This window comes from Hippopotamus amphibius, chromosome 11, assembly GCF_030028045.1.
Source record: "Hippopotamus amphibius kiboko isolate mHipAmp2 chromosome 11, mHipAmp2.hap2, whole genome shotgun sequence".
NCBI lineage: Eukaryota > Metazoa > Chordata > Mammalia > Artiodactyla > Hippopotamidae > Hippopotamus > Hippopotamus amphibius.
Window position 1 is genome coordinate 8,621,233 of NC_080196.1, and position 288,358 is coordinate 8,909,590.

The 288,358-nt window shown below is 40.2% G+C and overlaps 2 protein-coding genes across 6 annotated transcripts; one reads left to right on the top strand and one right to left on the bottom strand.

Annotated features, from left to right (window-relative positions):
* Nucleotides 1-91,705: 91,705 nt before the first annotated feature.
* Nucleotides 91,706-225,653, top strand: HIVEP1 (HIVEP zinc finger 1). Of its 5 annotated transcripts, XM_057699477.1 has the most exons (10): nt 91,706-91,822; nt 97,987-98,128; nt 98,533-98,675; nt 160,929-160,982; nt 188,598-194,527; nt 197,833-197,966; nt 198,680-198,855; nt 203,420-203,521; nt 221,890-222,401; nt 223,993-225,653. In XM_057699477.1, the coding sequence occupies exons 3-10, from the start codon at nt 98,636-98,638 to the stop codon at nt 225,136-225,138; spliced, it is 8,094 nt and encodes a 2,697-aa protein (XP_057555460.1). In that variant the 5' UTR covers nt 91,706-91,822; nt 97,987-98,128; nt 98,533-98,635; the 3' UTR covers nt 225,139-225,653. The 5 variants fall into 5 exon arrangements, with proteins under 5 accessions (XP_057555460.1, XP_057555464.1, XP_057555461.1 ...); XM_057699481.1 differs by lacking the exon at nt 203,420-203,521; XM_057699478.1 differs by lacking the exon at nt 97,987-98,128 and having other exon boundaries at nt 91,720-91,822.
* Nucleotides 91,799-94,025, bottom strand: LOC130831581 (basic proline-rich protein-like). The gene is made up of 2 exons (XM_057699833.1): nt 93,728-94,025; nt 91,799-92,289 (listed from the first exon to the last, which is right to left on the bottom strand). The coding sequence occupies exons 1-2, from the start codon at nt 94,023-94,025 to the stop codon at nt 91,799-91,801; spliced, it is 789 nt and encodes a 262-aa protein (XP_057555816.1).
* Nucleotides 225,654-288,358: the final 62,705 nt, after the last annotated feature.

Below are 288,358 nucleotides of genomic sequence, written 5' to 3' on the forward strand. Positions count from 1 at the left end.
TCCAAGTTTCTCATCTGCCCCCTATTCCCAGTCAGTTTCCAATTGGAAATAGGAGTACTTTGTATTTCTGCCTTCAATTTCCTCCCTCCCCGGTGTCTAGGTTTGTGTTCCCCTGGAAGCACACCCTGAGAAAAGGCATTGAGTTCAAGTGGTTTCCTGGGAAGATGATCCCAGGAAATGCGGTCACGGGAGGCAGTGACAGAGGAAAGGGAGGAGTCAGTGAGTTCCCACAGGTGCACTCAAGCCACAGAGTCACCTGCCCATTACCCAGCCTGACAGCCGACCTGACGCCCAGACAAGTGAGGAAGCCAGACATTCACACCCATGGCAGGGGATCTCCCAGCCCTGCAGGCCTCCCCTTCCCTCCCAGCAAAAGCTGGGGTCTCTTTTTCCTCCCCTCAGACTGGGGCTGGATGGTGACTTACTTTTACCAATAAAAGGTGGTAGAAGTGAGGCCGGGCAAGTTCTGGCCAGAAAGAGACCCAGAAACCTCGATTCTCATGCTCTCTGAGGAAGCCAGCTGCCATCCTGTGAAGAAGCTAGGCTCATCTACTAAATACCGAGACGTGTGTGGAGGGAAAGAGGCCACTTAGAGGAGCAGTCACGTACAAGACACATGAAGGAGGCCTTCTTGGCCTTGCAGCCCTCCAGCTGCCAGCAGAAGGCAGTCGAGCGAGGGCCCCAAGGCCATCTAGAACTGAAAACCGCCTAGCTGAGCCCTGCCCGAATTTCTCACCCATAGAGTCATGAGAAATAATAATAAACAGTTGTTTTACAAAGAGGCGCCGCATTTTTTTTAGGAAGCTTGGCTATCTGATACATACACCAGCTCTGGTAGGTCATTGGGTGAGAGTTGCTCTCAGGAGGTGTTAATTTCCTGGCACTTCTGGCCTATTTCAGAGGTGGGCAAAGCAGGCTTCACTTACTTAGAGATCATTTCAGAAAAAGAAATGCAGGTTCTCTTGGCCTGTGGATGTTGGGCCAGTGTGCGCTGAGGTGGCAAAGGCACAGGGATGTGTGTGGGGCACTGGCAGCCTGGCTGCCCCCAGGGTGATATTCTTATTTACCAGACATTGTAGACCTTCTGACCAACTGGAGCTTTTACCTTTCCTCTGAATCCAGAGCTCTCTACTGCTTCTGTTGTCAAAACTTAGTCCTTCCAAATGGCCAAAGGTAATCTCAGTGTTCCAAGGCAAATTCTTGCTTCCCTAGAGATTAAAATCTTTTTCCCTATACCTGAAGCATTGAAGCTTCTATGTTGCCTGTTTCTTTCCTGAAACATTTACAATTTCTATGTCGGTGGGTTTAAGGAAGAAGAAATCCTAATTCAGCATAAATAGTATATTAGGTAATGTGGAATGTGAGTGTGTGTGCGTGTGTGTGTTGTGTGTATGTGTGTGTTAGCAGAGCAAAGAATTCCAAAGAAGAGAATTTCGTCTCTTCTCAAATAGTTCAAGGTCTAATGAGAGACGGGAGCCAATTAGGAACCAGTTGCCATTCAGCAACATTATTAAGATACAGTCATTCTCAAAATGTGCAGTCCTCCTGGATAACAGTAGTGCTGCATCTAAGATGGAATGCCTGTTGTTTTCCTTGTTTTTCCATTGGTGGCGATGAGGTCACCCAGAGGACCCGGTCTCTCCCCTCGTTGCCCTGGTAATCAAAAGCATGTAATTAAAAGCTGGCTGGTGACAGCAATGAATGTGGTTCTGTGACCCAAGAACAGTTTTTTCCTGAGCAAAGCTCATTAGACCACATTAAGCTCACAATAGGTTTAAATTCACAAAGTGCACACCGGAATGATCGTAAGCAGAGGGTTTTAACCAGAGAATTCCCCAGAGGACAGAGGAGGTTTAAAACTTGCTTTTTTTAAAAAAAATATGAGGACCCAGAGTAGGGGTTGGGTTTTTCTAGTGCTTACACAAGGCGGGAATCCTTGCAGAGGACCCTCGGAGGGCAGGAGCCAGTTATGTGAGGTGGTTGCCTGGGTCAGGAGAAAGAAAGGTAAGAAACGGGTTAGCTCAGTGAGGCTGGATTGGAAATGCCTTACTGCTGGATCAAGTTCTTGTCTAACTAATCAAGCCAAGTCACAGTTTATTTGGTATTTTCTATCTAAATAACAGATAGAAATAGCTGGTTTAGGTCACTGGTCCAAATGATGGGATATATGTGATTTTTTTTTTTAAAGGTGCTGAAATGTCAGGGCTTGTTTGCTCACATCTGTCACTGAGACAGTCACCCATGTCTCTCTCTCTCTTTTTTTTTTAATTTAAAGAAAATTATGGAGAAAAAGTAAATTCCACATACCTTTTAAGAAGTAGACCCAAATTCTTCTGCTTTGACCAGTCCTTGGGGCATCTCCCTAAACCTCCTCCTGAATGCTCTGAGAACTAAGCCCTAAAGCAGCCACTGGAGTTTTCCCCTGTCAGATGTTTGCCAAGAGGACAAAAAAGGAGCTTGGCGAGTGGGCAGAGCAGACATGCAGCCTGCTGTCCAAAACCCAGACAGGTGTAACCAAACCTTCCAAGGACCATGGGGGGTTGCTCATGGAAGCCGGTGCACAGTGGGGTCGCTTCTTACCCTCCCAGGGACCAACCTGCTGAATAAAGAAGAGGGTAGTAGTACCTGCCTCCTCTCAGAGCTGATGTCCCAGTATGTTGCACGGTGCCTGACGTTGAGCACACATTGAATACTTGCCGTCCTTCTCATTATGAGCAGCAGCCTGCATGAGGGATTCCTGACATGATTTCTCCACAGACAGAGGTTTTTCCCAGTCATCCCTTCTCAATGCCTGAAGTTGCTTATTAGAGAATTTCTCTGGTTTCTGCAGAATTGCCCTTCATTAAAAATGCAACTTAGCAGCTCCAGAAGGGCCTTGTAATGCTTCCCCACGTGTGTTCCAAGACACACCCCATCCTGGGTGAGTGTCCTGGGCTCCTTGGCACACGCACATGTCCCCGTTTCAGTGGGGCAGCAACCTCCCTGTATACACCAGTGCATGAGCGTGGTGTGACGCACAGGCACTTAAGCTGTGTGTCCAAAACTAGGGTTTCAGGGGCGCTGTGATTTGCCTAAAGTTAGATATACAATTGTCTTGGTGCATTTGTGAGTTTGGGGGGCTGGAAGATCTGTAGCTTTCACTGGATTCTCAAAGGGGTCTGTAACTGAAGAACTGCTGTAGTGGAAACAGAAACTCGGAACCAGCCCTCCACAGCCTCTCTCAAGGACAGTGGCTTTGCAGGGGCCTGGAGAGATCCCAGAGTGTATTCCAGCTGGGGGTGGGGAAATGGGTGCACAGTCAAGGGCAGATGGGGCGAGAGCCAAACCCACCCCTGTTGACTGAGCTTGCTTTTGGAAGCTGCCCTGGAGGGAGCACGCAGAGAAAAGTTCCACTAACTTTCTCAGCACAGGAAAGGCTTGGCCTGGGGGGAGAGTGAAGCCCCTGGACTCCCAGCCTTGGTATAACGAGCCTCTGGGATGCTGAGTTCTAGGCAGAGGGATTACACTCGCACTTCCTTAAAGTTTCTTTCTATTCTAAAGTAAAATCATTCTAATGACGCCTTAGGTTTTCCTCATTGAGTATTTCTTCTTCATTGACTACTTCTCCCCACCTGGAGCCTATGTAATATGGACAGGGTTGCCAAATAAAAATACAGGACTCCAAGTTGAAATGTGAATTTCAAAATAATAATAATATTAGTGAATAATTTTGTTTGACATTTCCCAAATACTGCATGGGACATACAAATACTAAAAACAGACAAACAACCCTCCCCCCAAAAAACAGGGGAAAAAAAAAAACCCCACTCACTATTTACCTGAAATTCACATTTAACTGGGAGTTCTGTAGTTTTGTCTGTTAAATCTGGTGTTTGGGGCTGAATCGTGTCCCCGCAAAATTCATCTGTTGGAGGTCTAACCCCCAGTAACTCAGAATGTGACCTTAGATGAAGGTAGGGTCCTTGAAGACGTAATTAATTTAAAATGAGGTCATTGGGATGGGCCCTAATCTAAATGGTCCTTATATGAAGAGGACATTTGGACACAGCCATGTACAGAGGGAAGACCGTGCAGAGACACAGGGAGAAGAGGCCCATCTGCAAGCCAAGAAAGAGAGGCCTCAGAAAAAGCTAATGCTGCCAACACCTTGATCTTAGACTTCCAGCCTCCAGAACTGTAAGGAAACAGTTTTTCCTTGTGTAAGCCACCCGGACTGTGGTATTTGTTATGGCATCTGTGGACAAATAACGTTCCCGCCATTTCAGTGAACAGTGAATACTGCCCACTGTCAGCCACTGCAGCCCTCCTCAGTGGTTTGCCCCGAGGGGAGTTCAGGATGGAGAAAAACAGGATACTGGCCCTAGAGAGTTAAGATTCATATCGAAGGAATAATTTCAGTGAGCCCAGACTTTTGCATCTTCCTATACAGAGGAAAGCACTAAAATCATGTGCTTGAGATGTCTGGTTTTTGTGATTAGCAGTCATCTTTTTATGTTCAACTAAATGATTTTTTTATTTTTTTACAGCAAATACTCCTGTGTTTCCTGGCTCCTCCCTTCCCTCTTGGGAACAGTTCCTCAGAGCTGTCTGAGAGGCTGTCTCCCGAGCTGTAGTCCTCAGTAAGGTCCCTAAATGAAACATAACTCTCAGCTTGTAGGTTGTGCCTTTTTTTTTTTTTTTCAGTCGACAAATCCCTAGCAGTCTAATACATCTAGCAGCTGCATTTGGCAAGCACAGTAAGTAAAAGGACACAAAATTATGAGTAAAGAATTAAGAAAAAATGTGAAGATTTATTAGAATCAGAAAAGAAATCACACCAAATTACCAGAGCCTTGGAGATTTGACTCCCCTTTTTCAGAGATCTGTTTAGGCAGCTGGAACACCCTGCAGCTTGGAACTTCACGGAGATCCCTGCAAGTGCAGGCTCTCAAGCGTAAGCTTTATGAAGACTGTGGTCAATTTAAATCTGCTGGGATGTTTCATCTTTTCTAAAGCCTTCTCTGTTTATTTTCCCGGTTTCACTTGATTTTCATGGCAGTCTCTCAAATTACACGACTGGGTATTTTTGTAGCACTGTCTCTTCATCCTTTAGTTTTTAGTTTCTTTTCTCTCTTCTGGGGCTTAGGTTTTTAGCTCTTCAATTTCATTTAAAAACAGATCTTAAAGTTTATAAAACAATGTAAGTTTTCAAATCAGAACTATTTTTAGAAACATCACATTATTATTTTAATTATATGAGAAACTTTGGTAACTTTTTATTTTGTACATTTCATGAAGTCTAAAAGAGAAACAAGGAATAATATAATTTTCTTCCACATAAGGAACTCTTAGAAAAACATTTAATTTTGGCCACAGGCTGAAGATTTGTAAAGATACATGCATACATAAATGCATATGTGTATGGGTATATTTAATGTATTTCTGAATGCTACACAGGATTACTCTAAAGCACACTTAATTATGGCAACTTGATTGACCAGTAGGACATTAGTTAAATTAGACAAATTGTTCTGTCATAACCATATGTAACAATTCTTTGTGGATAAAATATATGTATATTTAAAATACCATATGTGAAGTGTCCATGAAGACATTTCTGTTTCATTTTGAATTTAAACCACTAAGTTCAATTTTTCTTTTAATTTAAAGAAGGTATTTTTGAGCATTATTACATAGATTTCACATTAGCATACCAGGCAATATTTTTGACCTTGAAAATATTAAATCTCATCCTAGTAGGGCTAGAAATTGACTTAAATGTACTATGAGAGAAAGCAAAAAGTATAATATTATCAAAGTATAATGATTATTTTTTAAAAAGGAATTTATGATGTATGATACAATTGGGGGGAGGAAGAAGAATGGAGAACAAGGTAAGCAGATTGAAACATGGATGAAGTATCAAGTAATGAAACTTAATTAGCAATTTTTGAGAAATGGTCGGAAGCAAGCTGTGTAATGTATTAGTGGATACACAATGGTGATTGAATAAACTAGCTCACCATTCTAGCTATATCAGTCTTGTAATGTCAGAATTTGTGCATCTATTTTCTTGCTTTTCCTCTCCAAAATATTATAGTACATTGCGGGGGGGGGGGGGGTGTGCACGCGCACACACAAGCATGTGTGTATTAAGGATGTTGGCATACTAGAGTGTGAGTTTGCATACGTGTGAATCATGTAATGATATTGGTAGGTCTGATGGTGAATACCACACAACTGCTTTAACTACTTCAGAATATTCATCTTGCTTTTTATTTTATAAATTATAATTATAGTTAAGAATCACTAAGGCTTCCTTTTACTGAAATATTTAACAAGGAGTAGAATTACATTACTGTTTAATCTTTAATTCTGCCTTTCTTTTTGAAAAGGCAATGAATTAAATGTCCAGTAGTTATTTTTCCTATTTTAAGGTTTTGACTTTTTCTTTTTGCTTTAAATCAGCTTATTTCTTGGCAGAAAATTATGCAGGTATCCTCCATGTGTGTACATTTAATGCTTGTGATTTTTTTTTCTTGGAATTAAATATGTAGCTGCTGATAAATTGCTACCCATGTATACAGCTTTAGCTTGGGGGAAGCCAACAACAAAGACTGCCTCACCAAAGGTGGTTTTCCTTATCATCTGACCTAAAGATATTTTTACAGCCCAAAGTTACCAAAAATAGCCCCCTCTTTTTTTAGGAATATTTGGTTGCTATGCTGCTGATGTATCTGTTTTTACTCTAATTGTAGCTGCCTCAAGTTTGTTTGGTTATTATTCAGTAGCCATTTGTTGTGCTTTGATGCCATTATATTTTCAAAACTCTTCTTAATTACAGTTATTCAACTTACTGTAAAACAGATTCCTGAATATTTTATTGTTCTTCTACTTTGCACAATATATCCTGGCTTAAATTAGTTGCAGTAAATGATGCTTCAAGAAAGACTCACACATATATTTAGCTACAGGCAGGGGCTCCAGAATACATTTTCCTGTCTTTTAGAAGCATGCAAAAGCCTCATTGGAAGGTAGCTATTTGCATGCAAAAAGACATTATTTCAGTAATCGGTCATAAAAAGAATGTATTGTATAGAATTTGAACACTAAAATGAACACTGCATTTAGCAGTAAGAGAGTGTCAGTCTTGAAAACATACTGGCCTGGATTGTTTGGTGTGTGTATGTGTGTGTTTAGATGCAAAAAAAACCTTTTTTGAATGGATGAAAGCTGCTTGAAGGAGCAGGAAAGAATAGGTGAGCGTTCAAGGCCATCAGACTGGTAAATGTTAATGTTTGACTATTTTAAGTGTGAGAGGACTCCCATACATTTCTGGTGGGAGTATAACTAGGTCAGCCCATCTAGAGATAATGTGATGATACTGAGTCAAGTTGAGGATGCTCGTATCCTAAGCTCAGCAATATTCCTCCTAGGTATATGCCCTAGAGAAACTATAGCCCATGTGTGCAAAGAAATGTGTACCAGAATGTGTATTAAAGCTAATTTTATAATGTCCAAATAGCTATTTTAGTTATTTAAAAATAGTAAAAATTGGGAAGAGTACTAAAATTAGGTGTATAAAAACATTTTAGTATATTCATATAATGGAATATTATATAGCAGTCGGTATGAATAAACTACATGGATTAATATAGACCAATATCAGAAATACAATATTGAGTAAGAAGAGCAACTTACAGAAGGGTAGCCCCAAGGCCATAGCATTTATATAAAGCCAAAAAAAAAAAAAAAAAAAAAAGTGTGCACATGAAGACTTGTTGAAATATAAAAATGTACTGTGAAACAAGCACATGAACTTAAAAGACAGTGGTTATCTCAGGAACAAAAAGGAGGGAAATGAGATTAGGCACATAGAGGATGTTACCTGTATCTATATAAATGTAAATATGTAATGTGTAGTTTCTTTTTAAAAAAGAATACCTAAGCAGGGCAGTGTTCAAAAAGAAAAAAATGAAATGGTCTCCTTACTGAAAAATGAATGAAAGAATAATAAATAAATTTTAAAATAAATACAGATGGAAGTAGATGCCATTGATGGTGATGTGCAAATGAACTCTCATACACTTAATACAATAGAGGTGCAGGTGAAGATTGCCAAGCCTGCTAAAAACTTGGTTCTTCATTCACTAGATTTTAACCTTGATTGACTGCATTCAGTTGTAAAAGAGAGAAAAAGAAAAGAATGACACCTTGGGAATATATTATCAAGCATTGTACCTCAGAGGTAAGTAGTAGTAAATATTTGTTAGAAATCTAATTCTCTGGGAATAATGCTACCTTATTAACAGAGGAGCCTTTGGTTTGACCTCATCGTATTTGATTTTCAGATCTGTTTTTAGGTAACCTTTATGTAAGGAATAAAAAGAGTTATTTTATCACAGATCTTAGTAAATACACCAAAATAGTGATCACACTCCCCTGTTTCTCCTCCGTGTCCTCCCCCTGTCACATCGTCAGTAATCACCCAGGCACACGAGCTAGAGTCCCCAGGCCCCTGGGCCCTCGCTTCCCACCTGCCCTCCCCTGCCCATCCACACGTCATAGTCATCCTGCTGATTTTGCCCGCTACGCTCTCCACTCTTTTTACTGCTTCGTACCTTAGGCACCAGCAGCGTTAACGTCAGTAAAGGCCCCAGCAGGCCATCCACACCCCGGTTGCCTGTACCCTCTATCCCTCAGTCTGGCCAGCCTCCCCCCAGTTCTCCCCATGCGTCTGCCAGCCTAACTCCAAGCTGAACCAGGAGGCGCCTTTCCTTTCTGACCCTCCTGAGCCTCCCTCTGCCTCAGCACTGTACTGCTTGTCGTCCCACCTTCCGACCTAACCTGCACTCCCTGAGGGTGGGAAGGATACATCTGATGTACCTTCGTCCCCCATATCTAATGCATTACATGAACCAAGTAGTGTGTACTCGATAAACTGAACAGAAATGAGTAACGATTGATAACCCGCATTTAGTACAAACTGTTAAATTAAAAAATGTGTTGCACTTTGCCATTGGCAAACTCCTTACCCGAGAATGATTACGTGTCCAACTGGGTTCTAACTGCATCCTCATTTTCTGTTATCATTTTAATTCCCTATTGTCTTCTCTCTCTCCTTTGGTCCACCCTCTGTACGCTTCTGGACTGAAATAGTCATATCCTTGGGCAATTAACTCAATGGGTACAGAGATTTTTCACACAGTTAACTTATTGGGTACGCTTTGAGTATTGTGCTGGATTTTCTTGAGCTGCACGTACTGTTCTTTCTAATCTGGGACTACACAAATCCACGGCATGTTGGAATTTAAAGAGGTTCATTAGCCGACAATGTTTACTATGTTTATTGTAATTAAAAATATAACCTCCCCCACGTCACATAGATCACTGACTCCCTTTATGTTGCTTCAGGACTATATCGTCAGATACATACCCCTACTTTCAATGAGGGAAGCCGGAATTTAGGTTTTTTAATCCTTACCAGACATTTATGGGCTACAGTGGGACAGACATAACTGTGAATGGCAAATTCCACAGAGATGTAACCTGTATGTCCCACTTCGGAAGCTCTTATCTGTGAATATGTCACAATACTGTGTCCCACTGCATCACCACCCTTCAACACACACACACACACACACACACACGTGTTCTCACATAATCTATATATTGCCCACAAGGTCAGTGACAGGCTTCTTTTACCTTTGTATACTTACTCTTCAGTGCACACTGCATAAGGGACATTCATCAATATCTGACATGTATTTGACAAGCGAAATCCAGCTGCTTTTCCAGGACACATAATCCCCAATGATTCATCAAAGCCACCTGTTTCCCAAAGTGAATCATGTCCCCAGGTAGTCAGTGTGTCACACATTCCACTACCACCACCCATACCAATACTTAGATTCCTTTTTTTTCATTCCCATAAGGTGAAGCGTTTTTGAAATAAAATGTTGCCTTGAAAGAATAAACATGAGACTAAATTCAATTTATGAAGCTAATTATTTAACACACGAGCTTTTGCGAAAGAAGACTATTTGCATGCAGCTTCAACGACATGCTTCTTTTTAAACATTCTTAAAAGTAGTATTAAGAACCATTATTGGTAAGTTTTGTTCACAAAGAAAACTATTCCAGTGTATCCCTACATAAAATCCTGTCCATGTGAGAACCAAGAATCCAGATGGAAAGGGATAGACGAACTATCCAGTGGTTCTCAAAGTGTGTGCCAGGCATCCCTGCAACCTTTCAGGGGACCCACAAGGTCAAAGCTCTTTTGATAGTAATACCAAGATGGCATCCACCTTTGTAAATTTCATTCTGTGTGTGTGTGGTGATATTTCCCAAAGGCTGTATGACCTGTGATGTCGCAGTCATTTGACTGAATGCAGAAGCAGATATGAGAATCCAGCTCTCTACTCTTAGGCCAGACATAAAAGAGATTTGTAAAAACAGAAAACTGCTACTCTTCTCCCTCTTTATTTTTGTTTTGGAAAATACAGTTATTTTTCATAAAAATATATGACGTATGTTGATGACGTGGTTTATTATTGTTATTTTAAATGAATTAAGTAAACATTGAAAATTTTTCCCAGTTTTAATGTTTAATACAATAAATATGGGTAGATACAAGCTACACTTTAAAAAGCTCTCTGAGGTCATTGATCATTTTTAAGAGCATAGGTTTCCTGAGACTAAAAAGTTTGAGAAGGGCTGAACTATACAAATAGGTGGGTACATTACTGTCAACTTGGAAATATTCTCCCCTAAAAAACATGTTTCAAAACAACGTTTCAAAAAGATGTGTTCAGTGACTCAGAGACAAGTTTTCCACGTAGACGCCTCTTGATTGGCTATCAGTTGGCTGCACCTGGGCTAGTTTCCACCCCAACTTCATCTTTAACATCTTCTATAGCTCTCTTTAGGTAAACAAAGCAGAAGGGGCATTGGCGGGGGGGGCCTTCAGGCCCCACAATGAGTTATTCTTGGAAAAGGCTTGCTCTGAGGCCTGAAGCTTTAGCTGTTTAAGCAAATTCCACCAAAGGGGTTTTACCTTTTCTGCCTGCCTATCTGAACCTCATCCTGTTTGAGCTCTCCTGGGAGTAAAAAAAGCCATCCGAAATACATATCTGATTTCTGATTGCATAAGACTTAAGACCTGGGACACGTTTTAAGTATAAAGATTCCAGGCCCCAGTCTGACTTAAGGAATCAAAACCACAGGGCTGAGAGGAGGATGTCCGTTCTCTTTGACAAGTTGTCCCCATGATCCTTGGTATACAGTCTCTGGGAGGCCACTGTTGAGATGCAGGTCACCCAGAAGGGGAAGAAGGGCTCCTGGTGAGGGCATCCCCTCCACAGAGGAGCACAAAGCAAGGAGCATGTGCCTTGAGATAGAGGGAAGCCCCTGGCTGGGGCAGCTCCCAACACCTGCCAGTGAAGTCAGGCCTGGGTAGGGTGCCCAGGCACACGGGGCCCGGTGAGGAGAGGAGAGCCAGGTGCCATAGGGCCTTGGGGGGAAGTATTTGGGTTCAGGACAGTGACTGGGAGAAGAGACAGAAAGGGGGATGAAGAAGGAGGTTCCAGAAGTGAGGGCCCAAGAGTGCTGAACTATCATTTTCCACTCCCAATTGTGCTTAGAGACAGCCCTAAGCTTTGGTGTAGTCAAGAGCCAATGCAGACTGGATTAGTCCCCAAAAGTCTGGCTCTGATGAAGACTCAGAAACTATAAACAGAATTTTACAAGCCAGAAAGAGTGATCACATAAATAAGACCTAAAAAGATTATGCAAATAGGCACTAAAGTGGGCATGAAAAACATCAGATCTAAATGAAAGCCTTTTCACCTACAGAGGGTGTTTGAAGGAAGAAAGCATGTGTCTGCATATTCTTCCAGCTCGGGGTGCAGGAAGCAGGAGGCAGAGGAAGAAGATGCACAGCCTGATTATTTACCATTCCCCTTCGCTGGGCACATTATAAAAAATCCATTCAGAAATAACCCTAGAGTATTTATGGCCTTTATTAATCTTTTCTTAGCTGTTAGTGCCTCAAATTAGAGTCAGTGAAGCTTCAGTGCAAAATAGTTTGAGGTGTAGCCAGGGGCTAAACCCTGACCCTCTCTGATCTATTCGGTTATCCTCAATTCAAGTTACTTTCAAAGAAGGGTTTGACGTGGCATCACCTTCCTTGGCTCTTTCTGTACCTGAATGCCTTAGGCCATTCACATATTGGTGGTTTTTAAGGCAAACTATTGCATTTCAGCAAAGGCCTGATGAATTTGGGAGAGATGGTGTACAGGGTAAAATCTGATTTATTGGGATGATTTTTGGTTGCCTGAATACTTTCAACCTTCACTTATTTTTATTGCACAAACAAGATTGGACCATTCTAGCAAGTCTTACCCAAGTTTTGCAACACATTTACGAGTTGAAATCTGTGTGGCAAAGAGCACTTTTTGTACCACAGGCAGCTTTGATAACAAACAGGGGTAGGAGGAACTCAGTTTAGCCCAATCTGTAGTGCCTCTGCAAAGCTCTGTGCTTTCTTTGCCTCGACCTTCCCCATTCTCAAGATAGGAAAAGAAAGGAAGATTAAAAAACTATTTACCTTGTACGGGTCTTTCAGAAGATGGACTGCAGGATTATAGAATGCCTAAGGAAATGCACCATTCGTTCTTCACTGGCTTGTTGCTGAGAAAGAGCTCCCTTGCTCATTTTTGGAAGATAGAAGATGTTTTCGATTACATCAGTTCTATTTAATAAATAACCTTCCCTGTGCTTTCAGCAGTAGATACTCTGAAAGCATTCTGAGACATCTTCCATAAACACTTTTTTTCTTTTCAAATCAATTCTTAGCATGCTTCACGTATCTGTAAGACATCACTACATCTGTAAAAGTATGCACCACTAGTGATCCAGATGGTCAGGACCGTCAATGTCTCACTTTAGGCTGGATTACTTTTTGTCTCTTTTTCTCCTTTTCCCTCATCTCAAAGGATCTTTCCATAGTAGGTCCTCATGGAATAACAGATAAAGGATTGGGCACTAATGCCCTGTATAGTGACCTAGTTGAATGGGACCTGAGGATGAAGACTTCTGGGTTATTCAGAGAGTTCTCTCCAGATTTCAAATCACATGCTCAAGGTGAGTGAGGTCCACTGTATAACAGGGACCTAGCCTGGGTCTACTGTGGGGAGATCGGGAGGGACCCTGGGACACTGTGAACTGGTCTGCACTCCACAAAGACTCATCCACGTAGACACCATGGGGCAAGGAGCACATGAGAATTCCATGTTCTGTCTCTTTTGAGATCACCCTAGAGTTAGTTATATCTTCTCCCAAATTTTTAATGTCTAACATTTTTCTCTCTGAAATTTTATTTTTAATTATTTCTTTATATTTTATTATTTTTCTAGCCAGGCATTAACGTATTCACTCGCTTAACAAAGAAGTATCTATTGATTACCTCTCCCGTTATGAGATGGGCAATCTGTTAATTTTTTTACGACTAGTATTATATTTGACTCATGCAGGATTCTGGACCTTATGTTTGTATTTATGCATATGCTGTTTATTTGTTTGCATATTTACTTATTTGTCTTTGAATTCATCATTTGCTTGAGGGCAGAGGCTCTGTTTTACTTATCTTCGTATCTGCAGATCTAATAGATAGTAAGTGCTCCGTAAACACTGAAATAATGTTAAACAAATCACATCAACTTCCATAATGGAATTGAGGCAAATTATAATTAAAACATGTATCTCATCAACATAAAACTCAAAGTATCAGTAAAATCCTGCAAGAGAAATGTAGAAGAGCATTAACCTATAGTTAATGAAATTAGGCTATAAATTAAACTCTAGCCAAGGTTAAAAAAAAACTTGCCAAGATACATCAGAAATAGGGATTGTAGATTCAAAGATGTTGGGTCCTAGATTTTTATATATTTTAGATACTAATAAACATTTTATTATTATTTTATTACATTCTGGAATTTTCCAATTATAATTATACATTTTGCTTGAGACAATTAATATTAATTCCAGAAAAATTACTTTTTTGGTTTTACATATACTAGGTTCTTGAAAAAAATGGAAAACATCAAATAGTCTTATGACAAAAATTAATCTTTTCCAAAATGAAACTTCCTTAGCCTTTTTCATTAGAAATGAAATCAGATTAGTTATTTCACTGTTTTTGAGATTACAGAGTTTACACATGGAATGTGCCCAAAGTAAATCAAAAGCCTACCTGAATCCTTTACCAATGAAACCTACCTAAGACAAGATCAGAATACCTGGAGCAGTCAGGTGGACGAACCCCTAGAGTAAACACAGGCCTTAGGTATGAGACATTTTCAGCAAGCCACACTGTAGAATAATTCCTGAGTAAACATAGCCATTGATGAAGACTCACATGGGGAAAACATCTAAATGTTTTGATGAAGAGCTGTGATTGCTGATTAAGAATGGACTGTCGTGTTGTTTTTCCTGTTGCTTTGAGCCTCTTGAACACTTAGAGTCAGAGACAGCCTCCAGGATCACGCACCATGCTGTGTTCCTAAAGGGCTCACTGACTCTCTTAAGCCTCAGTTTCTTAACCTGCAAAATGAAGATCGTAATATGTGCCTCATGAGATTATTGTAGGAAGCAATGTAAATAGATGAGATTATGTATATGAACATATACACATATAACTATAAAGATACAATTTTGGCAGTATAGATTCCAGTATTGACATCAGTTAATTTGTGAGTTGGGAAGTGGTTGATTTCCTATAATGATGCAAGAGTGATTAGTCAGTTTGATGTAAGTGTAACTAATTTCATCTACTGCTGAAAACACTGAATTTTTTTTTTTGCTCCATAAATGTATACAACTTTTAAAAATCTGTTGAGTTCAGTGGTTCAAAAAAGTCTCTATTGCAATACTGATTACAGAATTTGACTTTATGTTTTAAAAGCCCTCTTTCTGTGAGAACATGAATACACAGTGGGTAGCTGTAGATTTAATACCTGTTTATATGTAATCATCACACAGGATGATTCTAGGTGTGGTAAAGTTCTGCTGCTTTTTTCCAGAACATTTTTTTCTTGGCTTTATTTACATTTTGCTTTGATAAGCATGTTTACATCGTCTAATAATTCAAGTGATTACACCATGCTTTTGAGGTTTTTATGCGGAAAATTGGAGGATATACTTATGTTTTTAAGTGAATTGATTTGACTGTCTTCAAAACAAAGCAACACAGAAACCCTGACTCTAACTTTTTAAATAGCTGTATCGACTTGTCTAGAAGCAATCAATCAGCAACAATCACATCTCAGATAAACCTCAGGACTAAGATGTCACCAGGGTGATCAGGAAGGAAATAATCGGCCTCAGTGGACAAACAAAAACAAATGTGTTAAGTGAAGGCAGCGATCACAAAGTAGCCCACCCGTCCCCTCGGGCTGCAGAGCAAAGAAGTGCTGATGAGAGTGGGAGGAACACTGCAGGAGGAACCATAATTGCCTTCCCAGATCTACCATGCTGGCCCTCAAGAAGAACAAGAGAGCAGTCCCGACCTGGCAGAGGCACAAATTGGGACAGGGCATGAAGGACTGGAGAACACCCAGCAGCAGGCTGGCAGGCAGGCAGGCAGGGAGGGGAATGAGGGATCACCTTGTCCTCAGAACCCCTGAACAGGCCCTGCCACCCAAGGGGGACAAGCGCAGCAGTCGTGTATCAGGACGCCAAGGCTACAAACTCTGCTCGAGGCGCTTTCCCTCCCAGTAACCCACGGATTCCCAGTAGGGCAAGGGGTAGAGGACGAGCACGCTCCTGACCCGCATTTCACTCCTTGATGCTCCTCCAGTGAGGGAGTAACAGCTGGGATCACGAAGATTTATTTTTGGTGCTATTTCAGTTTCTTTAGTCTACATGCCTGTGTCCAACAAAAACCCTACACGCCCTTATGGAAAAAACTACGTAACTACATACATAATTTCTCTTTCTCCATATATAACCAAAGTGTGAGCCAGTTCCTTCCAGATGAATGAAGAAAGCAGAGATTAATAATAGTGCCTAAACACATGTGCAGCCTGGTGTCCAGACCAACGTATTCAGCTGTTTATGTTTCCTCACTGAGTTGTCAATTTTAATGCACTGTAAATTGCACAAAATTGTATTTATCTGGCAACTGCAGAAGAAGAAAAAAATACATTATTTATGGTGTTTCACAAAATTGCAGTCCCACCATTTATAAAGATCATAAGTTTATGAATGACAACTAGAGATTCCTAAGGAATTACCTTATTATAAGTAGAACTCATCTGTGACTCTTCAACAATATTGACTTAATAAGAGTATATATTTTTGGTTCCGGGAGTCACTGATGTGCTAATTTTATGCGATTAATATACTATCAAAGTGTTAGTATGATGGAGACAGCAGTACGTATAAATATTCTATTTGTTCTCCTACTTCTCCCAGTTAGGGCCTTGTAATGGACGTGAGAGAAAATGAAGTGTGTCATTTCTAGCCAGAGGCATGGAAAGAGCTTGAGCAGTTCTCCAGTCTCTCTAAATCTGCAGGGTTGACAGAAGAGTGTGAGGTGGTGAAGACTTGACATTGAAGTAGCCTACATTGCGAATGACTACACTGAGCCATCTCCCAAACCCAAGTGGATGTTGTATGAGTGAAAAATAAACGCTTACCAAGTTAAAATGCTGAGATTTGGGAAATGTTTGTTACTGCAGCACAGCCTGCTCTGACTAATGGAATAAGAATGGATTTCAGTCTTGAGGGTTAAATAAAAATCTAGAGTTAGACTGTTACACATATTTAGTCTTTTAATTAAAAGGTTAGTAGGAAATGGCAAGAATTGACAAACTTTTTCTCTAAAGGACAAAACAGTAAATAATATGGGCTTTGAGAGACAGAAAGTCTCTCCACAGCTACTCCACTCTGCCATTGGCGCACACGAGCAGCCATGACAAAGCGTCATGTGCATGGCTGTGTTCCAATCATTCTTTATTTATAAAAACAGGAAATGGCCAGGATTTGGTCCATAGCTCCTGGCCCCTGTAACAGAGAATCTGTTGTAAATGTTATGTCGAGTACTTGGAATATGAGGTTCCTGGGGCTACCTTCACAAAGTACCACAAACGGTGTGGCTTAAAACAACAGGTATTTGTCCTCTCACAGTTCTGGAAGCTAGAAGCCAAAGCCGAGGTATTGGCGGAGCTGCTCCAAGGGGCAGCCTGTTCCGAGCCTATCTCCCGCAGTCCTAGGTGTTCCCTGGCTGGTCAGATACATCACTCCAGCATCTGCCTCTGTCTTCATGCTGCCGTCTTCTCCCCGTATATCTCTGTCTTATAAGGAGACCACTTATATTGGATTAAGGGGCCACCTTAGCAAATTATATATCTTAATGAATTACATCTTCAATGACTCTATTTCCAAATAAAGTCACATTCTGAGGGACTAGGAGTTAGAATTTCAACAAATCCTTTTAGGGTGCACAATTCAGCCAGAGAATTTGGTTACTTAAAGCACATGTTTCACTTAGTAACTTGACAGTGATACAAGTGGATTTTAAATAAGTTCATAGGCCTTGGCTTTACTCAGAGATCAAATCATGAAGTATTTTTGTTTTTTATAAATTTATTTATTTTATTGGCCGTGTTGGGTCTTTTTTTTTGCTGTGCACAGGCTGTCTTTAGTTGCGGTGAGTGGGGGCTACTCTTCATTGTGGTGCGTGTGGGCTCCTCATTGCTGTGGCTTCTCTTGTTGTGGAGCACGGACTCTAGGCACGTGGGCTTCAGTAGTTGCAGCACATGGGCTCGATAGTTGTGGCTCACAGGCTCTAAAGGGCAGGCTCAATAGTTGTGGTGCACGGGCTTAGTTGCTCTGCAGCACGTGGGATCTTCCTGGAGCCGGGATCAAACCCGTGTCCCCTGCATTGGCAGGTGGATTCTTAACCACTGCACCACCTAGGAAGCCCTCATGAACTATTTTGACAAGATTGAAATTTAAGGTATCTAATAGAGCAATTAAAAGAAGAACCATGCTCGTAATTAAAATAATAAATAGAATGTGGTAATGAACATTTATAATTTAGTACTATTTTACAGGCTCCTACCTTTCCCAAGTCATTGATTGATGCTTAAGATGAGAAAATGAGATTTGATTTACATACTTTATTTCTTGAGACTGTTATTAAAGCACGGGATTGATGAAATGATTATTCCTTAGAGTCTGCATGCAGACATCTATAAGGATGTATTAAAGACAGAAACCACAATTTCCTTGGCAGGTTTTGGAACCCTAAGATGTGAAAAAGCAGCCCACAATTAAGTAATCAAGCAAGGGCTTTAGATGTACAGACAAGGAGCTCAGAAGAAGGAGGGACCACCAAGGCCTAGTGAGCGATGAGAGAGAAGTGCCCTCTGAGGGACGAGGCTTTGGATAGCCTGGCCGGGGAGCATGTGATGTGAGCAAGACATGAAATAATGTAGGCAATGGGGGGAGAATCAGCCTGATTTGAGGCAGCAGGGACTTGCAGGGAAATAACAATAACGACAACTGCAAAAGAGTCATCAAAACTGATATAACAGACCCTGAATGTCAGCCTAAGGAGGGTTCAGATTACATTCATGAGTAATGGGTCTCAGAGCGATAAGTTACTGAGCAAATACTCCAAGCTGTGTGGGGTCGTCCACAAGGTAAACAAGGCACTGGTTGGAGGCGGAACTAGCTAGGCAGTGTCTGGGAACGCCTGGGCGTTATGAAAGAGAGATGGTAAACACTGTGGCAGGATCGTCAGGAATGGTTCGTAAGAGTTTGGTGGGTCTTGATGATTAGAGTTCTGAGGGAAAACCGTGAAGGAGAAAGAGGTAAGGCAATGCAGTCTCAAGAGGAAGGAAGGGAGGGAAAAAAGAGCAACAACAACAACAAAAAAAACGGGAGGAAGCTGATAGAAACACAAGGAAGGAAAACAGGTCAAATTCTAACTAATTACTATTAGAATGAAGACCAGTTCACTGGCTCTACTCAAATTAGGCGAAGTAAGATATCCACAGTTACATATAAACCCCGTATTTCACTAGCCTAGCACAACAAGGATTTAGTTCTTGTTCATGCTACCTATGCAGTGTCTACCAGAAGGGAACTCTGCTCCACAGATCCCTTCAGATGAAGAATAATGGGCGTTTCACCATCTTGTGACGCTGCTTTCTCGACATGGACCCGCGTGAGGAAGGAAGAGCGTGGACAGCTTCCACCATTCTTAACTGCCTCCGGTCTATTTGCCAGAACTAGTCAGGTGGCCCCAGCACAATTGCAGGAGAGGATGGAAAAGGCAGAGAAGCCCAGGTAACATATGATAAGTGTTACCATCTCTACTGTGTTATCATTTTCCTCTCTATTTCAAAAATAAGTTGTTGTCTGTGAGTTTCTGTTCTGATTTTGTCTTGGGTAAAGTAAATCTATTTCTTCCCACGTTTCCACTAACCACCAAATCTCATGTGTTCTCAACCAAAACTGTAACAAAGGGCTTTACTTTCAGTCATTCTGAACTACAGAAATTTAAACAGAAGCAAAATGTTAAAATCTGCTAATTGTTTTTCCCCGCTGCCTGAAAGAGAACCACGTGAAGGGCACGGTTACCCTGGAGTTTGGTAGAGTCAGAGACTAACATCTGACTCGTCAGAGACTAACAGAGAACTAAGGACTCATTCTCTAGGAAAGAGGCTATGGCAAAAGAGAGGAGCACTGGGCTGCCAGAGTAAAGAGGACTGTCACAGGAGGGGTTTGCCTATAGAAAGAAAGTTTTGTGTATGCGTCCCGTAGACAGATGTGGAACCTACAGAAGGTCAAGCCATGGGTTATCTTTAAAAGGACTCTGCCTAGAGCATGTCTTGTCCGGGACAAGACAATCTTAGTGTGAAAGAGGCTGGAGACAAATCTTGAGACGCAGGAGCTGAGGGAAGGGCCTGAGTAGCCAGTTAGAAAAGCCATCGGCAGGCTGAGAACTGGTGAGTGATCCTCAGAGACAGGTGGGGATTGGCAGGGAGCGGGGAGGTCTCCAGTAAAATCCAAAGAACAACGCTTAAGTGAAAGAGTCGGCATTGGTATCTATTGGACCAGGAAGTCACTAACAGAGATGATCAGAGTACTAAGCAAGTACAACTTTCACACCCCATCCTCTCCTGGCACTCACCTTGGAGGAGCCCCAAAACAGCAGCAAGGAGACAGAGGCCAAAAGCAAATGAGAAGAAACTGACAACGCCTTTACACTGCATATTGTAAAAAATTCTGGTCACATAATGAATCCTTGTGAATTGTTTTTGTTGGCAGTGGGTTTCATGGGGGATTTTGTTTTTAGGAATTTAAAGTATGGGTAATCAGTAATCCATTAATTCAAAACTATTTAACTGAGTTCCCGTAACTGAGTACCTGCAGTACCTACAAGCTGCTGTAGGATATTTAGAAGACCCTCATCCTACTTTTTCAAGTCTTTTACATCCTAGTGAAAGAAGCAGACAAAAAAGTAATTCTAAGACAATGTGATTAGTGCTGTAGAAGAAGAAGAAAGACTGTAATATTAGAGCCAAGACTAAGAGCATTTTAGCTATCTAAAAGGGCATTTTAGCTATCTAAAATGATCTAGAAAGCTTCCCTAGAAGATGATATTTAATCTGATACTTAATGTGTTTATTTAACCATAAACCAGAAGTGTGAAAGAATGGAAGTTATTCTTGGAGGCAAAAACAACTTAACACAAATGCGTGAACAGGAGAACCCAACTTGCTTGGAGAACTGAAAATTTACCCGTGTGGTTATAGCACCAAGTACCATTGGACGGTGGTGGGGAACTCGTCTGGAGGTTATTCAGAGCCCACGTGATATGTTATGGAATTTGAGGATGATTTTAAGCCATTGAACATTGTTAAAGATTTGGTCTTGCTCTTTTTTACATATGTGCTTCTTAAAATGGACAGTATTAAAAGATTTTTTAAAATTATCTATAATTTCACTATCCAGACAGGACTACTAAATATATTCTGGAGTATTTTCTTATCTTATTTACATATTTAAAATTTTTATCCTATTTCAATTTTTTAGTGTATATTTTTTACTTACCACTGTACTGTGATTGTCTTCCAGGGTCATTGAGTAATTTTTGACAACATGATCTCTAACTAATGAGTGACCAATATTACAAGAAATGAATCCACTATTTTTTATTTAGCCATTCCTTTACTATTAACAGTTGGGTTGTTTCAAGTGCTTTGCAATTAACATCCAAGTATTTAAATCTTTCAGTGCCATTTTCTTATAATGCTTTTAAAATAGAGTCCAGTACATTGAATTGCTAGATCAAAAAGAATAAACGCCTTTGAAATTTGTTTTTTAAATACATTTTTAGATTAATTTCCACAAAAATTTTGCTAATTTACACTCATGCCTTGTTCAGTAGCAGTGTAAAATAATCTCTGTTTCTTTACGGGTTTATCAGTGGGACAAATTATTTGCTTTTATAAATAATCTTTGCAGGATTTTTTAATAAAATAAAAAAATTTTAAGCTCTTTATTGGAATATAATTACTTTACACTGTTGTGCCAGTTTTTGAGGTACACCAAAGTGAATCAGCTATATTTATACATATATCCCTATATCCCCTCCCTCCAGCGACTCCCTCCCATCCTCCCTGTCCTGGCCCTCTAAGGCAGCACCCATCATCGAGTTGATCTCCCTTTGTTATACAGCAACTTGCCACTAGCTATCTATTTTACATTTGATAGTGTATCTATGTCTATGCTACTCTCTCACTTCATCCCAGCTTCCCTTTGGCGCCCCCCACCCCCACCCCAGCCCCGTGTCCTCAAGTCCATTCTTTACATCTGCATCTTTATTCTTGTCTTGTCACTGGGTTCATCAGTACCATTTTTTTAGATTCCATATATATGAGTTAGCATACAGTATTTGTTTTTCTCTTTCTGGCTTACTTCACTCTGTAGGACAGTCTCTAGGTCTATCCACCTCATTACATGTAGTTCAATTTCATTCCTTTTTATGGCTGAGTAATATTCCATTGTATGTATGTGCTACATCTTCTGCATCCATTCATCTGTTGATGGGGATTTAGGTAGCTTCCATGTCCTGGCTATTGCAAATAGTGCTGCAGTGAACATTATGGTACATATTTCTTTTTGGATTATGGTTTTCTCTGGGTACATGCCCAGTAGTGGGATTACTGGGTCACACAGTAGTTCCATTTTTAGTTTTTTAAGGGACCTCCAAACTGTTTTCCATAGTGGCTGTACCAGCTTACATTCCCACCAACAGTGCAGGAGAGTGCCCTTTTCTCCACACCCTCTCCAACAGTTATTGTTTCTAGATTTTTTGATGATGGCTATTCTGACCAGTGTGAGATGATACTTCATTGTGACTTTGACTTGCATTTCTCTAATGATTAGTGATGTCGAGCATCTTTTCATGTGTTTGTTAGCCATCTGCATGTCTTCTTTGGAGAAATGTCTATTTAGGTCTTCTGCCCATTTGTGGATTGGGTTATTTACTTTTTTGGTATTAAGCTGCATGAGCTGCTTGTATGTTTTGGAGATTAATCCTTTGTCAGTTGCTTCGTTGGCAAGTATTTTCTCCCATTCTGAGGGTTGTCTTCTTGTCTTGTTTATGGTTTCTTTCACTGTGCAAAAGCTTTTAAGTTTCTTTAGGTCCCATTTGTTTACTCTTGATTTTATTTCCATTGTTCTAGGAGGTGGGTCCAAAAGGATCTTGCTTTGATGAATGTCATAGAGTGTTCTGCCTGTGTTTTCCTCTAGGAGTTTTATAGTGTCTGGCCTTACATGTAGGTCTTTAATCCATTTGGAGTTTATTTTTGTGTATGGTGTTAGGAAGTGTTCTAATTTCATTCCTTTACATGTAGCTGTCCAATTTTCCCAGCACCACTTATTGAAGAGGCTGTCTTTTTTCCATTGTATATTCTTGCCTCCTTTGTCAAAGATAAGGTGCCCATATGTGTGTGGGCTTACCTCTGAGTTCTCTATTCTGTTCCATTGATCTTCCTTTCTATTTTTGTGCCAGTACCATACTGTCTTGATCACTGTGGCCTTGTAGTATAGTTTGAAGTCAGGAAGCCTAATTCCACCAACTCCATCTTTCCCTCTCAAGATTGCTTTGGCTATTCAGGGTCTTTTGCATTTCCATACAAATTGTAAGATTTCTTGTTCTAGTTTTGTGAAAAATGCCATTGGTAATTTGATAGGGATTGCACTGAATCTGTACATTGCTTTGGGTAGGATAGTCATTTTCACAGTGTTGATTCTTCCAATTCAAGAACGTGGTATGTCCCTCTGCCTGTTTGTATCATCTTTGATTTCTTTCATCACTGTCTTATAGTTTTCTGCATACAGGTCTTTTGCCTCCTTAGGCAGGTTTATTCCTAGGTATTTTATTCTTTTTGTTGCCATGGTAAATGGGAGAGTTTCCTTAATTTCTCTTTCTGCTCTTTCGCTATTAGTGTATAGGAATGCAAGAGATTTCTGTGCATTAATTTTGTATCCTGCTACTTCACTAAACACATCAATTAGTGCTAGCAGTTTTCTGGTAGAATCTTTAGGGTTTTCTATGTATAATATAGACTTTTTATAAATGATCTTTGGTAAAGAACTTTTGTTTGACTTTTTAATAAAAGTTCATTGAAGAAATGTTGGAAAATACAGAAAAATACAGAGAAGAAAAGTTACATAGTTTTAATTCTATTTCCTGTATTTTAGGACTGGTAACATCTTGGTGTATAGCCTTCCAGGTTTTATTTATTTATTTTTTGAGTATATTTGATTTACAATGTTGTGTTAGTTTCAGGTGTACAGAAAAGTGAATCAGTTATATATATATATATTCACTCTTTTTTAGATTCTTTTCCCATATAGGCCATTACAGAGTATTGAGTAGAGTTCTCTGTGCTATACAGTAGGTTCTTATTAGTTATCTATTATATATGTAGTAGTGTGTATATGTCAATCCCAATCTCCCAATTTATCCCTTCCCCCTTAACCCCCTGGTAACCATAAGTTTGTTTTCTACATCTGTGAATCTACTTCTGTTTTGTAAATAAGTTCATTTGTATCTTTTTTTAGATTCCACATATAAGCAACATCATATGATGTTTGTCTTTCTCTGTCTGACTTACTTCACTTAGTATGATAATCTCTAGGTCCATCCATGTTGCTGCAGATGGCATTATTTTGTTCTTTTTTATGGCTGAGTAATATTCCATTGTGTATATGTAACTCTCTCTCCCTCTAAGTATATTTAACAAAATTAAGATCTTAAGTATTTGGACTAATTTATATTTTGTCTTTTTCATATAACACTGCTGAGCAAGTGGTGTATCAGATCATTAATTAGGTTTGGCTCTCAAGAGCTACGTAACATTCCCTTATGTGAATGGGCCCTTCTAAATCATCATTCTTGTGTTGGAAGTTAGGCTGGTTCTAATCTCTCATCCTCACTCGAGTTCCTTGTGCATACATATCTGTGCACACCTGGAACTAATTTTTTTTTTTTTTTTTTTGTCTGTGTTGGATCTTTGTTGCTGCACACGGGCTTTCTCGTGTTGTGGTGAGCTGGGGCCACTCTTTGTTGTGGTGCATGGGCCTCTCATTGCAGGGGCCTTTCTTGTTGCAGAGCATGGGCTCCAGCACATGGGCTTCAGCAGTTGAGGCACATGGGCTCAATAGTTGTGGCTCACGGGCTCTAGAGCGCAGGCTCAATAGTTGTGGTGCACGGGCCTAGTGGCTCCGTGGCATGTGGTATCTTCCTGGGGCAGGGATCAAACCCGTGTCCCCCGCATTGGCAGGCGGGTTCCCACCCACTGTGCCACCAGGGAAGTCCCTGGAATTAATTTTTTAAGACCAATTGCTGAAAATGGAAATATGGAGTAAAAAGGGTGGAACATTTTTAATGATTTTAAAATTCATTTGGCAAAGTTTCTTTCCAAAAAAAATGTTCCCATGATTAGTGAATAAGAGGTCTTGCTTCACAAAATTTGAGAATTATCAACATTTTAGTTGTCCGTATTTGATATATAAAAATGGCTTTTTATTTTGATTTGCCTTTCTTTGATTATTTATAACATTAAATGTTATTTTAGGCCTTTCTGAGCAATCTTTTTTTTCTTATTTTGAAGATTTGGTGCCATTCTTATGGATGTTCAAAGTCTTTTTCTGTACCTTTAAAACATTAACCATTTATCTGTAATATTTTTTCATATAGTCCTTCTTTTACCCTGTATTTTCATACTGCTGAGTTTTGGGATTTTATTTGTGTCTTCTTTGGATAGAGTACATCTTTTAGTAGGTTTATCAGGACACTTGCAGGAGTACTTCTGAGCCTTTGCATAACTAAAATATCTTTTCTGTTGCCATCACATGTGAATGACATCTTGTCAGAATATAGAATTCTTGGGCCACAACTTTTCCCTCACAAATCTATAGCTGTTGTCTTCTGATACACAATATAGTGGAGAAAAAAATATGAGGTTGGCCTTTGTATATATGACGGTTAATTTTATATGTCAACTTGACTGGGTAGTGGAGCACCCAGATATTTGGTCAAACATTATTCTGGGTGTTTCTGTGAGGATATTTTTAAATGAGCTTAAATCAGTAGACTGGATAAAGCACCCTCAGATGTATGGGCCCCGCTCGATGGCTTGAAGGTCTGAATAGAACAAAAAGGCTGACTTTCCCCTGAGTGCAAGAGAATTCTTCTGCCTGACTGCCTTAAAAGGGAAACATCAGCTGTGCTGGAGACGTGTCACCATCCTAATCATGTGAGCCACTTCCTTAGAATAGGTCTCTTTATATAGAGACATCCTATTGGTTCTATTTCTCTGGAGAACACTGATTAATGCAATATGTTACCTGGAATTTTTTTCTTCTGCTTCCATACTAATAGTATTTGCTTTCTTTAGCTGTGAAATTTTAAAAATGTTATTATTATATATCTAGGTGTGGGTCTTTTTCAATCGTTTTGTTTGGAACACAAAATGACCCTAGTAGACAAGAAGGTGAGGGTGCTCCCACGTAATAGCTGTTCTTTGTGGCTTTCTTTGATCTTGGTGGTCAAGGAAGGTCATCTGCCAGGAGAAAGGAGGAAGGTGGTGAGGTTGTTAAATTCTGTGATGCAGTGCTGTGCCTTTGAAGTATACTTCCTGCTCTCGGTGTCTGTCTACCCATGCATGCTGGCTGCAGTCCCCCTATTCTCCTAGCTTAGTATGGACTTTCCACTCTTTTGATTCAGATGTGACCTAGGTTCAACTCTCCAATCTGAACCTCCAACCCTTCACATTTAGCAATTATTTATTATTAGTTTTTTATGTATTTAAGTCTCTTTACCCAGATAAGCCAGGAATTATCTTATATGCACCTTTCATTTAGTAGGCTTTTGATAATATTTGTTCTCTGATTTAAATTGAAAAGACCAACAAATATCACACACACTGCAAAAATATGCAGTTGAATATTTTAAAATTCTCCACCCTTTGTGGATCACTGCTGACGATAATCAAAATAAACTTCTGCTTTAGGCTGATCATCAGGCTTTGTCCTTTAAAAAATGTATATATACAAATATGCATGTGGATTTGTTATAGACAAGAAGAACACAAAAATGAAAATCTTATTGGAAAATGTATCTATGTAAATGTTTTCTAAGTGATTTTGTTAGGGATTTAAGAGAGCGTATAATTAGTTCATTGATACTGAACTTACACAGTTGAAGATTTCTGCAGTATTACCTACAACTTCATTTAAGAATAAATAGACTTACTAGGTGTCAGGCACTGTGGTATGTGAAATTTACCAACAGTTTTATCCATATAGATTTTTTAATTTGTGGCACAAAACCATGCCACCTACATAATAGATAATACACAATAAAAAATCACATATTCCTGAATTTAAGTTAGTGTTCTATCAATTATGTACAACAAAATTGCTAACTTACATAAATTATATGCTTCAAAATTAATAGATGCTTAAGCGGCTACAGTCAATATAACTCAACTCATCTAAACTGCATTTCGCATGCTTTTGTTTACTCATTTCTCTCAGACCATGTAGAGTATAACCCATGGGTGGGTGGGTGTGCACACCCATACGTGTCCACACCTCCTGAGGCCCTGCGTCATTCCACGGCTCTCAATGTTCTGTTCCCCCACAAACCTTACGTTCTTGTGTTTCCTCATATTTACTCAGCTTGTTTTCCTCTCTCTCCAACTTCCACCTTACTTCCGAGGGGCTTCAGGCAACATCTGTCTGTTTCCCAACCATGTACTTTTATTCATTCGTCAGTCACTCAGTCAGTCAACAAATATTTCCCACAAGCTATGCACCATAGTACTGAATCTAGAGAAGTCTGTAAGGCTTAGTCTTTTCTCCCGGGAACACCATGGTTTAGTATCATTTGGGGGGCCGTTTTCTAGTGTGCAAGATGTCAGTGGGCTTGAGGCAATGGATGATCTAATCCTTGGAAAACTGCAGTAGCTTCATTGGTAAAAAATGGGAAAGGAAAGATAAGAGGTGACAGTAACTAAAACAATGGGTTTTTAGTTGACGGAATCTGAGTCTTAGGAGAAAAGGGAAGAAAAGTGTAAGAGAAGGTGGCTGATCTTTTGCTTGGGGAAAAAAGGTGAAAAAAATCTGGCAGTGCAGGAAGACTTCTACACCATAAAGCAGTCTCTGAATCCTGAGGCTGGAACTAGAAAATAAACAGATGAAGCATCGAGCAACACCTCCACACTCCAGTCATTCCTGTTACTAGGTTTTCAATAAATCCAGCTGGATCAGACCCAGGATTATTCTTCCAGGGGGAGCAAGGGCAGAACTGCATATGCAAATGAGCATCATTTCTTCTGACACTCTAGGATCCCCATCACTGTCAACCCACGGATTAACCTTAAGTCCTCCCTTAAGTAAGAGTGGTATTTCAATTATAACAAATAGTAAAGCAACCCTGCTTGTGAAAAAAAATTTTTTTTTGCACCCACCATTTTGTTATCCTCATATTATATATTGGACAAGTCTTCATTATAAATTTGGAGTTAAGAAACTTAAAAAAAACACAGGGTTGGGAAGCTACTTGTACTCAGTGGAAATTGTCAGTAGCAGAGCCCTACTTATTATCATGGGATGTGAGTATGAGACACCATGGAGGCAAAAGGTCAAAGAACTTGGAGCCTCATGGCTCCAAAAGCCAATTCTGCCCACATCACAATTTGGGCCCCATACTGTCATCTGTGAATTGCATATGGATGTGTAGAAGCTGGGCCTGAAGTATTTCAAATCTAGTACTAGACACTAATTGAAAATATTGTTGAAGAAGGTGTGTTACTCTGCTGAGCCTACAATAACAAAGTTCCATAGAATAGGTGGCTTAAACAGTAGACATTTATTTCTCACATCTCTAGAGGCGAAGAGTCCGAGAGCAAGGTCTCAGCCAATTTGGTTTCTGATGAGAGCTCCCTTCCTGGCTTACAGATGGCCACTTGCTTTGTGAGTCCACACGTGGCTGAGAGAGAGAGAGAGAGATCTTCCTCTTCTTATAAGGCCACCAGTCCCATCAAATTAGGACCCCACCTTATGCCCTCATTTAACATGAACCATCTCTTTAAAGCCCTCTCTCCAAGTCCAGGTACACTGGGGGTTAGATCTTCAACATAAGAATTGTAGGGGAAGACAGTTCAGTCCAGAGCAGGTTGTATAATTCCTTATCATAATTTTGTTTCTGTAACTACATTACTCTTAGTTTTCTTAAAATAGCTTCAAGTTTGGGAGAAAACTAATGCATGCCTATTTAAATGGTATCTAGCAGTCAAAATAACATGAAGTGCTGTAAGCTTCCAGCCTCACAGATGATTTTACTGAGCAGCCGCCCACTTAACCCTAATTCATTGAAATCCCAAACCTAAAAATATGCCTCGTTTTCTGTAAGCCCACATGCAGTGTATCAATGAGGTTTTATGGATCTTTTTACTTCAAAAATGTTCTTTGATGAAGTTCCCATTGCTGTGATTGATGGATTCGAAAACGTCACGCCATGGTTATACATGTGTCACACTGTCGCGTATTCACTGGGGCACAAGAACATCCAGAGGATATGAGAGCTATTTTCCTACGCTCCTCCCATCAATCGTGCCCTGAATACATGGGGTAAAGTGTAACATACAGGCTGCATGATTTCCTGGGCTGAAGTGTCTCTTGAGAATCTCTAGGAAAACTCACATTTAGTTTCTTGAACCAACATAAACTACAGGATGTCCATCCTCATTAAGTGTTAAAAGAAGACCCTGATTGTCTCACTCGTGTTATCTCTTCGGTACATTTTGTGATTGATGGCCTCACATCCCATAATACAGACTAAGAAACTGCAAAGGTAACTTATTTAATAAAGAATTGTGTAGTGACCTGCAGTACAATCCAGTGGCAAGTAGCAAATGTGCTGTTCTGTTACATAGGTGGGCTTTGAAGTTCAGCTTAATGTGGGACAAAAATGAAGGAAAACTAAATGAGACAAAATCGAGTGTAGTCAAGTTGTCAGGCTACCTAACTAAAGAGCGGGGGAAAGGGTAGCAAACTTAGGTAATATACAAGCTCCTTAAAAAAACTCACACAATTCAGTATATATGTAAATTCTTTTCTAACATTATTCAAATATTTACAGTACATCTAAGTATAAATATGTATGTAAAAGTACATATAAGTCCCTAAGATTAATATCTTGAATCCATCCATAAAATTAGAAAAATGTGATAATTAAATACAAATGAAAAATACATCAATAAAATTAAAATTGAAATACTTTTGCTAAGTTGCACATGCTGTTATGTTAAATCACTGCTTTAACATGATTGTATGACTAAGTGCTATGACACAAGATTGCCTTTTTCCCTGATTTTGAAGATTTTGATGACTTTATAATTACGTATTTATAAATCATTTTCTTATATTTATATAATATATGCATTTATAGATAAAATTAGACATAATTATATTTTATTTTATTATAAAAACCAAAGTACAATTTATATCATAAGATTTATATCTTATAATTCATTTTTTAAAAAATTATAAAATAACACAGGATATAAAACCACCTAATATTATTCAGACATCTAAAACTCAGAGACCAACTCAGTTTAGTGTATTCCTTTTTTCTCTTTTTACATGCATAATTGTGGAGAGAGGAAATGGGAAAGCAGTTCAATCTATACGTGAATTTTACGTAACATCCTATGCTTTCAGCTAAAGTGGCCAACAGTCCCAGTTTGCCTGTGACTGAGGGGTTTCCTGGGACATGGGACTTTCAGCCCTAAAAATCAAGACAGTCCCAAGCAAACTGGACAGTTGATCACCCTACGCTCAGCCTTATATCTTATTCCCTGCCTTCTTCATACCTTAATCTGCATGTACGTTAAGTTGTAGCTTCTTTTGCCTTCCCTCATCAGTCAACACTCTTAATACAACTTTCCAAATTTTGTTGAAATACCATAACTTCAGTATTGACCCTTTATTCTCTTGATTTTTGTAAGTTGAGAACAGTGTTTTATCCAGACTACACTACTGCCATTACTCTCAGTTGTGCTCTGTCCACCACCTTGAACCAGAAGGTGCTGGATTCGAGTTTCACACTGTAGATGGTTGATGACTGTGTCCTAGCCCCACTTCTCAAGAAAGCTTCCTGTGTACAACTTGGACTTCACTTGCCCTGAGTGCATCATCTGCTGCTTTTAACAATCAAAGCAGAACTACTTGGCTCTAATTCGGTCCCAAATATAAATAGAAACACTAGATTAACATAGGATGTTTGGTTATTAAAAAGTCATCCAAATGTTATTGAATAGTCACTTTTTAGACTATTATTAAAATAAACACATTATAAAAATGTAACACTCATAAAAAAAAAAATCTCTTGAACCACCAAGAATGTATATCCAGATTTAGGAGTGATTTCTCATCGATCATTTTAACCCTGCATGTTTATTCATGTTTACAGAGAGAACCATTTTAAAATATGGAAAAATTATGATAGTGATTAGATTTTATCTTAAAATGCTAGAATTTTGGCAAGTCTGTTTTCATATAAATTGTCACTTAAGTCTATTGAAGAGAAAATTTCTAAGAAACATTCTAAATGAGATCATATGATTAAAAAAAAAGAAGAAGAAACGTAGAATGTTTACCTGGTTTCTCACCCCCAGAATTTTAATTCTTAGGTCAAAATTTTTTTCCTTTTAGGGCTTGAAATATTCTCCTCCCAAATATTTTCAATTAATTGTGGCCTATCAGCACTAGCTCTTTTAAGGATCTACACTCCATCAGCAGGTAAACTGTTTTTACAACTGTTTTTATTTAATTTCTCATTTCAAATGTGAAATGGATCAAAATGAGATTAGTAATGCAGTAAAGTTTATAGGCCTCATTTCAGAATGTCCTTTAGACACACTCTGAAGGCTATTCCTTTTCACCATGAGGCCCATTGATGTTAGTTATGGAAATAATGTAAGCAGTCTGAATCCCTGTCGCTTTAAAGGGAAATGCTCTCATTTTGGCAGATATGAAAAGCGAAAATATAATCTATTTGGAGGACAATTTTCAGTTCGTTCCATTAATGTTGCAAATATTTGTATTTGAATAGGTTCTTCACCACCCTCCACAGCTCTTCTTGGTTGATTCCTCAAAATAAAAGGATCTGTTTTTTGTCTCAAGCTTATTTCTTTTATTATAAATATTTTGACTTTGTTAGATTGAAAGTAAAGATGTCTTCTAAGAAATATTTTTGCCCTTGATAATTAAGAAAAAGAGTTAAATAAAAATTCAAATGTGAAAAATTAATACATTTTCTAAAAAAAGTTTTATTGTAATATCTTCTGCAGTATGACAGTCCTCTTTGAGGATGCTACTGCTTCTTCCATGGTAAGAATTTTTGTTTTATGGTTATTTAAGAAATAAGCCCGTCAATGTTTTGTGAGATGGCAATTTTATAGAGCTCTTTTTCAATCAAACAATTCAGAAATAATTTCTAGTTTCTTAAATCACTCAAGCGCATACTTCCCACATCTCTTAATTTAGTATCTATAAATATCTTAAATCAAGGTAAAAGAGTGTGACTAATCCATGTCCCCAGAGTGTGGTCTTGGTTACAATCATTCTATACACTAATCTCCATTTAAATATTTGATTGTAAATGAAGATAAAATATATATCAAGTACAAATGGAAGAAGAAAAAAATTTAGAAGGGCAACTGTGGAGGTCTGAAACGGAAGAAGTAGTTGCTTTGAAGATAACTTGTGAAATTAGTGTAGATGTATGAAATTTTTTAACTTCACGTAGGTTCCTGTGTTGTTCTTCCCACAGAAGAAGAATCCTACTCACCAGCTCATCAAAGCCCAAGGCAGTGACTCAATTTACCATTTCCTGGGGCTCGTTCTAGCCAAAGCAAAGATGAAATGTGTTCAGAGTCTGAATAAAGATTTCATAATTAACAAATACAATTCTTAGCAATTCGATCCTTCTATAGACACAAAAACTCGACAGAGTGTCCAAGTTGATTGCTTGGAAATATTTGCCTACAGAATTAACATATGTAGAATTTAGGTTTATCATACAACATACATATATTGTATTACTAGTGAACCTTAGACCCTGACCATCACACGTGACACTGTTTTACAGAAAAAGAAGCCCCATGTTTCATTTCCAAGGTGGCACATCTTTCCCATAGCCACCTTGACAATGAGGGCAGACTTCTCATCTTCTCCAGTCTAACACTGGGCCACTCAAAGAAAAATCAAGGTCGTGAGGCATCAGTAATGCAGAGATCCCAAATCTCCATTACAGAGAGGAGACAAAACACTGAAGGGGTTTAATGATCGGTTTTCAACATGTCACATATAATTCTCAATTTTCAGGCTTACAAATATGTGGTATTCCAGGAGGCTTAATCGTCCATTCATCTCTACTTTAGACATTTCAGTCTCTGTGACTGAAATAGTCACAAAAGACAAAATATTGATGATGTTTGTAACAGAAAGAAGTAAAATCCTTCCTTTACATCTGCTTCATGTAATAAGATCTATAAACTTCAATAACCTCTGAGGACTTGGCTGTATCCATAATTGTAGAAATCAGACATGGTAATGGAGCAGTTGGTTCTTCCATCTTCCGGAGGCTGTCTTAATGCTACATGAGTATTGTGTCTTATTTTTCTGGCCTTTGGCCATAATATATACACAAGCCATGCTGACCAAATGTCTCACTTTTTTAGCCAGGATGGTTTCACTTGTATATCAATAGTGGGGGGAAAAAGTGAATTAATGATTCTTCTTAGCAGTTACCTGACATTACATTTCCTGTCCTTTCTAAACCCCTGCTGTGAAATATACACAATATTAAAATTTTAAATCCTAACATTTATAATTCTTCTCTTCTAGTAATTTGCTTCTTTCCTTTGGCAACTTAATCACCAGGGGCCTGGATTTTCTCATTTGTAAAATGAGGGAATTATACCAAATAATATCCAAGAGTTTTTCTAAGCGAGAAAGTCCGTAGTACTACTTATGTTTATACTAGGATTGAACAAATATATAAATATATTGTGGATAATGAGAGCCAGGTTTTCCACTTTTGGAGAAAAAGAAAAGTGACAAATAAGGAAAGGAAAGAATAGAATAAACTCTGTGGTGTTGGGTTGAACTGAAGGTGTTAGTATGAATTCATGGTTTTTGATATATACACAGATGGATAGACAAAGAAATACAGAGATGTGCACACGCACAGGTTAGACAGACGTATTTCCCGGCTCTGTCTGCCGAGAGGGCCTAGAAGCAATGACAACCCACTAACGATTAGCATACCTAGAGCCCAGATACTGGTTCTAAACACCATTTTCTAATAAAAGGAACCAAGGCTCCTAGTAAAAAATATTGATGCCAGGCCTGTAGCAGGGAACGTATAAGACATGCTCAGAACATCTCGTGGTACCAAAAAGTAAAGATGTGTTTAAAAAATGATGGGGCCATGTCAAAAGAACACAGCATCCAATTTGGAGGACCTCCCAATGGCCAAGGCTGGAATAATTTGAGTGACAAAATATATAATGGTAGTATCACATTATAACCCATAGACTAAAACAAATATCTGCAAGTCCATGCTTGTATCAACCAGTCAATCAATAGAGGAGGAGAGACCACTCTTCTTTACAGTAGAATTCCAGCTAATTAATATGAAAGAAATGAGGTAGATAGAATACTACCAACTTAGGAAAACACAAGAGCCATGGAAGAATGCTAAAATGAGTGGGCGAAATCATGATGAGAAGCTGAAATGAATATTTACATAGCCTTAAAGTATCTCCCAACAAGATAATTATTAATTAAAAAGAAATTAAAAAGAGAAAAATCTTAGTTTTGCAGTGAAGAAAGCAGCAAATACCACGTTAACCAAGCGGTCAAAGTCAGTGTCATGAGTAATGAGATGTATCCACATGTCCTCCCTGATACGATTCACTGCGAAGGGCATGAATGACTTCTGCACTCTCTCCAAAGGTATGTAAATAACCCCAACCTAATCCTGAGAAAATATCAGATGAATATGAATTAACAGGTATTCTAAAAAATGACCAGTACCTTTCCAAAATGTCAAGGTCATGGAAAACAAAGATTAAGAAATTGTCACAGATCAAGGGAGATTAAGGAGACATGACAATTAAATGACATGTCGATTTCAGGATTGAATCCTGGACCCCAAACTGACATGAGTGGAAAAACTGGTGAGATCTGAATAAGGCTTAGGAGGTAGTTCATTATATTGTGTCAATATTATTTCCTCCTTTCAATAGTTATACTATGGTTATGTAAGATGCTTATAGAAGCTGGGTAAAGGTATTGATATATAGAAACTCTGCAAATTTTTTGTAAGTCTGAAATCATTCTAACTTTAAAAGCTAGAAAACTGACATAGTTGTAAAAGTTTACAGATTTTAAATGATAAACATTCATTTAACAAATATTTATTGAATGACTTCTCAGTGCCAGACACCATACTAAGAGACATCTAAAGATGCACAGTACACACACACACACACACACACACACGTATATATTTCCAGTTATTTTAAGTAATTCTTAATCATCGATATTAAGACAAGAATTCTTATTTTTCCAGAAATTAGGACCAAACATCTCTAGTTATAATGATGGTATTATGATAAGAGTAATAAAGAGTAAACATTTCAGATTAATCTATAAATTCTATGTATTTCAAATAAAAAAATCCAAACAGAATTTTATGGGGATTCATAAACTAATTCTAAAGTTCATCTAGAAGATAAAATATGCAAGAATATCTAACGAAATTTTAATAACTTACTCTAACAAATATAAAAACAAACTTTAAATCGATAGTAATTAAAGTGGTGTGATAAGAAGTGGTGTGACATGAAGAGATCAATGGACATGATAAAAGACCAGAAACAGCCTCATCCATTCGTGACTGTTTAGTGTAGGACACTGATGACATTTTAATCTAGTGAAGAAAAGGTTAATTAGTCAGTAACTGCCATTGGGTTATTAGAATCCATTTGGGGAAAAAATTAGACTTATTTTTTCATTCAACAAATATTTAAATGCCTACATGTTTTAGAAATAGAAATTAGTTTTCTAAGCAACTTCATATACAAAAAATAGATTTCCAATGTAATAAAGAGTTACCTCTTTTTTAATCTATAAAAATATTAAGATGATATATGAGAGAAGACCTTTCTACACAGAATAGAAAATCTATATGCCATAAAGGAAAAATTTGAAAGATTTAACTTCATAAAACTTAAAAATGCCCCCCCCCAAAAAAAACAAAACTTAAAAATGTTGCATAATAAAAGATACCATAAAGAAACTAAAGAATTGGGATGGGCTGGAACACATTTACATGTATGTAAAAGATAAATTAGATTATAAAATATATCAAGTTCCAATAAGTAAACAAAAAGACAACTCAGTAGAAAAGTGGGAAAAGAATATGACTGGCAATTTACAAAAAAAAGATAATGGCAGATATATATGCTCAACCCCTTAATAAAGAAATCAATAAAAAATTTTAAAAAATAATGGTTTACTTTCACAAAAATGGCAAATATTTTTGAAGACTATTAATATCCAATGTTGATGGTTAGACAGATGTGAAGTCAAGAACTCACATAGACTGTTGGTGTAATGAAATGCCCATATCTTTTTAGTCAACAATTTTGTTTCTGTGAATCTATCAAAAATAAATGTGTACACAAGAAACATGTATAAAAAATAACATCTGAATTATTTGTAACAGCAAAACATTGGAAACGATCTTAATATCCTTTAAAAGGGGAATGGTTAAAAAATTATAGAACATGCTTTCATTATTACAGAAATTATAGAAAATGCTTTTCAGTTATTAAGAAAGAGTGAAGTAGTGTTGATGTATAAACCCTGGAAAGATTTTCAAGACATTTTATGTGTGGCAAGCAGCTTGCGTAGCAATCAATAAGCGTATGATAGAGGATAGAGAGATATAGATAGATAGGTGATAGATGATAGATAGATAGAATGATAGATACATAGGTAGGTAGGTAGATGATAGATGAAAGAAAATTTACATATTTTACCTGTAGCTGTTTCATAAATTCTTGGTTTGAATTTCTGCATTGGGAATATATTCATTTATGACATATGTATCTAAAAATATAAAGTGAAAAAATGTTTCCATATGATTTAGAGCAGCTCAATGTAAATATAATTATTTTGTCCAACTTTTAAGGTCACACTTAAAAGAAAAAAATGGGCTAAAAGTAGACTATTCAACCAAAAAATATGTATTCCTGAGATTAACCTAAGCAATAGATTTTCTCAGTGAAGGTTGGGAAAGTGAATGATTTCCTCCTAAACACATTGAGCTGTAGGTCAGGTAAATTGTTGGAAGGAATATTTTTGCATCTTTATCTCGGAAGATGAGATTGGGAGGGAGGGGTCAGGAATCTCCCCAGCTATAGTTAATAGCCTAGCTGTTCACACAGCTATGGGGACCAATACGCCTCACTCTTAGAGTTCACTAAATTAGAATGGTAACAGTAAAACAAACTTACTCATCTGAATGTATTTCTTATACTTAATGGAAATAAATGTTAGGATGGATAAAGAAGAAAAAAAACACACGAAGTGTACAAAGCCAGGTGTAAAAAATAAACTATTGGGTAATATGAAAATTAGAGAGTAATACTACAACCAAAACAAAGTTAGAGGACCATTTTAAAACAATTGTGTGAGTTCTGATAATGTAAGTAAACCTGTGGAGGAAATATAGAAACATAATTTTCCGGCCATCAACCAGTTGTTCAAACCAGAAACTAGAGGTCATTTTTGATATTTCCCCTCTCTCACTGCCACATCCAATCCATTACTACAAGAAAAATAATCCCATTGATTCAGCATCCAAAGTAGCTTTCAAATCTCCCCACTGTCTTCTACTTTCAGTGCCACCACCCTGGTGTCAACATTATCCAGGACAACTGCAGTGACCTCTTAACCATTCCCCAGCCTGCACTCCTGTCCTCCTAACCCATCCACATAGCAACTAGGGTGATCCTTTAAAAACTTAAATGGTCCTGTCCCTTTCTGTTTAGGACTCCTCACCTACCAGGGCTACCCTGCTATGACCTTCAAGATAGTAGATACTTGCCAAGCTCCCCTTCCCCTACCCGTCCATCTTTACTGTAAGTGTCTCTCCTTGTTCACTAAGCCAGTCTTGCTCCCTTTCTCTCCCTGCATCCCTGCTCAGGGCCCTCATTCCCTCCTTTCCCAAAGTGTTGCCTGATTGATTCCTTCTCATCATTTGCCTGACCACTCAATCTAAAATAACCCCCACCTCCACTAATTTGGCATCTGATCTTTTTCTTGACAGTGCTTACGGAAGTGTGTAATTATATATATGTTCATCCAAATATATACCTGTTTAATGTACAAGGGTGAGTCAAAAATTATCCACACTGTGGCTGTATAATTTATTTAAATTAACCTTTAGAAAAGACAAATACATCATTTTTTGACATAATCCCCTCACTTGTCAGTACACTTTGTCCATCTGTCAACAAGCTTTCATATTCCCTCATTAAAAAATGCTCTAGGCTGAGCTGTGAGCCACGAATGCACCGCTGTCTTCACTTCTGCATCAGAAGTGAATCTTCATCCTCCTAGGGCTGCTTTCAGGGGCCCAAATAGGTGAAAGTCCAATGGAGCAAGATCAAGATTGTAGGGAGGATGCTTTAGCACCTCAGAACGAAGTTTTTGCAGAGTGTCGACAGTGTGGGCAGAAGTGTGTGGATGTGCATTGTCATGCAAGATCACAATGCCCTTGGATAGCAGTCCTCTGCGCTTAATCTGAAGTTTAGGCTTCAGCCCTTCAATAAGCATCTCACTGTAACAAACACTGTTGATCGTTGAACCTTTTTCCTGATAATGTTTCAATACTGGCCGTTGAGAATCCCAGAAAACTGTAAGCATCTATTTTCCAGTTGATGGTTGACTTTTGAACTTTTTCTTGGTTGGTGATTGAAGATGTTTCCATTCCATACTCTGCCGTTTACTCTCAGGCTCACAGTGATGAATCCATGTCTTGTCACCAGTAATGATTCTCTTTAAGAAACTTTCACCTTCCTTAGAGAATTGGTCCAAACTTTGTTTGCAGATATCCAAACACTTCTGTTTATGCTCTTCCGTGAATTGTTTTGGTACCCATCTTGCACAAACTTTTCGAAACCTAAGTCTGTCATAGATTACTTTGTTTTGAGGTGTTAAAGCATCCTCCCTATAGTCCTGATCTTGCTCCATCGGACTTTCACCTGTTTGGGCCCCTGAAAGCAGCCCTACGAGGATGAAGATTCTCTTCTGATGAACAAGTGAAGACAGTGGTGCATTCGTGGCTCGCAGCTCAGGGAGCCACAAAAGCTTGTTGACAGATAGACAAAGTGTATTGGAAAGCAAGGAGACTATGTTGAAAATGATGTATTTGTCTTTTCTAAAACTTAATTAAATTCTACAACCAGAGGGCAGATAGTTTTTGATGCACCCTCATACCCCCCGCAGTATAGATTCTGAGAGGGCAGGAACTGTATCTACCTCATTCACTTCTGTATTCCCTGTGCCTCACCTCGTACCTGGCATGCAGTGGGTATTCAACAAGTGAACAGGTAAACAAGCTAGCATAATCAGGTCCAGATATATTTTGAAGGGATTGAAGTGCCAAACAAGATGAAGACTGATAGAAATAATTATTATTTGTGTGATTTAAAGATAGAAATGATACAGGAATAGATCCTGCACCCTCTAGGGAGTTCAAATGGCTGTCCAGACAGTGTGTTAGGAACAACGTAGACACCATGTCTGCTCCTCGCTTACGGGGTCTAGAAATAATTTCTTCAGTGCACCTATGGTGATTGACAACTGACTCATACTGAATAAACTGATGTCAGATTGATGCGTACATTACAAAGCCAGGTCATTAATTTACAATAAAAAGTATAACCATCAAGTTAACCAGATTCTCAACCCTTGTTTAGCTCCATCCATCACTCTCTGTAGGAGAGAGTCAGGTAGCTAAATTATATCCAAATGATAACTGCAGCTCAGAAAAGATTCCTGACCACAAGTTACTCATGCTGCAGAGGTACCATCACCACAGTCTTAGGCCTAAATTCTTTTTTTGTTTTGGTTGGGGGTGGGGAGGGTAGCTGCGTTGGGTCTTTGTCGCTGCACACTGGCTTTCTCTAGTTTCAGAGAGCAGGGCCTACTCTTCGTTGCAGTGCCTGGGCTTCCCATTGCAGTGGCTTCTCTTGTTGTGGAGCATGGGCTTTAGGCACATGGGCTTCAGTAGTTGTAGCATGCAGGCTCAGTAGTTGTGGACGTCGGGCTATAGAGCGCTTGGGCTTCAGTAATTATGGCACATGGGCTCAGTTGCTTCGTGGCATGTGGGACCTTCCCGGACCAGGGATCGAACCCATGTCTCTTGCATTGGTAGGCAGATTCCTAATGACTGCACCACCAGGGAAGTCCCAGGCCTGAATTCTTATAAAAGCCTCCTAACCATTCTCTGTACATTCTGCTCTCAAATCTATTAAGCACACAGCAGCAAAAGTGTTCCATTTAAAACATATATACAGTCACCTCACTGCTGTATTCAAAACCCTTTATTGGTTCTCCATTACACAGAAGGAAATTCAGCCCCCTACTCGTGGTTTACAAGGCCCTGTGTCATCTGGGCCCCGCCACCTCCCCAATCTCATCAACAGCCCCTCTCCCTTACTCTGGATGCCCCAGTACACTTGTATGCTTTCAGACTGAGACACCAAATATACAAATGGACAATGGCCAGACTGTGTATAAAAATAGAACTCTGACCCACAGCTTGCAGTAACCAGCCCAGGAAACCAGCCTGTTATGTATAGGTCAGACTGATAGGAAGTCAGACCACTCTCTCTAACAACTGATCCAGGAAACCAAACAATAATCCCTCAACAGTCAAATCAAAACAACCAAGACTTGTTAATAACTGATAGCCTTTGAGTCTCTGCCAAAATGTAAGTGACAATGGCTGACTCGCTCGCTATAGCCAGCTCTGAATAAATGGCCTTTGCTTGTTGTCTTTTGGTTGGTCTTTGTTTATTTCCACAAGACCCTTCACTGTGACAAGCTGCTTCCTCCCTTAGATGCTTTCTAATCCTGCTCCCTCTGCCCGGGATGCTTCCTCAGCTCTTCATGTGGACAATCCCTTCCTGTTTTCTAGATTTCAACCTGTGTATTGAAGACACCCTCCCTGGCCACTCTTTATACACACCCCTAATCCCAGCCTTTCTTTTGATTCCAGCAGCAGCAGTTACCACAACTTGCAATCATTTTGTTTGTCCTTTCAGTTTACTTCTTTTCTACCTATCACCCTCAGTAGGGTGAAGTTTTATGAAAATAGAGACACTCTCCTGTTTACTCTGACCCTTGAGGACCTAGACTAAAACCCCCAAATTACCAGGTACTGAAGAAATATATTGAATGACTGAATGGGTGAATAAATGATCACACACCTAAAGTAAATGCAGACCCAGTATAAGGAACAGCTGTGCCTAGACACCCGCTGAAATAACTAGATGTTAGATGAGTCTGTGATGTTGCAGGTTTGCCACTCTTTCATGGACCAGGTTTGGGGCCAGAAGTTGGTTTCCCTTAGACCCGCCTTGATATGGAATATCCCTCTTCAGCACAGTGGATGAGGGAGGGGCATGGCCCAAGAATGCATGGCTGTCTCACAATCTCACAAAGTCTACGAACCTTGAACTTCTGAGTTACACGCCTCTAGCCATCAAATATTAGATCCCCCAGGCCTTCCCAGAATCCAACCCTCAATGTCAGCTGCTTCTATTCAAGTTGCTGAGACAGCAAGTGGAATTTGGTGACTTAACAAAGCACCAGCCTTATCCTCAAAGGTGTCATCAAGTTGAATTATTGGCCTCACTTCATTGTAGCCAAGCCTATCAATCAGGGTTTATCAGAGAAACGGAACCCACAGGAGAGACAGAGATAGGGATAGGGTTAGGGATTGGAACTGAGATTAGGATCGGGATAGAGGGAGAGATGATAGAGGTGGAGCTGTAGAGATACACAGATGTATATGTAAAGTGATTTAACTTCAGCAGGTGTGGGGACTGGCAAGTCCAAAATCTTCAGGCAGGCCAGCAGTCTGGAAACTCAGGCAGAATTTCTATCTTTGAGTCTTAAGGCAGAATTTCTTCCTCTCTAGGAAACCTCATTCTTTCCTCTTAAGGCCTTCAAAGGGTTGGATGAGGCCCATCCACTTTATGGAGGTAATCTATGTAGAGTCAACTCAGAAGTGCATGTTAATCACATCTACAAAATACCTTCACAGCCACATCCAGACTAGAGACTGACCAGGAAACTGGGCGCCATAGCCTAGCCACAGAGACACGAAATTGACCTTCACACCAAGGGTTCAACTTAAACTCCTCATTTTTAAAATTGCTAATGGCATTCCTCTACTTAAAACCGTCTCAGGCTTGCTACCACCCTCAGCTGAAGTTCCCAGTCCTCTCCCATGACGGAAGGGCCCGACCGGACCTGAATCAGGCCTGCCTGGCCTGGTCTCCTGCTGCCCTATTTGTCACTGTTCTACAGTCACTCTGTTCTTCTTTCAGTACCTCGGTCATACCACCTTCTCTCCTGCCTCGGAGCCCCTGCAAGTGTTCTTCCTTCACCCGGGATGCCTTCTCTCCTGCCCTCTCTGTGGCTGACTCATTCTGGAATTCAGCTCTCAGCTCTATGTTTTCTCCTCAGAGAAGCCTTCTTTGACCACCCTACCTATCACTTGTTTAACTCCTTCATCACCTTATTATTGTCTGTAACCACCGTTTGTTTGCTTGTCTGTGCCTAAATCAGTGATTCTCCACCCTGGGCAAATTTGCCCCCAGGGGACACTTGACAATGTCTGGAGATACTTTTTTTAAACATGCCGTGTTTATTTTTTTAATGGACTTTGTTTTTTAGAGCAGTTTTAGGTCCACAGAGAAGTTGAGTGGAAAGCTGAGAGATTTTGCACATGCCCCACACCTCCACGTACAGACAGCCTCTCAGAGGGTCAGGATCCCTCACCCGAGCGGTACGTTCGTTACAGTCAGTGAAACTCAACTTGCACGTTGACACATCACTGTCACTCAAAGCCCGTGGTTTACATTAAGGTCCACTTGGTGTGGTATGTTCTATGAGTTTGGACAAAGGTATAATATGTATCCACCGATAACAGAACAGTTTCACTGCCTTAAAAATCCTCTGTGCTCCACAAATTCATCCTCCTCCTGCATTATCTCTGGCAACCACTGAACCTTTTACTGTCTCTATAGTTTACCTTTTCCAGAATGTCACATAGTTGGAATCATACAGTATATAGCCTTTTCACATTGGCTTCTTTCACTTGGTTATATTCATTGAAGTTTCCTCCATGTCTTTTAATGACCTGATAGCTATTATTTTTTTTAGCATTGAATAATCTTCCATTGTCTGGGTGAACCAGAGTTTATCTATCGATTCACCTGAGGAAGGCCATCCTGGTTGCTTCCAATATTGGCGATCATGAATAAAGCTGCTGTAAACATCCCTGTGCAGGTTTTTTTTTTTTTTTTTTTCCGGCACACGGACTTAGTTGCTCCACGGCATGTGGGATCTTCCTGGAGCTGGGATCGAACCCGTGACCTCTGCATTGGCAGGCGGATTCTCAACCACTGCGCCACCTAGGAAGCCCCCCTTGTGCAGGTTTTTATATGGGCAGAAGTTTTCAACCCATTTAGGGAAATATATACCAAGGAACATGATTGCTGGATCATATGGTAAGAGTATATCTAGGTTTTCTTTTTTAAACATCAAACTGTCTTCCAAAGTGACTGTGTCATGTTGCACTCCCACCAGCAATGAACGGGAGTTCCTGTTGCTCCACATCCTCATCAGCGTTTGGTGTTGTCGGAGTTTTGGATTTTGGCCATTGTAATAGGTGTGTAGTGGTATCTCACTGTCATCTTAATTTGTAATTTCCTAATGCAACATGGTGCTCAGCATCTTTTCATATACATATTTGCCATCTGTGTATCTTCTTTGGTGAGGTGTCTGATCAGGTCTTTTGCCCATTTTTTAATTGGGTAGTTTGTTTTCTTGTTGAGTTTTAAGAGTTTTTGCACATTTTGGGTAACAGTTTTATCTTTTGCAAATATTGTTTTCCCAATATATATGTGGCTTGTGTTTTCATTCTCTAGATCTGAAGACATTTTTGGTTGTCACAACTTGGGGCTTCTCCTGGCCTCTAGTGAATAGAGTCCAGGGGTGCTACTAAACATCCTGCAACGCACAGGAGACTCCTCCAAAACAAAGTATTATCCAGTCCAAAATGTGAATAGTGCTGAGGTGGGGAAACTCTGAACTAGATAATTTCTTTCTTTTTTTTTTTGAGGTACACCAAAGTGAATCAGCTGTATTTATACATATATCCCCATCTCCTCCTTCCCACAACTTCCTCCCACCCTCCCTATCCTGGCCCTCTAAGTCATCACCCATCATCAAGTTTATCTCCCTATGTTATGCAGCAACTTCCCACTAGCCATCTGTTTTACACTTGGTAGTGTATATATGTCAATGCTACTCTCTACTTCGTCCCAGCTTCCCCTTCACCCCCTCCCAACCTTGTGTCCTCAAGTCCATTCTCTACATCTGCATCTTTATTCTTGCCCTGTCACTGAGTTCATCAGTACCATTTTTTTAGATTCCATATATTTGAGTTAGCATATGGTATTTGTTTTTCTCTTTCTGGGTTACTTTGCTCTGTGTGACAGGGCTCTAGGTCTATCCACCTCATTACAAATAACTCCATTTCATTCCTTTTTATGGCTGAGTAGTATTCCATTGTAGATATGTGCCACATTTATCCATTCATCTGTTGATGGGCATTTAGGTTGCTTCCATGTCCTGGCTATTGTAAATAGTGCTGCAATAAACATCACGGTACATGTTTCTTTTTGGATTATGGTGTTCTCTGGGTATGTGCCCAGTAGTGGGGTTGCTGGGTCATATGGTAGTTCCATTTTTAGTTTTTTAAGGAACCTCCAAACTGTTTTCCAGAATGGCTGTACCAACTTACATTCCCACCAACAATGCAAGAGGGTTCCCTTTTCTCCACACCCTCTCCAGCATTTATTATTTCTAGATTTTTTGATGATGGCCATTCTGACTGGTGTGAGGTGATACCTCATTGTAGCTTTGACTTGCATTTCTCTAATGATCAGTGATGTTGAGCATCTTTTCATGTGTTTGTTAGCCATCTGCATTGAACTAGATAATTTCTTGATTGAGACAGATGGTGACTGTTGAAGTTGACAAGCTCCATGAAGGTAGGAACTTTGTTTTATGTTTTTCACCTCCATATCCTAGCATTTCCCTCAGTGAACACTTGATGAAGTCTTTGTAGGGTTTTGAGCACAGGAGAGATGTGAACTTGCCTAGCTTTTAGAGGATCGCTCCAGTTGCTGGATTAAAAAAATACTACAGGGAAGCAGAAGCAGTGAGATTGGTTTGGAGGTTGCTGAGTAATTCAGATAAGAATTGATGATACCTCAACTTTGGTGGTAGCTGTGAAGGTGGTGAGAGTGGTAAGAATCTGAATATCTTTTGCAGATAGAGCTGAAAATGTTTTCTGAACAATCAGATATAGGGAGTGAAAGAAGAAATGGAGTCTGTTATCAACTAAGATGGGAAGACTGAGAGTGAACAGGTTTTGTGGCAAAGATCAAGAGTTCATGTCTGGATATGCTGATGTTGATGTCTTTATTAGACATCCAAGTGGTGATGTCAAGTAGGCATTTGTTATAACAAATCCCCGGAAATTCGCTGTGGGAGCCATCAGCATGTAGAGAGTGAAGCCATGACACTAGGTGAGATCAACAGAAGTGTGAGTGTGAATAGAAGGCAGCAATGTCACGCAGAAATGAGCTCCTGTAACACTTGGCGTACTGCCGTGACGCTGTTGAAGGGCGGGCTGCCTTTACAAGGTCATAGCTGGCCGAAGTAAGTGTTGTTGTGGAACTTGTCCTTTGGTAACTTCAAATGCTCCTTTGTGGATGTGCTCAGAGATGTGTTCCTTAGGCGACCTTTTCCCTCACGAGAAGGCAAAGGGCACATGTGTTTTCATCTTGACTCTCCCATGCAGACAGGCACCCCAGGGGCATTTGAAGCAATCAGCTGGGACCCTCTCTGTGTTTGGTTTCTAGCCTATTTCTATTCCGTTTCCACACTACCAAACTCATGCCATTGGTCTTCATCTCAGATTTTGGTCCTTTTCTCGCCCTGCAGAATTGGCACTTAGATCCTGGTTTCCCAGCTGGATTTCAGTACTCCCTGTGAACTTTGGCTAAGACTCTTCTCCTTAGCAACTAGCTGCCGAGAGTTGCATGACTTGCACTGTTTCCAGCTCTTTCCTGCCCAGCCCCTGACTCTGGCTTTCTTGGCTAATGTACTGGCCTGGATCTCCTCCATCCTCCCTCAAAAGGAAATAGATACATGCAGTGATAGCTGGGATACTGTAGTAAATAAATGTATAATTGTTTAGCATAATGTAGCCCATTCTCACCTCATTAATCAATAACAGCTGAAAGCATCTTACTGATGAAACAAATCACATGAGATGCTGTGGTAGGCAGAATTTGAAGATGGTCCCCCAGATTTCTCCCTCCCTCCCCAGTGTACGTACTGCACGTAATCCCTGGAACTGGGAAGACGATAGATTTTACTCCCGTGGTGAGGTCATGTTATATGGCACAATTGACTTCGCAAAGGGAAGTTATCGAGGTGGTGCTGGCCCAGTCACACGAGCCCTTTAGAAGCAGTCAGTTTGCCCCAGCTGCTCTCAGAAGAAGAGTCAGAGAATCAAAACACAAGAAAGAGTCCATGACTTGAAGATGGAGGGGGCCATGTCTCAGAACTGCAGGCAGCTACTGGGAACTGGGTGTGACCCCCAGCTGACAGCCAGCAAGGAAATGCAGGCCTCCGTTATAAACCACGGAAATGAATGCTGTCAACACCAAGAATGAACCTGGAAGCAGATTTTTACCCAGAGCCTCCAAATGGGAACTCAGTCTGGCTGACGTCTTGATTTCAGCCTTCTGAGAGCTTGAGCAGAGAACCCAGTTATGCCATGCTGTACTCTTGACCAGTAGTCCATGAGCTAATAAATGTGTATTGTTTTAAGCCTCTAAGTTTGTGATAATTTGTTACACATCAGTGGAAAACATACAGATGCCATTGGCTGATTGCAGTGGGTACTTGGCAATCAGGCCACAGAGTGCCCTCCCAGTCAAGGTGGGTAGCCTGTAGAAAGTAGCTAGAGAATATTCCTGCAGCCTCTGGGGAAGGCAGATTCCACCTTTTGCCCTCTATTCCAAACCCTCAATCCCTGTGGTCTTATTTCCCTAGTTAACACATCCCTCTCTACCTTAGCTCCACTGACCGTTACCCAAGATGGACATTTTATGTGTTTGGGCTTTGGTTTCTCATGTGGAGGCTGCTACTCCTTGAGTCACCCTTGATTCTACACTTTTCACACAAAGACCAGACTAGTCCCTTGCCTGTAATGACCCCCAGCCCCACCCCAGGACCAGGCTAATGTTCTTGGAACTCTAAATCCCACTCAGTACCGAGCATACTGGGACCCTATCTGTCTGGGAGTGGGGGAGGTGGGTGGGACTGGTTAAGGCTTAATTTTACGAAGGATAACACTACAGATATGCAATAGCCTTGCAAAGCCTGGAACTCCTGCTTTGGTTTTTGAATTAAGCTCACCTCTTCCTTGCTTTAAGAGAATCAATACCAACAGCATTGATGCGAGAGCCTAAAATGGTGATACTGGATGTTGCAGATTCTAAGTTCCATGTCTAGAAATAGATATTTAGATATTTATAAAATCCTGAAGTTATAGGGCCTTTTCACTCCCATTGGGCTATGCTGGAATTAGGCCCAGTGGAGAAGCCTCTAGACCAGGGGTCCCCAACCCCTGGGGTCTAATGCCTGATGATCTGAGGTAGAGCTGATATACTAATAATAGAAATGAAGTGCACAAATAAATGTCATATGCTTGAATCATCCTGGAACCATCCCTCCCATACCCCATCCGTGGAAAAATTGTCTTCCACGAAACCGGTTCCTGGTGCCAAAAAGATTGGGGACCACTGCTGTAGACCATAGGTGGGGCCGTTGAGAGTGCCAACCCGTGGCAGGGGCACAGCAGGGCCCTCGCTCCCAGCAGGGTCAGCCAGGTGTGAGGAAGGGGCAGGGGGAGCTTGGGCAGGAAACACCCGCAGTCACAAGACGGCAGCGCTTCCACATGCGATATTCTGTGGGTGGGTAAGGAGGCCAGGGCTGGAGGAGAGCCACGCAGGAGGAACAAGAATATGGGCAGCGTGCCTAATTGGGTCCAACAGTGAGAGCTACTGAGTTGGCTTATCAGGTCCAACCACAAGCAGTTAGGGAGACTGAAAAGATTGGGGACCACGGGACAGTTAAGGGAAACCACAGGAAGCTAGGGTAGAGGACTTACAATTCCTAAGTTTCTACATCTTACCTAGGATCATCACAGGTTCTTTTCTTCTCAACTACCTTATGAGATTAGGTACCACCATCTCAATTTCACAAATACAGAAATGGAGACAAGTCAGAATGGGAAAATGACTCATCTTTGCTCACATCCCTAGTAAGGTGACAGAGTTACAATTAGAATTCACGTGACTTCAGTTGGCATAACCCTGTCTTACTGATGGCCCCTCCCTTAACAGAGGCACCAATAAACACATGACAATTATATTAATTCTATTCAGTAAAAATTTCTTGAGCACCTGCTGCATACCAGACACTATACACAGTGCCAGAGATACCTGCTTCTCTTTGCTCTGTCATTCATGGTCTAGTGCGCACTCATTACAGAGGAGGACTAGTGGTGCACTGGGATTTTTGTGAGCTCTAAGAATATGGTAGCAGCGATAAAGACACACCCAGCACGCTGGATGCCCACTGTGCTTCAGGCACTGTGCTGAATACCAGAAATGCCAAAGGCAGGGAAACAGACCTTTTGGTTTCTGATTATGTTTACTTTTCCTTTCTGTCTTTCTCTGGGGGACAGCCTTTACACACTTGAGAATGGTCGTAAGTGGTCTCAAAACCTTTAAAGGAGGTGTTCTAAGGACTTGTTCCCCTCTTAAAGTGAAAGTAGACCAACTGGCCCGAATGGGGTCAGTGAAAATAAGCCAAGAGATTTCCAGTAAATACATGACTGCAGAGTTTGGGCAAGATCCAAGCTCAAAAAACCTCCGTCAGAGTCATGTAAAGAAATCAGAGAAAGAATATGATTGTAACTATGAAAGCTGGAATCTTATCAACATACCCTGTTTGGGCAAAGGCATTAAAAGACTAGAGCTTAACAACAGGATATTATAATAGAGACCAGTTTGTTAGTGTTAATCTAATACAGCCAACTGAAGCAGAGATTTAAGTCCTTTAGAGGGGTGTAAACCACTAGGAGACAAAGGTGACTTTTTTCCTTGTCCATATGAAGGCTTTCTTAAAATTATCCCACATTTTAAGTGTCTAATTCCATGTACATCAGCAATGTTTGATTAATATTTTGACTTTAGTATCAGAAATTGGGGTCTGGATTCTAGACAGTTTATTCTAGACAGTAAATTGGAAATCTCATTTACACATCTGTCATTTATAAATTTGATTAACATAAGTCAATTTCAGAGAAGCTGAATGATCAACTTAGGAAAATTCCTACAAGATGGTAAAATCTAGACATAGTCATATCCCAGGGTCTGGTCCTTAGGTTTAAAAGAACTGCAGTGGTAAGCAAAGTAGACTTTGAAGCTGAGGCCCAGAACCTGGGAAAGGGGGCGATGCCCAGTAGTGCCATCATTGGAGAGATTGTTCGGCCCCTTTCTGCGATATCATTGTGACTTTGCCAGTTGCAAAAAGCCCTAAGAGAACATTCTTTGAGAGTGGGCATACTAGTAAATAGGCCATGACTGAGATTTACATCTCTCTTAGCCACTTTAGCATTCTAGAGTATCATGAGGCTTCCCGCCCTGGAAACTACAAAGAGTACAGCTCCTTTATGCTGGTTGATTTTGTATGATATCTTCTTTTTTACAATGGTCTTTCTTCTTGGAGAATTGGCTTTCCCTTTCCTTGAATTTGCATTCAGAAAATTCAGTCTTCCCCCATGGAGCTGAAATCAGTTATCTGTGTTGATCGGCAAAGCCTCTGAATTATGTTTTTCTTATATCCTCCTGTCCCTATTGGAAGCCTGCTGCTTAGAGGCAGTGTTTATATTAGAAACAAATGCTTTGATATCTTTGGCAGAGAGTGAAGCTCTCTTACTGGCTAGGATCTTCCCTTGGGTGCCCAAAATGAAAAGGCACTGGGGGGACATGGATTCTAAAAATAAGAATGCTCTAAATATAAGTCTTCCAGATTTCAGTGATGAAGTAGATGGCCTTCACATAAGAGCAACAGGCTGTGGATTCATTTGATAGATAGAACATCTAAATGATGAATGGTAGAGCTTCTCAGCATTATGCTTTTAAAAATATTTTAATTGTGGTAGAAAATGGTAATACAAAGTTTATCACCTTACCAGTTTTTACAGTTCAGTAGTGTTAAGTACATTCATACTGTTGTACAACCAATCTCCAGAATGTCTTCACCTGGCAAATCTGAAACTCTGTGTTCATTGAACAACAGTTCTCCATTTCTCCTCCCCTGATTCCTGACCACCTCCATTCTGCTTTCTGCTTCTATGAATTTGACTTCTTTAGGTTCTTCATATAAGTAGAATTGCACAGTCTTTGTCTTTTTGTGATTGTCTAACAATGTGCTTTTAATAACACCAGTCCCTCAACTGTACATTCCTTCAGTTGACAAGTCACCAAGCACTTTATTTTGTCATCATGACAGTAGTTAACATATACATGAGTGTGGCAGTCAGTGTGCTAAGAGCTTCATATTTGAGATCTCGGTTGGTCCTCGCAACAGCTCTGAGAGGTAAATACTATGATTAGTTCCATGTTACAGGTGAAGACACAGGACTTGAGAGGTTAGGCAACTGGCCCAGTGTCACACAGGGAGCAAGTGTTCAAGTCAGCCTTCACGGCCAAGCGGTCAGAGCCCTGAGCTTAGTCACTAGAGCACACTGCTTCTCTCCAGTGACTGTTATTTGCCAAGGATACAGTGGTCTTCTCTGCCGAATCTCTATCTTTTTCCTTCCAGACAGGACAGACGTTTCTTAGATGGGTAGCCTTGTTAAGCTAACATCCAATTTTGCAGTGACTTCCAAGTAGTCAACATAATCCCAATTTTTTGCAAGGGAGGTTATCCTGGATAACCTGAGGTTATCTGCATCTGCAGTGATCCATTCCTGGGCTCCTGACAGCTTCTCTCAGCTGCTGTGCTGAAGATTTTCTCAGTTGCCCAAACCACGCCAGCTCGTCCAGCCAGCAGGCAAGGTAGCTGGGGCTACTGGGGCTGTGGCAACCCCAGGGGAAACTTGGCCAGCCAGGGGTGGAAGCACGAGGGTAAGTTACTCCTCCCCCTGCACTCCTCTCCTGCTACCATCTCTCCCTTTCGCCTTGCCCTCATTTGTACCTTCTGGGATGACTCAGTAAATAACCCCCGATTTCTTATCTCAGCTGTGCTAGGGAACACAAGCTAAGACATTTAACAAACATGAAAGTGCAATTTCAAGCCAGTTGGTTGTTTTTGCTGTTGTTTTTAAGTGAATCGTATCCTCACACCAGATGTTTGTTGGGGTATCAAGGGATGAACAGCCTTGACAATGGGACATTAGGCAAATATGATTCTGGGATAATTCACCAGAGTATGGAAGGACCGGAATTGAAAAGGAGCTGGCCAGCCTTGTGCAACAGGCCCTGGTAAACAGCACAGACACTGTGAATTGTAAACCACAAACAGCATAAATTAAATTGGAACTAAAGTGCGTGTGTCATTGTTGGCTCTTTACAGAATAAATGAAATGCAAGCTGAGCAAATCTAAAGGGCAGCTCGTTTCCTCTCTTTCTGAGGAATCCACCCGTGGGTTTCTGTTCTGGTACTAAGAACACCGTAAGTGGTGATACGATGTATTTCCCGTGTGTACCACTGCTGAGCTAAACCAAGCATTCAAGGGAAGATAAAACAGTAAATACATGTTAAAAATGATTTTATTAAAGAAACATTTCACTTTGTCAGGCCACAATGAACTCATCAGAAAATCATGAAAACGTTATTTTGTCACAGGCCTAAACAGCTGGTTCTAGTCTAAATGACTAATTAGAAGTTAATCAATCATAAGCAATCCAGCAAATACCCTGTTTCACATTTACCTTTAATAAGCAGTCATGTGCAATTCACCCTACAGAAACGTGGCATCCAAAACTTCACCTAGGATGAGAGGGAAGGTGTTTTCCTGTTTCAGGAATCCTGTTTATAACCTATGCTAAACACATGAAGTTTGGCTCAAGAAACTCACAAGTGACTCAGCTCCTCAAACCAAATACAATAAAGTGATTCCAGAATGATATTTAATGCTTTCATTTTCAAAATAAGTTCATTTCAAGGGGGAAATATGAGCAATGGAACAAAGAAAATGAAAATAGGGGATGGTTCCAAGTGATAATGAAAGTTGAAAAAAAAAAAAAAGGAGTCAAAATTAGATGGAAATTTACCACAGCCTCACTTGCACTGAGAAATTTCACCTAACCTCTTCCTGCCATGGCAATAATAGAAGAAAAAGAATGATGGAGGAAGAATGGGATTAATGAAAAGATAAAATTAAAACAAATGCTTCTCTTTCCATCCATGAAAACAAATTAACAACAGCAACAAAGCTTTGAGAAAGAAGAGAGGAGTTTCTTAATTTAGTTTGGAATGTTCCATCGGAATGAAGTCAGAAGTATTCCTTTTGTTTGTCTACATTCTTATCCATCTCTAGGTGTGTCTGTCTCATCTATTTTTAGAATAGAAGATTCTTGAGCACAAGGATTATAACCTACTGATTGTACATTCGAGAAATTTGGTGTATAAATCTAGAAGCAGTTCTCTTTGCACTAACCTAGAGTTATTGATTAATTTTTGCCCCCTTGTACATAGCGGTGAGTAATTATTGGAATGCACGTGTTTGAGAATGTCAATGGTCTGAACACATCCCAACCTGAGGGGGCGCCCTCTGCAGGCTTGGATGACGTTGTCCGGTGCTACCTGCCAGGGAATGTTGCCATGTGGCCTGCAGTGTAGCAGAGGAGGGCTCCCTAGAGCACCAGAAAGAGCCCTGGAGAACTGTACTCTGCACAGCCATTAGGGAACCAGCCGTACATAGAGACCAATTTTGTCGATCTTTGAGTACTGACATTTTCAATCCTTGACCTTTATAAAAAATATAATATGAAAGTGTTTGAATGCTTAAATACATGATGTAGTACATAATGGACACTTTTAAAGGTATGTGAATATCATTTCAGCTTACAAACCATTTATTGTTTTGTGTTTAAGACAGTGCATGAAGCATTGGACAAACAGAAATGGGAATTAGGCTTTTTCTCAGTGATCCTACACTCCAGTGGAGAAGACACAGTAGCAGTCTTTTATGGAAAGTAGTAGATAACGATATGTATATAGAAAAAAAGTTAGAAATAGTCCAGAGGTTAGAGTCGAGGTACAAAGAAGGAAAGATCTAGAAGGGCTCCTGGGTTTCTAGGCCAAGTTTCTGTGTGGATTGCCAAGCCATTTACTGAGATAGGAGTGGAAACGCCCCCCCAAGGAACAAGGATTTAGGGGGTGCTGATGAGCTTATTTGTGAGTTGCCGTCAGTGACAGTGAAGATAGTGTGGGATGTGTGACCCCAAGAGTGGCCCTACAATTGAAAACGTCACTGATGTGAGCATGTGTTTTTGGCATTTGACTTACTGTTATAAAATGAAATGAAATCGTTCAAACAGACACCGTCGCACACAGTCACACACAGTCGCACGTTACTCATGTCCAAAGGACACTGTAGCTGTAGTTCCGTGCAGGTGGCTGTTTGTCCCCTCGAAGTACGAAGCCGCTGTTCTAACTTCTGTGTCTTCAGAAGGTTGGTCAGAGTACTGTGGTCAGAGTACCTTCTATTTACTGCTCCTCCGACCACATTTAAGTTGCTACCGGGGCTAAAGTCACCACTTATCTCTTCAGCTCTCTACTGAGTCATTTTTTTTCTTGACCTGTTTCTTGCCACATCTGCAGTCATGTTTCTTGGCTCCAAGCTAACACACAAACCCCTACAAATAGGTTTTTCTCAACATCACCGTCAACCGCAGTGCTCCAGGGGGCCCGCCACAGCAACAGGGCTCCGGCTCCGCTCAGGGAGCTGCGAGCTGTGAGGTGTGAGTGCTCAGCCCCTGGGGGCTCTTTCCCCCAGGGAGGGTGGGGCTGGGGGATTTGTCCTGGCCGTTCCCAATTTCAGTCACTTCTGAAGTCTTAAGTGTTCAAGTGCCTCAACTTTTGAAAACCATACTTTCGTTACATGTTATTTCTGAATTTGATGTTTTTACGAAAGGCAAGCATGTTCAAATATAAAAGTTATTTTTTACCTTAGTTTCTGCCAAGAAGTTCGTGAAATGATGATTTTCATGCCATAATAAATCTGGAAAAAAATAGCAAATAGATACTACCCTAGTTTCACATTATGAAGGGACTTGTAAGCCGTGTTCGGGAGGCTGGACTGTATTCTGAAGGCAAAGAAAAGCCCCAGGAGGTTTTGGATAGAAAATGTCACAGTCCTCCTCTTTCCCTTGTTCCTCGCCTCAGAAGATACAAGAAGCAGGTTTAAGAAATTTCCCCCTGCGAGGGAAACACTGTTCTCCGGCCTCTGCTAATTCTCTGAAAGTGGCTTCAGTGTGCCCTTGGTTTCTGTAGGAGTCAAGAGGATAGCCACTCTGATGACTGTAAGGCTAGCTCACATTGTTTTTCGTTTCATCCACACTAGAACATTCCCTGAGTGTACTATGCTCAGCCACTTCCATTTTTCCACTTCCTGTGTGCCTTTCCCCATTCTAGTGGGCATGTGATACCTTGTTCTTTCACCATGCAGCTCAACTATGGCCCTTTAGAAAGCATCCTCCCTTCCCTCATCCGAGTTGTCCTATCACTGACAAAACATCTCCATTAGAGTTCCTACCATACGGGATTGTGGTTATTGTGTGTGACCGACACGTGGACAGAGAGATCTGCTCTGTGTACCCCCAGAAACCAGCAAGGGCTCTGATGTGTCATAGACTCGATAAGCGTTTGTGGAATGGGATGGAACTAATTGAAGTAAGTAAGGGTAACTTGGCTGGCATTCTTCTTTCTTCACACATGTCAGCCCCCTGTGGGGTAAAGCGATATCACCAGCATTATCAGACCAGTGATGGTGAACAATGAGATAACAGAGACGCATACTCCAACTCCCTACATGTCGCAGTTGTATTCCCTACAATATACCAAAGAATATATAGTAAAAAGAGAAAACCAAGGGAAGGAATCAGTGATTTACACAAAGCAAATGTCAGGAAAAGATATAAACGTAGATAAAAGGAAAAGGAAAATAATTACCAGCATGCTACCATTTATCCCAGCTCAGGTCCTGTCTTTTTCCAAAACTTGCCTTTTAGTTTTTGTATGAGGATCTTTCTGATACTTATCACAAGACAATTCTTGGTCAGGCCAGGCCCTCCCTCTGCCGTCAGCCACACCTCTCCTGGCCAAGTCTGGACAGCGAGTTTGGTTGGTGTACACCTGTTCTCAGTCTCTGATCGTCTTTCTCCATGTGTTCCTGAATCGCATCTTCTGTCATTCGTTCTCTGTGACTTTGCCCATTTCCTCTTCAGTTTCGATGTGTTATTTTGTATATGATAGTGAGCTTTCTTTACTTTAAATTGACTAATTGGAAAACTCAGCATTTTCTATATATCATTTTCGAATAATGAGTTATTCTTTATACAGGATTTACCAATTACTTAATATATGTTGCTTAAGAAATAGTGCATTCACCAAAAGAAGATAGATATGTGAGGTGATGCTGTGTTAATTAACTCAGTGGGAGGAATCCTTTCACAATATATACCTATGTCAGATCATCATATTAACACTTTAAGTATCTTCCAGTTTTGTCCATTAAACCTCAATAAAGCTGGGGGAAATAATTAGTAAAATAATGTCTCAAGTAATTTAACATTTTAAAGGCAACATACCTTAGCACTTCTTTATTTTTTTAAGAAATAATTGTCATTTATTGTGATACAATAGATCTAAAGATCTATTAAGATCTTTTAAAGTTCTCATGCTTGTCATTAGTTAGATAGATAGACAGATAATAGATGATAGCTAGATGAATATAGATATGATGAAATGATCAAACTGGAGGACAAAAATCTATATGAAGTAGTTGTCCATTTTTTAATTGATGTGTTCCGAATTACATGATCTATATTCAATGTTATGATATGAATTATAACTTGTCATATAGATGGCAAAAATTTTCCTCATCTGCAGTTTGCTTTGTAACTATGAATGGCACACTTGACTTACAGTTATTTACATGCTTGTGTTATTTAACTGATGGATACGATTCTTTACTGGCTTGCCTTTATGTCGTAGAGAGGGCTTTGCCATGAAGCTTCAAGCTTCAGGCTCCTCACTTGTACATGGGTCCTTTTCAGAGTTCTGGATGGAAGCCTAATAATATGTTAACAGGGTCATAAAGCTTTTCAAAAGTCAAATGCTTTAATCATATTCAGTTTCTTTTCACTCTCATTTCCTCTCCATTACATACACTAACTTCATGTCAAAATGCAGTCAGAGAGACTACATACGTTTGGGAATCCAACCAAGGGAAGTTGAGTTCAGGATACATTGAGTTCAGCGGGATGTGTTTATGTGGTTTGCTCTCATTTCTGAGTATAGTTTTGTACCTGCTACTGTGTCTCTGTAGGAATGGCGTCCAGGAATAGGCACAATATGTTTGAAATGTACAGAGCCAGGAACGAGTGTGTGGAAAATCCTTCCATGTAAAATGATCAGCACTGAGTTTGGTTCTCAGCAATGCTCAGTCATAACAGAAGATTTCTCCTGATAATGTGTATAAATAATTTTAAAAAATAATTAAAATGCTGATAACACAGCATATGTAATTTTGTGTCCAGACAATAAAATTATGTCTTGTGTATTTCTGTATGATATCAGTAGAAATTATTCTGATATTAAGAAGAAAATTATAATTTTAAAAACTTAATTAAATATTAAAAGCATAATTCACTAAAAGAAAGAAATAGAAGTAGTGAATAAACCCTAGGATTGTTTGATTTTCCAGTTAAGGAAGAGAAGTGAATAATGTTAACAAATTGGAAAAAAGATTTATGCTTTTTACTATTTTTGATAGGAAATACTAACATTAAGAAGATAACATAATACAGCACCACAATGCCATCAGGTACAATCGATTAAATGAGCATACAATTCAAAAAGTGTTTTAGAATTATACCCTACAGAAAAAAAAATTTTGAAATATCCCAATGTCTTCCAGTTTATATATGAAAGAAACTTGTTAAAGGTTTTCCCAAAGTCAACAATACTAAAAATTTACGATATTATCCATTATGAGTTATGCAGCTGTACGAAAGTTTTCTAACCTATCAATTTAAAGAAAGTTGATCAGCCATGACAGAAAAGGCCGGATTATCTTTTTCTTCCTTCTTTAGAAAATGATATTTAAAAAGTTATTGGCATATGAAGAGGCAGTACAGCCAAAAAAATGTAGGAGAAAAGTGTTACAAAGTATGTCAAGCAGTTAATAACAATCTTATTTTTTTCCCCGATTTTGTGATGTCTGTGATATTTATCAACTTTATTTTTTATTCATAACAGATATTCATTTTTGTTCCTAATTTTGCATTCACATTTTTACATTATTTTGTTTAATGAAAACTCTAAAATTGATTGAGCTTGAAGCTTCACAAAACTTGGGTACAACCCCTGTATCATGCGTGGAAAATTCTTCTTGACTATAAACATGATTTTCTATATTCAAAATCTTTAATCTATCAGGAATTTATTTTCGATTATGGTACAGGGTGGGAAATTTGTCTTTTTTTCAAAATGGCTAACCAGTTGTTTCAACTTCATTTTAAAATAATAGGTATTCTTTCCCTATTGCTAACAAAAGTCCCGTCAGCGTATATTAAATTCTTAAGTATGCTTGAAATTCTAGGATTCTTTTTCTGTTCACTGTTCTTTCATGCCAGTATAACTTGTTTTAATTATTATATTTTGATAATTTATTTTGAAAAATATGAGAGAAAATCTTATCTCTTTCTTAGTTTTCAAAGCTTGCTTGGTTATTACAGTTTGTTTATTTTTTGTAGTTGAATTTTGAAATCACTCAAGTCATGTGTTACAAAAGAAGTTCATTAGAATTCTGATAAATTTGTAATTAATTTAGCAAAAACTGATATCTTGAGTCTTCTTATCCAGGAGCATTATGTTTTGTAGTTGTCCATGTTCCTTGGAAAATGTTGTAAATGTTTTTCTATGGATCCTATGTATTTCTTTTTATATATAAATTTATTTATTTATTTCTACATTTATTTATCTGTATTTTTTGGCTACGTTGGGTCTTCGTTGCTGCTATGCGGGCTTTCTCTAGTTGCAGAGAGCAGGGGCTACTCTTCCTTGAAGTGCTCGGGCTTCTAATTATGGTGGCTTCTCTTGCTGCGGAGCATGGGCTCTAGGCACACAGGCTTCAGTAGTTGTGGCACACGGGCTTAGTTGCTCCTCCACATGTGGGGTCTTCCCAGACCAGGGATTGAACCCATGTCCCCTGCATTGGCAGGCGGATTCTTAACCACTGCGCCACCAGGGAAGTCCTGATCCTGTGTATTTCTAATTAAGTGTATGTGTGGATAATTTACTCTTGTTGCTGTTGTGAAGGGCTCTCTGCTTGGTTATTATTGGAAAACTGTTCTGTAATTAATACGTCTGTGTGTGTGTGTGTGTGTGTGTGTGTGTGTGTGTGTGTGTGTGTTGTAAATGGCCATTTTACTGAACTTTCTTGTTTGTTTAAAGAATTTTCCAGCCACAAAAATTGATATCAATGATACTCTCTTTCATCTGAATATTTTACAATTTATTTAGCTTTTCTATAAGATTCTGACATCACAAAGTAGTAATTAACTGTTTACATCAATTATTTATGACTTTTATAAGACTGCTTCTGAAACAGATAGATTGAGAGAGAGAAAGATCCGTGTATCTGTGTATCTGTTTGTATATGTATATATGTATATTCACACATATATATGAAATGTTGAAACAATATTTTTTCTAGTTTTCTTAAATACTTTATCAACCATGGATGTTGAACTAAATTGGGCACTTTTGGAGGATATCTTTTGATATAATCATTTTATTTTTATCATTTCTATCTATTACATTAATAGATTTCTTGCTAAACCATTCTAATTCCAAGAATAAACCCTACTATGGTAGCAATTTGTTGTTCTTTTAATACATCTGGATTGATGATATTTTCTTTAGAATTTTTTCTCCTCTATAATCATAAGTGAAATTTAGCTGTAGTTTTCTTTCATTGTGATAATTTTATCAGGTTTGGGTATAAGGTTAAAATAAACTGGGAAGATTTCCATCTTCCTTTATTCTCTGGGGTACTTTAAATTGCAAAAGAACTCTATAATTTCAGAGTCTAAAATAACATCTATAAAATCATCTGGTTTTGGCAAATTTGGGGGATAATTATCATCTTTTCAATTTTATTCATGGTGGATCTTCTACATATTGAGCCAGTTTTGGTTATTTATATATTCCATGCTGACAATCTATTTCATCATGATATTCTAACTCACTTGCATAAAGTTTTATGGAGAAATGTCTCCCAATGTTTTGTCCATGCACCCTAGCAATTAAAAATGTTTGAGGCGCTTCCTAGGTGGTGCAGTGGTTAAGAATCCGCCTGCCAATGCACGGGACACGGGTTCGATCCCTGCTCCAGGAAGATCCCACGTGCCGCGGAGCAACTAAGCCCATGTGCCACAACTATTGAGCCTGCGCTTTAGAGCCTGTGAGCCACAACTATTGAGTCCATGTGCTGCCAGCTACTGAAGCCCACGCGCCTAGAGTCCTTGCTCCGCAACAAGAGAAGCCACAGCAATGAGGAGCCCACGCACGACATGGAAGAGTAGCCCCCACTCACCGCAACTGAAAGAAAGCTCGTGCATAGCAAAAAAAAAAAAAGGACCCAACACAGCCAATAAAATAAATAAATAAGTTTATTAAAAAAAAATGTTTGAGTAAGCACCACAGTTTCCTTACTTAAGAATTGTATATATTTACCACTTCACTCATGGATTACATTCAGTATAAAACAAATTTGGCAATAGAAAAATTTAAAGGATAAGATAAAGGTGAAATAAACTATTTTGAAATAATTTTCACCTTTTTAGCTCCATAATAGAATTTTTAAAAAAACAACCCTTTTGCTCTTCTAAAGTAGTTCCTTTCTTCCCCAGCTTTATTGAGCTATAATTGGCATGTAACATTGGGTAAGTTTAAGGTGTACAAGTGTTGATTTGGCACACTTATATATTGCAAAATTATTAGGTAACATCTCCATCCCATCACAGAATTACCATTGCTTTTTTCATGGTGAGAACATTTAAGATCTCACTTCACAACTTTAAAGTATATGATACAGTATTATTTGTTATAACCACAATATTGTACATACATTAGGTCCCTAGAACTTATTCATCTTATGACTAGAAGTTTGTATTCTTGGATCAACATCTCCGCATAAAATAGGCTTAATATTTTAGTACAAGTTATGTGACTAAAAAGGCTTTTTAAAAAGATCTTGATTTAACACTTTGTGATACCATGATCAAAGATCTTTATTCTAAATTCAATTTATTTTGATATTTATTTTTAAAAAGCTGTCCTAGCTGCAAAGATACCTCACAGAAATACATCGATCCAAACTGGAAAAAATAAGCTCACCATTGGCAAGCTTACTAAATCATTATATGCATCTTTTTGAATTCATTACATTATATAGGTATTGGTTAAAATATTAGGAAATATTCACCTCTCCTGAAGCCAATCAGTTGGTCTTTTAAAATAATCAGAAGTTGTTGAATTTTTATATTTTTAACAAATGAATTTACAAACCACTGGGACTGTGTATTTTGAATATTTTAAAAGCAGGTTAGGTCATTTTGTGTCCAGGTTTTGAGAGTATGCAGAAATAAGAAATATTATAAGTGACAAATTCTGTTTTTAGCAACAAAATTGCATAATGGTAGAAACATTTCCAAGCATTGATTCTCCAAAATGCTATCTTCATAGCAGAAATTTCTTTCAAAAGCAGTTACTTTCTATTTCCGTGTAAAAACATCATGTTTACTTTTGAGTGGTAGATTGTGCTAATATGCTTTTCAGTGACTTCTGAGTTGATACAACTGATGGCCATTTACTTTTGCAGAAGTGGTCAACGAATTTGGAATACTTGTCTTAATAAAGGAAACATCCGTAACTCACCAATAGTGTATGTTTTTTATATTTATTTTCATTTGTATTTACTTTTATGACTGTGTGGGGCCTTAGTTGTGGCTCGCGGGATCTTTGTTAAGGCATATGGGACCTTTCGGTGTGGCACACGGGCTTCTCTCTAGTTGTGGCGTGTGGGTTTTCTCTTCTCTAGTTGTGGCACGCAGACTCCAGAGCACGTGGGCTCTGTAGTTTGCAGCACACGGGCTCTCGAGTTGAGACACACAAGTTTAATTGCCCCTCAGCAAGCAGGACCTTAGTTCCCTGGCCAGGGATGGAACCTGTATCCCCTGCATTGAAAGGCGGATTCTTTATCACTGGACCACCAGGGGAAGTCCCCTCACCAATAGTTTAAAATCGTGTTCTCAAATTTAAATCTCAGGTGTCCTCTAAGAGGAAGTGAAATCCCACTTGCTTTTAGGTTGACATCTTATATTTTCCATCGAAAGTTTATAATTTTTCAAACATGTGATTTGTGGAATTTGGTGACTATCAACATTTAAAAAATAAAACTTAAATTACATCATATCCAATAACATCCAAATAGCATAATAATTTGATATCCATCACTATCCATTTTTTAAAATGTATGAATCAACCTGATCAAAAAATGGGCAGAAGATCTAAATAGACATTTCTCCAAAGAAGACATACAGATGGCCAACAGGCACATGAAAAGATGCTCCATGTCACTAATTATTGGAGAAATGCAAATCAAAACTACAATGAGGTATCACCTCACACCAGTCAGAACATCATCAAAACTCTACAAATAATAAATGCTGGAGAGGGTGTGGAGAAAAGGGAACCCTCTTACACTGTTGGTGGGAATGTAAATTGGTACAACCACTATGGAGAACAGTATGGAGGTTCCTAAAAAACTAAAAATAGAACTATCACATGATCCCCAATCCCACTCCTGGACATACATTTGGAAGCAAAGGAAAACTCTAATTCGAAAAGATACATGCACCCCAGTGTTCATAGCAGCACTGTTTACAATAACTAAGACATGGAAACAAATGACGATTGGTTTTAGAGGATGTGATACACACACACACACACACACACACACACACACACACATGCAATGGAATATTAGTCATAAAAAAAGAATGAAAAATTACCATTTACAGCAATGTGGTTGGACTTAGAGAATACCATACTAAGTGAAGTCAGGAAGAGAAAAACAAATATATGATACCACTTACATGTGGAATCTAAAAAATAATACAAATGGATCTACATACAAAACAGAAACAGGCTCACAGATATAGAAAACAAAGGTTACCAAAGGGGAAAGCGAGGGGGAGGGCACAAATTAGGAGTATGGGATTTACAGATACAAACTACTATATATAGAATAGATAAGCAACAAAGATTTACTGTATAACACAGGGAACTATATTCAGTATCTTGTAAGAACCATAGTGTAAAACAATCTGAAATATATGTGTGTGTGTGTGTGTGTATGCGTACACACATACATATCTGAATCACTGCTGTACACCTGAAACTAACACAATATTGTAAACCAACTATATTTCAATTTTTAAAAATATGAATCAAATCTTCAACAATGGGAAATTGTACTTCATCATTTTTCTCCCTATATTTCTCTCCTTATTCCACTGCCTCCTCCCCCAGAGCGTTTATTTTAATATTTGTTTATTTTTGAAACTCTATGTTAATCGCCATTATTTTCTACAATAAAGAATATGTGTATAAATTGAATGTTTAATTTTGTAATTACCTGTTAACAGAAGGCTCTAAGTGTTAATTGCCTCTCGGATAGAGCTATCATTACAATTGTTAGTAGTATATAATTGGTCAAAACAACTATAGTACATATTTCCATTAATAATCATTAAACATTTTTTTAATTATTGGGCAAAAACTCTTAATGATGTGAATGAGGTGGGGTTATTTTCGTGTATCCATGGGTAAATATTGCTTATGGCTTGAATGAGACAGGGTTTATATCAATCCTCCTCATGTATTTCATGTTTCTGGATGTGAGCCCTGAGAAACCTTGTTCATATAAACAGATAGGAATGGAGGTTTTGTTAGCGCAGTACCTCTCAGTTTATTTAACCACTTCTGGATCTTATGCCAGAAAATCACCTACTGATGAAATTACTTTTAATAATCTATCTTTTGATGTTTCTAATTCATTCTTCAATTTTGTTGAAAGCAAAGAATGGATATGTTACCCAGTCATTAGAATTCATTCACTTTAAGCTTTATTGAGATCTACCAAGTGATGATTACATTAGCCAGCCTTTGCTGTGTAACTAACAAAATCTCAGTGGCATATAACAAAAAGCAGTTATTTCTCTCCCTGGCAAGTACGTAGGTCAACGGGGAGAACTCTGGTTCAGGCCGTGGGTCAATTCCTGTCTGTTCCCTGTGTCTCCTCCTGGAATCCAGCATGAAGGCACAGTGGGCATGACCTCCTCATGGCAGCGGTCAGAAGCATGTGGGGCCCTGGGCTCAGAGTTGGCACACTGCCCCTTCTGCCTACAATCCATTGGCCAAAGAAAGTCAGGTGACCATGAATGGTACTATCATGGATGCGTGGGGTAGAGGAGTGAATGTTTGCTAACCAATAATCTAATCTACCACACCTCTTAGCTATTTCTTTATTGTTGTTTGTTTTTATTTGGGGTTTAATTTTTGCTTCACGGTAACTTGTTCAAAACAATGTATTAGAAAGTGTTGGTAGATTAAGAAAAGCATGAGGTTGACGTATATGCACTACCAAATGCAAAATAGATAGCTAGTGGGAAGCTGCTGCATGAAACAGGGAGATCAAGTCGAGGATGGGTGAGGACTTAGAGGGCTGGGATAGGGAGGGTGGGAGGGAGCTGCAGGAGGGAGGGGATATGGGGTTATATGTATAAATACAGCTGATTCGCTTTGTTGTACAGCAAAAACTGGCACAACAGTGTAAAGCAATTATACTCCAATAAAGAGCTTTAAAAAAAAAAGAAAAGCATGAGGAAGGCTTCTGAGATGCTGGTAATGCTCTATTTTTTACTCAGGTGGTGGATACGCAGGTGAGTTTGCTTGGTGATAATTCACTGAACTGTACACTCATCATCTGAGCACTTTTTCTGTAAGTATATTTCAAATCAAAGCTTATTTTTAAATGAGTTGAGAAAAACAAATTCTTTTCTATTTTGAAATCTTTTCCAGTGCAAGATTTTTTTAAGGATCTTTTAAAATATACCACAAGCTTTAAACATGTATTTTATTGATGTCTTTAGAGCTGTAGATTTAAGGCATTCAGCATATGGGAAATGTCTGCTATGAAACCTAATTAGCTAAGCCATTTCTCATTTTCAAATCTATAAACTAAATCAGATTTACCTTGCATCAGAAAAACACTCATTGCATTTTTCAGTTCAAAGAAATATGTTAATATTTACTTCAAGCAATATTATTTAAAAACCACTGTGAAGTAAATTCTGGAATGCATTTTGTAATACAGTTTACTAAAAATGATTAAGGTTAAAATTGTGTAGATTCAATATGATGAATTTATCTGCTTTATAAGTTGAAAAAGGAAGAGTAACTCTATGCACTATTTTTTATATTTTAATATCTAAGAATGCAGTGTAGTATATAGTTAAAATGATGTTATTGTGAAGGGAGAAATATAATAAAAACATGACATTTATTAAATGTGTGCCAACGTAAGGAATTTGACATTTCACTTTTGGAATAATTAAAAATCAGGCAAAATACAAAAATAGCTGTATTAATTTTGCTCACACCATGAGCAGACATTTTCTACATTTCATGAAAGAAGTTTTATATACTACTAATGGTTAATTATTCTAGCAATCTTATTAATTTGAAATTTAGTAAGAGGTAGAAAAAAGTAAACAATTTAGAAGATGAAAAGGTATTTTTAGGATATGACTTGATAAAACAAGTTTTAATCAATAATTGAATAATATATAACAAATCTAAAAAAAGAAAATACAGTATAACTTGAAAAATTTGGACCCCAGTTATTGGAAAGCAAATAGTACCGCCAGTCTATGTCGTTCTTTGAGTATACTCCTCTTTCCAGTCAATAAACACATCCTAGGGATGAGTGTTGGAAGTAGCTGAAGAAAATTGCTTGTGTAAATAAATGAAAGAAAAAAAACAGTCATTGTAGCATCCATATGTCTTATCAATGTGCCCTTTGCTAGGTCCACACTGAACTCTCCCTCAGGGTGCAATGCGCTTCGTGACAATCCTTTTGAGAAATAAGGGGTGGGGGGGGTTGTAAAAGAAAGTAACCATCACTCCCCTCTCCCTGAAAGGTTGGATTTCAGAACAACCTACCAAGGGCAAAAAACTCTTGTTTTCAATACACCGGCTGTACTTTTAAAAAGAAATATGCATGACAGAGGGAAAGACTAGCAGCCTTATGGACTTTTACTGATCCATGGACTAACCGTAAAAGGAGGCTTTCAAGAAAGTGATATTTCCAGAAGTCCCTTGGTGTGATGCCCTGGAGTTTCCTTTCTTTATGCGACAGTACACCCCCATGCTGAAATTCAGGAGGGCTGAGGGGTAAATCTCCCATGATAGTGTTAGTGCTGTTCACTAAACCTGTCCAGGCTCTTTACCTTCTAGGCTCATGGTAGACTCACTGAGACCAGTGGGCTAGTTCTGCCTCCTGCGTTGTAAAGGGAAATGATGTGTGTCCTTTCCAGGCTGGAGCATTAAGTCTACTGCAAGACCTGCCAGGGCTTCCTTTTCCTTCTGCCGTGATGATTGGCAGCCTTCCATCCAATGACTGCCTCGGTCACAGAGTGAGGACATGATACAAAGACCCAAAACTTCCCTGGTTGAATGTGCAGCATACGTGAGAAATAAACATCTCTGTTTCAAACCAGCGAAATTCTGGGGCGGCTTGTTTCCCAGAGCGTCCTGACCAATTCAACTTTCTTTTGTAATGTAGGACAGGGCTCTTTCGAAAGGGGAGATAAGAAAGAAGAGGACCCATGTTACGCTAAGGAAGACGGCATATCAAAGTTGCGCTCTGCTTATGGAGTCCTTTAAACTATCCACACTGTATGCCCTTTTTAAAAGAAAGACCACCAGTTTAAAAAAAACAAAACACATATTTTAGATACTTTTCCAAAAGGTAATTGGGGAATCTCTAGAAAACAAGACATTCATAATAACTCCTCATCTCATTTCAGAGAATTCTAAAGATTCTATTATTTTAAATAATCTCGTCTGAATCCCACTTGGCTAAGTATATATTAACCAGGTTTGTCCCGGTACACTGACAGTGAAGAGAAACCAAAGGTGGCAATGTCAACACCTCAGCATAGGGAAATCCTCATCTCCTCTCACCTACAAGAAGACACAGGCCTGACATACGTAGTGAGTGAGGAACCATGGTAAAATACTAGTTTTAGCGTTAGCGAAGTGTATTTTCAAGTTTTTAGATAAAAAAACCTAAAATTAGATTTTCCAATATTTTATTTGCAGATCACTGTGAATCATTCTTAAGGACACATCCACATCACATTAGAGACTAGGAGAGTACTCACTCCTAAATTCAAACTAAATCGCTTTTAATCTGTAGTTAAGTATTCTCTATCGTTACTAATTTTAGGCATTCGTAACTTTGTTCTTGTTTTTCTTAATTGACTTGGTCAGGAATTTGTCAGTTCTTTTGGACTATTTAGGAAATGGTCTTTTGTATTGATCAATTCTCTTTTTTTACCTATTATTAACTTTTATATTTAACAATTATTTCCTATTCCTTTTCTTAAGTTTATTTTGTTGTGATATTAGCTTCTTGAGTTAAATACGCTTTTAGTTTCATTTTTTCCTGGCTTAGTGAGAAAATTGTATTTAGGACTTCAGTTATATGATGAATGAGCTCTGAGGCTCTACTGTGCTCTACACTTGAAATTTCCTAGAAGAGCAGATCTTCAGTGTTCTCACCACCCACATGACAAAAATGGAAGCTATGTTGGGTGATGACTGTGTTAATAAGCATGATTGGGTAATCACTTCACAATGTACATACATATCAAATCATCACATTCGAAACCTTCAATAAACACAATTTCTATTGGTCAATTATACTCCAAAAATCTGTGGGGAAAGCCTCTAAGATGATTATATTTTCCCTTAGAGCAGCTTTCATTGTATTGGTAATAAATGTTTTCCCCATGGTCAATGTCTAAGTATATTCATAATGTTTATATCTGTAGTTATAGAGTGTATTTGATTTCTTTTTTGATTTGAATGATATTTAAATAGGTGTTTTAATATTTTCAATTAGTTGGACTTAGAGAAAGAAGGAGGATTTTGGCTTTTTTTTTTTTCAATTTTAAATCTTTGGTGGCATTTATAGCATTATGATAAAAGAAAATTCTATCTATACCTTTCTGCTTTGGGGAGTTAATTAAGATTGTTTTCAGTTATTGATTCAGGGAATAGGTTGTTGTGGGTTTGGTAAGAAGGGTCCTGGATTTTGAATTTAATCTCTAGTCCTTTCTCACTAGGTCTAGGAAGGGCATAATTCTTAACCAAAAAACTCTCATGACCAATATCAGATTAGCTTCACTATAATTTCTTGAGATGACCCTCAAAGAAAACTTCCATTCCCAAAGGAAACACAATCAGCAGTGGTGAAATGGGCTTCTCTGTTTCTTAGAACAGGACAGGATAGCCCCTGATCTTCTTGGAACTGTCACTCTGGCAATTGGCTGAGAAGCCAAGAAAAACAGCCGTGTGGACATCCTCCCTGTGCGTGCCAGGCTGTTTTGTTTCCACCTCGGAGCCAGTGGGGGTGGGGGTGGAGGAATGGGGTAAAGTACTGATGATTGGTACCGCAGACCTGACTGTACTAGTTAGTCATCTCACCCACCTGTGGATTGCGCCTTCCCGGCTGTGACCAGAGTCAGACTGGCCTGGCCTGGAAGCTAATACAGCCTACACACGGCATGGATATTCTCAAAATCAGCTTTGTTAAAGGAAACAAAAACACAAGCTCTCCAAACATACCCGCTCAAAAACTCTATGAACTCATTACAAAAGAAACCTTTATTTTATTTTTTAAAGCTATTTTTGCACTGGTAGGAAGGAGGTAATGGAGATCGTCTTACCCAACTTCCAGCCTCGGGGAAAGAGTATTGACTCAACACGCCCAGGGTTTCTCTCCTATCAGATCCCTACAGGGACCCAATTCACCATAACTGATGTAAACGTCTTGCCGTTCTGTGGGCGCTAGAAAAGCAGGGACACTCTCTCTAAGGGAAAGGTTTTGCTTGTATTTATATCCATTAAACCATCATTACTAATTCTGTTATTAGGTTCTCCATATTTATTCTTACGTTATTGCCTACTTGGTGGTGTTGCTTTCCTCAGCTCAAAGCCTGGGTTGAGAATTTTAATTGCAACGGTAATAAAGCTCATTGCAAAAGTTAAAGAAGAGATCATAGGAAATGTAGCATCTTTCCCCAGCCCCTTCCACTCCTCCCCTCCTGAAGTAGTAACTCAGTGTTAGAAATTTGGGGGTATGCTCTTCTACATTTCTCTTCTAACAAATACATACAAAGAAATGTTAAGGTTTTTTTTAAATAGAATCATGCTATAGATGTGAATTCCATAATTTTCTTTGAAGTTAAAATTTTCTAATCTTTATGTGTGTAACATGCAGTGCTGTTTAGTTTAGCATATAAAAAGCATATGACCTTAAAATTTTCATCATATCAGTATAAAATAATTTATTTGGATCTCATCTTATGCTTAACATCTTAAATTGATATTTTTTGAATAGTTTTATTGACACATAATTATGTATCATGAACTTCATCTGTTTTAATATACAATTTAATGAATTTTAGTGTATTTACCGAGTTGTACAACCATCACTAAAATGTGACTTTGAAACATTGCCATCATCCTAAAAAGAAACCTCATGCCATCATCTCCCTTCCCATCCCCAGTCTGCCAGTCTGGAGCAACAACTAATGTAATTTCTGTCTCAAACTGTTTGCCTCTTTTCGGACGTTTCATATAAATGGGATCATACAATTTGTATGGCTTCTTTGAATGTAATGTTTTTGAAGGTTATCCATAGTGTAGCTTTTATCAGTACTTCATGCCTTTTTTAATCCCAAACAGTAGTCCTTATGTTGGTCTTTGCCTAGCATACATTTACCATTTTATTTTTACCCCCAGTGAAATCCTTGTGTTTGGGGTGTCTTGTAAACAATAAAAGATTAGATTTTGTCTTTTATCAAATTTGATAATTTTTGTTTTTTTCTTTTTAACACAACAGTTTAATCCATTCACATTTGAATTTTGATACTAATAGAATTTCACTTGTTTCTGTCATCTTGTTTAATGTTTTCTGCTTTATATCTAATGTTGTCCATTTTTTTCCCCAGAATATTTCTATTGGATTTTTCCTTTTTTAGTGTTGTTTTTTACCCCTGGAAAACATTTGGAAAGTATATAACCTACTTTAATTCTATGAGTAGTTTCCTTAAAGATGAACTTACATTTCTCCATGTTCATGAGAGAGATTAGCTTGTAATTTTTTGCTCATATTTTTTGTTTTTTTGTTTGTTTGTTTGTTTTTGGATCAAGGTTGTTTGGGCCTTATAAAATGAAGAATATTCCCTTTTTCTATTCTTTTTTTAAAATTTTGGTAAAATTACTGTCATTTTTTTCCCTAAACGATTGGGAAATTTCTTTACGGGGAGGCTTTTAATTATGGGCTCAATTTCCTTAATAGAAAAAGGATTACAAAAATGTTCTATTTCTTCTTGTGTCTATTTCATATTTCCTCAAGGAATTCGTCCATTTCATCTACATTTTCAAAAGTATTGGGGTAATGTTTTTCTTAACGTTTTTATAATTATTGTCATTTTTCAGGATTAAATACTTTTATCTTTTTTTTACTTGTGACATTGGTTATTTCTGCCTTCTCTCTTTTATTCTTAATCAAAGAACTAACTTTTGGATTTCTTGATTTTCTTTATAGTATCTTTTTATCATTAATATCTCCTCTTTTATTATTGCACCACTTCTTTTTTTGTTTGTGTTTTAGTGAAAGGTTAAATTTAAATATAAACAGATTCTGAAAATAAGGGCCCTGTGACATTAGAGAATAAATAATACATTTTTAAAATTCAGTTATCCTGGAAGTTCTAGAGAGGCTCTGGGGATGGAGTGAGAGCGCATTGGGAATGTAAGGACAGGGAGGGACAAGAACACCTTCAAGGCAAGTCTGAGGAGCCCTGGGGTCACGGGACAGGCTGTGTGCTGTACATTCCCCCTTTTCTTCCCCTGAGGCCACCCCAAATCAGGCCTGTGAGGTGTGAGCTCATCTCTTGCACTGCATCTCCATTCAGAGAGGCTCGGGGAGGGCAGGGCTCTATCCAGCAATTTGAAACTCTGTTTGGATTTCTTCAGTGACCTTTGGGATTTGGGCCTTTAGGGAACAGTTATGAAATCCTGAAGGTGAAGAGTGATGACTGGTCCAGAGTTGCATTGGACACACTGGGATCCGAGGGCTTTTGTTTTAGCTTTGGGACAAGACCTGACCCAAATCTGTCTTTGGAAAGAAGATGCACCTTCTCTTATCATTCACTCACAGTTAAACAGTCCAGTACGGCTGGGGCAGAGCAGGGGAAACGGAGAGAGTGTGGGGTAGGCTAGACATATTTTATCTACTTCCACAAGAGTAGGTTCTTGTCCTTCTACCACTGGTTAAATAAAAACAAGTTGTTTAAAGCAAGGTTCTTTAAAAGGCAGATCTTCCAACCCTAGAATCAGTCAACTGAGTGTCCTCTTCGCTGGAGAAAGGAAAGGTCAGGGATATGATCTCTGTGTTTGCACAGTTACCAAAAACGTCTTCTTCATGACCTCTATGACTTTATTACTGCTTCACTCCACCCTCTCTTGTATTTTTTTTTCATGTAACTTAATGTTCTTTTTTTCTAACTTCTTAAGGTAGATGTTTAGCTCATTGATTTCAGCCTTTCTTATTTCTAGTTAACATGTGTAAAGCCATAAAACTCTTCGTAAATATAGCTTTAACTTCATCCCACAAGGTTGATGCATAGTATTTTCTTTTTTTTTTCTTTTTTTATTGGAATATAATTGCTTTACAATGTTGTGTTAGTTTCTGCTGTACAGTGACATGAATCAGCTGCATGTAAACATATATCCTCTCCCTCGTGGACCTCCCTCCCCCCACCAATCCCACTCATCTAGGTCATCACAGAGCACGGAGCTGAGCTCCCTGTGCTATGCAGCAGGTTTCCACTAGCTATCTATTTTACACATGGTAGTGTATTTATGTCAACCTAATCTCCCAGTTCATCCCACCCTCCCCTTCCCCCTCTGTGTCCACACATCTGTTCTCTACATCTGCCTTTCTTTTTTTTTTTAATTTTTTTAATTTGTTATTTATTTATTTATGGCTGCATTGGGTCTCCATTGCTGCATGAGGGCTTTCTCTAGTTGCAGTGAGCAGGGGCCAACCCTTCATTGTGGTGCTTGGGCTTCTCATTGCAGTGGCTTCTCTTTTGCTGAGCATGGGCTCTAGGTATGCAAGTTTCAATAGTTGCAGCACACAGGCTCAGTAGTTGTGGTACACAGGCTTAGTTGCTCTGTGGCATGTGGGATCTTCCCAGACCAGGGATCAAACCCATGTCCTCTGCATTAGCAGGCAGATTCTTAACCACTGAGCCACCAGGGAAGCCCCTACGTCTGCCTTTCTATTCCTGCCCTGAAAATAGGTTCATCTGTACCATTTTTCTAGACTCCACATATATGCATTAATATGCAATATTTGTTTTTCTCTTTCTGACTTACTTCACTCTCTGTGACATCCACATCTCTACAAATGATTCAATTTCATTTCTTTTTATGGCTGAGTAATATTACATTATATATATGTACCACATCTATTTTATCCATTCATCTGTCAATGGACATTGAGGTTGTTTCCATGTCCTAGCTATTGTACATAGCGGCTGCAATGAACTTTGGGGTACATGCGTCTTTTTGAATTATGGGTTTTTCATAGTATTTTATTTTCATTTTTTAATTTTCATTGTGGTATCTTCTTTGAACCATGTGTTACATAGATTCATATTTCTTAATTTCTTAGTTTCCAAACACATAAGTTTTTTCCTGTTTATCTTTTTGGGTTGTGTTACCACTTAACTGCCCTGAGTTGGAGAAAATTCACTGTGTGATTTCAATTCAAGGGTCTCAAGTCTTACTTAACGGCCCAATAGATCGTCAAGGTTTGCAAATGTTCCACGTGTTTAAAATGAATGTGTGTTCTCAGTCATTTGATCCCAGTGTTTCATACGTGTTCATCAAGTCAAGTTTTTCAGTTGCATTGTTCAAATTTTCTATATTCTTGTTGACTTTTAGTCTGCTTGTTCTATCTGGTATTGAGAGACATGCTAAAATCTCTGAGTACGATGGAAGATTTTCCTGTTTTTCCTATAGTTCTGCCAATTTTGCTTTATATATTTTGGAGCAATATTGAGTATATGTCAGCTTAAACTTTTTGTATCTTCCCTGTTAACTGAAATTTTATCATTAAAGTGCATGTCTTCATATCTAGTAAAGAGATTAGACTTTGCCTTAAAGTCTCATTTGACTGATACCCACCTAGGCACACTAGGTTTTTGGGCTGACAGTTTATATAGTGTATCTTTTTCCATCATCTTATCGTCAACCATATATACCCTTATGTTTTAAGTTGTGTTTTGTCTAAGCAGCTGAGTGTTACATTTTTATTCCGTTTAACATCTTTATCTTTTAATTGGATCGTTTAGTCCATCTCCATTTGAAGTAATTACTAATATATTCTTTTAAATCTACTGTCTTATTGAGTGCTTTATTAGTTATTCCATCTACTTTATGTTTCTTTTCATCCTCCATTTTTTAGCTTCTTTTGGGCTAATTATTTTTATTCTTTGGTTTTTCTGCTACTAGTTTGGAAACAATACACTCACTGATTATTCTTTTAGGGATTGGCCTAGAGGTTAGAGTAATCATCCTCAACTTATCAAAGTCTAACACCAATTTTTAACTTTTATTCTCTTTCAGGAAAATGCAAGAACATAACAACACTTTCATTTTATTTGTCCTGTTTTCAGACTCTTCCCTTTTTATTACTACCTGCTCTTATTTTAATATATCCGATGTACTCTCAGATCATATTGAGAATTTAGATCAGAGATGTTCAGCCTTTTGTTTCTTGCAGTAAATAAAGATGCTGGTAAGGAAGAAAGGAGACTTTCTTGTCTCAAATTCATCCCCTTTTCTGAACCTCCAAGTCTTTTCATATGTCTGGTGATTTGTTGCTGTTTCTTTTTAGCTCTTCCTTATGAAGGAAAGTCTTTATTTGTCCAGTATTGGTAGTCTAGATAGGTTTTATCGGAAGCCCTGTGGGTTGCTTTGGTAGATTGTATAAAAACTGGAAACACCTATTTCTCTCACTGAATGTATACCCTTTTGCTATATGACTTTTCAACTTCTCCTATCAAGATTTGGAGTCTATTTCCCTGCTTCTCAGTTTGGGCAGCCTTTGAATTGCTTTGACAAGAAAAATATGGCAGGACCATGTACCAACTCCAATCCAAGGCCTCAAGAGGCCTTGTGCATTTTGCTTCTTTCTCTTGAATTTGGCAGAACCACCAAATAAAGACGCAGCTGGCCTGCTGAAAGATGAGAAACCACATGCAGACGTGAGGCATCACAGCTGAGGCCTTCCTAAATCAACCAGCCTCAGCCAGCCCGGCAGCTCAACATACCTACAAGTGAACCCAGCCAAGACCAGAATAACCACCTAGATAAACCTGTCAAACTGCCAACCTGCAGAATTGTGGGCTAAATACATATTTTAAGTTACTAAATTTTGGGGTGGTCTGTTATGCAACAAAAGCTAACTGACACAAATCCCTATTCAAAGATTTTAGACTCAGAAGAAAGGAGGAAAAAAAGTTTGGATTTTCTCATGTTTCACTTTGGAGGCTTAGACATCTAGCGATCTGTCGGGTAGGGGGGCAGTTGTGTGGATGGGGAGTTTCACCGATCTGCTAAGACTACATGGTGCCAGGTAATCAATAACCTGTGGTGGCCTTATCCTCAACTAGGAGTAATCAGTGGTAATCAGGAGAAAGTCAGTGGGCCAGAGGGCTGTTTTTATAGTGTTGTGGCCTCTGAGAAAGCCCATCCATAGCGTGAACTAATACATCTACTTGATTTGACCTATGGTGCTCTCAAGATCAAGGGAGTATAGAGCATGGGACCTCCAAAAAAAGAACAAAAAAATATAGGAGAAACTTTCAAATGATGATTCTTTGTACCGCAAGCACCTTAAGTCTGTGTTGTCTCTACAGTGCAATTCAGCAGAAAAGGCTGGCAAAGGTTTGGAGCCACTCACTCAAGCCAAGAAGTTTTACTAAATGCCCAACACTTGTGGAATAGTTTCAAGAGCTAGAAAAATAATCATAATAAATCAGATATTTCCTCAGTGTGGCCTCAGTGACTGTTTTCCTCAAGGAAAAAGTGAACTAGTAGAGACTAAAGCAAGTATTTTAATATGGTAATACTTTGACATTGGTAATATTATTTTAATAATATTTTAATAATGGTAATACACCCTCAGAATTGATGGGTACCATCTGGAAGTGTGAATTCCATGGGAATTCAGTGGAAAATAGGCATCAGTTGATGATTCATCAAGGAGGCGTCATCTGATCTTGAAGGAAAAGCAAGATATGAATTAAGAAGTGACTCCAGTCAGGGGTGGGAGGAAATGGAGGCTCTTTCAGCATTGGGAAGGACGTCAGCCCAGACACTGAAGAAGGAACCTTAAGTCAGAGTCCACAGATCTTATATCTAGGAGGCAACATGGAGGTCAACAGAATACCAAGCAGAAAGTGGGTAACTAGCTATGTGACCCAACAAAGTCACTAAGTCTCGGTTTCCATTTTCTCTCCTGTAAAATTCAGGTGTTAAAGTTGATGTCTAAGGTTCCGACCAATTCTAAAATTCTGAAGAGCTTGAAACAAAACACTGTTGTATTTTAAATAATTAGAGATATAATCATAGTTTCATTTTCGCAGCCTATCGTTGTTCATGTTCTTGATTTATTTTACATCAGATCCCTATTTGGGAATGCAATAGCTGATTATAACACTACAACTATGGAAAATGATTTGCCTTACAACAGTATATTCTGACAGGAGCTCAAGGAAGGCCTTATGGTAAGCAAAACACAAACTTTGTGCATTAGTAACGTGTACAGTAGAAACTGGAAAATGTGCGAGGGAGAATTGAATTGTTAGATATATCTATAGGACTTCCCTGGTGGCACAGTGGTTAAGAATCCGCCTGCCAGTGCAGGGGACACGGGTTCGACCCCAGGTCCGGGAAGATTCCACATACCGCAGAGCAACTAAGCCCGTGCGCCACAACTACTGAGCCTGAGTGTTGCAACTACTGAAACCCGAGCGCCTAGAGCCCGTGCTCTGCAGCAAGAGAAGCCACTGCTGGCCACAACTAGAGAAAGCCTGCGAGCAGCAATGAAGACCCAACACAGCCGATAAATTAATTAATTAATTAATTTTAAAAAGCCTGTTATTAAAAGATGTATCTATAAAATATGGATTAAAGGCTCTAGGAAGAAAAAAGATCTAAAAAATAAAATGATACCTTAAATGTAAAAATGAGACTGAATATAGAAAGAGGAATTAGAAAAAGAAATGAAATTTTTGTTGAAATTTGATTATGCTAAAAAAGGAAGCTTTGGAGCTTGTTAATCATTTTTAGTTTTGTCTGAATAAGAATAAAGGCAGAAAGAAGTGAAACTCTGAAGTTATACTGATTAAGAACTGAGAAACACTTGCACGCAAGAGGATTTAATAGTCTACCCTGACTGCAGTAGTCTATAAAATCATAAAAATATATTCAAACATTATTTTCAGTACACATAATTTTAAACATTTAAAAAGTATTTTGTTGGTATTCTGATACTGCTGAAGGTGTAATTTAAGTCTCCATTTACCTTCAAGTGCAAAACTTTAATGGTTTAGCTAAAATAGTGGCCATCACCTAGATTGTCTCTGGAGACTACTGAGTTCACATGTATATTAAAATAAAGTAGGATACAATTTTACACGTTTCTGAACTCCTTCCCGAACCCTGACCTTCTTTCCATAGACTTGGAAGTCTATTATTTAAAGCACCTCAAGTTAAAATGTCATTTTCTGTTAAAAAGTGGGTTATTAATTTTTCTTCCTTCTTCACTCAATGTCACTGACCCATATAAGAGCATCTGTGGCATCAGATGGAGGGTAAGGGTAGTAGAAAATCTCTGGAAATTCCATGCTGAAAAAATGGATTGATCAACATGTACTAGGGTAGAGGATGAAATTCCTAGACTGAATAACCTAGCATTTCATGCAGGCGCAAGTTAAACATTTCACAAAGGAGTTGGTCTTTTTTTTTTTTTTTTTTCCCAACAATCAGATGTATACTTTTTCTGTCCTAAAGCGTATTTGTGTCTGCTGGCAGACAAGTACAGGTAATTGCCTCCAGGTGTCTGCCTGCAGGAAGTCATTGAAATTCAGTGCTAGTAATAGCAGTTTCCTCAGCAGCAAAAACTAACCTGCAGGAACCTCATAGGCACGGGTGTATGTTAGAATAGCAATGCCAGCCGGCTGAACGGCTACAGACCCAGAGGGCCCAGTTTAAACAGGGAACAGATTAACTAAAACAAGAATCAGGGTGTATTTTTTAACTAGTATCAAAAAATTAAGATTTAAAAAAAAAAATGTGTCCTTGGTTTTAAAAAAGTTTTTAAACTTACTTACTGTTCTTAAATTTGTACTCATTTATGCTAACTGCAGATTCTCCCCAGCCCCAAGGGAACTACAAGAATAGATGTTTCTTTAAGTTCTGTTTTTATGAGAGCTCATGTTAAAAAATAATTCATTATTAAAAACTAATCTGGATCTTTATTTCACTGTGAATAGATACCCTATGGCGCTTTATTTTACTTTATTTTTTATCGAAGTAGAGGTGATTTATAATATTATATTAGTTTCTAGTGTACGACATAGTGATTTAATATTTTTACAGATTACGCACCATTTAAAGTTATTACAAAATAATGGCTATATTTCCCTGTGCTGTACAATAAACCCTTATTGTTTATTTATTTTAAACATCATAGTTAATCCTAGACCCCTATTTTGCCCCTCCCCCAGATTAACTATTAGCATTTAGCTCATTCCCTCCACTCAAATGACAACAACATTTTTTTTTTGAAAGGCACAAACCTATGAAGACAAAGTAAACAAGGATGAAGAGAACAGCAACAAGAATTTGGAAGCTGGGAGCAGATCTGAGAAAGCTAAATTCTACGTCAGCTATGGGAAAAGTTGAGAAGTAGCCTGGTTTGGATCTATATTTGTCAAATATAGATCCAGGCATGGGCATCATTAGGTATCTCTGGAAGTTCTGTTGCAAGTGAGGTTGTTTACGAAGGAGGTGGACCTCCAGATGCCCTCCCCTGTTCCATGTGACAGGTCAGGTGCCAACCCCAGCAGATGACTGGAGAAAATGATTTCCTGCAGACAGACATGCAAAGGGTACAGTCCTCAAAACAGCAGGATGGAGCTTACATACTGAGTGCTAGGATTTCCAATATTTTTTGCTCTTTTCTGGTCTGAAACACTGGTAGACACACACGCCCCCCGCCCCCAACCCCCCAACACACACACATATCCAGGCAGGTGACTGAAATCTTCTCTGGAGAATTTGACCAGCCTAAGAGAAAAAATCTGCAAATACTGACTCTGAGGGCTCCACCAGGAAGAGCAAAGCCAGGTCACCATACAGTGAAGTCCCTAGTGAATAAGCACTAGTCACACACTCATCTAATGAGCTTTTAGTTTGCATTCCTTGTGTGAATACCAGGATCGGATTCTCCTGTGAGAGAGACTGAAACAAATAATCAGCAGTGGGAGAAGACAGAGAATAACATTGAAAAAGCTGCTGCTAATATACTCTGAGAGAAGCTGTGGCACATAGAAGACAAGAAAAAGGTGCTATTTTAGAAAAAGAATATTTAGGGGGTAAAGAGCCCATAGACGTTAAAAACAGAATTGTGGAAATAAAAAATTCAGTAGAAGAGTTGGAAGATGAATTAGAGGAAATCTTCCAAAAGTGGAGCCAAAATGGGAAATAGAGGATAAAAGATAAGAAAACTAGAGGGCATGTCCAGGAGGTCGAACACCTGTCAGGTAGGAGTTCCACAGAGAGAAGTGAGCAAACAGAGAAGAGAAGATGCCCAATGAAATAACTCCATACATCCCCAAACATAAGGACGTGTGATTTTAGATCAAAATAAACCCAGCCTCAGAGATAATAATAAACCTACACTAAGATACATCATTGTGAAATTTCAGAACTCTGGAGATAAGAAATATACCAAGAGCTTCTAGAAAGAAGAGATTTCACAAGAAGAATCAAGATTCAGAACGGTAGGACACTTCTCAACAGTAATGCTCGAAGCTAGAAGACAATGGATTAATGCCTTCAAAATCCTGAGCAAACATCATTTCCATCCTAGAATTCTTATTCAGACAAATTATAAATTAAGTGTGAAGGTAGAATAAACACATTCTCCGAGTCTCAAAAAGTTTTGTTTTCTATGAATCCTTTCTTAGGAAGCCCCTGCAGGGTGGGGCACCACCCAAATAAGGCAGTAAACTAAGAGGAAAGCATGGCATCCAGGAGATGGTGCCCCACTTGAGAAACCAGGGTAAAGCAACCCTCAGGATGGTGGTAGAAGAATCCCCCGGGGAAAACTGTGGCACATCAGGCCTAGGGGTCACTCTTCAGACTACAAGTCAAGAGGCTCCAGGACAGAGCTAGTCACTATACTATACTGAGTGAGTTCGAATGTATTACGATGGCATTTACTCATCTTAGATTGAATTAACAAATACCTAGCAAATACACGAATTAGGCAATTACTTTCACCAGGGAAATAAAGAAAAAAAAAGCATTGTCGTATGTGATATGGTTTAGCTGTGAATAGTGTTCATAATAACACTCGTGGTCATGGTGATAATGTATCCGTATACACTTGAGGTCCAAGCACAATGATAATCTCTGTGGGGCACATGGCGGGTGGGCACTAACTGTTTGCGCTGCAGGCTGGAGGGAGTGGTGGTGATAGAGAGATAAAGGCTCAGGTTTCAGAGTGAGATGTCACTAGATAACATCTAAATTGAAAAGTCAAAAAGTAGCATCGTGCTTATGTTATTTATAGTTATGAATGTCAATGTCGAAGAATTGGCCAAAAGGATTGAGAATATTTGTGTCTAAGGAGTGGGAAAATACGAGACTGGAGATGGTAGGGATCTGCTCTCTTTCGTAACATGCGTTATAATATGGGACTCTTTAAACGTGGATGAAAAATTGTACTTTAGTTTAAAAAAAAAGTTCAGGTTAAAAAACATACCCCAGAAACCTTTGAGCGAATTATTCCTGGAGATGTGCCTGAGGGGGATCATTTATCTGACAAAGATCACACCTCTGGACTTCATTCATTCATACAGTGGTGCTGTGAATGGACATTTGTTGAATGACTACTTGCGCAAAGCACCACGTGAGATACCATGGAGAACATAAATAGGAAGGAATACTACACGGTTTCCTTCCTCATGTTGCTTGAAAACAGGAGGGAAAATATGTGAAAGATGTTTTTACATGTTTATATGAATAAATGAAAAAAAAGACTAGTGCAGTGGGAGAAGAACTACATGTGACAGTATAAAAGAAACAAATTGGAACATTTTCCTGTTGGATGTGGCAATTTGAACTGAATCCTGAAGGAAGAGGTAGACCAGATAATACTAACATGAGCAAAATCATAAAGAAAGGAAATGTTTCAGCCAGTTGGGATGGTTGCAAATCACGCAACGTAATGAGAACAAGGAAAGACAGTGTTCACTCTGAGAGAGCAGGGCCTTGTGGGCCTTAGTCATCACTGTATTCTCAACACCTAGAACATTGCCTGGCATATCACAGATACCCAATAAACATTTGCCCAATGAGTGGCTTGATAGGATTGGAAAGAAAAGTTAAGAGTTGGTAACAGGGACTTCCCTGGTGGCCCAGTGGTTAAGGATCTGCCTTCCAATGCAGGGGACCACGGGTTCAGTCCCTGGTTGGGGAACTAAGATCCCACATGTCGTGGGGCAACAAAGCCTATGCGCCACAACTAGAGAGAGGACCTTGCACTGCAACAAAGACCCTGCATGCCACAACAATAGATCCTGAGTGCTACAACTAAGACCCGACACAGCCAAAAATAAATAAAAACAAACAAAACAAAACAAAACAAAAAACGAAAACCAAAAAAAAAGTTGGTAACAGAGGGCCTTGATTCCATGTTAAGAAATTTAGACGGCATGGAATAAGAAAATATTAGAGGAGAGGATTTTCAGAGTTCTAATTTTGATGGTGGAATTCAGGATGAACTGGAAACATGAGAGATGTCAGATTGGGAGGAAATGAAAAATAAAGGACTAAGCAATATACATTAGCCACTCACATAGAAAGGAAGAAACAGCCATTGAAGAAGCTTGCCATGATTTAATATAACTATATTAAGTCTGGGGTCAGAATATCTGAGTTTAAAACTTGTCTCTGTCATTTATTGTGAGTGAAAATCCTGACAAATCATAGAAACTCTTTTATGAATATCAATTTCCTTATTAGTAATATCGGAAATTTTAAAAAATCCTTTACCTGTTGTCTAAAGGGTATCGGGTAACTTTCAAGGATATCTAAATACATTAAGGCAGTATAAATTGAGATGGGACAATAAGAAGAGAAAAACTTGAGTGGGGACAGGATAGTCACTGGGTTGAGAAACTGAGTCTAAGAAAAGCTTTTTGAATCTAGAAGGTATTTGAGCAGATGTGTAGTAGAAGAACCTGCTACACAGATAGCAGAGCTATAGAATAAATAGGGGGGAAACTGATGGGCGGAGCCCTGGAAGAGATCAAAGAAGCACAGTCAGTTGGGGGAGCAAATTGACCTTAAGTGGAGAATAGATTCCACTTCCTCAGGACCAGGAAAGCAGAAGACCAGAAGGAGGAGTAACAAAAAAAGTGTGGAGTATCAGGGGTTAAGAGACTTCCCACTTTAATGCTCTTAACTTTCTCCACGGAGCTAGTCAAGGGCTTCTGCTAAAAGCAAGATAAATGGGTGGGTCAGGGTAGGAGTTAGGAGTTGGAGAGGAGCGGGCAAGTTTCCAGTCCTGAGAGGCAGGATGCAGAGCCAGCTGTGGGAAGCACTGTCAAGTGTAATTTAGCCAAGCTCGTTGAGACCAAAGCAACGTATTAACATTCAGGCATACTTCGTTTTATTGTGCTTCGCAGATATTGTGTTTCTCAGAAATTGAAGGTTTATGGCAGCCCTGCGTGGATCAAGTCTATCAGTGCCATTTTTCCAACAGTATTCTCTCACTTGTGTCTCTGTGTCACATTTTCATAATTCTCGCAATCTTTCAAACTTCTTCATTTTTATTATTTGTTATGGTGATCTGTGATCAGTGATCTTTGATGTTACTATTGTAATTGTTTTGGCACTTTTTTAGCAATAAAATATTTTAAAATTAAGGTATGTACTTTTTTTTAGACATAATGCTATTATTGCACACGTAATAGACTACAGTATAGCGTCAACATACCTTTGATATGCACTGGGAAACCAAAAATTCACGTGACTGCTTTATTGCGGCGGTCTGGACCTGAACCCTCAGTAACTTTGAGGTATGTATGTATTGCAGTTACGGTTTACATAACATATTATGCCTTTTGAACAGATGTTTTTTAAAAACGCTTTATCTCACTAGGCTTTATATGCTATCACTATATTATAAAATAAGGAAATTGAAGCTGAGAAAAAAATAACTTGCCCAAGATGACATGGGCAAGTAGGTTCTCGTATCACATGCAAAGAATTTTAGAATCATATTTGGTCATTAGTGGGAAGAAATCATTCTATTTAAGTTATGAAATAGGTGTTCTTGCTTGGATAGTTCCTTGGTCAGCACACAAGTTGAAAGCTTCACAGAGCAGAGATAAAGTCAAGATTGCCCCAAACATTTGGGGGGTTATTAGTATTATACAGTGTATATGTTTGCAATGAGTGAAAAACTTCTAACAGTTGGATAGAAAAAAAATTTTTTTTTGAAAGAGACCATACTAAAACCAACTAGGTACTAAATGTATGAAGGATTTCATGTTTGCACAGAAATCTTACTGTCATCTTTTCTACTTTGCTGTGCTTCCATAGTTAATCACATCTTGAGGACAGGAGATGTTGAAAGCAGTGGCATTTAATGTTCACTTACTCATAATTGAATCACAGTTAAATTTGAGTAAAGGAAGGTATGTTTACACCTAAGTTTAGAAAGATTTGCAAAAAACATATTAAAAAAAAAAGAAGTTTTCTCTTGGAAAACAGGAAGCCTTTCTGGATCTCAGCTACGAGTAAAAAAGTGAAAAACTGGATAAAGTAACAAGACAGAGAAAAGTAGTGTGCTCTTTCTTTAAAGACATTAGGGGATAGATTATATTGAGAAGGTAACAGTTTTATGTGCAATTCTTACAACATTTATTAGAACCCATAGCATTTAAAAAATACTAAAACAATTTTTTACAGCAGTTTTAGGTTTACCAAACAGTGTTCCTTCTCCTCCCAACCTCATTTTCCTCTATTATTAACATTTTGCATTGGCTGGTACATTTGCTACAATTGACAGCCTAATATAGATATATTATTATTAATTAAAGTCCATGGTTTACACTGGAGGTCACTCCATGTGTTGTACAGTTCTGTGAAACCCATAGCTTTTTAATCTACCATTTTTAATTGTATCACCTAGAAAATAGTTTTGCTTGATTAATATTTAGGTTGAGGAAAACTTTCATAGGATTAAATAAGCATTTCGATTTTGGATTTATGGTACTGGGCATAATGAAGTGATTTCTAGCTAGGATTTCAAAGCAATCATGGGAAAGACTGTTTTTTGTAGTCTTGTACCACCTTTTGAAAAAAAATTGTTTTTGAAAAAATTTTAACCAGTAGTCTCTAATCATACCTCAATATCCCCAAGAGAAATAATGTAAGAAGGTATTTTTTAACTTTAATTTTTACTGAGATGCAGTGAGGTTTGGGGAGATTATCACACAATTCTTGTAGGCAAAACAAAATTGTATAGTACAGGAGAAAGGGGCAAAATGTGTAGATGAATTTTGTTTTTAAATCTGTATTTTACAGTGAATGCAAATTACATCTAGCATGTTATCTCAGATTGAAAAGAGCCTAGAATATGTAGTCTAAATACTGTAACTGAAGACTGTTGAAGATTTGTCTATGCTGAACTACTATGTGACTTCAACAGTGTCATCTCAAGTAGGTCATCATGAAAAAGAATGAAAGAGCCCATAGTAAGAGAATGGATTAAAGTCTAAAAAGGTGAGGCTTGTGATTAAAGATTATTATCACAAAGTTCCTGATTAGAAAATTCACAAGTGTTTGAAGTAGAACCAACAAAACTGTAGATTCTTTACCCTCAAAGAGACTTCAGCGAGCTTGTCCAACACAGTCACTTTACAGGTAGGAACTAAAACCCAATGAGGCATCAGTGTTAAGGATGAAAGTTACCACCTACCTATGTTTCTCACACACACACACACACACACACACACACACACACACACAGTATTGGACACAAGAAGTAAGAGCCTGTGGATCTCATTTCCCTGCAAGGATGCTTCATGGATAACATCCAGAGTTGGTTATTAATTAATTAATAAGGAAGACTAAAGTGTGTGTGTTGGGGGTAGTACGGAATTATAGGTGTTGTCTATACTAAACAATTTAAACCAGAAGATAGAAACCTAAAAAAAGTTAAACAGTGACACTTATTGAGAGTATGCCAATTTTATCTAAGTCCATCGGACCGTCTCATAGAATAGTCATGGGAAGGGGACAGTTCAGCTGGATCTTAGGGAATGGGTAGGGTTTGCATGAGCAAAGAGGAGGAAGGCAGGCACTGCTTGTAATGACAGTGATTGAAATATGGAAAAAAGGAGGCATCAGACTTACTGCAGAAACAGCAAATGGAACCGTTTAGCTGAAAGGGAGACTTTATGTAGGGAAGCAGCTGATGATCACGCTGGAAATGCATGCTTGGATCACACTGTGGTTTGAAAGCCAGCTCAGGAATACGGACCTCATTTTGCAGTTAGAGGGGAGCTACTGGGTTTCTTTAGCCCGGGAGTTACATGATCAAAGCATTATTTTTAGGAGATAATTAGTGCCTGATTAAGGGAAGCTTAATCGGAACGTTTGGACTCTAGCCCTATCTTTTCCAAGTTGTTTTCATGATGGACAACTGTGTTCTTTCCCCAGACACCCTCCAATGTTAATATTGGCAACACCGGCGTAGTGCTGAATTAACCTACTATGGAGAAGCTTCTTATTAAATGTAGCATTGGCTGTACTTTTCATCTTCAGCAATCTTTTGAAGAAAAGAGTGAGCAAAAAATGTTTTCAAAGTATCACAGTGGACCTCTACATCTTAGGATGATAACAGTGAAATCCCAAGTCTTCAAAATGTGGGGGAAAAGGGAGTTAGTGTTGGGAAAACAAGCAGGAAGGTGCTGGCTAAGAGAAAACTGAGGAATTAGAAAAATGTGGTTGGAAGTGATGTCAAAATTGTGGGTTATGGGTGGTTGTAAAGAGATAATTCTGGTTTTAATTAGAGAATCTGTACTCGAGAAGCCAGATGTCAGGCCAATACAAACTAGAAGAAAAAGAAAGATTGTACAGTAATCTTCATCCAAAGAATTCAATGCACTTGTAAATATTAATAGAAGTAATTGTAATTGAATTGAAGAGAGCAAATGTCCTAATCACAGACTTCATAGAACCTAAAAATAGTATCATCCCAGGTTTAAGAACAAGCCATTCACTTCAAATTCAGAAGCTAAGAAGAGGAGCAATAGAATGGCAAGCACTTACAAGTATGGAAATAAATACTTACTTAAATGGAATCCAACTGCTCACTGCGTAAGCGAAGAAAGAAAGGAGGATGGAATGAAGAGACATGGGAGAATAACATAAAAGACGTTACACACAGTGAAGGATGAAGAGAAGGAACTATTTAGTGAGGTCTTTTTGTAGAAGCACGTACATCCAGATTACTTAAGCACTCGTTGCTCTTTTGTGAAGCATCACCCCATTCTACAGATGAGGACACTGTAAAATGCCCCTTAATAATTTTAGCACATTCATCTTAGGTTGCTAATTAGCTGTGTGTCTGAGTGGTAATTTGGCCATGATAAGAAACATTAATATTTCTTTCCTTTCTCTGGGATCTGTAGTTTAACCAAGAAGAATGGTTATCTGCTACACAACTGGTCAGTATCCCATGATGACATCTCAATATGACCCTATATTTTCGATTACCAGAAAAATCAAGCACACTTCAAGGATATCTTAGTAGCAAGAAATCCATGCTTATGATTATCTGCTAATATTTCTGCAGCATCCTGGAATTTCCTTTGTAAGTACTGCCCAGATTTATTCTGGCTTGCTTTGAATTAATGAAAACAGACACAAAATATTTTCTTGTGATTTCTTGCAGGGTGGCAGCTTGGCCTTTTGGGAATATGAATCACAGACCACTGTCATTAAATAACTTGTGTTTGGAAACTTTTTTGAAAAATAATTGGTTTGGGACAAGACTTTTTTTTTCTAAATAAGAAAATGCAAATTTCTTAAGAAATCCCAGAGATTTGAGTGAAAAAAAAATGTGTGAATTTGTTTTAATGGTACCAAAATGGATACAAGCTCATCAGATGCTCAGAAAAGATACTTGTAAGGAAAGATTATTGAGACAGTAAAAAAATATATTTCTGAAGAAAATTCAGAAGCTAGCCACCTTCCTTCCCCCAGACTTTAGGGTAATAGAAAACTGTGCTTTTGGAATACGACAAATAAGAGAAGAGCTACTGTTAGGAAAATGTCTGATTTACCCTTCAGGAAATAATTTTATTTTGTTCCACAGGGGTGGACTATGGAACGTTCTGAGAGAATGGACTTACAAAACTCTTGTGTGATCAGAGCTCAGGAGGGAGGGACTGTTTTGACTCTCTTGTTACTATGTGAGGGATGGAATTTTGCAACCAGAAGGTTCCACAACAGTTGGGAACGACAGTTGTATGAGTAGCAAGCAGAAGATGAATGTGTGTCCTGTTACTCCTGCTCGGAGACTACATACCACAACTGTGCCAAGATTTCCTGCTTGCATCAGTATTTTTTTATAATTACCGAACCTCATGTGTGCGTAATCCATTAGGTAAAAAAAAAAAAACACCCTGATGAATAGTATCTACACCTTCTGGCTGATATTCACACACACACACACACACACACACACACACAGCCTTATTTAGATGACATTATAATCCTTGTTCTGTTTCCTATCTTCTAATATAAGCGCCACCTCCTCCTGCAGAATTAAAAGAGCTGAAATTTACAAAAGACTCACAGCATGTTAGAGTTCACCATGAGCTGTTATTGTCCTCTTATTAGCGGCTAACTCCTGTTCATTTCCTTGCTGATGACTTATTTGTGTGTTAATATTATCTTTGTTTTCCTTGGCTTTTATACAGTCAATTCTGCCTATTGCTTGTCCCAATTTGGACTTTGACTCTCAATTCCTGGGTTCCACTGCATTGATACCCATAGACATTTTGGCATAATAGGAACTACTATGAAAAGAAGATACCAATAAATTCGAAATCGTAAATTAAACCATGGACATTTACAAACAAAATTAAACAAGATGATATAGAGTAGTACAGCATTGAGTTTAGGGAAGGAAAAAAAAGGATAGGTTTAAGAGTTGTTTACTAGAAGCAATTCAGTTGCAAAATTCCATCCAATGAGCAGGAAACCTTTTAGAGCCTGACCACATATGTAGAAAGCCAGAAGCTAGTGAGTATGGGAGCTGGTAAGTTTTGGAGTGGCAGAGATGGTAGTGTAGGAGGTATACATTGGGAGTGGAGATGTGTTTGGAGAAAGAGGGGGCCTTAAAGCTGGTAGGGGTGGAGTTGTGGTGCTGGTAGTTTATTTACAGGAAGAACAGGTCACTTATAACCAGATATCGAAGGGAAACTTGAAATGCTTTAATATTGCGTTGAATCGTGTCCTGTAACCTGGTGCACACACCTAGTGTACCCCTGTGCTGACGCTGAAACGCCACAGTTATAGATATAACCGCCATTACAATGAAAACATGCCAGGAATAACCTAATAACTTGGCATGTTTTGAACCTGAGATATAACATATAAAAATATTTTTTAAACCTGACAGAATATATATATTAAACCTGAAATCAGGTTCTACTAGAGAGACCATCAAGGTAGGAATTAAATCTCAAAGAGAAAGGGAACTTGGAAAAAACACTGTCTGCTGCAGAACTGTGTTTAGGCCCCACTTGCTCTCCCAGTGCCTCGACGGCTCCGGTGAGAGTATAGACGAAAGCTCAGACTCACAAGGAGGCAGGAGGTCGAGGGGTTCAGGAGGTGGTCTCCGCTGCAGGCGGTAAGGTCCCTGTAACCCAGATGTGACTGTGCCTTGGACATGTTACTTAACCTCTCTAAGCCTGAGTTCTTTTATCAGTAAGGTGTGGATAACAACAGTACCTGTAGCTGTAAGCGATTATTTTTAGAATACACTTTATTTTAGAATATTTTAGATTTACAGAAAATTTATCAAGATTGTACAGAGAGCTCCTGCATACCCTCATGCAGTTCCTTCACTGTTAACATGTTATATTACTATGGTATATGTGATCAAAAGCAAGAAAATGCCATCAGTACGTGACTATTAACTCAACTCCAGACTTTATTTGGATGTTACCGAGTTTTTCCATTAATGTCCTCTCTCTATTCCAGGATCCCATCCAGGGCACCATGTTCCATTTAGTTACCAGGCCTCCCCCGTCTCCAGAGACGCTTTTCAATATTTAAAAGGTAATTAGTGTTAAAGAACACCTGAGTACTGGACATGCAATAAGGAATTGGTGAACACACATATATATTTATAACTACACGACAGGCACTATTCTCATCTAATCTTCATCATAATTATATGAAGACTCCAGTTACAGCCACTTTACAGATGAGTAAACCGAGGTTCAGCAAGGTCAAATCAATTGCCCCAGATTATGCATCTGGCACAGCTGGGATTTGATACAGGCTGGCTGGCTTCCAAGTTCATGCTTTTAATCATAGGTTGCCTTTCTCCACAAGTGCTTAATACACGCTGCTCATTAGTAGTAAATTCTGGAATTGGTGACTTCTCTCCAGTGTAGTAGGGGTATTACTAAGTAGTTTTCTCCCTCCCATTCCTCACTAAGAATATGTTTGTTTCCACATTGTTACATCATAGATAAGGTTGGATTGTTTTAACTGAACAATGTTGCCTCTTTCTAGTGTCCCGCAGTATGCACTTGTCAACATTGCTTATGAGGAATTCTTTGAGGAACCACAAGTATCACTTCTATCAATCACTGCTAGACACCAAATAATACTCATTAAACTCTTCTGCTAGCTGGCATTGAACTAGGTGTTTTCAATGAAGTTAGAGACTAGGTTCCTTGTAATAGTGCATCCTGTAAGGTTAATGGTATCAATATTGGCATTAGTGTGAATTAAGTTATCGTTCTTAAACCTCGACATGGTTACATTTAAAATCATTTTCTTTTCTCCCCCTCAAGCATCACACCACCCCAACTTCCCCATTTCATCACACAATCTACCAAGTTCTCAAAACTTGAAACGATGGACTTTTTTGTTTTTTCATTCTCTTTTCTTCTTTGTTCCACAGAGGTACAACATTATAGAGGTATTGTAATGTTTTTCAGAAAATATAGTCTTTAGGCTTTAGCATCTCAGCGTTCTCTGGGTTCCAATCACAGATCTACCACTGACTAGCTCGGTGGCTGCAGGCAGATTATTTAGCATTTCTAAGCCTCTCTTTCTTCATCTGTGGTATGAGTGGGGAGTAAATGAGTTTATGCAGGGAAGCCTGGCAAGTTGTAAGCTCTCAATAACTGTCAATTACTACCACCACCACTACTGCTACTATTCCTACTGCTGCTGATACCAATACTACCAAAACAACTTCGGTGATACAAATACTATTTACTACCACTGCCAATAGAAATACTACTATTACTTATACAAATGCTACCGTTACCATTTTCTGCTGATACAGATACTACAGACAGTATATCCTGGACTGTATTATTATTATTAATTTTTTACTATAAAGTGGTGAAAAAGCAAGATTCAATAGAAATCTTACTTTAAGATTTTATTTTATTTTATTTTATTTTATTTTATTATTTTAGTTTATTTTATTTTTTTCCAGGCTAGCAATTCACATGACTATGATACTGGGCAGTGGCCCCAAGCCACAGCTCCCAGGCAGCCACATTACCAAGAGGGTAAACAACCAAACACATACAACCATTCAGTTTTTCACTTTCAGTACAGTATTCAGTAAATTGCATGATATATCCAAGACTTTATTATAAAACAGGCTCTGCATTAGATGATTTTGTCCAACTGTAGGCTAATGTAAGTGCTCTGAGCACATTTAAGGTAGGCTAGGCTAAGCTCTGATGTTCAGCAGGTTAGGTGTATTAAATGCACTTTTGACTCACGATATTTTCAACTTACAATGGGTTTACTGGGCGTAACACTACTGTAAATCACGGAAGATCTGTGCTATCAATATTTCTGCCGAAACAAATACTACTATTACTACTACTGCCAATAAAAATACTACCATGACAGATCCTAAATCCATCAGTAACACTAATTTTCCTTAAAAAGATCATTCTCAGTCCAGATGTCTCCAAATGACATGCAGTATCATATCTTAGTTCCTTCTTAAGGATGCCCAAGAAGGCTTTTCCTGGCCCATTCCCTCTTCATAGCTCACTACTAGAGGACACATTCTTCCTTTGGGCCAGGACTGGACAGGTGAATGCCATTCAGCTGGGTACAGTTACTCATGGCCTCCCACTTCCTCTCAAAAGTGCCCTGGTTCGGAGGCTGCATTTACATGGTCATCCTTCTTTTTTTCACATTTTCTTTGACTTTCTGCTCTAGTCAGAAAAACTATCACACAGTTCACTTGCTCTCACCTTCAAGCTATTTCCCTTGCCTGGAATGCTTTTCTCATACTATTGCCAAATCATGAACTTTCTCTCCTTCAAAATCCTACCCAGAACTCACCCTCAGGATGGAACTTTCTCTGATAATTCTGCCTAATCCAGAAAACTCTCAGCAATCATGTAAATAACTGTATAACTTTAATTGGCTCTGTTTATAAGCTGCTTCTTGTATTTTTTCCCCTCAAGGTATTTTTTCCATGTGTTTATTCTGTCTCCATTAATTTGTAAACTCCCAGAGGGCAAGGCCTGAACACAGATTGGTGTTGCCATAAAGTGGATGAACAGTAAGGGCTGAGTGTTAAGACTGTGCGATATGTCTTAATTACTAATCTGTTTAAAAAAAAAGCATCCTTTGTTAGTGCTTTGTGATGGTCCTGAGACTGCTAATCTAATGTGAAAATATATCCAGTTTCTGTTAGTGTCCAGTTAAGGAAGATAAAATCAACAGTTACAAGCTTTCCATAACGGAAGGGGGAGGGTGCCGGGAGATTCTGACCTGTAAGAATGGTCTATGAAAGGCACGTCATGACGGAGTTTATTTTCCTCAGAGGTACCTTGTCTCTTCAGGGCTGCAGGTCTCTCTCAGCAGGGAAACACTATTTGCTTTCAAAACTGAGATCTCAAAGCCAAACAAAGCCTCAGAAAACGTACACCACCACCTTGTCCTAAGTTTGTGCTGAGTGGAGGGAAAATGAATCTGATGCATAAGGCCTCGTTTTCGTGCGTCTAACAGAACATGCCACACGGTCCAGCCCCCCCAGAGTGACCAGATAGGCGGATGGTTCATTTCAGCCCAGGTAACAAAGGGAAGCGGGGCGAACGCTCCTTTCTCACTGCGGGGCTAAGAAAGTGAGAAGCCTTTACCGTGACCACCTGCTTCCCTCCCTTCAAACCAGCACGTAAAGTGCCAAATATCTGTGCAGCACTCTCGGCGCGGAGCCCACGGTATAAACCCAGCGTAGGCGGTGCACCAGATAACATCAAAGCCCCAGGCAGGGGCCAGCAAAGGGAGGGGGGGCCCCAAGCCGCCGAGGGAATGAGGCGCCTCCCCCTAGCATTTCCTCTCACGCCCACTTCCAACCTAGGAGGCTTTTGGTTTCTGCTTTTGTTGTTTTTAAAATTAAAAGTTAAACCCAGGAAGCTTTGGATCAGAGTTTTGCGTGGCAGTTCGGGTAAGTTTTCGCTCGGTTCTTTTGTCTGGCGTCCGGCTGGGGCAGAGCCCGGGCGTGGGGCACGGTTGGCAGGGCGCGCGGGGCAGGTTTTGTCGCCGGGTCGCCCCGAGGAGGAGGAGGAGGAGGAGGGGATTCGGCCGGTGGACGGGAAAGCCCGGCGCGCGCGGAGGGCGGAGGGCGGAGGGGAGGGCCGGGCGGCGGCGTGACCCGGCGGCCGGCGGGGAGGAACCTCCGGGATCTCCGCGTGGCGGTGGCGCTGCCGGGCCGCGCGCTGGGCGGAGGGCCGGGGCCGCGGGGCCGCGCCAAGGGGGAGCCCGAGCCTGCCCGGCCGGGCGGCCGCGTGGGAACCGGGGCGGGGGGCGCGCGCGCGGGCGCGCGCGGCGGCGCCGAGCCCGGTGGACGCGGCGAGACGGCGGGGGTCCCTCGACGCAGCCCCGCGGGGGGACTTGTATCCTCCCCAAGCTGCCCTGCAGGAAGCGTGTGTGCAGAGCCTCCCAGGGACCCTGCCCTCGCGGGGACCCCACTCCCCGCGGGGGGCTCCGAGAGCGCTCACGCGGCCGGGAGGGGTGCAGCCAGGGAGAAGTGGGGCCCTAGGAGCCCCCTCTTTTTCTGAGTACGGTCACCTCCCCCACTGTTCCAGAATTTTTGACAGTTCAAACTGCCGTGTGCCATTCCCATTTATCTTCTGGCTAAAAAAAGTAAAAAGAAAAAAAAGCTTTTCCCCACATTCCGTTTATAGGATACAGTTTGAGAAATTGTAATTTGCCACAAAATAATTAAAGCCGAAACTAGCTACTTTGTAGTTTAGTGGGATGCCCCTGCATTCTGATAACTAGGCAGAATTAAGGAAAGAAATTGCACTTAGAAAATTCGGAAACAGAAAATGGGAAAATGTTCGGTATTGTACGTATTTCAAAAAACATTAACATTAATTTGGTGCTCAAGAAAGTTAAATTGTGAATAGTCTATTTAAGAAAAAAGTTCTTTAACAAATTGAAATGACAAAGTTAATATATTACAACTCCAAATTACAGGTCTAATTTGTTAGTGTTCACAGCAGCACCAAATCCCATATAAACCTTGTGTTCACACTATGTGTTTGTTATGGTAACAACTATTGGGTTAAAAATATATTCAGTTAGCATTTTTGATTTAGGTGACACAAAGCAGAGTCAATAATCATCAAGTTACTTTAATCTTTATTCTCTGACAGATTAGGTATACTTTCACATTTAAATGGATTTTTTTTTAATTCAAGTTGCGAAATGACATTTACATATGTTTTGTGATTGCAGTCCATTAGGTGTCATTTAATTTCATGACAGATGATTTTTATTACATCGAAAATGAAAAAAATGCATTATTTCATTGCAAGGTTGGAAGCATAGTGTGCTAAACATTATTTAAAATTTAGGCAGTTGTTGGCTGATCTTTGCTTTTATGACCAAATCTAGTTTTTAATGGGCATATTCCCCCCTTTACATGACATTATTTTTGGTTACAAGCTCGCCATTATTGAGTATTCCATTTTTAATCATTCGCATTCTGGTACATTAAGCTTTTCTTAGCTCAAATGAGCTAGAGGTAGGATTTCCTCAGGGGAATTTTAGGGGTCAACTCTAGCAGGAAAAACCTAGATATCTTAATGGAAGCCCCAGGGAACAAAACAATTCAAGTTTGCACAGATGGCCAGCAGAGTGGGTGTACGGTCGTTAAGCATTTTTATTCCTTAAAAGGGGAAAGCACTTTGGTTTTTTACATATTTTTTTCTGCACCAAAATTTTTGTTTCACCTTATTCCCCCCAAGTTCAGCGTGGCTCCTTAAACCAGTCACTTGTGCCTGCTTCTTTAGGTGTACATGTGGAATTTCTGAGCCCCAACCTTCTAACGTTCTTTAGGTCTAACCCTGAAAACCTTCATCATCACCGTGGTCCAGCCCCTCCTGATTTCTTTTCCATAGATTTCCATGCCTTGCTTGCTCTATTGCTTTCCAGCAGCTGGGGTCAAACTCTGGTTTATGGTAATTACTCCCTCTTCCCCGCTTCTCTCCTCCTTGCGACCCTGGGGCCAGGTCGCTGCCCAGCCCCGCAACCCCCCTTCCTGACCCCAAAGAGCCCTCTCCTCGCGGCCCCAAGCTGTCAGGCGGACCGGCAAGGGTTAACTGCGCTCGCAGCTCCGGGCCCTGGGAACCACCAGCGGGCATCGCAGCGGCCTCTGGAATAACCTTGGCTTTCCTCAATCTTTTAATAGAACATCCGCCACCAAAAAGTAGTTTCAGTTCAGGGTTAATAATATGTCCCCTTCCACCCCACCCCCCACCCCCCTCCTGTTTTTTTATAAAGTTGTTTTTCAAAGTTAATGAGTTTCAAGTTTCACAATGACTTTCCCCTTCCCTCCACGCGTTGCTGAGGAAACCCCCTTGGGGTCCCCCCCACCCCCCCACCCCGGCCCGCCCTTCTCCCTTCCCCCTCCCGCTTTCGGCCCGGGCGGGGGGCGGGGCTGGGAGACCCCATGACGTCACCGGGCCAGCCCACATCCTGCTTTAGAAAGTACAGAGACGGCGGAGAGGCACCGCCGCCCCGCGCGTCCCCGCCCCTCTTCCCGGACCAACCGCCCCCAACTGCGCGACCCGGCCAGGCCCCCCCGGGGCCGCGTGACCGGCGGGCCCGCCCCTCCGCCCCCGCCGGGCGCCAGGCCCCGAGCCGGCGCGACCCCGGGCCCCCGCCCCTCGCCCCGCCCCTCCCCCCTCGGGCCGCGCCGCCGCCCCCGCCTCCTTCCGCGCCCCTCCCGTGCCTGCGGCGGCCGGGAGGGCGGCGGGGGAAGGCGCGGCCCCGGGCCCGCCCCGCCGGGGAGACCCGGGACTCCGGGCTGCAAGCGAGCCCCGACGCGGGGCAGCCGCCCCAGCCCGACGACAGGGCAGGGCTGGGCGGGGCGACCGCGCCGGCCCCGCCGGGCCCCGGCGCCCGGGGTGACCCCACCCGTCGCCCCGCAGAGCCCCCGCCGGGGGACGCCCCCTCCCCCGCCCGCGCGCGCGCGTCGCAGCCCACGGCCTCCCCGCCTCCCGCCCCCGGGGATCCCCTGCCGCCCCGCCCACCCGCGGGAAAGCCTCCGACCTTCGGCCTCCCTCCCCCGCGCCGCCCGGCCCGCGCTGCTCGCGTCGCCCCTAAAGACGCTAAACGTGCCCTACTCTGCCCCGGGGAGAGGTAAAGCCCGCGCCCGCCCGCCTCGCCCCAGACCCGGGCGCCCCGGGGCCCGCCCTCCCCGCCTCGCCGCGGTGCGCGCCCCCGGCCCCGCCGCCCGGGCCCCCCGGACGACCCTCCCCGGCGAGCGCGGCCGCCTCTCCCGCCCGGCGCCTGCGGCCCCCGCCCGCGCGCCCCGCGCTGCCCGCCCGCCCGCCCCCCGGCCGGCTCCCCTGGTTAATATTTCAGCGCCGGGCGGCGAGCGCGCCCGTGGCCGGCCTCTCGGGTGGCTGCTGCTGGGGCGGCGGCGGCGGGGAGGGGGACGGGGCCGGGGCACCGCGAGCAGCGGCCGGAGGAGGTGGTGTTTGTGTTTGGGGTTGTCAAGTGGAGGAGGCATCCCGGGCGCCGGCGCCGCCGCCGCCGCCGCCGGCGCGCGGGGGTCGCGGAGACTCCGCGCTGCGGCCGCCGCCATCAGCAGCGCAGCTCCAGGGCCGGCGGCGGCGGCAGCGGCAGCGGCCCCGCCGGGCGTCCAGGCAGCAGGTTGGGCGCGGGCTCCGCGACGGGGGGCGGCGGCGGGTGGGGGGTGGGCGAGCAGGACCACATCCCTCTCCGCGGGCGGGGGGCGTGCGGGCGCGCGTGTGTGTGTGTGTGTGTGTGTGTGTGCAACCGCCGACCTTGCGGAGGGGATGGCTGCGTGCGGGAGACACTTGCCACTTCTGGGCGCCCTCGCCGCGCGCGAGCGGCCCGAGCCGCGGTCCTGCGAGCCGAGCAGGTACGGAGGGACCCAGCGTCCCCACCCGCGCGTTCCAGCCGCAGACGCGTTTTGCAAGAGGGTGGAGGGTGAGGGAGACCAGGCCTCGGCTTCCCAACCTCCCGGCTTTGTGGCTCGCTTTTCCTTTCGTTCTGTGCGCTAAGTGCCTGTTTGCTCGCAGCCACCTGGGTAGTTTCTTTCCGGGTTGGGAGTGCGCGCCTGCAGCAGCCGGGAAGAGGGCGGCGGGGTTGGGCGCGGGTCGGCTGCGGCTCGCCTTGGGGTCGGGCTGGCGGAGGAGTTGCTGCTGGAGAGGGGCGGGGGCGGCGGCGGAGCGGGCGGCGAGGAGGAGTCTCGGGGCTGCCGCGCTCGCCTCATCGCGTCCTCCTCCTCCTCCTCCTGCTCTCCGCATTCACTCTGGGCTCCTTCCTGAGCTGGCACTTCCATTCCCCCCTCCTCCTGGCATGCGAAGCGCTTTGTTCAGTGCAGCGTTGCAGAGGGGTTTTCCCAGGCTCCGCCCTCCACATTCATTCATGTTTTTTCTCCTTGCAACTGTCTTTACGCTTTTTGATCGTGTCATGCTTTTGCTCCATGTAGTATTTATTTCTTCCCTGTAAGGGAACGGCTCATCCCTCGTCTTCATCGCTACGATGCTGCTGTCGTTGGAAATACTCACTCCCCCCCACAAGGACTTAAACATGGGATGGACAGCTAGGGACAGTGGGTAGGCAGGGAACAGGGTAGCGGAAAGCTGTTACAGATTGGGAATTTGCATATTTTATGTTCAGGCTCCGCATCTTATGGTGTCACGTGATTGAATTACAGTCGGAGTTCACGCTTTAAAAACTTCTAAATATCGTGACCATTTAAAAGCTTTAAGTTTGGAGTTAAGCATTCATACAATTTATTTGGCCCTGACGTCTCTAAATTTTCTCTTGGATCAGCAGCTTCGTCAATTGGATGGTGGATGTTTTTAATGCAGGGAGTTGAGAAACCGTATCTTTTAGAGATCATTTTGCACAATGCTAGATTAAATACATAGTATTGGGCTATCATATTTCATATTCTTCCCCATGTAGTTAAAAAATTGCAGATATTTTTGTGCAGTGCCCACATACAGCCTTATCAGGGATAAAATACTGAAGCTAATTATAGCCTTCTTTCCTTCTATTTCTACTCTGCTGTATTGAAGCCATAAATTTCTAAAACCTTATACTGGCTATTAGATACAGTCTTTCCTTTATAGGCACTCTTAAGAAAAATTGATATTTGATATTTTTGTGTGCCAGGCAGTGAGCAAAGCATCTACACTGTTCAGTTCTTACAACAACCCAAGGAGGTGAATACTATTTACTAGTTTTACAGTTGGGAAATCTGATCTTCAGAGAGGTTAAATACCTTGAACAAGGCCACACAGTAAGCTTTCAACCCAGCCTGATTTAACACCAAAATATGCAGTCATGACTTGTGCTGTCTCCAGCCAGGAAGTAAGTGAGGAGAGTACCTGCGTCAGGTGGTGCCACGTTGCTTAGTTGCTGACCATGGGCAGCTTCCTTAACCTCTTCCTGTCTTAATTTTCTTCTCTATAAAATGGATAAATGATAGCTACCTAAGGGGTCATCATTAAGATTAAAGTAGGTAATGTGTAGGAAGTACATAGGCACCCAGTGGGTGTTCAGTAAGTGTTCTCTTGTCTTTTCTACAGTACTGGGTGTTATAAAAGTCTTAAACAAAGCATTCCTATTCCTTTCTTGTGTCTTTGCGTAGTGATTAAACCTAATTTCATGTTTAACGTCATCAGCACGGGCTTTGCGTCTCAGCCTCATGGCAGGAAGTTAAAAGTAAGATTTTAGCTCAAGGATCCTTGAGGATCTTGTGGGGGGGTCTTCCGGGGAAAGAAATGGTTAAGTTTTGGATTGTTACAGTTTGGGCATATTATATTTCTAGTGGCTGTTTTTAAAATGTGTGAGTCAGGACAGGGCTATGCTGCAGTAACAAGTAACTCCCAAACCCTGGTGTTTAAAGTAACTAAGATCTCTTTTATGTTTCTGCTCCATCGTCACATTGGGTTGGTGGGAGCTCAGCTCTGTGTTGTCAGGCTCGCTGTCTAGAGCAGTGCCTGTCTCATGGCAGAGAGCACGGTGTGGGGCGGGGGGCGGGGGGGGGGGGGGGGCGGATCTTGCTTTGATAACTAAATGCTCCAGCCTGGAAGCAATGCCTGTCTTTTCCACTCACAGGTCATTAGCCAGAACTGGTCACACTTTCTAGCTAAACACAGGGAGGCAGAAAGAACAGTCCTAACAGGACCCTAGAAGGAAGAACAGAAGGAATTGGGGAACAGCTCCAATAGCAACCACACGTATTAACTGAATTAACTCGGTAAGACAACATGAATGAGACATGGCCCGTGTCCCTAAAGAGCTTACAAATGGGCAGACATGTACTATATATAGCAAAACCCTTTTATAGCCCGATCCTGTACTTTAATTGTACCTGATAATGTTACTTTAAAACACAATTCAGTGAATTTTTTCACTCTTTTTTTGATAAAGATACAGTGATTTTTTTTCCCCCTGTGTTCTTAACGGGAAAGCCCAGATAGTGGCAAAATGGCGTGTCCTGTGTTTAATTAAAAGTTAGTAAGTAATCTTTTGCAGTGGCCTTCAGCTTGATAAGATTAGTTGAGGTTTTGTTGAGTTTAGATTAGTGCTGTATTAAGCCATAACTTTTGAAGTGTCTTTTTCCTTTGAAGGTAGTAAAATGTGACTTTTTTTCTTTTTCAGCACATGGATTAATTGATGGACATTGGGTTTATGGAACTACCTTTTTGTGACCTGCTCTTCCTACAGTTTCTAAGAAGAAAAAGGGGCCCCTGAATCAAAGAAGATGCCTCGAACTAAACAGATTCATCCCAGAAATCTAAGAGGTAGGGCTCTGCGTTAGCGTAGGGTTTGCAGTAAATCTTTAATCAAGTATCCCTTTGGTGGCAGGGATGGCAGCTTGTTAGATGGTGACCCTGTTCCATGGTGGGTCGGCTCCAGGACCCCTGTTCTATTTCTCTGGTTCACTTCCTCTTGCCCTGCACAATTTCTCTCTCTCAGGAGATGCTTCATAAGTATTTGTTGAATGAATTAATTGAATTTGACAAAATTACAATGCCTTGCCAACTATTAGTGTGGGTATTAAAGTCTGAGATGTACTCTTAACAGGCACTGTGTTTGAATTGAGGAATCTGAAATAAATGGTGGGATATTCTTTGCCAACTGGATCACCATGAATTAGTTTTTTTCACCCTTCCCCCAGTATTCCTTTTGAGATTTATTTTTGTACCAGTCTATACATTAGATGAACAAGAAGTGAAGAGAGTTGTAGTTGACGTTAACTCAGACCATTCTTTGCAGAACTCAGGAAATAGGTACGTTGATTTATTTTCCATAGGGAAGCAATTGGTCAAAAATGTGTGTGTATATAATATACATTTCATATAAAAACAAAAAATTGAGCATTTCCTTTTAACTGTGAAGAGATCTTTTAATATTAGGAAAGTCAGCTTATTTTAGCTTATTGTTTTAAAAGATTTGTATTATTCCAATGTGCTTTATCCACTGGGAACAGTAATTATCTTTTATATTTAACTTAGGAGATAAAAATGTAGCAGCATTAAGCAAAGAACTATTAAAGCAAATAATCCCAAACTGAGTAAAGTATCTTACCAAATATTTACAATTACAGAAAAAATATTCTCGAGCACACGCAAGGTAAGAAATGACTTAAAAATCAGACAGTTAATTGAAAATGTTCCTTGGTGACATAATTTGGCCAGTCCCTGTAAGGTGGTCATTGAAAATGTGGCCAGTTACATGGCCTACTTGAATCTGCAAACAGTGCTTGTTTCCTGCCGGAGCGTATAGAACTCTCTCGCTGGCATAGGTGGACACCTCGGCCCAAGTTCAAATTGATGACTGTAGTACCAGTGTCCATTGAGGTGAGGATTTCGATGGAGTACATTAAGTGTTGTATGTCGAAGTCTGATTTTCAGGGTCACATAGAAAATGTTAGAAACTGGCTACATATCTGCCTGTCTCTCTCACTAGTATCTGAGCACCCCCGAAGAAGTCAGGACTTTCTCTCATTTACTTCTGTAGGCAGTACCTCCATGCTCACAGCCAGCTGAGGCGGGCATCTGGAGTTCTGGGCCCAGCTTTTATAACCCATCTGTCCAGAGAGGGTGCCCTGTTCCGATGGCAGCCTCAGGGCTGGCAGAGCCGTAGCCCCGCACAGCTCCTGCACCCAATTAAGAGCCCAGATACTCGCTGAAAGCATGAGTGCACGATTGATCTGAAAGTATCATTCATTAGATCATAAACATTAAATGTTTTTCATATTTAAAATATATCCTTTATTATATTCTAGATAACATGGCTATCCAGAGAAGTGCAGATTTTTAGGCCATAGACTTTTCCTTTCTGTATCAAATAAACGTTCAGCTCAGCAGGTGTTTGTTGAATGCCCTCCTATGCTACTACTGCCGACGATAAGCAGACGTGGGCCCTGCAAGGAGAATGCAGTGAGGGAAGAGCAGAGATTTGGAGATTCCCCAGGAGGTTGGGGATCAGGCTACACCCCAGTTTCGGAGAGCTGGTTTGGAGAGGGACAGGGTGGGAAGGGAAGAGAACACCTGAACTGATTCTTAAGGCCGAGAGATTACCCAGGAAATGGACAAGACATGGTGAGTGCATTGCATCCTGGGCTGGGAGCTTGTGAGCCAACTTGGGGAGTCCGGACTCCTCTGAGCTACTCTCCGTGATCAGAGCATCAGAAGCTCTTCCCAGGGGGAAAGAGGGAGGGAGGGAGGGATGGAGGCGATTGGAGTGGGAGATTTGGGAGGAGTCAGGTTGAAAAGGTGCATGAAATCTGGGTCTGAATTTAGTATGTAAATTGAAAAGTATTAATTGGAAAACTTGCTTGTTTTCCAAAATTAAGATGTTTTTAAAGTTTTCCAAGAGAACTTGTGGTAAATTGGGTTCTGGTCCATCAGTGAGAGTCTACAAAGTTGCTTGACTAAGGCAGTTATGAGCTCTCAGCCACTAAAGAAAAGACCAAAGTAGATTAGCACAAGATGACAAAAGTGACTTTACTAAAGTCATGTGGGCAGATGGGCAGATTCGCCAGGGCCAGGGGAGGGGGACCCTCATGGAAGGGGTGGCGTCTGAGCCACTTGGCTCACTCAGCTAAGGAGGATGAAGGCCAAGCTGTTCCCATTGGGAAAACCCAAGTGAGCAAAGCACGAAGGCAAGAACACCTTTACGATTTCCGCTTTCTTTCTAAAGATGTATGTGAGGATTGTATCCCTAGGCACAATGTGGGGGTTACGGTAAGCAGGTAAACAACAGCTGCTAAAATGAAGTTTTTAGCATTTGTGGTTGACCCTTGAACACCAGGGTTTGAACTGCATGAATCCGTGTACATCCGCATGTTTTTCACCTGCGGGTGGGGTGAATCCTCAGAAGCTCAACCCCCAGATACGGAGGGCTGACTGTACTAGGCCATTTTATTTAAGGCACTTGGGCATCCATGGATGTTGGCATCCATGGAGGTCCAGAACCAACACCCCGCGGATACTGAGTGACGACACTATCTTGTATCTCAGTTGTGTGATACAGTTGGAATATCATGTTTGCTTCGCTTTACCTGTGACCCACTGCTTCAGCTTCCAGCAGACCTATCTCATAAAGTTATCTCTGCTGTGGGGAGAGAGGCAGTCAGAAGACCAGCCCATCGCTCCTGCTCTGTGTGCTGTTATCTTAGGGGTTTCCATTAAACACGTCACCTCTTTTCAGTCTTCTTTAGAAAATAGCCTGTGAAGTTTTTGTCCTATGCTTGGTCATTAAGTCAATAATTAAAGCTTTATACTACTTAAATCTGAAATCATGATTATGCTTCCATGGCAGTTTTAAAATATAATTTTTCTTTGATTTATCCTTGGTCCCTCAGCTCTGGCTGGTATAGTCCTACGGATGTGCAAAGTCACAAATGTGTATATGTATATAAATGTACGTAAATAAATGTATGTAACTTTCTGGAATATGACTTTTTTTGGGGGGAACATATGTATACACACACGTGTGTGTGTATGTATTCATGTGTTAAAGTACAAGTGTGAAAAAAAAATACAGGGCTCTGTCATGGAGGAGCATACAAAATCTGTATGGATTTAAATTAGGCACACAGGCTGTGCTCTGGAAGTAGGTGGAGTGTACACCTCTGATGCTGGAGGCTCTTTAGTGGAAAAGCATGAGAAGAACTGGTATGTTAAGGGCAAGACATGAATTTGGGGCATAACGGAGTCAGAGTTAGACCCAATGGGTGACTACAGTTTGTGAGAGTGGGGTTTGCTGAGTTCTGGTCTCTTCACCCTTGGCTGTAGAAACCGGATAGAACCTTTGTCTGTGGTGCCTGCTTGCACAATGTGGGTGGTAGGGCTAACAGTGACATTTCCTTCTTGAGGTTGAATAGGAATTTCTGAAGGGCATGAGAGCAGCGCTTGCCGGTCAGAAGAAAAGCTTTATGTGTTGCCCTAGGTTCCCCGGAGAAGCGCGTGTGGCCACTGCGTGGCAGGCCGCAGGGCCGGCTCCCATGCGTGGTCTGGGTGGATGTGGCAGCAGGGCGGCACCTTCCTCCCCAGCAGGCATTCCCTAGCGGTCACCTCCTTCCCGGGCCTTTGCTGGGACCCTTGGGTAACATGGAATGGAGGAACTGGGGATCTGCAGGGGTTCCATCCATCCTTTTAAGATAAAGGGATGTTTTTGTGCCATGCCAGTCATCATTGTGAAAGTTTCAAAGCTTTGGGGGAAAAAAAACAAAATAGGTGTTACCTATATTAGTTGTATTTGGGCCTAGGGTTTCAAAAGCTCAGTGGCTTTAAGATTGGAAATCAGTGTGGAAAATACTAAGTGTTAACCTTTGCAAAACATATTTTGAGAATTTGGTGTGGCTGTTTTCCATTTTTTTTGGTTGAGTGCATTTGGCAGTGAGCACATGGCAGAAGACGAGAGCCCTTTCCCCCTCTGAGAGCCAGCTTTATTATGACGTGAGAAGTGACACTTAGGAGGGTGATCAGAGCATAGCTGAGATCCACACGTGGGGAGGGTGGATGCCCATCGCCTTAGCAGCTGAGGTCCAAGGCCGGGAACTTGGCTGGGACACACGTGCCCCACTCTGGCCTTGTTCTCCTGTGTGTCTGACGGTTAGTCATTTGCCATTTCAGGGGCTCAGCGTGCAAACCCAGCATTCCTGTGTCGCTCTTCTTTCTGGAAAGTATCTCTTCCCCCTCCCCACTTCCACTCTGTTTTCTTACTCTGTGTGGGAGGTGCGGCTGCCAAAGAAGATTTCACTTCTTCTTTGAGTTTTTTCCCCTTTCCTCCTCTCTTCTCCCCCTGTACCCCCACCCCAGCCCCCAGCATACAGTGGGCTTCCGTTGCCTGTATCCACAGGTGCCTTATTGTATTTTGTTATTGCATTATAATTATTCTACAGCTCTATCATCTTAGCTGGATATAAATTATATGTCAAAAGACACTGTTTTAGAGTTGGTGGAATCAGGCTTCCTGACTTCAAACTATACTACAAGGCCATAGTGATCAAGACAGTATGGTACTGGCACAAAAATAGAAAGGAAGATCGGTGGAATAGAATAGAGAACTCAGAAGTAAGCCCAAACACATATGGGCACCTTATCTTTGACAAAGGAGGCACGAATATACAATGGAAAAAAGACAGCCTCTTCAATAAGTGGTGCTGGGAACATTGGACAGCAACATGTCAAAGAATGAAATTAGAACACTTCCTAACACCATACACAAAAATAAACTCCAAATGGATTAAAGACCTACATGTAAGGCCAGACACTATAAAACTCCTAGAGGAAAACATAGGCAGAACACTCTATGACATCCATCAAAGCAAGATCCTTTTGGACCCACCTCCTAGAATCATGGAAATAAAATCAAGAATAAACAAATGGGACCTCATGAAACTTAAAAGCTTTTGCACAGCGAAAGAAACCATAAACAAGACTAAAAGGCAACCCTCAGAATGGGAAAAAATAATTGCCTATGAAACAACGGACAAAGGATTAACCTCCAAAATATACAAGCAGCTCATGCAGCTTAATACCAAAAAAGCAAATAACCCAATCCACAAATGGGCAGAAGACCTAAATAGACATTTCTCCAAAGAAGACATACAGATGGCCAACAAACACATGAAAAGATGCTCCACATCACTCATCATCAGAGAAATGCAAGTCAAAGCCACAATGAGGTATCACCTCACACTGATCAGAATGGCCATCATCACAAAGTCTGGAAACCACAAATGTTGGAGAGGGTGTGGAGAAAAGGGAACTCTCCTGCACTGTTGGTGGGACTGTAAGGTGGTACAGCCACTATGGAAAACAATTTGGAGGTTCCTTAAAAAACTCCAAATAGAACTACCATATGATCCAGTAATCCCACTACTGGGCATATACCCAGAGAAAACCATAATCCCGAAAGAAACTTGTACCATAATGTTTATTGCAGCACTATTTACAATAGCCAGGACATGGAAGCAACCTAAATGCCCATCAACAAATGAATGGATAAAGAAGATGTGGCATATATACACAATGGAATATTACTCAGCTATAAAAAGGGATGAGATGGAGCTATATGTAATGAGGTGGATAGAACTACAATCGGTCATACAGAGTGAAGTAAGTCAGAAAGAGAAAGACAAATATGCTAACTCACATATATGGAATCTAAAAATGGTACTGATGAACTCAGTGACAAGAATAAGGACGCAGATACAGAGAATGGACTGGAGAACTCGAGGTATGGGAGGGGGCGGGGGGTGAAGGGGAAACTGAGACGAAGCGAGAGAGTAGCACAGACATATATATACTACCAACTGTAAAATAGTCAGTGGGAAGTTGTTGTATAACAAAGGGAGCCCAACTCGAGGACGGAAGATGCCTTAGAGGACTGGGGCAGGGAGGGTGGGGGGGACTCAAGGGGGGGGAGTCAAGGAAGGGAGGGAACACGGGGATATGTGTATAAAAATAGATGATTGAACCTGGTGTACCCCCCCCCCAAAAAAAAAAGAGAAAGACACTGTTTTGGTCTTCTATCTGTGCTCAAGAAAATAACATTTGTGTTAGCTTTTTAGCAAACTAGAGAGTTAAAGATGATTTGTACTTGTGAAATTTGTTTACATTTTTGAACCTTAAGTAGCAAATGCTTCTGATGATATTTGGTAACTTCTGATTAAGAAACCTGTTCTAATATAAAATTTGAATCACCTTAAACAGATAAATCAAGAAGTTTTATTAACTTTTGTTTTATGTGAGATTTCGCCATAGGATTCTTGGAGTTTATTCCCGTGGTACATTTAGTTAATGTCATGGTAGAGAGTTTGGCTTTGTGCTGTCGCAGACTAGCTGTGGGGCCTTGGGCGAGCTGGGAGTGTCGGTTTCCTCATCTGTAAAATAGAGATAATGTTTGAAGATCAGATGACATGGCAAGTGTAAGCATTTGGGACAGTGCCTGACAATGGATAGAAAGAAACTCAATCCAGAGACCTGTTTGTTACTTTCTATAAAAAACTGGTGTGTGTCAAACTCTTGAGTTGCATGTGCTTTGCAGACAGAGGACACCGAGGAATACCTGTGTGAAGCCTTTAACTGCATTTTGATAACTCCATAAAGGAAGCCTCATCTGTGCTCAGCTTTGATTACTGATATGCCTCCTTGTCCTGACTCCTCAGGGCTTGGGATTTGGAAGAGAGAGGTCAGTGTGGATGATCAGCTGGGGAGGAAAATTCTTAGCCAATGTGCTGCTGCTCAACTCTTTCAAATCTTGCCTCATATTTTGACAGCGTTGAATGAAGTAAAACATGTTATTTGTTCTGTCTGCATTGAGTTCTCAGGAAACTGTGAGGTCTTCTATTTTATTATAATTGAACTGTTGTTAGAAATGTTGACATCACTGTCACGTGGGATAGAAGTGACGTGCTCTGGTCACTGCTATGTGGTACCATTTCTCCATCCCCTGGCCCCTCCTGTGAGAGACCACAGAAACCCAGCTGGAATTTCAGGAGGAATCTCATTAATGTAAATATTTTCATTCGCTGTCAGTGTATGAGCCCACTCCAGTGACTGTTTTGTAAAATCTTACTGTGAATATAATCTTATGTTTTCTTGTTGTGTGGGATTATCTTGTTGAGCTTATCTGTAGAATAAGTTTAATTTTGATGACTTTCAGGTGGAATTCCAGCTGCTTATATACTGTTTTTCACATTTGAATGTTAGGTCAGCTCTTCTATGCCGACAGCCTTAAGATTTGAGAAGTTAGAAATTTTGTAGGGAGACCAACCCCATGGCTTATAAAAAGAAATTCTGTATATGACTGTAGCTAGAAGGAAAATAAGAAATAACTTAAATATGGTTTTGATGAGAAAGGTAAAAAAGCATTTGCAGTTGTTAGGAACTGTCATGTAAGTAGCTGATATTATTTAGTTTGACAAAGATAAAAATAGAAGAATAGACTTAATATAGCAAGCCTTCCACTTTTTTATTCCAGGTAATTATTTTCAGCTCATGTTGAGAGCTTATCTGATTTTTTTTAATGCTTATTAACATTAACCAAATGCTTTTTCTTTCTAAAAGCAAATGCAAAATGTAATAATAGGATTAATCAGAGTAATGACTTTATTTGAGAACATCTTTGCAAAAAATATGTTCTGATGAGGTATAATTTTATCTTACCACAGAACAGAAAAATGTATAATATGCATAAAACCCCTGGTCAGACACATAGATGTTAAAGCTGCACATTTTAGAATGCAGTGTAATTTGAATAAGTCTGGGCTAAAGTTGGTTCTTGTGTTAGCTGAAAAAATATTTTATAAATAAAGTGCCTTATTTTTTCATTTATGTATTTAATTCTTTTAAAACATGTGAACAGGATTTTTTTTTTTGCGTGTTGGTAATGTGCTGTTAACAATGTGCCAGTTACAGACCATGCAGAGCTGTTCTTATAAAGCACTGGATGTGTGTGGTACTGTTAGCTATCGTTCACTGTAGCGCAAAAACTCATCACCACGTGGGTTCCTTTCTTCTCAGCACCCAAATCGTTAAGTCAGAAGGAAGTTCTTTTTGACCATTGGGCTCAAAGCTTATACTTGATGCAATATTGCATTCACTTTGACCTTTTTTTAAAAAATAACTTTAAAATGAAGACTTTTCAGGTTCTTAGACATTTTCTATAATGAGTTTTGATCTATAAAATATTCTAAGGCTGTGCTACCAGGCAAAAGTATTCAAAAAATACATGGTAACCGGGACTTCCTTGATGACACAGTGGTTAAGAATCCGCCTGCCAATGTAGGGGACAGGGGTTCGAGCCCTTTTCCTGGAAGATCCCACATGCTGCGGAGCAACTAAGCCCGTGCGCCACAACTGCTGAGCCCGTGGGCCACAACTACTGAGCCTGTGTGCCCTAGAGCCCTCACGCCAGAAGAAAAGCCACTGCAATGAGAAGCTTGCACACTGTAGACCACACTCACCACAACTAGAGAAAGCCCGCCTGTAGCAACGAAGACCCAACACAACCAAAAAATAAATTAATTAATAAAATTATTAATTAAAAAAAATACACGGTGACCACAGAGTCGTCAGCCACTGCGTGATTAACTAGAAGAGCAGGCACAAAATATGAGATGGAACCGTAGTAGTCTAAGAGGCATACCCACTTAATTGATACAAAACTTGATTTTTGTGGTACTTAGGTGTTTATGTGCATATGTTATTTGTGTGTCCTTATATGATTAGAGTATGAATGTGCGCGAACATATTTATTGTTTTGTTTTTTGAAGTGTGCTTATTTACGTGTATATGTGCTTATCTTCCGACTCTTTCAGATTCTCCAGTGAAGGAAAAGATACAGTCAGCCTACAGCTGCTTAGTATTACGGCGTACAAATAGAAGTTGATTAAACATATTGTACAGTTGGGGCCATGTTTGATAGTTTAAAAATCAGTAAAAATGAACTGAGCTGCTACACAGGGCCCTGGAAGGGAGTTCAACAGCGCGAAGGAGTTCTGTCTCCAATCTCTCCTTTCTCACATGCTTCTCCAAGAGAATTATCCAAGTTTTATAGCTGGGAAGGATGGACCTTTGAGGTGTTCAGTTCATCTTCCTCATTTTACAGATGAGAAAATTGGGCAGAGACGTTTAAGTGAATTGATCTTGAGCAGCTTATTTGTGTCTTGTTTGAGGTGCTATTTGTGGAGGGGTCTTAATTTTTTCTTATCACATTGCTTCCCATAGTTACGGTTTGTTGTGGGCTGGTAGCAAGAGGGAGCTTGTGCTGTATGGTTTTTATGACACGGCAAAGAGCTAGCCTGTCCACAGGTCCGTGTGCTAGGCTCTATTCAAAGCGCTTTTTACAGGTTTGCTCGGTTAATCCTTACAGCCGTGGGAAGTGACTGCTGTTGCTGCTCCCGCTTCATGGATGTGGGAGTGAGGCACAGGGAGGCTGCTGGTCGACCAGGGTCCCGCAGCTGGGCGTTTCCAGTGCCTTTGCTCTTAACTGTCACACTAATGCTTTTTCCCGTTGACAGTAGGAAGAGCTTTCCTGATCAGACTGAGAGCTTAGAAGTGCTCCCTACCCCGCTTACAAAATGAAGCTTGTCAAACACAGCACAGAGGCCCGAGGTTACTCAGCAGGTCAGAATCTGAAGGACCTTTTTGCCCCCTCTAAGTCTTTAATTGTTGGAAACCCATTTCAGAGTTGTGTATGTAGACTCTAGTCCAGGTTGGATTTGCTGTTGCACACAATCAAGGGAATTTCCAAGCTCTTCAAGAGAGAAGGAATAGTTGTTCGATCAAAGGTGACTGCTTACATGATTTGCTTAGTAAGATGCAGTTGAAAGTAAAGATGTCTTGTTTAAGGTGGAGAGTGGCAGTGTTTAAATGGCAATCTCAGTATAGAGGTTGAAATTTCGGACATAAAGGCTTAGAAACTTTCTGGGAAGATTAATGACAACGTTAAAATTCTAAGTAAAGTAAAGAAGAAAACATTTTATAATTTTTCCTCATGTAGTAGGTACAGAAGAATATAGAAAAAGGCTACTATTTTAGATACTTGTGGACCTATATCCAGGTTGCAGATGTAAGGAAAGGGCAAATGGAGAACACTTTTAGGGGTAAGAGATCAGGGTTAGGAGATTTTATTAGTCTTTCAACAGTGAACAATAAACCTTGTTACCTTCCTTCTGAGAGTTTTTAATATAATATGTCCCAAAACACATGAAAAAGATGTAAGATAAAGTCACATGTATATAATTTCAGATGAATATGGTACAAGCAGTATGAAATTCTCAAAGGAAAAATGGAACAACAACAACAACAAAATTCTGAGCAGGATAAAAGCAATCAGAAAATACTTCTTGGAGAAGTTAACTTTGTTCTCTTTGAAAACCTAAAGGAGGCAGAGTTTTGAGATGGGTTTTAAAGAAGAGAAGAATAGATTGACAGAGAAAGTAAGTTGTTTTGAGACTTTTGCAGAAGGAATGGGGGGAAATCATACACAAGTGGACTAGTTTGGTCTAGTTTGCCTGATTAGAGTGGATTTCTCAACGAACTTGCAACTTTAATGAAGAAGAAGAGAGGAAACTAGATTTGATGTGTGTAGTTCCTATTTATGAGAATTATAAAGTTAACCAAGTTGAGTTCTTTTTTACTCAGTTGAGTATTTACAGAGGAGATGTCAGAGACTAGGGACTATTTTGTAACACTTTGGAATTAAGAAACAGCCTCCCCACAGAGGATCTTTAGAGCAGTGAAACTCTTCTGTGTGATGCTGTCATGGTGGATACGTCACTCTACATTTGACCCAGACCCACAGAATGTACACCAAGAGTGAGCCTTAGTGTAAACTGTGGACTCTGGGTGATGATGGATGGAGTATGATGCTGGAGGGGGAGGCTGAGCCTGTGTGTGGGAGATCTCTGTGCCTTCTGCTTAATTTTGCTGTGAACCTAAAACTGCTCCAAAAAAAGTATATCAAAAAAAATCCAGGAACACCTCCACCTAGGTCCGTTTGGTTTGTTAATCCCTGAGATGTAGGATGATAGGCTCACAGTAGAATGAGCCTCTCTTTCTCTCCCCCCTTTCTCTCTCTCTCATTTCAGAAGATTGTCTTCATTCACATGAACAAACCAACAAAAACTAACATGTGACGCTGAACAAATAACTTGAATTTCGTGTCTTCATTGAGAACACGGCATGAGACTCGGCCGGGGCTGGGGGCCGGGTGATGTCGATCTGTAATTTCCTTTTTAGCTTTAAATGGATGTTATTCTAGGCAGGAGTCCGCACGCTACAGTCCAGTGGTCAAATCCAGCCTTCCACCTGCTTTTGTAAATGTCGTGTCCCTGGGACAGAGCCATGCCCATTCATTCACATGTTGTGCGACTGCTTTCCTGCTACAGCAGCCGAGGCGAGGAGCTGCCCACGGCTCACAATGCCTAGAGTATTTAGCTTCTAACACTTCACAGGAAATGTTTGCTGACCCCTGTCCAGGAAGTGGAGGAGAAGTAGATTATTTATAAACCCCTTTCTGTTTGGGAGTAAGTCAGACGCTCCATCTTTCCGTAGAGTTCTGCTGTAGGAGTGAATCACAGGGGACCTCAGAGCTGCTGCTCTAGCATGTCAGGGTCTGCAGCCGCACATTTGTTTGGGAAGGAGTTCCTTTGCCTGGGGTTCTAAGGTGAAAGGAGAGCCTTAGAGGCTGCATCCCTCTTGCCAGAAAAATTCAGTTGTTTTTGATGTTCTGATGCCAAGATGGTGGGTCCCCACCCAAAAGGTCTGGGTCGTCAGGGAGGGAGCCAGCTTCTCTGTCAGGTAGAGCATTGTCCTTTTTCTGATCCCCTTGTCCCCATTAGTCACCTCTGTATTTAACTCACAGTAGTAGAAAAATACCGTAAGCAACCACTTCCAGTGCTGTACATCTCGTGAGGGACTGTTCTGCAGAGAAACAGAGCTGCCTCTGAGGGGAGGGCCTTCTGAAAAATGGGCTCAGAAAGGCAGTCCTGCCACTTGTGAGCGGACCTTGGGATGGGCCAGGTCGTTGAAGCCGTGCCTGCACCAACACGTGAGGCGTTACACTTTGTGCTCAGGTGTTTGGGAACACAATTCGATACCCAGTGTGTCTAGATTCTCAGTATTCCCTGCAACACTTTCTTTAATCTCCAGGTGGTTCTTTATTCCTGGTGGTTTGGGGTAGTGAATGGGGTGAGGGTCAATAGAGGAAATGATATTTTTGTGTTCTGGTTTCATTTTATTTTATTTTGCTTAAATTGAAACACTCTGTGTTAAGGATAGGCTCAACTGAGTTCCTAATAACTATTTGAGTAGTTTAAGAAATGCTTTTGAAAGCACCGTCAGTTCTCTACAGACACCCTGGGACCTTAGCCTCTCTACTTCTGTATGAGCTGATGCTATGGCTCAAAATGCTCTGAGAGTCAGGAACTGTTTACCTGTTGCCTTTCTCTGTGGAAGGAAGGGCCTGTAGGGTCATGAGGTGACCCAGAAGCCTCTGTCTGGAGTTCTGTCGGCCCTGCTGTGACGCGTTGAACGCACTGTGGGGTTCAATAGCTCTGCCCCGGTCTTCCAGGAGGTTTATAGTTGAAGATGTGTACAGAGCGTAATGGCTTACACGTGCAAGTTCAGATAGCTGTGCAAGCATCGGATGAGTGAACATGTAAGTGATACTCAGTTAACATGAGCAGCAGATGTGTGACTGTGTGACAAGGGTTAAATGTGCTATTTGGCCTCTTCTATGTTGATAGTTTAAGTTGATTTGTTGTGTTTTGATGAAATTAATGCCACAGGAATGAGGAGTTACATGCCTACCATTCACAGTAATATGCTGGACGAGCCAGAGTTTGCATTAAGTTTGTACTTAATGCTCTTTCGTGGAGAGTGCCTTTGTCAGTCTCCAGACAGTAGTTTATATTGCCTCAGTCAAACCACTGTATGATATATTTTTTTTACAGATTTGTTGATATAATTTACATGCAATAAAATTCACCCACTGTAAATGTACAGTTCAATGATATTTAGTCCATTTCTAGAGTTGTGCAACCTTGACCACAATCCAGTTTTAGAACATGTCCATCCTAACCACCGCCCCCCCCCCCCCCCTCCCGCCCCGAGCTGTTGGTGGTCAATCCTTGTTCCCATTCCTGGCCCCACGCAGCCCCTGGTCTGCTTTCTGGTTCTTTACATTAGCCTTTTCTGGACATTTAATATGATGGCATCATACAATTTGTAGATTTTTATGTCTAGCTTCTTTCATTTAGCATAATGTGTTTGAAATTCACCTGCGTGTAGCATGTATCTGGTTTTTCATTACCTTTTATTGCTAAGTAATATTCTGTTGTATGACTAGATGACATTTGATGTACCCATTCGCCAGTTGGTAGACACATTTGGATGGTTTTTGTTTTTTGACTGTTGTGAATGATGTTGCTGAAAGCAGTCATGCCCACGCCTGCAATTAGCTGGAGTTTCTCTAAATGCCACTTAGGTCATGTTGGTTGTTAACATGTTTTACCTGAGACAGTTATCTCCGATTCCAGCTCTCTTAGGGTTGTTGTTTGTGTGGTATATCTTTCCCTATCCTTTTACGTTGAACCTTTGGTGTTTTGAACCTAAGATGTGTCTTTTGTGGACATGTTGTTGGAATTGCTTTTTTTATCCAGTCTGACAATTTGTCCTCTGAGTGTGGTGTTTATTCCATTCACGTTAATGTCATTATTGTTATTGATGGATTTATGTCTGCCATTTTGTTATTTCTTTTCTGTTTGTCTCATAATCTTATTTTTCTCTGTGTCACTGTTTGTTTGTTTTTTAAGATTTATTATTTATTTATTTATTTATTTTGTTTTTGGCTGCATTGGGTCTTTGTTGCTGCGCACAGCCTTTCTCTAACTATGGAGAGTGGGGCTACTCTTCGTTGTGGTGTGTGGTTTTCTCATTGCAGTGGCTTCTCTTGTTGTGGGCACAGGCTCTAGGCGTGTGGACTTCAGTAGTTGTGATACGTGGGCTCAGTAGTTGTGGCTCACGGGCTCTAGAGCCCAGGCTCAGTAGTTGTGGCACATGGGCTTAGTTGCTCTGTGGCATGTGGGATCTTCCCAGGCCAGGAATTGAACCCGTGTCCCGTGCATTGGCAGGTGGATTCTTAACTACTGCCCCAGCAAGGGAAGCCCATCACTGTCTTCTTTTGTGTTAAATATTTTTTACTGTACAATTTCGATTTCTCTGTTGCTTTTATTGTTGTTATTGTCACTTTGAGTCATTTCTTCGACCAAGTCATTTGGTTGTTTTAGAGACTATAATATGAACCTTAATGTATCACTGTCTGCTTGAGAATCATGCTAACTGAACAGTGGTAGCTTTGTTCTAGTTTGTCTCTTTCTTTCCCTTTATGTTATTATTGTTATATGTGTGTGATCCCTGTATGTTATAAACCCAGCTATACAGTGTTAAATTATGGCTTTGTACAATCTTCTATTTTTTAAAGAATTTAAGGGAAGAAATGAGGGGGGAACAAAGAATTTAAGAAATGAGAAAAAATATTAATAGAGTCTTGTATCTGCCACTTCTGGCAATCTTCATTTCTTCTTATAGGTTTCAGTTATTGTCTGTGTCATTTCCATTCAACTGGAAGGACTTCGTATAGCATTTTTGTAAAGCAGGTCTTATAGCAATAAATTTATCTTTTCAAAAAGTCCTGGGATGTCTTTTTTCTCATTCAGTTTTGAAGAATGGTTTTCTGGTTGTAGAATTCTTGGCTGGTACCTCCCCTTCCCCCCAGCACACTTGACATCCCATGGCCTTGGGTCTTCCATTGTTTCCAGTGAGAAATCACATGTTTATCATGTTGATTTTCTTTGCATGATGGATTATTTTTTGCTTGCTGTTTTCAAGTTTTTGTCTGTGTTCTTGGCTTTCAGTAGCTTGAGTATTATGTGTTTAGGTGTGGATCTCTTTGTGTTTATCCTATTTGGAGTTTTGTTGGACTTTTTGGATGTGGAGTTTAGTGGGGTTTTGGCGGGGGGGGGTTTGGTTTTGTTTTTTTTAATCAAATTTGGGAAGTTTTAGGCCATTATTTCTTTAAATATTTTTTTCCACCCTTTTTTCTTCTCCCATTGCAAATATGTTGGTAAGCTTGATGTTGCTTCACAGGTCCCTGTTTATTTTTCTTTGTTCCTTTATTTTCCTGTGTTCCTCAGATTGGTTAATTTCCTTTGAGCTATCATCAGTTGTGCTGTGTTTTTCTTGTGCCAGCTCAAATTCGCTGTTGAACCCCTGTAGTAAATTTTTCATTTCATTTATTGTAATTTTCAATGCCAGATTTTCCATTTGGTTCTTTTTTTTTTTTTTTTTTTACAATTTATATCTGTTTTGAGATTCTATACTTGTTGAGCTATCATACTTTAATTCTTTAAACATGATTTCCTTCAGTTCTTTGAATGTATGTTTCATATAATAGCTACCCTGAAGTCTTGACCTGTTAAATCCAACATTTGGGGATGGTAGGGATAGTTTTTATTGACTGCTTTTTTTTTTTCTTTCCTGAATATGAGTCTTGCTTTCTTGTTTCTTTTCTTGTCTCCAAGTTTTTTGTTGAATATCTTACATTTCAGACAATAGATTGTAGCAACTCTGGATTCAGATACTTGTCTGCTCAGGAGTTGTTATTTCTGTAGTTGTTTGTTTAATAACTTGCCTGGAGTCAGTCTGCGAAGGCTTCTCTCCCATTTGCCAGGCTGCTAATGTCTCTGTTTTGCTTGTTTTTTTGTTTCTTTTCTTGTTACCTTTAAACCTTGCTTCCCAGGGGTCACCCTTGTGGCAGCATAGTTTCGTGTTCAGCCAGAGACTGAGCAGAGGTTGACACAGAGGCAGGAAGGCTTTTGCTCTCTGCTCATGGATCTGTGTGTAGTCTGGGGAGCACCTTTGGATTGCAGGCAATGGTCCTGTCTGCCCTGGCTTTTACTTTCAGCTGGACCCTGTCGCATCTTTGTGGGTGTAGGTGCCACAAGGGATGTGGGGCAGGAGGAGGATATGTCTACCCTGGCATCTGTGATGTGTGTACAGAACCTCTGGTCAGCCTGGGGTGTCTGTGGAGAGTTGTGTCACCTCCCAGAACTCCCTATGCAATCCTGGCTAGTATGCTGTTCTCTCACTTGACCCTCCTTGACCTCAGCCTCAGGCTAGCAGAGCCTCAGGCCTTTGTGTTCTCTTGCTAATGGCATTGCCTCCTTAGCTGACAGTGCCCTGTGTCTAGTGAGCCTGGCCTGGCAGTGGCAGTGAAGCTGTAACTGTTGCATTGATGAGAGCTTAGGGCAAGGGGATGGGAACAGCTCAGAGCAGAATGGCCGTGGGCTTGCACTGTGCTGGTCTTACCTGAAGTTCAGTGCTTCTCACGAAGAAATGTGTCCATTTGTGTATGGCTTTCCTTGACTTCCAGAGTGCTGAACGGGTGGTGTTGAGTTTTGTCTCAGTTCAAATGTTGCATTTAGGAAGAGGATTTATCAGCCTTCTCGTTTTGCTGTCATTGCATTTCCTCTGGAGGTGTGCTGAGTGTCCCCCTGTGTCAGGCCCAGCCCTGGGCCCTGGACCCATTGAGTCACACAGTGTGTTTTAACCAGCTACTACTTGGCTGCTCATAGAGACCCAGCTAGTTGGCTGAAAATCTCACTGCTTTTTATCTTATTTTTTATTTTTTAAGGACTTTTTTTGACATATAATTGACATACAATAAACTGCATATGGTTAAAGTGTACAATTTGATTTTTTTTTCTTGTTAGTAATGTATATATGACAAGCCCAGTCTACTTTTTAAAAGATAGAAAAAGTGAGGTGATTGTGTTTTTAGGATACCTTTGCAGCTATTATTCGTATTTTAAATCCATGCTACTCATATAAATATTAGCCCACTGATAACTTTTGTATCAAAGCTTCTATCACTGAAAGTGTGGTTTAGTTGAGGGTAAAAAAGCAAGGGCTTTCAATTTTGGGTTGGTGGAATTGGATTGAATCCTGATTCTGCAATTTACTAGGTCCGTAAGTTACAGAATGTTATTTAATCCTTCTGAGCCTGTTTCCTCACATTAAATTGTGGCTCATTTTACCTCCTGGTGAGTTATTGTGAAGATTGAATATAATACAGAGAGAAGACCTGGTACATAGTAGGTATGCAGTAAATGTTAGTATTGCTACCCGGTAGGTTTGTTGTTGGGAATGTAGTTCGGATAGGTTTTTCTTTATCAGATTATCTGCTTCTTGCTTTACTTAGCTGTGCTTCTTAAGTTTTCTTCTCCTTTTATTGAATAACTTTGGTATTTATATGGTAATGGAAATGTACAATATATTTTTCTCAGAGTGCATGTTGGTTGAATGCTCTTTCCAGATATCCAAATGTTCCCAGTGTTTCATAGTGATTTCTTTTCTAAAATCTAAATTTTATGTGTTTATAGGTGACCATGAAACTTTTTACAGCCACTTTATTGTGAATGAGCTCATATATATATAAGCTTGACTTGTGGGGAGGTCTATAACGTGAAATAAAGTAGATCGTTATCTAGATGTTCTCAGGACATGATTGGAAAGGGCAAGGCAAGGTCTCTAGTAGAGAGTATCACAGGCTTTTAGAGAGACATGTTCTTGGATCTTGCTTTACCAGAGCTCACTCTGTTCAACCTCAGAGGCTCTGTCCTGTGATATTTTTGTTAATATGGAGGAAGTGGTGACTTTGGTTATATCAGGTTGTAGTGTCATCTTTGGTTTTAGAGAGGATGTGATTGGACTGTGGCATGTCCAGGTCCTCTTAATAGTGGCCATCCTTTCCTATGATGCATAGAACTGAGACGTTAACAGTTCCTCTTACTTCATATTTTACTTAACTCTGGCAGAGTACCTTATGCCAGAGTATCTTGTAATGCTTTTTATTACTTTTTTAAAAATTAAATTTCTAGACACGGCCGCTTCTTAGATGTCTTTAATTTTCTTCTGAAGAATGTGTTTGTTATGGATAATGTGTTTATCGAGAGTAATTCTTGAAAATAAAGGACTTGGATAAATTTTGCAGTATTGACATTGCAGAATTTAGAAATACAGGAACTCAGGATTCAGAGCTCCTTCACTTTAAAGTGAAGTCAGGAAGTCGCTGGTCACAGGGTGGACCGGATCAGGCGGACACTGTATAGGAAGTGCCCTCCCACTGACAGACGAGCCGCGTGCAGTCTCGAATGAAGTCTGATTTAACCACCCATACATCCCTGTGATGTACATGATGCAGCCCAAGTTCTCGAGTTAAATAACGGATTTTGGAAACATGAAATGGTCCTTTAGCACCTGCATTTGTTGCAGGAGTAAAGGACAAAGTTACATATTCGTGTCACTCCTATTAAACACTGAAACAAACATGTCTCTGGAGACAGGTCTATAAAAATGATTCCTTTTTTTCCCTTCAGGCTTTATAAACCATATTTTTGGCAACAGTATCTGTGATAAAAAAAATTTTGGAGAGTTTTTTTGAATGAAAAGTTTAGACTTTCTATTCTGTATAGATTGGATAGTTTGTCCCATGTGCTCAGTGAACATTTGGTGAACAAGGGTGCAAGGTGCTGGCCCATTCCACATTGTAGAGGGTTCCAGAGGGATCTGGCCTACAGGACCCAGCCCCCACGGCCCCGCAGTTCAAGATGAGCAGCGGGACCAGCCTCCGAACCGTGCAGACGAGTGCGAAGTGGTCAGTGCCCTGGGCCCCTGGAGCTGTTGGGGGAGCCTGGGAAGGGAGGCAGTGCTTTCTGGTTCAGTGGGGAAACTACCCCAACCCCAAGAATTCTCTTTACTTCCCGTGTCCGTATTGAACTAATTCTCTAAGCTCCCTTTTAGTGCATAAAACCTACATACATGTATATATACACATACATAGTTTTTTTCATTTCCTTTCATTGTGGGAGCCTGAAAGAGAGGAAAGAGGAATTCAGTGGTGAGAGACTTGGTTAAAGAAAGTAGCTTGGAGACTTGGTGCGGTTTCTCCCCTTGATGGGCCATGCTGCATGTGGCATCTGACCTGACATGTCTCTCACTGGAAAAGCCCTGTAAGTGTAGGATCTTAACAGAAATATCCTGGAAGAACAACTCGAGTAAGCACGGGGGCTGGACACATGTTGGATTTGGGAAAAACGCCATTTGTGTGAATCAAGCCCCTGGTACCAAAAGTATGAAGAACTACTGACACCTCATGGATGTGGGTATTATTTTTTTCAGTTGTGTAAAGGGTGTGTGTGTATGTACAGAGGCTGTCTGTGTGTGAGTGCAGACACTCTATGGCCCTGGCTCAGATTGATCTGTGAGTTTAATCAGTGACAATGAAAGCTGTTCAGTATAGTCCCAAGTTATTTGAAAAATAAACTGTAGTATATTTGTTCAGTGGAATCACAGCTTAATCTTTCCAAAAGTACCCAGATTTGTTCTATAGAATTCTGCCTTATCCTTTTCAAATGTATATGCGTGACTGTTTTAGGAAAGAAGTGCAATCATGCTTTTTTTCTTTTTTTTTAATGAAATAATAAGAACAGTTCAGAGAAGTAGAGTGTCAGGACCCATTCACAAGTAAATCTAGGTGAATATAATTTCAGTGAAAAATTACGTGCAGTACATTTTACTTTTCATGTATCCCTCGCTCTGTGTATATCAGCAAGGCTGGTGTTAAAATCTATTTCTAAAGGCCATCTTATTTTCTAACATTTACAGTTTTGGAGTTGTTCTTACACACGCAAAAATGCATACACACAAACAGGGAAGGATCACTTAGTAAGTGATGTTGGGTTTAACTGAGTAGGTGCTTGGGAGGGAAGGTACTGAAACTTCACCCCACAAGTCAACATAAATTTTAAAGAGTGGACATAGAGAAAATCAAAATATATTTTTTTGAAAAGTAGGAAATGTAGAAGAACATATCAAGTCTCTGGAGAGATTACATTCTCAGGTTTGGGGAGTTAAAATTCAAATAAAAAGCATCACAGATATAAAAGTATAAAATATTTATCTCAGAGCCGATAGACAAAGGTAATATTAAAGGTAGCGTATTCTACTTTATAAGAAAATATGATAGGTAAATGGACAAAGGAAACTAGAAATGATAAAGTAATACCTGGAAAAGTTACTCTCAGTAATAAAAAGTGAAAATGGGATAGAGATCATTTTTACCTACTAATGCATTTTCTATTTTTTTTTTTTTTTTTTTTACTGCTTCATCAAGGACTTTTTTTTTTTTTTTTTTTGGCACACGGGCTTAGTTGCTCCATGGCATGTGGGATCTTCCTGGAGCTGGGATCGAACCCGTGACCTCTGCATCATCAGGCAGATTCTTAACCACTGCGCCACCTAGGAAGCCCATGCATTTTCTATTTAAAAAAAATAACACCCAGGTCTCCTGAGCTTGTGAGGAACAGGTATTATCATTTGTTGTTGGTGACATGCAGGAGCTTTAAGGGGGTGTAAACCTGAGTATAAACCCCTTTAAAACAAGGCCCTTTACCCAGGTTTTCTATTTCTTGAAATTTATCCCAAAGAAATAATTTTTCAGAGGCAAAAGATATTTGCTTCTGAGAGATGTTCATTTAGTGTTGTCTTTAATAGCAAAAAGTGGAGGTGACTTGTAAGCCCTTTAATGTAGTATAGTGCAGTCATTCTCTGTACTAGCAGACTTTAAAAGTGATAGTTTTTGAGAGCCTGTGGAAATATGAAAAACGCTTGTGACGTGCAGAAAACGTGTATAGAATATACAATTACGTAGTCTTTGTGGAAATGCTTTTGTTAGTATAATGGCAATATGAAAATTTGAAATTTTTTCAGACATCAGTTGAGCATTTGCTATGCAACTCTTCGGTTTAATTCCTCAGGCTGGGTTCTGCTCCAGGGATGCGAAGCTCGCTAGGTGATCTTACATGGTCATGTAGGTGGACATTACACAGCTCATGATACAGTTTAAAAGAGTGACTTTCCAGAGAAGTTGCAAGAGCTGGGTCTTGGAGAATGAACGCGTTGGCCACATCAGCTGGGAGGAGGTGACCTGAGCGGAGGCAAGCGTGCAGATGAAGGTGTGATGTGCGACTCGTGGGGGATGTGTACACTTACAAGAACCGGCTTATCTCCAGGCTGGGTTTATTAGCAAGGAGCGGTGTAGAGGAGCGGGTGGTGAGGACCCGGCTGAGGAGGGTGTGTGTGTGGTGAGGGATGGGAAGGCCTGCCTTCTTTCCATCTCACTGCTCTTTCTGCTTTCTGAGTACAGCACGAGCAGTCTGTCTGCTTAGTGGTGCCCATTCTCATAACTGTTGAACTTCTGGTCGTCTGGCTATTTGCTAAGCACCGTGAAGAGCACAGAATCAAAACATGCTCGTCCGTGTAAGTCTCCTTATGTATTTATGACAGTGGTCCTTCTGTGTTGGGCATTGATGATTTTCTTGAGCCTGTACACGCATCAGTGGCAAAAATTAGATTTCCTGACTCCTGATCCACAAAACTATATTCCCTTTAGCAGTTTATTGCTGAGTCATAGGTTATAGCTAAATAAAAACATATTTGTGGATAATGTGGTTTCATGTGGTTGGGAAACAAGTCTTATTGGATATTATAGGAAAGAATTTTGTGTATGCAATAGGCAGTGGGTGTTTCACTGTTTTTAAACAGTATTTTTCGACATCATAAAATCTGATACATTCTGCCATTTATTGTTTTTCTTTTTCTTTTTTTTCTAGTGTCCTATAGAGAAGAAATTAAGGAACATGGTATGTCTCTCAGGCATTAATGTTGTGCAGATTCATTATGTTTTAATGATTCAAGCTATTGATGTCCTTTCTATTAAAGGCAAATAGCAATAGTTATTACGTGCTCTGTTAGAGTTTATATAATGTCTTCATAAAGAAGCATAGATATTATAATTTCTCAAATGAATTTTTTAATATTTGGAATAATCGTTTTTTTTTTTAATTAGCCTATGTGTTTTATGCATTTACAAGCATTATGAGAAGTCTATAGATTTTACTAGACTGCAAGGTATACATAGCACACAAAACACATTAAGAACTCCCCACCCCCAATCCCTCAAATCTCAAAGCCAGGAAAGGAAGGGACCAGGATGGACTTCAGAAATTAGCAAATAGAGTTTTGAATCTCTGCTCTGCCTTTTAGGACTCTCTTACCATGTGGATGATACATTTAACTTTTGAGCGTCAGTCACTGTGTTACAAAATGAGTATGATACATCCGTCACAAGTGTTGGTGAGGATTAAAATAGATGCCGTACATAATACACGGGGCAGGGTAACTGGCACATAGAGTAAATGATGTTACCTTTGGTCCTGCCTCTTACCAGAAACTGGCTGTGTGTCCTTGGGCAAATTATTTATCATTTCTGGGTCTTTGTTATGCATGGATCTAAACTAAATGGATTTAGACTTGTCTATTTCTACTTCAGCTAAAAAAGTTCCCAGATTACTTTGAAATTCAGGAAATTACTTGCCTTTTTCAAATTGGAAGGATGTGCATGTCTCCACATGACACCCCTAGTGGGAAAAAGGCACAGATCTTTGTTTTGTTGACTAAAGACAGGTGGGCATTATTTTTTGTTTCTATACCACCTAGCTTTTCTTTCCCAGTTTTCTTTCATTAGATGTTTGCCAGTCACCTTTGGTTGAAACCATGCCTGTTGCCTCAGATACCAGCTAGAGCGATATGGAAGCTGTCCTGGTAAACAAGCCTGTCTTTGGGGTGGGGGTGTAGGAATCCCGCTTCAGTTCTGACAACCGTATTCTTGAATTTTGGCACTGGTCACCCTCTCCACCTTATCTTCATTCCCAGTAGCTCCCTAGGCCTTATTTTTGCATTGGCTCCAAGTTGGTAAGAAGGCCGGAGGATTGGTTGATTGTGGGTGGGTGGGGGGTTGGCAGAGGCTTATGGTAAGATAGGAGTATAGAGTCAGGGTTCTTGATGGCAGAGATGAGAAGCAGACTCCAAGTCAGCGAAGGAATTCATGGGAAGGATATCAGATGGCTCACATAATCACCCACACAGGTGGGTAGCTTAGAAGACAGGTAGGAAGCTGTGTGTGCAGCCAGAGCCTGCAGGGTCACGGCAAGGAGCAGGGTGTTGAGGTTGCCACGCAGGGCACTCCTGGACCCTGGACAGCGTGTGGTGGGGAGACCCCGGGGGTGCGTTGTCCAGGAGCCCACGGGGGTTGCCTGACCTCGCCCGCAGCCAGAGTCAGGGAGGTGGGCACCTGGCCCTGTATCCCTGGAGAGGATTCCCCAACCATGGGGGGAGGATTCAGATGCTGGGCAGCTAAGGGGAAGTACAAACAAAAAACGGAGATGAGTGTTTTCTACTGCTGGATGTAGGGATTGCTGACAGTGCTTCTGATTTGTGTGTTTGAATCTGCACCTGCTCTGAGTATGTGTGTGCGTGCCGGCTTTCGGAGAGGAGAGGACCCATGGTTTTCATCAGAGTCCTAAGAGGGCCTTTGATCCAAGAGCAGCCAAGAAACACTCTATAATAAAGAGACTTAATGTGTTAGAATCTTTGCTTTTTCCACCAGGTGGTGCAAATCTTTTATGATGTTCACAGAAGTTAAATCTTAAAAGACAAGAAAAATTTTAAACTAAATCATTTTCTTTCTTTAAGAGTTTACTTCTACCACGTAACGAAGGGTTGTTGATCTGATTCTTGCTTTCTTTCTTTCATGGAGAAATAAGTGGATATATGTAACTTTTTGAATGCTGGCCATCGCTTTAAATTTTCCATAGATTTTTGAGAATATAATACATTGTTTTGTTCTTTCTAGAAAAAAGTATGAAAACTGGGAAAAGGTAGTAATACATTCAATATACGGATGGTTTCATGCTCTTTACAAGGCTAGAAACTCCATTTTTATAACTTTTTGCTTGACAGAAGACTTGTATGATTTAAATTTTTGAAGATTAAAGGGCATCTTAGCGACATGTCACACTTTAACTGTCTTGTTGTGGCTCAGATGACAGGCAGGGTTGTAATGGGACAGGAAGGAACGCTGCTGGTTGGAGAGGTGCCTTGGTTTGATCTTTCATCTGTGTGAAGTAGAAAGGAGGTGGGGCTAGGGTCGCCGCACGCCAAGTGTGAGTATTTCACTGTCAGGGTAAAGACAAGGGTGAATTTTCAGTTAGAATGTGTTTAAGGTTGTCTAAGAAGCTTGGAAATTTTCAGTTTGGACGTGTTTAGAATATTTTGGGGAAAAGTATTTGAATATACTTAATGAAATTTAAGTGTTATATAGACGTGCCATTAACAGAGTTGCTTAAAATATACATTGAGATTAACCTTTAATAGTTTAGAGATGGTTTAACGTTTGAATTTGATTATTTAATGGTGTACGTGTTTATACCAATGGCTAGCTAGTCACAGTTTTAATTGATACCTAACAACAGGTAAAGTAGTCCAGGCCAGCTCGATGGCCTCAGGGTCCATGCTGTGGGTCTCGAGTTCAGATGAGAACTCATCAGATGAGATCTTTGTTGATATTGCTGGTGACTGTCCTCTTGGCACCATCCGTGGTTCTCAGCTCTCATTATCGCCCCAAGTTCATGGACCCTTTTCATGAGCTGGTCAACACACCAACCAACATGGATGATGTTTTTCTAAGGGAAAATATATTTGAATTTCTAAACAAAGAAGATTTTCAGTTGAACTTCAAAACTGTGGCGTTTTAAGTAGGGACTCAGTAGGGGCACCGAAGTGTACCTCCGGAAGCTTGAGGCCCCTGCCTCCCCCAGCGCCCCTCAGACCGCACACCTCTGACTCCAGCCAGTGGAGTTTGCAGTCGCCCTGTCCGCAGCGTCCTCCTCCCCTGAGGCAGACCAGCCCCACATCCCTCCTCTGAGGTCCTCCTGGAGCGTCTGCTCTGATGCTTACCAGTCCGCATCTGTAGAGCTTCTCTTTTCTGGTTCTAGGGCTTCTGTGGCATTTAGCCGAGTTGTCAGGAACTAGACTAGAGCGGTCGCCAGGGTGACGCGACGTTGTGTGGCGCTCGGCCCAGCGCTCATCGCCGTTCCTGACCCTGCTCGTCCGCTGGGCATTTTTATACCTGCCGTTGGTCAGAAGTTAGATTGTGTGAATTTGTGTGTGGATCCAAATAAATTCGTCACCTGTCGTAGACAAGCAGCTTGGTCCCTGGTCCTTGGAGGGTCCCATGAATTGCCTGGTGGGGGGTGGGCAGGAGATTCGCTCCTCGTTAGAATTGGCTCCTGACAGCTTCACCTAACCTGGAAGGAAGGTGGAGCATGTTTGAATCGATTTGACTTAAGGGAGATGTATGTGGTTTATATATTTCCTTTAACATATCATGAGTTGGGTGCATTTTTCAAGATGCTGTCAGAGTGGAAAGGCGGCCCAGGGATGCTGTGCTGCCAACTGCAGAAGGCAGTGGGAATGGCACCCTCTGAGGTTGTGCAACGGGCATGACCTGGAGCCGTTAATTTCTTCCATAGATTCATGTTGAGTTAACGCTTGGTAAGGAAGCATGCCCTGTGGTCAGTGGAGACTGACCCACGCGAGCCTCAGAGGGTGTGTTCGTAGCGTGTAAACACCTTTTTATAACCTCTCAAGCAACAATTAAACATGCATCATGACTTTTACAGTGCATGCCTAGTAAATGCTTTCTGTAACACCTGTTGTGGTGCAAACATGCCTAATAAAAATTTGATTGTCACATTTACAGATATCGGGAAGCTATGCCTTACAGTCGTCTTTTAAATTCTACCAATTTGAAATCCAGCAGTTTAACTGCATTCTTAATACTTGATGTTTCTTTTTATAAACGAATGTGGTTTTCAAAAGAATGATAAGTATCTTTTGTGAAACATGGACCCAAGAGATGAAACATATGTAGTAATTTAAGTTACCCAGAATTCACTGGGAGATTTTTAAAGAATAATTTTAGCCATATAGAAACTAGAAAAATTTTACCTTGGTTGTCTTGAGTATCTGAACTACCTTTGTAGATTTTATAGACTTTATGATTGTGTTAAATTTTTAAAAATGTACTTTCAGACACTTTGATATTCTAAATTTGAGTAGTAGTTTGAAAATTAACCGTACGGTAGTCATATTTTGTGTATGTTATTATGGATGGTGGCCAATCCTTATTGAGTTCTTACTGTATTTCTCGACCTGTCCTAATCTTATCATCTCATTCAATCCTCCAAGAGGTTTTTGTAGCAAGTTGGTACTTGCTCGACCCCGGTTGAAAAAGAGGAAAAACTGAGGAGCATAGTAGGAAGAAGCCACAGGCCCCGAAGAAGCCGAGTGATGGAGCAGAGGCTGGGGGAGCGACTCTGGTCTGTCTCACCCAAGGCCTCATCCCTCATCTTACTGCTGCCCCACTTCTAAGCGCATAAAATGCTATTCAAATACTTTTTTGCAATAATATATAAATGGCATAGTAGTAACATAACTCTTAATGCCTATGAGATACGTGTGTGTCTTATAAAAGTTAAGTTTGGGGACGTGCTCGTGTACAGTATTCCCCTCATTCGGTGACGTACCAGGATGCCAGGAGACTGCGGTTTTAAACAGTGGGAGGCACTTTGCCAAGATCATTGTCAAAGTGATCCGGGAGCGGCACAGCTGGCCAGCAGGTGAAGCAGTGTTTGGGGAGGACGCCCTGGGAGAGTGAAGGAGGCGGGTCCTGGTGCCGCTCACTCTGGCGGGCGCCGTGCTCGGGAGGCAGGCTCCTCCCAGCACGGGCAGTGGTGGTAACCTGTCCCAGGTCACTCAGGCACCAGGCGGGACTGTTAGAGACGCAGGCCGTCTCCCCCAGACCTCTTTTCTCCATCGCTGTCGCACAGGCTGCCCTCCCCTCACTCTGGTTTGGGGGGCAGTGTCTGAGGGTGGTGTCTGCTTCTGTTTCCATCCCTAAGTTCCCGGAGCTCAGGTGCTTCCACGCAGGCCGCCTCCCTCCTGTGGGTGCCCTGAGGAGGCAGAGTAAACTCTGAATTGTCTCAGTGAGCCAGCTGGGAAAGCGTGTCAGACCCCGTCTTGGGTTCATTGCACTCTTCTGGCTTTTCAGCATCTGAGCACTTTAGCCGTTTGCATAGTTTGGGGGTGTAGCAGTCGTGATACACCTGGGACCTCCTTTTGTCACCAGCTGTTGTGTCCATGGGTGTATTAAGCCTTTCCCAGGCTCTCTGTTCAGCAGGCAACCCCGTTTGGGGCAGTTACTTGTTTCCCTTAAGAAGTCATGAATTCTGAGTACCTCGAGGTCCACTAGTGAGGGCAGGTGGCCTGTGCAGAGCATGTGATTAGCCGGGGAAGGTACCTCAACACTATTCCTGAAAACGGCGTATTGCAGAGGCCCAAGAGTCCACATTTTTTTCCACTTTCCACATGGGAGTGAAAATTTGCCTGAGTAAAGAATTATGATTGTATTTTCCTGAACGTTGTCACCCAGACATTAAATGACCAGTTAGTACTTGGAAGAGATGGCTTGTATTTCCAATACTTCCTCTTTCTACAGACAGCTCTTGGCCTCCTTCCAACCTGAGATGTCCACCATCTCTCCCAAAATTCTTACTTTTTTCCCCCTCAGTCATCAAGATGTTACTCGTGATTCACAGCGTATTTCAAAACCTGTGTGTGAATGTTGTTAGTGGAACCTGGGTACGCTCTACATCTGAAAAGTCAATGTGCAGCGTCCAAAACAGAATGCTTCTTTTTTCAGAATACCTTTCCAGTTGAGTTGAAGAACTCTAGACGTTAAAAACACATTTTTCTCATTTCTAACATTCTTTACATAAAAACATCCTCAGTCTTGGAGTAACTGGCACACGGGTTGCTTTGTGACGCTTTCTTCCCAGGTACTGGCTTGGCTTTGAGCAAAATGGTGACGTTGTTCTTTCTGCCTGCGAACATTTTTTTTTCAATTGAATGATAGTTGATTTACAATGTGTTAGTTTCAGGTGTACAGCAAAGTGATTCAGTTGTATACATTCAGTTATACGTATATGTACATATGTTTATATTCTTTTTTAGATTCTTTTCCCTGATAGGTTATTGCGAAATATTGAGTATAGTTCCCTGCCTGGAAACTTTTTTGAATTGTTTTCTCAGCACTAGTCTGCTCCATTCAAACCAGAATCAAGCCTTGAAGTGTTTACGTGACGCCTACTGGCTACTTACTGCACTTTAACAAGAATGTCCGTAAAGGATGTTAAAATAGCTATCCGTTGTGTATGGTAAGATTCTGGATTTAAGCACACAGCCAACTCCTAGTGGTCCAAAGGAGGGTGGCAGAGGTGAGAATACAAAAAAGATGTTTGTTGTGGTGGGAAGAGGTGATTCTCTCAAAACCACTTATAACCATAACATTCATTATGGGGTTTAGATGAGCAAATAATAGGAGCATCCTTGACACAGATGCTGAAATACAGGAATCTTTCCGTGTGTGAAGTTTGGGATTGATGATACTTCTTATGGCAGAACCCGTCTGTATTTAAGATGAAAGGTGATTTTGGTGCACGCCCCTCACCATGAGCAGCCCCCCTCAGATTCCCAGGGTAGAGGAACCAGTGGTATATGAGGTCTTCAGGCAGCTGTGGGGTGACCATGCCCATTTTCTGTGTTTGGGGGAGTGTGTAAGGCTTTTCACAGCCCACCGTGTCGGTTGCTCTGCCTGACTTGCTTCTCTTTCACTGACTATAGATTATTAAAAATCTAGCAAGTGCATTTCCATATAGAAACTAACCAGTTCTCTGTTAAAAAATCAATACAAAGAAGGTATTTTTCTGTCTGCTCCCTTGGGTAAGAAACACCACTTATATGTAGGAAAAAAAAAAGATGGAAGTATGATTTACAGATGATTCAAGGTTATTTAAAAACAAATAAAATTTGCGGTTTTCTAATTAAGAAGTGTATACTTTCTCAGCAAGTTTGAGTACTGTTGACTAAAGTTCCTTTTTCTAGCTCTATTTGGGATTTCGACAATTTTTATTATGTAATGAGGGAACATTTGTGAAATTTTGCTTCCTTTTCACATGTAACTGTTATAATGAGAAAGCTGGAATCTCATGACCTGGTTTGTGACATTAAAATGAGAATAAAACTCAGGCCTTCACTGGGAGGATGCTGATGACAGGGTGTTGTGGGCTCCCTGGTGTAGGGTAGAGGTCAGGACACACTCAGTGTCTCTGCCCTTGTAGCTCCTGAGAAATCTGATGCCTTCTGTCTGATCAGCTAGCCTGGGCCTCTCACCTCTAACCTGCGTGAACAGTGACCCCATTATCTGCCCTGAACGCGGTGCACCCGGTCCACCAGCCCGTGGGGGGCAGCCTTGTCTTCAGGAAACCACTGTCTGGCTTGGAATCTCGTTTTCCCCACTTGCTTTCCGAGTGATAGATAAGCCGTAGCATCCTCATCTGTGAGGGGGAAGGTCCTGCCTGCCACAGATGTGGATTAAATACTGTAATTCCTCAAAGGAGCCGGCTCAGCCAGTGGGTAGGTGTTCGCTGAATCTGAATTGCCTCCTCCCTCCTCCCCTTTCCCCATGGGGTGAGCTGCTGTCCTGGCTCTCAGGCTGTCCCACGTTCCTGCCCCTGCACCAGCCTCGCCAGCCTCCCTGCAGCGCTGGGCAGGGCCGCAGGCTCCATCCGACAGGCTGTGTTCCTTCGATTTTTCCGGTCTCTGCTTATCCTTGTCCTCCGTCAGCTGGGCTCCTGCTCTTGGTCTTCAGCAGTTGAAATGCTCTGCCGATGAGGCGGTGGGAGCTGGGGTCTCTGGGAGCCGCAGTCTGGGTCCTGGGCGTGTTCATTGCTTCGAGGTTGGCCAGTGTTCCCAGGCCTGTCCGGTAGGCTCTGTGTGTGTGCACACGCACAGGTACACGTATAGAGTTTAGGACAGCAATCAGGACTACAGGGTTTCTGCTTACCCTCCCCATCTCCTTTCTGTCACGAGAAACCTGATTCTCAGTGACTCCTGGAGTGAAAGAGTTACGTACCGGCTTCATCCCACGGTGTACCCAGGATAGTTTCAGATTAATAACACCAACGCCACCATCAACACGTTTTTGCGTTTTCCTTTTTCCTTAGGATGCGTATCACTAGGGGTGTGTCGTCCAAGGACTGTGTTTTCATGACACGTATTCCTCTGTGTGTGGTTATCCCACAACCTGGTACCTCCTGAGATTCATCTGTCACATTTTGTTTCTGAGTTTTAGAGATGGTTTTATTTGAAACTTTTCTTTTGTAATAACATAAAACATGTACGTGGTTCCCAAGTGTAATCTAGAAAATAAGCTACTATCAAAGAAGTTCAGCTCCCATCTGTGTCCTCCCTGCAGTAAGTAGCCATTCAAAATATTCTGGTTTGTTCTTCCATTTTTGTCTTTACCATGTGTATATTAGATAATTTATGGATAAAATATAAAAACGTAGGTATATACATGTGTACGCTGACCCATGCTTTATATTTCCAAAGGAAGGGAACCAAGTCTAGTTAGACTTTACAGTTTACACGTAAACATGCAGACTGTAACCATTTTTGTTTTTGTTTGTTTGTTTTTCCTGCAGGAAGAGGGGTTGTGGGGAGGACGGCGCATGAGTCGGTATTCGTGAAGTCGCCTCATTAGAGGGACCGAAGCCTTTATTTGTTGTTCGTTTTTAGCCTTCCTAGCCCTCCTGAGTGTGCTCTTTCCTTCCTGTGGTTCCTCCGCTTCTCTTTCCATCACAACCCTTGCCCACGATTGCGGTTCCGCAGCCTTGGGAGACAACCTCTGTGGCTTTCTGAAAAATTGTCCTTTACTTGCCCAGATGACTTATAGGAGGAACTGCACTCCCTGCTTTCCAAATGAGTGCAGACACCGCGTGGGGGGACTTTCCATGAGCGGAGCCTGTGTGGTCAGCCAGCCCCGCCCTGGAGGCTGCACAGCTGTTCCTCGCTTGGGAAACAACCTCTGGGGTTAGAGCACATTTGGAAACCCTACCTTCCAACCGTGTGGTGCCTTAAATGAGTAAGGAACTGCATCTGGCTGCTGCATAACACAGGGAGATCAACTCCATGACTCCATGATGTCCTGATGACCTAGAGGGGTGGGATAGGGAGGGCGGGAGGGAGGCTCAAGAGAGAGGGAATATGCGGATATGTGTATAAACACAGCCAATTCACTTTGTTGTACAGCAGAAAACTGGCACAACATTGTAAAGCAATTATACTCCAGAAAGATCTGAAGAAAAAAAAAAAAAGAACTGTCATCTGATGGTAACAAAACCATGGCGTATCCATTCAGATTATGAATGTGTTTATTTTTTTCCTTTAAATTCTGTTTTACCTAACAAGGACGCTGGTCTGGCTAATGAACTGTGTCTGACCAGGAGAACCCAAAGTGGGCAGATGCATATTTAAAGGGATAGCTTTGTGTAGCGTGATGTAATATTTGAGGATTTTTATGACTACATTTTAACTTCCTTAGACATCACTTTAAAAAATTAGTGTTCTAAATATACTGCCCATGGTACATCAGATAGTTTCGATTTTGTCTGACCCTTCTGTGTGTAAAGTTCTTTAACAGTTTAAAAAATGCGTATATGAGAAGGGAGGAAGAGCTGATGTACGTCGACTCTCCCCTTAGTGGTGGTGTCTTGTATGTTGCATCCGTTTTCTCCTTCAGGAATTAAAACCGTCTTGTGAGGCAGATGGTACTATTTAATTTGGGGGTTTGGGTTTTGTTTTTGTCGTTTTGATGGGAAAGCTGAGGTGTGGGGCTGGGAGTAGAGCTGCTTGCCTGGCATCACGCAGCCGGTGGACAGCAGAGCCAGGGTGGAGCCTCAGTTTGTCTGAAAAGAAAACTCTTAACCACTTCCAGCACATGCTGTTGCCTCAACTTTCTTTTCTTGTCCTAAAATGAAACCCAAGGATCTCATTTCACCAGATTAAGATTAGGTAACTACTTATTAGCTAGAAATTTAGTTGACATAACGGTTGTTAAAAACCTTGCAAAATGGTTAGGAAATGTTACATGAAGACTTGGAACAAATACTCAAACAGTAGTCTCTTGGAGTAAAAGGTGGGGATTCTCATTTTTAAAATAATGTTTAAAATAGTCTAATTTTTAAAGTAATTTGATTTTCGTTATTGGAAAAACTGTATGGTTCCTGTTATTAGGCCATGTGCTGTTAACTTTACAGCTATAATTTTTCCCTAGATCACAAGACTTTCTGTGCAGCTGCTTTAATTCACACACCCATTTGGGGGAAAATCTAAAAGGATATGTCTCAAGTATATGGTGTTTCAGAATACTGGTTTGCCTGAGACAAGATATAAAATTATTATAAATACTTTCTAAAGTGCTAGGTTTTCTCTGTGTGTGTTGGACTTTTCTTTGGCAGGTCTAGTCAAATTTTACTTGCTACTCTTTAAACATTGAGATCTCCTGATGTCAATTTATAGTTTGTTTAAAAGAAGAGAGTGGGGTTTTCTCCAGGTCAAGTTAGAAGATAAAGCTTACTGAGGGTAAAAAATAAGAGAAATGGCATAGAAATGTGTTATAACTTCTGGAAAAAAAGATTATCAAAGGAAAACATTCTTAATTATAAACTAACCCAAATGTTTGGATACAACAGAAAACATAAATAGATACTGCAAGTCTTGGGGCAAGAGACCAATAGAAATGTTCTCAGGCCCTGGGGAGATGTTCTGATTCCCTGTAGGGAAATCTCAGACTGTACAGCTCTAGGTCAGGGCTTAACTGAAACTAGTGTGTTGGCAGTAGGGGGGTGAGTGTGTGGGGGATTATGTACTGCTTCAGCCAGGATGTGTTTGGAGAGAAAATAAAACACCAGTTTTCCTTTCCCAGTTTTACCAAACCCCAAACAAAACAAGAGATGACATAAGAACATGAGATAAAGACACACTGCTCTATTATGTGGTGGCTTCCCATTCTTTTCCGGAATAAATACTATTATGATGAATATTTGGATGCATAGTGCTTATTCCATATTTAAAGTTATTTTTTTCAAGAAAGACTCTCACAGGTAGGATAACAGAAGGAGAGTGTACATTTTTATCATTCCCCATTAGAAATAAAAGCTACACCTTGTTAGAATCAGAAACAGTGGGTTATCTTTCTTTCTGCATTGCAAGAAGAGTCTACTATTCTTAAAGGCTAATAGCTTTCAAACTCTTATAGCTCTTAGCTCTCAGCAGCAAGTATAAAGTGTCTGCTCTGTATTCAGTTAACTTTAATCTGATGCTACTTTCGTCAGTTTTGATGCCAGTGTGAGGGATTTTAGAGTCTTATATTTGGTTCACATGTTTGACTGATGACTATGTAAATAATTAGATTGATACTAATGTTTATGCTATGGAAATGAAGACAGGAAGAACAGAATATTGTCCATCTTTCTCTCTCTCTCTGTAGGTAGAGTTACCAAAAAAATATTATTTGTTGATATGTTTATTGCAGAAAATTTGAAAAATCCACATACAAAATTATAGGCACTCAGAATTGTATCATCCAGAAATTACTAACAATTTGATATGTTTCATATGCGTATATATATACGTATGTCTAGACTATGTACATGCACTTTGACACATATGCATATGAACATATAATTATATGTGTATAAATTTTAAAACACAGCTGGGATCGTATAGTATATATTTTGTGGTACTCCCCTTTTACCGTATCTGTCGCTAGATTTCTCAGCGTGGTCAGTATTCCTTTTAGACATTGTTTCCAATGGTAACATGATATCGCATCAGGTTGCTTTGCCATAATTAACATTCTCCTGCTGTTGTGTGGTTGGTTGATTTCCATTTAATCTAATCATTATCATGGAACCTCCTTTTTCACTTTTCAAATTGACATGATTTGATGGCAGAGCATATTATTTGATCAAAAATGTCTTCTTGTTCATTAAAAAGTCTGAGCATTTGAGAAGCTGATTCAGGATTGTAATATTCCATTTTTGTATTTATCCTACAGTAATTTTAAGTAACATACTTTGTATTTTAAATACCTATTTTAGAAACTTTTCTTTATTAGTTTCAGTTTGATCTATTGTACTTTCATCCACTCTTTCACTTTCATGAAACGCACCTTGAAGTGTCTTCATGGCAAGTAGTCAGACTACAATGCAAAGCTAGATGGACTAGGTTCCTGTTTGCGTAGAGTTTATTGCCTGGTGGGAAAGATAGTGTGAAATAATTACCTAAATTATTATAGAATTATAGTTGTAATAAATATTACAAACCAAAAATTACAGTGGGCTATTGGAACACATACCTGAGGAATCTAAACTGGAAAGAAAAGAGAATTCTTCAACTAAAATTATTCTTATTAATTTTCTTATCTTTTGTGACTTCTATTTAAAATAGAAAACCTCTGTGCTTGACTTGAGGAGCTGCCACAAACGAGAAGATACAGTGCAGACACTTTATTTCTGTGTTTTCCTCTCACCAAATACCCAGTCTGGGGGAGAAGAAATCATTAATCCTTCTGGTGGAGTATTTGACTTCTGAGCTGGAATATTTTCTGAGTTAGCACATTTCAGGGTATACGTTGAATTCTTTCAGCCAGCATTGTGGTTTTGAAGCGTGCGATATCATTATCATGATTAAAAAGCGTTGACCTGCTCTCAAAGTAAATTAAACACAGAATGAGCAAAATGATGTACATAAACATGTACCCAAGACGAGGATCCATTTAAGCCAGTGCTGTTGATAAAGGTAATTCCGTGAGACGTGGAGGTCTCAGTACATCACTTCGGGGAACTGTTCTTAACTGGAATATTCATGGAAAGGATGACTTGACATTTGGTTCCTTTATTGTACATTTGGTTGCTCAGCACTTAGTTAACAGGAGTCATGTATTGGATTAGAAAGGTTCTGGGCAGTTCTAGGGTCCAGATTAGATTCAGCCTCCATCTGGTGTAAAAGTTGGAAGAAAAGCTGAGATCTAGAGTAATTAGTTAATGAAGAGCCAGAGTGAAGAGTACGGAGCAGAAAGTAAGTTTAAATGCCCTCAGATTTATTTGGAGGTAAAATAGGATAAATAAACTGCCAGTAGCGAACTGGGCGACGTGAGAAGGTTTGAGGAGGAAGGAAGTGTCTTTAAACTTCCCATGTGTACAGAGCCTTAGGTGGAAGGAGTGTAATATTCTCAGAAGTAATGAGTAATGTACTTAACACCCATGTTTCCTTCACTTAAATTCACATCTGTTAACATCTTGCCACATTTGCCTTCTCTCTCTACATGTACTATTTTTGGTTTTGCTTGTGGTACATTTGAAAGTACATTAAAACTATCTGTCTTTGAGTTGACTTTGTATATGGCCACTTTACTGAATTCTTACTTGTTCTTACAAGTCAATTGATTTTCTTTTTTTTTTTCTCATTAGATTATCATATCAGCTGCAAATAAATGATTTTGTTTCTTCCTTTACAATTTTCATGTCTTTTTAAAATTTCTTATTTTATTGAATTGCCCAGGACCTCTAGTTAAAGATTAAATAGTATCACTAATAATATTCTGACTTTGATGGTAATGCTTCCGATTATGTGCATACAGTGGTTGCAGTTATATTGTGGATATTATGTACATAGTTTCAGAAATTATCTTCTAATTATAACTTTCTGGGCATTTTGATAGGAATTGGTATGCAGTTTTTATCACTCTGTTTTGACTTCTATAGTGATATATTTCCTCACTATTTCTATGTAGTGAGTTGTAGGGGTAGATTGTTCTGATGTCAGGCTATCCTTATGTCACTGAGATAAATCCGACTTGGTGTGATGGTCTTTTAATCATTTACTGTATTTTGGTGCTACTTTATTTTAATTAGATCAGTGAATATAGATGCTGTTGTGACTAGTGAAATGAGAGCCATTGAGAAGTTGCCTTTATATATTTTTATCATTGATAAGATTCCTAAATAGTCAACCAGGTAGTAAAAGTATAACTATGATCACTGGGAGGGCTACAGAATTTTTTGTTGAAAAGAGGTCCTCACACTTGAAATGGATGGGAATCAGTAATCTGGGAACTTAAAAGCAAGTCTCATGCTCACCCTTGCCCTCCTCGTCCTGGTAGTTTTGCTTATAAGTCTGTTATCTAGAAGATGGTCTTGAAGTTAATTAGACATAAAAGGGCTTTTGAGAGGTTATCTGCGTTATCTTTTCTAAATAGATCAGAATGGTGAATATGAAATTTATTTTTGGAGAATGGAAGGGGAGTTGGTATTTCTTCAGAATCCCTCCTAACAATCAATAATCATTACACAGTAGTTGTAAAATGTGAACAGTGTTAGGTTTTGAGTTAATAAATCCCTGAAACCTGAATATTGGATTGTCATGTCCCTCCAGTGTGGGAAGGAGGGAACCCAGACGATCAGATTTATTCTCACAGCTATTTTGTCTGTTTTTAAAAATGCCTCCATATCTCTGGGGGTGTCTAGGTATATTCCTTTCCTCTTTTTACAGAATCTATAAGCTGAATACGTGGATTCTAGAAAGATCATTGAAAACCAAAATGGTGCAGTAACGTAGGGGCTTTTGATCTGGGAGCATTTGCCAGTTGTCAAAATTGCTGGTGATTTGGAAAACGTTGTGTAAAATTTATGTTTACTGCGTTTATAAAGTGCTTACAAGTAATTCTGAAAATTTTAGTTTTTTGAAAATAGCATTCTCCCAGTCCTGTATTGAGTGAAATACAGCTAGTCAGAAGAAGATGAAAGAAAGCAGTTGGTGATGTAAATTACATTTTAGGCCCACTTTCACGTTGGCTGGCTCTTTTGAAGTTGATTCTCAAATAAAATTCTAGAATCATTGCTCTTAACAGCTGAAAGGAACCTGGAGAGTATTTGTCTAAAATATTTTGGGGCATTTCCGATGGACCAAATATTTTGTTAGATGTTAAGGTTATAAAAATGAATAAAATACGGCTCTTGCCCGTAAAGTGTAGCCTGGGAGACAGATGACCTGGATAAAGAGCTCACTTGGGGACAGTAAGTTCTGGAATGGAACCTTTAGGCAGGAGGTGATTTCCCAGGTTTTGTGGTTGTCACTCCGACAGTTGGACCGGCAGCCCTGGCTCATACAACTCTGGAGTGGGGGCGGCGCTTGCTGAGACTGGATTTCTGGTGTCTTGACACAAGTCTGATGATCTAGTTCACGCTGGGTTTACCTGTTAGGCTTCAAAAAAGAAAATGTCACTGAGCACCTCTCTTTAAAGTAGCTTGTTCTGTGCACTTCACAGCTGTTGCTTTGAGATGCATAGGCGTTCGTATGTTCTTACCTGACACTTTTTTTTTTTTTGGCTGGGGGAGGAATTCCCACTGAACTTTTTTTTTTTAATTTCTTTTCTTTTATTATTTATTTATTTATTGGCTACATTGGGTCTTCGTTGCTGCACGTGGGCTTTCTCTGGTTGTGGTGAGCGGGGACTATTCTTCATTGTGGTGCGCGGGGCTTCTCATTGCGGTGGTTTCTCTTGTGGAGCATGGGCTCTAGGTGCATGGGCTTCAGTAGTTGTGGCACATGGGCTCAATAGTTGTGGCTCACGGGCTTAGTTGCTCCGAGGCATGTGGGATCTTCCCGGGCCAGGGATCGAACTCGTGTCCCCTGCATTGGCAGGTGGATTCTTAACCACTGTGCCACCTAGGAAGTCCCCCACTAAACATTTAGAATCAAAATTAATTTGAGTGATCATTTGAGTAGTTTTTAATCTGATCATACCACATGTTCTGTAGACTCCTATACTCTGACCACATACCTCAGGATCAAGGTCACATTCTTTCCGTGGCATTTAGTCTTTCCTGATCTTGTCTGCTTCTGCAGCCGCATCCTTCTCTGTGATCCCTCTTTTACGATTGAACTTCAGAAAGGCTGGATGCCTACCTGCCTGTGGTTTGACTGACTTGACGTGCTGTTTCCAACCTTCATGCTTTGCCCAGAACCTCTTGACTCCACGTCTGCTGTGGACTCATACCTATTCCGGAGAGCTTCACCCTTGGGAACGTTCCAGAACCCTGGGCTGGGCTGGCTGAGGGACAGCAGCCACTCCCCAAGGGTGGTCCTCCGTGAAAATGCCTCGTCTGTCCCAAAACTGTAGGGTGCCTAGCACATTGGTAGGTGTTTGCTAAATGCTGAGTAATCAAATAATGAAAGCTTTAAAACTGCCTATTTCATGAGACAGTAAAAGTGTTTCCACACATGGGTGTAGTTAGAAATTCTTACTGATTATTCTGTTGTATTGTTTTTCATGTAAACATAACTGTTTCGGATTCTAACTTATTTTTCCTTGGAAAATACTTCTTTTAGAGGATATTGAAACAACCACATTTGTATTGTTCATCAGTCTCTAATGGGAGCTTGCTCCATGTGAATTCAGTTGGAATTCTTAGTAATAGAGAATCACGTGTTAGATGACAGTTTACAGATTTGATATTTTGTTGCATCCTGTGGATGAAGACATGTATTTTAGAATATGGCATTTTAAAATTTATCAGTTGCTGTTAGTCATGGCTTTATGGACAAGGATTACTTCTGTTCTCCAATCTCTGTAGCCATATGAAATGTAAACTAGCCATTATATTTTTCTCTTTAAAATATATTTAGGAAAGGAAACTGTTCAATTACAATATAAGCTAAACCTGATAGCAGCTGAAGGATGATCTGTTCAGCTTTTCCCTTCTGTAGCATTATTAGTAGATAATTGACTATTTGGTCAAAAAGTAAAAACAAACCTTGATTTTTCCACATAAATATGAATTTGCAGAAGAAACAGCGCATAATGAATGCCTAGTGTTTCCTGGTTATCATAAGAGATGGTCTCCCTCTCTCTCTCTCTGTGTCTCTCTCCAAGAAAGCCCAGTTACAGTGTAGTTAATACCTTAAAGGATTCTTATCTCAAATACTAGGATACCCAGATACAAAGGGGACTCACTGAGATACTGCCTGGGTAAATGAGAGCCAGCAAATTATAAGCATCTTTGGATTCTCAGTTACGTTATATAAGCGGTCATACAGATGGATTTTTTTTAACTCTGATTTTCCTAAATAGCTTTCCCATCCATTAAATGGTGGAAGAAGTTCTGAAATACAAAATAAGAAGAATGCACTGCTGTTACTTTAAGAAGGAAATTAAGTAGGGAGGGAAGAGGTGGATGTTGTGACTGCTGACATTTGTGGCCTCTTTTCATTTGCGTAAGAGGTGGACTGGCTTTTCTGTAGCTGCGTTGCCATGGAGAGGTAGTGGGGGAGGACTCCCAGGACCACAGCCTGTGCGAGCAGTTCCGTCTCTCTGAGCTGCTCCAGAACGTGACGTGCGGGGCAGGGAGCACAGGTGTGCCAGCGGCACGATCACGGGGCTGGCTGACCTGCCGTGGCTGGTAACGTGACCGTGCAGAGACCCCTGGGGTGACAGACATGCTTGTGGAAGTGCCTGTGGATTCTCTGTGTGCAGGGAAAGGATTGTAATGTTGTATGTATTCCCACCCTTCATGGTTTCTTACACTCGAGACTTGACGAAGAGCTTAAACATTAAAGCAAACGTGCACCCTGGTTACGATACGAAGCCGACTAACTTCAGTCGGTGTGTTTGCATGGGGGTAAATGATGTAACAGCAAGTCAGATAAATGCTGATGGGAATAATACACTCAGAAAGATCTAATATGGTAGGTGAGACTGTACCCAGCAATGAGTGTGTTCCTAGCCTGGCATCATTAGTGTGGGGGTATTATAGAGCCGTGTAGCTAGGTAATGTGAGAAAAATGGAACAATGAAAGTTGTAAGGATTTTTCTATGTAGCAGGTAGAAGAAAATCAGTTGTCCGTTTTATAGATAAATATGCTTGTATCTTAGGTGAATTTTAGGAGTTTTGTTGTTGCTTTTAGTAGATATCATTGGGAACAATTTTATGTCAAACAGGAAATTATTATTAATGAGTTTGTACTATGATCATTTTGTGGGGGTTTATTGGTTTGTTTTCTTGACATCAGTGGTAAATTGAATATGATGGTTTTATTAGTCTTTTGTTTTCTCGTGGCTATCATTGTGCATAACGTCTTTATTTAAAAACGAATGTGATTGGTAATTTTCGCTTAAACTCTGACCTGCTGTTTAAAATATTTCTAAATAAAAATATGGTTCTCTTGGGAAAATCATATAGTACATTAAATTTACCAAATATAAAGAAACTGATTTGACATCTCAGTTTTCTGATGAAATCTGAATGATTGTTTTATAGTAGTTGAGTCAGAAATGGTTTAGGTGAAGATAAATTGAGCGGCTGTGATAGTCGTCGACTGCTCAAAACATATCACCACTTCTTTTACGAAGGATAACTAATGCCTTAACTTAATTCAAGAAAGAAATGCCAAACCAAGTCTTTTTTTTTTTTAATGAAGATACTGTTATGTAAAATCTACACATAGTGCCATACAGCCATACATAGTGGTACATTGTACTACTGTAAAGATTTGTAAGATGTACAAATTTATTACTGAATTTACTTGGAAAGTATCACTTCCAGTTAAGGTTCCAGAAATTGTTCAATAAATGTAGAGACTATACATACACAATTTCTTAAGTGACAACCTTATTTGGCTTACTAAAACCTTCCACTTCTTTTGTGTTTGGAATATTAAATACTAAGAATAGATTTCCTTACTTTTTAAATATAATATTTAAAGGCATGAAAGTTTATAAATTATTAGGTACAGATGTTGATGGAGTTGACATTTTCATTATTTTTCTTAATTTTTAAATCAATTCCCAGGTACACCTATTCAACAGGAAACCGACATTAATTTTCTCGATTACTCATGCAAGTCAGAGGGCCATGAGTTGTAAAATCTTTGCATATGTGTTAGATAATAGTAGGTCATTTTTAATGAATGTTAACTACAAGCTAAGTACTAGTCTAAACATTTATGCTTCTTGTCTTTTCTGAATCTCGCACAGCTTTGTGAGGCGTGGGCTGGCTTTTTTTTTTTTTTTTTTAACCCATTTTACAGATGAGGAAACTGAGGTCTAGAGGGTGATTTGTCTGATGTCCTAGAGATAAGAAGTGGTGGACGAGGATTTGAACCCGTGAAAATTTTTAACCACCACACTGTTTCTTGCATGTTATAACTATAGCTTGGCATAGTGTGAAAAGCTTTCCATTCAGGTGTCCTGGGATGGAATCCCAGCTTTGCACATCTTAGCCAAGTGATAGCAGAAGTTGCACCTCTTTATGCCTTGGTTGCTTTTTTCTTTTTGTTTTTAATTTATTTATCTATTTATTTATTTGCTGCGTTGGGTCTTCATTGTTGTGCACAGGCCTTCTCAAGTTATGGCGAGCTGGGGCTACTCTTCATTGCAGATGCAGGCTCCTCATTGCAGTGGCTTCTCTTGTTGCTGAGCATAGGCTTTAGCCACATGGGCTTCAGTAGTTGTGGCATGTGGGCTCAATAGTTGTGGCTTGTGGGCTCTAGGGCGCAGGCTCAGTAGTTGTGGTGCATGGGCTTGTTGTTCCGTGGCATATGGGATCTTCCCAGACCGGGGCTTGAACCCGTGTCCCGTGCATTGGCAGGTGGATTCTTAACCACTGTGCCACCTGGGAAGCCCTATGCCTCGGTTTTTTTCATAGCTACTTAATGATAGACTACATGTGAGTACTTTGGTTCTAGTGCAGATGTGAGGCCTGCTTCCCTCACCCCCGTGGTAGCAGTTACTGCTATCATGTATTATTATTCATTATGTTAAAGTAGAAGATAGTAATCGAAATTATGTTTTATTGCTCCATTTGGAAATAATTGCTAGGATAAAAGAGGAGTAGAGATGAGATTAAAGTAACATTGAACCTTTTTCAGATATCCATTCAAATGTGGATCATTTTAAAGCTGGGTTTCTCAATCTCAGCACTAATGATATTTTGGGCAGGTGACTCTTTGTTGAGGGAGCTGTCCTGTGTGTCATAGGATGTTTAGCGGCATTCCTGACTTCTGCCCACTAGATGCCATGCCCTCCCCCTCAATTGTGGCAACCGAAAACGTCTCCAGACACTGTCAGATACCATTTGAGGGGCAAAATCACCCCTGGCCAAAAACCACTGCGAGAGATGTATAGACATCATGTAATTACAGAGTGTGTTGAGGATGTTAACAGAAAAGACCAAGGTGCCGTAAATGAGAATAAAGTGAAGGAGCAGGCTGGCTTTTGTGGCAGGTGTGGCTGCGCGTGGAGTCCAGCAGGGAAGGGCATGAAAGACGTGGAGGTCCAAGTGGAGGCGGTGGCAGAAGTCACGGCGAGAGGCGCGGGCTTGGACCAGGTGGTGGGGGTGGGCAGTGTGGAGAGGCTGTCAGAGGGAGAATCAGAGGGCTTGGGGCTTGCTGGCATATTGCAGTCTTGGCAGCAAAGAGTAAAGAGCAAAGAGCAGTGAAGGTTTGAGGAGTGGATGCTGGGCAGTGTGCAGGCTGCTCACCAGCCCAGGGAGTGCCGCGTGCCCGCTTGGCCGTGCTCGGGGCTCACATGTGTTTCTTGGCAAAGTTAGGAATGACTGAATGTCCTAGACCTTCATGAATATTGGAAACCATGAATCTTAAGGCTGTGACTGCCAAGTGACTGCACATTTGAAAGCTGAATGATGTGCGGTGCTCTGCGGATCAGATGTGCTCTTGAGAGATGAGAGCTCTTCCGCTCACGCTTCGGCGCGAACTCCTGCGCCTGCCGCCCCTACCTAGGCTTCTGTCCTGGTCCCGGAGGTTTCTCCTCCAAACGCAGCTACTTGTAAAGTAATTAATTCTTTGGACAGCAAAGTGATTATCTTGCGTTTGAGTCACGATTGTGAAGTTTACAGATTCCTTAAAGCAGGGCATCCCTGTGGTGCCTTCAGTAAACACCCTAAATTTAACAAGTGGTAAGAGCGGAGCATTCCAGGCCCTTTTGATGGTACGGCATTGAGGGAAACCCGATGGAACCCCTCCCTTTCCACAGCAAATAAGCTCAGCAGGCTGTTTAATGGTGCTGTTTTAGTAAGATCACCATAAGCATAATTTAATGATTTACGTTGCATGATTTTAGTCGCAACTTAAATGTTAATATTACAAGGTTGTAATGCCTGTTACTTCAGCAGTGACATAAAACTCTTTTCCCCCACAAAAATTATGTGGTTGAAATTGCATGTATCTGAGCTTGTCTGTCAGTGATTTCTGCCACCGTAAAATGGAAATTCATTTTTGAGCCAAAACTGAGGCCTGTCAGCTGTAAAGCCTGTAGCCCAAGGGAAGACAAAGGGAAGAGAGGAGAGAGAGGCTGCGTCTCCTGACGGCTTCGTGGAGTTTTGTTTCTCGGCCCTCTCTCCCCTCCTGCACATCCCCAGTCCGGTTCTGTTGATCAGTTAGATCAGTTATTGGCTGCTTCGTTTTCCTCCGGGAAAAGACATTTTCAATTTGATTTTCCATCCTGAGATGTCCTGCCAGCAGGCCTGAGTAGAAGTAGTTGAGATGTTTTGGGCCGGTCACTTGCTCTGACAGATATGAATTCAACCACATTTGAACACGTGCTGTGTTTCTAGGGTTGCACGTGTGCTGTGGGGATCCGTTTTCCTCCAGTTAGGAGGCTTAAACATCTCAGAGATGGAAGAGAGATTTACATGAGAATTTAAGAAATAAATGAGACCACAAGTACCAGTGGGCAAATGGAATCCAATTAAATGCCATTAAGTAGATACTTTGTCCCGTACAATAGGGGGGGATACGTGAAGTTCTGTGGGCTGTGTAAGGCTTATGCGTAGACGTTTCAGAGAGCTGGGATTTAAGCTTGGTCCTGAGAAATTGGTAAGGCATGGATGGATCCTGTGGGCCGGGATGTCCGGTGACCGTGATGGATGTGTATCATGTTGTTGATGATTTTAGCAGGTGACACTGGTCTGAAAGGAGCAACCTCACACACACACACACGTGTGCACACGCACACACCCACTCTCAATGCAAGAGGAGCCAGGGTGCTGCAGCACACACTGTGGTGGCCCCCAGCCGTGGGGGGGGGGGGGGGGCGGGGGGCGGTGTCAGGAGAGCTTCGAGAGCACGAGGTGTTCAGGCTCAAATGAGAAATGAAGAATTGCTCAGGCAGGAAGGACACCCTTTCAGATAAGATGAAGTGGTGTAGCATCGTGTCCAGTTCCAGCCCCAGACAAGCCTCTCCTTATTAACTCTGTGAGGCTCGCTTCTCGGTGGGAGGGAGGTCAAGGGCGCGGCAGGGTTTTGGTTTTGGAAGGGTTGAGTGAGTGAGTACATCTCAAGTCCTTAGAGCAGTGCTGCACGTGGCAAGCACGTACATTTTAGCTGTTATTGGTAGATTTTCCCCCAGTAGGGTCAGGAGGAGGATGAGGGCTTCCCAGGCAGGTGTGAAGGGAGCACGGGGAGGCGGGTCTCAGAAGGAACCCTCGAGTTTGAAGCAGCGCTGGGGGCAGGCGAGCTGCCTGTGGGTGCCCCCAAAAGGCAGTGCTGCCCCTCCTCTGGGAGGAAGGTTTTCAGGAGGAAGGATTCTAACCTTGGGTCCAGACAGGTAACTTGTGGTTTCTCCACCAGTTTTAGGAAATGCGTATGTGTTAATTCTGTTTTGCTGGTTTGTTTAACATATATTTTAGGGAGTTTAAGAAATAGTTAACCTTATTAGCTACTCAAAAGTATCCTCGTGTGCTACAATATTATTGAAAAGAGCTTTCAATTGTGTAGAAAAAAGCTTTACATTTTCCTGAGTTCAATTATATTTCAGCATGTTTTCACCGTAATTTGCCTAACTTGGTCTGTATGATACAGTTCGCCTCTAAAACAAATGCCTGCAGTTGATAAATGACCAGAGCTATTTTTGGCTTGACTAGATCAGATCCATACAGATGAGGTTACAAGCCTAATTACTGTTATTTTTGGCCAGAGTCCTTGCAAGTGTGGGAGGTAGCCAAGTACTTCCTTTGTGGAAAAAAAATGACATTTGTTCATTGTTTCAATCATGATGGTGAAGCATATGTGTTGGTTTTGTTTTGTTTTTTCTTTTTTACTGACTGGTTTGTAAAGATGCAGATTGGGAATTTTATGCATTGTAAAATTTATCATAAACAGTGTTTATTTATAACCACTTAACTATACTACAGGCCCAATGCTAATATTATCTTCTGTGAGCTGTTACTACTAGATAACGGTGAAGAGAAATAGAGGACATGTACCTGTATACATATAATGGTGTGGTGGTATATTTCAAACAGGGTAATAGGTACATACACACTATATATTATAGAAACACACACATCCATTATACGCATGCACTTGCACACGTATACACAATTGTATGAACTGTTATTTGATTATTTAGACTAATGACCTCAAAGAGTAATGTGAATGGTCCCCAAATAATTTATTTTCTTAAAATATAATTTAATGTAATCAGCATATTTAATATTGTGTTTTCTAAGTGTTATTTGTTTTTGAAAATCAATTTAGGGACTTTCTCTCTGAATGTGTTGGCCAGTGATAAAAAGCTAACTTTTAAGTTCATGGTTGACCATTAATATTGTGGGTCACACAGGTGACTACCTGTGCATTTCTGCACTTCTTTACATTTTGTCTTTGTAATGAACTAGGTCACTTGGTAGTTCAAATCTTTTACATGTAAAATTATAGCATAGAATATTAGTAATTGGAAATAGTTATATGCTATATATTTTTTTCTATTTCTGTTTTTCTCTGTGAAACTATGAAAAGTTTGGGAACTAAGTTATTCTAAGCCATTTATTAACTTATAGCACAGAAGAAATAATAAGGATTGTTTAAAAGATGTAGTTAATGTAAACCTTTTGAGTTTGGTTTTTTGTTTTTTGTGTTTTTTAGATCTGTTTTTCTTGTGGTTATCAAACTTTAATTCTTCCCTGCTTTTCGAGTAGCCTTATATCGTATAGAATGGTTAGGACATCTATCTGATGCCACTGTCAGGACTATCGGACTGCTTGCCTGCTGTGTGTGCAGCATGGTGTGGGGACTCAGTGGTTAGCACCTACCTGGTCCCTGCCCTCGTGGGCCTGCTGGACTGGTGAGGAATCAGACAGTAAAGCAAGAACTGCTCACAGTAAAACAAGGTGACTGCTGCAGCAGGGACAGTGTTACAAGGTGCTAGGACTTAGCAGTGGCCCTGACTGAGTCTCGATGAATGACAGAATGTGAGGGTGTTTTAGTTTATTTTGACTGTAATACCCACCATAAAGATCATATCTGTGGTTGATGACTAAAACTGTTAGACTTTGTCTATTTTCACTTTATTTCTTTCCCCTCCATCACCTACTTAGAATTTTTCATAGCTCTTTACCTTCTGATTCTTGCTGGTTAGGGAATTACCCTTTAGGAGGGATGCAGATTGGGCTATTTTGAGTTGAAAAAACAGACTTCTTAACTGACCTCTGAATATTTTGACTAATACATTGAATTGGATAAATTAAAGTGTAAAGAATAGTGGACCATAATATTTATAATGGTTTTATTGCTGATTGGTAAGTGTTAAAATAGCCTCCATTTGGAAGGAGGCAACAGGCATCAAATAATTTGAAAGAATGGAATAACGTAGAGTTTAAGTGAGAATACTGAAAAAAGAATTGGAAAGTTTGCGTATATATTCATATGTATCCACTGATATATGTACGTAAGTAATGTATTTTTTAAGCATATAAATAAATAAGCACTTACATAGTTTTAGGGAATTGAGGCATTAAAAAAAGTTTATTTTTAATTTGACTGCCCACGTTTATACATACATAAATACATATATTTTTATACATACATATGTATTTAAATGAGTAATACATCTTCAGCATGAGTAATAAATTTAATTTAAAAAATTAACTGGTACAGAAGCATATACAATTTAAACAATGAGCATGTCCCCCTTTTCCTGCCCCTGCTCTTGATGCTCTTACTCAGAAGCAACCATCCATATTAATTCCTTGTCACTTTTTTTCAGAAATGTTTATGCAGACCTGGCAACATCATTTTTAAAAATATGCACACATGTCCACAAAAAAATCGAATTAAATAATATCTACTGATCTGAACCTCTAACCTTTTTTGAAATTTAGGATTCTCATACTCCAAAAAGGCATTGCCCACAGGCCCACAGTTAGCAGCAAATATTGAAAGCAAAATCCATCCCAGAAGAAAAATGTCTGCTGGTGAACAGTTGGTTTGGCTCCACCCAGACTTCTTGCGTGATTTTTAAGTTCCCATTTATTCCCACCCATCTGTGTCTTTTTCATTTTATTGCTGATTTTTAATTTTTTCGCTGATAATAGTATTATTTATAGAATGCACTTGAAATAGCATGAGAACAAAGTACTTTCAGTGTTCTCTAGCGACCAAACATGATCAAACACAAACCAGAATCTATTAAAATAAACAAGAAGTCTAGACTCTGAATTCTAAATCCGTATGTCCAGCCTTGACCAGTCGATAGTGTTCTATTTGGCTTCTCTTTAAGCATCTTTCCTGGAATAAGCCCCAGTCCCCTCAGCCTCACATTACAAATTCATTATCTGCGGATGGACTTCTCATCCCTAATAGACAGTTTTGGCTCTTTATTCATTTGTTCGTGTAGTAAGTGATTGATTCCTAAACGTTAATAAAATGTTCACTCCGTCATGTGTGTGTGTTGTGCTAGGTGTGAGTAGATGGTGGTGAAAGTAGGTCATTTGCTTCTGTGTCACATAGACGGTACAGTCTTTGCTCCAGCCATCAAAACCTGAACTTCCCATGTCATTGTAGACTCTCTGATTCCTTACACGATATACTGACTTTTCACCACATTTTCCACTCACTCTGCATAGTTACTTTCTGCCACGTGACACCTACTCATGGTGTCCCATAAACTGTCTGTCTCATCCTCCTTTAGGTCTTCCTCCATGCTCTTTCCTCACAGAAGCCTCTTTGCTTTCCCTGGAATTTACGTCAACTCTCACACTTTGTCAGTATTTAATAGGCTGAACTAATTAGTAATTTATTTAATAAGAAAGGCTGAACTAATTAGTAATTTATTTAATAAGAACTTTAAGAAGAAAGAGTCCTGTCAGTTTTTTAAGAGATTTTCAGAGCTGATAGTTTGCCTGCTATTTGTAGTGTGTATTAGAGAGTAGATTGGTAAAAAAAAAAAAAAAATTGTCTATTTCAGTTTTGTGTTTTTTTAAAGAATAATCATTTCAACCTAGTATTTTGAGATTTAGTTGAAATAATATGAAATACCTTGAAGGTACTTGAAGATTCAGAGTTTTGAGTTCATTATTTAGGGATGACCTTGGGCTTGGGGGCGTTTTTGGATAAGTAAATATTTTTGTCATATATTTGGCTTATACATATATTATAAACTCTATAATACACTGTTGTTATTTTTGCTTTGAATAATCCATTGTCTTTAAAAATTGAAGAAAAATAAAACAGTTTTAATTTGCCTTGTCTCTCCCCTTCCTCCCTTCTTCCATCTCTTTCTTCTTTCTCATAAATCAGGGGTCTGCAAAGTTTTTTGGAAAAGGCCAGAGAGTAACTATTTTAGGTTTTACAGCCTCATATGGTCTCCATCACATGCACTTCTTATTTTTTTTTTTTTTCCCTTTTGTTAACATTTAAAATAATGACAGGCCTTACACAAACTGGTCATGAGGTAGATTTGGTCTACAGGCCATAGGTTACTCCCCCCACCCCCCCCAATAGATATTCTAATTTGTTATCCATTCCCTTCAGCCTAAATCACCACTTTTAGCATTGCTCATAGTACTGGTAACAGATTTCCTCAACTTCTGTTTATCTGAAAATATCTTTATTTGCTTTTATTTTTGAAGGATGATTTTGCTAGATATGGAATTCTAGTGTGACATTTTTTTCTCTTTAGTTTAAAAATCTGTTGCTGCCCCTGCACCGCCACCCCGCCTTACCCCAGTATTCTGCACATGTCTGTGTGTAGCTTTCTTTGTATTCATCCTCCTTAGGGTCCACTAAACTTCTTGAATTTGTAGGTTGATGTTTTTTAGTCAAATTTGAGAAAAATTCAGCTATTACTTCTTCAGCGGTTCCTTCTCCCCAATTTTCCCTCTCCTCTCCTTCTAGGACTTTAGTTACATGGGTGTTAGGTTGCTCTATTCTGTTCCACAGGTCTTTGAAACTGTGTTCTTTTTCAGTCTTTTCTCTCTAGGCTTCCCTTTTGATCATTCCTAGTAACTTGTCTTCAAGTTCACTAATCTTTTCTTTTGCAGTGTTTTCATTTACTGTTTTATCTTAGATATGTTTTTTGTTATATTATTTCCATTCTTTTAAGAGTTTCTGTATTCTGAAATTCCTCTACTCTTTATCATGTACAAAATTCATCTTTTTTCCCCTATAAGTTCTTTACCCTATATATTATAGTTTAAATTTCCTGTCATTAATTACAACATCTTTGTCAATCTGCAGGTCTAATTCTTTTTACTGCTTTATCACTCTGTGTCTCACAGTTTCATGATTCACACACGTAGTAATTTTTTGTTGTATAAAGAACAGTGTGGTTGGTATGTTATAGGCTCTGGATTCTGTCATCTTCATCTAAAGATTACTGAGTTTTGTTTTAGCTGTTAAATTCCTGTTAGATCTTCTGAAACTTGTGCAAGTTTGATTTTAGGGTTTTCAAAGTAGTCTGTTTGATTTGCCCTGATTCCAGGATGTGATGTTGATTTTAAGGTATGGCCTTCTGAGACTTAAGTGGAAATACAAGGTTTTTACCTAGCTCCTCTATCCTGGCTGGGCTTGAGTTCCAAATTCTGCATCCTCTGTACCAGTACTGAAAGCTGTTGCTGATGCTTTGCTCAGTTTTTTCAGCCTGCCCATGGGTTGCTTTCCCTCAAGTTCCCTGGAGTCTGCCCTCCACACAAGCTGTTCAGGACTCAGCCAAGGATTTGAGGGGCTTGTTCCCAGATTCTGGACTCTCCTCTGGGGCCGCCTTTTTTCCTGGGCTTTTCCCGATGCAGTTTCCTGCTGTCGCAGCAGCCCCAGACACTTCTTCTGCCTCCTCAGCCCAGAACGCTCGCTGCTTTCTGCTTGAGATGTGCTCTTCATAGACTGGTGACTGCCCTTCTGGAAAGTGTCCTGGAAATGTGGGCTTACCTTGTTTGCTTCTCATCTTTCTAGGGTCAAATTCTGTCCAGTTTTTGCCTACTTTTGCTCACTATCCAGTACCTTCCTGTTTATCGGTTGTTGTTTTTTTGTTTTTTGTTTTTGTAAAATATTTTGTCCATAGTTGTAATTTGTTCATTTGAGTCCCATAAAAGCTACTCTGCCCTTACCAGAAGCCAGAAGTCCTAAATGAGTAGATAATACATTCTTGCTATCAGCAGAAGTTTTTATAATATTAGGCAGATGGTTATCTAAAGAGTTAAGAGACTCTGGGAAGCCTTCTAGGCTGGCAAGGTGGAGGAATCAGACAGTGCTCTGCTCCCTTGAGTTTGCTGTCCCAGGATGACTGGTACCTGGTGGGAGATCTCTCCACTGCAGTGCTCTCCACCGCACATCACTGTGAGCAGAAGTAGATTGATTACGGTGGGGCCCGTGCCGTGAGAGCTTTGCTTCACTGGCCTTTCTTCCTTTTGCTGTTGTGAGGGTTTCACTATTTACTGTACATTATAGATACTTATGCATTAATATATTTTATATGATTAATGTATTTTCATCTCCACTAGAGCCTGGGTTCTCAAGGGAGGACACTGCATATAGCTCAAAGCTTTGCACACGGTAGGTGCTAAGGATGGAACAAGATGTACTGTACTGCACACAATGCCTGATATATTGATACAAGTACTCTTTTCTTTCCTGTCTACTCTCCTCACTCTGTGAAGAGTTGTTAAATATAATTGGACAAGTAAATGAGGAAAAGGAATGGATTATTTGTTCCAGTTACCTACTTGTCCCGTCTTTTTTTCATGTGACTAAAGAAGAATATTTTCTACTAGTAAGAGCTACTTTTTTATATTGTTTGGGGAGAAATTAAGAAATTTAACAACCGAAAAAATTAAAACACGTTTGGTGTTACTGTGAAAATGTACCTTCGGATCCTTGTCCAGAATGTGGAAGAATAGTGATAGTGTAGATCACATCTTTAGCAGAACCTGAATTTAGGGTCTTGTAGATGTTACGGTTCCCGAGATCATGTGCAAAAGTGCATGTGTGTTTGTGTATGTGTATCATTCACTTATTAGCAGAGGCTACGCAGTGGTCATATGGGTTTTTTTAATAGAGACATTTTGAAGTTTCATATTCTTTTCTTAGTAAACCAGCTTTTTTTTTTAATTGAAAAAGTTTCAGTATTAGATCAGTATTAGAATGGATGGAGATGTTCTAATTTTAAAACCAAAGAAGACAGTGTGTCCATATAGTTATGTCATTTTATTTTAAAAAGTGTGTGTGTGCGCGCGTGCGTGCATATACGTATAATATGTGTGTGTGTATGTGTGTGTATGGCTGTGTGTGTGTGTATGTGTGTATGACTGTGTGTCTATGTGTATATGTGTGTATGTGTGTATGACTGTGTGTGTATGTGTGTGCATATGTGTATGACTGTGTGTATGTGTGTGCATATGTGTGTATGACTGTGTGTATATGTGTGTATGACTCTGTGTGTGTATGACTCTGTGTATATGTGTGTGTGACTGTGTGTGTGTATATGTGTTTATGACTGTGTGTGTATATGTGTATATGACTGTGTGTATATGTGTGTATATGTGTGTATGACTGTGTGTGTATGTGTATGACTGTGTGTATGTGTGTGTATGACTCTGTGTGTGTGTGTGTGTATGACTGTGTGCGCGCACGTGTATGGCTGTGTGTGTGCATGTGTATATGTGTGTGTGCGTGCGTGTGTGTGTATTTGTGTGTGTATACATGTGTGTGCACAAACAATTGACCTGGAACCTAAGGTGCCAGTATGCTCACAGTGGTTAGTTTGGTTGAAATACTGTTTTCAACCTGAATTTAGGTTGTATATGTGGTCTTGTGCCATATATCATTGTTTAAATTTCGGAACTAAAGTAAATCTCACAATGTTAACTGATTCAAAGAGAAAAGACAGTAAAAAAGTACCGTGAAATACATCTTTCTCACCTGGTTCCCTTTCCCTGGGGGTGACTGCAGACACCAGCAGCAGTGAGTGACTGAAGTGTCCTTTCTCTCTATATATAGGTTGCTCTGCTCCCTGGGTTTTAGGGTTTGATTTCTTTGTTTTTTTAACTTTGTATCTTGGAGAGCTCTCCAGTCTTCAAGTTCTGACCCTCTCCCTGCCCCACCACAAGAAGTAAGAACACTGGCGATCATGTTTCTGGAAGTCATCATGCATTCTTTTTATTATCCTTTCCGGCTTTGGAGTGTACAAACCTGACTCCTAGTGGTAGCTCAGAAATTATTTAATTTCCTCTTGGCTCCGATGATTTCTGGGGGCAGTGACCTTGATTGAAGGCCTACTGTGTGCTTGGCCTTTAGATACTTTGCTTCGTTTACTTCCTGGTGTTCTATGTTGTTTCTTGCTTATGATTATTATTTGAACTATAACACTAACAATACACGAAGAATACTTTGGTAACTAGGTTTTTTTTTTTTAACTTTTAGATTGGGCTCCTTCTTTTGTTTCTTTTTCATACTTTTGATTATGTGAGTTTCAAAACACAAATAGAATGGTGTGATAAACCTCTGCTCACCTATCAGCCAGCTTAGCAATTGACACCTGATAGCCAGTCTGGTTTCCTCGCCTCCCTGACCCTAGTGTTTAAGACCTCAGATGTAGTGTTTCATTGATATGTTTTTGTCATATATGCTCTGGAAGACAAAGAATTTTTTTTTCTTGTATAATTAGAATGCATTTATGAAAATGAAGAAAAGTAATTTCTTAATATGATCAATTATCCTGTCAGTATTTAAATTTCCAGTTCTCTGCAGTGTCATAATTTTTTAAACATTTTGTTAGAATCAGGGCAAATAAGGTCCGCATATTTTGTAGTTTGATATGTCTTTTATGTTTTCTTGAACTATAGGTACCATTTCCAGTTCTCTCTCTCTTTGCAAATTATTTATCAGAGAAACTAAGTTTTTTTGTCCTGTAGAATTTTTATTATTGGTTCACTTTTATTTATTTTTTATTTTTATAAATTTATTTATTTATTTATTTATTTTATTGGCTGTGTTGGGTCTTTTTTTGCTGAACTCGGGCTTTCTTTTTTGTTGCGGCTAGTGGGGGCTACTTTTCATTGTGGTGCGCAGGCTCCTCATTGCCGTCGCTTCTCTTGTTGTGGAGCACAGGCTCTAGGCGCATGAGCTTCAGTAGTTGCAGCACATGGGCTCAATAGTTGTGGCTCACGGGCTCTAAAGCGCAGGCTCAATAGTTGTGGCGCACGGGCTTAGTTGCTCCGCGGCATGTGGGATCTTCCTGGAGCAGGGATTGAACCTGTGTCCCCTGCTTTGGCAGGCGGATTCTCAACCACTGCGCCACCTAGGAAGCCCCATTGGTTCACTTTTAAATGGTCAAGTATATAAATAGATTTAAGAATTGCTTTAACTTGTGACTTTAAGTTTCCAGATATTCTCTAGGTATCACCAGGTTATATTTGAACATGCGTTTGTTGGCCAACATCACTCTGTTTATGGTTTTCCTTATGGCTTTCAAATCTATATTTGTAGATTTGAAATATAGAATGCCCTTAGATATAAGAATTCACAAGAAAAAATAGGACAAAATCAGATAAAATTACTTTAAAGACAACCATGAGACGTGCCCATAGCTGTGCGTCAGATAATGGGTGTGTCGTGTCTGCTAAATTCGTGGTAGGGCCTCAAGGAAGAGTGTGGATTTCTACATTCATGTGTCCCTAATTGCTGCTCATTCGTGCTTTTATTTGTCCCTAAAATTGGTCAGTTCTTCCATTCCCATCAATAACTTTGTCTAAATGTTTACTGGTCTTCAAGACCCCTTAACATAAACGCTAAACTCCTTTTTCTTTGCAATCAACCATGCCTCTTAGCTCAATAAAACTGTGAAAGTTGGTTATGAACTTCCTCTAACTCATCTTTCCCATCAGCAGACTTTTCACCCGACACGCCCTTCTTCTCCTTCCCTTCCCGCTGACCTCAGAGAATCCTGGGTGTTTCCCTATTCAAAACCAGCCCTCCGCCTACACTTGATGCTGGCCTGCACTTTCTTCAGAGCCTTGCCCTCCACATCCCCACTCTTGCCTCTATCTTTACTCTTTTTTTATTGGTTCCTTCCCTTGGCTCTGTAAACATCTTTGAAAAATACATCAAACCAAACAACCCTCCCTTGACCCTGTGTTTCTCTCTGGCCCCCAAGTTCACTCTCTTCTTCTTTGCTGAGTGTTTGTAAGATAGTTCTGTTCTATTCTCTCCTCCACTTCCGTCCCATCACTTTCTCAGCCCTCTGCCTTCTGGCCTCTCATTTCACTTCCAGGCTTTGGGAAGCATCACCAGGACCTCTTAATTGTTCAATCCAGTGAAAGCTTTTTCAGTCTTTATCAGTTGCATCATCTACTGATTTGACAGTCAGACACTGTTCTGTTGACCTCTGTGGCCAAATTGTTTCTGGAGGATTGGTGGACCATTAAAACCACTTATCAAAGCTTTCGAAACACAGTCTGGAGTACCATTTCTGTAGTTTCTGATTCAGTAGCTCCTTCCAGAAGCCTGTAATATAGTGGTTCTATGATACTCTGTTATATGAAGGTACTATGATGAACCATTTCTCAAGCATTCAGCATTTATTTATTGAGTGTCTACTATATTCCAGGTGTCATTGATGATTTAGGTTTTTTCTATTAGAAAGGTACTCTGATGAATAGCCTTTGTTCCACTCCTTCATAGTCTCAGTCTAGATTTCCAGTAGTTGAATCAGTATATTAAAATACAGAGATGGGTTTCAAAGATCTTGATGCCTGTGGCCACATTACTTCATAGAATAGCTACATTTTTGCTTCCACCTACTCTGTGGTATGGTTTTAGCAACCAATTATGTAAGAAGGTGGCTCTCAAATCCTGTATCTCTAGACCTGCTGTCTCCAGATTTGTGTTGCAAACCGCTGTGAGTCCCTGACTCTGTCTCGTTTCTGCATCTTGTTTTCTCTGTCTCCAGTCTCCTCGTGCTCCCCTCCCTGAATTTCCTCCTCCTCCTCTAGATGGAATCTCTCATTTTCTTCTCTGCGTATCAGCCCATGTATTATTTCTTCCTTGAAGGTGTTTCAGGACCACTCTTCCTATTTCCAAGACAGCTGCGTTCACACCCTTCCGTGTTCCCTGAGCACACCATGGACTTAGTCATGCAGTTTCCACACGTAGAGAGATTGCACGTTTACTTCTGTAAGTTCCTGCATGTGGGATTGTTCATCTTCGTGTGTCCTTAGTGCTGGCCCACAGGAGCTAATAAATACATTCTGAACTGAATGAATCATTCAGTATGTTAATGTTTTTATGTTTTAGAAAGTACCCCAGAGTCTTTCATATGATCTGGAAATTTGGAATTTAGAACCTATAGCCAGCCAACATTTTTTTTTTAATCACACTTTTAGGGTTTATAGTTTTTTATTAAATTTAAGCAATATTTATTTTTACATTAAAGTATTTATTATAGATAATAACTGAAGAAAATAGAAACAGCTTTAAAACTGCCTGTTAATGTACTACCCTCAGATAGTCATGACATTGGAGCCTATTTATAGATCTCTGTGTGTAAGTGTGTGTACACATACATCTGTGTGGCACAAAATGTTTTTACATATACACTTCGAGCATTTTTTTCTATCAATAAGCATTTTAAAAACATTTTTAGTGGCTAAATAATACTCTGTTGTATGGAGGTACTGTAGTTCTTTAACCAGTACCTTATGGCTTCACATGTGAAATTGTCCCCAAGTGACTGTTAACATAAATGCTGCAGTAAATACTGCAATAGCAGTTCATTTATTGAACACATATGTGTTGAGGGTCTGGGGGCCTAAGCACCTGTGTACTCTGTTGAATAAGACATCATTTTCATGAAGAAAGCAGTGCGCACACAGGCTCTTGGAGTATCCCGTGAGGAATGCAGCTCTGGGCTGAGAACCAGGGGGTGCAGACCAGGGCCTGGGGAGGGGGGGCTCAGGGAAGCCTTCCTAAAGGAAGTGGTCACAGGTTATTGGCTACTTCCTTTGTTTTGGGGTGTTTATTACAGTACCACTTGGTTAATATGATGAAGCATATCCTTTTTTATTCATCATTGAGGGTTTTTTGTTTTGTTTTTGTTTACCGTAGAGATAGGTGTTTTAATCAGGTACATTTTGGACATTATTTAAATTACCTTCCCAGCTCCGTATCCCATTTGCTGTTACAAATGATAATAACATGCTTCCTAATATTAAAATACCTTTGCATACTTACTTTACACCCTGCCTGGGTGTGGCTTTCTAATCTCGCAATGTACTTCTGGATGTAGACTGTTATACCCCATGTTTGTTTGTGAGACTTGTATGGGGTGTTGATTTTTCTGCCCCTTTGGTCACATTTTGATATCAGGATTATAGCAGCTTTTAAAAATGATTTAGAACACCTTTTGTTAGCCTGTGCTCTGGGACAGTTTAAGAAATGCTTTATTCTACAAAATTGGCTAGAATTTGTTAATAAAACCATCTTGGCCTTTCACCTTAAAAAAAGGTAGTTCTGCGTTATTCTCTGGTAACTTTCTCAATCACCCCTGATTATTCTAGTTGAACTTTTCCCTTTCTGGATCAAGCTGAGTAATTTTATGTTTTCTGGAATTTTTACTGTTTAATCACAGTTTTCAAATTCATTAGCGCAGAGTTGAGTCTCTTTTTTTTCACTTATTTCAAGCAGTATTTTTCAATTTGAAATATTGCTAGTCTAGACTATAATTTTCAGCACTGCTGTAGAGCTTGACTTCCTGAAAGATATAGGTCTAGAGGTGTGTAACTTATGGGTTAAAATGTGTTACTTATAAAGATAGGTTTCCTTAGCCGATTTAGTGAACCCTGGGATCATCATTTAGAAGAGCATACACACCTGGTTATGGGTATTGGATGTATTTTTAACATTACGTCATCGTCATGTATTTAGTCTCATTGAAATAGCTGTAGCAGTTAACAGTAAGAACAGGGAGCTTGTACTGACGTGTGATGAGGGATGTGGGAGTTAGGCTTATTCAGTAGTAAAAATAGTGCAGTCGCATATGGTGATCTTTTTTCAATCAGATGGTGTTTCTTTCAGTAAATAGAGGTGCCTTTTACAGTTCCTTAGGATCTACTTCATAAAAATTTACTATTAGTGTTTCCGCTTTGTGTTTTTAGGGCTCAGTGAAGAAGGAGAGCCTCTAGGTGTCAGCGCAGAGGTTATAGGTGCCTATCAGAACAGTAGGAGAGAAGGATGAGCTACTAGAATTAGAGTAGAGATCATTTAACTCCTCTGTAGGTTGAATGGAGTGATAGTTGATTCAAGTGCTTTCAGTGCACTGATGCAGTTTCCCAGATGTGGAAATCATGTGTAACCTTAAGGAAGAGAAAATGCCAGGTTCTCATGTGAAACCACCTAATGCCAGTGTTCAGTTTGTGTGCAGATACTCCTTTTTCTCTTTTTCAGGAACATCTGTACTTCTCTGTGTCACTAAATCACTCAGTCCGTCTTACTGTCCTTGTTACTAGTGATCATGAGATACAGAGCTGTAGAGAAGTGGATCCTACCTGCAGGGGTGGTGGCACAGAGAAGGGAGAAATGGCTCTGAGGAGGGTGTGAGAGCAGGTTTCCTAAAGGAAGTGACATCTCGAAGGGATGGGGTGGGAGGGGCAGCTGGAAGCATCTCAGGGACCTGAGGAAGCCCGCACAGGAGTGTTGCTGGAGCTGCAGAGGAGGGAGTGGGACCACAGAGAACTTCCTTCTCTGCACAGGGGAATCAGGCTTTCTGTTTACCATCAAGTTGATATTAAAATGATTGTTTAAGAGATGGAATAGTCTATAAGCGTCTGCAGGAGAGCCATTTTTTTTACTTTATATTTCTAGTTCTTCCTTTTGTACCGACACCAGGTAGACAGTCAATGCAATAAAAGCACACAGCTTTCATTGTGGACCAAATCTGAACAATTTAGTGGGTTGGTCCCCAAGACTGTGATGTCCTAGATCCCAGGGCTCTTGAGGAGTGGTGCTGAGGATCTGCGATGGTACAGGAGACCCATCCCCCACCCTTCACCGTAGGGTGAAAATGGTCAGAGAGCAGCACTTACTGTGAACCCTTATTTGAAGATTGCTTAATTTTTATAAATGATTTGTTTTTAATTATCTAGTCTTCTTCCCAGAACCTCAAAAGAACGGTGGTTTCCTAAGGCTCCAGGACTTTTTTTTTTTGACTCTGTGTTTTCAGATTGTTTCACAAATCGACATTTTTTTTTTTAATTTACAATTATTTACCTATGGTGAAAACAAAATATTTTTGCATTGTTTTCTTGTACAAACAAAAGTTTTAAAATATTTAAGGCATTAAACAAGATTGTTCATAACCTTTACCATTAACAGATAGTTTCTGTGCTTTACCGGAGAAGAAAAACTGCAAAAAGGTGTGCGTTCTTAATAGTTGCAGAACCAAAATCTCACCTACACAGTCCGTACCCTCTCTCCCAGCCTGTCACTCAGCCATGGGCCCCTCTGGATCTTAGGGACAATTATTGACTCATTTGTGTGTTGCTGGGATCTTTTCCAGGTGACAACTCCAAGAGTATTTAGTAAAAGTTGAATTAATTAGAATTACATCTTAATTTAAAGACAGTAAGAACTCATTACAGTAAGAACATGTTACTTATTTTAGATTTACCAGTGGTGTGAATGTCCATTTGCATGTATTTCTGTTTTTATTTTTAAGCAACAGAGAAACTACTGTTTACTTTTGAATGTGATGTGTAGTCTTTGTGAAATTATTACTTCAGATAACAGTGACATTGGGGAGGGCATGATGGAAGGTGTCTCGGAATCTGAGATCCCATTCTAAGTCGCACGCACCCCCCTGCCAATTGAGGCTTACAGTGAGATACATCCTGGCTGGGAAGTGTTGCCCTTGGTTGAGAACAGCTCTTTCTATCAATGGGTTTCAAGCTGCAGGTCTGCTCCAGCAGTGGGTTGTGAAATCAGTGTATTTGGGCAAGGCAGCATTTTTCATTTTTAATAGGAAAGGATAGAAATTAGAGTGTGGGTTAGTTGGTTTCTGAATTATGTATACATGTAATAAATGTATATATACACGTGTGTAATTGGTTGGAATGTAAAAATATATTTCTTACTCTGGGTCACAGTGAAAAGTGATAAATGTTGCTTTTAAATACTAGTAAACTGCCTTGTCTGAACCAATTAAGGGCATATAATAAATGAGTACTTTCTCTGTAGTTTTGGAGAGAGTCTTTAAAACATCATATTTTACCAGGACAATCATAAAGCATAGGTTAACTATAAACAGGACTTTTTCTAAAAAATTGAGGCAAAAGCTTATAATGGCTATTATAAGTGCTCTCTTTGAAGACCGTGTTTAACTATTGAACTAGAGCTCCAGGTAAAGGCATGTAAGTAAATGCCTCTGCCTAACACAGTAGATATCCTAAATCTGCTGGTTTATACACAGATGTAAATTGAGGTCATTTTTGCAAGAATTTGTTATGTTAAAGTACAAATAGAAGGTGGCCAAACCTCACCATACTAAACAGAAGCTGTTCTTTTAAGTATGCAAGTCATGAGTTTTGGCCGCCTTGAGCCCCGATTGATTCTATTAATAAAAAGTTGTTTTATTATATAATGCCAAATTATGTGGGCATAAACTTTTTTTTTTTAAATAAATAAATTTATTTATTTATTTATTTTATTGGCTGTGTTGGGTCTTTTTTACTGTGTGCGGGCTTTCATTTTAGTTGCAGTGAGTGGGGGCTACTCTTCGTTGTGGTGTGCGGGCTCCTCATTGCCGTGGCTTCTCTTGTTGCGCAGCACGGGCTCTAGGCGCGTGGGCTTCAGTAGTTGCAGCACATGGGCTCAGTAGTTGTGGCTCACGGGCTCTAAAGCGCAGGCTCAGTAGTTGCGGCGCACGGGCTTAGATGCTCCGCGGCACGTGGGATCTTCCTGGAGCAGGGATGGAACCTGTGTCCCCTGCATTGACAGGTGGATTCTCAACCGCTGCGCCACCAGGGAAGCCCTGGGTATAAACTCTTAATCACAGTCATTACTACTATGAACATATATAATATAAACGTATATATTATTTATGGTTCTTAAGTTTGGACAAATTGCTGGCATAGAAATAATAGTGCTTTTCATTTTCATGTTTCACAAAGACTGTATATTTAATATTTATTTACATTTTGAATGTCTCCAATGTACTTAGTAAATTTTATTTTTTGAAAAAGTGGGTCTCGTCCTTTTGTCACTTATATGAATACAGATTTCATCCATACTTTGGAATTCTCCTTTTGAAGTAAACATACTGCTAAATGCAGAATCTACTTTCTGCCTTTAATGAGGTTGTTTTTTTTTCAGTACTGCTTCCAGTTTCACTCATCATTTCATGAGAAATAACTAAAGTTTGTAAATGAGAAAAAATTGTATTATTTCCAAAGGTGGTCTCTCCCCTCACATCTTATCCTGGGTCTGATAATTAGCAGGAGGCAAATAGGACATTGCTGTGGGGAGTGCATTTGTCAGGATGAAAATTTAGTTGCGATTCCCCGCTGCTTGCTCCCTTTATTCTCATTCTCCCCTCCGCCTTGACAAGGCAGGCGGGATGGATCAGTATGCAGCTGAAAGAAGTCTGAGCAGTAAATCCAGGGTTCTTTGGATTTCTGGCTTTTCTGGCAAGGCTGATGGGGTAAGAGACAGCTAAAACCCAAGTTTGAAGGGCCTGTGGTGGGATCTGTGCCTTCTATTTACTTGAGGAAGGGTGCCATTGTGGAGGCTGCATCTTCCATGGCCAGTGGAGACCATGTTGGGGGCTGCTGGTGGATGCTGAGAGGCATGACTGGCTGAGGTACCAATATTTTGAAAGCATTTAAACCATACTCCAATGGACTATTTAAAATGTTGCATAATTATTGTTACTGTATTCATTTCAGCACAAAACAGTACACTAGGAATTTTGTAACTTTTACCATTGTACTAAGCACTGAGACCACTATATGAAATTTGGAACTGGTTGCTGTCATAATCATCAAATATGTATATCCTTATAAAATTTAAATTAATTGCTACCAAAGTTGAACATGTGCTTATTTACAAAATCCAATTGTGCACAAAGCACAGCTGGGAACGATAGGCTCTGGGCCCATGTGCCTCCCTCTCCATCCAACTCTTAGTTATTGAGTTGCGTCCCAACTCTTAGTTATTGTTTCTTTCAAAACTGTGTGCATATATAGCAGTTCTGTAGTCATTCGTTTTATCTAGTAGCTCTTTAATGCAGTATTCTACCCTCACACTTCATGGATAACTCTTAAGGGTTGGCAAAAGTGATGGGTATTGTGTAGTTGCTCTTCAGCCCATCATTTCCTTTATTTTTCCCATCCTTTTATTTCTTCCATGTTTGGCTTAGGTCTTAGGCCATCTATGAACTTTGCTTAGACTTGTTTCTAAGCCAGTAAGCATTTGTTGCACCTCTCTAATAAAATCCATGTGTCTTCATAAAGTATTATTTTTATGTACTTTTATTAGGCAGCTAAACATTTTTAAACTATGGTTCAGTATTTTAAATGTACTAATTATTTGCATTGTGGAAACAATTGGAAGTGGTCCTTGTAACTGTCATAATTAAAATTATAAACATAATTTTTAAAAGGACTTTATTATTACTTTAACAGTTTATACGTATTTGTTTCACAAATAATTCATTCAACAAATATTTATCACTATGTGTCAGGTACTGTTTATAAGTAATGTATTTGTTTAACTGTATTCCTATTTGTGTGTGATGAATTGACTTACACATTTTGTTGTTGTTTTTCTTAGACAAAATTGAAGAAGCACAAAAAGAACTTAATGGGGCAGAAGTGTCAAAAAAAGGTAAATTAAAATCAACCCTGGTATAGGCTGTATTTTTGCAGAGATTCCTGTACAAACGTCTTATTATTGCAGCCTTTCTAAATGAATCAGCGTAAACATATCACAAAGTTAAAAATCACCTTAAACTGATTGATACCTAAAAGTCTATGGACTTTGCTTTATGCAATGTTTTAACTGCATAGCATATTCTGTAACTGTTCCCCACATGTTACTGTTTTGCTGGTGGGGGTATGAAAGATTGTTGCAGCTCTCCTGAAAGCCCTGTTTGGGAGACTGTCCCATAGGGATAAAGTTACCCGTACAATTGGTACTGATGGCTGTGTTCACGTGTGTGTTTGCATGTGTATGTTCACATGGTGCAGTATTTTTCTGAAATGGTGTAAACCGAAGACAACTGAAATGATCCAGATGCTAGTCATTGTGGGAGTAGTTGCATCAATTGTAGTATGTTCATATTTTCGGCTGTTATGCAGCTTTAAAAAAGTGTTAATTATTTCAGTTGACTGTGATGATTTGTTGCAATGGTGAGAGAAGGGCAGAGGAAGGTGATTAACTTTTATTTATCTGGATTTGCATTCTTTCACTAGTTATAATGGGAAATTTTGTATAAAGAATAAAAAGCTTAAAAGCAAAAATCAGTTTTCATCACAGAAAGCATACTGATTATTTTCCCAGGTAATATGAAAAAATACATTTGATGTAGGACAGGCTGTGAGAGGGGAGGAAGGTGGATAGAGTTCCAACATTCTCTGCTAATGGTTAAAATTGAATAAAACGATATAAGGTTCTCTTTATGGCATTTAGATTTCATGATTTATTATTGCTTTGTCCTTGTTTTATATCTTCTAATCATGGTGGGATATTTCAGCAGAGTAATTTGGCCATTTCGAATTTAGGAATCCAGTGGAAATTTTTTTTTCTTTTTTTTAATCTAGTTAGGTTCCTAACTAGATATCGTTAATAGAAATAATTTCTCGTTGTCCAGGTTCTCCCTTCGTTGGACCAGCCTGTGAAGCCCCCAGGGTTGTTTGGGGTTGGTCTGAGTAGTTACCCTGTGATGTGTGGACACTGTAAAGTGTCTTCCTTCTCTTTCCTTTCCCCTCACTTGCCATGGGATCTCTGGAAGGCCCATATCAAATATCAATATGACCCTTTATTGACACTGTTGCAGAAACACAAGTCTAAGAAGAGCAGAGAAGTCACCACAGTCACGCCATCCCTTTAAAAGGTTGACTAAAGATCCTTTCCTACATTGCTGAAATCAAGAAGCATCTGAGATACTCAGACTATAAGAACCTAACGATTTAAACTTCTTTGTCATGGTCAGTCTTTTCCACGTCTTCTAATGGTTTAGAGCTGCTTCAGTTAGCAAAATAAATGTGTGCTTGTCTTCCTTTTCCCTCTTTTCTACCCCTTTGGCAAAGAGCTTTAAAAACAGTGAGCTAAATGTCTGAGGGGAAGGAGGAAATGGAACAGAGGTTCTAGAAGAAGAAATTGGATAATGAGGTTGAAAATAATCCAGTGGGCTACGTTTGGCAGGCTACACTTATTTAAGACCTAGGATGAATACCAAGTGAGCATTGCTCTGTGCAAGTCACTGCCTAGAATTTCTGCTCAGCTTTCATTTTTACGTACACGTTGTGGGCAAATTAAAAATAGTTTTCCTCCAGATAGTTGAGGAATAATATCAGCTTGTCTTTAACAACATGAGATAAAATTTTTGAGTAATGAAGGTCTTGAGATTTCTCAGATCTTTGCTTGATGAGCTGTTTGATGAAAGGAAATTCATTTCTTCTTTTGAAGAATATACTTTAAAAATTTAGAGTTTTTTACTGATTAAGATGAGTCATCTAGAATAGACCACTTTTTCACTATTTTTTCCAACATGCTTTTGGTTATTTCCCCCAAAAGTTTAACTTTTTTCTACATCTGCCTTTTTTTTTTTTTATTCCTACATTGCCCATAGTTCTAAGCTTTGTGTCCATTGAAGCTGCTGTGGTCCTTAACCTATTTGAGGTCTTTTCTCCCCCTCTTCTTTTTTTAACCTTTAGGACAAGTAACTAATTTATCTTCAGAAGCATTTAACATACTGGTAGGCTCTTAAGGGAAACAAACCTTGCATATTGGTAGATTAAAAAAAGATACATTCCTGTTTTCTAACATTTTAAGGACGGATTAATCTGTTTCGTATAATATCCTGGCAAAGAAACTGACTTTGCTCATTATACACCAGTAGAATAAAGAAGTGCACTAAATTATGATATTTCTTTTATTCTTTCTCTCTGCTTATGACTGAAAATCAGATGACTTGAACTTGATTTACTTTGATTTTAACCAATTTGGGGATAAATATAGCTTGCAACATTCGTACAATTCTCTATAAAGTCCTTATTTTCTTCCTTACAGCACTGTTTACTTGGTCTTAACATCCACTGTGCTTGACACTATTCCTAAAATTATTGCACGAGATTTAAATAAAATACGTAGTGAATGTCACAGTTGTAGTGATGAATATGTATAAGATAAACTGGGAAGAAATAAATCGGTTAGGAGAGCTTTTATGTGCTGTCTCATGAATAAACTTTAATTTTAATACTTTGTTTTAAATTTTTATCACACAATATTTCATACACAAAATAATATATGTAGGTATATGTATTACATGTATAATGTGTGATATAATATTATCACATATATGATATATTATTACATATATAATGTGTAATATGTATTACCACATATATTGAATATATAATACTTAGTATATGTAATATCTATTATTATAAATCATGAGAATAACATGGTAATCTTTGATTCTAATACCCAGTTTAAGAACTGGCATATTGCTAATATGTACTGTTGTATCAACCTACATGCTGGTCTCCATTTTATCCCACTATCTGCTTGGTAGAGGTATTTGCTGTTCTTAACTTTGTGTCATCATTTCAGTGCATCTTAAAAATAATTGTGTATTCTCAAACAATATCCTTTTTAGTTTTGTCTCAGTTTGAGCTTTAAAAATAAAATTATATTATGTGTAGTTGGCAAAATTTCATTCCTTTTATGGCTGAGTAATATTCCATTCTGTGTATATGTGTGTATTGCCACATCTTCTTTATCCATTCATCTGTTGATGGACACTTGGGTTGCTTCCATACCTTGGTAATTGTAAATAAGGCTGCTGTGAACATTGGAGTACATGTATCTTTTCAAATTAGTGGTTTTGGTTTTTTGAATATATACCCAGGAGTGGAATTGCTGGGTCATATGATAGTTCTATTTTCAGTTTTTTGAGAAACCTCTATTTTGTTTTCCACAGTGGCTGCACCAATTTACATTCCCACCAACAGTGTACGAGGGTTCCCTTTTCTCCACATCTTTGCTAACATTTGTTATTTGTGTTCTTCTTGATGACAGCTCTTCTGATGGGTGTAGAGTTATACCTCATTGTGGTTTTGATTCGCATTTCCCTGACGATTAGTCATGGTGAGCATCTTTTCATGTGCCTGTTGGCCATTTGCATTTTCTCTTTGGAAGAATGTCTATACAGTTCTTCTGCCCCATTTTTTAATCAGGTGGTTTGTTTTATTTTTTGGTGTTGAATTGTATGAACTGTTTATATATGCTGGATGTTAATCCCTTGTAAGTCAACATTTGCAAATATATTTTCTCCCATGCAGTAGGTGGTTGTTTCATTTTGTTGATGGTTTCCTTTGCTGTGCAAAAGCTGTTAAGTTTAATTAGGTCCCATTTGCTTATTTTTACTTTTATTTCTTTTACTTTAGGAGATGGATCCAAAAAAAATACTGCTGTGATTTATGAGAAAAAGTGTCTTGCCTATGTTTTCCTCTAGGAGTTTTATAGTATCCAGTCTTACATTTAGGTCTTTAATCCATTTTGAGTTTATTTTTGTATATGGTATTAGAGAATGTTCTAATTTCACTCTTTCACATGTAGCTGTCCAGTTTTCTCAGCACCACTTACTGAAGAGACTGTCTTTTCTTCCAGTGTATGTTCTTGCCTCCTTTGTTGTAGATTAATTGACCAAGTCCGTGGTAACATGAAATTACTTGTTTTCTTTTTTCTCTTCAATCAGATATTTTGCTTATAATTTATCTATTTTAATAAGTGTTCACATTTATTGCAAAGAGTCATTCGTGGTATTCCCTTACTCCCTCTCATCGCTGCTGGATCTGTAGTTGTGTCTCCATTTTCTCACTGTTAATATTGCTCATCTGTCCCTTTTCTTTCTGTCTTGATTAGTCTTGCCAGAGGTTTGTCTGAGTTTTATTCTACCAGCTTCTGAGTTTCTTGACACTCTCTTATGTCACACTTTCCCCTTCCATCACGTTTTGCTCTTTACTGTCTTTGCCTCTTCTTTGGGCTTATTCTGCTATCAAATTTCTTAAGTCGGAAACTGGGCTTATTCAGTTTTAAGTCTTTATTCTTTTCGATCAGAATCACTTAAAGCTGTTAATTACCTTGTAAATGTTGCTTTAGCTATATTAAACATGACTTCATAGTTGCTACTTTCATTGATTTCTGTGCTGGTTTCTTCCTTGACTCTCTTATAGAATTTTTTTCCTTTGGGGATGGTTGGGGATTTTATTTATTTTTTTGTTAGTGATTTCTGACTTAATTGCATTGTTACATTAATTGCTTTTTACAACCAGTTTGTATTTCTAAAATAATTTGCTCTCTGTTTCTGAATACTGTGTAATCAAAAGTTTCAGGGAATGTTCTATAAAAATGCTCCTAGATTTTACGTTAGACATTTTAGAATTCAGCATTTTACAGATAAGTTCACCATTTTACAGAGATGGAAGAGCTGAAGTTGAAACCTGTTAGATAACCAGAAAGTGGCATGAGGAATTTTCAAGTCTGTGTTATTCTAGTATTATTCTGCATCGTTAAGTGGATGAGAGCTGTGTTCTAGTGATACTTGAATCTGTAGTACAGTTAGTCCTGTTTGAAATGAACCCTTTGAGTGAAGAGATCACGTTTTAAAGGAATATTGTCATGATTCAGGAAAAATAGGAGACAAACAATGGGTATAGAAAAAGGTGGAGATTTTAGGTCAGCTTGCATTGGGATTTTTCATATTCTGTCTCAAACAGCAAGATCCTGAAATCACCACCACAATACCTGTAGTTGCCTTTTAGCAGCCATCATTCTGAAATTATATACTCTAGCCACCGGAAAGTTTTTATTTAAAAAATAATTTCTGTTAATCATCTATTTTCCCATATATATGAGAGTAATGGGTCCTAAGCATATAAGTAGTTTATGGCTTAAGAAATATAGTAAGGAATCTGTCCTGCTGCAATAACTGTGATATTCAGACTTGCTCCAAGGAGTCATTTGACAGTAGGATTTTTGTTAACATAGGCATAATGAATGGCCTGGAATTACCCTCTTGTTATCTGGGGAAGCTCGAGGGAAGTTAGGTTCCTATGTGAAACTAGACTGAGTAATTCAGAAGTGAGCGTGACAGACTAATGAGCAGAAAACCAGATCGTGAACTCTTAATTAGTGGGTAAATATGAAAGCTAGAGTTTGCTCACCTACTTTCCTAAATTTTTTTAAGCTCCTTATAATGTGAATAAGTTTGCAAGGAGTGCAAACCATTTTTTCCCCCCTTTTTTAAATACCACACATGATATTAAAAAAAAAGAAATGAAGGTTGATTTGGAATAGTATTTTATGTTAATAAGGTTATGCTTTAATGCCAGTGACATTCTCTTCCTTAAGAATTCTGCTAAGTATGCTTAAGAAAATACAAGTGCATGTTCCTATAATTAGGGATGATGAAGTCCTTCCTAAGTAAGACTAAACTTTAGGTGGCATAATGGAAAAGTTGGACTGACTTTTATTAAATTAAAATGAATTATGTTAATACAATATAAGATAAGATTAAAAAGTTTTAAAACAGTCTGGGAGAAAGTATGTGCAATAAAACAAAACTTGGTTGGGTTACTTAAAATGTTATAAACTTGGAAAAGCATTAGCAATTTATAAAATGAAAGCTCACACTGATACAGCCAATGGAAAGTGTAATATATTAGTGAGATGTCTGAACTATAGAATTTTTTTTAAAGGAATGCAGTTTATTTCCGTGTTATAGTAATGCTAGCTAGTTAATAAATTAAGTACCGGGAAATAATGTAATTAAATGAGCATTAATGGCTGTTTATTTTAAATGAAAATGTTTGTAAATTCTACTTTCTTAATGTTAAATGCTCAAAAAAATTCATCATGTTTTCCTTGTAAAGCTATTAGTTCATTCTTTTATTCAGTAACTTTTTATTATGCATTAGCCATTCTTTTTAGCCCCAGGAAATCGATAGGAAAGAAAAAGTCTGTACCTTAAAGGAACCTGTGCGCTTTAGCTCAGCTCTTGCCCAAATTATCATAAAATCTCAATTGGTAGAATCAAAATTCATGAGGTTTTCTCTAGACTGGCAGCAGTGCCTAACAAATTTCCCTCGGGAAAATAGCAACAGATTTTCCATTTTTTAGACAAGAAAGCCATCTCTTTCTTCTTTTAATATTATATTACTTGGAATTTCAAATTTAAATATTCAGATCTCCCGAAGTGTTCTTTTAGTGTAATAGACAATGCTAATGGCTCAACTAACAGGAAAATTAGTATTATTTAAATTATTTGTGCCATGTATATGAGTTAAAGGTATCATATGTCAATCCTGTCAATATTTTGAGTTTTAAAAATACTAAATCCCAAGAGATCATTGCTCTGCAGCTAGACTGGTGCCAGCTTTATAGAAGATGGTTTGCATCATGATAAACAAAGCATCTTTTAGTACATTAATCTAAAATAAATGTCTTGAAATATTCTGTTCATGTGTTTAAAGGCAAAAAACTAAAACTTTGCTTCCTCCAAATTATGAGAGGCAAAAACCCTCAATATATTTCCTAACAATGTTACTGATTACTGAGTAATCATTTATTAAATTAGAGGCTAAAGTAGTTAATAAGAGTTTACTTTTATAGGATTCATTGAAAGGCTTGCATTCTTTTACACTTTTATGGCCTATTCTATTGACTTCAAAATGGTATCGATTGCAAGATGCACAATGATTTCTTGCACCATTTAGGAAGGGAAAAAGTCACTGCCAGTTAAGTCAGGACACAGTGCTTTTATAATTAATTGGAAGATGCACCAGGATTTCAGGGAGATTAAAATGTTCAAAACACGTTTGTTTAAGATTCTATAAACTGTGTGTTTATGCCACTGCTTCAGTTTTTGGACAAGAAAGATATGAAATAGTTCAGATTACGATGTGTGGATTTGAGCTGCTTTGAGGACAGCATCCCTCAGGACTGTGGAAAAATAAAGGAATGGATCTCATTCTGTTGGTTCACTTGGGGATTCCTGGAAGAGTGATAAAAAGAAAATAACCCAGATTATGTTTACTTTACCATCTTTGCTTCTTAAGATAATTGACCTTATGCATATGCCTCTGTACTATTTTTTATATGAATCACATTGCAGGGTGACATAAAAGGATACTGTGTACTGCTGTTGATTTGTTTAAGCTTTTCTCCAGCTTTGCTTCTGTAACCTATGTATGGGGCAAAAGAAAGAAAAAGAAGAGCGGCAGCCTCAGATGTTTGTTACCTACATGGAGACGTGTTCTTCTTCTCATGTTTACTCAGGTCAGAGAATGCAGTACACACATCCCGTGAAAGTGCGGGCTATAATTCTAGGGGAGAAAAAATAGCAAATAAAAGCAAGGGGGGAGGTAAATGACTGCGAGAAATTCTAGAAAATAATCTTAAAACAATTGAAAGCAAACAGTTATGGAAACAACAAAATACCATTTCACTCAAATAGGGCAGTCTTTTGCTATTACTTTACTATTTCAGAGTGTGTTTTGCTTGGGTTATGCTATATAAAAGAAGAATATCAAATTTTAAGGAGGGTAATTTAGAATTTTGCACTGACCACCAAGCATGGGATACAGTAGTAGCTACTTCATTCAAGAAAAGATTTGGAAGAAGAAAATGAGACTCTTGATGAGGGAGAAAAGGGAGCAAGAGGACTGAAGAAAATTTAAATGAGAGCAAACATATATAGTAACGTGTGCATGGTTGGATGTTCAGCTAGTGAGGAAAGGGGGACAAGGTTGCATTGGAAGTACAGCTCTGCAAGGGAACTGGGAATGGGGATGTCACTATGGGCGTTTATTTCTTGAAGCCCACCACCTAGCGTGAAGTTAGCCACTGAGTAACTGTTAACAAAACTCTTTAATGGCTTCCTGTGTCTCTTTACCGTGAAGACAAAGCTCCGTAACATAGCCTGTGAGGTCTCTTCCCCTCAGCCCCGCCACACAAGCTCCAGTTCAGTTTTGCCCAGCATCATATCCTGCACCTTCTGTGGTTCCTAGTGCATACAGTAGGCATTTGGCAAAGATTTATTAATGAATGAGGATGGATGGCTCAGTGGGTGGATGGCGAGGGTGGTGAGGATGGATTCCTTTACACAGCTGGCATGACTTTTTAAACAATATATACTAGTACTTCTGTTTTCGAAGTGTGTTTAAATAGATATATTTTATTTCTCCTGTAATTGAGACTGCATATCTAAAGTAAATTATCCCATCATATCAAATTATCTCTATAATTTAATCTATATAATTTAATTGTATATATCTGCAGTGATATATTAAAATCATTTCTGTATGCCTCTCTAACAAAAATAAAAGTTTCATTCTTTAATCTTTAGTAGAGACTATGGACATCTAGTACAAATGAATCCTTTCTTTTGATTTTTCTGAACACTAAGGTTAAGACTACTCTTGGTATAGTTTGTAATATTGATATAATAACATTTTAGTTAACCTGGTGGGAAGTTGTGATGTTCTGAAGAAGTGAGGAACTCCCTTAGAAAAATCACTGAGGTTTTTGGAATCTTTCTCAGTGAAAGTGAAGCAAAAGGATATGAATTTGTATTACTTGTAGGTCAGGGAAATATGATTGTTATTTTGCAAACTCATTGTTTGAATCAAAGTCTGAATCAGCTTTTTACCAGGTAATCTTTTTAAACCTCCAGAAATACATCAGAATATTTGGTTTTTATTATTAGTGTCAGCTATCTCATTAGTAACATCCAGATTTTTATCTTTTGCTGCTTCAACTCACTATTTTCATACAAACCATAAGACATTAGAACAAGTTATAAAAATAGAAAATATACTTACTTTGTAGCACCTCATCTCAGTTGTCAATTTTCTTTGACCTTCTTTGCTAACTTGGCTAGTATGTAGCCAAAAAGGACCAGTTTGTGTTTTTTTCCCTCAGATCTTTATTGGAGTATAATTGTTTTACATCATACATATATCCCCATATCCCCTCCCTCTTGAGCCTCCCTCCCCTCCTCCCTATCCCACCCCTCTAGGCCATCACCAAGCATTGAATTGATCTCCCTGTGCTATGCAGCTGCTTCCCACTAACTATGTATTTTGCAGTTGGTAGTATATGTATGTCTATGCTACCCTCTTACTTCATCCCAGCTTCTCCCCTCCCTGTGTCCTCAAGACCACTCTCTACATCTGCAGAGATCTGTTTTGAAGTACAAGGTTGTTCTTACCACCTTTTCTGAGGTGCTCCTTAAAAGTCAGGTGAGGAGATAGGATTAAGATGGCAGAGTAGGAGGACGTGTGCTCACTCCCTCTTGCAAGAGCACTGGAATTACAACTAACTGCTGAACAATCATCAACAGAAAGACACTGGAACTCACCAAAAAAGACACCCCACATCCAGAGACAAAGGAGAAGCCGCAATGAGACAGTAGGAGGGGCGCAATCACCTTGAAATTAAATCCCACAAATGCTGGGTGGGTGTCTCACAAACTGGAGGATAGTTATACTGCAGAAGTCCACACGCTAAAGTGAGGGTTTTGAGCCCCACGTCAGGCTTCCCAACCTGGGAGTCCAGCAATGGGAGGAGAAATCCCCAGAGAATCAGACTTTGAAAGCCAGTGGGATTTGATTGCAGGACCTCCACAGGACTGGGGGAAACAGAGACTCCACTCTTGGAGGGCACACAAAAAATGTGCACACCAGGACCCAGGGGGAAGGAGCAGTGACCCCATAGGAGACGGAACCAGACCTACCTGCTGGTGTTGGGGGGCTGCCTGCAGAGGTGGGGGGCAGCTGTGGCTCACCGAGGAGACGGGGCACTGGCAGCAGGGGTTCTGGGAAGTGCTCACTGGTGTGAGCCCTCCCAGAGTCTGCCATTAGCCCCACCAAAGAGCCTGTAAGCTCCAGTGCTAGGTAGTCTCAGGCCAAACAACCAACAAGGTGTGAACACAGCCCCACCCATTAGCAGACAAACAGATTAAAGATTCACTGAGCTCTGCCCACCAAATTGGATTAAAGCCTTACTGAGCTCCGCCCACCCAACCCTACCCACCATCAGTCCCTCCCATCAGGAAGCACGCAGGAGCCTCCAAGGTAGCTTCCTCCAGGAGAGGGCAGACAGCAGTATCAAGTAGTATCAGCAGTATTTTGTCTTGTTCAACTGAAAACCACAGCCACAAAAAGAGAAAACGAAAAAGCAGAGGACTTTGTACCAGATGAGGGGACTGGATAAAACCCCAGAAGAACAACTAAATGAAGAGGAGATAGGCACCCTTCCAGAAAAAGAATTCAGAATAATGATGGTGAAGATGATCCAGGACTTTGAAAAAAAGACTGGATGCAAAGATCGAAAAGTTTACCAAAGACCTAGAAGAATGAAAGAGCAAACAAACAGAGAAATGCAACAGAATAACTGAAATGAAAAATACACTAGAAGGAACCAGTAGCAGATTAACTGAGGCAGAAGGGCGAATAAGTGACCTGGAAGACAGAATGGTGATAATCACTGATGCAGAAAAAAATAAAGAAAAAAGAATGAAAAGAACTGAAGACAGCCTAAGAGACCCCTGGGAGAATGTTAAACGCACCAACATTCACATTGTAGGGGTCCCAGAAGGAGACGAGAGAGAGAGGGCCCGAGAAAATACTGGAAGAGGTTATAGTTGAAAACTTCCCTAACATGGGAAAGGAAATAGCTACCCAAGTGCAGGAAGCACAGAGAGTCCCAGTCAGGATAAACCCAAGGAGAAACACGCCAAGACGTATTGTAGTCAAATTGACAAAAATTAAAGACAGAGAAAAGTTATTAAAAGCAACAAGGGAAAAATGACAAATAACATACAAGGGAACTCCCATCAGGTTAACAGCTGATTTCTCAGCAGAAACTCTGCAAGCCAGAAGGGAGTGGCATGATATATTTCAAGTGATGAAAGGGAAGAACCTACAACCAAGAATCCTCTACCCAGCAAGGATCTCATTCAGATTCAAAGGAGAAATCAAAAGCTTTCCAGACAAGCAACAGCTAAGAGAATTCAGCACCACCAAAGCAGCCCTACAACAAATGCTAAAGGAACTTCTCTAGGTGGGAAACTTAAGAGAAGAAAAGGACCTACAAAAACAAAACGATTAAGAAAATGGTAATAGGAACATACATATCAATAATTACCTTGTACGTAAATGGACTAAATGCATCAACCAAAAGACACAGACTGGCTGAATGGATACAGAAACAAGACCCATATTTATGCTGTCTACAAGAGACCCACTACAGACCTAGGGACACATACAGACGGAAAGTGAGGGGATGGAAAAAGATATTCCAGGCAAATGAAGATCAAAAGAAAGCTGGAGTAACAGTACTCACATCAGATAAAATAGACTTTAAAATAAAAAATGTTAGAAGAGACAAGAAAGGACATTACATAAAGATCAAGGGATCCATCCAAGAAGAGGAGATAACAATTATAAATATATATGCACCCATTATAGGAGCACCTCAATACATAAGGCAAATGCTAACAACTATGAAAGAGGAAATGCAAGGCAGAAATAGAGACACAGATGCAGAGAACAAACATATGGACACCAAGTGGGGAAAGTGGGGAGAGTTGGGGGGGAATGAATTGGGAGATTGGGATACCAAATTGTACACTCTAAATATATGCTATTTATTGTCTGTTAACTGTATCTCAATAAAAGTTCTTTAAAAAAAAAAAGTCAGGTGAAACATAGCATATGTTAACACATATATATGGAATCTAGAAAAATGGTACTGATGAACCTAGTGGTAGGGCAGGAATAGAGACACGGACGTAGAGAACAGACTTGAGGACACAGGCGGGGAAGGCGAGGCTGGGACAATGTGAGAGTGTAGCATTGACATATATACACTATCAAGTGTAAAACAGATAGCTAGTGGGAAGCTGCTGCATAGCACAGGGAGATCAGCTGGATACTCTCTGTGACGACCTGGGGGGTGGGGTAGGGAGGCTCGGTTAAGAGGGAGGGGATATATGTATACACATAGCTGATTGACTTTATTGTACAGCAGAAACTAACACAACATTGTAAAGCAATTATAATCCAATAAAGATGTAAAAAAAAAGTCAAGTGAAAGTACTTACCGAAATGGAAAATAAGAAGGTGTAAAAATAAATGCTCTAAGTATGCACTTGCTCTCCTTCTCTTAGTGCTATCTTTAAAATACAGAATTATTTAAAGTAAAAATTATAGCATAGTATCGTTGGAGTGTAATGTTTATAGATATGATATGTATAACAATAATTCCACAAAAATGGGGGAAAGAGACAGGAGCTATATAGTTGTAATGTTTCCATGTCTCACTGGAATTAAGTAAAATAAGTTAAAATATAAGGTAAGCCCTGGAGCACTACAAAGGAAATAACTCAAAAAAATAGCAAAAAAAAAAATCATTAAAGAAATTAAAATGTTATATTAGAAAATATCACCCAATATAAAATAAAGCAGTAAAGGAGAAGTGTAGGAGCAAAAGAAACACAAGTTTGTATTAAAAACATGAAGTAAAGCAGCAGAGATAAATCCAGCTATGTAAATAATAACATTACGTGTGAATGGACTAAACAGTCCAGTCAAAAGGCAGAGATTGTCAGACTCGATAAAAAAACAAAATCCAACTGTATATGATCTATGCTGAGACAAATTTTAGATTCAAAGACACAACTATCAACAGATTGAAAAAGACCAATAGATTGAAAGTAAAAGGATGGAAAAAGATATGCCATATAAATGATAAGCTTAAGAAAGCTGAAGTAGCTGTGCTAATATCAAATAAAGGAGACGTAAAATTTAAAAATGTTAGTAGAGATAAACTGAGGCATTTTGTAATGATAAAAGAGTCAGTTCATCAAGAAGATATGACAGTTATAAACATAACAACAGAGCCCCCAAAATACATGAAGTAAAACAAACTGACAGAAATGAAAGGAGAAACAGACAATTGAGCAGGACAGTTGGAGACTTCTGTACTCCACTTTCAATAGTGGATGGAACAACTAGGCAGAAGGTCAACAAGGAGAAAACAGACTTGAACAACACAATAAACCAACCAGAGCTGACAGACACCTGTGGACCCTTGCACCCAGCGTCAGCAGGGGACACGCCTTCCCCAGCGCCCATGGAACCTTCTTTGGGATAGGCTGTAACCTAAGCTATAAAAATTTTTATCAGTAAATTTAAGAGGATTGCAATAATACAGAGATTGGTTTCTGATCACAATGGAACGAAATTAGAAATCAATAACAAAAAGTGTACTTATCTAAAAAAGTTCTGATGCTATGGTGGTCAGCAAAGAAAAACTTTTATGTGCAGATGATTCAGAGAGTTTCAAAACAAATAGACCGAACATCACTGTGAAATTGATAAAAGAGATTCTACATTAGATTATCTGCACAGGAGGAAACTAACACAGATAAAGGCCACTGAAAATTCTTTTCTTTGAAACAAAAATACAGCTTACTTTAAAAATTTTCTTAAACACTACAATTGCTCCAAAAGACCATAGAGTTCTTCTAAAGCATTTCCTTAAGTAATTTAGCAAGACGGGGATTATTTGGTCATACAGTCAGAGAAATATATTTGGAACCCTCTTATCTCTTTTCTTTTGAGTAAGGCAGGGTTAGAGCATCTTAGCTACTGAAACTCAGTAGAAAAATAAACTTGTTTATTTTTATTTATTAAATTTGGTTACCTTGTCATTTCTTAAGGATATACTACTATAAAAGAGATTAAATATTTTGTTTTTCTATGTTAATTTGTCTTTATTTTAATGGTGTTCAGTTTATTTTAAATAATAATTCTTATTTTTATACTCTAATACATGGAACATATTAGAATAGTGTTAGCTCTTTTATAAACTTATTATAAGACATCAAATAAAATATATGTTTGTGATTTTTTTTATTAGAAGACTTAAAATTTAGTTTCACTGAAGCTAAAATACAAGTGTTAATCAGTATTATTCAGTACTCAGTTTGGTATTATAGAAAATGAATGCTAAAATACTGGTTTACCTATTTTGTTCTATCATAACAACTCAATGGATAACATAATAATAATAATAATAGCAATAATAGCAATATTAAGGAGCTAAAATTGAAGTTCTGGACACCACAGCATGCTTTCTACATGTATTATTTCAAACAGTCCTAACAACCCCATGAGGTGCCATAATGTGCATTTTACAAATAATGAAGCATAATAACAGATCTTACCTAAGGTCACATAGCTAGCCCAGGCCTTCCTCTATCCAAGGTCCACCAGGGGACATACTTGAGTAATGATGATTTGGAGAAAGAACATGCAGAAGTGGTCACTGGGTGCAAGAGAAGGAGGAATCTAGGATGGTTTCTGGCTTTGGAAAGGCTGTGCGGTGCACTGAGGTCGGCCTGTGATGTTAAAACCGTTTTGATGTGTCAGGACTTAATTGATTGTGTCGGGTGGTTTTCCTTATATTTAATAGGAAAGGTTACTATAGTTACTTGAAAGTTGAGTGTTTGCAAAGGAAGAAGAACATGTATGTGTCTTCAATAGATACATTGTTATTTTCTTCCTTAATTAGAGGCCTGTTCAAGTTCTTGCCTTCTTGGTCTATTGTATTTACAATTTCTTATATTACAAATACTTATATTCTATAAGTATCCAAATATTTTAAGATGAAGTGTAACTTCTTATAATTTTAAGTATTTTTTTTCTGTTGTTATATCCAACGCTTTTTCATTTCTTTTTTTTACTTTAAATTTTTTAAAATTTAACTTTATCATTTTTTATTATTTTTATGGCTGCACCACACGGCACAGGGGATCTTAGTTCCCCCACCAGGGATTGAACCCACACCCCTTGTAATGGAAGCACAGAGTCTTAACTATTGGACCACCAGGGAAGTCCCCCTGTTTCATTTCTGAGAACATTTATTATGGATTAGATTGATTTTTTATTTAAGTAAAATTTTCCAAACATAATTGTTACTTATTGTATTTAAAATTTTTTCAGTTTGATTTATCCATGATTTTATTTTTGTTTTTATTTGATTTTTTTATTCCTAGTCAGTTATTTCTGTGAAATTATATTGACTGCTTAAGAAATTCTCCTTTATATATAGAAAAGTTCTACAATATTTATTTGCCTTTGAATGATAATGACACAAATGTTGGAGTACCTGTTTTGTCTATATATGCTAGATTTTGATCTATATTTTTTAATTAATTAATTTATTGGCTGCGTTGGGTCTTTGTTGCTGCATGCAGGCTTTCACTAGTTGTAGCAAGTGGGGGCTACTCTTTGTTGCGGTGCATGGGCTTCTCAGTGTGGTGGCTTCTCTTGTGGAGCGCAGGCTCTAGGTGCATGGGCTTCAGTAGTTGCAGCACATGGGCTCAGTAGTTGTGGTGCATGGGCTTAGTTGCTCCGCGGCATGTGGGATCTTCCCAGACCAAAGCTCGAACCTGTGTCCCCTGCATTGGCAGGCGGATTCTTAACCACTGCACCACCAGGGAAGTCCCTGATCTGTATTTTAAATTATTGTTGTTTATTATTTGTTGGGTTCTTAATTTGCTAACTACCTGCTGTGGGGCTGAGAATTTCATTACACATTTATTTGTATGTGAATAATACCTGTGTATGATGAATTTAAAACTTCAGAACTCCAGATGACAGAGATATGCCATCTCTGTACTTCAGTTCCATGGTGTTTTAAGTTTTTGAAACTTAATGAAATTTTTATTTTAACAAAGATTTTGTAATGTATAAAATTTAGTATGTCTTTATTTTACTACATTTTCCTCTTCTGTTAAAACCTATATTCTTTTTCTGTTTCCTGATTTTTTTTTTTTTTTTTTGCTGCATCATAGCCTGTTAGTGGTGAGTTCAGATTCCCTCCCTCACCCCATAATTATTTTTCTATTTCTTTTGAACAGTTTTTTAAAATGTATTCTGTTGCCTATTTGTTATGGTATAAAAGTTTAATATTGTATCTTGCATTGTTTAAACCCTTAACGAAATGATTCTTGGTGGTACTTTGGAGGAATTGATTTCAGCTTCCACTTACATTCCATTCCTGCTTTTCTTTTCAGAGCTGAGGTTCTTGTTCAGAATTGCTGCTCTGTTCTGATTGTCTTGCAGTGCATTTCCCTCATTAGGAATATCGTCAAAGCCTTCGAATCTGCTTTTGTTGGTAAAACTAAACTTAAACGTCACTAAATGCTGCAGGAAATACTCTGATATTTTGCTCCATGTGCCTTTAATGAGGCGTGGTGATGCTCCCAGAGGATGCTGTTGTGTCCAGAACTGGCTCCAAGCTTTCTGTATGCTGCACCCATAGCATTATCCCTTCCTCTCTTATGAGTCCATTTACCTTGCTTTTCACTCACATGCTATTATTATCATGTATTTGAACTCCACATATATTCTTTATTATATTTATACAGTTGCTACTCATCTTCATTTTTACACACATTAATCACTTTGGGACTCATTTCGTTTTACATCTCCAGTTTCCCAAGTGGGATAATTTTATTTTACATGAAGAATCATCTTTAGTTTTCTGTGAGTGCAGTCTGTTGTGGCAGATTATTTCAAGTTTCAGATTATTTCAAGTATCTTTTATTAGAAAATGTTGTGGTTTTCATTCTTGAAAAGTACATTTTCGGAGTACAGAAGTATAGAATTTGAGCTTGGCAGTTTGTTTCCTTGAGTACATTGTTGCTGTTGAGTTGTCACTTGTGAGCCTATTTATTGTTCATTTGACAGTAATCCGTCTTTATAATTAAATTTGCTGATACTTTTAAGACTTCTGGCCTTGTTTGTGACTTTTGCAGCTTCAGAGTGATGTGCATAGGTGTGATTTCTCTGTATTTATCTTGCTTGTGGTTTATAGCACTCTTGAATCTGTAGATTCATGTGTTTCATTAGTTTTTTAAAACTTTTAGACCTGATCTCCTCAAATATTACTTCTGCCTAATTATTCATCTTCTCACCTTCTGAGATTCCACTTCCAGCCTTTGCAGTTTATCCTCTTTGTTTTAGATCCAGTGCCTGGATTTTGCATTCCTTTGTCTCCTGGTACTTTACTTTGTGTTGTTTCTTTTGACATATCTCCCAGTTTCTTACTGTTTTCAACTGTTAGGTTCTGAACTTAAATCCTTCCAGTGAGGTCTGAATTTGGTTGCACTGATTATGTTTCAGTACTGTAATTTATATTTGGCTTTTCATATGTGCTCTCTCTCTTTTTATACTTTCCAATTCTCCTCTGGAATTTTCTTGTCCTTGAATACATCTATTTTTAAGTGTCTGTATTAATTCCAATAAAATGAACCCCTGTTGATTTGTAATGTTGGTTCTGTTGTATTCAGTTCTTTTCTCAGGTGCCTGGTTATCTTTGAATATGAGTTAGATATTCTAGGTGAAAAATTAACAAAGTAATTTGATACCTAAGTTGATGATATCTTCCTCCAGAGAAGGTTTTAGTTTGCTTCTGCCAGCTTCTTAGGAGGACTAACCAATCTAGTATCAACTTAGTCAGTTTTGGGGTTTGTGCATTTTCTGGGCCACTGAAAGTGAGTTGCAGTTCATGCAAAGCTTGATCTACATCAGTTCTCTCTTGTTCATAGAATGAAGCCCTTCCAGCTCTCAACTAGAAACACAGGTTTTCATAGGGATTTGTGCGTGGTCTGCCGCTGGGTTCTGTCATTTATACCCCTTACTCCTTTAGATTGTCCAAAGAGCTGCTCAGCCTTTCAGCTGCTCCTTCTGGATAAACAAACCCTCCCTGAGCAAAAGGAACCCCAAATGCTGATTTCACTTCTCGGACTTGTATCCTTCCCTGGATCTTGGCCCAGTACCTTTTCATTGCCTTCTAAATGTTTTGGTGCCTTCAAACTGATAATATTTATATTTTGTTTAGCTATTCTGCTGTCCTCAGGGAGGATCATTTGATTTACTTAATTTGTTATTACTAGAAGTCCCTTATAAAAGTTCTTTATATAGTTAGAATATTAACTCATTGTCACCCTGTATGTTGCAATACTTTTCTCTGTCATTTGCTCTTTTTGATATACTTTTGATATACACTGAAAGAGTTTAACTTTTAACTTTTATATAGTCAAATGTTTGCTTGTTGTTGTTTTTTGTTTTGCTTAGAAAACATGTTTCCACTCTCAAGATTAGCCAAATATTCCTCCATATTTTTAAAATTCTTTCTGTGGTTTTATGTCTTACATTGAGTTCATTAAACTTATTTTGGAACGTGGTGTCTGCTTAACATCTACTTTACTTTTTTGTCTCATGTGAAACCTGCATTGCATATTTTAGAACTACATCATCCTTTTACCAAGATTTTGAACTATGCCACTTTTTGACATACTAAATGTATATATATAGTATTTCTGTGGATTTTCAGTTTAACCATTAATCTGATTTTGAAAAAATACTTTACTGTTTAATCTCTCTCCATGTAGGTGTCTTTACAAAATTGTTTTTCACAATTTTATTGCCTAATTTAGAATATGTATTCTCCCAGGTGAAGATTAGAGTCATGTCATATTTTTGAAAAAGCAGATTTTAAAAATTGTTTGAAATTGTATAAAGTGTAGAAATTTGAAAAGAATTGATATCTTCAAAATATGGAGTCTCTCCAGGAGCATGGTGTGTTACTTCATTTTGTAAGTACCTTTTAAAATCGTATCAGAAAACTTTTTAATTTTCTGCAGGGTTTGAATATTTTGTGCTAAATTTATTTCTAGGCATTATCTATTCTTATTGCTGTTATAAAATGAAATATTTTTTCATTATATTTTCTAACTATTTTTGGTATAAGCAAAAAGAGTGATATATGTATATTTTGGGTAGGCAGCTGACTTACTGAACTCGTGTTAGATGTAGTAGAGTTTCAGTTATTTCTCGCAGGTTCTCTAGGAAACCATTATGTTGTTGGCAAATAATGCTGTTTTCTTCCTTACCATCGTTTGTATCTCATTTCTTTTTACTCTGTTATTGTATTAGCTAGATCATCTGGAGACATGATTAGAAATCATAGTGATTATTACAAGAATCTTTTTGTTGTCCCAGATTTCAGAGTATTGCCTCTCGTTGGCATGGTAAACACCCTTTATCATGTTTTCCTAGTGCTCTGAATGTTAGTTTTGATTTTTCTAATTCCCCTGTGACTTCTTCTTTAACCCCTAGGCTATTTGGAAATATGTTGTTCAATTTCCAAATATTTGGGGGTTTTCCAGATGTCTTTCTGCTGTTTATTTCTCATTTAATTTTGTTATAGTCAGAAAACATAGAACGTTCTTTTCTGAGCAACAGACTTTAGTCACATGTGCCCTGTGGCCACCTGTGATAGTTTTCTATTGCCGTCTAACAAATTACCATAAGCTTAGCAGTTCAAGAAACACTTCTTATCTTATAGTTCTGTAGGTCTGAAGACCAGCCTGGTGTCACTGGGCTGCAGTCAAGGTGGCAGCAGGGCCATGTTTCTTCCTGGAGGTTCTAGGGGAGAATCTGTTTCCTTGCTCATCCAGGTTATTGGCAGAATTAAAGCCCTGTGTCTATGGGGCTGAGTTCTCCTCTCAGTTGAAGTCCATTCCCAGCCTCTCGAGTTTACCTGCGTTCCCCTCCTCCATCTTTAAAGCCAGAAATGGCAGGTCAAGCCTCTCACACTTCAGATCTCTCTCTTGCCTTTTCTGTCGATTGACTGAGTTTGAAGGGGTCCTGTGATAATCCAGGATAGTCTCCCCGTTTTAGTACCTTCACACCTGTGAAGGCCCCTTTGCCACGTAAGGGGGCCTGTTTTCAGGTCCCTGGGATTAGGGTGGATGTTTTGCAGAACCACAGTTTCTCCTGCCAAACTACCTTATTGTGCGCTACAGCTTTACGTGGCACTGTTTTTTAAAGTGATGACATTTAAAAAATTCCTCTTAAAATTTCCTTTCATTTTTACCATTTTCAGAGCGTTTTATTTCTTTATGTATATGTATGGCTCCAAGTTAAAGTGTTAACCTTTCAGTACAGGTCTGCTGGCAGTGAATGCTCTCAGCTTTTGTTTTTCCAAAAAGGTCTTTGTTTGCCCTTCATTTTTTGAAAGCTATTATTTTTTGATATAGAATTCTAGGTTGACAGTTTATTTTTTCTTTCAGTAGTGTTAAAATGTCACTCCATAGTTTCTGTTGAGAAGTTGGCTGTAATTTTTATCTTTGATTCTCTGTATAATTTTTCTACCCTCTGGGTGCCTTTATCCAGCTTTTCTCTTTATCTGTAGTTTTCAGCAGTTTGAATATGATTTGTCTAGGTGTTTTTTCTCCTCTCTCTCTTTTTTTTTTAAACTTTTATTGCTTGTTTCTTTTTCCCCTTCTTTTCTCATTCTGTCTTTCTTATTCATTCAATTGGAATTCTCCAAGCTTTTTGGATCTATGGTTTGTTGTATATTTTTGGAAAATTCTTGGCCATTATTTTTCACATATTTCGACCTCCGTGTTTGTTCTTTCTTCTCTTTCTGTAATTCTGATCATACATGAGACCATTTGATATTGTCCTGTGGCTCTTAGATGCATTGTTCTTGTTCCCTCGCCCTCCTCCCACCCCTCCCCCCATGTTATTTTTCTTCTTTGGGTTCTGTTTGGTTTATTTTTATTGGCCTCTCTGTAAGTTCACTTACTCCTTAGTTTTGTTGAGTCTATTAATGAGCCAGTGAAAGGCTTTCTTTATCTCTGTTACTTTGTCTTATTTCTAGCATTTTTATTTGTGCCTCATGTTCTGTTTAGATTCCCATCTGTGAATGCATGTTGTCAATGTTTTCCTTGGATCTTTTAACATATTAATTGTAGTTATTTCAATTTCTCTGTCTGAGAGTTCTGACATCTGGATCATCTCTGAATCTGGTTCTTTTGGTTGCTTTGTCTCTTGACAGTGGGGTTGATAATACGTGTATCTTAACTTTTTATTGAATTTTGGAAATTGTGTGCATAACAGTAGATACTGAGGTCAGTAGTTTTAAATGGCTGGAAATGGGCGCTGCTCTTCTGTCAGGTCATCAGGCAGGGAGCTGAGGCAGGCTGCTCAGGAGTGGGGCTGGGTTTGGATTTGGTGTTGCTGTGTTCATCTCCAGTGTACCACGCTGGCCTCTAGTTCATCGAGCAGTGGCCTGCCCTTTCCCTGTGCTCACAGTGGGGCTGGAGATCCGAAGTCTCCCCATCCTTGCCCCTCTGCTCACAGTAGGATGCCATGCGAGACTGTGGTTGGGGCAGGTGAGGACTGCTCTTTATCCTGGTGCAACCTCGGTCAGAAACAGGTCAGTGTTTTCTGCTGCTCTCCCACGGTGGCAGGCCTCTCACTGTACTGGAATAGGATTTTGGTCCCAGGGCAGTTTCCTACCCCCCCTGGGTAGAGGTTTCTTCTTCTACCCTCCCCCAAGTCGCAGTGGGTTTTACCCAGGGCTGCTACTCTTTTCCCAGCAGCTTAAGGCTTCAGGCTTCTGCTCTACCTCAGAGAAGCGTTCAGGCAGGGCCTGAGGCTTCACAGCTTTTCTGCAGGGGCAGCTGACTCCCTTCCACGTGCCCGCCGTGAGCACCTGGTGGAGGCCTCTAGAACTGAGCCCGCGTGTGCGTGTGAAGGCCCCGCCCCCGTGTCGAGACCAGGCCAATCCACCCCAGGCTCAGCCTCCAGCAGTTTGTTGCAGTTTGGGGTGATGCTTCTTCCTCACTCGTTTGCGTGGCTAGAGTGTCTTCCTCCACATCCTCCTCCCTGCTCAGCCCCAGCAGAGCCGGTCCACGTGTCCCTCTGTGGGGTTCAGGCTGTTTGGTTGCCTTGCGATTCTGCTTTGTGCGAGGCTCAAGACTCAAGAGAAGTTCTGATTTTTGTGATATTTCTGGCTTTTACTTACTGTTTGGGTCGGGGCAACACTTTTCAAGTTTCTACATCCTCAGGCGGGCATGGATGTTGAATTTTATTAAATGTCATTCACCCTTATTCAGAATGTCATGTGACTTTCTAATTTATTCTTTCTGATGTGGTGAAGTATAGCAACAGGTTGCCTGATATTAAACTCACCCCTTATTTTCTCTTACTCGGGGAATTCTTTCATTAGCAAATATTTAACACCTAGTAAGGGCTGGATGTATAGGGATAAATAGTAAACATAAAATCTTATAAATCTTATATTCCAGTCAGAAGGTAGACAAAACATATAAGTAGATAAACAGGGCATTTTAGATTGTGATCCTAATTATGAAAAATGAGCAGGGTTTGGGCAATACAGGGCACCTACTTCAGGCAGGCGGACAGGAAACGCCACAGGTAACACTGATGTTAAGATTTAAAGGTGGAAAGTGATGGCGGCATTTAGAGTTGAGAGTAGGGAAGGCTTTTCAAGGATGGCAAGTCCAAGGTCCCAAGGGCAGGAAGGAGACAGGCCTGTTGGGGCGTTAGAGTTCACCCGTGGCTGAAGCATAGTGAGTGCGGGGGAGGCAGTGTGGAGGGGGATCGGGAAGCCGGGCAGGGGACCACGCTGCCTTTTGGCCAAGCTGGATATTTGAATTCTGTTCCGTGAGGAATGGGAAGAACTGGGAGATGGATGTGGCTTTCTGTCGCTTGCTAAGTGAAATTAGCTGTTCCCACATCTCTGTGGTTGGTCCCTGGCTCTACTTCTCGTGAAGTTCTTCATGGCACATTAATTTATTTGTCATCTGCCTTGCATTTTCAGTCTCTTGCTCTCTGCTGACTTTTGCTTCCTGTTTACAAGCACACTCAACCCCCCTTCTCCTACAGAAACCTTGCCGTAACCTCCTGTCCTCTGGTGCTGACATCCTGCCTTTCTCTTTCCCATCACAGCCAGATTCCCAGAACATGGTCTGTATTTGCTGGCCTCTGCTCTTCCCCAGGCCCTCCCTCACTCCTAGCCCTTTTCTGATACGGTTTTTACCCCCAGGACCCAACTGGCAACTGCTTGGAGGTAACAGCCTCCCAATCCCGGTGACCCCAAACCCAGCAGCCTCATATCTCATCCTGTTTATCTGAGTGTGATAATGTGACACGTGACACTGTAAGCTCACATCTTCCTCCTTGTAAGTCTCTAAACCCTGGCTTCCTGGGCACTTCACTGCCACATATGTTGTCTTTTCTTTCCTTATTACTCCCTGTTTTTGTCATTTCTAGCTCACCCTTAAATATAGGGATTGCACAAGCTTCTAATGGCAGATTTCTCTCTGCTATATAGTCTCTCTGGCTTACCATTTCTGTATTTTTATTAAAACTGCGCTCATTATGTACTCCCAGACCTATGCCTCTAACCCAGACTTCTCTCTAGTTAAAGAATAAAATATGCATGTATATTTAATATATCATAACTTTGGTATTACTGTGTAATCTGTGTAATTATTTAAAGTGGACGTGCACTGTTATGTTAAGTGGCTCTGCCATTATCAGCCTAACCATTTCCCTATTGAAAATTTCTAGTCCTGGGTCTGCAGCTACAATGTATAATTCTACACATGGATATTGTTTGAGATTTGGTGGAATGGGAAGTGAATTGAATTTTTTTCCTCTCCCAAAACTAGCTCAGTCCTCGCAGAGAGACAGGAAAGCTCAGCAGGATCCTTGTCAAACCTTTCTCAGGCTTTCTTGCTTTGAATCAGTTAAGAGGCCGACTGTCACTACCTGAGTACCCTTCTTAACTCCATGGCCTATGGTAACTGTGTACCAGATGTTGTAGATATAGCCACACTGTTTGATGATTATGTTCTTTCCTGTAGATAAGGGGTCAGGAGAAAATAACTCCAACCACTCTTGATAGATTTGAAATTAATCAAGATTAAGTTGAGTTGAAATAACTATCCCAAGTATATGATTCTCCAAGACCCAAGGGTCTGCTACCTCATACTCCAGGGCATTGGTTCCCAAGAGGAGGCTTCTACCTCTGATTCCTAGCCAGATGGCTTAGCCACCCACTCTGTGTACTCCAGCCAAGGGACAGGGAGTGACAGTCACATGCAGCTTGCTTTAATTCCACCTGTAGAATGATAGTGTGGGGCTCACTTCAGATGTCCCTCTTTACATCTGTCTCATCCGCTCCAGTACCCTTTCCCCTCTGACAGCAACAACAGCAACAGCAGGCTCTTTGCATTTAGAGCCTGATCCAGCATCCACGGTCATCCCTTTCCAACCACCCATGATGGAATGGACGTTATCCCCTGAACAAGGAGAGAGAACCCTGGTAGAGGAGATTCAACAAAATCTTACAAGCGTGAACACAACTCAGAAAAACACTGTTGGGAACGTATTCTCCATTGAATGCCACTCCCTTGACTCCCCATGATCTCAGGCAACAGAAAAGCAGAGAGAACATGAAAAGACAGACCAAAAACCCAGCCTTAAAGGAACTATTACCCCGGGAACAGAAGCGTTTTTTAAGCATTGGACTTAATGAGATCATAAATTTATTAAAGCAATAGTTCAAACATAATATGAAACAATAAAATGAGATGACATGGGAAATACGGAAGTTAGGGAACAAAATGAGAACAAAACCACAGCAGTCCAAAACTCATAAACAAATTTGAAACAGCAAGGAACTTAATGGCCTGAAAATCAAATTATTGATGTAAGGGAAACAGCTTTAGATAATTCTAGAAAAAGCAAAGGAGAAAAACAAATAGATGGAAGTGATTTAAATCATCATAAGGGTGGTTCCGCATAGAGATGATTGATGTCAGTAAAGTAAAGGAGTCCATCCCAGAGAAAAAAATTGGCCAGAAAATATATTTGAAGAAATAATAAAAGAAATATTTTCTGAAATAAACTAAATGAATCTCCTTTTAGAGGTCATTATGTTCCAGGAAAACAATTAAAAGTTGTACATTGGTTAACTCTGAGCCAACTACTAGTTATGTTATTAGACTTTGAAAATAAAGGGTTTTGCAGACATGCAGGCAGAAAAAGCGCAAGTCACCTCAAGGAGGAGAACCTACCAGTTAGGCTGGCACCAGGCTTCTCTTTAAGAGCTTCATTGCCAGAAAGCAAAGGAGTGTACAGAGTTTTGAAGGAAAGAAATGATGTATTAGCACCAGGTATTAAAATTCAAATAGAGAACGAAGAGTAAGCAACTATGCAGATAGAATGTAAATGTTATAAACGTTCATCAAAGAGAGATGAGTCAGTATTCATCTAAAATTGAACCGTGGTTCATAAAATCTGTTTAAAATGTATTTTTTCAAATTCTTAACGTTAGAGAAATTATCTCTATAAAGAAGTAGGGATCTTAGGTGTAGTCATTCCTTCCTTCTCACTTCAACTTCATTTTCTTTAAGCACAAAGTTGAATTGTACTTTTTTTTAAGCATACATAGAATGTTCCCTTTAAAAATGTTTTTGCCTGTAGGTTGAATTTTTGCATTTTCTTTTCTCTTGGTGTATAAGCCATTGCTTAATGTTTTTTTTTTTTTCACAAGTAACTTTAAAAATAAAATCTTATTCCAGGAAGTATGTAAAACATAACAGAATAAACATGTCTACCCCAGCCAAGGTTCTGGTTGCATAGGGTTGTGCATGGGCTTAGCATGGGCAGATTTTTACAAAATCTCTTGTGTTTCCTCTGACAGTCACCTGAGTTGGGGACTGCCACGCCTCCAAGCGGTGCTGGGTTCTGTTTGCATTCGTTTTAACAGCCTTAGTGGCTCTCACTTTTGTTTGAGCCCACCTCCAGGCTCCTGGGAAGGGAGTAGAGAAACCACTCACCCGGCATGCTGATCATCAGTTTTCATTCCGCCTGCTTGCTTAGTACCGTTAATGAGAGGCAGAAAGTACATCACTGACTTTATTGCATTCATCCTGAAGAGGGAAAACCAGTGGGGAAACATCATTTTATAAATGAGTGTGTTGAAGAATAAAAAAGATTTGCTCAGTATCATTTTGTAGAGGTATCAACAATACTGATACTTTTTTTTTCTGTTTTTCTTTAGCTCACATATTTTCGTCATGAGACTCCCCTCTTTTATTTGCCTTTCTGATTATGGTGGGCAAATGTATCTTTAGTGGATTAGTGTGTCATTCTTTTTTCATTAAATTTATACAGGAAAGCACATAAACTGATGTCACAAGATGACTAGAATATTTTATTTTATATAAATTCTTCAGTTAATGCAGAGTGGTTATTTGGGTATAGACATTTTAGTCTACCATGAATATCAAATAGGTACATTGTAACAGCTATTTGAAAATAATGAGGAATTAGAGTATCTGGCTTTTCTACAAGTAAGTAATATAAACGAATAATTTTTGTTTATACGCCTGAAGATCCAACAAATCGAAACAAATGAAATTATGGCAAGCAATTATTGCTCAAAAATTCAGCAGCTGACAGATTACAGGTGCTTGATGATATTTACATGGTGATTTATTTCAACACCACAAGATATGGGTGTGGGTTCGTCTCTTCTCTCCTGTTTTACGTCCTGTCCACCTACTCACCTACCTGCTCACTTGTCATTAATGGCAGAGGAACATAGCCATTGAATATTTTGTTCAGTTAAAATGGTGATTTTTTTTAAACTAAGGGCCATCACATTATGACTTTAAATTTTTGTTGGTGAAGAAGCACAAATAAGTGTATTATTTTACTTTCATATTTTTCTGTTTATTGATATAATTGCTATATTAGCATTTCTTCACGGTTCCATCAGTGAATATCCCATGATCATCTGAGGTACGTCTATTTAAAAATTATTGTATAGTAACCTTTGTTCTCATAAGAATTGCCTATTTTGGAGCAATATTGTTATGGAGAAATTTGCTGAGAAGTTTGCTTTAAAAGATACTAAATGTGACAAGACAAATACCCAGCATTAAAAGGTTGAATTTCCTTCTTTGCCAGCTCTCTAAGGCTGTTGTGTTAGGGTCCTCAGCTGCAGGGGCGAAGGGGGGATAATTTAGTTTTGAAACACGGGGTTCCAGGACCTTGATGAGATGAGGGGTCAAGAGAGGAACACAGCTTTCTAGAAATGAACGCAAAGGTCTTCGCGTGGTTGCATTCTTAATATTGCCAGAACGTTGCAACGCAGTTCTGTCCAAAACGGGCTTTCCTTAAACTGCCTTCTTCAATTCTCAGGACAGCCTCACGATCGTCATGTTAATTAAAAAAAAAAAAAAAAAAAAATCATAGCCGGTGTACATACCATTTTACCCATTGGTTTTCATTTTTCTTTTTTGAACAGACATCTCAGAGGCTGGTATTAAAGGAGCTTCAGAATCACTGAAAGGTGTGAAACGAAAAAAGATTGTAGCAGAGAATCACCTGAAAAAAATACCGAAATCCCCCCTGAGAAATCCCCTCCAGGCAAAACACAAACAGAACACGGAAGAGCCCTCCTTCGCCGTTCTTCAGAGCGCGGCGGAGCCCCCAAAGAAGCAGAACCACAGCCCTGCGAAAAGCGGGAAGCAGTTCACCAGGCACAACGGAGAGACCCCTGGGGTAGCTGCCGAGGCCCCTAAAGCCCACGAGCCCGCCTCCCCGAGGAAGGCCCCGTTGCCGCAGCACCCGGCCAAGCCCAGGGCCCCCGAGGGAAGATGCGACTGCAGCTCTGCGCGCGGTAAAGGCAGGACCGACCCCCGTGAGTGCACCTCCTCCCGCCGCAGCCCCCCGCCCTCCTCGTTCGCAAGCACCGCCTTCGATGTCTTGCTGAAGGCCATGGAGCCGGAGCTGAGCAGCCTGTCGCAAAAGGGCTCGTCTTGTGCGGTGAAGATCGAGAGGCTGAGACCACATCACACCGCACGACCGCCTCCTCGCCCGGACAGCAGCCCGATGGACGCCCCCGAGCCGACCGCGCCAGAGCCGGCCGCCCCGTCACAGCCTCCTCCTCGGACCTCGTACCCCGGGCACGGGTCTGCAGCTCAGAAGCACGACCGGGCGGCAGGCCAGGCCGCTCCTCCTTCGTATAACCCACAGGAGCTCTCTGTTCCTGACCCTGGCCAACAAAATCAGCCGCTTCCAGCGTGTTCGGGTTTCGCCAGATCCCTCACGAGTCTGCACAGTCAGGGCAACGTCCAACTTGAACACGTGTATAATGCAGCGGTGACGTCGTCCGTGGGCCTGACGTCACCGCCCAGCAGAACTCAGGTTTCTCCTGCAAACCAGCAAGCGGATGCCGCCTCCCCTCTGTCCGTGAGCCCCGCCCTTTCCACGCAGTCACCCCCCACGCCCATTTACAACTCAACTCCTGTCGCCTCTGTCGTTAATCACAGCGTGGAACAAATGTGCAATCTTCTCCTGAAAGATCAGAAGCCAAAAAAACAAGGAAAATACATCTGTGAGTATTGCAATAGAGCTTGTGCAAAGCCCAGTGTGCTTTTAAAGCACATCCGCTCCCACACTGGAGAGAGACCCTATCCCTGCGTGACCTGCGGGTTTTCATTTAAGACTAAAAGTAACCTGTACAAGCACAAAAAATCCCACGCACATACTATCAAACTGGGTCTCGTCTTGCAGCCGGATGCTGGCGGCTTGTTCGTGTCTCATGAGTCCCCCAAAGCACTTAGTGTCCATTCGGATGTGGAGGATAGTGGGGAGAGTGAAGAGGAGGGCGCGGCGGATGAAAGGCAGAACGACCCGGGCTCCATGGACCTGCAGTCCATGCAGATAATGAAAACGGCATCCGGCTTGGAAGCTTTACCAAAATCAGGTTCCATCCCAAGCAATCTAGATCCTGTGGTAGGTGACTTTTGCATACAGGACAGATCTTCAGAACCACAGGCTGCGACAGAGTTACCAAAGGTTGTGGTCCACCCCATCAGTGTGTCCCCTTTAAGAGTTGACAGCCCAAAGGTTACGGATTCCAAGCCTGAACTTCCTAGTGCACAGAAACAGAAAGACCTTCAGATGACCCGTGTGCTGTCCCACTCAGCCTGGGCGTCCACCCTGGAGATGGATGAGAAGTCCCGTCAGAAGGGCGACGTGAGTCACACAGAAGGAAAACAAGAATTTCATGTGGGAACAGTACATGCCCAGCTACAAAGGCAGCAGGCCACTGATTACTCCCAAGAGCAGCAAGGAAAACTTCTCCTGAGTCCTCGCAGTTTGGGAAGTACGGATTCTGGTTACTTTTCACGTTCTGAAAGTGCCGACCAAACGGTGAGTCCACCGACCCCCTTTGCCAGAACGTTACCCCTGCCAGAGCAGGACTCTAAGACGAATGGGCCCTCTGCACCTCGTGTCAGCACACCAGCAGCTTCTGCTCTCCCAGCAGGTGAAAAAGCATCACTCCTCCCAGGTCAGATGCGCCCACCTTTGGCAACAAAAACGCTTGAGGAACGGATATCAAAGCTTATCTCAGACAATGAAGCCTTGGTAGATGACAAACAACTGGATAGCGTGAAACCACGGAGAACCTCTCTCTCACGACGGGGAAGCATCGATTCCCCCAAATCGTACATATTTAAGGATTCTTTCCAGTTTGATTTAAAACCAATGGGACGGAGAACAAGTTCAAGCTCTGATATACCAAAGTCCCCGTTCACCCCCACGGAGAAATCAAAGCAGGTATTTCTTCTGTCTGTACCTTCCCTCGACTGTCTGCCCATCACCAGAAGTAATTCTATGCCTACCACAGGGTACTCAGCAGTACCTGCGAGCATCATCCCTCCCCCCCACCCACTGAGAGGATGTCAGTCCTTTGATGACAAAATTGGCGCTTTCTACGATGATGTCTTTGTACCAGGACCTAACACTTCTGTGCCCCAAAGTGGGCATCCCCGCACCCTTGTCAGACAAGCAGCAGTAGAAGACTCTTCAGCAAATGACAGCCACGCTCTCGGTACCGGACAGTCCTTGGATGAGAGCCATCTGGGCAGCAGCCCCGCCGGCGAGCCCGCAGCAGCAAGGAGCAGGCCCCCGGCCCCCAGCTCACATGTGGAAAAGAAGAAGTCTCATCAGGGACGCGGGACCATGTTTGAGTGTGAGACCTGCAGAAACAGGTACAGGAAACTGGAAAATTTTGAAAACCACAAGAAATTTTACTGTTCAGAGTTGCACGGACCAAAAACAAAGGTGGCCCTGAGGGAGCCCGAGCACAGCCCGGTGCCCAGTGGTACACAGCCTCCCATCCTGCACTACAGGGTTGCCGGTGCCACCGGGGTCTGGGAACAGACGCCCCAGATACGGAAAAGGAGGAAAATGAAAAGCGTCGGAGATGATGACGAAATTCAGCAAAATGAACGCGGAGCTTCTCCCAAGAGCTCTGAGGGCCTCCGGTTTCAGAGCGCAGCGGGCTCGGGTCCCAGTTTGTCTCAGCAGAACGTTCCCGGAGCCGGTGACCAGCAGCCTAGAAATACCCAGCTGCAAACCTCCCAGATGCAGCTTGTGGCCAGAGGCCCTGAGCAGCCCCTGGACCCGAAGCCATCATCCGTCGTGGAAGAGCAGATGAGCTCGGCCATCCAAGACAGGACGGAGCCCAAGAGACACGGGGCCAGCATCTCTGTCATCCAGCACACGAACTCGCTGAGCAGGCCCGCTGCGCTCGACAAGTTCGAGTCTGGTGAAGGCGCCTCCCCACTTTCTTTCCAGGAGCTGAGAACAGGGAAGCCCGGGGCTCTGAACATAAGAGGGATCTCCCAAGAGGAGGGCCGCCCTCCCCAGAACACGGCTCAGCCTCCGCAGCCTGCACTGTTAGATGCTCTGAGGGGGGAACTTCAGGAAGCTTCCAGAAAGATCTCAGGTGAGCGACACGTGTTAGGACAGCCCTCAAGACTTGTCCGGCAGCACAACATCCAAGTCCCAGAAATCCTGGTCACAGAAGAGCCAGACCGGGACCTGGAATGCCAAGGTCATGATCAGGAAAAGTCCGAGAAGTTCAGTTGGCCACAGCGGAGTGAAACCTTGTCCAAACTGCCAACAGAGAAACTGCCGCCCAAAAAGAAGAGGCTCCGTCTTGCTGAGATTGAGCACTCCTCCACCGAATCGAGCTTTGACTCCACTCTCTCCAGGAGTCTAAGCAGGGAGAGCAGTTTATCTCATACTTCGAGTTTCTCCGCTTCCTTAGACGTAGAAGACGTTTCTAAGACTGAAGCCTCCCCCAGAATTGATTTTCTGAATAAAGCGGAGTTTCTCATGCTTCCAGCTGGCTCTAATACCCTGAACGTTCCTGGGAGTCACCGGGAAATGAGGCGCGCTGCGTCGGAACAGACTCACTGCCTGCAGACGGCGATGGAGGTCTCTGATTTCAGAAGTAAGTCATTCGACTGTGGAAGCATCACTCCAGCTCAGACAGCACCACCTGCTGAACTGCAGCCTCCGACATCCCCTTCTGGCCTGGGGATCGCTGGGCACGTGCCTCTCTTGGAAAGACGGAGAGGCCCACTGATACGGCAGATCTCTTTGAACATTGCTCCGGAGAGTCATCTATCTCCCGGGAACCCATCATCTTTCCAAACTATTGCTCGTCCTCGTGTGAACACGGTGCCCTTTCAGGGGCCCCAGCTCGCACACACACCTTCAGCTGAGTTTCCTGCAAATACTTTGCACCCTCAGGCTCACGTTAAGGATCTGCGAGCAGAAACCTCAAGTTCCAACTCTCCAAACGTCTTTCCTTTTCAACAGCTTTTTGGTATCCATTTGTTAAATCAAACCCATGCGCCCCTTAGCCGCCCAAACACACAGATGTCTCTGCAAGTGTCTACACAGAGTGTCAAAGCAGATGCAAGCCCCAGTGGGCGTGTACCTTCTAAAAGTGAGGATTGTTTTGCTCCCAAGTACCAACTTCATTGTCCGGTGGTGCCTTCGAGCCAGCCTGGTGCTTCTAATCCTGTACATCCTCTGCCGAAGCAAATGCTTCCAGATCCAGCTGGGGCCAGCCATCGTTCGCCCTCATCAGCATCTCCAGCCAGATTAGTGGAAGCCACGTCTAATTCGTGTCCTCTGCCACCACTGAAGGCCGGACCTCTCAGCGGTCAGGTGCCGAATGTGCCAACGTCCTTTACACTGCCCGTGCATCTGCAGAGCCAGGTCCCAACATACTGTTTTGCCACAGTCACGTCTCTGCCACAAATCCTAGTGACCCAAGATCTGTCCAATCAGCCGATTTGCCAGGCTAATCATAGCATGTTGCCAATCAGCGAAGAACAAAATTCCGTGCCAGAATCGCAAAACGATCACCAGAAAGCTGTGCCAAACCCAGAGGGAGACTTCGTCTGCGAAAATGTTTTTTCAGAGATGGGCCAAAATTCGTCTCCATCAGAATCCTTGCCCGTACAGGCTCAGAAAGTGTCTGTTGGTAGACTTTCCCCCCAACAAGAATCTTCAGCTTCAAGTAAAAGGATGCTCTCCCCAGCAAATAGTTTAGACATTGCCATGGAAAAACACCAGAAGCGAGCCAAGGATGAAAACGGAGCTGTTTGTGCAACAGATACTAGACCATTGGACGCACTGAGTTCAAGCGTTCATGAAGTTAGTAAACAGAAGAAGCCTGTTCTGGTGAGGCAGGTTTGCACTACGGAGCCCTTTGAAGCTGTGATATTGGAACAGGATGTTTTTTCTCTCCCTGAAGTTAGTAGTGAGGCTCTTCATTTGACTGATATTTCACCAGCTGATAATTTGTCATCAGGACCGTCTAAGCCTGTGGCTATAGAACCTATAAAAGAATTGCAGGAATTTGAAAACATCCTGTCAGCCTCGTCACTAACTCAGACAGTTAGAAATTCAGGTGTCCCTGTAGAGAAAACTCGCGTTTCTCCTTCAGAATGTGTCAACAGTAACCAGGAAAGGAAGTCTCCAGGGGTTAAACATCCAGGCGACAAAGCGAACATCCAAGAACAGAGTCAACCTGCAGCCACCTCTCCTTCCGCGTGTGAGGCCGGCGACACGCAGCAGCCGTCCTTCCCCAGCCTGAAGACCGCAACCAGCTTCACGTGGTGTTATCTGTTGAGACAGAAGGCCTTGCACCTGCCCCAGAACGACCAGAAAACGTCGGCCTACACCGATTGGACCGTGAGCACCAGCGACCCAGATCCTCTGGGCTTGCCTACCAAAGTGGCCCTTTCTCTCCTGAACTCAAAACAGAAGACGGGAAAGTCTCTATATTGCCAAGCAATAACGACCCACTTCAAGTCAGATTTGCTGGTCTATTCAAGCAAGTGGAAAAGCAACTTCAGCAAGGTACTTGAAATACCATTTATCTTCACATATGTCTGTGCAAGTTAGTTTCAACATGTCTGGATGCCTTTAAACATTTCCGTTGGAGGTTGTATTTTAATTTTGAATGACAAATTGTGCTTTCTAAGTGTAGAGTTCTTTGAAAGAAAGAATGATAAGTTTACCCAGAGCGTTATACTAATAAAGATTACCCGGAGTCCTTTCAGTGATTCTGTCTTGAAATATTTTGAAAGTGATAACTTGCCTTGAGCACTTTTTTCCCATTGGCTGAATATTTAAGTCTTTACTTAATGGTACAGATAATCATAGTTTTACTTTGATCCTTCCCTTCTAGTAAGGATTAGACTTTCTTGTTAGGTGAGAGAAGATTATATGTATGCTTTGTCCCTGCTAATGAAGGAACAGAGGTGTGAGTATTGGAGATTGTCCTGTTTCATTCTAAAACATAAGCAGAGACCCATTCATCCCTGTTTTATGCAAATCTGACCCCTCTCCCCTCACCATGCTGATCCCAGCTGTCTTCCTGTGTAGCTCTGGGGGTCATCTTAGTACTAGAGAGAAGATTCGCAAAATAACTTCACTTGACAATTAAGTTGATTTGGTCATGATTTGTATAGTAAGGTAATAGAACTATAATTTTGGGCTTTTGTGGAAAAAGTCTTATTACAGTTGGCCTAATAAAATGGGGAAAATCATTTAAATGGTTAACAATAAATAAATAGATAAGGGTATTAGACTGAACTCTGGACATTCAGAACTGTAGATTTAAGTTCTTGACCTCTATGGGTTCATAAGCACATAGTACGGGTTCATAAATAGTTGTTTATCAGTAAGGAAATATCACAGTATCAGTATTAGAATAGAAGTGTATATAACTTTAAAAGAAGGAAGTCTCTAACAGTGCCAGTGGCTTGAGGAGGTATGGATACAGGGAAGATATTCCAAAAGTGGTGATACTTTAGCTGAGTCTTTAAAAAAAAAAAAGTGGGGATTTTTTTCAGGAAAACGAGAATGAGAAATTTTAATTGTCTGCCAAACAATATGGAAATGGGAAAGAACCCCGAGGAGTCCAGCATGGCTAGAAGGTGATGGAAGTTTGAAACACTGACGTAGTTTGAAGTTGGAGATGTAGATGAAGACCAAAGAATATGCATGGTGGTAGAGAGCATTTGGTGCCTTCTCAGTGGAGGAGGGTACCTCCAAACCATTCAGAATTTAACTTTTAAATGCCCAGACTCCACATCTACTAAATGAGGTGGAAAATGAGACGAGCATGAGAATTGAAACAGAGCTTCATGTGTGTTTGTTCCTGAAGTGCCTGTGAAAAGCGGCTCTCCTTCAGTACCAGGTGCCTTGGTAGAAATGCCTTGGGAAATGCACACCTGCATTTGGAGCTGGGCGAGAACTCCAGGTGGAAGGTGTGGTGCATAGGTGCAATTCATGAGGTCTCTCAGGAAGAGTGGAAAGAAGAGAGAAGGGCCCGGAAGGGTCCCGAGATCCCTACTATTTAAAGGCTCGAATGGCTGAAGAAAGTCCTCATAGGAACTGAGAGATTGTTCATAGAGGAAGGAGGGGAACCGGAAGACAGTGGGATCACACAGATTGAGGAAGAAGATATTTTAAGGAGAGTTGTTCAAGCCAGGAGGTCAAAGATGAAGACTGAGTGGTATCTGGACTGAATGCTGCTAATGTCCCAGAGACGTGCGTTATATGGGCAAGCGGCTATGGAGGACCAGGTCCTGGCTAGACTGTTAACTCACAACCCTAATGTGGATGTATTTGTAATTCAAAATGGAAAAGAACAGATGGATGCTAAAGTAAAAGCATTTCTAAGAGAAACAAGGGGTCAGCGACACCCAGTGCACCGAGCGGTCAAGCATGCAGACTAAGGAAATAATAAAGATTTTGGCATTTAGCTCATTGGTGAGTAGAAGTCAGATCTGATAGCAAGGAAGTGAGCAAAAGATAAGTGGGAATTTGGTATTGAGAAGAAGGTAAGAAATAGGATTTCTGCTGAGGTATAGAGTCAAGGAAAGATGTGTATATTCCACATTGTGGGGAAGCCTGATGTGTTTGCCGGAAAAAGAGGAGACGGCTGCCGTTGTGCGTGTCAGGGTCAGTGTCGTTACCTCCTCGCACCACCTTTTTGAGACACTCAGGCCAGCAGCTTTTCTTTACACCTGGCTTTGTAAGGACGGGACCTTCCCTGGGGACTCTTCCTGTAGCCACGTAGGCCCTCAGTCCCTGATGTCCACGCCCTCTCGTCACTTCCTCTTATTATGTCATCGCAGTTCGATAGCTGTCTACTTGGCGGTGTCCATTTTTAAAGGAAGCCTGTAACAAAGAGGCCCTTGATCAGAAGAGTTGTGCCTTGTGTGGGGTTCGGCCGGAGGACTGGACTTCTAGCCCTGGCGGTTAACACTGGACCCTGGAGAAGGGACTTAGCCTTACGCCTGTCCTTCCTGACCGGGGTGTGATCCAGCCGTGCGGCCTGCCTCACAAGGATCTGTGAGAGCAGAGCAGGCTGGGGAGTGAGAAGAAGTGCTTGTGAATAGTGTGCTTGTGTAAAATCATAAGATGGTGTCACTACAGTTTTCTGTAGGAAAAGCACCCATTGTTTATTATTCTGATGTCGACTCCTTTTTTCTAGAGATTTAAGTATTATCAGGCTAAGACCTAACTTTTGACCTGACCTGTAATTCACAGTGATCAGTGTAATTCACAGTACTCAGAAACTTTTGAGAGGATATGGAGAGGAAACCTAATTATGGTTTAAAATAATGGGAGAAGGGGAGAATAAAATATTGGGAAATGGGGCTTCTGCTTTAACTTTACAGTGCATTGCCATTGAAGGGGACTTAGTCATGTTTTTCAGGAGGATGAGGCATTGTCCCATAAGCTCTTCTCCATCTTTAAAGAGTAAACTGTTTAACAAGTATACTTAAAGTGTAGTATGAGTGGCTGGTTAGCTATAAGAAGGAATATTTCATTTATTTAAAAAATTCCTATTAAACTCATGGCATACCAGGTTGGGGGGGTTGTAGAGTCTTTATTTGGGGATTTCAGTGGATTGTGGTGGGATTTTAAAGTAGCATACGATTCATCCGTTTGCTGTGATTCAGACAGATAAAGATGAAGGAGGAGCTGAAGCAGTGACCTTTAAAGCTGTTACATCCTTGAAATGCCTTCCATTAAGTTAACCGTATGCACTGTACTCTGCCATGTTTTAATTTCCAAGTGAAACATTAGCATGTTTGTGTTTTCAGTTTTATTAAATTAGTGTCTCTCTTTTTTTTTTTCCCTTTCAGAGAGCATTAGGTAATCAAAAGTCCACAGTAGTTGAATTCAGCAGTAAAGATGCCTCTGAAATTAACAATGACCAAGATAAAGAAAATTCCTTAATCAAAAGTGAACCAAGAAGAATTAAAATATTTGATGGAGGGCAAGTACAAATTTTACTTCTTAAATGTACATTTAAACTTACTTTTTAAATGTACATTTGCTTTTATGTGAATGAAGACTTACCAGTGCCGATTTTATATAAATGTTGCAAAGTTTCTCAGCTTATTAACAGAATCTTCATGGCAAAATACATGTTAGGTGTTATGTTAAATAATTCCATTTTGATCAAGAAAATAACTAGGAAACATTGTAGGTTCTAGGAGGCAGCTGAGCACCAAGTTTTCAGAGTGAACCCTGGGTTTCACGTTGATTCATAATAAAATATGACCTGGAAAAATCTGCTCTAAGAGAGATGAATTCATTTGATGTCTTTTGTGAATTTGGTTGTGAGGAAAACAAATGGTAAAAGCCAATCGTAGTTTGGCTCAGAAGATGAAGCTCAGAAGTATTTCAGTGCTTACAGTTGTGATTGACTTTAACAATAAAGAAAACTTTCAAAGCTGTGCCTTAGAAGAACTATTTTAAAATTAAGCCTGGTATTGGATACAGTTGTTTGATTAGAATTAGCTATTAGAATATTGTGTTGATGTGAAAAGCTGGAATATTCTGTTACTTCTGTGTGCATAACATTTACATTGATTGAGTGTAAACATTGTGCCTTGTTTTATTTTTTAGGTTGAATTTCAGTCATCAATATTTTCTCAGAGACATAGTGTCCAATTGCCCTATTCATTTTCTTTTTCTTTAAATTAGATATAAATCAAATGAAGAGTATGTCTATGTCCGAGGCAGGGGAAGAGGAAAGTACATATGTGAAGAATGTGGAATCCGTTGTAAGAAACCTAGCATGTTAAAGAAACACATACGAACCCATACAGATGTCCGCCCCTACCACTGCACTTACTGTAACTTCTCCTTTAAGACTAAAGGTATGAGATGACATCGCTTCGTGGTCCTTTGTTATATGCATTGAGCTAGTAGAGCTAAGACCCCGCTTTACATATTCTTTAACCAAGGATGCAGTAGCTTAAATAGACTCATATAAATTACATCTTGTCAACATCGTTTTCTTATTTCTTTGTATATTTCTAGACCTCTTGGGGAAAAGTTTTTAATTATACACTTTTAGAATATACGTAATAAATATGACATCTGAAAAGGAGCAACTGCCCTTTTTCCTTTTACTCCCCAAATTACAGTTGCTTAACATGATGACTAATACATTTTCAAAAATACTTACTTTGGGGAATAAAGAATAAAAAGAAACTTTCATGATCACAAGTAAGTGCATTTCAGTGCTAAAAGATGAAAGAAGAAATTAAAATAATAACCACAGTAAAGTTATACTGATGACATTGATGTTTTATTACCTAATTTTAGTCATGCATATAGCCGCTTCTTTTTCTTTCCCATGAAGCTTTTTTTTACCCAAATTCTGTTGAATTTCAACTTCAAAAATTTTCTAACTTTTGTACTATTTAATGTTTATAGAACTCAGACCTAGTAATTAAAATTATATTTAGTACCATTTCTGTATTCTTTATATGTTTTTATTTAAATTGTAAGCCTTTATTATAGTTAAGGTAATTTTACCCTCTACAAATTTCCTGTTACATATAGTGAATACACTATTATAAAATATTTGCTTTCTCCATTAGGCCCCTTGTTTCTGAATCCTTATATAAAAATTTGTTGCTTGAGACTTTACTTTCATATGCCACCCTTTAGAAAGTAAGACTCTCTCAAATACAAAGCAATATAATCATAAAATTATCTGTCCGAAAGGACAAAATCTGTGAAAAAATATTTAATCGATAATTTTTTTACAGAACTACTTTATTTTATCCCTTTTCAGTTAACATTTGCTTTTTTCTGATTATATTGGTTGTCTTTGCAGTTTTTGTTTTAAAAATTGATCAGCTTTTTAGCAAATTTATTACATTTTTGGCTAGTATTTATTGGCGTCTAAAGAGAGTTATTATAACTCTCAAATAGCTTCAAATTCGCTCTCCTTAAAGGCCAATAATGCCTGAAACAAGAATGATGGAGGGGGGAACTGTTCTTCAGATAGCCTCGAGTATTTCTAAAGTTTCAAGAAATCATAAGTCGGGAGGCACCCTAATTCTGTCATTCTTAGATTGTGGTATAGAACCTCCTTCTGGAAGTGGAGGGTGCCCTTCAGGATGAGTTTCCTGATCTTGCATGAAGGCTTCGATAGGATTAAGTGCTTTGATCTGTTAACCCAATTTACCGCTTTTACACTGGTTTTGATCCTATGATTAAGAAACATCTTTTAAATAATTTCCAGTGTGAGGCCAGGAAACCAATAATAGGCTAGTATAACAAATAAAAGATTACCCCAGGTACAGAATGATGTTACCGAGTAAAAAAGAATCAAGATATAAAGTGAAATGGATATTTCTCAATAGAAGGAGGAAGAGGAATCAGGATATTTTAAAAAGTATATTTATAAAATAAGGACAAGAAAGGAAGGAGAACTTAGATGTGGAAAGCCAAATGAAACTACAGAGATTTCTTGGCAAAGAAAAATATTTTGAATCATCCAAGTTTTAATCCTAATGAAATAACTCAAACCAACATCGTGTAACATTTTAGATAAATGTTTATTAAATGGTGGACAGGGCATGATGATCCTTGAAGGGTGAGCAGTTTTCATGTCTTTCATTTCTTGAGTATGCTGCATATCTGAATTTACATTATGTTTTTGTTTTGTCAGATGATTTATTGTAATTACGTAATAAATACTTATTTGAAGAAAGCTATCCTAGCTAGGGAGACTGGTGAAGAAAATGTTAGAAATTCAGTATTTCCCCATTCTCAGCCTAGCAGTTCTCTTTTATTATGGTCAGCTTCCTTGTAGTAGTCTACCTTTTATGACTGTATGTGAAACAGATTCCGTAGTACCTTGTAAAGGTGGCTAAATGATAAAAGACTTGTTTTCAGATTAGGCTGCAGATTTTGCCCTACTCTGATTTACTTTGTTGTCCCAGTCACTTCACCTCTAGTTCTTACTGAACGTGTCTTGTTATTAACAGGAAGTAGTAGTGATGTAATGGCATGCTGTATAAATAGGAGTATGCAAAGACAGCATAATGCTATCAAAGGCATGATCTGTCCTCTGAGAAATTGATGCTTCTGCTGATAATGCTTAAAAGTCTGTATTTCATCATTTGTCCTTTCAGGTTGTTTTATGAATGCATTTTCAAAATAATTTTAATTGATTTGCTTTCACTATTCAGGTCAGTCAGAGAAAATAGTGAACTTGCATCTCTGCAGGATTTAGTCCCACTTATATCACAGAAAGTTGGACTCTATATATAGCGATAGGAACCCAGAAACAGTCATGCTTTCCAGAGGATTTAGATAAATGTTTATTAAATCTATTGAAAAATTTGTCTGTTAAATTAATGCACAAAGTTTACAGCATTGCTAGGGATATGTGCATTTTAATATGCACATTTGGCATATTGAAATGCAAATTGTTTTGTTTATTTTAAATTATTTAAGAAGTTGGTTAATAATAAATAACTCAAGTTATGAGAAAATAGGCTTATTAAAAACTTATATTCCCAAATTTGCCTAGTTACAATTATACATTAACTTTTCAGAAAGCAAATGACCTCTGTGGCTGTCTATTTAGGGAACAAAAGCATTTTGAAAGAACTATTAGTGGACCTTGTAATTTGGTTTATAATATTATCATCACTAGAAAGTGTTTTGACTGACTAGAAGTGGAAATTTCAGCCACAATAATATGAGAAAACTATTCATAACTTTTAATGTGAAAATTTTGAAGCATACGGAAAGGTAGATATTTATATAATGACCACCAGTATATCCATCATCTTTTAGTAATTGTTAACATTTTGCCATACTTGCTTCATATTTTATTTTTAAAGTGTATTTAAAGTTAGTGTCAGACATGGCCAAGTCATTTAAGCCAAGCGTTATCTCTAGAATCACAGAGGTCAGGGTTTGCTGGCCTTTTGGCTCTTAGACATTATCTGGTCCGGGGCCCCTCTTACACATGAAGCCCGTAAGCACTAAGCCCTGGGATGCTGTGCATACAAACAAGTGCCTGAATTGGCCTAAAGGGGTGTGGCCAGTTCCATGGGCTTAGTGCATTTTTTAGTGGGATTGAAACTCTATAAATACTGCCATTTTGCAGGTCTTTCAGCTACCACAAGCTCAAAATCTGGACCAACGATTCAGATGTTTTTAGCTCCTCTAAAGGTTTAGTCTCAAATACTTGCTTGCCCCTGCTTCCAAACTCAGCATTTAGAGTTTATTTTCAAAAGAGATGATTCTCACTTCTTGGCAATTGTGTGTGTGTGTGGCATTATCCACTCAAGCTGCTTGGTATCTTCAAGAGAATCTGAGCCCTCCCCCTGCATTAATGATCACTTGGGGCAGCATGCCCAGTGGTTCCCAGTTAACCTGGTGATAATTACAGAGGTTGATACACCAGCTGCCAGAGGAAACACCATTGGGGATACTATTATGAGACTTTTAGGCAGTAGGGTGAAGTGAAATTAATGCAGGAAATTCTTTCTCTTGTTCCAAACACTCAGAAATTTATAATACAGTAACTGACTGTAGTTTTAAATAGATAGCCAAGCTTGAAATTTAGCAAGACAGATTCCCAGGTAGCAGAAATAAAAAAGAAACTCCAAACTAGCATGGTAAACAGATATGAAAAAATAACGACAGCAAACCAAAACAACAACAACAAAAAACTCCATAGGGACATCAAGCCAGATATATGCCTACAGGCCTGGGGTTTAATGCTGGTCCTGAAATGGAGTCTGAAACCTCTGAAATAAGCCTGGCTCTTCTGTCCAGTGACTTTGGACCATGTGGGGGAAAAGGTACCTTCAAAAAAGCAAAACCCTCTACCTATACCATGTCAAAACCCCCCACAAACTGATCCAGAATTAGTGGAATGAAACTGTTAAGGTCTCAGGCAGAAGCAGTTGGAAGACTGACCCACAGAGATGTGTCTATAACCCAGCGTACTTAAGACTCCATAGGAAACAATCATGCTAAAGATAAGTTTACAATAAAAACTAAAAGATGTGCATGGAAACAAAGTACTACGAAGGAAAGACAGCCGACGCAACTGGTGGAGAATTCAGAAACCATAGATCATAGTGCAGTCTGAAAGGGACTTTAATAAGTGTGTATAAAATGTTCTAAGAAATAAATAAGGACTAGAGAATAGAAACTATAAGGCAAAAGTTTATCTTATCAAAGTAGAGGAGACACTTTTAAAAAAGAGAGATTATTACTAATAACAGGGTTATTACAACATACAGATAGCCAGTATTTACTTTTGAGCAAATTTTAGTCATTGGAATTGTATTAACCACAGTCTGTACTTTCACTTGAAATAGGAATGGAATTTGCCAATATTGACAAATGCAATAGCAAAATAATACTATGTAAGCTTAGTAAACATTCTTTTCCCTTAAGGAAATCTGACAAAACACATGAAGTCCAAGACACATAGCAAGAAATGTGTGGATTTAGGCGTCTCAGTAGGTTTAATAGATGAACAAGATACAGAAGAATCAGGTAAGGCTTTATTCCATATTTTTCATAAATGCTATTTACAATGTACTCTTTTTTTTTTTTTTTTGCATCCATACTCTTCTTTCCATTCCCACTGATACTACTCAGTTCCTATTTTCATTACCTCTTATTTCTACTGTGTGATAGACTCCTAATCAGTTTTCCCATCTTTACTTTGTCTTCCTTCCTTTGCATCCACCCGCACTGATGTTAAGTTACTCTTCCCGAAGCATGTGTCTGGTCGTACCGTTACTCTGCTCCAAGTCTTCCTTTGGTTTCCGTTTGCCTGCCAAACAGAATATGAGCCACTTGACCTCAAGCAGGTCCTCAGAATCCTTCATAACCTGATGCCTACTTGCTTCTTCACCTTTATCCCTCATCTCTCTCTCTCACCTGCCCTAATGCTTGAATTTCCTGCTTATAAGACACTGATCCGGCTCTCTGCCTAGACAGCTCTCCCTTAAAGCCCCCGCCCTCCATCCCCACACAAGCGTGGCTCCCCGTCTGCATTGGTCAAACTCTTATTTTCCTTCAAGATCTAGCGCAAATCCATTGCTGTCATGAAGCCTTCTCTGATTTTCCCTTTTCTCAACACCTGTAATATTTAGAGTTCGCTCTCTGAAAGTATCGAATTCCTTTCTGGCGTGTTTTTTTTTTTTTTTTTTTACTATTTACATGCTTCCTCCCTTCCCTCCTCACTGAGATTCTCAAGCGTATCGTGAGTGGAATTGATGCCTGAGTATATTCGCTGCACCACAGGCCTCAGCACAGTGCCTTGCTCGCGGCAGCTGCTCAGGAAATATTTGTGGAATAAAACATTTGTTTGCTTCCCCAAATCGTTTATTATATTGAAAAAATTAACTAGTTGTTTTCTTAACGATGGTAATTCAACAAATAGACGTGTTTATCTCTAACCAATTTTGAGGGGAAATAAACCTGTTCATCTGTCTAATTAAACAATAGAATTATTTTTTTGTAAGACTTTTTGTTTTAACCCAAGAATTTATCAACAAAATAAATAAATAAATAAAGTTCTATCGCTTTAAAAAAAAAAAAATACCCTAAATTAAACATTTACCTGCTTGCTATGTTTTAGTTCGTATGTACTAGTTTGATGTAGAAAAAATTTCCAAAGAGAAAATGATGAGGACATCTTTGAAAATATAGGTAAAAAAAGCAAACACTTCCCATTCCACCTGACAACCAGTAACACACTAAATAAATCAGGCTGAACTTGTTTTTAAATATACAGGAGAAGTAACTCACATCCTAAGTGCTAAAATTGATAAAGGGTTGCTTTTTATTTTAATTTTTGGGAATGAACGATGTATTCTTAGTAGAAGGAGAAGATAATCATAACAAACTTAGGGCAGCAGGGATATCTTTAGTGTTTTATAGACACTGATGCTCTGACACATAGTGTGGATGGCAACATCAGGATCTGAAAGTATGCATCATATCAAGTATGTTGTCCTAGGAACGTATGTATCAAAAACTGATTTTTGAATGGCTAGGAACTGAATTCTGTGTTGGTGTCTTTGTTTAAAGTCATTTACACATTTAATAAAATTAATTTACCTATAATTTGCCTCTAATGTAAATAGTCTGTTTGATTTGTTCTCTGCTCTTAGTATTCTTAAATTAACTACCATAACTATTTAAGTGAAAAAAAAAACCCTCTTTATTATTCATTTGCTTTATTGCTATTACATTAAGCAATTCAGAATTAAAAAGCTAGGAAAAATGAGTAGCAGTCTTAGTGAGTATATTTATTACCCACAGACTAGAAAAGGCACAAAGTAGCCGTTATAATATGAAACACTAATTTCTGAACAGTGTATAAATGTTTGAAGTATTATAATATATACTCTTAGGTGTTTTACTTCTTTAAGAAGATGAGTCTTTTAAAAATTCAGTAAAATGTCTGTAGACTCTTCTAAATTGTCGAGGGAAGGTAGTGTTTATATCCCAAATTTACGTAGAAAAATTTAGTTTCCATTAATTATCATGCATCGTTTAGGTTGGCTGGCTGGCAGACTTACATATCTATCTGTTCATTTTTGTTATTTCTCACCTCATTCCAGAAGTACTTGAAGCAGGTCTTAGATTATAATTCACACTGGATAGCCTAATCAGAAATCCTCCGATAAAACTCTAGGTAGTTTTACCTGCTTTTCTCTGTTTAATTTTTTTTAATTACGGTATTTATTGGTAGTACACTCAGTTTTTTCACAGTTTTTATCAAATGGTAAATTGTAGCACACAGGTGGACTTTGCCAAGTGCTATGTCATACCAGAGACCTTACAGTTCTTTATAATAGGCCAGCAAAATACATCCTCCACTTTTGCTTTATTACAGGCTTGGGATGTAGGCATAAGTGTAGCAAACATTTGTTGTTTTAAACAAACGGTCTTGTTTTCCCTTTATTGTATTTGGTGCTTTTAAAAAGTATTTTGAGATTTTATTGAATACAGAAAGATTACAAAGAGTTTTATTACATGCACTCATGTATTCACACCAGAGTTGGTGATTATAAATGTTTTCTCACATTTGCTTCAAGTCTTTTTCATAAATTCAGTATATTTTTGAAAAAAACAAGCTAAGTGAGGCATTACACGTTAGGTACAGTATCCGTCACTCACCCTTGCCCATCACACGCCCTCCCAGAGGCAAACACTAACCGCACTTAGGCGTTTTCTTTCAGTTTGTTTAACGTGCATATATATCCATGCCTAGCATGTGGTTTTGTTTCTATTCCAAATTTGCATAAACAGTATCCCCTTGTATGCAGATACCTAGAAAATTAATTCTGATTTATAACTTTAAATTGTTCTCTAGGACAGTTTCCATTTCTGCACATCCTTAACTGTACCTGATACTGTATGAATTTTAATTTGGGCCAATTTGATGGATAATAGTCTGCTATCTTTATTTATGTTTTCTTGATTACTATCCTAAGGCTGGATCTTATTATTCTTTGGGAAGAAGTTTCACTCTATTAAACTGATGATCGTTAGAGATGGGATCTTGTTTAGCAGTTCTTCAGACATCTATGTTTTTAGAGAGGAAAGCCCTGAAGCACGCAATGTGATGCTGCGTGTCTGCAGGGTGTACTGTTTTCTACAGCACCGGCCTAGAGTATACTGGGTATTCTTTTTCACCTTCCTTTGCTGGCTTCTCATCCCCCCGGCCTCTAAATGAGGTGCCCAAGGCCATGGTCTCTCATCACTTATCTTTTCTGCCTATACCTCCTTCCCAGGTAGTCTCAGCCAGCCTCCCGACTTAAATACCACCTATTTGCTGATGATTCCAATATCCACTGCATGTCCATCTTCTTGCTCACCATCTCCACTTGGATGTCTAATAGGCATCTAGAGTATGATGTGCCCCAAACTCCTGGTTTACCCCTGACCTCTAAGAAGCACGCTTCCCTGTGGTCTTCTCCCGTCCTTCCAGCTGTTGGACCAAAACTCTTGAAGTCTTGCTTGATGTCCTTTACCTCAATCCACCAGTAGCACCTTTGACTCTTCCTTCAAAATGTGTTCAGAAACCTACCGCTTTGAGCCGCGTGTGCCACCCAGCCCTGGTCAAAGCTACCATCATGTCTTCTAGGTTGCTTGCAATAGCCCCTGACTGGTCTCCGTGTTCAACCCTTGCCTCTTCACAGACTACTTTCAACACAGCAACCAAAGTGGTTTTTGAAAATTATGTCGTTACTTTGCTTAAAACCCTCCATCGGTTGCCCTCTCATTCGGAGCCTCGGTCTGTGTCCCCTGCGAGCCCTCGGCCCCCTCACCCTTCCACACCACGTCTCTGAAACTCAGCCCCCACTCCTTCCTCCCTTGCTCCTCAGCTGCAGCCACCCTGATCGCCTTGCTTGGTGGGAAGTACATCCAGCCGACTCCTGTGCGGGGGCCTCTTTTCCTTTCCTCCCTTTGGAACACCCTCCACCAGGTGCTGCAAGACACCCCGTCATCTGTCAGAGCTCTGCTCAGGTGTCACCGTACCAGCGAGGCCTTCCTGCACCTCCCTAGAGAAGAGAGCACCTTGCCCTCTATTGCCGGCATCGCTCGTGCCCCCAGGCCTGCTTTATTTTTCCGTAGAGCACTTCACCACCACCAGATGTGTGTGTGCGCGTGTGTGTGCATTTGTTTATTATCTGATCCTTTCAACTAGAAAACAGAACGTAAGGACAGGGATCTCCTGTGGTCACTGCTCTATTGCCAGCATTTGCTGGGATTGCGGCTAGCAAGTCGTAGATAGTAAATAGTTGTTGGTTGAACGGATGGCTGAAAAAAAATGACCTATAATCTGTCAGGAAGTAATTCAGCACTGTTATTTTTAGAATTTGATATATCAGTGTCCCATTAAACCCCTTCACTACAGTTAAACAGTAGCTTTGATACAATATTTAATGCCTTTACCTATGAACAGTGTTTAGATGATTTGGCCATTTTGATCAATATAGATATTATCAAAGTGATGATGGCCATTGTTTGTTAATTTGTTATCTATCTGTTATTAGATCAAAAGACTAGAAGGTATTTTAAGTTATTCTGATGATTCCATTTTTATATCCTCAGTAATGATCTGTCCAGACTGATAAAGATCTGTTCCATTTTTCAGTAGTTTTGGAGAAGAGGAGTTTATTCTCTTTTTGATATATTTATTTATTTAGCACCGCAGCAACTGTCCAGTAGGTGCACAGTCACTGCCCTCAGGAGCGCCTTGCCTGTGGCTGGGATGTTGGAGTGAGCTCAGACTTGGCAGGGTTCACTCCCCGAGCTGGGATCTGGGAAGGACAGTGATGGCCTAGTCAGGAGCGGGAGGATGACTAGGGGTATCCCAGGAGAATGAAGTGAAAGGAAATATATAAAAAATATATTTATCCACATATTGCTTTGTTTGAAAAAAAGTATTGGTGAGGAGGTGGGGTAAGGGAGGGCAAGCATTCTGGACCAAGGGAGTTGTTGGACAAAATCCCAGAGGTTGAAAGAGGGGCCTAGGGCATCAAGAGTGTAAATGGGGCCAGATGAGAGAGTTGCACAGGGTGCTGGGGACAGGTCCTACTATGCAGGGAAGTTTTAGCACGTTCCTTTAAGAAAGTTTGAGGGCTTTTTTTTTTTTTTTTTTTTCTATCATCTGAAGTAACTTAAAGCCACTACCTCTTTAGTCCCATATACATCTGACTTTTAATCTGGATTATTTTCTCAAATGTTCTTGAAACAAGGAAACAACAAATTGTAGGGCTTTTAATCTGTACCTCCTGGAATTTTTGTTGCTGAGCTTGTATTTGTTTTTTCTTTCTGCCACTGCTATTTTATTTTGTAGTGGGAATTTAGACAGTAATGACTAACAGAAGCATGATCTTCCGTTCTGCAACAGCAGTGATATATAGAGTACCATAGAGCAAAAGTCTGTATCTGAAAGGGTGTTTTTATAAACAAAGTACCTCAAGGTTTTAGCATCCCTCAGTCTCCACCAGGTGGAGTTTATAGGTTTGGGTGGAAAGTCTGGTAAGATTTTTCTCTTGTGACACCCAGTTTTGTATGTATAAATGGATGATGACTCATTTAGAAATCTTGTTCTTCATTTAGTAAATTAGGGAGCTTCATTTCTCCTGGAATTCATTTCTACTCTGACCCGGCAGCACCATGGTATAGAGCTTTTCCCATAGAAGAGACTATTACAAAAGATAAGGACCTGATTTGTTCCTACCCTATTGTTTCCGTGTATGTTTTAGAACCTTGCCCTTGTCAACTCCATAAGGATGTTGTAAGGAATAGCAGTGTATGTTATGAAATGTTTCATTTTACTGTCAGTTTCATTTTCCAAGGAAAATAGACGAATTATCAGCCATATATTAGTAGTAGAAGAAGTGGCTGACTTTAAAAAAAAATAGGGAGGAGAGTAAATATTTTCACGTATCACAGTTTTAATCTTTGAAATGTACATCTGCTGGTAGAAGGAAGCTTGGGGTCCAGAGGCTGGTCAATGCCGAGTGATCTGACACGCTGGGTTCTCTGTCCCCCCGCTTCTTCCCTGCCCATAGGAGTTTTCCGCCTCCCTGATCACTCCCTGCTCAGGGATCAGGTTCATGGCAGTGGTTCCTTCTGAGACATCAGCCACCATCTGGAGATTCCTGCCTGACGTGTATCCCCATTTTCCTGGCCCAATAAGTGAAAATAAGTGATGAAACTGTACTGCGTAATGTAGGGTCTTTCCACACATAACTTGCTGTCTTTTCCCTTTAGTAGTGAACAGTTTTATCAAGTGCTTTAGTGGCATCCTGGGATCGTGCTATCATTTCTCATACTCTTAATCTAATGTAAGTCTGGTATTAAGCCCAGTGCACAAAGCAGCGCTAGAAACCACACTGGTATTCCATTTGCTGTGTACCTACAATAAAAATTCAGGGAAATGCTAAGGTCTGGTCAGCAGTTAGGTGCCACAGCAGTTTGGCTCTTCAGACACCTTTCATTTTGCCCTCCAGCTGCATTTATTCAGGGACTTTACTGACCCACTGTATGAACAGTGCAAGTTTGAAATTACTGAGTCAACTCTTAGTCAATGGAATCTCCTTTGTCACCTAGGTTTTCCTAAACACAGTCGAAGTTTCTCACTTAATTATGCAACTAGATTACAGATGGCTACCAAATAAAACAGTGATTAAAGAAAAATAAGTAGCCTAATTCAGGAGCTACATGTCTTTTAGGAAACCAGTACACTGACACATCATCTTGATCAATATGAAAATTTGTGACATTGTCTTCTCTAGGCACCGAATAAAATTCTTCAGTAGTTTTGATAGCCACCTTCATGTTTCACATTGACAGCGGGGGAGTTCTGTCAGAAGTGGAGCCCTACAGCACCTTAGGAAGGGCTGTTAGATTAGGCATACTTGTATGAAAGAGGCATATACCTAAACAGCCAGTGCTAACAGGATATGCAAGAACTTGCTCCAGATATTTAAACCTTGATTATCTCAGACATCTGGGAAATGGGGTACACTTTTTAAAGAAAACCCGCAAGGATGTTATTTGGCAGACCTGATTCTAAATGCTAGACTTTGCAGGACAGCACCCAGAAACTTAAGGGGAGAGTGTTTTTAGGTTTATAGGAAAAACTGAGGGGCTTGGTCATTTAATTGATCTTTTCTGTAGCACACACATAATCATCAAGAAATATCATCTCTGAGCTTTCATTTTATCCAATAAAATTTGTTAAAGGCTCTCTAAAAGCCAATGCTGTTACTACAGAGTATCGCACCATAATATGTATTTTTGAAACATCATTACCATTTGGTAATGTCTTAGTCGGCTTCTGGTTTTCTGGGAAAGTCCAAGTCTTTTTATTCTGTGCTCATATTTAATTATTCTTTTATATCTGCCTTGTTTATTTTCATCAAAGGTTTACTCTAGATTTATTTCTGCTTATCTACAGTGTTTCTTTTCCTGGCATTAACTCTGATCTTTTTCTTTTCTTGAGTGTCCTAAACCCATTCTCTACTCTCTGCCAGCTTGGTACCAGAATGTCATTCACCGTCATAATGTGCATGTTCCTGGTTGATAGAGTGCTTATTAAAGGTCAGTGTGAAGATGCTGTGATGAAGGACCGGAGACCCATGATTTTTGATTCTGCTGCCCTCAGTAGCAGTGGGCTGTATGGTTGCCGGTTTTATCCTGCAGCAGATGAATTCTTGTTCTGATTTTCAAATGGAATAAATTTAGAGATGTTGGGAAACATCTATTTTGAATTAAGCAGAGGGGACTATAAGTTTATCTGAGGCAGCCATTAAAATTTGGACATTTGACATCTCAAAGACGTTTCCATTTAGTTTAAAACTAGCAACTCAAGCTGTAATTACAGTAGGTGCTTATGAAAAGTGTAATCCCTCCAGCCAGCTGTGCATGCCTCTGTATTCTTGCCATGCAAAATTATATAGTCTCAGGACTTTTGTCCCTGTGTTCTTGAGGTATTAGTAAATACTTTTTCATTTTCACCTTTTGTTTCAAAAATCATGCTGCTGGCTGTTTGCTTGTCATGCCTTGATCCAAAGAATGTTTTTTGTCAACACACTGCTGGGCTTCAGTGTTAGGAATGTTAATATGAGCCCTCCCCTGCCAGACTGGGAGAACCATTCAGTATGGCAGAGTGCAACTGGAAACACTATTCTTATTGGAGGTTAAGTACTTAGGATGATGTGTATAAGAGGACTGTGTTACATCACAGGATTTAAAACCTATATCACGTTTACCCTTAAAATAAATGTAGTGACTTTTTCTAAATGAAATGCCTTTGAAATGAAACCTGTAGAATTTGTTTTTGTCACTGGGAAGTTTGTAGGAAACATTATTACCCCTTTTAAGGAAAACTGCCACTCACAACATGAAACCAGGATAGGTCTTGGGATTTATAGTTAAAATAAATACGTGTTCATGTCATCAATGAACAGCCAGATAGGACTGCCATTTGGTTTACTTCCTAAAATTACAAACCTTAAACTCTGGCCCATTATATTGTTAAGATGAAAACATAGTTTAATAAAAACTCCAAACAAAAACCCATTACTGCAGTACTTGCATGCTTTCAAAAACTTTTTTCTCCAGGTTGCCCTTGTTTGGATTTCAGAGTAATTTTTCTAAACATACGGGAAAAACAAAAACAGACAAATTACAACAACAACAGAATGTTGAAGGGGGTGAAGGGTTGCCGCTGACCTCCCCCGGGAGCCTGTCTGAGGGAGGCCCGTCCTGGCTCGGCCAGTAGGGGTCGCTGTCGGGCAGCGATGGGAGGGCAGCCCACAGTTCGTCCAACTGAAATCGGATTTTGAAATACATCTCTAGGGAAGTGGTTTGATGTAAATTACTTTTGAAGAACAGTATTGCTGCATTGCTTACCTTCTTTTTCCCTCATGAATTTGAATTCACAGAAAATGGAAGATACTAATTTTAAGCATGTGTAAAATTGTACTGCATATTGGAAATTTTTATTTATAATGAGTCGGGAATGTGTCTAGGAGGAGGGAAATTAAATAGAACTATTATAGGCCATTTATTTATGAATTTTTTAAGTAAGGATGGGTTCCTTATATCTGTTCTAGGGTCCCCAGGGGGTGCAGAGGGTTGAGCTACAGCCTTCCCCCTCCTGGAATAGTACAGTCTACATTGTACACACCAAGGAAGGAACAGTGGTCACATGTATATGTTATTGGAATAATGACATGGTTCCTAAATTTAAAAAAAGATTTAAAAACCTGTTTCCAAAGTCTGGCGTTGATGCTTTCTAGCTGTATTTAAGTCTCTTAACTTCCTTGTGTAAGATGAGTTCGGTATCAGCTCTGTCACGAGTGGCTGTCAGGTTTAAACATGACAGTAGAGTAAAATGTTGGCAAACCTTTTCTGTAAAGGGCCTGATAATCAGTATTTCAGGCTTTGTAGGCCACACAAGTCTCTGGCATGACAACTGAACTTTGTGAGCGTGGCACCAAAGCTGTCATAGACCGTATGTAAATGGTGGGCCTGGCTGTGTTCCAGTAGAACTTTACTTAAAAGAACAGGCGGGAGCCACACAGGGCCAGCAGCTGTGGTCTGGCAGCCCCTGGTACAACGGGAACTCTGTGGTAAGCATCGTAGTTAACTATGCTCGGTAACAGGCTGCACCAAGCGAGCAGCACCACTGTCAGAAATGGCAAGTTCTGGAGTAGTCAACAGGACTTGTGGTCAAGGACAGGTCACTTTTCCTTTCTGGGTCTTCTGTCCACACAACTTCTGACTCGGTGGTAATAGTCTTCTTTAGGGGTCGGAGTAAAGGGGACAGCGCAGAAATATGAAAGGACTTTTTTTAGCATGCATCCAGAGAGCCGAGGTGTCTGGGCTTTGTTTTGGGGCTGCGGGTATTTAAAAGGATGCCATTGTCTTAGGTTCATTTAAGTTATCCTTTATCTTGTTTCTGTCACTCTAGCACATCCACCGTGTTTAACAAATACGTAATGACCCAAAATTCACTTTCAGGTTTCCAAACTTTGACAGTGGTCTTCCCTTTCAGGAGTTTCACGACCCAGTGCACACAGAGAGAGAAACGTTAGTCGATCCTTATCTTGGGGAAGGAAAACTGTAGGAAGAAACCTCAGCTCTTCGCACGTCCTCTGTGAATTGTAGGCTTGTGGCTCTGTCTAGGGAGAAAGAAAGGTCCAGAGGCAGCAGCCTGGGTGTCTTCCCACCCACAGTTCTGCAAACCTTGATCCTAAGTGTGGGGTGATCAAGGCCAAAGCAAATTAAAATGGAGCCAAATAGCTGTACCTCCTTCCCTGTTACAAAGCATATGATATTCTTTATAAATCCTTCACATAAATTGCATATGCTGAAATTTTATATCTACATGAAAAATAAATAATCTCAAAGACTTATAGTATAACTATTCTTAAAATTCCGTACTTATTATAAAATGCAGTGTATTTGTTGTGAAATTTAAAAAGTTATTAGTTTACATTCTCCTTGGGGATTGTATTTTGTATGTTCTACTCTTCATAATAAAATACTTGAAGCTTTTAATGTCTGTACCTACACACATTTGACTCATGCATATTTATAAGCTAGGTTATTGACTGTAATTCATTGTTGACCTTCTTTCAGATCATTCTATGGTTAGGTTTTTATAACATGAGAGTTGAATGCAGAGTGTTTAGCACAAATTTGGAAGCCAGACAGACCTGGGTTTAAATCTTGGCTCTGACACTTCTGAGCTGTGGACTCCACACTTTAAAATAATCAACTGCTTTAAAAATTTTTTTTAATCATTGAGAAAAAGTCAGGTCCTTAATTAGTCCTTGTTTTAGTTTTGACCAGGTAGCACTGGTCTGTGTGTAGTGCTAAGCCAGGTTCTCTTGGAGTTTAGACAGCTAGAACCAGAGTAGAGCTATTCAGGCATCATGCACAACTGAATAAGATACAAGATACAAGATACAAGGTAAGGATAGTGTTAGGTGCCAGACAGTCAAAGAGTGAGAGAGAGAGAGAGAGACTCTGTGTGTGTGTGTGTGTGTGTGTGTGCGTGTGTGTGTGTATGTGTGTGTTAGGGTATGTTTTGGAGACATTTCCTATGCTTTTAAATTAAACGAGAGATGTGTTGGAATGTGTTTCAATTAATTGTTTCCTATTAAACAATAGGAAAAAAATTGCTTCTCAGAAAGAGAAGACTTGAGTGTAATAAGAACAGCAGGGAGGTGAAGGTTGTGCAGGCTTATCTGAAAGAGACAGAATATTGGTGTCTATAGGGTAAAATAAAGATCCTGGAGCATCGGCAAATAGGTTTTTTTAATGTCATTTTTTAAAAGATTATTTTGGTCTTGTAGAAAAATTGGAAAGCTTGTATACAGTGTTCCTATATACTCTTTACCCAGCCTCCCCTTATGCTACCATCTCACATAACCAAGAACACCTGTCAACACTCAGAAATTAACCTCAGCTCAGGATTGCTGACTAGAGTGCAGGACTTAGCAGTTTTGCCCCTGATGTCCTTTTCCTGTCCCAGGCTCTCCTTCAGGACCCCACATCGCACTTAGTCATCATGGCCTCTCCGGTGCATCCCTAAGTCTTTCCTGTCTTTCATGACCTTGACATTTATAGGGAGTACTGATCGGTTATTTTGTGCATCATTGGGGAGGCGCCATAGGGTGATTATGCTCTTAGTGCGTCATATCGCGGGTGGGGGGGTTCCATCATGTCAGTGTATGTTACTGGTCACGTCACCCCTCATTACTTGGCTAAGACGACATCTGCCAGTACTAGCTACTGTGAACTTACTGTTGTTCCCTTTATAAATATTAAATACTTGCAGAGATACTTTAAAACTATGCAGATATCCTATTTATACATTGATGGGTCTTGCCTGTGGTAAGTATTCCTGTAGAGTTCTAATTTATTAATTAGAATTCATTAGAATTTATTAATTCGTTTTCCTTTCTTCTGCAAGGAAGAGTTACCATTTCTCCATTCGTTCATTCATCCATTCATTCATTTACATCAGTGTGGACTCAAGGTCATGTATTTTATTCTTTGGGTTATAGTCTAGTTCTGTTATTTATTGTGTAGCTCAAGTTCTCATTGGCCATTGAGGTCTGTTCCTGTGCCCTTTCAACGTGATGCATCCTTTTTTGTTCTTTAAGCAGTTCCTTACTTTTTGACACCCCAAGATATTCCAGCCCTGGAATTGACCATTTCTCCAGGGACTCCTGGTTCCCTTTACTAAAAAATGGTACTTAGAAACCCAGATCTAGCCGCTAGGTGGTGTGTTCCTGGCTACTAACCTCTCACTGCTCCCAGCCCCTCTAGTTGGATAGGACTGGGAAATATATGTATTTATGGTAGCTCATGCATACACACATCTGTGTTTATTTCTGTATTCGTGTATGTGTACACACACACACATCAATGAGAACATAAGTCCATGCTGATAATTCCAGTTCCAGTCCAGCCCCACAGAGTTTATTCTAGCCTGCTCCATTTCCTTTTTTATCTTTCACCTACAGTGAGAAACCTGCTTTTCAGTTACAATATGTTCATATACATATTGTTTGTTCAACTCTAGCATGTCAATAAACTAGTTCCAGAAATGCTGACCCACCTGTGAAAAACAGATTTACAGTCACAGCAGAGTGTCTGTGTGCAGCTCTTTTTGTCTTTCATCCTTGACATTGTCTGGTCTGAACCCTCATTGCCAAGGTTACCAAGGTCGTGGTTGCGGGTTCATTTGTACTCAGTCGTCTGTCTCAGCTTGCATTTCATCCTAGATTCCCCCCCACATCCTGGTTAATTGTATTCTTATTTTCACACCATAAAATTCACCTTATGGTGTACAGTGTGGTGGTTTCGGACAAATGTGTAGAATTGTATGTTCACCCCTACAGTTCCATATATGAGGGTGAGTCAAAAATTATCTGTACTCTGGTTATATTAAAACTTCTATAAATTCTACAGCGAGCGTGCGGATAATTTTTGACTCACCCTCGTAGAACAGTTCCATCATCCCAGAGTTCCCCTGCACCACATCTTTATAGACAACTGCGCGTCACACACACCTAACAGCCCCTAGCAGCCACTGACCTCTTTTCCTCCCTATATTTCTCTGTTTTCCAGAGCATCATAGGAAAGGAGTCAGAATAAGTAACATTTGGGGTCTGGCTTCTTTCACTTAGCAGAACACATGTGAGGTTTATCCACGTTTTGAGGGAGTCGGTAGTTCATTCCTTTCTGTTGCTGAGTAGTATTCCATTGTATTGATGTGCCTTGCTTTGGGTTTAGTTTTATTTTCTTTTTCTAATTTCCAAAGGTGAGAACTTAGCTTATTTATTTGACACCTTTCTTCTTTTCTGACAGAAGTGTTGAATATAATAAATTTCCCACTTAGCACTGCTTTCGCTGCATCCCACAGATTTTGAATGTTATCGTTTGATTTTTATCCAGTTCATAATATTTCTAGCTTTTCTTTGAGACTTTCTTTTCTGACTCATGGATTATTTAGAAATGTGTTACTTAATTCTGAAATATTTGGGGATTGTTCAGGTATCTTCCAATTACTGATTTCTAGGCTATTCTGTTTTCAAGGAAAAATGTACTCTGTATGATTTCTGTTCACTGAAATTTGTTGAGGTTGGCTTTGTAGCTCAGAATATGCACATTGGTGAATGTTCCACATACACTTGCAAGGAAAGCATATGCTGCTGTTTGGTTGGAGCATAACTGTTAACTAGGTCTAGTTGGTTGACGGTATTTTTCAAGTCTTCTGTGTTCTTACTGATTTTCTATATACTTGTTTCATCAATTGCTGAGAGTAGAGTGTTTAAGTCTTCAACTATAACTGTGGATTTGTTTATTACGTTTTTGTTTTAGCCTCATTTATTTTGAAGCTCTGGTTTCATTGCTACACATTTAGGATTGTTGTACATTCATGAAGAGGTGACCCTCTTATCATTATGTGATATTCCTGTTCATCCTTGATAATATTCCTTGTTTTGATGTCTGCTTTGTTTGATATTACTCTATAGTTTTTTCAGCTGCATTTTGGTTAATTTTTAAAGGTATATCTTTCTCCAAACTTACTTTCAATCTATTGTCTTTAAATTTAAAATGGATTTCTCATCCTTAATACATACTTGGGACTTGCTTTTTTACCCAGTCTAGCAAAGTCTCTTTAAATTCATGTGTTACACCATTCCTTTTAATGTTATTTTTCATATAGTTGAAATAAAATCTATCATCATGCCAGCTATTTTCTACTTGCTTCATTTTTTCCCTTTTTATGCCTTAATTAAGCATTTTTATGGTTCTATTTTTCTCCTCTATTGACTTGTTATTTGTGTTTTTTAAGAAAATTTAGTTTTCTGCCTTCAAATAACTTTGTTACTTTATAATGTAGTGTAAAGACTTTATAACAGTATATTCACAATTTCTCCTTTCGTCTGTTGTGCTATTATTGTCATACCTTTTACATTTACACATGCTATAAACATATAGTACAGTGTTACTACTGTAAACATTAAATTATCTTTTAGAACAAACAATTTAAATTTTTTAAACTTTATCTTCATTTATTTTATTTCTGTTGCTCTTCATTTTGGGGGGTAAACATGAGTTCCCATTCTGATACCATATTTTCTCTGCCTAAAGAGCTTTCTTTAACATTTGTCATCAAGTAGGTCTGCTGACAATAGATCTCCTCAGTTTTTGTTTTCTAAGAAAGTTTGTATTTCTCTTTCATCTTTGAAAATTATTTTCAATGAGTATAGAACATAGAATTCTGGGGTTTTTTTGGGTTTTGGTTTCTTTTTTTTTCTTTTCTTATCATTGTTACTGTGTTTTTCTTCTTTTTTTTCTTTTTTTAACCTCTTTATTGGAATATAATTGCTTTACCCTTGCACTGGTTTTTGCTGTACAACAAAGTGAATCAGCTGTATTTATATATATATATATCTCCATATCCCCTCCCTTCCACAACTCCTTCCTATATTTCCTATCCCAGCCCTCTAAGTCATCACCCATCATCGAGTTGATCTCCCTGTACTGTGTTTTTCATTGGTAGCATTTCATTTTTTTCCCCATAGTTTCATCTTGAAGCTGCAATTCCCACTTAGTATTATATGTTGTTCACCTTTCTCATTAGAACCTTTAACATATTGATCAATTATTTTTAAATTCTCTGAAAGTTCTAACATCTGTAACATCTGACTGGTTCTGATTGCTTTTCCTCTTCTGAGATGTTTTTTCTTGACTTTTTGTATGCTTTGTAATTTTTGTTGAAAGCTAGATATCTTGCATAAGACAGTGGAGACTAATGTAAATAGTTTTTATGCCTGGCAAGGCCCTTTGTATGGGAGTTAGAGCCTTTCTAGTCAGGAGTTGGACTGGGTTGGAGAGATTTGTTGTTAAGGCTACCATCAGAGCACCAAAGGCTTCAGATTCCTATAGAAACACTTCTTGTTTGGGGTGGTGGTTGGATTATAAGAGAAGTGCTTATTCCATTCCAGTTTTAGGTCTTTCCTTTGTGCTGTGCCTAGAGAGGGTGCTGTACACATTCTGTTCTTTTCCTGGTCCTCTTTCAGCAGTATTTTGCTGTTACTGCTCATTTCAAGCTCCTTAACTTGGTATTAGGGGCTGAAGAGGAGGATGGGATGCCACCTCCGTTCTGATCCGGTCTCAGCCTTCTACGTGCACCATGTCCTCAGGTTTCTGGGCTGTGGCCCTCTTGGTCTCCTACCCTAGCTCAGCTGTGTGGCAGACTCGGCTGGCAATCTTGTCCCTGAAGGAGTAGAGTTGTGTTTTTTCTCTTACTTACCGTTCCCCACTGCAGTTAAGTTTTCACCAGTGTTCCAAGGGCAGCAGTGCTTGTTGCCCTTCTCCTCAAAGGACAAAGTGTCTGTCTTCTAGCGGAGAGAGGGGAGATGGATGCAGGTGGAGTTCCTTGCCCCTCCTAAATGCTACTCCTCTCCCCCAAATCTAGATCACAATGGATACTTAGTGCTCTTTTCTGTGAGTGCTTGAATGGTGTTCATAACATAGAGCCTGCGAGAGAATGTGGCCCCAGAGGACTCACACAGCGCTTCCAGCCCACACTTGGCTCTAACCAGTGTCAACCATATAGCTGACCTCCTCTGACCCGTGTCCTGCTGCATCTACCCCAGATGACGCAAGCTGGTGTCTCCCCTGTTCCTACAGACACTGTGTCTAGAGTTTGGGCTGTTTGATTGTCTGGGACTTCAGCCTTATGATGGGTTTGGGGAAAGTCGTAAATTTAAATTTAGGCCTGTTATTAAAAAAAAAAAAAAAGTAATAGTTATTAAGCTAAAGCAAGTCTCACCCTAGTCAGGCTTTCTGGCAGGGTTGGCTTCTGATAAAATCAGCCTCCCTCTGCAGTAACCTGTTCCCTCTCATCAGTCATCTGGTTTCTTTTGTTTTGGGTTTTTTCTACTTTCTCCTTTGAAAGAAAATTTTTTTCTCTTATTAGAATATCTAAAAATGTATCTGTTTTAGCATTCACGTGGCAAATTCAAAACATATGGGGGATAACTCTAATTTTAGAATTTCAGACATCAGGCAGGGTATCAGAGAGGGATCTGTGAGGCAGCAAGCAGGGCATCTACCCAGACATCACCCGTCCCATGTCCAGCATGGGCATCCGGTGGGATTCCATAGATCAAGGTTATTTTATGTATTTGATAACAAAAGAGTAGAACCCATAAAGCAAAAGGCATGAAATCATATAGTAAAGGAATCTAAATGTATATGTTTTGTGTTTGAATGTTTTTTTGTTTTTTGTTTTTAATTAATTTATTTACCGGCTGCAACGGGTCTTCATTGCTGCGTGCAGGCTTTTCTCTAGTTACGACGAGGGGGGGGCTACTCTTCATTGTGGTGCGTGGGCTTCTCATTGCGGTGGCTTCTCTTGTGGTGGAGCACAGGCTCTAGGCACGTGGGCTTCAGTAGTTGCAGCACTTGGGCTCAGTAGTTGTGGCTCATGGGCTCTAGAGCACAGGCTCAGTAGTTGTGGCGCACGGGCTTAGTTGCTTCAGGGCATGTGGGATCTTCCTGGACCAGGGATCGAACCCATGTCCCCTGCATTAGCAGGAGGATTTTTAACCACTGCAGCGCCAGGGAAGTCCCTGTATAAAAATGATTATAAAAGTAACATGTGCTTGAGATAAAAAAAAAAAAAAAATCATAAAAGTTCTAGTCTTTTCTGTCTCCTAGAAATAATCATCCTCAGATGTGTTGGTGTTGATGTTTTGAGACTTTTCTCTACGGGCTCATCTTTGTAGTAGAGAGAGTAGCCAAGTAAAATAATATGCAAACCATTTGGAAAACCCAGGAAATATACCCATTAATTATCTCTGTTTACATTTTTTTCTCTTCAAAAAATGCATATAAATGCAGACTCTATCACAGCTAAGCTGAACATGGTCTGACGCCTTCTTTATTATAGCTCATTGACAGTGAATCGGGGTAGAGATTTTGCATACCTCCTCCTTTCAACTTTTTAAGCTTTATATGCTTTCTAAGGGAAAGTGCCTCTAATTTTGCAAGGTTGTGAATAGATAAGGTTTTAAATCCAGTTTCACATGAACTTATGAGGTATTTGAAATATTCCCTGGATTATCGTGACTATTCCTTGTGAAGCATAGTCTCACATGACATTATATGGCTGATATTAATGGCTTTTAATTAATGTTCCCCTTCCTGAGAAGTGGGCTGAGTCACCATAGGAAAAAAATGACAGGAAAATTTAGTACCTTTCTCAGTTCAAAAAGAAAAGCTGAAGGATTAAATATGATAGGCTATTACTACTCAGGGGTCGGTGGAAACATGCCTAAACTACCATTCAAATATAAGGAAAATTATTCTGTTTGTAAATATGAAATGCCACCATTTTTTTGTTTTTGTTTTCATTTGTTCAATGAAAGGGAGATACAAACAAGGACGTAGAGAAAAGGAGCTCAGAAAGAGTCGTAGTGAACTCTCTGTTAATTTTTTTTATATAGTTCAGTCTTCTTTTGGAGGTTTTGCTCCTACCGTATTTGAGGCCTTTATTTCTGGTGTTCATTGTGTATCACGCTCTCCTGTCTGCTCTCACGAGGTTCATTTCACGTTCCGCATCCTTAACGCAGCCTCCCTGGCCACGCCCCCCCCTCGGGCCTCGCTCCTGATTCCTGCTGAGCTGACTGACCGCCTCGCTGTCATCCTCCTCCACTAACCTGTAGGCTTTTCGTGGGTAAAGCCCGTGCCTTGAATATTCCTCACAGTATTGCCAAGCCTCTAAAAAAGAAAAGACTGCACTTGCAGAACATTCTATAACCTACCCTCTCGGTTGTTTTTATCAGATGAAAAACAAAGATTCAGCTACGAGCGGTCTGGATATGATCTGGAAGAATCCGATGGCCCCGAGGAGGACGAGAACGAGAACGAAGATGAGGACGAAGACAGCCAGGCCGAGTCGGTCCTGTCCGCAGCCCCCTCGGCCACGGCCAGCCCGCAGCACCTCCCGGCTAGAAGCAGCCTCCAGGACTCTGGCGGTGCTGACGAGGACGTCAGGATTCCTGATTGCTTTTCTGGCGGACACACGGACCTGATGGACGTCCTGCCGAGAGCGTTGCCCACCAAGATGACCGTGCTTAGCGCAGTGCAGTCAGACCGCAGCGGGGAGCCGGGGTCTCCAGTGAGGACCAGGCGGCGGGCTGCGGGAGACGAGGACCAGGCAGCCGCTCCAGGAGGCTCTGCCGGGCCCCCCGAGGCTGCGCCCAGGTCCCCGTGTCACCAGATGTCTGTGGACTACCCCGAGTCCGAAGAGATCCTGAGAAGTTCTGTGGCAGGAAAGGCTATTGCTTTAACACAGGTAATGAATTTGTTGTTTCTCTTTTGTTTAACCTGTTTAATATGGGGGAACGTAATGGCTTAAGAAATTAATGTACTTACATTACTCATTTATAGCTAAATCAGTTTCTTTAACCTTATTTTTTTGTTTGATTTAAGGCTAAAGGACATTTATGTCCTTTGGATTCTTGTTAGGGAATTTTAGTCAGAGTTCATATATTGTATTATGTCTGTAAAAGAACCAGTATACTTACAATATACTCATTTATTATTATTTGGTTTTTTAAAAAAGATCTTGGAATAATAACTATGTGTGTGCCAATGGAGAATGTGAGTCCTGGGACCTGTGTATGCCACAGGCTTCCTCTGAGATGATCTTCCACTGGCATTGATGTGATGGATTTGCACTAAATTATCTGAACATTTTGCATTTTACCCCTCTTAGCAAGGGAGCTACCAGTTCCCATGGCAGAGTTAATGTGACCCAAAAAACGTATTAAGAAGTTCATTTTGCTTGAATGATCAAATTGCTGTGACAGCTTAGGAAAGCTTCCTGCCCAAGAACTAGCTCAGGGCCAGACTCAGGCCTGGGGAAAGTCACCCTCCATGTGTGTTGTGAGTGATTTCCTGCTTTTACAAACCTTGGTGGGATCAGGAGGAATCTGCTCTTCTCTCTCATTGACAGCTCTCTTCCCTCTGCTGTGGACTGATGATTGCAGTAGGATTTACTTCTAGATGTGGCAGATTTTGGTTTGCTTGGTCACACTGGAGAAAACTAAAAAGACTGTGAAAGTTTGGACTTCTGTAGCCTATCCTACATTAATATAATTTAATGAAATTATGTTCATATTTAACTAACATTAATACTTAAACTAAATTAGTATATACATGAATGTAGTTCTATAATATGGATATATCAAGATGATAATCTTGGGTGGAAGAGAGGATTGGTGAGATATATCCCTCCTGCTAACATTTCATTACATTCACATTAGTCACCTGTGCTCTAGGATGCTCTGTCCCCAAATCTCTCGCACACCTGCCAATGCCTGCAAATCTGGTTTTGAGTGGACATTTCATACACTCAGAATAAATGAAAAAATGAAAACTGCAGACCTTTTCGTTAATGGTAGCTCTTTATTTCATAAATGAATAGTCCTCCAGTTAATCTCCTCCCCCCCCAGTCGATACTCATAGCCAACTAATATCTCAGAATTTCTCAGTAGCTCCTAATCTGTAAAATGGGGGGGAGCCGGTGGTCCCAGCAGTACTAACAAGGGAGGAAGAATGTAATCATGGCCACGTCTCAGGGTTAATGTCAGTATAAATGAGATGGTATCCAGGACATTTGTCTGAAAAAGGTAAAGTACTCTACAGAACCTGTCGCTGTTATTTGTACTAGAAAATAAAGAGATTAAGGGTGCAGTAGGTTTTAAGTTGGAAATTGATTTGTTAAATCAAAATACAACTTTTAGCAAGCTTATAATTTTCATAAAATACAAATGTGCGTACTTTTATCTGAGAAGGAATAGGCTTTACAGGAGCTCATAGTTTTAGCTCGGGGACTAATAAGGAAGCTCTGCTATCTAGGATTATCCCGTCTTGTCTTTTAGGGCCCGGCGTCATCCTTGAGCCTTCCTCCACCGGCAGCCGAGCACAGCCCTCAGCCCGGAGGGGCGCCTCCTCCCGCAACCTCACCTCGGCCCGGCGCTCAGGACCAGAAGCAGCAAGTGACTCTCCCTGCGCCCACCGGGCTGCCCACTCCCCAGACGCATCTGTTCAGCCACCTTCCTCTGCATTCCCAGCAGCAGTCAAGGACGCCGTATAATATGGTTCCGGTCGGGGGGATCCAGGTGGTCCCTGCCGGCCTCACGTACTCCACGTTCGTGCCCATCCAAGCTGGGCCGGTACAACTCACGATCCCCGCGGTCAACGTCATTCACGGAACGGCGGGCACCCCCGGGGACCTGAGCGCAGACGTGTCCGGTGCCACCAGCCCCGCTGCCGGAGTGGCCGAATTAAGCAGCGTGGTGCCCTGTATCCCCATCGGCCAGATCCGCGTGCCGGGCCTGCAGAACCTGAGCCCGCCGGCCCTGCAGCCCCTGCCGGCGCTGAGCATGGAGACCCTCAACATTTTAGGCCTGGCCAGTGCGAACCTCGGCCCGCAGGCGCGCCCGCCCGGGCTGGCCCTGAACGCGGTGGGGCTGCAGGTGGTGACCGCAAACCCCGCCCCCCAGAGCAGCCCCGCCCCCCCGGCGCCCATCCCCCGCCTCCAGATCCTGAACATTGCCTTGCCCACGCTGATCCCCTCCGTGAGCCAGGTCCCGGTGGACGCCCAGGGGGCCCCCGAGATGCCCGCCCCCCCACACAGAGCCCGGGAGGCGCCGCCCAAGCAGCTCGCGGCCGCCGATGCGCATCCAGCCGGCGGGACCGCGTCCCCCCAGGGCTCGCCTCGAGTCCAGCGGGAAAACGCACAGAAGGGTCCAGATCCTCCTGCCCCGGCCAGAGACCACGCCAGGCGGGACGCCTCAAGGCACATGGACGCCGGGAAGGCCGCCCCCGGGAATCTGCCGAAGGCCCGGCACGAACTCCCTGCCGCGCAGGGCCAACCGGCCTCCTTGCCCGCGCCGCCCGGCCGGCAGCCCACGCGCCTGGACCGCGAGGCCCCCGCGGCCCGGGCCCCGGCCCGGAGGCCGGCCACACAGTTCAGCGACGTGAGCAGCGACGAGGACGAGGACAGGCTCGTGATCGCCACCTAGGGGCTTTGTATTTGGGGGGTTGGGGTTTGGTTTGGTTTTTTTGTTTTTGTGGTTTGTTTTTTTTTTATATAACACTTACAGGTTTCTTTGAAAACCCACCTTTCCTTAAAGCACATTTTTCTGACATAAACTCATGACTAATCTTTGTGCAATCATGAACTTTTGACCAATAATTGTTGTTTTGTGTCAGCCCCCGCCATTTTTGTACATGTTGTATAGACAATTGTGCCTTTTAGGGGTTTTATGTTTAGAAACTGTACAGATTGTTGAATATCTATATACATAAAATATATATTATATATGTATATGAAAACCAGGTAGTTATTTGTGTTTAGCAAGAAAAACCTGTCAAATACATCCAATGATTAAATTATATGTTGCACTGTTAAATATAAATTTTTATGGCTGTGGGCATAGTTTCTGTGTATAAATTAGTATGTAAACTCCATATTTATTGTATCCATATTAGTCTTTGAAAATGGGTCTGTCCTTCTTGTGTAAGACAGTAACTTTACACTTCAGACAGATTTTCTGTGTTATGAAATGTTTCAGTAAAATATTGTTTACTGACTTTACCATTGCTTTAGTTGTGCTTTCTTTATATCATCCAGTGACCAGCAGCCTGCATTCAGAATACAGTCCTGGGTTAACATACCTTCCACACTCGCCACCTCCTACCCGTAGTTTTGAGAAATGGGGGCTTTATAGTGGTGTTACTGCTGTGCGAAACTCACTGAAATCCGTTTAGCTGAGAGACCAATTTTTCCAACTTGTAAGGAATATTTTGGAGCTATTAACTTATGAGAAGATTCAGTACCTAAAAACACTTTCTGTAATTACGTGTAGCATACAGATGGAAATGGGCAAGATTCCTAAAGGTGGGTATGACCGCTTCTGGGAAATGTAAAGTAAGTTACAAAACAGTCGTCCCGAGAGCTTGGCTTGGGTGAGGCCCATGAAACCCTGTTGGTTCCTCAGGCATCAGCCCAGGTCTGGGCATGAGCCTGGCCTCTCCTTTCCCTCAGCCCTGCTCCTTATGCCCGGACACTTCAGTCCATACCAAACCACAGAGGGTCTGAGATTTACAGAAGAACCAAATTCAGACTTCAGAATTACTTAAGTTGACTCTAGAAACGATTACTTCCTGTCCTGAGAGGCCTAACTTATTCATTCAGCAAAATGGGGAGGGAACCCCCAGTTAGCACTGCAGTGATTTGCATTATTACCTGAGCATTATAGATGTTTCATTAGTGAAAAAATATTTTAATGTTGGAGTCTGAACACTCAGCACATTATTGAGGCAATGTGTTCATGTTTTTAAAGGCCTACTTTGTGAAGACTTCAGCAATACGAAGTTGGTGAGACGACAGTGCACGAGGGAAACATTCTAAGGAGTTTGGAGGCCTGTTGTTAGCCAGCTCCTGCTTCAAATCCGGGACATGGAGGAAAGTGCCTGTCATCTGGGCCTAGATGCCCCAAGCTAAATTATGATCTCTAACGTGTTCCCAGCCCAGTAGGCTCTGAGAAATAAGTGATGCTTTTGATGCATGCTTCAGTTTACGTTTATACTTTCCCACAGATTAAGTAACAAAATTCTCAAAAACAATAAAACTGTTTTATATTCCAAGATGTATTTGAAAAGAATTCTGGAAACTTCTATCATAGGAGTTGTATTGCTCTAACAATATAGTTGTTGAAAAAGAGGTCCAACATCTGTCAGATTTCTCAAAGTAAGCTTTAACTTAGCGGCACACCTCTTACTATAATTTTATTGCCTAAAATTTTAAAGCAGTATAATAAACATTCTTTTTCCTAATCACATTTTAGGTATGTATGACTTACCTAAATTCAAAAGTAATGCTAAGAATTTTGGCATTGAAGTGTTTTTGTTTTGTTTTTTTAGTTTATATAAATAGAATTTTCTTAATTTGAAGAATTCCTATATTTAACCAAAGAGTAAATGTGATATGCTTGGATGCTCCCTTGAAAATTTCAAAATGCTGTAACATACCTTAGGCTTATTTTGTACTCTTGACTTTTTAAGATTCATTACATTGTATACATACCTTTCATATTACTGACTATAATGCTTTCATGTGGCTTTCCAATATTTTGTTAGCATTTAAAATATGCAGCTAAATCAGAACCATTATCAAAGTTTGTGCCATTATATTTTGAAATAGTCCCATGAACAAAATATAAGGGGATGATTTTGAACTGTTTCTCCGAAGTTGTCTTTTCCCAAGAAGTAAATCATCTCAGATATCAGTGACTTACAAATAACTTGAATAAATTACTTACGAGTAATCCAGAGAGCTGGGAAACTGTGTTTGACTTTTGTTGTACTCTCATGAAAGATCCAGGTCAGTAGAGAACTAGAATGCAAGGACACAGCAAATCTCTGTAAATTATTAGCAAAACAGGTGAAAAATAATGTGAAGCAACTTCAATATCTTCTTGTATGTATCCAGTGACACCATCAGAAGTGTCAGAAATGGCAAAAGAACCAAAGTTCATTTGTCTAGGTTTCAAAGATTAGTACCTCTGTTTTATGAATATTTTGAGTTAACATAAATCAATGGCACTAAAGTAGCTTATTTTTATTCCCCAAAATTTAAGCTGTAACAATAATTATTTCAAAATGAGATGATTAACTGATAATATTTAACATAGAGATTTTGTTTCTAATTTTTTTCATAATATAGCCATGATTTTCCTTTCACAGAAACAGTATAAATAACATTTTTCTTAGTAGTTCATCTCTGACCTGAGTTTTAAATGGTGGGGCTTAACAGGGATTAGGGATAATTACTTTCATTGGAAGACTGTCAAGATAGGTAACATTTCTTTCATGATGCGTGCTCAAGGCAAAAATATATGCTCTTCTTAACTTCTCTTTTTAATGGTACATTTTAGGATGAAATGTGAGATCAACTTGAGATCATTTTGAGATCAAGCAACACCAAGAAGGTGACTTTCGTTAGAGTAATATTTCAAAACCATCTACAAATTCAAAACATAAGATATTAAATGTCCCTAAAACAAGAATCTCCTCTCAAACTGACTTCCCATGACTTTGGAGAATAATCTATGTAATCGTCAATAAAGGTTATTGTATATCTATATAATATAGTTAGTATACAGTATGAATATGTATTTTAATGACTAACTCCTTGCTGTCATACCACCCCCACCCCAAAATCTAGAGGGACTAATTTTAAAGCAAGAATAGTAAAATATTTTTCTCTACAAATTGTATAATCTGCAAATCATGTGACTCTTACATATATTGGATTCATCTAGACTCGTGCACTCACAAGGTTCTGTGCAACGCAGTGCAGGCATTAGAGCTAAAGCAGAGGTACCTGCCCTTAGGTGCTTCCTATCCTCTGAATCAGGGGTGAATTTGAAGAAGACTCTCAGGCATCCAAAACCCGGCAATGGCTTAAGTATAAACCAGCTCTAATACTATACAAGATACAAAAGAAATTAGAAGGCACGCTCTCTACCCTGGAGGAGCAGGCCAGCTTAAGATTTAGGCCATAGAAACTAGAGACTGATACTAGACCACATACATCTTAGAAACCACAGACTAATAAACATTTTGAAAGGTAAGAAAGTGATAGTAATTAAAGAATGAGTTGTGTTTGTTGGAGATTGCTGTATTTTTGAAGGAGATGTAGGATTTGGGACTCTAGAACAGCGGTGATGCCAAGTAGCAGAACAATAGCAGGGTAATGAAGGTGGAGGTGAAGATGTTATTTAAAATTAAGCCAGGGAACCAGTCTAAGTGGAAGAGAGAGGCGTCGTTCAGACTTTGAACGAATAATTATTTAGCACCAACAAGGTATTAATAGAAAGCACTTTGAAGATGCTAATTTACTGCAAGTTAAATGGAGTTTGCCCTCAGGGAGTTGACGTTCTAGTGGAAAAGCACAACCAGATGCAAAAGGGGCATTCATGTGCTACAACCAGGAGCAGGAGGTGTGCACAGAGGGGAGAGCTCGGGGCTGAGCAGATGAGGGTGTGCAGATGCAACAGGTGACATTACGCTTGGCCTTGAAGGGACTTTGCTAGGCTGAAAAAATAGAAGGGAAGGGGATTCCAGACAGAAAGGTTGTGGAAGGGGACCAATGTTCATCCCTACTCTGTGCATTTATAATCTTTAAGCTTCTAGGCAGGTGTTATTCTTCCGTTTTAGAGACGAGGAGTCTGCATCTCACAATGTTATGAAACTTGGTCATGTGGGTGCTGGAGCTGGTACTGGAATCCAGGTTTGTACACAGTGTTACACACACGTAAAGGTGCAGGAAGCATAAAGGAGTATGGAGACAAAGGGAATAGATGACATTATTGGGATTTAGCAAGCATCTGACTAAGCCGTGATAACATTATAGAGAACAAGGGCTGAATTTAAAGATGATTAGAACAGTGGGGGCTCTTCATGTGGAAAGGGCACTCCATGGGACAGAGAGGGTGGGAAAGGAGTGTCCTATCTTTAATGTGTTGATAATTTATGAGCGCAGAATAATAGGACAGCAAAAGTGAGTGGGAAAGGGAAGTGATGCAGGGACTGTGGGAGGCAAACGCAAGTTATCCCATTGCCACACTGGCCACAGTATCTTCTTAATTGGTGAAATCAATATAATTATAGGACACATTTATTGATGATCCAAATAAATGATGATCAGCATTCAAGAAGGTTGGACTAACTGGGGAGATGACATGAGCAGATGCTCTGGCACTTGTGTTGAAAAATTAAAACTGTGCCTTAAAATGTAGCCGTTTCCTTTATACAAAATTCTTTATGTGCCATCCTCACACCGCCTCCCTCACCCAAAGCATCATTTTGGAGATATCAGAAATACAATACTTAGACCCAGTCAAAAAATATTCACACTCTATAACCTCATGAACAGAGCATCATGGGAGTATGCTTCCTGACGGGGATTTCTGGACTTGAAGCTTGAACAAGATACAGACAAAGGAGCGTATCTCCAGGCCACCAAGCCCTGGAGGCAGAACAACCCAGATGGTACATCATGACAGAAGTCACATAAGGAGAGTCCAGCAGCATAAATATAAAGAATAATTGTAGTAAATAATAATAATAAAGTTGTCTTTTCATTCAGTAAGAGAGAGAGCTTGGGGATTATCAAAAAAGAAGTCAGACTACTAGGGAATTCCTGTGTCTCCATGAATTTTTGTGGAAAACTAGAATTAACCTCACAGCAAGCAGCTAGTGGGCCTTCAGGGCTCACAAATGAAAACTTATTTGCATAATAACCAGGCACAAATATTAGGAAAATATCTTCAAGGGAGACTGCAAGATGAAAACTCCTAGTATTATTCACACCATCCTTTAAGATATATCAGGATCAGCCGCAGAGGAAATGCGTAACTGTTCTTCCCTCCACTTTATTCTGAAGAGAGTTCTGAAGGAGTACGACTTTGAAGAGCTCGAGTGCCTGATGCCAGGTACCGGGGACCAGGTCCGCTCTGGCAAAGCACAGAGCAGCTGGGAAAAGCCCAAGACTCCCATCAGTGATCCACGCACATTCTAATATCAGGGGGAAGGACCAAGCCGATGTTTCTCTCAAAGTCATGGATCAAGTTTGGCTTGTTTTGTAGCTTGAGCCTTTTCTAAAAATAAAAAGTCCACTTGAGAAATAACTGAAGTGTTCTTACTGCCTTGTTTTTGCTGTCTGAGAAGTTAGGGGTCTCTCATTCCATACTGTCTGAGGGTTACATTAGAAATTAAGGATTTATTTCAGGACACTGAAGAATTACTCTTTTGAGGCACTCGATCGTGGTAGGGGTGGGACTGCATTTTGGGGAAATGACAGAAGAATGAAAGTTAAGGATCTAGGAAGTTTGAAATTTTTTTTTCCCCACCATGCAGGCCATGTACCTAATTCTGAAAAGATGTAACTAATTCAGGTGATTTATGATGAAACCTCAAATGAAATGTAAAAAATCTTCTGGCTTAACAGGATATGACAAATTATTTTTCAAAATTAGGTAAATTTTCTTTAAAGGTATTTGTATAGATTTGTTTTGAGATTATACATGGTCATGCTCCGTTGACACCATAATGATATTTTATGAGTAAGTTGCATTATATGTAGTGCAGCATTTCTAATTTTAACAATTACAACAAATACCATGTGATGTTATCCCGATTTTATGTTTGAGAAAATGTCTCAGGGTTACAAAGCTAGCTAAGTAGTGACACTGTGATTTCAAACCAGGTCTGTTTTTTCCACTGAATCATGCTGTTCTCAGTAATGATTTACTGTAATTAGATTGGATTGTATTCATTTCTAGGTGAAAGCCTACTTAGTATTCATAAATCATCCCATTTAAATTTCTTACTGAAATGAGTATGTCCAATGCCAGGCATATTTGCATAGATAATAGATTTTATAACCTTTTTGTACACCCTTCCTCATAATTGATATAATAGGAGTCATAAAAATATTTAGTGAGGAAATATTTAATTTAAATAGCAGGAGATAAAATGGCAATCTAAAGTGACAATTCTAATCAAGCATAAAATATGTAAATCTCCAAAGTGTATTAGGTTTCCATTATTAACCATTATTGAGAAAAATGTCTTTGTCACATATCATATGATAATAAAAGTTAGATCGAAAGGAGGAGAGCTGAGTGTGCATTCACATTGTTTAGGGTCTGAGTACAGCATAGCATAATGTTATCAAGTCTCCAAAATATTTCCAGAAAGAAATAGAACAATTTTCCATTGTTTTTTTCCATTATTTTTGATAGAGAAAAAAATTATTTAAACATATTTCTCTTACAAGAGGGGACATCACATTGTACTATTTCTTTCCAAGGTACACTTTTAAAAATAATGTAAAGAAAGCAAAGATAGGAATTTAGAAGGAAATGAAGACATTTTACAAATTCTTTTTACAAAAGCAGTAAGAGAGCAAAAGAAATAATTGATCTATTGAGCAAATGATTTCATATCTCAGGATAAACCAATAGAGGTAACTATATAAACTTTAACTTTTTTCTTCTGATTCTTAATTTTGGTGTCTGGAATATAGAAGTGAATAATTAGATGACTTTTATGATGTTCAGATATCCATGGGTTTTATAAAGATATAAAGACCAATAGACACTTGTTGGAAGTTGGTTTTGCTTGAGACTAGACATCTCTTGTTCATTGTTTTCAGTTACTTGAAAGACAGTGTGTTTAGTTATTTACCTATGAATGTTGCCAGATGGGATCTAAAGAAACCATGTAGGTGAAAAACAAGAAGACTTTACATTCCTGAAGGTCAGTCATGGAAAGAAAAGCCAGCTTTGGGATCAGTCAATTAGCCAGGCATGCCTAGTTTTCTTTGCTAATAGCAAGGCTTATTTTTGCCCCATAGGGTCAAATGTTAAGACTGGGTTTGATTCCTCAGTTGTATCCTTTGATACATTTGAATTGAATTATTTCAAAACATCTTTATACCTTATACAGTGAGACATTTTCTGTTACTTTGACACTCATATTCCCTAAAAGTAGTTCCCTAGAATTAGTTGAAGATTTCACACAGTCTGCTTTTATAACCAACCATGTATAACCGAAATCATCATTGGTTATAAGATCCAGTCTTCTCTAAGAGTATATTAACTACTCTAATAAAATAACTTGCATCACTTCGTAGTCTGAAAGGGGCTCCAGCCTTCTGAATTCATCATTTTGATGATAAGAAACTGAATTTCAAAAACTAATCTATGAGGAGAAAAATAAAATAATTTTTAAACTTACTTTTTAAAAGATGAATTTCAGATCCAAATTATTAATGATTTTTTTTGTTAATAGCCATGAAGTTAAATGCTTATTAAAATATATCTTTCTTTGTCTCAGCCTCTGTTGGAAATAGTTGTAAAATGCTCAGTACATGGTACATCAATCCTCTTTGATGCTTAAGCGGCCCTGAATGCCTTCAGGTCAATGCTCAGAAGGTCCTTTAAATGGAGATAAAGATCAGAACTGACACAGGGACCCCAGGGGCCTAGCCTGGAAAATGTTTTGTTTGTTTTGTTTTGTAGCTAAACAAATTCCTGTGGACTCTTTGTTGTCATGTTTCTAAATCCTTCAAAAAAAGAGGGATTTGGAAGACAAAACAGATTCAGGCGTCAAAACATTTAAACTTTCTGCTATAGGTAGGTAGAGACATTCTTTAGAGTTTCAGCTGAAATAGATGAAATATTTCATGAGAGACTTTCATTAATATCTCTCAGAGGCACTTAAAGCTTTTGCTGCTGTTTTTATGTTGCTGTTTGAATGACCATCTCTGCAGCATGTAGAATACATGCTGAAAGTATTTGTAAATGATTTGCAATGTGAATGATTTGTAAATAAACAATCTGTAAAACCTGCACATCTCATTAATTCAGTCCAGGGTTAGGAAACAGATCCATTGGCTGAAGTGTGATTGAATTTTGGTTCAGTCTCTGCTCAAGGCTTACTTCAGTGGCCATAAGATTGTACTCCTATTGTTGTAAATCATCTCACAAATTTATGATCACAGGGTATGGACAAGAAAGAAGGGATTTGCAAAAAATATCTCAGGTTCATGATCTACGCATTGCAACAATGTTATTAGCACAGGTAATACTGATGTTCTATGGTTTATCTGTTTGTTGAATCAAAACATAAGCTTAATTTTCAGTTCTTATTTTTCAATATTACATATGGAAACAAGTAACATATCGCATATGGAAACAAACAATCTTAAGCACAGATTGCCTAAATTTAAATTCCAGACCAATGACTTATCAGCTAATTGTCAAATTATTTTCTGTGCCTCAAGGTTCTCGTCTGCCATTTAGGGCAAAAGTAAGTAGTCACCTCTCAGGGTTTGGGGAAAGATTAAAGCAGTGAAGCAATTAATTCCTGGTGCATAGCAATATCTGAATAACTGTTAGCGCTGATTTATGGAGTTTTTCAATGACTTTCAATGTTTTGCTATAGGACAGATACTGACAGTCATCCAACAAACACTTATGAAGCACTTACCATGTGCAAGACGTTGGTCAGATCTTTATCTGTGACTATGTTGAAAACCACTGGTACCCTTTTTTAAATGCTGCATTATGCTTAAGACATTTTCTAACATTTTGCTTAGCAGGAAAACCAGACGAAGCTGAAGCAAAATGAATAAACCAAATAGGTGATTTCTAGCAGCTTACGTGAACTCTTCAGACTAAAAGTTCAAAACGGCGAAGTTATTCCTGTTCATTTTCAAGGAGAAGAGGGGCTGTCAGATGGCAAAAAAGTGTGTGTGATATTTGCAGATGATGGAGCACAATCCCAAAGGGAAGGTACGCATTTCCCTGCGCTGTCCTGTGGTTGCCTTTTTTCTTGGTGGGGTCTAGCAGGAAGTGGGCACGGAGAGTTTTCTTTGCAGACATCACAGCTGGGTCCAGGCCCGCCTGGACCTGCCCGGAGACCAGGGTAACATAAAGATTAAACCTCCCGGAGCCGTGAGGAGCCCATCAGCAGAATTAGACTGGTGCCTCTTAGCAGCTCTAGTTATTCTGGAATTGGGGCAACTTCAAGGTTGCTCCGGAATGGGTTAGGAGAAGATCCAAGTTAGGTTATTAAGAGGGGACTGGAAACAGTTGACTAGTCAGAGAGCTATAAGGTTCAATTCTAGGTAATTTTTTTAAGTCTTGGGTGTCTTTTAAGAATCATAGAATTCTAGATTTAGAAAGCAAACTCAAGCTAACTGTTCAATCTCCTCATTTAATAAATGAGGAAAATGTCCAAAGAGGGGAAATGTATCCTTTAAGAAAAATACAAAGTGGCCACATTCACACTAGCTGCCAGCATGGGATCTGGCCACGTGCCTGAAATTATATTTTTACTCCTCTACCTACAAGCTTTCTAAACTTGAGAAGGTCACTGGACCTTTCTGTATCTCAATTTCCTGATCTATAAAATGGGTATAATAACACCCACCTCAAGTCAGTATGAGGATTAAATGAGATCTCATGAGAGTGTTTGGTAAAGAGCCTACCTAGCCTGTAACAAGCATTCAATCAAAGTTACCTCTTATTATTATTACTGTTATACTTATTGGTATTACTTGGGGGAAACTAAAGTTAGAAAAACATGAGAAGGAAATGACTGACAATCAAACATTCCTTCATGCTCTGAAATATTTACTCTAAACCTCTAATGCGTTAGCGACATGATAAGGAGAATTTTTATGCTTAGGGTAATTTGGTTTTGTTTTTAATTTTTATGTCTCTCAAGCCAGCAAAGTACTTGAGGGCATTAGAGATATAAAAGTTATGCTTGTGATGTTAAATATTGAAAAGAATTTGATTATTTATAATCAATATTCAAAATAAGTCTGTTGGGTTTGTGTTTTTGGTAACTTTAACTTGAAAATGCTTAGGGTAACATTTCAAAATATAATTATAAAAATGAAATTTATAAACTTATGCAAAAAAAAATATAGGACACTACCTTTATGACCCTGACGTAGTAAAAGGCTTTTAGGTAACAAAAAAACAAAAAAACAAAAATCAAGAAGGTTCAAAAATTCAGGTTCATCAAAATGCAAAACTCTGGCTCGACACAAAAACGTTAAAATGTTTAAAAGACAACTTTCATTGGAAAAAGGGATCTGCCTTATATATCTAACAGAAGATTCTCGTCCAAAAACCATATTTTACAAATCAGTAAGAAAATGTCAAATGATCCAGTAGAAAAATGTTCAAAAAGTAATAATAAGAAGTTCTGAGTAGAGAAAATACAAATGGCCAACAAATATATTAAAAATGTACACTTTCAATAGAAATGAAATGAGATTTTTTTTTTACTAGAGAGACAAATATTACAAACCTAATCACAGCTGGTGTGGGTGTGGCTGTGGAGGAGGCAGTATTTTCAGACACAGCTGGCAGAGGCCTGAGTTGATGAAGCTACTAGGAAGGACAGTTTAGCAGAATTTACTAGAACTGAAAATGCAGCCTATGTCCCCGCAACCCCCACTTCTCTATATCAACCCTAGAGGAATACTCGCCAAGGGGAAATGAACTAAAAAATTAATTGTGTGATTTTTTTGTTTTTTGGTTATGTTGAAAAATTGTAAACAACCCAAAAGTGCTTCAGTAAGGTAATGCCTGAATAAACCATATTCCTTTCCTGGAATACTAAGCTTGAATACAAAGGAAGGCATCAGATAGATGGCTAGATCGCCAAGACATACCTTGAGATAAAAATAACCATTTGCAGAAAAATTCATACAATATATACAAATCTATGTTAAAAATACGTGTAGAGGGACATAGACAAATGAGGTAGAGATTTTTGGAGGCATATCTCTATGCAAAAGCTCAGGAAAAGGCATGGAATGATATTGGGCATCCCTGGAGAGGAGCTGTGGCTTGTGGGGAAGGTGTTCGGGGGGTAGCTGGGTTCTGTGGGGCCAGCAAAGAATCCACTTGTTTTCTACTGTGTAAAAAATTACTACATAGATGGGCACAGAAGGGTCAGCTTTATGACTGATAGAGGCTGGAACAGAGCAGATAGCTTAGGTTCACAATTCCAAACCAGACCCTTGCCAGGGTCTTGCGCCCCCACCTCCCATCACTTTCCACGAGAAGGGGTCTTTAGCTCTGCATAACCTCGTCTTTGTCAGAGCCAGAGGGGAAAGTGAAGAGACCGATGTCTCAGTCTCATTGCCTTTTCATAGATTAGCCCCACCTTACTTAAAAAATATGGACCAACATGGTCACCACCAACCTGGTAGCTCGTGTCTCCTTCTCATGCCCGGGAGAGGTGAGGATGGAAGGGATGGAGCAGGAGGAGCATGAGACCAAGTTTGCTCTTGCGTTTGCTGCTTTTATTGTCACACTTGCTATTGTTCCTTGAGGATGGTGGTGTTTGCTTTAACAGTATTACTAACAAGTGATGTTTTTACAAATGTTTAAAAAAGAATGTATTCTTGTAGCACAAGGGAAAAAAACCAAAATTTAAGTAGACGTCTACAATGGATTTTAGGTTTTTCTCCCAACAGTAGTCACTTGTAGGTAATGTTTTAAGGCTTCCAAAGTGGAAAATGTATTCATGTAACATTCATGTAATAAAATAAAAATTAAGATAGAAAACAGAATGGGAGGCTAACAAGCATTAGCATGAATTTTCTTTGAAAAAACTAGAAATTATTTCTATGAAATTTAACATGTAGAATTTCAATGAGCTTTACGTCAACATCAATATACATTCAAGACATTGAACGGCATTTGTGAAATTACAAAAGTAATAATTATTAAAATCTATGAACACTTACTGTGTGCCAAGTATGCACTTTACATTTTTGTTTGCTTGTTTAATCCTTTTATTAGCACGATGAGTCAGCATTCTTCTTGAGTTAAGGAAACTGAGGCTTGGGATGGATAAATATTTGCCCAAGGTTCCAGAACAGGTAAGCCCATTTCAACTGCGTATTTATCTTCCCTGCTCTTCACCCATATTCTCTTCCAGCTACCAGGCCATCACTGGGTAAGCTGAATATATGCATATTAAATTTAAATAAGATCAATTGTTTTCTTGTATACTTTTACCATGATTCACAAACTTGAATCTTCATGTACTGAGAAGAAAGAGTCCTTTATTCTTATAAACTATAATTACAAGCATTCAATATTTTTAGAGGGAAAAATCTGTTTATACTAGGCTTCTAATAATCACCTACAGATTAGCTCTAATTGTCAGTTTCTCCCAAATTACTATTGTTTTCTAAATTTTCTTAACAAGTAATTACAAATAGATGTTTTGGTATGAAAAATGAGAAAGATATTATGTTTCCTGTATTTCATAAACACCACATAATTCCCATTCATCACAATTTCCATTTTCGATACGGAATAGAGTTAGGCCGTGCCAGGGGCTCAAATCTATCCTGGAAGCTGCCGCAGGTTCTTTTCCTTCTGGATGACTGCAGATCTTCTCTGCAATGTCAGATATTTACACAGGACGTTTATATCCCAATACATAAACATATCTTTGTTTTCATTGGCTGCAAAGGATTTTTTTTTTTAATTGTAAACGCCGTTTAACGTTGAGTAGGCTTGAAAGGCTATATCAAGTACAGGTATAAACAACATATGATTTCCTTAGCATATACATTGCTCTATAGAAATGATGGCAGCTGCGTCAGATTCAAGGTAAGAGCTGATACTCCAAATGTGCGGACTCCTTATAACTCATTGTGTGTATGTTTAGCTTGGCTTGTGAACTTGATCCAAGCTGTTATTGCAGAGAACTGAGGTAATGCAAAGGAAAAGTATTTGGGGACTTCCAGTAGCTTCTTGAGCCAACAGAAATACACCCAAATACCGAAGCACTGACTCCCTTGCTAAAGTCAATACATGAAAATGTGAGCATTGTCCTGGATGCTGTTGTGCTAACGCAAGCACGCAAAGGTGAGTATATATTTGTCAAGTGCAGATTGGATTCTTCTTATGTCATAAAACAGGAAAGCTAACATCTTGATGACTCACCTTAAAATCCTTTTCTTCCCCCTCTTTTGATAATGGTAACGTATTTTGCAGTACAGACAAGAAAAGCTGCTTTTTTTTAATGTGCCAAAATACACTGAGATTATGACAAGCCAAGATATAGAAACTATGAGATACCTCGTTTCTTTTCCCAAAACTTCATTCCCTGGATATCCAAATCCAATAATTCTTCAGTTTATTCACAGCTGCTAAAATTTGGGGATTAGACAGCCCATACACGGGACCAAAGCTCAGGCACGTTCTGTTTTAACAATAGGGAACAAAGTATCACTCAAAAGAGGAAAGCAATTTAAGATGCTGATTAAAACAGATATTTAAAAATCTGTTGTAGGAACCCATCAGGCAGAGAAGTCAGAAAGAAAACAATTCACACGTAATAGCAGTACTTTTTTTTCTGTTTTGTTCTTTAAATTATCCCATTTATTAAAAAAAGAAAAAGAAAAAATAAGAGCCAAATTAAAGGTATTTGAGGAATCACACTCAGAAATTACTTCCTCATCCCATGCCTCAGGGCATGAAGCGGAAAGCTCAGAGTCGTCAGTGCACCGATCATAAAGCTGGCAGAATATTGGGCACCTCTAACAGATCTATTGTTCTTCCAACAAGGGGCAAAAGTTCTGATCATGTGTGAGTTAATATGAAGCCAAGTATTTTCATAGAGATGTCAAAGTTTTCACTTTAATTCAGGGCTGAAGGAAATGCCTATTTCTTCAGGGAGGAAGGATGGCCTAGTGGGTTGGGTCCTGGACCAGGGGATAGAGAACATGGGTTCTCCACACAACTCTCCCAATATTTTGATCTTTCATTTCTTCCTTCTTAAAGAAAATACCTGCTATGCCTGTCTCCAAAAGAGCCTGTGAGGAAGAGCCAATGAAGAGATGTAGTAGAATCACTTAATAAGACATGCAGTACTGTATAAGTGAAAGATGCCATCACTAATATCAGGATTTCCTTGTGATTACTAACGTGTGACACTGTGTGAGTCCTTACTGCAGGGATGAGGTGTCAGCTCAGATAGTGGCCCTCCCGAGTGACTCAGAGAAGGACGGACATCTTAGCACAGAAGGAGACCTAATTTTTTAAAGTGAAGAAACAAGAACAATGCCAAAGACCAAACTGCAGTATAATATTATCTATGGGGGAGACTGTGTTGCAGGACATTTAAAAAGAGAAAATTTAAGTATTAAACAGATGATGTACTTTCAACTATAACAGCTAAGAGAATTTTTTTTCTTTGTTTTTTACTTTTAGAAAAGTATGAAGCCAAAGGAAAACAAAAGAAACATTGGGAGCATACCAACTCTAGTTTTAATCATTTTGAGAAGCAAGAATGCTTGAGAGCTGATGAATTCATAAACATGGTGCAACAAAGCTGTTGTTGGTACTGGCCTTAACGTTCTCTGCAGTATTAATCACGGACATGACATACTCAGGAGGCAAACCGAGAGAGAGAGAGAGAGAGAGAGAGAGAGAGAGAGAGAGAGAGAGAGAGAGACAGAGAGAGACAGAGAGGGAGAGAGAGAGGGAGAGGCACATTTAAAGGGTATGACTGCCACGGAGCCGACTCAGGCTCCAGCTCCCTCTCGTGTTTATTAAATATTCTGTGCAAACGTCTGGGTTGCAAAGCTGTGTTAAGGAGTTCTTGCAGATGTGTGCTCTACAGTGATCGTTCAGATAAAAACCCTTGCTTTTTAGATGAGAAGGATACTGAGATAACTAAGTTGTAATCGCTTAATTTAATCTCCTTTTTGGGCTAGAATTCAGATTTCCTGCTTCCTAATCTTTTTGCCAACTTTCATCATTTTTCACATTTACAAGATATGATCTTTTAATTATTGGACAGTGATTTCAGCTCATTTCTGGACCTTGTCTAACCACCGCCACTCAGAATTATATTACAGTACACGCTGCTTATATATGGATAGGAATAAAAATGAAGTATAATTTTAATAACTTTGTTACATCCCTTGAAATCAGAGGTACAAACACAAGGGGCAGAATCTATGCTCATATTTTTCCATGTGAAGTGAAAAAGGTTTGAAATACAAATTACTAGCAAAAATAAATTTTAAAGAATTTCAGACAATTAAGCTCAATCTGGCTTTAAGAGACTACAGTGGCAGGGATTATAGGCTAAATCACATTATTGATATGAATTCATTGACAGATAATTTTGGGGGGACGTTGTGAGCTATTTGTCAGAATTTAAAAGGGACTGTTAGAATCCTCCTGTCAGGTGCTTGCACTTGGGAAACAGTTACAGATTTAATACGATTGCCTTTCTTTTCTGCTTTCAAGAGGCTATAGGCAGTGATTTCAGCAAAGATCCTAGTTTGGGATCTCTCAAAACCTTTGCATTGAGAAGGCAGCCGATCCACTTGTGGGCTGATCTGGAATTTTCTAGAATGTTAGCTCCACAAAGTTGAGATATTAATGCCTGTAATAACATTTGGCATAAATACAAAAAAATTTTTTTTTCTTTATCGGCTACTTATAATCATAGTATCATCACGCCAAATACAGACTCAGACGAGCATCCACTATGGCAGACATGCACACAATGGACATTTCGATCTGTATTCACGGCCCTCTGTTAGTAGGGCATTCACTAATAATCCCATTTTGGCAGACCACATTTACATGTTAATTTCATTATGATCAGAATAATGAGGCTATTGATGTTTCCATTTTCTCTTTGCACAGCCTCTTCCACGTGAACTGTGGCCCTTTTGTGCATCAAACTGTTGCCACAGATGGACTATTTTAGCATGCATTTTTTGTTTCATGAAGCAGTTAGAATAGGAAAAAAAAACTCTTCATACTCATTAAATTCCACCAATGAAACCAAAACTTTTATAAGTGATTATTTCTTTTATTTCATTCCATGCAGTAAACAATTCAGTGAAAAGTGATAATGTATTATTAGTTTACTGCACTAAACTAATTAAAAATTAAAAATCTAGGGACTTCCCTGGTGGTTCATTTGTTAATATTCTGCGATTCCACTGCAGGGGGCGCAGGTTAGATCCCATATGCCATGTGGCCTGGCAAAAAAAAAATTAAAAATCTTCCTAGATCACATATACGGAATCTAAAAATGGTACTGATGAACTCAGTGACAAGAACAAGGACGCAGATACAGAGAATGGACTGGAGAACTCGAGGTTTGGGAGGGGGCAGGGGGTGAAGGGGAAGCTGAGACGAAGTGAGAGAGTAGCACAGACATATATATACTACCAACTGTAAAACAGATAGCCAGTGGGAAGTTGTTGTATAACAAAGGGAGTCCAACTCGAGGATGGAAGATGCCTTAGAGGACTGGGGCGGGGAGGGTGGGGGGGACTCGAGGGGAGGGGAGTCAAGGAAGGGAGGGAATACGGGGATATGTGTATAAAAACAGATGATTGAACTTGGTGTACCCCCCCAAAAATAATAAATAAATAAATAAAATTAAAAAAAAAAATCTTCCTAGATGGAAGTATTATTTATTTAAAAACAAAAAGCAGTGGAGGTCTTCAAAATATTTCAGGCTAAACTTTAATGTATGTGGAGATAGAGATACATATATATCAATATATATTCTCTATGAATACTTACTTTTAAAGTAAAATTTCTGGGATAAACATAAACCTTTTAGTATTTAAAAAGAAGGCACTTCTGGTTATGGATGTGACTAGGTAACAGGTATTGGATTTAACTCCCTGAGTAATAAACCATCAACCTGGAGAGAATATATGAAATAATTGTTTCAGACATTGGACAATATACCACACAGGTCTGCTGTTCTTAGGAGAAGAAAAACACAGGACTGTAGATACACCTTACATTCACCTTATCTTTCTTCCTCGGGGCACTTTCCAAACTGTAGTACAAGGAAACTAACCCAGGCTGAGAGCAATGGTCTTCTGGATGGAGGAAACAGATACCAGAGTTCAGGGCTGCTGAGTCATCTGTAATTCATGGAGGAGGTGTCCAGAGATGACAGCTGCACAGAGAAATGGCTGGTATTAAGCTGGGCATGCTCAGAGCGACACTTCATGATTACCATCAGAGAAGAGCCCCTGAGAGGCTGAAAGCTGGGATGCGTGGGATCCTGGAGGTTCCACTGTGCAAGGAGGCACTGCAGTTCTGACCAGTCAGAGTGGAGTCATTTCACTCAATCCCTCAAGCATTCTGTTGAAATCACAGAAAAGCCACACCTTAAAAGTAGGGCTAAGGGCTGCATGAAAAAGTGAACAAAAGATTTGATATATGTTTCATTTTTACAATATACCCGAATGGCTAATAAGCACACATTGAGTAAAGTCTGCTCAGCATCACTGGTCATTAGGGAAATGTGTGTTGAAACAACGATGACATTCCAGTTCACACCCACTGAAATGGCTGCAATGAAACGTCAGACAATACCTAGTGTTGGCAAGGATGCGGAAAAACAGGAAACTTCACGTGTTCTTGTGGGAATGAAAATGGCACAGCTACTTTGCTTAACATTTTGGCAGTTTCTTAAAGTGTTAAACGTAAATTTACCATTCAACCTAGCAAATCCACTTCTAGAAATCTGCCCAAGAGAAATAAAAACATAGGTCTACACAAAGACAGGTACAGAAATGTTCACAGGAGCATTGTTTATAATAGCCAATTATAAATGTTGCCAAACAGTGTAAATGTTCTTCAGTTGGTGACTGGATGCACAAAAGTGAATATATCCATACGATGAAACTGTATATTCAGTAACTAAAAGGAATGAACTGCTGATGCATGTTACAAAATATATTGTTGAAAATGTGCTAAATGAAAGAAACCAGAAACAAAAAGCTATTTAATTAATATGCAATGTCTAGAAAAGGCATATTTATCATCAGAAAGCAGGTCAGTGTTTGCCCAAGACTGAAGATAGAAGCTGGAATTAACTGCGAATGGCACAAAGGAGTTTTGGGGGATGATGGAGATGTTCTTAACTGGATTGTGTGATGGTGACACAATTCTATAAAATCATTGAATTGTTAAAAAAAGTCGGGCTGTACTAACCATAGAGTAAGTGCCATTCTAGAGCCATCCTAGTAAAGCCAGAGTCAAGCTGATCCACCAGTTGCCTCTGGAGTAAAACTCACCATTATTTAAAGGGAGGCAAAACGCAGACTGTAAGCAACATAGCAGTTGCACTGTCCAACATGCAATAAACAGTTACTAGACACGTAAAGAAGCAAGAAAATATGACCCATAACCAGGAGGAAAAAAAGTCAATAGAAACAGAACTGAGATGACTCAGATGGTGGAATTATGCAATAAAACTTTCAAAGAGTATTATAAATCTATTTGAGGATTAAAAGGAAAACACAGACATCTTGAGTGAAGGCATGATGAATTTCAGCAGAGCAATCAAAACTATAAACATTAAATACATGACAAATCTGGAGCTAAAGAAAAAAAATAAAAAATGGAAGATTCACTGGGTAGGTTGATCAGCAGATTAGAAAATACAGAAAGAAGTAACAGTAAATTTAATGCAGGGCAACAGGAAATTTAAGTCCAGAGAAAGATTTCTTAAAAATGAAGTGAAGTATTAGACTTATCAAGCAGTATAACACGTATAACTATGTTTAATAATATGAGAGTAAAACAGCCCTTTCTAAACATAATACAAAATACAGCAACTATGAAAGAAAAGACTAGTGAATTTGATGATATAAAAATTAAAAGAGAATTTTGCTTGGATAAACAAATACAACATGCAAAGTAAGTTATAAACAATAAATGGAGAAAATACCTACACTTTAATTAGAAAAAGCTGATAACTTGATGGAAATATTGGCAGAAAAATGAAAAAATGATTAATCAGAAGAGAAATACGTATAAACTTTTCACCTATGAAAACTGTTCTACCTCACTCATAAGTGAAATGTGAACTAAAACAACTATATACTCACAGATATAAAGAATTAACTAGTGGTTACCAGTGGGGAGAAGGGAGTGGGGAGGGGCAAGGTACAGGGTAGGGATTAAGAGGTACAAACTACTGTGTATAAAATAAATAAGATACAAAGATGTATTTTACAACATAGGGAATTGAAACAATATTTTATAACTTTAAATGGAGAATAATCTATAAAAATGCTAGATCAATATATTGTACACCTGAAACATGTAATATTGTAAATCAACTATTCTTTAATTAAAAAAATAATAAAAATACATAAACGACTGTATACTACACCCCACAAATGATTAGCAATAAGAGCAAAAGTGTTTGATAACGCACAATGAAATAAGGATCTTAAAGAGATATTAGCACCGTCGTGTTCATCGCAGCACTGTTCACAACAGCCAAAGTGTGGAAACAACCCACATGTCCATCCACAGATGAAAGGATCAAGAAAATGTGGTTTATAAATACAATGACATACTATTCGGCCTTGAAAAAAAAAGGTGATTCTTCAATATGGGACAACATGGATCAAATTTGAAGACATTACGCTAAGTGAAATAAGCCAGTCAAAGAAAGGCAAATACTCCATGGTTCTATTTATATGAGGTATCTAAAATCAACTCATAGAATCAAAGACTAGAATGATGGTTTTAAGGTCCTGAAAAAAGTGGAGAAATGAGTCATTAATCAATGGGCATAAAGTTTCAGGTGAGGAAGATGAATACATCCTATAGATCTTCTGTACAACATTTTACCTACAGTCGACAATGTATTGTACGGTTAAAAATTTGAGTACATCTCATGTTAAATGTTCTTACTGCAATAAAATAAAATTAAAGAAAAAAGAGTGCTGATTGAAGGACTGTAGGGAGAAAGCATTAGTTTCATACATAGTTAATTAGAATAAAATAATTGTTCCAACCAATTCAAAGGGCAATTTATCGCTTTAATATATCAACATTAAAGATAATATATCTTGGAATTTATCCTATTTCTAGGAATTTATTCTTACTTATTCACACATGAAAAAAAATCGAACATTTGTTGTGTCCTGATATGTAATGGCAAAAATTGGAAACAATCAAAACGTCCAAATGAAAAACAGACTGATTGAATGATGAGATATTCTTTCAATAGAATGCAAGTCAGCCACTGAGGGAAAAAATGAGGTAAATCTGTATGTATTGATATGGGACACTCACTAAGATATATTAAATAAAAAAAGAAAGCCAAGTGCAGAACAATGTGTATATTATGCCACCATTTGAGGAAAAGTATAAATAGGTGTGTACACCCACATCTCCCCCACTGCCCCTGACACAAGACAAAAAGCTGACAGCATTTGTACCTTCTGGCGCGAGGACTCAGGATTGGGAACAGGGGGAAATGGGAGAGGTTGGCTCTTCACTCTATGGCATTTTGCTCCCCAGGAATTACAGTATTTACTATTTGTATGCATTACTTACTTAAAAAAAATAGAAAATAAAAAATTTCAAAGTTGAATAAGCAGGGTAGAGGGGTATTGCACCCAGAATAAAAGGCAAACTTCTTTCCAGAGTTTCAGACCCTCCTTGACCTGGCTTTGCCCCCATTTCTTCAATCACATCTTGTTCCTTTGTCCTCCGCACACTCTCTGGTTTCCAGCTATGCAATCGTCCCTTGGTATCCACTGCGCATTGGTTCCAGGACCCCCTTGCGTTCCAAAATCTACAGGTGCTCAAGTCCCTTACATAAAACAGCCTAGTATTTGTATGTAACCCACGCACATCTTCGCAAATACTTTGGTTGACTTAGAATACCCAATACAATGTAAATGTTATGTAAATAGTGGTAAATACAATGTAAGTGCTATGTAAATAGTTGCCAGCATGTGACAAATTCAAGGTTTGCTTTCTGGAACTTTCTGGAATTTTTTTGCTGAATAGTTTTAATCTGTGTTTGGTTGAACTTGAGGATGTGAAACCCACGGATGTGGAGGGTTGACTATATGTATCTTCTTGCGGTTGCTTGAACAGAGTCAGTCATCCCCCTTTAGAGTGTCTGCACTTGCTTTCTTTCTGCCTCAACTCCTTGCCCCCAACTCTACGTGGCTGGCTCCTCCCTGCCTCATTCAGCTCTGGTGGTCACTTACTCAGAGAGGCCCCACCTTAACCACCCACTCTCAAGTAGGGTTCTTTCTGAGTAGTCTTGCGCGCGCGCGCGCGTGCGCGTGTGTGTGTGCGCGCGTGTGTGTGTGTGTGTGTGTGTGTGTGTGTGTGTGACCTAATTCCTTCTATTCACGTGTATCACAGGTAGTAATTTTTGACTTCTTCATCTGCATGTTGGCTTGTTTATTGTATTTCTACACCCCTCCTCAAGACTGTAAACTCCTTATAATTTTATTCTCTGGGCAACATCTATGCTAGTGCCTGACACACTGCAAGTTGGTTGGAATGCAAACATCTCTTGAATCAAGTAATTCAGTCATGGAAAACCAAGAGTTTTATAACAAGTTAGAATAATTGTCTTACTGATTAGTATTTAAGTGTAAGAATGTGGCCTCTATTTTTAGTATTTAGAACTCTCATGATGTCCAATATTTTCTACCGCTGTATCCATTAAACTTGCATGCACAGCTGGCTGCTCATTTTTAACAATCTCAGTGCTTTGACAACCCAATCAGGAAAAAAAAAATAGCACAGAAAATGTAATTTTAGCAACTACTAAATAGACTAATACCTCCAGTAACAATTTTAAAAAATTCTCAAGAAGCATAATTCTCAAGTGTAATTCTCAACTAGTTTTTCTTATAATAGTAAACTAAGTAAGATGCGAGCTGATGCATATGGGATGTGGAGGAACCACCCTGGTGTAGGGGGCTGTTATTTCATCGACATCAATTTGTTGAAATATCTTCCATTGTGGCCCAACCCATAAAGGAAATAATCAAATATGTACATAAGCTGACACTCATCATCGTTTGATTGTTTAATTTTTTTTGCCAAAGTCCAATACACAGTGCAGTTACAGGGCTGAATTTTAGTAGCAGTACCAATGTAAATGGTATGATGCTTTTCATATTTTAAATTGCTTTCATAAATATTATCTCATTAGATCCTCATTATAAAAACATAATAGGACTTCTTAGGTGGCGCAGTGGTTGAGAATCTGCCTGCCAATGCAGGGGACACAGGTTCAATCCCTGCTCCAGGAAGATCCCACATGCCATGGAACAACTAAGCCCGTGTGCCACAACTATTGAGCCTATGACCTAGAGCCTGTGAGCCACAACTATTGAGTCCATGTGCCTCAACTACTGAAGCCCATGCGCGTAGAGCCCATGCTCCACAACAAAGAGTAGCCCCCACTCACCGCAACTAGAGAAAGCCCGTGTGCAGCAACGAAGACCCAACACAGCCAATAAATAAATAAATAAATAAATATAAGTAATTTATTAAAAAACAAAAAAAAACACAATAGAGATCATTTTGGCCCTTGCTTTCGTAAAAGCATACAGTTTTAGACCTGGAAAATTAACAATGTCATGTAGTTCTATTCATTTTATAGATAAGAAAACTGAGGGCAAGAAGCGTTAGAAAGGATCAGGACCGCGGCCCTTTTTTGGGCAGCTGGGAAATGACTAGATATGCTCCTTACACCTTAACGTCATACAAGTGACTTTAGAAATGTACAAATTTATGTATTTAAATAATTTCACCTTTTTTTCCTAAAATATGGAGCATGGTGCAATAAAAAATATCATCTATATTCTATTACCCAAATAGAACCATTGTTTTCATTTGGGATATTACTTTCTAGTTTTTTTTCTTTGATTTGCATAAATACATTAATATCCGTAATATTATATAATGCTATATGTTATTATATATTAAACATACATATTTAAAATATATACTTAAAAGATGTGTAACATTTCATTCTACGCTTTTCACTTACATTCCATTTTTTCATTTTCATTGCTGAAAGCTTTTCATAATCATAATTTTAATACACATTTAATACGCTGCCTAATGAATGCAGTGTAATTTACTTATTCCATTTCCCGTTTTGGACACTGCGGTTGTTTTCACTTTTTGTTTTTATAAATCATTCTGAAGTAAACATTCCATGTGAATATTTTGGTCCATATCTCTGATAATTTCTATAGGACAGATTCTATGAAGTATGATTACAGGATCAAACAAAATGAATATTTTCAAAGTCATTGACTCACATTGTCAAAGGGCTTTCCTTCAAAGGATGTGACAATATCACCAAAAGTGTGTAAGAAACATTTCACTAGCTTTTATTCTTACTGGGTATTGCCATTTAAAGACACATTTCTAATTTAATAGGCAAATAGCTCCCAATTGTTCTTTTATTTTGCATTTATTTGCTTGTTATTGAGATCAAACATTTTCCAGTTTGTTTTCCTGATATCTTTTAAGGCTAGATTAATCTAATGTTTTTTTAAGGCAGGCTATGACACTGAAGTTGAGCAGAGGTGAGGAGAACAGAGGCAGAAATGATTAGTGACCCCCTACCAAGGTGATGGTGACCTCAGAGGATATTGTCAGGTACGTTAATAGTCAGGTTATGGGAAAAAGAGGAAGCAACAGTCACAAGACTTGAGCTCATAGTAAAAAACTGCTTCACACTGGCTCAGGTTTAGATCTTAAGGGACTTTTATCCTTTGCTAAAGTTTTTACAAACGAAATGCATTAGTTTAAGGGAATTAATTTAACATTGAAAGGAAATAATGAATAGCCTAAAGAGTAGAATAGCAAGAATAGCATAACATTCTTCACGATGGGTCCATAGCTGTGCTGGGTGATACGGCAGCCAGCAGAGCGCGCGGTTATTGAACATTTGAAATGCGGCTAGTCTGAACCAAGATGTGCTGTAAGTATAAAATACATGCCTGATTTTGGGGACTTAGCACCACACAAAAAAAATTGTTTTATGGAATACGTGTTGAAATGCTAATATTTGAGATACAGTAGGTTAAATAAAACATATTATTAACCTTAATTTTACCTGTTTCATTTTGCTTTTTTAAATGTGACCTTGAGAAAATTTATAATTGCATATATGGCTAACATTGGCCAGCACAGGTCTAAAGAATCATTATGATCTTAGATTTTAGGAAGACCATTATAAAATTTCAGTGCTTTGGCTAGAGATCTAAGAGGATATATGGTGAGAGAGAGAGAAGGAGAGAGAGGCTGCGCAACGTAATTAAATGAAGTAAAGACAGTGGCAGTGCAGCCAGGAGGGCTCTGAGGAGCTCAGATATTTATTCATACATTCAGGTTTTAAAGGACCTGCTACAAAAGACATACGGAAAGGAACATAATAGCTATTGTCAAGACAGTTATATAGAACGAGCTATAAGAAGCCAAAGGGCTAAGAAGAGCGAAGAAAGACAGATATTATCTGCAAAAACTGGGGAAATCTTTCCACGTGAGAGAGAGAAGATAGAATTATTCAACTCCTATTTTGCTTCTGTTCTCTCTGTAAAGAATAATAATCTTCAAACTGGAAAAGAGAGACAAAAGTCTCGAAAGAAAAATAAACTCAAGACAGAAGAGGAGCTAGTCAAGAATATCCAGGTGTTATAAATAAGTGTTCATCTCTAACTGCAGATAAATTTTATTTCTGGTTAATGAAATCTTTGGTAGTCTTTGGCACTTGACTTGTTCCAAAACTGAACTCATCTCATTACTAGGTTAGCAGTTCCATGAGATCAGGGACCCGATCTCTTTCATTCAATTTTATACCTTCAGTGCCTAGAACACTGTCTGGCATGTAGTAAGTGCTCAATAAATACATGCAGAATAAGTGAGCAGAGAACACAGGATGGCCAGATGATTTAAATGGGAAAATATCTGGGTCCTCAAAATGGGAAAATGAGGATTCTGAGTTGTATAGATACCCAAGAATCAAGCAAGCAAATGTCAATAGTTGAAAAAATTGTATAATGGACTAATTTAAAAATTTAAATTTACAATGTGCCAGGATTCCTCTAGAATTTTACATTTTAGTTCAATCTTCACAATAACACAATTGATTGGTGTCATACACATTTTACAGATAAGGAAACTGAGGCCCACAGAAGTTAAGTAATGTGCCTAGGGTTCGTATAGCTGCCAAGCAGAAAAGCCGGCACACAAAGCACATCTATCCGACCCTGAAGTCTTGTTATTTCCCTTTTCCAAAAGGGGAATCATGATTATTTTAAACCAACATGTATACACTGAGAATGATTATGCTAAACACTCAATTTTTAATCAAATGGCTAAATTTGTTGATGCCTTAGGTAACTGGTTTGCACACTTATTTTTTTTTAAGCAGTGAAACACTTACCCCAAATCTGAATATATAAAGAAGTTCCTAGCAGAATTTCCTAGCTACTCTGGGTGACCCAGATGTTCATAGAACTATCCAAATAGCCATCCATTCGCCATTGCAGAATGGTATAATCCACTGCCGTAAACAACATATAGTCAGATTTCAGCTGGGCATTTGATAAGGTTCCTTATAACAGTCTTGCAAGTAAGTCTGGATTATGACATTCAGACCAATTAGTAGTATGTGGAACCACTGATCTGAGTAGTGTGAATTAATGAGTTGATGTGAAACGCACAGGAAGTCATGTGGAAGAGAGCTCCATTCCTGATCCTTTTGTGTTAAAAAAGTCAGTGACTCGGAGAAAGTAATAACATTCCCATTTTTATCTGATCACACGATTTTATATTAATTCCTACACTTGGACAATTAGCCCATACACTCCTACCGACACGTGTCCTCTTTTCTACTTCTTCTTCCTCTAGGAGAACAAGAAGTGACCTCAATGTGTTCTATGTAGGCATTTAAGCCATGTACCTTTATGCCCACCTTAAATAGAATTTTTCACTCTTCAGCCCTCAAGACAGAATCAGCACAATTATAGTTTCCTCACTTTGATCATTACCGCAAAAAGGATTCTCAGGCGTGGGCCAGGTGTTCTCCACGGTAAACATTCTCTGTAGCCACTGGTCCTGTTCTCTGTGTCACACTGCTTTGGAATATCTTCACTACTCTGTTATTTTTCCTGCTAAAGGGAACTGACATCAGACTGACTTTGGGGTTAGCTGCTGCCACATCGACACAAGTCCTTGCTCCAAGTCATGCCTCCCTTTCCCCCTTTCCCATCAGCACTTGCCACACCCATCACAGCTCTGAATTGCTCTTTTCATTTCTGACTCGTTGCCCTGGCAGAGATAGGGGACCAGCAGTCGAATCCTCCTCCCAGTCTCCTGGTGAAAGTAGCCTCAGTCTTTCACTTAATCTCAAGCTGCTCTGAGTGTCACAAACCACTTGTTTCATTTAATTAAGATTTATTTAGTTGTATGCTGTTCTGGGAACTGACAAGAAAAGCAGTTGTTTCATTTAAATAAGATTTATTGAACACTTCTTCTATGCCAGGAGTGGAGCTAAGAAAGAGGAATACAAATATAGAAAGATATATCCCTTTGTCGTCAAAAAATGCTAAGTTTAGGAAGATGGAGGTAGTGAGTAAATCAACGTCAATTCAGGGTCATAGATGCTCGATGCTAGCAGAAGCGTATAGGTGATGCTGAGCGTGCTTGAAGAAAGAGATCTAAATCACCCAGGTGAGGGAGTTACACAAGGTGAGTGTTTAGCAGTAAGTACCAGTTGGCTGTGTAAATAAAAGGGAGATGGGTGTTCCAGGCAGAGGTGTCAGCATGAATGAAGGCAAGAAGGCCTGAGGAGGTGAAGCTTTGGGAACTGCATTCTGTTTGATGCAAGGAGGGTACAGAACAGGGGGGAAGTGGTGGGAAGGCAGGTGAGAAGGGTAGATTGGCTTTGGATCCTAGATGACTTTATTTTTTTATTTATTTTAATTAATTAACTAATTAATTGGCTGTGTTGGGTCTTTGTTGCTGCTCACGGGCTTTCTCTAGTTACGGCGAGTGGGGCCTACTCTTCATTGTGGTACGTGGGCTTCTCATTGCGGTGGCTTCTCTTGTTGCGGAGCACGGGCTCTAGGCGCATGGGCTTCAGTAGTTGTGGCATGTGGGCTCAATAGTTGTGGCTCACAGGCTCTAGAGCGCAGGCTCAGTAGTCATGGCGCTCAAGGGTAGTTGCTCCGCGGCATGTGGAAGTCTGGATCCTAGAAGACTTTAGACTCTACTTCTTAATGCTGTGGGGAGCCAAAGGAGGGTTTTAGGTTGGGGTACGACAGGATCTGATTTACATATTAGAGGGACCGCTCCTGGCAGCCATGGAAGGTTAAGACAGTGGGGAAAAGGCAAGAGGAAGGAAGTTTTTATTAAGGGGTTAGGAAGTAATGTAAATAAAAAAGTAGGGGTCTGAATGGGGTTCCTGAAGAAAAGATGGATGTGAGAGTGATGTAGGAGGTAAAACAAAGAACTTCATGAAAATTTGTCTACGGGGATGAGGAAGTGGGAGGAGGCATAAGGGAATCTGGATTTCTGGCTTGGGCCACTTGGGTGGACAAGGCTGTCATATACAGAGACTACATGAGAAGGGTAGGTTTGGGGGAATGGGCATGGCTTCAGTGCTGGAAACACTGAGTTTGAGATGTTTGTGAAACATGGGGGGTGAGGCTGGGAAGCGTTTCAGGCAGTTGTCTTTAAGGATCCGCAGCTCCAGAAGAGGAGCTGGACTAGACAGCATGATATAGATGGACATGGCCAGTGTGTACATTGTGGCTGGAACCCTGGGTTTTGATGATATCACCCAGGGAGGTGGTAGAGAGTGATCAGGTCAGAGGACCTCTGAGGATGGAGCCCAAGGAAAAGATTTGTGGTTGGTCTCTACTGTTTTGTTTTATTAAAATGGAGCCTCTTGAAGATTTTTTTTTTTGTAGACTTTTTTTTTTTTAATGCTGAGAGGAAAGAGTCAAAGGAGAAAGTTTGAAGAGGCAAAAGAGAGCAGGTAAGTGCAGAGTGATTTTCCTGCAGGAGCAGAAGGTATTCATTCATTTGCTCATTACAAATATTTACTGAAGTCCTCCTCAAAGCTGGGAATAAAAGATCCCTGCCCTCATGCAGCTTACATTCTAATGGAGATGAGAGAGAGCCAGAAAACTTTAGTCAATGATGGAGTATGTTAGAAGGTGACAAGTGCTACATGGGAAAATAAGGTGCATTAGGAGGGCAGGGAGTGCGGGGGAGAGTATATGAGTGTGATTTAACGTGTGATCAAGGGAGAATTTCCTGGGAAGGTGACAAAACTTGAAGGAGATGAAGGAGAGAGCCATGCAGACTTCAAATGTTCTGGGCAGGGAGATAGAAAGTGCAAATAAGAGGGACAAGGTATGACAGTTTTTGAAGGATCATTTTGAGGCTGAGTTGAAGATAAATTGTTGGAAGCTGAGATAGTCAAGGTTCTTCAGGGAAACAGAACCAGTAGGATGTGTGTGCGTGTGTGTGTGTGTGTATTTATATGAAGAGAGAGAAATTGATTTTAATGAATTGGAGCACATAATTGTGGAGGCTGGCAAGTCCAAAAATCTACGAGCAGGCTGGAGACTCAGAAAGAAGTTGAAGTTCAAGTATAAAGGAATCTGCTGGCAGATTTATCCTCTTGTTGAGAGGTGGTCAGTCTTTTTCATCAGGCCTTCAACTGATTGGATGAGGCCCACTCACATTATGGTAACTTGAAGAAAGCTTAGTTTGCGGAGGTAAAAAATAACTCTTATATCTCCAATATGAGAAGCTCCTTTTAAAATTAAAAGGTCTTACTAATTGCTTCTTTCTAAGATGTTTTTGGTAAACTTTTTACAGTTTGGTTTTCTGACTATGTATGGGGGGCTCATGAAAATGACACTAAAATAGGCTTTTGCTGACTTGGAGGATAAAAGGAAGTAGGAAGAAATCCAAACACGTTCCACCAAAAATGGTCCCCTCTGCACTTAGGAAGTTCTTTTTCTATAATTTGGAAAAACTGATCTAAATCCATATTTTCTAGTATTGCCTAGGGTAAAAAAAATTTAAACAACTTTATTCCTATTTATTTATTTATTATAAGTTTAAGGCTCACGTTCTTTAAAAAAAATTTTTTTTATTGAGGTATAGTTGACTTACAATATAGCGTAAGTTTCAGGTATACAGCACAGCAATTCAGTTATACATTTACATATATATAGATATATATATATATATATAGTTTTTCAGATTCTTTTCCCTTATAAGTTATTACAGAATATTGAGAATAGTAGAATAGTTCCCTGTGCTATACAGTAGGTCCTTGTTGGTTATCTATTTCATACACAGAAGTGTGTAAAGGCTAATCCCAGCCTTCTAATTTGTTCTTCCTCCAACCCCCCTTTCACCTTTGGTAACCATAAGTTTGTTTTCTGTGTTTGTGAGTCTCTTTCTGTTAAACAACTTTAAATACCACAGTAGACAAATTTTATTTTCTATCATTTTCTATCATGGAGAGTCTTTTCTTTCATACTTTATGACTTAGAGAGGCTTATTATATTTCATAATTGGAGCACATTTCTCATTTTCTTGCTGTGTTTCCAGTAATGCAAAATGATTGACTGTTTTAAGTATGGTCTCTTCTTAATCCCCCCGTAATTGATTTAGGACATTTCTGGATCACTTATTCCTTCCTGCATTTTTCTCTCTTTCTTTCCATACCTTTTAGGTCAGCAGAGTATGTTGTAGATTAACACTGGTTGAATATAAAAGAGCTGATGCATATTCATAATATGCAAATTCACGGTAATATTACATTCGAAAACGTATCCCAAGGAAGGTAAGTGCATTCCACCCTACCCTGTGCACCAAACACAATGCATGCTGGGTCTCCCTGTCTCCCTTGATCCATCCTCTACAGTGTGAACCTTGAATTAGACGTCAGAAAAGTTACAGTTACTAGGAAATTACCTGGAAATCAGAGCGCCCTCCTCCTTTAGTTTTTTGAAAATGAAGTAGTCACAGGGGAACCCCTTCGAATCTCTATAATGAATGTAAATACATAATGTGCACTTGTGAACTGTGAACCCCAAAGACTCAGCTTTCTAGATTCCAAAACAGGGCATGCATTTTTGGATATCAAATATACATTGATGTCAGATATCATTAATAGCAGCACATTTTTGCGTGTTGCAGTCCAACTCCCAAAAGATCTCATCGAAGAAGAAGTCTCTCTCCTTCTTGCCCTTGGTTCGGGGGAGGATGCTCTGACACATGAAGCTTTGTCACTGAAAGCACCACTTTGGCAGCTGGAAATGACCGTATATAGTAGCATCTCTTCACACTCGCTGTGTTGGAAAGATCGGCTTGGAATGTGGTGACTTCGAATGTTGATAAGGACATTCCACAGGAGGATGGATGCTGGGGTCAGCTTGAGGAAGGATGGCTGCAGCTCTGTCACCCATTAAACATGGTCCTTGTTTCAGACCTGGGAAGAGTAGCAGCCGGCAGAGTTTTCATTCATCATAGACACTATGACCTGCGCTGGGCCCATTTTCCTTTGAAACATTTGGAATTGCAAGCCAACATGTGTCTGTGGAGTGAGTGTGACTTTCAGTGTGGCCGTTTATTATTATAAGGGTGACACTGGCACACAGAGTCACTAGCGAGCTATTGTTTCCTTTGCTGAGAACAGCAGGAGGAGACAAAAAAGCCCTTCAGAAAATAATTTATCTAGACATTTGCAAGCCAATGAGCAAATGAATTGACACAGGACTGAGCGACTGTGTCCTGAGGACAGAAAATGCCTCTGAAGGTGACCACACTTCTAGACGCCTCACTGCTCATCTTGCATTGGGCAAGTGAAGTTCAGGGGTTCAGATAAAACCCTTTCTCCTCGTAAATGAGAATGAGGGACAGAGGCACTCAGAGTGCTCATCCAAGCAGACAGCCAGACAGACAGAAAGTAAGGTGGCCTTGTCATTTTGTGCCATTGGGACAAGGACCCGTGGCAGGCTACCAGAGATCGGGCTTCTCACGGGTGCCCCTGGTTTCTCATCTTTGTCGCCACCTTCTTGGTGCACCGCTCAGTGCATGGTGGGTGTTCAAACTTCCTCCCTTCCCCCTCTTTCTCCTTTGCTCTTCCCACCCTCCCTCCCTGTTCTCTCCTCCCCTCCTCCCCCACTCTTTTCCTTCTATCCCAGGTACTGTGCTCAAGGACAACTTGCAAAGCCTCATGCAGGGTGAATTTCAGCAACAGCCATCTTCCTAAACCTTAAGAAAAAAAAACTCCCCAGCCAGAGCAATTTATTTTCAGCCCACTTCTGTGCCACTTTCATTACATTTTGGTTTCTGCATCCAAAAAATGGCACTAATTATTTATTCCGCGTGGTCAGACCCCATCGCAGCCACCTGATTCATTGCTTCAATTCTCCATTCACAAATATTATTGCACCTCTGTTGTCTGATAAGCTCTGGGATTACAGCAGTAGATAAACAACAAAGACTGTCCTCATGAGGCTCTGGGGGTGGGAGAGAGAAGCAGTATACAAACAAGCAATCAGTAAATATATCATACCAGGTGGCAATGAAGGACACGAAGAAAAAGATGCATAAATGAGTGGCTGCTGGAGAGATGGATGCTTTTGGAGCAAAGACTGGAGCACGTCCTGTGGAAGCCAAGGGGAAAAGCACTGCAGCCAGAGGGAACAGCACAGGCAAAGGCTCTGAGTCAGAGAGTGCCTGGTGTTCAAGATCAGCAGTTTAGCCAGAGCAGCAGGGTTGAGGGGGATGATGGGAAATGAGTTCACAAAGCAGGCAGAGGTGAGATCTCCCACAGTCCTGTAGGTCATGGTAAGGACCTTGACTTTTCCTCTGAATCAGATGGAAAGCGAGTAATTGAGCAAAGGCAAGTAGGATATGATCTACTGCATCACAGACCTTAAGTCTTAAGGTCCGAGGCCAGGCTGCCTGTGTTGAATGTTGCCTCTGCTTCTTGCTAGTTGTGTAACTGAGGGTAAGTTACTTTAGTGCCTTCTGTATAACTTTACCCACCCCTAGGGTTGTTATAAGGATTCCATAAATTTATATATATAAACTATGTATTTGTTAAATGTATAAAATAAATGTATTTTTAAAGGATCTCTTTAAAATTTTTTGCAGGGTAATTTTGACCTATTTTTCAGCAATTAATGCAAGTGACTTTCCTAAGGCCAAAACTTGTAGATGACCAGGTCAAGATTTATACACAGGTCTGCATGACCCTGAAGCCCATGTTTTATCATACAACATGGTACCTGCCTCTCTTCCTCAGCAACCTCAGCTGCTAGAGCCACCATTAGTGGGGTAGTAACACTGCAGGTTATGGGTTGAATTGTTTCCCCTCCCCCACCCCCTCGCAAATTCTGGTGTTGAAGCCCTAACCCCCAGAACCTCAGAGTGTGTTCTTATTTGGAGATAGGGTCTTTACAGAAGTTATCAGTTAAAATGAGGTCATTAGGGCTGATCCTAACCCAATATGGCTGGTGTCCTTGTACAAAGGGGGAATTTGGACACAGAGACACATACATAGGGACAAGCCCGTGTGAAGATTGGAGTTTTGCAGCCACAAGCCAAGGAACTACCAGAAGCTGGGAGAGAGCCTGGAGGAGATTCTTCCTCAGCAGTGTTAGGGGCTGTGTGTCCCACCAACACCTTCACTCTGGACTTCCAGCCTCCAGAATGTGTGACAATATATTTCTGTGGTTTTAACCACTCAGCTTGTGATACTTTGTTACAACAGCCCTAGGAAATTAATCTGCTGTGTTTAGGCTCTCTTATTAAAGAGAGAGCCTATTAAATTTTATACACTCAAATTAGGCCTTGCCAAGTTTCTAGCAAAGGCCCAGTGCTGGACTCCCTGCCCAGGTAAGAGGCCTGAATTGCATCCAATTTCATTGTTGTCCAAACCCTTTGCCCAACAGGAGACTGAGAAGCTGTAGCCAGTCATTTACAGTTAAAGGTGATTGCAAGTCAGAGTGCTCACCTAGGTCTCTGATGTGCGCTCATTTCCTCCTGTAATTAACCCGTCAACACCACCTGTTAATAAACCTAGGAGGTTGCCAACATTGATCAAGTACAATGTGAGGAAATTGGATCCTATGGAAAAATGTCACAGCAAAGCATCAGAAGCATTTTTAAAAATCTGTTCTGATTCTGCTGACTTTTTAAGTAAGACAAATCATCCCTGATGAGTAGAGATTGCCAGCACCTGGGGGTTAGCCTAGTAAGTCGCCTCATTTTACTTGCCTGTTGTGTGGTTTCATTTTAGCCTGAGATCTTAATTCCCGCAAATGAGTTCCGTAGCGTGCACGTTGAGAGGTAACGCACCTGCTGAAGCTGGATTTAGCCACACTAAGCTCTCCATTAAAAAGACCTTGTCAGGGACCGTGCCTTTATTTAATTTTTAAATGTTTCTGCAGTGAGGTGGCATATGAGCGCTCAAGAAATATCATTTTCATTATTACAATTAATGTTTTCCTCAACCTTGATCTCTTCCTATAGATAATTTAAATTCCCTACCTTAATAACAAACCAAAGATTTCTGCTGAATTCCTATCGTTTGCACACTCTTCTACAAATACTACACTGCCCTATAACTGCTGAGAAGCAGCCACTTCAGAGATTTGTCTGTGAAATGTCCAGTGGAAGGTGTGGAGAAAAGGGAAGAGGTTTCATGCACCAACTTAAGATCTGATCCATTGTTTAGTAATTTCATAACTACTTTGCACTCAGGGATCTAGATTTAAGGACCATGGTGTGGAAGACGGCAGATCTTGATTTGATTTCAGCTCTGGCACCCACGAGCTGTTGGTCAGGTTATTGAATCTCTCTGGGCTTTGGTTACTTCAAATGTAAAATAAGAATGATAGTACTATCTCAGTTGGGATTATTTTGAAAATTAAATGCAATAATATACATAAAGTGCCTGACACCCAGCAAGCACTCTTCAAATGGTAGGTAGCTGGTGCAGTTATTATTCACTACAGTGTGTTACTACATGATGTTTTTACAAATACCTTCTGAGACCATTGCCCCCACCCCCCACCAATAATAATAATAATAATAATAATAATAATAATAATAAAGACTATAGTGTATTTTTTGCCCCTGAGGAACCAATTATTGATTCCCTGGAAGAAGGAAAATCCATAATGATTATCTGTCAATGCTTCATTAATACTGATATTAAAATAGGAGACACAGGACAGTAGTAATTAATTTTTTCTCATTCTTGATTTACACATTCCATTAACCTAGATAAGTGCTTTGAATCACCTAATGTCTCCCAATATTTTGAGCAATTTCCCAGAAAAAGATAATAAGGATACACTGACAGCTGACATTTATATAGTGCTTGCCAGGAAGCAGCTACTCGTCTAAGTATCTATACATACATATTTTTCTCCTAAATCACCCTAAGAAGTAGGCACATCTATCCCCCTTTTTCAGATGAGAAAATCAAGGCACAGAGAGCTTAAGGAACTTACTCGAGATCATACACAGCTAGTAAGTGGCAAAATAGCAGAACTCAGAAAAGGCGATACTGCCAGTGCATTGGCCTTCGTTCTCTTTTATCATGTGTTATTATTATTTAAAAATACATCATGAAACATCTCGGATATACAAAAAGGCACAGGTGATATAATCAGGTTGTTGCTGGTGAACTTTCTAGGACATTTCGGATATACAAAAAGGCCCAGGTGATATAATCAAGTTGTTGCTGGAGAAGGGACAAAAGCCCTTCTCTGGGTCAGGGTTGCGGGAGGAGGAGACAGACAGAACAGAATCACCTACCATAGAGTACTACGATGCTATATCTATCTGGTAGTCATAGGGCATTTTGAATTGTTTCATGAAAATGCTTATATTCTTGATTTCATAATTCACCTCTAGGAACTCATCCTAGGGAAACTATTGTAGGAAAATACAGTTTTCATTGCACTGTTATTTATAGCCAAAAAATAAAGAAATAGCTTACATTCTTGGAATAATAGATTAGTTACATAAGTTGTGATATATCCATGTGATGGAATAACATGTAGCCTTTACACGCACGGTCCATGGGGGGTTCTGTGCCTCCATCATCCCCATTGTACCCTCACCACCTTCATTTCTATTTGAGAAAGTACCTTTCTTTAATGCAGCAACATATCAGGATTTAGATGTCAAAAACAAATTATATATACATACATGTATATATATATAAAGTTGAAGAAAATACAACATTCTTATTTTTACCACCCAGGTGAAGCTGTGAAACATTACCAATAGGATTGAACCACACCATGTAGCCTTCCCAACCGTAACCCTAGATAACCATTATCAGAGCTTTGTGCTTGTCTTTCTTACTCATGCCTTTATTCTCTTATTTGTATAGCTCTCTACACAGTATTTAGTTTTGCACGCTTTTAAGTTTAAATTTCCTGGCACATTGACTGTATTTTTTGATAACGTCCTTTTATTTTCCGTTCTCTATTCACCTCTCTTCCAGTTTCTCTTTCCTTCCTCCCACCTCTATTTCACCATTCAACCAGCCTCCAGAATCACAGAGTCCTGGGGGATGTGAGGTTGAGTTTTGAGCATTAAAACTCCAAATTGCAATTCAGGGAGCCGGGGAGAGAGCAGGAGAGCTAAGGCTTACTTAGTGATATTAAAAACATAGTATGATATTCTCCAATTTATCTTTCATTGAGGTGAAGGGTTTTGTAGAAATTCTCCTCTCTGTTCCTCTCTCCCTCTGCCTCTTCCCTTTTCTCTCTGTCTTCCACTGGACATTTCACAAACAAATCTCTGGAGTGGCGACTACTCTACTCAACAATAAGCCCCTCTTGCAGTTGGAGTCACAAAACCACAGTCAGATGCGGAGGCAGCTGTAAAGCCTGCTTTCCCAGATGGAGAGATGCCCGAGCAGGGATTTGGTGGAGGGAGTTGGGAATACATTAGGCAAAGTCTGTGATGAGAACAAAAGGGGCAGATGACTAGTCACCATTCCATCTTAGTGGGCAAGAGTGTAGCATTCCAGATTTGTCATCACCTTGGGGTCTGGCAGGGTCATTAGCATATTTCCAATAAGCACGAGAAAGAAACAGAAAATAACATATATCTGGGGATGCGCCTGCCTGCCTCTCTCTTGTGCAAACAACAACTGGAAAATATGACTTCGCTCCCCCCCCCCCCCGCCCCCCGCCGTAGGGGAGGGAGAAATCTGGAACTGTTCTGAGATGATGAAAGAATGGAGCTAGATGAGGAGGTTCAAATGCTGTTCCTGGTCTGAGAAAGAGAAAAGATTCATTTTTAGTAAGACCAACTGCAAAGAATACAGCTGTAAGGATAGAATCCTCTCACACTGGTGCCCCAGCAGATAGAGAAGGGAAAGGAGGTTGGGCACACATATGTATGCAGGTGGCCAAACAGCAATGCAGTAGACTAAGGGGAGTCAACTGTAAGCCCCCAGGTAGACACAGGGTGCAGGTCAGCCTGGTCCTGCCCAGGCCTACGGCTACTACCTGAAATAGGGTATTGCAAGCACCACATCATTGATTTGCATCACCTACAAATATGTTTATGGATACACTTATGAACAAAGTTTCTAAGTAGCACAACTACACAGGAAACAAAAATGATTGATGTATACAAGAGTGTTTTTATTTTAACCATCCCATTCTATGCCTTTCTCTAGCCAGGTTAGTCTAGGCTGCCGTCGCTCTTGTCTTGGGCGTCTCTAACCCCGTGATGCCCATTCTCTGTGGATGACATGGGTGTGTATGGCAGGTACTGTTGTAATAAGATCCAGCTCTGGCATTCGCTACGGCTCCCCATCAAAACCGCTCCTCCCTCCCCCTTCTTTGGCAGAGCTTTCCTCCCACTATAGCATTGGACAATGCAGATGGTCATTTTCTCGGTGTCTTTTACAGCTCAGCAGAGCAATGGCACCCAAATCTGGCCAAAGGAACTTGGATATCTCAGGAAAATGTCTTTCTTTTCCTAGTTTCCAAAGAGAGGTTTCTCCTTGTTTTTTGTTTCCATGGAGGAAGCATGTGATGCGTGGAACTGCAGCCACTGTCTTGTGACCATGTGGGAACAGCCCCAAGATCATGAAGAAGTTGACCCAGATCCTGGACATCGCAAAGCAACTGAACCAATCTTGGAAATGCCTGTCTCTAGGCTCCTTGTTAGGTAAGAAGGATGAACTTGCCTGAGCTCCTTTTAGTCTGGTATTTTATTTCTTGCAGCAGAGAGTATTAACAATAAATCACAGCATATTATGCCATGTAGTAATGAAATGTATAATCACAACACTCTTTTATAGGCCTGTTGGGGGGCTTCCATTGCAGGTGGAATACAGTACAGAGTTCGTACCTGGGTCCACCAGGCACTGCTCATCAACCCGTCCACCTCTCCAAGGACTCTCGGTCTTTGTTCTATGTTCCCCACCCACATCCTCCTTTTCTTTCTTGTTTTCTGTCCTGGCCAAAGTTCTACCACAGGACCTTTGCACACACTGACTATATCCTACTCCTTCCTCTACACCCAGCTTTATGCTTTAAGGCAGCTTCTTCATAACAGCCTTGCCTTATCACCCAACCTAAAGCAGATCTCACATGCTACACCTTCTGACAGCTCCCTGCTCGTTCCTCGGTGACTGTGGCTGACTGGGTGGGCTCTCTCAATGTGAGTTCCAGTCTCCTTCTAGAAGGTCTGAAACTGCCTTTCCCAATCTCCCTGGAAACTGGGTTCTAGAAGTGGTTGAGATCCTGCCTATCAGACGTCCGTGCAGAGGTGGTTCTTACACGCTGTCACATGAGCGGAGAGAGGTGGGTAAAGGAGTTATTTGCTGGCTGGGGGCCTGGAGGAGGAGATGTGATTTTCATCTTGTCAAAGGCGGCAGGTCTCTTTGAGGCCTAATTTTGTAATATGGTTTGGGGCATTGATACTGGAATGCTTACCTAGAGTTTGTTTCTTTAGGCAGCTTTCAAATGTGGAGCTAGCTATGACTTTGAACACATCCCTTTCTGCTTAAATTCTCTAGAATGGATCCTGCTGTCTATAATTAAGAACCCTGACCCGAGAAGCAATACTCGCTGCGATTGTAATTTTATGTCCATTCATACATTGCCTTGTTACCTGGGATCTCCTGCTGGCCTCTGTGCCCTGAACGCTCAGCACAGGGTGTGGCACGTGTCTAGAGCCACAGTTATTTATTGAGTGGGTAAAGAAGTGATTAAAAAACAGACTCCGCATACAAAGTTATAGGAAAAAATAAAGTCCTGAAGTCACATGCTTGATATTTCAAACTCTAGTCATGCATAAGAGGCCAGGAAGCGAACATTTGCGATGAATTTCCAACTTGCTGGTTTCACCTGGCAGACTCATGGCCATGACAGCCAAATAAAACGAAACCAAAACCGAAACCGAAACCAAAGACCCCTGAGGGCCAGGGAACGTGAACTCTGTTACGGAATGAAATGATAATGCTGGTCATCATGACTTTGTTTCTCCAGAAATGGAGTTTTACTCAGGCTGGTTTCCCTGACCCTTTTCAGTCCCCTCCCGAGAGGGCAAGTTAAACTCTGATCTGAGACCTGGCATGTACCATGGAAATCTACGCTGGAAGTGCAGCCTCATGTTCTCTCCTGGGCGGTTCCCTGACTAGATACTGGCATGCCAGGCCCAATAGACCATCAGATCCGTGAGGGCACGAACCCACATCTGGCTTGAGTAATCGCTGTTCCGGATACCTCCTAGCACAATGCCTAGCAGGCAATCAGCACCAGTAAATGGATGGATTGTGCTGGGTGCTAGTCAAGCATCAGTTTTGAGGAGTTTCATAAAGGACTAATGTTAGTGGTATATTTACATTAATGAATCAGATATCTCTTTTTCTGTACGTTATAAATGCACGATCCCTGTCTCATACGTGTAAAAATATATTTTCTACAGTCTTCTTTAATTGTAGTAGGCTCTGTCTTTTTCTGTGGTTTTTTCCATCGACCACTAAAAGTAGCAAATGAGTGCATCTCTTGTTCTTTTTGCCCTCCCTTCCTGTAGCTGGGCTTGTTCCCTGAGCCCGCTCTCTCTCTGGCATTTCAACGGAAAGCTCATACTCTCTGAAGTTGCCCATTGTTTGCGGTTGTTCCGGGGTGACTGACTCTCACGATCATAAATATTATTGAGGAGGGAGAGGGAACTGAGGGGATGGAGGGAGACGGGGAGAAACCACAGACCTCAGAAAAGCCCTCCAGAAACATCATCTCCCCAGGAGACAAGACGAAACAGAGGTTTGTGTTTCTTCACTGTGGCCAAATGTTCCTACTCAAAGGCTGCTGTTGGCTGAAAAAAAACGTATTTCTGCCGTGTTTGCTCGTGTTTAATTCTGTTCTGTTTATTGATCTGTAAGTTACATTAATAACAATAGATTTTACTGTTTTAATCCAATACAATTCACAGTACATTTCATCCTACACACAGCAGGCATATGTGACGTTGAGATCATTATGCAAATCAATAATGTATTTTCTCTTCTCTTTTTATCACTTGTTTGATGTCTGTAACTGGCACGGATGTCCCAACTCTCTATGGACTCTAGGAGTTTCCACTAATCCACGGATTAGCACATCCCCACCTTATGCCACCAATAGCTGAGATTCCCTAGTCCCAAGATGCTCTGATGCTCTAGTGACCTAGAGCTGAGGATGCTGCATCTGCTCTTGTCCTCCCATTGCACCCATCTTCTTGCCCATGCCTCCTGACACACAAACACACACACACACACACACACACACACACACACACACTCCACCAGTCCCTAAGTGTCCATGCTCCCCAGGGATCTGGGAATCTAGAGGGTGCTCTCAGCAGCCTGTCTGAGGGCATTAACGCGCACATGCTGAGGTGCAGGAGTGAAGGTGAAATTCAGGCACAAAGACAGAGACACAGAACAGGACAGACGGCACAGAAACCCTGAGCCCCTGAGCCCGGGGCGTTTGGGAGCTAGGGGAGAGGGAGAGGAGGGGAGCGGTGAAGGATGATGGAGAGGAACTAACCTAGTTATTCCCCAGCACCTGCCGCTCATGACTCCCAAACATCCATATCTCTTTACCTTAAAAAGTGCTAAACTGAGATTGCCTTCAGGCTCTGGGAGTCTTTTCATTTAAAGTTGTATTTTTTGTGGTATTCAAGCCATGCAAAAGAGGAAGTGCAACCCTAGTAAGTTTTGTTACAAAATGATAACCTGAGTACTTGAGGGCTTGAGGTTCACACCTCCATGGGGGAACTGGTGTTTCTGTTTCCAGTAACTTTCACAATTACCTGAAATTCCTTTTACAGAGCACACAAGCTTTCATGCTAGACATTAAAAGAAAGGCTAAAAATGCAGCTACCAGGGAAAGGTGACACATTGAGCTTCAGGCAAAGCCTAAATGGTGACAGCCTGGTGCTTTGTAGGCGCTGGGGGCTGGGGGGAGGGGGTGCCGAGAGAGAGAAAGGGGCCTCAGATACTCTAAAAGCAAATGCCCCGAGCTTCACTTCGCAAGATTTTGTCCACACCGGTGCCCCTTATTTCTGTCTATTCAGGGACACGTGAAAATTGTGGAAAGAAGCACTCCAAATCCCGTGTTGTCACATGTGAGCAAATGCGGAGCCTTCTAGAAGCTGTTTCCAAGATAACAATATTGCCATTGATAATATTTAAAATGTACTGAGTGCATATGAAGTGTATTGTGCTCAGCTCTGGGGCTACAGCTCTGAGAAAAAGTGAAATTAGAGCTCACGGATCCTGTACTTTACTAGGGGGATGGACAAGAAATCAGGCAGTTATCACACAGTTTGAAAAGTGTGGTTTTTATTCCAGTTTCATACACACTTTCACAGCATCCTAGAGTCTTCTTAAAATTAAAACCAAACTTTTTCATGCAGTGAATTGTTTAACCTCCAACCTCCCCAATATATTGTTACTCCAAGAGGCAGGACTTCAGTCCATCCTGCAGTCAGCTCTATACTGGGCCTCACGCTGGCAGGCACTTAATAAATAATCGCTAAATATCTGAGTGAGGAAATGACTGAATGTCAAAAGACAGGCCAGCATGGAGAGCCGAGGGACCATTAACTCTATTCTGGGGGTCAGGGAGGCTTTGGGGAAGACGTGGTATTTACGCTGAATCCTACAGGGAAATGGTGTGGAGCCCGGGAAAGAAAGAGCAACGCCTTTAAAGGCTTGGAGGCAAGACTGCTCAGAGCATCCCGTGGGAACTGGGACCCACATGGCTGGAGCTCGAGCTGCTGCTCTGTCCACAGGCTTTCGTGCAAAACAGAAAACGGTGTCATCACAAGGTGGATAAGGTGCCCAAAGTTGCCCCAACCAAGCAGAAGAAAAGAGACTTTTCTTCCAAGATGACTGAGTCTCTCCGCTGTGCACTGTGTCTTCTCTCTGTCCGGGGCCGCCTGCCCAACCGGCCCAGTGACCTTGGGCGTGGGGAGGAGGGTGCCCAGAGCCGAGCTAGCTCAATAAGCAGGGGCAGGCTCAGAAACAGCGTTTCCCGCCCCCTAAGGAGTTCGAACTTCATTCTGTGTGCAGTGATCACCTTTTGAAGAACTTTAACTTGGGAATGACCCCCCCCCACCCCGCCCCCGCCGACAGAACTTTATTCAGCAGACACATCTTGAGATCCTGTTATGTGAGAGGCTCACGTTGATAGGGTACCTGCCCTGGTGGACCCTACAGTTTACTGGTAAGAAAATGGACTTTGTGGCCAGTCGGAGGTAGGAGGAGCCACTTGAACTAGAGAGAGAATCTTCTAACCAACCCTGCGAGGCAGACCTGGTGATCTTGATTTTACAGATGAGGAAACTGAAGGAAGGGACGTGAACCAATTTACCCAAGACCACACAGGTTCAGACTTCTATCTGTGTAGTCATAAATCCCACAGGCTGGCACCACAGAGAAAAGAGCAAAACGCTGAATAGTATGTCTTTCCAACAAATTGTGAAAATAAGAAAGGCAAATCACTAATTGCATGCACGCGCGCGCGCACACACACACACACACACACACACACTAGTGAAGTACAACCTCACTTTCCAGAAAATGCAGTCTGGAAAATATTGGTCAGAATATGGCCAGTGGCCTAGCTTTAAACCCTATATGGGCTTATTCAGACAAGTTAATTCCGTCCTGGGTAAAAACATTCCATCACCTCAGACCTTGCCTCTCAGCTTAGCAGGGCCCCTGGCAAGTGGATGCTTTTCACAGGGTACCAGAGCTGTAAAAAGCCAGTCAGAATGCCTGATTTGGAACTCTCAAATTCAGCTGAGCAGTTTTGTGAATTAATGTCAGTTTTCTCTTCTTTTCTGGACGCTCTCTAGGGGAAGAACTCCATGTTCCAAAGTTTCACCACCCTGATGGGTAAAATGTTCCACTGAGTTCGAACTCAGTCTTATCTGCTTGAGCGCCGGACCGCCTCCCCCTTCTTTGGTCCTCTGTTGGAAGGAAGGTCGAAAAGGCTCTTAAGCGCATTTCTTCTGTGAACTCAACAAACCCCAGTTCCTTTTAAAGTTTATCCTAGGATTCATTTTCTCTCTTTATAAAGTATTCATTTCTCTTCTCTGAACTGTCTCCTTTCCAATATGCGTTTTGGGAAACAGAAAAGCCAGCAATGGTAGCTACAATTCATTCCTGTTATCGCTAGTATTGTGTTCTACAGAGCCGCTGTGAACACTGACTTGGTGAAGACTGAAACAGTGCTTCCAGGGGAAATAAAAGTTAGCTTCCTGTGAGCCTCTGGTCACATTTTCATCAATCGACCAATACCTCACCTTTTTTATGTGTGTTTTTGTTGAAAGACACTTTATGTCATGTATCACGTTGATTCATTAGCAGTGAGTTCACGGCCATCAACACTGTAACTCACACCTGGATGAAGCTTGTGCAGCTTCTCTGTAAGGCACATCACACAGCCTCTGTGCTTAGGACACTAGGCGGCCTTACGGCGCTACGCTTGGGGGACATTTTAAACAGTGAAATCACTCCAGAGAGCACAGAAATGCAGAGAACGTGGCACTAAAGAGACAGCAAAGAGGACACTTTTTTAGTATGGGAGCTGAAACAAGAAGCTGCGAACATGCCCGTTGGTAACTTGTAGGCTTCCCCGTCCTGCATGTGTCCGTAAATCACCGTGAAAGTGCTGCAAGTATTGCTTTGGGGGTTACAAATACATTTTAGCAGGTAGGTGGCTTTGCCTGTATTTGTTCCTTTCTATTAAGTGATGGGGGCCTTTTGCAGATGGTAGAAAATAGGGTGAGAGGAGGGAAGCGGGCATTTTTTGGAGCCCCAGGAGATTGTTGGAAATGATTTCTGAGAGGATGGTACCTGGACAGTAGCTAACTGGCCTAAGGTGGAGAAATAGAATTCCTTACAGCGCCAGCAATCTGTCTGCCAAATCTCCTAGTGTAAAAAAATGGCTTGCCGTAAATATGCAAGCTTTGTCACCACGTACGTGTAATTATATTTTAATAAAAAATAGATTTATAGCTTGATGGTGAGCCATGAGATTATACAGCCCAGAAGCTGCTGTGAGCTTTCAGCCATCAAACCCTGGCCCTCCTGCCTCTACAGCAGTGCTGAGTCCCTGCCGGGGGTGGGTGATCAGACACGCTGACCCACAATGGGTTGCAGGGGCTCCTGTGAGCCGCCTTCTTTGCCTGGCACTTTCACTTTAAAGACCCATGATGCATCAACACTCCAATTCAATAAATCAAAACTCCAACTCAATAAACCAAATCCATACTTAGCAAGAAATAACAAATCACTGATTTAAAGGAATGACCCAAATCTAAAAAATGACGGAAAAGTCATGTCATGAAGTTCATTCAAAACACATACTTTCTGTAGTTCCCCTATGCATTTGCTGCTCAAGCTAGACTATTAAAAATGATTTTTTTCTCCTACTTGAACTAGCCTATAATTTGATTTCTAGGTTCTTCTAGGGTCGTGCTCCGAACAGAAGCAACGTGAAAATATTTCAGGGGCTTATTTGACAACCATTGCAAAAGAAAACACGTGGTTATCTATGGAGTCATAGGTTAAAGCTATAAATTTATTTTATTAAACAGAAAGGGAATGGGTGAAATTTAAAGACACTGTAACCCTGACCCTGTTTTCTTGGAATAATATTCTTGTCTGATTTATTCTTTTAGTTTTTACTTAGAGATATCACATGCACACCAATGGTAACCTCTTCTTTTTGGTAAGCTTTTATCTCTCATAAAAGTCTGATGTATTCAGTGATGAATTTGGATTAAAACAAGTTTTTCCAAAAAATCCATAGACTTAAAACCACAAAGAATTCATTAGCATTTGAATTAAAGAAAGTAAAATTTTGACATTTTCTCCGAGAGAGCAGTTCTTCACCATTTTTATATAATCTCAAAGAATATAAAATCTCATATATATGTCTTATTTTATACACGTATATTTTAATATATACCATATTATCTTAATTTACTTTATATATCTTAATATATGCCATATATGTACAATACATATACATGGTTTCTAGTAAGACGATCACAGTCTCCATCAATACTAGAGCAGATCACTGTTTTGGGAAGTCTGTTCATATTTTTAGTAACTGAGTTTATTTTTTTCCCCAAACAATAAAATGTCCAGGATCAAATAAATAAGGGTCAGATGATTCCCAAATAACACAACCAGAGTGCTCATAAAATTCGAAGAAGCTGAGTCAGATCATTTCAAAAGGACAAATGCAGCTCTCCTCCAAATTCAGTAACTCGTGGAATGTAGCAGTCTTGCCTTGTCTTTCCTCTGAGCCAAGCAGCCTGGCTCTGTCAAGCTCATCTTTCATCCCTTGTGTTAGTGTTTTTATCATTAGAATAAAAATTTATGAATTTCTTAATTAAAATGAAGGTGAGGCCATGAAAATGAAGTGGATCCTAATTGATCCTGATTCTCTCACTCAAACTCTGAATAGGCTAAAGGAAACTGCTGTAAGATGTGCATTAGTGATGCAGCTTATTGACTGTGGCTCTTGCGACTCATTGGATAGGCCTTTTTTTTCCCATTATTTTGTAATGAAAGGTTGTTGGGTGCAGCCTTAAAAGCAATGAGAAAATCAACAGAATGTTCTTGGAATGACTGCTGGCAAACTTTCTTTTACTTGTCTCTGTTCTCGGTAGGGGAAAGAGAGGGCAGGTCACTTTCAGAAGGATTAAAAGGTCAGAGGTCTTGGTGAAGGGACGTCTACAGAAGCCTTTAGAAAGCTGTTATCAGAGGATCAGCTAGAAAACAATCTTCCAGCTAATCCTTTGCCAGGATCCAAAGAAAACCCTTTACCTTTTTCTTTTTTTCCCCCCATTTTTCCCCTTTACAGCAGCCATTTTCCACAAAAGCCTCTCACTTTCCGTGATGTATCAGCCCAAATTTACAAGATCCGAGTTCTTCTCTCTCTGGCTCTCTCCCTTTTTCTCAGTACTCTCTCGTTCTCTGAGCCCAGCCCTTCCTCACTCTGTCCTCTTCCTGCCTTTCTCTGACTTTTTATTGTCTTTGCTTGGTTTTATCTGGGATTCCCTGTAAAGCCCTCTCAGCCTCCACAATAGCCCAAACCTTAGCTGATGCAGAACCTCTTCTGAGGGAGAAAGGACACTGACTTCCTGTTTGCTGGTATTAAAGATCATCTGGTCCACCTGCCTTCTTTGCCTACGATTTTGTAAGTGAACAAAATTCATGGAATTGCCTGAAGTCACATAGGCAGGTAGCGGCTGAGCCTGGACTAGGACTAGAACTGCTAATTCTCATGGCCTCTAATAATGGCTGCACATTGGTTGCCAAGTCCTTTAGATAGTCCAGCTGCTCTATTAATCTAAGGTAGTTAACCCAGTGGGCAAGGCTACTGTTGTTGTCATGATGCCAACTCAATGAGACTGGGGCGGCACACATGTTGATAAGCTGCAGATGAAGAGGGGTGGGAGTCTGCTTTACACACAGAGCCCCGTGCTCTGGACTCACGGCCAGAGGCCTCCGTCACTGTTCTAAGAAGGGGAAGAGGACTTCTCACTGCCTCAGGGCAGATGTCACCGAGACACCCTCCTTCTCTTCCTTGTCACTGCGGTCTGTGAACCATTGCTCACCAGCAGACTGAGTAAGACAGAAACTGGGGAAAACCACCCAGTGTGTGTGTAGGTTTGACAGGAGTTTACAGAACGCTGTAGAAAAAGAAACCCAATAAAGGTGTCAGCTCGGCTGGGGCTGTCTTCTCCTCCCTTCCAGGTGGAGACGGAAGAACGGGGAGGACCCGGTGCTCCCTAGTGCCCTCTGGTCATCAGTCTCAGAGGACGGGAACCTACCTGGATGTTTGTGTTAGGGTTAGGAAGTTGACACTTGGTAATGATGCTGAGTGCACTTTGCTGTTCAATTTTGTGGTTGGAAAACTCCTCCTAATATCAAACATTAGAATAAAGCACCACCTTGTGGTCTGATGCATTTATTAAAGTGGCAAAATCTGAGACTGAGGGCTGGAAATGCTCCCCCAGCTGGCAGCAGAGAAGCCAAGGTCTGAAAGCTGACTCCAGGGTGGCTGGCGGGGAGCGGCAGCCCCAAAGAGGCTTTCTGCTTTTTCTGAGGGTTCTCAGATCAAGTAGCCACAGCATCACTCTCCACAGCTTGAACTTCATGTTTCTGACACTGAAATACTGTTATTTACAGAGAGTAACCAATTTAATCCTTTCAAAACCACAGGGAAATGGGTCTTAATATTTCAACTTTGTAGGTTGAGGCTGACGTCACTGGGTGATCCAACCGCACTTAAGTGCGGAGCTTGGGTTGGAGGTCAAGCCCTTTGGACACAAAGTCTCTGCCCTTAACCATGGCTCTGCTGATCCCCAAACCAAGACCAAGGCCAAGACCAGGGTCTACTTCAAGCTCTCTCTCCTAGGGGACTGTGGCCCTCGACTCTAAAAAAAAAAAACCAGAAGCAGCTAGAGTCTTACCTGAAATTCACTCGGGGGCTGCAAGTAACCCATTCCCCAAGGTTTCCTCAGTAAGGAAAGTCTGAACTCAGAGGTGGAGATGTCACTGGTGCCCATCCATCTTCTGAGATGGCCAGAGGTGAGGGATTTTGAGGAGCCAGAGAGTAACTGAGCGAGCAACTAGACCCTAAATCATTTCACGAAGAAACAAAACCAGGAAGAGATATTTGGCAAATATTCACTTGTACTATTACAGTGCTTTCCTGAACCACAATATTTTATCTTCTTTAAAAAGTAATTGTTTTATCATACAGTTTGGTGGAGGGTTGGTGTGTCCGTTTGGCTAGTATATAAGGTGAGCAGGTAGTAGTAATATGGGTAAAATATTTTAGAAGGGAGACGGGACCCTGGTCTTGTTCCTGTGAAATTGTGAGTATCCTTGGGCAAGTCACTTCCTTATCTTGGGGTCTCGGTGACCTCATTTGTTAAACAGCTGGTTTGATTTGACTCAAATGTAGATGGTTCTAAAATAGTGCACGACGCAACTGTGGAAAGTCTGAGTTGAGAACCTCGGCTTTCTCCATTTCCTGGGAAAGTCTATTCTGCCCATGCTTCCTTCCTATTCTCAACGGAATCTGCTGCTAATTTCGGTAGCACAGTGGTTTACACACAGGGGTTTTCAATAATGTTTTCTAGTGATGCTGATTTGGGGGGCTATATGCTTCTCTGTTTTTCCAGAGGAAGTAAATCCACATAGTTCATGACTTCCTAGTTCCTTTCCATCTACCAAAAAGAAATCCAAACAGTGTTTTACAGTTTTATAAAAAGAGGAAGCGCCACTGTGGATTTTCTTCCCTTGGAGGGTTACTTTGTGACACCAAGACAGTGCCTGTTTGTTTCAAAGCCTCTCCCCTTCTGTTTCCTTTCTGTGCTCTCACTCTGGATATCTCTTTGTTGAGCCCTTCTGTTAACAGATAATCTGTACAAGAGTAGACCCTGGAACAGGACTGTGCAATGGAACTTTCTGCAATGCTGAAAATGTAATTCGTGCTTTGCAATGTGGTAATCAAACAACCAACAGTTGTAGGTGACTACTGAGCAGTTGAAATGAGTCTCGTAAGCCAACGCTCTGAATGTTTAATTTTATTTAATTTTTGTTTATTTAAATCTTAATTTAAGTTGCCACATATGGCTGCTGGTTACCACATTTGTGAGTACAGCTCTATAACATTGTTATAACACAGATCTTTGTTGCAGACTTTGTGGTTTTTCTAGGATATCAAACATATGCTATCACAGAGCTATCCTTGATCCTGGCTTTATAAGCAGACCTTTAAAAGATTATTTTTCTGTGCTATTTTTCTTGACAACAGGATTTCACAAATATTATGGTGTATCAGTCTTTGTAAAATGTAGTCTATCTTTGAGGTAGCTGAATTTTTTCTTAATTTTACTTTAAATGATAGAAAATGAATCCTGGTTTGATTCCATGGAAATAGAACTTATTCTTTAGTTTAAGCAGAAAGAGAAGTATTTTCTCACCCTGTAGGTTTTTTTCTGGGCAGTAATGGAATAAATTTGAATGTAATCTTAGAATGTCTTCCAGTTAATGAGTATTTTTGATGTCAAACATTTAATAATAAAAATAGATCCTTCCCTTAGAAGTAGGAATTTATATATAAGTGTATTTTTTCCTAAAATATTTGATCTGTAGGATGAAATGAAAAAAACTGGTGAAATTCTCAATGTTTTATTATATAACTCCTATCTTGAATAAGCTCACTTTACATTCCAAGTATGTTTCTAATTAATTAGCCCAGTATTTCTCAACTGGAACAAAGATTGGGTGACATTATACCAATTAACCTCAAAATAAATCCTTTATCCTCAAAAAACATAAAGAGGTTTTCAGATAGGTGACAGTCCTGAGCAAATGACTCCTATGTTGAAAGAGAAGACTAAAAATTCCTATAAATAACTTTGATAAACACATGGACACTCTCATGAGAAAGCATGTTGATGCATTTCAGCATCTATGGTGACACTGAGCAAACAAGAGATTCTGTCACCTGCAATGAAAGAGTGGCAGCCCTAGTGTCTTTCCTTATCCCTTCATGACGAAGTTTTTGAGCCGGGACCTTATGTTGACATGTTGCTCTGGGCATGTCCTGGCTTTATGATGATGATATGCAGACACTGTTATCCTAGGGGACCAGAGCTCTATTTGAAGGATTCTTCCTACACTTTTAACCTTGGTGCAGAAAATCATCCCCACTCCAGAAAGTGACTTAAAACCCCCAAACAGCATTTCCTGGGATTACACGATTCTTATGTGCGCAGACACAAATGAGTGGAAATCAACTTCAGGACATTAAAATAAGCCAAAGTGCTGCAGAAAAACAAAGGTAGCCCATGCTACTACAGTATTTCTTTGTAATTTGTTTTTTAGGGGATTTTGTATTTGAGAGGATGTAGAAGTTTCCTTGGGGTCTGAAGGCACATTTACGCCATGATAAACCAGTCTGTACCCCAGTGGGGTCACTTCCCAAGCCCTGAGTCTTTTGTCCCACGTAGAGGAAGCAGAGACCCCGTCCAGCCTACTCCACACCCACTCACGTGGCTGCAGCAGAGGAGGGAATATTCGGCACCATCGGACAAGAATTGTCCTAGGCTCGGTGACACTCAGAGCCGTGAGGAAGTTGGTCAACAGCATCTGCCAGAGAGTTACCAGAGAGCACACAGAGAGAGAAGGAAAAACCTTTTCCAGGGTTGACTAATACGGTCCTCATACTGCTGAGTGTCCTTGTGTAGGAGGAGAGGAAACCTTCTCTGAGGACTGTGGTTGATGCCAGCTGTGGGTAAAGCAGGGTCTTTTAGCCCTCACAGGAAGAGATACGGAGACTCCTTTATTGCAACCAGTTTGCAAGCCTCGATGTGCGGAAATCACCAGTGTTGCCACAGAAGTGACATCGAAGAGGAAAATGAAACGCAATTCCAGCGAGAGCTGCAATGAGGCGTTTCCTCCAGGTCCACCAGTTCCTCAGTGAAGATGAATTAGAACTTACATGAGAACCATACTCTATCATTTCTCGATTAATATATACAGTGCAGAGGCCAATTGTTTGAACAACTGTATGCCTCAATTAGGTCAGCTGAGCCATCCTCAATTGGTCTTTTAGTAGCTGGTATAAAATTCCACCTTTCAGAAACTTCTTCAGGATAAATTAGACATGCACAGCAAGACCCATGTTGGCTGAAGAACCCCAACGACCATTACTGTTAAATTCTGGGCACAAAGTAGGCAAGTTAAGTAAGAGCCTCTCTTTCAGAATGTCATCTCGATACCGCTAGCTCTTCACCTGTTATGATACACGTGAGAGTCTCGGTAGTAACTACTCATTTCAAAAATACACATAGAACTGCTAATCATTCCCGAATGTTCTTGTTCCCTTTCTTCCTCTATAATAAAACCTCTGCACTTCCCTGGTGGCGCAGTGGTTAAGAATCCACCTGCCAATGAGGGGGACATGGATTTGATCCCTGGTCCAGGAAAATCCCACATGCTTCGGAGTAATGAAGCCTGTGCACCACAACTACTGAGTCTGCATGCTGCAACTACTGAAGCCCACGTGCCTAGAGCCCATGCTCCACAACAAGAGAAACCACTGCACTGAGAAGGCCACGCAACCCAAAGAAGAGTAGTCCCTGCTCTCCACAACTAGAGAAAGCCCGCGTGCACAGTGAAGACCCTACGCAGCCAAAAGTAAATAAATAAAATAAAAATAAAACCTCCAAATGCTAGTAGTCATGATCACCTAGAAGAAAAACTCTATTTCCTTGTCTTCCAATATCTATGTTCCCCTCATCGTCAGGGAAAGAACCAAGGGTTGTAATAGCAGTAATATGTATGATACCTAGGAAGTGTCACTAGAGAAGGAGATATTGTAGCCTTATCCTGCCTCCATTTTTTTGTATCCCGCTGCCTGGAATACAACTATGATGGCTGGTGCTGGGTCCTGATGAGGATAATGGAACATCAAGATAGAAAGCACTGGATGCCCTGACTGTGGTGGTGTCATCAGTCCAGTCCCGGTTCAGCTGCATCATAAGAGATAATACAAATTTTCCTCTTATCTAAGCTGCTTTTATTTTAACTTTTCAATCACTCTCAGTTGAACCTGATCCCAACTCCTTCAGGAAAACATTTTCACTATGGAAAACTGAGGATATACACATTGAGCAGACACTGGAAATAATCATGGTGGAAGGAGAGATGGCTCAGAAAAGGAAGAAAGGGGTGAACGCTCAGCACTTTTGTTATGAAAATTATTTGTAAGAATCATAACGACATTTTTCCGCGATGAGATTACCCATTGCTCTATGGTGACTGGAATACCGGTATAATTGCTCACCTGGTTTCTTTCTTCAGAAATTAAATGTAGTTCAGGATTGAAACCAGGTCTTTCTTCTCTTACTTACTCAACGGGAGACAATCACATGAATAATACATTTTTGAAGACTCAATCCTTGTTTCCATTCTCTTAGTTCCCCAGCAAAGATTTATCTTAAGCAACTTTTGCAAATTGCACCAACACACATGCCTGACACAATTTTAAACTCAGTAAACTGAAGAAAGCAAGGGTGTGGTGGTGGTAATTGCTCCCGAAACAGTCAAGTGTATACTGTGGGCTGCCCACTCTTTACTGCCTTCCCATAAAAGGCTTGAGAAAAGGAAGTTAAACCACAACCCCGTTAGGTAATATGCTGTGCATTGATATAATTTATCTGGAATGAGGAAGGGAGAGACTCAGCTTTGAAAGATTTTCCTCAACAGCATATTTCTCTTTGGTGCAAAGCCGTCCCTGAAACATCGGGTGAGACACAGGGGAAACCTGCAACCCCTCATCCATCTTGTACCAAGCACTTTCTGGAGGTGGGCGAGCTTTCTTGATATTGAAAATGTTTCTCGATAGATGGTGCAGTTTGACAACCAGTCCTCACCAGGTTAATTTCTAACCTAGGGAATGGAAATGTACATAAAGAAGAGTGGGGAGGTACTTTGACTTAACCAAGAATCCCTCACACTCTTAAAAATTTTTGAGGACCCCCAAAAGCTTTTGTTTATGTGGCTTATATTTAACATATTAGAAATAATACTGAAGAATATTTAAAATATTTTTTTGTTTAAAGTAACCATGAGAAACCCAATACATTAAAATACAATAATTTTATGAAATTAAAGCTGAAAGAAATTTAAAATACTTGCTTAAAATAACTGACAAACAGTTCAGGTTAGCAAAAAATAACTCATTTTAATGAAATTAATTGTATTTTCTTAATGGATCTTTTGCCCAAGCAGGATTTTGCCATATAATGCATTGATCATTGGAAATTATTGTTTAATTGAGTGATTGGCTATACAATATTTTTTTTTAAATCACATTTGTTGATATCATTAAGCTCATTAGAAAAGTGTTTACGCATCAGAGGCTATCAGGTTTACATTTAGCAGATACAAGTTTTCCAAAATTCCAAGTTTTGCTTGAAGGCTCAAATTTTATTTTTGGCAGCAAATAATGTCTGCCATTTTCCTTGAAGTAACAAGCTCTCTTTATCCACCCTCAAGAAAAAGTGTCAAAAAGACAAGTTCCAGTAACAACAGTTTACTGTCAGCTGTCTTTCTGGGAAAAATGGTGTTCCATGAAAAAAAAAAAAAAAAGGCTATTTCAGCTTGCAACTCAAACAACTGCATACGTGCTGGAGTATAGCTGTCGAAGTGCTTTACGCGTACTTATTATTTCATCACGTAGAATTTTGAAAAGACATTTGGTCAAGGGTCAAGATTAACTAAGTTAATCATTTTCTTGTTTTATTGAGGACATGAGGTAGTCCTTCCCCCCTCCCCCCGCTTTTTTCCTGCAAGTTTGTTATGATAAGAAAAAAACAGTGACTACTGATGCATGCTGGAGCCGTTGCCCCAACTGGTACTAAGGCAGCACCTATTACACCCAGTTTTGCTTTTGCACAATTAGTGCAAATGTCAACACGATGAAAAAGGCAAATAACATCTTAGTATTATTATGAAAATAGTTTTCCTCTCCTGGACCCACACAAGGATCTCAGGGAAGCCCACGGGGAAGCAGACTACACTTGGAGAGTGGCTGTGCTAGGGGATTCTAGTATTAAATTTAGATTCATCAACATCACATGCATGAAATTTACAACACGAGGGTCTTTTAATTGTCTTTTCTGCACTGTCTACCCCATCAGGAACAAACAAACCAGGAGCAAAATGTTACAAAAGTTTATGATGACTGCTATTATCTGAAATTGATCAACATACAAGAAATATTTTACCAACAATTATTAATATAAAGAAGCAGCCTCAAAATACCTTTTTAAAAATTTCTACCCCTGAAAACATTTCAGCATTTAAGAGGTGATAATTTATAATAAGAATAATAATAATATTGAATAACTACAAAATCCCCTTTGAGTGCATTTTCAGCAGCTCTTTTCCTAAAGATTTATTTTATTTTAACTTGAAAACATCTCTGTGATGTGGTTGCACAGGGCTTCATATCGTCTTCATTGTGCAGGTGAAGATTCTGAGACTATAAGACTCACCCACAGTCACCAAGGAAAAGGGAGGTAGAACCAGGGGCGTCCTCCTGGTTATCATTTTGAAGTCTTTTCCTTTTCACCAGCCTGGACCACTTGGTGTGTCCAGCCTCAGCAAACATGTTTCATTTCAATAAGAAGAGATGATTCCAATGAGCTCAGAGACTAGAAATCTCTAAGGTGGAGTTAGCCAAATAACTGGAAACCTGTAGGGAGAATGTGACTCCCATGAGATTTTCCAGTTTCCATTTCTGCTGATAGGTGGAAATTCATAGAAAGGAAGCAATTCTCTCAGCCTGGGTCGCATCACTTGCTAAATTTGGAATTCCAGATTAGAGAAACACCCTTGGATGACTGAGCCTTCCATTCCTGATGCCCTGGAGGTGTTCATTCTGAAAGTACAGATGCATGTTTCCTTCCCCTTTGGAACCAAAGAGGAAACTTGGCTAAGGCGTCTGCCGCCCTTGACCTCTCGTGAGTGATGGGGGATACTATTTGGAGATTTAGGCAGAATGTGTTGAAGGGGAAGAGGATGTGGGCAGGGAACGGTGATGAGAGAAAGAGAAGGAAATGTGAGCCGGTGGCCCTATAAGCAGGAGCAGTTTTAAAGCCGTCAGGTTCGTATTTTCTAGCCTGTTACAGGTAACAGAATCTTTTCTACCTGTCACCAGTGAGTAATTGCCATAACAATGCTGTATTTATGTGACCCGTATTTTACCTCCCAAAGGCAGAGGAAGATCCTTAAAGAAACACATAGACCTCCAGTCCTATGTGGAGAAGAGCGACTGTTCTCCCTCCTGTGTCATACAGTCCTTTCTTCTCGAAAATACTCGTAGCTTTTCCTTCTTATTTCCATCGTGCCCTCCGCTTTTTAAATCCTAGCACTGGAACTAAATGGAAGGCACAAGGGAATTCCCTGGCTGTCCAGTGGTTAGGACTCCATGCTTTCACTGCTGAGGGCCCGGTTCAATTCCTAAGGGAACTAAGATCCCACAAGTCATCTGTGAGGCACCCCCCCACCCAAAAACAAAAACAAAAACAAAAACAAAAACAACAGTGAAGGCACAGGTGAAGTGTTGAAGTGGTTTGAGTGGAGCCTGCCAGACCTGACCTGAGCCAGTTGGCAGGCAGGCAGCATCCGAAGGTCCTCCTTCTGCACCCCACGTCTCAGGGGTCAGAGAGAGATCACAAGAATACACATTGTTTGGATGCAATCACTTCTTACTGATGAAAAAAAGCTTGATCGGGGTGGAAAACCATTTTCTCAGACAGTGATTTGCCTAGGAGTTGCAATGACATTGCTCTTCTGTGCCAAGAATATCAATCCCTTCAGACATCCCTCTCCCATGAGATCCTGGGCGTGCACTTACAAGCATGGGTAATCCTTATGTTTGGTGCTCGTGTAAATGTCAAGGCAGAATATTGGGATCATTCTGCCACTATCAGGTTTTCCCATCTCCCCCACCCTCACCCCTTTTATATAATCTCTTGACCCCTCCGCAACCCCCATTCTCTTGATTCTGTTGTTTCTAGCTTTACTGTTCTCAGTTTAAAAGTGTGAGCCCTGGTTAGGAACCCGCCTGCCAATGCAGGAGACATGGGTTCAATCCCTGGTCTGGCAAGATTCCCACATGCCTCGGAGCAACTAAGCCCATGAACCGCAACTACTGAGCCCATGTGCTGCAACTACTGAAGTCTGAGCGCCTAGAGCCCGTGCTCCACAAAAAGAGAAGCACCACACTGAGAAGCCTGTGCACTGCAACGAAGAGCAGCCCCGGCTCACCACAGCTAGAGAAAGCAACAAACACCCAACGCAGCAAAAAAAAAAAAAAAAAGTGTGAGCCCTTTGAGATGAAAGGTGATATAAAATCTGGGCAGAACCAAGAAGCATCTTACAGTATAGAGGAAAGGGCTCTGGACCATGGTCCCAAAGACCCAGGTTGGACTTTACACCGTCAGTTATTAGCTTGTACAAAGCCACTAACTTCTCTTTGTCTCAGTTTTCCACCTTAAACTGGGGATAATAATCCTTACTCTGTCTGCTTTACAAGATCTTTGTAAGAATCAATTGCTATTTGTAATATTATGTAACAGTATTTGACATTATTTATTTGCTTCATTCCAGTATCAAGAACCGTACAGAGTAGATGCTCAATAAACCCTAGTTAAATGATTGACTGTTTTCAGAAATGTTTTGTAAACTATGTAAGCACTGTACAATGTTTTTATTATACTTCTTGTAGATGATGATCCTAGTAGCAGGCGGTGCTCTAGACATCTGCTTCTGTTATGTGTGATGCAGGAGCAGGCGGGGTCCTGCCTTGGCTGGGGTTACAGGGATCTTTTTCTGCTTGTTTTCTGTGATCCCATTCCCTCAAGTGGATCTGAACCACTATCAGCAGATTGCGATAAAGGAAATTTGATATGTAAATGTTGTTGCTGGAGGGCAAACGGTGCCTAGGAGGGTTGGCCTTACACATTCATAACTCATTTTCATATAACAGAATGATACAGATACTGCCAGTGGGAATTTTATTGGCCTGGAAATTTCAAGGGGGGTTCCAGATCAAACAAGGGACAAGAGTAAACAACAGAATTATGGCAAAAAAAGAATTTTTGAAGAATTCTTAAGAAGAATTCCTATTCATATAGTTGTTATGGATTGAACATCGTTCCCCTTAAATTCTGGGTTGAAGCCCTAAACCCCAATGGAGCTATATTTGGAGATAGGGCCTATAAGGAGGTAATTGAGGTTAAACGAAGTCTAAGGCCCTAGTTCTCCTATACAACTTGTCCTTATAAGAAGAAGAAGAGACGCCAGAGCTCTTTCTCTCTCCCACTCCAACCCTCACCTTGGGGGCCCACAGAGGAAAGGCCACTTGAGGACAGAGGAGGAAGGCAACCGTCTGCAAGCCAGGAAGTGAAGCTGTCTGCACCTGGATCTGGGACTTCTAGACTCCTGAATGATGAGAAAATCAATTTCTGTTAAGCTGCCCAGTCTATGGTATTTTGTTACAGCAGCCTAAGACAGATTTTGGTACTGAGAAGTGAGGTGCTACTATAATATTCATAAATACCTAAATGTGTGGAAGTGGCTTTGACACTGGGTGAAAGGTAGAGGCTAGAAGAGTTTTGGGGTACATGCTAGAAAAAGCTTAGATTGCCTTGAAAGGACTGTTGATAGAAATGTGGACATTATAGGCAATCCTGAATGAGGCCTCAGAAAGAAAAGAGGAGAGTTATAGAGAAAGCCTCTATCATCTTAGGGAATACATATTTCATCAGGAATACAATGTTGGTAGAAATATGGACATTAAAGGCCGTTCTAATGAAGTTTCAGACAGAAACGAGGAACTTGTTATCAGAAACTGGAGGAAAGGCAATCCTTGTTATAAAGTAGCAAAGAACTTGGCTTAATTCTCTTTTAGTATTTTGTGTAAGGTAGAACTTGTGAGTGATGAAACTGGATATTTAGCTGAGGAGATTTCTAAGCAAAGTTGAAGAAGTAGCTTACTTTCTCCTTATTGCTTATAGTAAAATTCAAGAGGAGAGAGGTGAGTTGAAAGAATTGTTAAGTGAAAAGACACCAGAGCTGAAAGATGTGGAAAATTCTCAGCCTATCCATCTTGCAAAAAATGGGGAAGGCATTTTGAAGAGAACACAAAAGGTGTTCTTATTCATTTGATAAGGAAATTAGTATGGGTGTAAATTGAAAAATGTAATGAGGCATTTCGACAGAAACCTAGAATAGAGATGGGATTATACCATCAGAAGCACTGTCAGCTGGGACTAAATGGAACGGAGAAAACAGAACAGAGTGAAGGAAGGCTGTCAGACTTCTGGGATTCTACAGGACTGGACAATAGAGCTGTCCACCTGGAAGCATGAATTATCCTCCAAGAAAAGGGAAGAACGGTGCCAAAGGTGACTCAGAGATCATCAGGATTAGCACCGGGAGCAGGGCTGGTTCCTTCTTGCTTTCAAAGGGTGGGGCCATGTCTTGGTATTAGCAGACCAGAGCCTCAGGGACAGGGCCACCACCAGAGGCCATGGGGATGACGCTGCTGCCCCAGTAGACCTGGAAGGATGAGTGTGGAGCCAGAGAAGATTATTCTTTTATTTATTTATTTATTTATTTATTTATTTATTTATTTATTTATTGGCTGTGTTGGGTCTTTGTTGCTGTGCGTGGGCTTTCTCTAGTTGCGGTGAGCAGGGACTACTCTTCGTTGTGATGTCCAGGCTTCTCATTGCAGAGGCTTCTCTTGTTGCGGAGCTTGGGCTCTAGGTGCACGGGCTTCAGTAGTTGTGGCACACGGTCTCAGTAGTTGTGGCATGTGGGCTTAGTTGCTCCAAGGCATGTGGGATCTTCCTGGACCAGGGCTCGAACCCATGTCCCCTGCATTCGCAGATAGATTCTTAACCACTGTGCCACCTGGGAAGTCCCCAGAGAAGATTATTCTTGAGCTTTAATATCGAGTGGCGTTGGCCTTGCTAGGTTTTAGACTTGCTTGGGACCTAACACCCCTTTCTTCTTTCTGATTTTTCCCTTCTGAAATGGGAAGGTCTATCCTATGCCCGTCTCACCATTGTATTTTGGAGGCAAGCAATTTGTCTGGTTTAATGGGTTCATAACTGGAGGGAAATTTTGCCTCAGAATGAATCTTATCTCAAGCTTCACTCATGTCTGATTTAGAAGATATTTAGATGAGACTTTAGACTTTAGACTTTAAGTTGATGGTGGCATGAATTAAGACTTTGGGGACTGTTGAGATGGGGGTGAATGTACTTTGCCTGTGAGAAGGACCTGAGTATCGGGAGGCCAGAGGGTGAAATAGACTGAACTGTATCCCCCCCCCACCCACCCCCAAATCAATATGTTGAAGCCCTAACTCCCAGTGTGACTGTATTTGGAGACAGTTCCTATAAGAAGGTAATAAAGGTTAAAATAGGTCATAAGGATGGGGTCTTTTGTGTCCTTATAAGAAGAGAAACACAGATTTCTCTCTCTCTCTCTCTTCCTCCCCCCCCACAACACTTTCTCCCTGCTAGTCCCCCCACTTTTGTGCCACACAGGGAAGGCCATGTGAGGATCACTCAAGAAGCTGCTCGAAAGCCAGGAAGAGAAATCTCACCAGGAACCTATCTGGCGGGCACCTTGATCTGGGAATCCCAGGCTGCAGATCTGTGAGAAAATAAATTTCTGTTGTTTAAGCCACCCAGTCTGTGGGATTTTGTTATGGTAACCCGAGCTGACTAAGACAATCCTTCTCTCCTTTTGGTTTCTCTTGCTCACTTGTGAGTAGTTATCCTGAAACCCACAGCTCTGTCTCCATCCCACATGCAAAGTCACACTACGGTCCAGGAGTGAACTGAATGTATCCTTGTGATCCAAGCATAATGGAAAAGAAGAGAACAGTTACAATCCACTGAATGACAGTAATTTGTAGAGAGCAGCTCTTTTACCTGCCTGGCCAGAGATTATTTTGGGATATTTCGTTAAACCTTAGGAGAGTGAAAGGCTATAGGTTATTCAGTTAGCCTGTGGAATTTTCTGAAAACAAACTGTGTAAGGTCTGTGACTTTCTGCTGCATCAGGTTTTTTAAACCAAAGTTAATTGTGACAAATCCACTGTGCTCACACCACTGCTATCACTACTCGAAGTCACACCTAGGTGGTATAGCTGGCCCACATGCACAGGAAAATGATTATCTGGGAGAGTGGAAAAGGTGTATTATATAGAACATGGTAATAGAATAAGTGTGAATGCTGAATTTTTGGATCTCAAGTTGAATTCTCCACCTTAAATTTTTTTTTTGAACCATTGGTGCTACAGTCTTCTTATTATTTAACACAAATATTCAAAAGGTTGGACAAGACTCAATGTTAGTCTATCACAGTCTTTCTCAAACTTTAATGTTCCAACAAATCACCCGAAGGGCTTGTTAAGAGACAGATTCTGATCTGGTGGGTTTTGGATGGGGCCCCAGATTCTGCATTTCTGAGTTTCTGTTTCTGTTGCTGCTGCTGATCTAGCAAAGGTTGTGTGTACTGTGTATTAAACTGAATGCTGAAGTGCATTGTTTTTCCCCATGAATAACATACCACATGAGCTTGAGTGGTTGTTCTCTTTTGCGGTACATCGTAATTCCTCTCTAAGAATGAGTCAAACCTTCCGCTTTGAAGAACTACATCATAGGGATTGTAAAGCGATTTGAGCTTCAAGTGCTTCACATGAATATGTGCTTAATACTGGTTGATTGATTGGTTGATTTCCAGAAGGTAGGTCTTCAGAGATGTGTGATGAATGTCTCCCGTGATGTATAATGACACATCCTTATTTAGGGCCTCTAGAATTCTATGCATTTAAAGACAAGACGAAGTTAACAGTGTGAGAGCCAGTGAGAAAGCTCAGCTACTCTGAGACAAGTTCAATACAGCTCCTTTGCAAATAGTGCTTCATCTGGGGTGAGCAATTAGTTTAGGAAATGGTAAGGAAGGTTTGTTTCATAACTTCATGACTGGGTGCCTCCTGGAGTGAAGGAAAGGCATTGAAAAGTTTGGCAAGAGCTAGTAAAGCCGGAGTCCTTATTTACAAGGTTTGGTAAGCACATGGGTGTGCTCTTGTTTATTTCGCTGTGATTTATGACAAGCAAATTCTTAGTGCTGATTATGACCTACTTAGGACCTCTTTCCCTCCAGACACCAGGGACTGCCAGAACCAGGCTTGCCTGTGGGTGAAGTGAGGAAATTTCCAGGGATCAAGGGAAGGCTAAAACTCTTCCATGAAGCAATCTTTTGTGCCCTTTCAGAATATGTGTACATGTATATACACATAAACATATGTGTGTCTATGCATCGGGCAAAATATTATAATTTATAAAGTAAAATTGAAATTCAAGAGCATTTTTGACATAAAATCTGTATTTTATCTACCTATTCCTACTGAACCAGAATCCCCAGGGGTATACAAGATAAATCAATTTCACAGATTATAAGTAAGAGTCTTGAATGTTGGAAGTAATATGGTGTCACATTTGTTGTCAGTGGCTTAAGATGAATAAAGGTGGTGCACTTTTTTTTGTATTTTGCTTGTTGTTCTTTGCTTTCGTTTTCTTTTGTAAGTCAGACTTGACCCTGGAATTGATACTCTACCAACAAGTCTTTATGACACCTGCCAGTGGTGAAAACAGCTAAAAGTTTTGCAGAGGATTGACTTGGAACAGGTATCTTCAGGTTTGGCTCACTTCAACTCTTAGCTCAAATAATTCCAAATTTCTGGGTTTCTTGCCATTATTAATGAGAAGAAACTTACAGCATTGCTAAAAGTTGTTATGTTCCATGGGAAAAATTTTGGGTAAGATTGAGTTTTGAAGATGTTTCACGTTGCATAACCTAAGGAATGCCTATTCCTGCTTACATCTAAGCAAACTTTGTTTATAAGGAACTCATTTAATCTCCTCTATATCCAAATTTCATTTTACCATAAAAGAACTCCTTTTGACTTATCATAAAAGTATTGCTTAAAAAATAGTACCCTTTAATTTACAATAGCCAGGACGTGGAAGTAACCTACATGTCCATCAACAGATGAATGGATAAAAAAGATGTAGTACATATATACAGTGGAATATTACTCAGCTGTAAAAAGGAACGAAATTGGGACATTTGTAGAGACATGGATGGACCTAGAGACTGTCATACAGAGTGAAGTGAGTCATAAAGAGAAAAACAAATATCGTATATTAACACATATATACAGAATATAGAAAAATGGTACAAATCAACCAGTTTGCAAGGCAGAAATAGAGACACAGATGTAGAAAACAAACATATGGACACCAAGTGGGGAAAGTGGCGCTGGGTTGGGGGGGAATGAATTGGGAGATTGGGATTGCCATATATACACTACTAATAAGAAAAAAATATCAAATTGTACACTTTAAATATATATGCAGTTTATTGTATGTCAACTGTAGTTCAATAAAAGTTCTTAAAAAGAAGAAAAAATAAACTAATCCATATTTGCTTTAAAAAAAATAGTACCCTTTAAAAAGTTTCTTTCAAAATATTCTCTCTCAAGATGGAAGTAAAGAATGAGGCCAATTATCCCTGTTGTTCTGTAAAGCCAGGGCTTCCTAAGCATAAATTTCCAGTGGCTCCTAGCATGTTTGTACATACCAAGAGGTTATCCATATAATCATTGCCTATAATACTATTCAGATGTACAATGAAATCCAGCAAGACATTTCTGCTGAACTGCTGTAACACAGATCAAGCTTCCTGAGACTGAAAGGTTAGCATGAATCTGATTGGGAAAATGTCTCTAAAATGATCGCAAGTACAAAATAAAGGGATATTGGACTCATGAAAAGTCACAGATCAGCAACATAACATAACTAGGGGAGACCCACCTTAGCTGCTATGCCTCTAAAGTTAACTATTAGATGGATATGGGTAAAGCATGTATCACAATACTCGCATGTAGCTCAAAAGGTATTAAAATGAAAACAAAACAAAAGATGTACTGAGCCGCACAATGAAACCTAGTCAACTGACTAGTCATTTTACCATTTGATAAAGCGCACAGACCAGTGATGAATATCTCTTTAGAAGGAACACTGCAAAGTCTTACATGTCGAAAGTCATAAATCACATAGGTCTTGCTGAAAATTCGATAAAGCAAGTAAAACCAAGTATCAAACTAATGAATGTGGATCACACGCTTCTGATGAATATCTTAGCAAACTTGAGTTGTTACTCAAGAAGCCATACTTGCAATTTCTGTCTTTTGATTTCCAAGGAGAGATTACTATATTGTCTAAAATGAATGCACTCTTAGGTGACTGATAGAAATGCATTTTAAATTTACAAGTGTTTAATTGTGTATGTATAAGTATGCACCTAAAATACCCTTTTAGCTTTCTGCATTTATATTAGGCCAGACTGATACATCCATTAGGTATTGTTTGACTTGGATTTAGTTTGCTTTGTTCTCCATTTCCTTCGCTCCTAAAATCTGGTGGGAACATAAACATTCTTGGTATATCATGTAAGTATAAATAATGGCTGCTGACTCTGAGGGGATTCTCTACCAACTACAGAAACCAACTTCACGGCAGCCAAGGGAAGAATAAACAAGGAAAACAAGAGAAAGGTATTTTA

Bases quoted from the DNA above. Each gene is read 5' to 3' on its own strand.
- LOC130831581 (XM_057699833.1), bottom strand. From the start codon at position 94,025: ATGCCCGCTGGTGGTTCCCAGGGCCCGGAGCTGCGAGCGCAGTTAACC. The intron at 92,290-93,727 runs GTTAGACCTAAA...CGCTTCCTGCAG, and splicing joins TGATGATGAAGGTTTTCAGG to GGCAGCTTGGGGAGGATACA.
- HIVEP1 (XM_057699477.1), top strand. From the start codon at position 98,636: ATGCCTCGAACTAAACAGATTCATCCCAGAAATCTAAGAG. The intron at 98,676-160,928 runs GTAGGGCTCTGC...TGTTTTTCTTAG, and splicing joins TCATCCCAGAAATCTAAGAG to ACAAAATTGAAGAAGCACAA. The intron at 198,856-203,419 runs GTATGAGATGAC...TTTTCCCTTAAG, and splicing joins CTTCTCCTTTAAGACTAAAG to GAAATCTGACAAAACACATG.